Consider the following 223,196-nt stretch of genomic DNA (forward strand, 5'->3'; position numbering starts at 1 on the left):
AATCCAAACCCTAACCCTATCTTTAGCCCCAACCCTAACTGTAGCCCTAGCCCCAACCCTAACCCTAGCAATAACCCTAGCCCTATCACTAGCCCTAACACTAGCCGTAACACTAGCCCCAACCCTAACCCTAGCCCCAACCCTAACCCTAGCCCCAACCCTAACCCTAATGGGAAAATGGAAATAAATAAATTTTTTTATTTTTCCCTAACTAAGGGGGTGATGAAGGGGGGTTTGATTTACTTTTATAGCGGGTTTTTTAGCGGATTTTTATGATTGGCAGCCGTCACACACTGAAAGATGCTTTTCATTGCAAAAAAATATTTTTTGCGTTACCACATTTTGAGAGCTATAATTTTTCCATATTTGAGTCCACAGAGTCATGTGAGATCTTGTTTTTTGCGGGACGAGTTGACGTTTTTATTGGTAACATTTTCGGACATGTGACATTTTTTGATCGCTTTTTATTCCGATTTTTGTGAGGCAGTGATCAAAAACCAGCTATTCATGAATTTCTTTTGGGGGAGGCGTTTATACCGTTCCGCGTTTGGTAAAATTGATAAAGCAGTTTTATTCTTCGGGTCAGTGCGATTACAGCGATATCTCATTTATATCATTTTTTTTATGTTTTGGCGCTTTTATATGATAAAAACTATTTTATAGAAAAAATAATTATTTTGGTATCGCTTTATTCTCAGGACTATAACTTTTTTATTTTTTTGCTGATGATGCTGTATGGCGGCTCGTTTTTTGCGGGACAAGATGACGTTTTCAGCGGTGCCATGGTTATTTATATCCGTCTTTTTGATCGCGTGTTATTCCACTTTTTGTTCGGCGGTATGGTAATAAAGCGTCGTTTTTTGCCTCGTTTTTTTTTTTTTTTTTTCCTCACGGCGTTTACTGAAGGGGTTAACTAGTGGGGTAGTTTTATAGGTTGGGTCGTTATGGACGCGGCGATACTAAATATGTGTACTTTTATTGTTTTTTTTTATTTAGCTAAAGAAATGTATTTGAGAATAATAATTTTTTTTTTTTTTCTTTATTTAGGATTTTTTTTTTTTTTTTACACACGTGGAGAATTTTTTTTTTAACTTTTTTACTTTGTCCCAGGGGGGGACATTACAGATCGTTGATCTGACAGTGTGCACAGCACTCTGTCAGATCTGCGATCTGCTGTGCTGGGCTGCAGGCTTACCAAGCGCTTGCTCTGAGCAGGCACTCGGTAAGCCACCTCCCTCCCTGCAGGACCCGGATGCCGCGGCCATCTTGGATCCGGGACCTGCGGCGAGGAGGGAGGTAGGAGACCCTCGGAGCAACGCGATCACATCGCGTTGCTCCGGGGGTCTCAGGGAAGCCCGCAGGGAGCCCCCTCCCTGCGCGATGCTTCCCTATACAGCCGGCACACCGCGATCATGTTTGATCGTGGTGTGCCGGGGGTTAATGTGCCGGGGGCGGTCCGTGACCGCTCCTGGCACATAGTGCCGGATGTCAGCTGCGATATGCAGCTGACACTCGGCCGCGCTCCCCCCGTGAGCGCGGCCGATCGCGTATGACGTACTATCCCGTCGGTGGTCATACGGGCCCACCCCACCTCGACGGGATAGTACGTCTAATGTCAGAAAGGGGTTAATTAGAATCAGCTGGAAAACTAATTCTCACATGTGTTTAAGATTGATTTCAGTGATCCATTGAGCCCTGAGACACAATACCATCCACGAGTTTATTTGAAAAACAAAAGAATTAAATCTTTATGACACTTAAATCCAATTTGCAGAATAATTTGGAACATGGTGTAATGTGGATTTTAATGTGTGTTTAGGATGACTATCCATTTGTAGAAGCCATCCTGTTTTCATCTTCAACTTTTTTTTACAGATGGTATGTTTACTTCAAGAATTTGTTTAAATTTCATTGAATCCATTTTTCCTTCTTACCTTAAAATGTTCTTGTGCCATTGGCTGCTGCACAATCACAAGGCATGATTGATCCATTCCTATGCTTAACCCCTTCCTGACCTGTGACACAGCGTATGCGTCATGAAAGTCGGTGCCAATCCGACCTGTGACACATATGCTGTGTCACAGAAGGATTGCGTTCCTGCGGGTCGGGTGACCGGGGTTAATGAAAGGTCACCCGACCCGCAGGTGCAGGGGAACCTATACTTCACCCCAGGGGGGATGGCTTTGCCCCCCCGGGGCTACGATCACTGCTGCTGACCTTTTTGTCACCCCCCTCTGATCTGATTGGAGCTAGTGTCCATGTGACGCTAGCCCTCCAATTAGATGTGGAGGGACGGAGAAAAACAATGCCTCGCTCCTCAGCGTCATCCCATCCGTGGAAGCTGAGGAGCGAGGTGCCTGACTGCTCACCTGCCCCCCCAGACATCGCGATCGCTGCCGCCGCTGCACACATCTTCAGTGTCGGCGCCGCCGCTGCCACCGCCTCCCCCACTGCCACTGCCAGCACCGCCGCTGCTGCGGAGGACAGGTACCTCCCCTCTCCTGTCCTCCACTCCCCCCAACCTCCGCTCCCTGCCCCCCTGATCACCCCCTGCTCCGGTGATCGCCCCCCCAGCTGCCGTGCTTCTTCTCTCCTACCGCTCCCTGCTCCTGTCAGCCCCTCCTCCCCTGGTGATCACCCTAGTCAGTGATCACCGCTAATCACCCCCTGCCCCCCCCTGATCACCCCCTGCCCCCCCCATCCACCTGATCACCCCCCTGCCCCCCTTTGTCACCTGCTGCTGCCTGCTCCATTTTCTCCTCTCCTACCCCCCACACCTGTCAGCCCCTCCTCCCCTAGTGATCACCCTCTTCAGTGATCACCCCCTGCCCCCCCGCCCCCCTGATCACCCCCTGTCCCCCTTTATCACCTGCAGCTGCCGCACTAATTTCTCCTCTCCCACCGCCCCCTGCGCCTGTCAGCCCCTCCTCCCCTGGTGATCACCCTCTTCAGTGATCACCCCTAATCACCCCCTGCCCCCCCTGATCACCCCCTGCACTTCTTTATCACCTGCAGCTGTCACGCTAATTTCTCCTCTCCCACCGCCCCCTGCGCCTGTCAGCCCCTCCTCACCTGGTGATCACCCTGTTCAGTGATCACCTCTAATCACCCCCTGCCCCACCTGATCACCCCCCTTTATCGCTGCTGCCAGCTCCATCTGACGCTGCATCTCCTCAGCCCCTTCCTGCCCCCCCCGCGCCTGACAGCCCCCCCGCGCCTGACAGCCCCCCCGCGCCTGACAGCCCCCTCCTGCAGTAGAAAGTTTCACCAAACACTCGCACATACACACACACGCACACTATAATAAAGTTTCGGGTTTTTTTACACACACCACACACACAGTGTCCCGCTCATCCCAGTCATCCCAGTCACAAAGGCTGTACTCAGCTGAGGAGGCACATTCCTTTCTTGCCTCCGAAGCTGATAGTGAGGGAGAGGACCCCACTTTTCTGTATTCCTCCCACCCTTCCTCCTCCAGTGACACGGACTCGCCACCACCAAGAAGTCGCAGGACGAGAAATCGTCCGGAGTCCAGGGGAGGAGAGCCGGAGCCCAGGGGAGAAGACACACAGCCAAGGGTAAGTAACCCCCAACCTAGTGCTAGTCACGCCCAACCTAGCACTAGTGCCCCCACCTGGACCCCCGTCCCTGAAAATTTTGCTCCACGGATTCCTGATTTCATTCCCCAATCAGGAATCCAATTTGAGACTGCCAACCTCAGGGAAATAGACTTTTTCAAAGTCTCTTTCTCGGAGTCAATCGTCAGTCTCATGGTGGAGCAAACAAATTTGTACGCCCTGTAATTTTTTTCCCAAGACCCAGTTTCATCATTTTCTGCTTGGAGTCCCGTTGACTCTGCAGAAATGTTGAAATATTGGGGACTGGTCCTTCACATGGGGATTGTGAAGAAACCAGAAATTCGCCAATACTGGAGTACTGATATTTTATATCAAACTCCAATATATGGCATGGTTATGAATCGCAAACGTTTTGAGGCGATTCATAAATTTCTCCACTTTAGGGACAACACTGACATCCTTCCCCGCGATGACCCGAATTTTGACAGACTGTTCAAAATTCGTCCAGTTATCGAACACTTCAGCAACAAGTTTGCTGAAGTGTACATTCCCCAAAGGGAAATTTGTGTGGATGAATCCCTCATCCACTTCAAAGGGAGGCTTCAGTTCCGTCAGTACCTGCCCAGCAAAAGGGCGAGGTACGGGATAAAGCTCTACAAGATCTGTGAGAGTACCTCAGGGTACACTCTCAGCTTTAGAGTTTATCAAGGAAAGGACAGCAGGATCCAGCCCCCAGAATGTCCACCCGCTCTGGGGGTGAGTGGGAAAATAGTGTGGGATTTGGTCCACCACTGCTTGATAAAGGTTACCATCTGTACGTTGATAACTTTTATACAAGCATCCCACTCCTTCAATCCCTCTCTGCCAGAGCTACCGTCGCTTGCGGTACAGTGCGCAGAAACCAGAGGGGTCTCCCTTTGTCACTAATTGAGCAGGCTCTCCCAAAGGGTGAGAGCCGGGCCCAATGTAGCGGCAACATGCTTGTGGTCAAGTTCAAAGACAAAAGGGACGTCTTTTTCTTGACAACAATCCATGGTCCCGGCACCACGGCCACCACCGTTCGAGGTACCCCAGTACAGGTCCAAAAACCGGACTGTGCCCTGGGGTACAACAAACACATGGGGGGAGTTGATCTTTCTGATCAAGTCCTCCAGCCCTATAGTGCCATGAGGAAGACGAAGGTGTGGTATAAAAAACTGGCTTTACACATCGTACAAATGGCACTGTATAACGCATACGTGCTATCACGATGTGCAGGCCAGACCAACAACACCTTCCTTCAGTTCCAGGAGGCGGTGATAAAGGCCCTGATGTTTGGAGGCGAGGAAGGAGCGGGCCCCAGCACCTCTGGAACTCAAGCTTCCCGTATTGTACCAGGGCAACATTTTCCCAGAGAGGGGATAAGAAAAAGGTGCCGAGTGTGCTATAAAAGGGGGAGAAGAAAAACAACTCGTTTCCAATGTGAAACGTGTCCTGACAAACCTGGACTGTGTTTGAATGAATGCTTCAGAATTCATCACACGTCCATTGACTAAACACATCCTGACATGGACTCACCCACAGCAGGCTGACATACACCACACACACCAACCTAACGTACACTATACCACACCACACACCAACGTGAAGTACACTACGCCACACTAACCAACCTGACACACTACGTCAGGTTGGTGTGTGTGGTGTAGTATACACCACGAACACACCAACCTGACGTACACTATACGACACCAACCTGACGTACACTATACGACACCAACCTGACGTACACTATACGACACCAACCTGACGTACACTATACGACACCAACCTGACGTACACTATACGACACCAACCTGACGTACACTATACGACACCAACCTGACGTACACTATACGACACCAACCTGACGTACACTATACGACACCAACCTGACGTACACTATACGACACCAACCTGACGTACACTATACGACACCAACCTGACGTACACTATACGACACCAACCTGACGTACACTATACGACACCAACCTGACGTACACTATACGACACCAACCTGACGTACACTATACGACACCAACCTGACGTACACTATACGACACCAACCTGACGTACACTATACGACACCAACCTGACGTACACTATACGACACCAACCTGACGTACACTATACGACACCAACCTGACGTACACTATACGACACCAACCTGACGTACACTATACGACACCAACCTGACGTACACTATACGACACCAACCTGACGTACACTATACGACACCAACCTGACGTACACTATACGACACCAACCTGACGTACACTATACGACACCAACCTGACGTACACTATACGACACCAACCTGACGTACACTATACGACACCAACCTGACGTACACTATACGACACCAACCTGACGTACACTATACGACACCAACCTGACGTACACTATACGACACCAACCTGACGTACACTATACGACACCAACCTGACGTACACTATACGACACCAACCTGACGTACACTATACGACACCAACCTGACGTACACTATACGACACCAACCTGACGTACACTATACGACACCAACCTGACGTACACTATACGACACCAACCTGACGTACACTATACGACACCAACCTGACGTACACTATACGACACCAACCTGACGTACACTATACGACACCAACCTGACGTACACTATACGACACCAACCTGACGTACACTATACGACACCAACCTGACGTACACTATACGACACCAACCTGACGTACACTATACGACACCAACCTGACGTACACTATACGACACCAACCTGACGTACACTATACGACACCAACCTGACGTACACTATACGACACCAACCTGACGTACACTATACGACACCAACCTGACGTACACTATACGACACCAACCTGACGTACACTATACGACACCAACCTGACGTACACTATACGACACCAACCTGACGTACACTATACGACACCAACCTGACGTACACTATACGACACCAACCTGACGTACACTATACGACACCAACCTGACGTACACTATACGACACCAACCTGACGTACACTATACGACACCAACCTGACGTACACTATACGACACCAACCTGACGTACACTATACGACACCAACCTGACGTACACTATACGACACCAACCTGACGTACACTATACGACACCAACCTGACGTACACTATACGACACCAACCTGACGTACACTATACGACACCAACCTGACGTACACTATACGACACCAACCTGACGTACACTATACGACACCAACCTGACGTACACTATACGACACCAACCTGACGTACACTATACGACACCAACCTGACGTACACTATACGACACCAACCTGACGTACACTATACGACACCAACCTGACGTACACTATACGACACCAACCTGACGTACACTATACGACACCAACCTGACGTACACTATACCACACCAACCTGACGTACACTATACCACACCAACCTGACGTACACTATACCACACCAACCTGACGTACACTATACCACACCAACCTGACGTACACTATACCACACCAACCTGACGTACACTATACCACACCAACCTGACGTACACTATACCACACCAACCTGACGTACACTATACCACACCAACCTGACGTACACTATACCACACCAACCTGACGTACACTATACCACACCAACCTGACGTACACTATACCACACCAACCTGATGTACACTACACCACACCAACCTGACGTACACTACACCACACAACAACCTGACGTAGCGTGTCAGGTTGGTGTGTGTGGCGTTGTGTACGTCAGGTTGGTGTGTGGGGTGTATACTACACCACACATGACGTACATTACACCACACAACAACCTGACGTACACTACACCACACACACCAGCCTGACATAGCGTGTCAGGTTGGTGTGTGTGGCGTTGTGTACGTCAGGTTGGTGTGTGGGGTGTATACTACACCACACATGACGTACACTACACACAACAACCTGACGTACACTACACCACACACCAGCCTGACGTAGCGTGTCAGGTTGGTGTGTGTGGCGTTGTGTACGTCAGGTTGGTGTGTGGTATAGTGTACGTCAGGTTTGTGTGTAGTGTATACTACACCAAACACACCAACCTGACGTACACTACACCACACACCAGTCTGATGTAGCGTGTCAGGTTGGTGTGTGTGGCGTTGTGTACGTCAGGTTGGTGTGTGGGGTGTATACTACACCACACATGACGTACATTACACCACACAACAATCTGACGTACACTACACCAAACACACCAGCCTGACATAGCGTGTCAGGTTGGTGTGTGTGGCGTTGTGTACGTCAGGTTGGTGTGTGTGTGTGTGTGTGGTGTATACTACACAACACACCATCCTGACGTACACTAAACCACATACCAACCTGACATATACTACATACTTTCAATATGCAACGTGTCCTCTAATGATTGGAGCTAATTTTCCATTCAAAAAGTCAAATGGCGCTGCTTCCCTTCTGAGCCTTGCCGTGCGCCCAAACAGTGGTTTAACCCCACATATGAGGTATCGGTGTACTCAGGAGAAATTGCCCAACAAATTTTAGGATCTATTTTATCCTGTTGCCCTTGTAAAAATTAAAAAAATTGAGGCTAAAATAAAATTTTTGTGGAAAAAAAGTACTTTTTCATAATTACGGATCAATTTGTGAAGCACCGGGGGGTTCAAAGTGCTCACTATGCATCTAGATAAGTTCCTTGGGGGGTCTAGTTTCCAAAATGGGGTCACTTGTGGGGGAGCTCCAATGTTTAGGCCCAGAGGGGCTCTCTAAGCGTGGCATGGTGTCCGCTAACAATTGGAGCTAATTTTTCACTCAAAAAGTCAAATGGCGCTACTTCCCTTTCAAGCCTTGCCGTGCGCCCAAACAGTGGTTCACCCCCATATGTGAGGAGCTCCAATGTTTAGGCCCACAGGGGCTCTCTAAGCGTGGCATGGTGTCAGCTAACAATTGGAGCTAATTTTTCATTCAAAAGTCAAATGGCGCTCCTTCCCTTCTGAGCCTTGCCGTGTGCACAAACAGTGGTTTGTGACCACATATGAGGTATCGGTGTACTCAGGAGAAATTGCCCAACACCTTTTAGGATCCATTTTATCCTGTTGCCCATGTGAAAATGAAAAAATTGAGGCTAAAAGAAATTTTTTGTGAAAAAAAAGTACTTTTTCATTTTTACGGATCAATTTGTGAAGCACCTGGGGGTTCAAAGTGCTCACTATGCATCTAGATAAGTTCCTTGGGGGGTCTAGTTTCCAAAATGGGGTCACTTGTGGGGAAGCTCCAATGTTAGGCACACAGAGACTCTCCAAACGCGACATGGTGTCCGCTAAAGATTGGAGCCAATTTTTCATTCAAAAAGTCTAATTTGCCTACCTAGCAATCCTACGAGCAGCTCATACTGAAATTTTGCATGGTCTTCTGGACGTTATCTTGATCTCCAATGTTCCTGTTAACTGCCATTTCTTAATTTACATTTTGAACTGAGGAAGGGTAACTTGAAAATGCTTTACTATCCTCTTATAACCTTCCCCTGCTTTGTGAAACCACCATTTTCAGAGTGCTAGACAACTGCTTAGAAGAACCCATGGCTGCCCAAGGTTAGTGAAGGTTAGAAGGTTAGTGAAGGCTGGGTTTTTATAAAGCTGGAAAATTTGCATCCCTTGGCCTCTCCTAACGATGATAATGAACAAGCCATAACCCTCACAGGCTAATTAAGGTCTGAAACGTTGCTCAAAGTTATATGAACACACAAATCTCCACAGGTGCCCATACTTTTGCATAGGCTCCTTTTCAATTTTGTAGTAAAATAAAAATGACTATTTAAATATTTTTTTTAGATATTTGTTGTTTTTTTGCCTAAAATACAAAGGAAATGTCTCATCTTAAACTTCGGGAATTTAGAGATAATTTCATCTTCAACTTGCTTAACTGTTAACAGAACAGTAATTTTAACCAGGGGTGCCCAAACTTTTACATGCCACTGTATATGTCCAACTTAAGAATAGGTAATCCGTGTTAAATGGGGTAGTCCACTACTTTTATATTGATGACCTATTATTAGGGTTGGTTATCAATATTAGAGGAGTGCGGCATCCAGCACCTCCACCAATCAGCTGTTCCTAGTGCCAAAGGTGGACGGGTGTTATCAGTTGCAAAGCGGATAAACACATCCCCGTGAACTGTATTGTGGCTGCAGCGCAATACTGCGGATCAACTTCCATTCTTATAAATTTACTAGCTGTACTACCCGGCTTCGCCCGGGTTAATGACTGCTGTTAGCAAAATAGAATGTGTTAACAAAAATTTATTCTGCACACAAAAACCACAAAACAAATAGATAGAAATGTAATTATTAAAAGGCAAAAACTAAGCAAATAGAAGCATTTCACAACATATATTAGCTTTGTTATACTGAGAATGTCTTTGTTGCCTATATTAACCAATCAGAGCTCAGGTTAATTAACTGTAGCAAAATAGAAGCTGAGCTGTGATTGGTTGCTATTGGCAGCCTGATAAATCCCCAGCCAACAGGAAGCCCTCCCCCCTGGCAGTATATATTAGCTCACACATACACATAATAGACAGGTCATGTGACTGACAGCTGCCGTATTTCCTATATGGTACATTTGTTGCTCTTGTAGTTTGCTTATTAATCAGATTTTTATTTTTGAAGGACAATACCAGACTTGTGTGTGTTTTAGGGCGAGTTTTATGTGTCAAGTTGTGTGTGTTGAGTTGCGTGTGGCGACATGCATGTAGCGACTTTTGTGAGATGAGTTTTGTGTGGCGACATGCGTGTAGCAACATTTTGTGTGTTGAGTTGCATGTGACAGGTTAGTGTAGCAAGTTGTGTGCAGCAAGATTTGTGCATGGCGAGTTTTGCGCGTGGCGAGTTTTATGTGTGGTGCATTTTGAGTATGTGCAAGTTTTGTGTGAGGCAACTTTTGCATGTGGTGCAACTTTTGTACATGTGGCAATTTTTCTGTGTGTGCAAGTTTTGCATGAGGTGAGTTTTCCATGAGGTGAGTTTTGCACGTGTGGCGAGTTTTGCGTGAGCCTAGTTTTGCATATGGCGAGTTTTGCATGTAGCGAGTTTTGAGTGGTGACTTTTGTGTTTCGACTTTTATGTGGCGAGGTTGGTGTGTGTGTGTGGTGAAATGTGTGCTGAGGGTGGTATATGTGTTCAAGCACGTGGTAGTGTGTGGCGCATTTTGTGTTTGTGTTCATATCCCCGTGTGTGGTGAGTATCCCATGTCGGGGCCCCACCTTAGCAACTGTACGGTATATACTCTTTGTCGCCATCGCTCTCATTCTTTAAGTCCTCATTGTTCACATCTGGCAGCTGTCAATTTTCCTCCAACACTTTTCCCTTCACTTTTTCCCCATTATGTAGATAGGAGCAAAATTGTTTGGTGAATTGGAACGCGCGGGGTTAAAATTTCACCTCACAACATAGCCTATGATGCTCTCGGGGTCCAGACGTGTGACTGTGCAAAATTTTGTGGCTGTAGCTGCGACGGTACAGATGCCAATCCCGGACATACACACATACATACATACACACATTCAGCTTTATATATTAGATATACCTGTATGTAATCTCCTGTATATAGTATATACCTGTGTGTCATCTCACCTATATATAGTATATATCTGTGTGTCATCTCCTGTATATAGTATATACCTGTATGTCATCTCCTCCTATACATAGCATATACCTGTGTCATCTCCTCCTGTATATACTATATACCTGTAGGTAATCTGCTCCTGTATATAGTATATACCTGTGTGTCATCTCCTCCTGTATATAGTATATACCTGTATGTCATCTCCTCCTGTATGTAGTATGTACCTGTATGTCATCTCCTCCTCTATATAGTATATACCTGTGTGTCATCTCTCCTGTATATAGTATATATCTGTGTGTCATCTCCTCCTGTATATAGTATATACCTGTGTGTCATCTCCCCTGTAAATAGTATATACCTGTGTGTCATCTCCTGTATATAGTATATAGCTGTATGCCATCTCCTCCTGTATTAGCCCTCGTTCACACGTTATTTGGTCAGTATTTTTACCTCAGTATTTGTAAGCTAAAATGGCAGCCTGATAAATCCCCAGCCAACAGTAAGCCCACCCCCTGGCAGTATATATTAGCTCACACATACACATAATAGACTGGTCATGTGACTGACAGCTGCCGGATTCCTATATGGTACATTTGTTGCTCTTGTAGTTTGTCTGCTTATTAATCAGATTTTTATTTTTGAAGGATACCAGACTTGTGTGTGTTTTAGGGCGAGTTTCGTGTGTCAAGTTGTGTGTGTTGAGTTGCGTGTGGCGACATGCATGTAGGGACTTTTGTGAGATGAGTTTTGTGTGGCGACATGCGTGTAGCAACTTTTTGTGTGTCGAGTTGCATGTGACAGGTTAGTGTAGCAAGTTGTGTGCAGCAAGTTTTGCGCATGGCGAGTTTTGCGCGTGGCGAGTTTTATGTGTGGTGCCTTTTGAGTATGTGCAAGTTTTGTGTGAGGCAACTTTTGCATGTGTTGCAACTTTTGTGCATGTGGCAATTTTTCTGCGTGTGGCAATTTTTCTGCGTGTGCAAGTTTTGCGTGTGGCGAGTTTTGCACGTGTGGCGAGTTTTGCATGTGGAGAGTTTTGCGCGTGGCGAGTTTTGAGCGGCGACTTTTGTGTTTCTACTTTTATGTGGCGAGGTTGGTGTATGTGTGGTGAAATGTGCACTGAGGGTGGTATATGTGTTCGAGCACGTGGTAGTGTGTGGCGCATTTTGTGTGTGTGTTCATATCCCCGTGGTGGTGTGATTATCCCATGTTGGGGCCCCACCTTAGCAACTGTACAGTATATACTCTTTGGTGCCATCGCTGTCATTCTTTAAGTCCCCCTTGTTCACATCTGGCAGCTGTTAATTTGCCTCCAACACTTTTCCTTTCATTTTTTCCCCATTATGTAGATAGGGGCAAAATTGTTTGGTGACTTGGAAAGCGCGGGGTTAAAATTTCACCTCACAATATAGCTTTGACGCTCTCAGGGTCCAGACGTGTGACTGTGCAAAATTTTGTGCCTGTAGCTGCGACGCCTCCAACACTTTTCCTTTCACTTTTTCCCCATTATGTAGATAGGGGCAAAATTGTTTGGTGAATTGGAAAGCGCGGGGTTAAAATTTCACCTCACAACATAGCCTATGACGCTCTCGGGGTCCAGACGTGTGACTGTGCAAAATTTTGTGGCTGTAGCTGCTACGGTTCAGATGCCAATCCCGGACATACATACATACATACATACATACACACACACACACATTCAGCTTTATATATTAGACTAGCTGTACTACCCGGCTTCGCCCGGGTTAATGACTGCTGTTAGCAAAATAGAATGTGTTAACAAAAATTTATTCTGCACACAAAAACCACAAAACAAATAGATAGAAATGTAATTATTAAAAGGCAAAAACTAAGCAAATAGAAGCATTTCACAACATATATTAGCTTTGTTATACTGAGAATGTCTTTGTTGCCTATATTAACCAATCAGAGCTCAGGTTAATTAACTGTAGCAAAATAGAAGCTGAGCTGTGATTGGTTGCTATTGGCAGCCTGATAAATCCCCAGCCAACAGGAAGCCCTCCCCCCTGGCAGTATATATTAGCTCACACATACACATAATAGACAGGTCATGTGACTGACAGCTGCCGTATTTCCTATATGGTACATTTGTTGCTCTTGTAGTTTGCTTATTAATCAGATTTTTATTTTTGAAGGACAATACCAGACTTGTGTGTGTTTTAGGGCGAGTTTTATGTGTCAAGTTGTGTGTGTTGAGTTGCGTGTGGCGACATGCATGTAGCGACTTTTGTGAGATGAGTTTTGTGTGGCGACATGCGTGTAGCAACATTTTGTGTGTTGAGTTGCATGTGACAGGTTAGTGTAGCAAGTTGTGTGCAGCAAGATTTGTGCATGGCGAGTTTTGCGCGTGGCGAGTTTTATGTGTGGTGCATTTTGAGTATGTGCAAGTTTTGTGTGAGGCAACTTTTGCATGTGGTGCAACTTTTGTACATGTGGCAATTTTTCTGTGTGTGCAAGTTTTGCATGAGGTGAGTTTTCCATGAGGTGAGTTTTGCACGTGTGGCGAGTTTTGCGTGAGCCTAGTTTTGCATATGGCGAGTTTTGCATGTAGCGAGTTTTGAGTGGTGACTTTTGTGTTTCGACTTTTATGTGGCGAGGTTGGTGTGTGTGTGTGGTGAAATGTGTGCTGAGGGTGGTATATGTGTTCAAGCACGTGGTAGTGTGTGGCGCATTTTGTGTTTGTGTTCATATCCCCGTGTGTGGTGAGTATCCCATGTCGGGGCCCCACCTTAGCAACTGTACGGTATATACTCTTTGTCGCCATCGCTCTCATTCTTTAAGTCCTCATTGTTCACATCTGGCAGCTGTCAATTTTCCTCCAACACTTTTCCCTTCACTTTTTCCCCATTATGTAGATAGGAGCAAAATTGTTTGGTGAATTGGAACGCGCGGGGTTAAAATTTCACCTCACAACATAGCCTATGACGCTCTCGGGGTCCAGACGTGTGACTGTGCAAAATTTTGTGGCTGTAGCTGCGACGGTACAGATGCCAATCCCGGACATACACACATACATACATACATACACACATTCAGCTTTATATATTAGATATACCTGTATGTAATCTCCTGTATATAGTATATACCTGTGTGTCATCTCACCTATATATAGTATATATCTGTGTGTCATCTCCTGTATATAGTATATACCTGTATGTCATCTCCTCCTATACATAGCATATACCTGTGTCATCTCCTCCTGTATATACTATATACCTGTAGGTAATCTGCTCCTGTATATAGTATATACCTGTGTGTCATCTCCTCCTGTATATAGTATATACCTGTATGTCATCTCCTCCTGTATGTAGTATGTACCTGTATGTCATCTCCTCCTCTATATAGTATATACCTGTGTGTCATCTCTCCTGTATATAGTATATATCTGTGTGTCATCTCCTCCTGTATATAGTATATACCTGTGTGTCATCTCCCCTGTAAATAGTATATACCTGTGTGTCATCTCCTGTATATAGTATATAGCTGTATGCCATCTCCTCCTGTATTAGCCCTCGTTCACACGTTATTTGGTCAGTATTTTTACCTCAGTATTTGTAAGCTAAAATGGCAGCCTGATAAATCCCCAGCCAACAGTAAGCCCACCCCCTGGCAGTATATATTAGCTCACACATACACATAATAGACTGGTCATGTGACTGACAGCTGCCGGATTCCTATGTGGTACATTTGTTGCTCTTGTAGTTTGTCTGCTTATTAATCAGATTTTTATTTTTGAAGGATACCAGACTTGTGTGTGTTTTAGGGCGAGTTTCGTGTGTCAAGTTGTGTGTGTTGAGTTGCGTGTGGCGACATGCATGTAGGGACTTTTGTGAGATGAGTTTTGTGTGGCGACATGCGTGTAGCAACTTTTTGTGTGTCGAGTTGCATGTGACAGGTTAGTGTAGCAAGTTGTGTGCAGCAAGTTTTGCGCATGGCGAGTTTTGCGCGTGGCGAGTTTTATGTGTGGTGCCTTTTGAGTATGTGCAAGTTTTGTGTGAGGCAACTTTTGCATGTGTTGCAACTTTTGTGCATGTGGCAATTTTTCTGCGTGTGGCAATTTTTCTGCGTGTGCAAGTTTTGCGTGTGGCGAGTTTTGCACGTGTGGCGAGTTTTGCATGTGGAGAGTTTTGCGCGTGGCGAGTTTTGAGCGGCGACTTTTGTGTTTCTACTTTTATGTGGCGAGGTTGGTGTATGTGTGGTGAAATGTGCACTGAGGGTGGTATATGTGTTCGAGCACGTGGTAGTGTGTGGCGCATTTTGTGTGTGTGTTCATATCCCCGTGGTGGTGTGATTATCCCATGTTGGGGCCCCACCTTAGCAACTGTACAGTATATACTCTTTGGTGCCATCGCTGTCATTCTTTAAGTCCCCCTTGTTCACATCTGGCAGCTGTTAATTTGCCTCCAACACTTTTCCTTTCATTTTTTCCCCATTATGTAGATAGGGGCAAAATTGTTTGGTGAATTGGAAAGCGCGGGGTTAAAATTTCACCTCACAATATAGCTTTGACGCTCTCAGGGTCCAGACGTGTGACTGTGCAAAATTTTGTGCCTGTAGCTGCGACGCCTCCAACACTTTTCCTTTCACTTTTTCCCCATTATGTAGATAGGGGCAAAATTGTTTGGTGAATTGGAAAGCGCGGGGTTAAAATTTCACCTCACAACATAGCCTATGACGCTCTCGGGGTCCAGACGTGTGACTGTGCAAAATTTTGTGGCTGTAGCTGCTACGGTTCAGATGCCAATCCCGGACATACATACATACATACATACATACACACACACACACATTCAGCTTTATATATTAGATATGGGTGGACCTGCAGTACACCACTGTGGCCACTATACAGTTGATGGAGCTGTGCTGTACAGCTCAACTGATCAGGTCCTGCCACAGTCAGCACTGGGAACAGCTGATCGGTGTGGGCGCCCTCACAACGTGATATTAACTACCTATCCAGAGGATAGCTCATCAATATAAAAGTAGTGGACAGCCCCTTTTAATTCTTACCACTTTCTGTTTACTGCTTTTAAAAGCTGTATGCAGTTATTACTTTGAATACAGGGATTTGTATCAGTAAATTAGATGAGTTTGTGCTGTCATGTTAAGTATCTATTGTATATACTTTCACATGTAAATATAAATTTAAGTAGTTTACATATAATTTTGTGATTTTAATACAATTTGTATATTTATTACATTTGGAAAAGCTTTGTGAGGTATGTATATGTACTTTATTACAGCGTAAATTTTATGAAAATGCAAACATGAACAATAAAGTAACTATATACCAGAAGTAAAGTCTTAATTTTGTTCAGACTGTTGATAAATAGGAATAAAGTTCAGTTTGGTTTAAGTGTACAAAATCCATGAGCCCATACACCACTTCGCTCTTAGCTCCTGGATCCTAGTCATCATAACTTCTGACATGTCACTATGTAACAATAAGGTACCCTTGGAAGAAAAAACTATAGATGCCCAATGTTAAATAGAAAAAAAAACAAAAACATTTCTTTACACTATAAAAATTGTTCCAATCTTGTGTACAGGTTGATCTGATATTGCACATGGCCTACAATGCTTGAAAGTGGAAGAAGCTGAACTGCAATGCCAGATGCAGCTCATGGGTAAGAGTGGAGCAATTTCTGGGGGGATAAAAAATTCTCTAATCCTGGGTGTCTTTAACATTTACCACTTCCTCTTTGCCAAGACCACAATGGGCAGGGATTTAAAAGTAACTTTTTTTTTTTTAATGTAACTATTGATCAGTCTCTGCAAAGCTATGGATTTTTGTAATATACTTCATTACTTTATTTTGCCTCTTTCCCTAAATGTATGCTGCATTTTAGTTTTAACTGCCGAGTATGTTCCCACGGTCAGTAAACGCTGCTGGTTGGACGCTGCGTACATCTGCAGCATCCAACCCGCAGCGGCCAGATGATAAGGCATAGTAGATGGGATTTCAAGAAATCCCACATCCACTATGCGTGCGCCAACTCCCACGGCTCACCTGCGGAGACGGACATGCGGCATGTCTTTCCAGACTGCAGCATGTCTATTTATCTTTTGGAGACGTGAGTATTGGACACGGTGATTCCGCACGGTTCAATGATCACATGCGGAATCACCTGCGTTCAAAAGCCAGCAGCGCTTTAGACGCAGCGGACATGTGCTGCGTCCAAAGCGCTGCCGATTGCTGACCATGGGGACATACCCAAATTCAAGCTCCCTCAAAATCTGCTTTGAACTGCTGTTCATCAAGGCTCCATACTATATTTACAATTGGAGTAGGGGACTTTCTGTGTCCTCCTGACTCGGGGAAGCTCTGTAAATAGAGAATGCTTGAATTAGGCAGTTAAAACCACACTATATATTATAAAATATCATAACTTTGCAAATGTTGATCACTAATGAAGTGAATAATTGCTCCTTAAATAAGATACGAGTTATAGTGAATCTTTTCCCGTAATCCCATATATTATCCTGTTCATCATAATGCCCATAGGTTTCACAACATTTCCAACCTGACAGCTTCTCTTTATTAGTCAGATCTTTTAGTCCACTTCCAAGTAGGCTCAATGTAAATTCAATATACTTGATCATTGTAACAAAAAAAAATTAAAAGCTTGAACATTTTGTCCTTTTTACATCAGTTTTCCTCTACGAGTAGTTTTTCATGTTTTGCACACGTGTAGAATATTCAGTATAGATTGTAAATGTAGATGCTTCCAGCCAGTCTTGCTTTTCTAGAGCTTCTTACAGCTGCTACCACAACCTGTTTCTGAAAAGATTAAATGAGTAAATATCCCAGTATATACTGTTCCCATTGAACTTAAGGTACCTTCACACGAAACGACTTTGTAACGATATCGCTAGCGATCCGTGACGTTGCAGCGTCCTGGCTAGCGATATCGTTTAGTTTGACACGCAGCAGCGATCAGGATCCTGCTGTGATGTCGCTGGTCGCTGAATAAAGTTCAGAACTTTATTTGGTCGTCCGATCGCCGTGTATCGTTGTGTTTGACAGCAAAAGCAACGATACCAGTGATGTTTTACACTGGTAACCAGGGTAAATATCGGGTTACTAAGCGCAGGGCCGCGCTTAGTAACCCGATGTTTACCCTGGTTACCAGTGTAAAATGTAAAAAAAACAAACACTACATACTTACATTCGCATCCCCAGCCGTCTGCTTCCCACACTGACTGAGCGCCGCAAAGTGAAAGTGAAAGCACAGCACAGCGGTGACGTCACCGCTGTGCTGTTAGGGCCGGATCTCAGTCAGTGCAGGAAGCGGACGCCGGGGGACGCGAATGTAAGTATGTACTGTTTGGTTTTTTTTACATTTTACGCTGGTAACCAGGGTAAACATCGGGTTACTAAGCGCGGCCCTGCGCTTAGCAACCCGATGTTTACCCTGGTTACCCAGGGACCTCGGCATCGTTGGTCGCTGGAGAGCGGTCTGTGTGACAGCTCTCCAGCGATCAAACAGCGGCGCTGCAGCGATCGGCATCGTTGTCGCTATCGCTGCAGCGTCGTTTCGTGTGAAGGTACCTTTAATTGTAAATCTGTATTCAGTCAGCTCCCTCTTGTTGTGCCTACAGGTCTACTCCCCCTTGCACCAATCTTGTCCACAAATTGTCTGATAAACAATTTTTTTTCTTAATCAGATAAATTATTATTATGGAAAATCAATGATAACAAATGACATCAAGCTGTTATTCACAGATAATCATATATTTTATGAACATAACTCCCCCCCCCCCCCCTTTCCCCTCCCTATCCCCCCCTTCGAGACCCCTTTAATGCTTTCCCAAATTCCCATCCGAAATTCTTTCCCCAATTCAAATACAGTTGTATACTATGAACATCATCTATGACATTATGCATCCTCCCCACAATTCTAATTCCATTCTATCCATGGCTGCCAAATCTTTTGAAATACATCTAGTTTATTTCTCTTAGTATACATACTTTATTCCAATAAAATTATATGGTCCGCCTGCGTAAGAAAGTCTCTTCTAGTCGGAGGCTCCTCCCTGATCCAGAACCGAGCTATCAATTTCCTTGCTATGAATAACAGTCTAGCAATGTCTGATAAACAATTTAGTAGTTCATCTGCATTAAGCTGAATGTTCTTTAAAAGTACAACTTCTCCATCCAGCATCCCCTGCCCTGAGACCTAAGTAACAATTTCCTCTGTACTACCCGAAATAATACAAAAAAATTAGCTGCATGATATTTTTCTTGCATTTGGTGCTTGTTTTCACATATGATTTACAAAGATAAAAAATTGCAATAAAATACTGTAGCTCAGATACATGCACGTACAAGATAGCCATATGGGTTCACCTACTTTGTGCTTTGATTTGATGGTGGTGACTGAACTTCCAAATCTTGCCTTTTCCTAAAATATTGATCTAGATTAGCATACATATTTAAGATCCAGACTTTCTTGCAGGTATTATACTTACTTCAGGAGAAACCAGTACGTACTGTGCCTACAGGGGGAAGAACAGAAAATGGTTAGGAGCAAAATGCCCTTCTGCATTTTATGCCATGAATTGGGTTAATGAGGAATATTCCAAGTACCCTCAGTCATCCTATCGCTTTATTCTCATACCCAGTCATCAGGACATGGAGTAACCCACGACTTGCATCTTCCGGTTAGCACTCCTGTAGAGGTGATATTGCCATTATAGATATAAACTCTACCAGTCTGGGAGCCAATCATTGTTGTGGTAATGTCTCCTGTCCTTAATGGTGAGGTCACGATGATTTCATCTGGAAAGGAAATTACATGGTCAAAATATTTCCATTCATCATTGTTCTATTGGATCTACCAGTAAGTCCTGTATGATCTTTCAAATTCAGTTCAAAGGTACCAAGAAGTAGTATGCAGCAGAGTGCCAACAACAGACATTTCTAAAAAATATAGCACAAAACTTAATAGACTTGCTTAAAAAGTAAGTCTTTTGTGATACGAATGTTGGTTTCCTTAATTCCTGCTCATCATTCACGTGCTTCATCAGATATGGGGGGTAGTAACGTCATTGGCATTGTTCAGTTATGAAGTGGAAGCTACGGGTGGCAAATTGGCTTTATTAAAATCTTGAGGCCCTTATCCATTTTAGAAGTCTGTGGATAAAAAAGGCTCTCACCTGACCAGTGGAACCCAAAGGGGCATCTGCAGAGATAAATCTCTGGGTGAGTTTTGGTGATTAGTATATGAGATGTATTTTACTATGAATATTTAAGAGGTATCCTGAAAGCTGAAATATGACGATACATTTAAGGCCGGGGTGATGTGGCTCAAACAACTAGTCCAAGAGGCAGGTCTCCAGCAGTTTCTGCCCTTCCTATTCCCCATAAATGACTGGTCCCTTAGAAGAAACAGGTCAGCCTTTCTGAGCAAGGCAGGGAGAAGCTGCCAGAGTCCTGCATCTTTGACTAGTGACCCTAGTCTCATTGTCCCTGGCTGCTGAAGTGTTGGGTAAAACATGGCATGACTGCAATATTGGAGCTGGTCTCTAATGCAAGCTGCTTGTGGTCCATGCAGTTTGAGGCAGATGTCTGGTCCCCTTTATTTACTTTTTTTTTTTCTGAGAGTGTAAGTGATATACAGGTGCTTCTAACAAAAATTAACTTTTTGATATTCTAATTATTTCAGTTCTTCAATAGAAAAAGTGAAACTCATATATTATATAGCATCATTACAAACAGAGTGATCTATTCCAATTGTTTATTTCTGTTAACGTTGATGATTATGGCTTACAGCCAATGAAAACACAAGTCATCATTAGAATAACAAAAAACAACTGCAGATGTCCAGAAGGCAGTCATTGACATATTCCACAAGGAGATGGTAAGCCACAAAAGGTCATTGCTAAAGAAGCATATTAATGGAGAGTTGAGTGGAAGGAAAAAGTGTGGTAGAAAGGGGTGCACAAACAACAGGGATAACTGTAGCCTTGAATGGATTAAGTAAAAGCCATAGACAAATTTGGGGGAGATTCACAAGGAGTGGGCTGCTGCTGGAGTCATTGCTTCAAGAGCCACCACACACAGACGTTTCAAGGACATGGGCTACAAGTGTCACATTCCTTGTGTCAAGCCACTCATGGCCAATAGACAATGCTCAGTGGTCCAAGGTGTTGTTTTCAGATGAAAGTAAATTTGCATTTCATTTGGAGATCAAGGTCCCAGAGTCTGGAGGAAGAGTGGAGAGGCCACAATCCAAGCTGCTTGAGGTCTAGTGTGAAGTTCCCACAATCAGTGATGGTTTGGGGAGCCATGTCATCTTCTGGTGTAGGTCCTATGTGTTTTATCAAGACCAAAGTCAGAGCAGCCATCTACCAGGAAATTTTAGAGCACTTCATGCTTCCCTCTGCTGACAAGCTTTTTGCAGATGGAAATTTCATTCTCCAGCAGAACTTGGCACCTGTCCACACTGCCAAAAGTACCAATACCTGGTTTGAAAACAACATCACTGTGCTTGATTGGCCAGTAAACTCGCCTGACCTTAACCCCATAGAGAATCTATAGGGCATTGTCAAGAGAAATATGAGAGACACCAGATCCCACAATACAGGCGAGCTCAAGGCTGCTATCAAAACAACCTGGGCTTCCATAACACCTCTGCAGTGCCACAGGCTGATTGCCTCCATGCCACGCCGCATTGATGCAGTAATTGATGAAAGAGGACCCCCGACCAAGTATTGAGTGTATTAACTAAACATACATTTCAGTAGGCCAACATTTCGGATTTTAAAATCATTTTTCAAGCTGGTGTTATAAAGTATTCTAATTTACTGAGATAATGACTTTTGGGTTTTCATTGGCTGTAAGTCATAATCCTCAACAGTAACAGAAATAAACACTAAGTTGAAATAGATCACTCTGTTTGTAATGACTCTATATAATATGAGTTTCACTTTTTGTATTGAACTGAAATAAATGAACTTTTGATGATATTCTAATTTTGTGAGCAGCACGGGTATTATGTTTTGTTTCTCTAATTGCTGGATTTTCTGCACTATCAACCTGATTCATCAAGATTGGCATTTTGTACTCAAGTTCTGATGAAAACTGGAATAAGATGAGCCAAACTCATTAAAAGACGTGTGCCTTTTAATGAAGTTAATGCAACTTTTAGTTGCATTTTGCCACTGCAAGAAAAATACTTCAGTGAGGGACTGGAGTACATTTGTCATAATTTATGCCACTCATGGTGTAAATTATGATGAATTATTTGTGTGCATTTGACCATGCTGGCTCCCAGCTAAGCTTTGCCCACTTTCCAAAAAGTTGGTGGAGCAGACAAATTATATGATTACTATGCAGGGCCGGAGGAAGGAAGCCAGGTGTGCACCTCACCTGAGAACACTAGTAGTGGAAGTGACTCTCCGACGCATGCGCAATGCGCAGAGCAAAAGTGAAGCCAATGCCCTAAGAAGAGCGGATCAGTGAAGGGGACAGAAGGCAGCAAGAATGCGCAGCACGCGGAATTGCATGTCACAAGCACACAGTGAAGATATGGTAGGAGAAAGGATAATGAAGCGATGAGGCAGCAATATCTTGCGGTGCATCGTTCTCTCCAGAGCCTGGAAAAGGTCAATTATATAAAGTGATAAAAGATGATTTATCCACAAGACATCTGATATGAGACACACAGGGATCACTCTCCTCAGCATTCTACAGCCTGTATGCCCATATTAGTAGTTTAGACAGGTCACATGTAGTGACAGATTCCCTTTAACCCCTTACCGACATCGAGCGCCATAGTACGCCGATGTCAGAATCCCTCCCTTTGATGTGGGCTCCGGCGGTGAGCCCATATCTTTCCGGGGACATGTCAGCTGTTTTGAACAGCTGACATGTGCCCGCAATAGCCGCGGGTGGAATCGCAATCCACCTGCGGCTATTAACCAGTTAAATGCTGTCAAACTCTGACAGCGGCATTAAATCGCGCTTCCGGCTATTGGGCCGGAAATACGCACACCAGTGATCGCGGGTCACCAGTGTGTTGGCATGACAACCTGAGGTCTCCTGGAGACCTCTATGGTTGTCAGTGCCGGCTTGCTGTGAGCGCCACCCAGTGGTTGGAGCTCATAGCAAGCGAGTAATTCTGCTATATAGAGGCGATCTGAACATCGCCTCTATGTAGCAGAGCCGGTCGGGTTGTGGCAGCTTCTAGTCTCCTCTGGAGACTATTGAGGCATGCCAAAAGTAAAAAAAAGTTTTTAAAAACATAAAAAAATTTTTTAACCCCTTTCTGACCTCGGACGGGATAGTACGTCTGAAGTCAGAACCCCCACTTTGATGCAGTGCTCCGGCGGTGAGCCCGCATCAAAGCCGGGACATGTCAGCTGTTTTGAACAGCTGACATGTGCCCGCAATAGCGGTGGGTGAAATCGCGATTCACCCGCCGCTATTAACTAGTTAAATGCCGCAGACAGCGGCATTTAACCGGCGCTTCCGGTAGGGCGGCCGGAAATGAGCGCATCGCTGACCGACCCCCGTCACATGATCGGGGGTCAGCGATGCTTCTGAATAGTAACCATAAAGGTCCTTGAGACCTCTATGGTTACTGATCTCCGGTAGCTGTGAGCGCCACCCTGTGGTCTGCGCTCATAGCACACCTGCATCTCTGCTGCATAGCAGCGATCTGATGATCGCTGCTATGTAGCAGAAGCGATCGCGTTGCGCCAGCTTCTAGCCTCCTATGGAGGCTATAGAAGCATGGCAACAGTAAAAAAAAAATATATAAAAGTTTAAATCACCCGTCTTTTGCCAAACCTACACATATTTGGTATCGCCGCGTTCAGAATCGCCCGATCTATCAATAAAAAAAAAGCATTAACCTGGTCGCTAAACAGCGTAGCGAGAAAAAAATTCAAAACGCCAGAATTACGGTTTTTTTGGTCGCCGCGACATTGCATTAAAATGCAATAACGGGCGATCAAAAGAACGTATCTGCACCGAAATGGTGTCATTAAAAATGCCATCTTGGCATGCAAAAAATAAGCCCTCAACTGACCCCAGGTCATGAAAAATGGAGATGCTACGGGTATCGGAAATTGCGCAATTTTTTTTTTTTTTTTAGCAAAGTTTGGATTTTTTTTTCACCACTTAGATAAAAAAGAACCTAGTCATGTTAGGTGTCTATGAACTTGTAATGACCTGAAGAATCATAATGGCAGGTCAGTTTTAGCATTTAGTGAACCTAGTAAAAAAGACAAAAAACAAGTGTGGGATTGCACTTTTTTTTGCAATTTCATAGCACTTGGAATTTTTTCCCCGTTTTCTGTTACATGACATGGTAAAACCAATGGTATCTTTCAAAAGTACAACTCGTCCCACAAAAAATAACATGGCCATATTGACATAAAAATAAAAAAAGTTATGGCTCTGGGAAGGAGGGGAGCGAAAAACGCAAAACCGAAAAAAGCTCCGGGGTTTAAGCATTATTTTTGCAGCCTTCTAATTAGACATTTGCTAGTTTAGAGCTGATTCCATTAGGAATCTCTTTAAAAAAAAAAAAAAGTGATATGCACTTTTTCTTCCCACCAGGTTTTTTAAAACCTAAAGCAGATAAAAAAATACTCAAAAGACTGAATATATATGAACAATAAAGTGATTTTTCACCATAGAAATAAATGGGAAGAATCTTTCATGTGTTTCTGAACCAATTTTTTTTGGGGGGAGAGGAGGAGTTTGAGGGATCCCCATCCAAAAAAGCTTATCCAGAAATCTCCACGTGTACACATATCATGCTATGCTGATAGAGTTTTTAGGGACTTTCTTTTTTTTAAGCAGATCCATTCAAAAATCCTCAAGGAAAGCTTTAACAAAACAAAAAGTTGGGAAGAGTCTTCTATTTATTTGTATAGGAAATTCAGTTTGCATTTACATGAGGTTTTTTTTAGCATTTTATTTTTCTGAATAGGTTTTGAAAAATGTCTGATGAAGAAAAATAGTGTATGTCACTTCTTTCAAGTGGATCCTCCCGGGAATCCTCTCCAAGCTGGTCACTGACAAAAGACTGCAAAGATAAAAAAACGATTTGGGGGAAAAAAAACTTCCAAAACTCCTAAAAACCACTGCTGGGTAAGGAAACCTCATCCAAAAACAGGGGCCTTTCCTTAAGTGCTTTCTGCTTGAAAAGCTTTTTTTACTGCCTAAAAAAAAATCTGTCTGAACATAACCTTATTGATATATATAAGATGAAGACACATCCAGTCTCACCAAGCCCATCGTCGTCAAGGTCTCTTAAATGTAGGTTGGTTCCAAAACGTGAAAATTCTCTGTCTCCCCTCATTGTGCCGAGGAGAGATGGCTCAGTCTTTCCTTTCAGTTCATACATGATTGCTGTACCTGCATGTGTCAGTTCTCTTCGTACAAATACAACCTTGGACATTGTGCCTGGAATACAAAAAGAATCACAGTGGATGTAAAGTAGACATTATGGCCCCAATGCACCATTGTTTATCTAGTTTTCTGGAGGGATTTGTATTTCTTTAGTAGCTTTAGTATTTGCACTTTATTCTCTATACCATTTGTGCCATTTTAAAAGTTGTCTTTTTCGTTTAAGTTTTTTCTCTAGTCTACAACTTTGCTTATCCAGATCTTTTAGACATTCGTGAAATGAAACTGTTACCAAATGTTGCATTGTTTTGGTGCACCTCAATCCCGTTTCTGCCAGGAGAAAGGTTTGTGGTGGCATTCTCAATTTGGCACATTTGTTAGACAAACATCATCATGCAACATGTTAGAATATTTGTGACTTTTAGTACTAAAACGTCACAGTTCAAAATAAAATAAAGGAGCATTTTGTATTTTACACCACATTCATGAACCTTTTAAAGAATTTGGTGCTTAAAACTTCAGCAAAAGAAAAGTGACTTCAGTAAATTGCAAATAAAGAATAAGGGTTCTATATCATTTGTGTGACGACTTTGTCAAGACAAATAAAAGTACAATTTTTTTCTTGGCCATTATTAATTTTTATGCTGACATAACACCACTCTGTGGATCTAGCTTTCCATGTCACACAGCGGTGGGACTATTGGATGGGAATATTTCATTATGCAGACTGGAGAGGTCCAAAAACTGTACATTTGAGACTCTAGGCAGCAATAAAGGCTCCTCTTATGAATGGTTGAAAACCACTATACCCTCAAGAAATTAATCTAAAATCATATTAGAAAACTTGATGAAAATAAAATATCTGACGGAGTGCCTAACTAAATAATTAGTGCCATCGAAGCACAGTTTTGTACCATTACAGAGGTCTATGGCTTTGGGGGGAAGATGGCGTTTTGAAGAAGTGGCATGATATCGAATAGAGATGCAGGATGGAAAGGTGATGACATGCATTGTCTAGGGCAGTGTTCCCCAACTCCGGTCCTCAAGAGCCACCAACAGGTCATGTTTTCAGGATTTCCTTAGTATTGCAAAGGTGATAATTGCATCACCTGGACAGGCAAGCATTCAATCACATGCGCAATAGTAACGAAATCCAGAAAACATGACTTGGTGGCTCTTGAGGACCGGAGTTGGGGAACACTGGTCTAGGGTGACACCCAGCACCCCAGCAGCCAGATGTGCTTAGTTGCAGAACAGCAAACGGCATAGCTCTATCAACTGTATAGTGACCACAGTGAGGAACTGCAGTGTCGTTATGTCAAAAGCAAAAGGAAAGTCAAAGATACTAAAGGATTTTTACAGGATGAAAAGGGTGAAGTGGTCAAAAATGAAGTTGAGAAGGCCAAACTTTTAAATTCCTATTTTGCATCTGTGTTCTCTAAGAAAACAAATGTAACATCAACTCATCTTCACAGTGACATCGAAGGAATAAAAGCATCCACTATATCCATAAACAGAGAGATAGTGAGGGACCACTTGGCTAATTTAAATGAATTTAAATCTGGTCCAGATGAATTACGTCCTAGGGTACTGAAATAATTGGCAGAGGAAATTGCAGAACCACTAGCCAGAATGAATTTTTGAAAAATCCTGGAAAACAGAAGTCCCAGAAGATTCGAGAAAGGCAAATGTTGTCCCTTTCACAAAATGTCGGCAGAGCCCTCGCAGCATTGGAGACACCTGCAGCAGCATCAGAAACCCCTGCAGCACCGCCAGGCACCCCCGCATTGCCGAACACCCGCATCAGCACATTGGAACACCACCTCATCCCAGCCTGCGGCCTGCAGCATCACCCCACTCCTGTCTCCTCCAGCAGCGACCCTGGGACCCCGCTTCACCGCAGCCACCACCCTGTTGTGTATTTGCTTTTTGCTCCCTCTAGTGGTTACTAGTTTTTTGACTCTGGTTTTTCTGTCATTCCTTTTATCCGCACCTGGGTCGTTAGTTAGGGGTGTTGCTATATAAGCTCCCTGGACCTTCAGTTCAATGCCTGGCAACGTAGTTATCAGAGCTAGTCTGCTGTGCTCTTGTCTACTGATCCTGGTTCCAGTTATATCAGCTAAGTCTGCCTTTTGCTTTTTGCTATTTGTTTTGGTTTTGTATTTTTGTCCAGCTTGTTCCAAATCTATTTCCTGACCTTTGCTGTAAGCTCTAGGGGGCTGGTGTTCTCCCCCCGGACCGTTAGACGGTTCGGGGGTTCTTGAATTTCCAGTGTGGATTTTGATAGGGTTTTTGTTGACCATATAAGTTACCTTTCTTTATTCTGCTATCAGTAAGCGGGCCTCTCTGTGCTAAACCTGGTTCATTTCTGTGTTTGTCATTTCCTCTTACCTCACCGTCATTATTTGTGGGGGGCTTCTATCCAGCTTTGGGGTCCCCTTCTCTGGAGGCAAGAAAGGTCTTTGTTTTCCTCTACTAGGGGTAGCTAGATTCTCCGGCTGGCGCGTGTCATCTAGAATCAACGTAGGAATGATCCCCGGCTACTTCTAGTGTTGGCGTTAGGAGTAGATATATGGTCAACCCAGTTACCACTGCCCTATGAGCTGGATTTTTGTATTCTGCAGACTTCCACGTTCCTCTGAGACCCTCGCCATTGGGGTTATAACAGTTTGCCAGGCCAGTATTAAATGTTTAATGCATTGCAGAAGAGGGATTATAAGAAAGAAGATTCTGAGTTTTTTTTTTCTCCTTCCCCTTTACCTCAGAGTGGCTATGCTTGCTGCAGACATGAATGTCCAGACCTTGATTACAAGTGTGGACCAGCTGGCTACTCGTGTGCAGGGCATACAAGACTATGTTATCAGAAATCCTAGGTCAGAACCTAAAATACCGATTCCTGAACTGTTTTCCGGAGACAGGTTTAAGTTTAGGAATTTCGTTAATAATTGTAAATTGTTTTTGTCCCTGAGACCCTGTTCATCAGGAGATTCTGCTCAGCAAGTAAAAATTGTTATTTCGTTCTTACGGGGCGACCCTCAGGATTGGGCTTTTTCGCTGGCGCCAGGAGATCCGGCATTGGCTGATCTTGATGCGTTTTTTCTGGCGCTCGGTTTACTTTATGAGGAACCCAATCTTGAGATTCAGGCAGAAAAGGCCTTGCTGTCTATGTCTCAGGGGCAGGACGAGGCTGAAGTGTATTGCCAAAAATTTCGGAAATGGTCCGTGCTGACACATTGGAACGAGTGTGCACTGGCCGCTAATTTTAGAAATGGCCTTTCTGAAGCCATTAAGAATGTTATGGTGGGTTTTCCCATTCCCACAGGTCTGAATGATACTATGGCACTGGCTATTCAAATTGACCGGCGGTTGCGGGAGCGCAAAACCGCAAATTCCCTCATGGTGTTGTCTGAACAGACACCCAATTCGGTGCAATGTGATAGAAAAACCGCAAATTCCCTCATGGTGTTGTCTGAACAGACACCTGATTTAATGCAATGTGATAGAATCCTGACTAGAAATGAACGGAAAATTCATAGACGCCGGAATGGCTTGTGCTACTACTGTGGTGATTCTACACATGTTATCTCAGCATGCTCTAAACGTATAGCTAAGGTTGTTAGTCCTGTCACCGTTGGTAATTTGCAACCTAAATTTATTCTGTCTGTAACTTTGATTTGCTCACTGTCATCTTATCCTGTCATGGCGTTTGTAGATTCAGGTGCTGCCCTGAGTCTCATGGATCTCTCATTTGCTAAGCGCTGTGGATTTACTCTTGAACCATTAGAAAATCCTATTCCTCTTAGGGGTATTGATGCTACACCATTGGCAGCAAATAAACCGCAGTATTGGACTCAGGTTACCATGTGCATGACTCCTGAACACCGCGAGGTGATACGTTTCCTGGTTTTACATAAAATGCATGATTTGGTCGTTTTAGGGCTGCCATGGTTACAGACCCATAATCCAGTCCTGGACTGGAAGGCTATGTCAGTCTCAAGTTGGGGCTGTCGTGGTATTCATGAGGATTCCCTGCCTGTGTCTATTGCTTCTTCTACGCCTTCGGAAGTTCCGGAGTATTTGTCTGATTATCAGGATGTCTTCAGTGAGTCTGAGTCCAGTGCACTGCCTCCTCATAGGGACTGTGACTGTGCTATAGATTTGATCCCAGGCAGTAAATTTCCTAAGGGAAGACTGTTTAATCTGTCGGTACCTGAACATACCGCTATGCGTTCATATATCAAGGAGTCTCTGGAAAAAGGACATATTCGTCCGTCTTCTTCCCCTCTTGGTGCGGGATTCTTTTTTGTGGCAAAAAAGGACGGATCTTTGAGACCTTGTATTGATTATCGGCTTTTAAATAAGATCACTGTCAAATTTCAGTATCCTTTACCGCTGTTGTCTGACTTGTTTGCCCGGATTAAGGGTGCCAAGTGGTTCACCAAGATAGACCTTCGTGGTGCGTACAACCTTGTGCGCATTAAGCAAGGTGATGAATGGAAAACCGCATTCAATACGCCCGAAGGTCATTTTGAGTACTTGGTGATGCCTTTTGGGCTCTCCAATGCGCCTTCAGTTTTTCAGTCCTTTATGCATGACATTTTCCGGAAGTATCTGGATAAATTTTTGATTGTTTATCTGGATGATATTTTGGTTTTTTCTGATAATTGGGATTCGCATGTGGAGCAGGTCAGGTTGGTCTTTAAAATTTTGCGTGAAAATTCTTTGTTTGTCAAGGGCTCAAAGTGTCTCTTTGGTGTACAGAAGGTTCCCTTTTTGGGGTTCATTTTTTCCCCTTCTGCTGTGGAGATGGACCCAGTCAAGGTCCGAGCTATTCTTGATTGGACTCAGCCCTCGTCAGTTAAGAGTCTTCAGAAGTTCTTGGGCTTCGCTAACTTCTACCGTCGTTTTATCGCTAATTTTTCTAGCATTGTGAAACCTTTGACGGATATGACCAAGAAGGGCTCCGATGTAGCTAACTGGGCTCCTGCTGCCGTGGAGGCTTTCCAGGAGTTGAAACGCCGGTTTACTTCGGCGCCTGTTTTGTGCCAGCCTGACGTCTCACTTCCCTTTCAGGTTGAGGTGGATGCTTCGGAGATTGGGGCAGGGGCCGTTTTGTCGCAGAGAGGCCCTGGTTGCTCTGTTATGAAACCTTGTGCCTTTTTCTCTAGGAAGTTTTCGCCTGCCGAGCGAAATTATGATGTGGGCAATCGGGAGTTGTTGGCCATGAAATGGGCATTTGAGGAGTGGCGTCATTGGCTCGAGGGTGCTAAGCATCGTGTGGTGGTCTTGACTGATCACAAAAATCTGATGTATCTCGAGTCTGCTAAACGCCTTAATCCGAGACAGGCCCGCTGGTCATTGTTTTTCTCCCGCTTTGATTTTGTTGTCTCGTATTTACCAGGTTCAAAGAATGTGAAGGCCGATGCTCTTTCTAGGAGCTTTGTGCCTGATGCTCCTGGAGTCGCTGATCCTGTTGGTATTCTTAAAGATGGAGTTATCTTGTCAGCTATTTCTCCGGATCTGCGACGTGTGTTGCAGAGATTTCAGGCTGATAGGCCTGAGTCTTGTCCACCTGACAGACTGTTTGTCCCGGATAAGTGGACCAGCAGAGTCATTTCCGAGGTTCATTCCTCGGTGTTGGCAGGTCACCCGGGAATTTTTGGCACCAGAGATCTGGTGGCCAGGTCCTTTTGGTGGCCTTCCTTGTCAAGGGATGTGCGGTCATTTGTGCAGTCCTGTGGGACTTGTGCTCGAGCTAAGCCTTGCTGTTCTCGTGCCAGCGGTTTGCTCTTGCCCTTGCCTGTCCCGAAGAGACCTTGGACACATATCTCCATGGATTTCATTTCTGATCTTCCGCTATCTCAGGGCATGTCCGTTATCTGGGTGATATGTGATCGCTTCTCCAAGATGGTCCATTTGGTTCCTTTGCCTAAGCTGCCTTCCTCTTCCGATCTGGTTCCTGTGTTTTTCCAGAACGTGGTTCGTTTGCACGGCATCCCTGAGAATATTGTGTCAGACAGAGGATCCCAGTTCGTTTCCAGGTTCTGGCGATCCTTTTGTAGTAGGATGGGCATTGATTTGTCGTTTTCGTCTGCTTTCCATCCTCAGACTAATGGACAGACGGAGCGAACCAATCAGACTTTGGAGGCTTATTTGAGGTGTTTTGTCTCTGCTGATCAGGACGATTGGGTGACATTCTTGCCGTTGGCTGAGTTTGCCCTTAATAATCGGGCTAGTTCCGCCACCTTGGTTTCGCCTTTTTTCTGCAACTCTGGTTTCCATCCTCGCTTTTCTTCGGGTCATGTGGAGCCTTCTGACTGTCCTGGGGTGGATTCTGTGGTGGATAGGTTGCAGCAGATCTGGAATCATGTGGTGGACAACTTGAAGTTGTCACAGGAGAAGGCTCAGCGCTTTGCCAACCGCCGCCGCGGTGTGGGTCCCCGACTACGCGTTGGGGATTTGGTGTGGCTTTCTTCCCGCTTTGTTCCTATGAAGGTCTCCTCTCCCAAATTTAAACCTCGTTTTATTGGGCCTTACAAGATGTTGGAAATCCTTAATCCTGTATCTTTTCGTCTGGATCTTCCTGTGTCGTTTGCTATTCACAATGTATTTCATAGGTCCTTGTTGCGGCGGTACATTGTGCCTGTAGTTCCTTCTGCTGAGCCTCCTGCTCCGGTGTTGGTTGAGGGCGAGTTGGAGTACGTGGTGGAGAAGATCTTGGATTCTCGCCTCTCCAGGCGGAGGCTTCAGTACCTGGTCAAGTGGAAGGGCTATGGTCAGGAGGATAATTCCTGGGTGGTCGCCTCTGATGTTCATGCGGCCGATTTAGTTCGTGCCTTTCATGCCGCTCATCCTGATCGCCCTGGTGGTCGTGGTGAGGGTTCGGTGACCCCTCACTAAGGGGGGGGTACTGTTGTGTATTTGCTTTTTGCTCCCTCTAGTGGTTACTAGTTTTTTGACTCTGGTTTTTCTGTCATTCCTTTTATCCGCACCTGGGTCGTTAGTTAGGGGTGTTGCTATATAAGCTCCCTGGACCTTCAGTTCAATGCCTGGCAACGTAGTTATCAGAGCTAGTCTGCTGTGCTCTTGTCTACTGATCCTGGTTCCAGTTATATCAGCTAAGTCTGCCTTTTGCTTTTTGCTATTTGTTTTGGTTTTGTATTTTTGTCCAGCTTGTTCCAAATCTATTTCCTGACCTTTGCTGTAAGCTCTAGGGGGCTGGTGTTCTCCCCCCGGACCGTTAGACGGTTCGGGGGTTCTTGAATTTCCAGTGTGGATTTTGATAGGGTTTTTGTTGACCATATAAGTTACCTTTCTTTATTCTGCTATCAGTAAGCGGGCCTCTCTGTGCTAAACCTGGTTCATTTCTGTGTTTGTCATTTCCTCTTACCTCACCGTCATTATTTGTGGGGGGCTTCTATCCAGCTTTGGGGTCCCCTTCTCTGGAGGCAAGAAAGGTCTTTGTTTTCCTCTACTAGGGGTAGCTAGATTCTCCGGCTGGCGCGTGTCATCTAGAATCAACGTAGGAATGATCCCCGGCTACTTCTAGTGTTGGCGTTAGGAGTAGATATATGGTCAACCCAGTTACCACTGCCCTATGAGCTGGATTTTTGTATTCTGCAGACTTCCACGTTCCTCTGAGACCCTCGCCATTGGGGTCATAACACCACCCCCATTAAGCAATAAGACGCATGGATTATAAGCACCACCATTTTATTTTAAAAAATTCTCAAAATTTGGGGTGCGTCTTATAATCCAAAAAATACAGTAATCAAAAAGTTAATTTATTTCAGTTCTTCAATAATACAAAAAGTGAAACTCATACATTATATAGTCAGCACAAACAGAGAGATCTATTTCAAGTGTTTATTTCTGTTTATGTTGATGATTATGGCTTACAGCCAATTAAAACCCAAAAGTCATTGTCTCAGTAAATTGGAATATTTTATAACACCAGCTTGAAAAATGATTTTAAAATCCGAAATGTTGGCCTACTGAAATGTATGTTTAGTAAATGCACCCAATACTTGGTCGGGGCTCATTTTCCATCAATTACTTCATCAATGCGGCATGACATGGAGGCGATCAGCCTGTGGCGCTGCTGATGTGGAAGCCCAATGCTTGATAGCAGCCTTGAGCTCGTCTGCATTGTTGGGTCTGGTGTCTCTCATCTTCCTCGAGACAATACTCCATAGATTCTCTATGGAGTTAAGGTCAGACGAGTTTGCTGGACAATCAAGCACAGTGATACTGTTGTTTTTAAACCAGGTATTGGTACTTTTGGAAATGTGGGCAGGTGCCAAGTTCTGCTGAAGAATTACATTTCAATCTCCAAAAAGCTTGTCGGCAGAGGGAAACATGAAGTGCTCTAAAATTTCCTGGTAGACGGCTGACTTTCGTCTTGATAAAACACAGTGGACCTACACCAGAAGATGACATGTCTCCCGAAACCATCACTGATTCACACTAGACCTCAAGCAGCTTGGATTGTGTGCCTCTCCACTCTTCCTCCAGACTCTAGGACCTTGATTTCCAAATTAAATGCAAAATTTACTTGCATCTGAAAACAACACCAAAGATCACTAAGCATCAACAGTCCAGTTCTTTTTCTCCTTGGCCCAAATAAGACACTTCTGATATATATTGGTCGTGGGTGGCTTGATACAAGGAATGCGACATTTGTAGCCCATGTCCTGGATATGTCTGTGTGTGTGGTGGCTCTTGAAGCAATGACTCCAGCAGCAGTCCACTCCTTGTGAATCTCCCTGTCAGGACTCTGAACTTTTTTATTACCTTTTGTGCATTACTGCCCTTTTCCAAGATGGCGTCTTTGGTCTCATGTGCACTATGTCTTCCTGCTATAAAACTCCACCCCAGCTTTCAGTCTGTGCTAGAGTATTCTGCCTTGCATCCAGCTCCTGACCTCTGGTTACTCCCTGGCTATATACCTACCTGCTCCTGTGAACCTGTGTGGTTATCCTGCTACTCTGCTCTGAGTTCCTGCTGCATACACCAGTTTCCAGTAATTCTCCTTCATCTGCTGCTCGTGTTTACTTCCATCTGCATTTGCTGGACATGTAAGCTGTTGCTGCTCTGCAAAAACCTGAGACTTACCCAGGCCTCCCTGGTTGTACTAAGATATTATTTGAACTGCCTTATAAGCATAGCTATCTGTGTTTGGACTAAAACAAGGACTTATTCGGTCAAGTATCCTCAAGAATAATTGTGCTTCATAGACTTTCCATGTGATTGCATTTTCCTCTGAAGTTTCCTATAGACTGTTAAGCTGCGTTTAATATTTACACCAAGTGTTGTGGACTTGAGTTTCTCTCTGCACCTTTTTGAACCACCGTGTGATAATATAGACTTTACTATTTATAAAACTGTGTCCTGTAGTTGTCTTGTTCCATGCAAAGAGTCTCCTGAGTTATCCCCTATAATTATTACACTCCCCAATACTTTTGAATGGCCTTTTCTTAACAATCCTTTCAAGGCTGTGGTTATCCCGGTTGATTGTGTAACTTTTTCTACCACACTTTTTCCACTTCTTCCACTCAACTTTCCAATAATATGCTTGGATACAGCACTCTGTGAACAGCCAGCTTCTTTAGCAATGCCCTTTTGTGGCTTACCCTCCTTGTGGAGTGTGTCAATGACTGCCTTCTGGACATCTGTCAAGTCAGCAGTCTTCCCCATGATTGTGGAGCCTACTGAATCAGACTACAGGACCTTTTTAAATGCATAAGAAGCCTTTGCAGGTGTTTTTTTTGTTAATTATTCTAATTTACCGAGATAATGACTTTTGGGTTTTCATTGGCTGTAAGCCATAATCGTCAAAATACACAGAAAGAAACATTTGCAATTGATCACTCTGTAATGACTCTATATATTGAGTTTTACTTTTTGTTTTGAAGAACTTAAATAATTTAACTTTTTGATGATAATCTAATTTAGTGAGAAGCACTTGTGTTGTGAACTCTGTTTTCGGGCTCCCTCTTGTGGTCACTGGTGGTATGGTGTGACTTTTGCTTTGGGCTCCCCCTGGTGGCTTTGTTTGTTATCCTGCTGGTCTCTGGCTATCAGCTGGTTCGTTATCCTCCGGGAGGTTCCTATATAGCTCTGTTTTACTTCCACTTGTTGCCGGCTGTCGATGTAATCAGTGCTACTCAGATTCCTTCTGACTACCCTGCTCCCAGTCCATCCAGGACAAGTTAAGTTTTGTTTGCTCATTTTTTGATCAGCAGTGTTTATCATGTTTTCTTGTCCAGCTTGCTAAAATGTGACTCCCTCGCTTGCTGGATGCTCTAGTGGACTGAGTTTCTCCCCACACACCATTAGTTGGTGCATGGGTTCTTGAATTCTCAGGATAGATATTTTGTAAGGGTTTTTTATTGATCGCATAGACCCCTGCTCTATTTTCTGCTTTCTAGTACTAGTGGGCCTCTTTTGCTGAATCTGATTTCATCCCTACGTATGTGCCTTCTTCTTAATTCACCGTTAATATTTGTTGGGGGCTTCTATATCTTTGGGGATTATTTCTCTGGAGGCAAGCGAGGTCTTTCTTTCTCTTTAGGGGTAGCTAGTTCCTCAGGCTGGCTCGAGACGTCTAGGAATTTTTTAGGCACGTTCACCGGCTACCTCTAGTTGTTTTGGATAGGTTCAGATTTGCGATCAGTCCAGTTACCATCTCCCTAGAGCTTGTCCTTAGTTTATTCACTTGCTGGTCTATTCGTGATCCTCAACCACTAAGGATCATAACAGTACAGCCGGCCAGTAAAGTGTTAATTGCATGGCAGAAGCAGGAGAAAAGAAGCCTTGAGAATTTTTTTTTTTTTTTTTTTTTGCCGTGTGTCTAGCTGCTGTGGCTAGCTTCTCTCCTCCTCTTAATCTTGGTGTGGCTCTGAGTTCAGCTGCTGACATGGATGTCCAGAGCTTGGCTTCCAGTCTGGATCATCTTGCTGCTAGGGTTCAAAGTATTCAGGATTTTGTTGTTCATAGTCCTATGTCAGAGCCTAGAATACCTATTCCGGAGTTGTTTTCTGGAGATAGATCTAGGTTCCTGAATTTTAGGAACAATTGTAAGTTGTTTCTTTCTTTGAAACCTCGTTCCTCTGGTGATGCCGTTCAGCAAGTTAAGATTATCATTTCCTTTTTGCGTGGTGACCCCCAAGATTGGGCCTTCGCATTGGCGCCAGGGGATCCTGCATTGCTTAGTGTAGATGCGTTTTTTCTAGCCCTTGGATTGCTCTATGAGGAACCTAATCTTGAGAACCAGGCTGAAAAAACGTTATTGGCCCTCTCGCAGGGGCAAGATGAAGCAGAGGTGTACTGCCAGAAATTTCGGAAATGGTCGGTGCTTACTCAGTGGAATGAGTGTGCCCTGGCTGCAAATTTCAGAGAAGGTCTTTCTGAAGCCATTAAGAATGTCATGGTGGGGTTCCCTACGCCTGCAGGTCTGAATGAGTCAATGACTCTGGCCATTCAGATTGATCGGCGTTTGCGGGAGCGCAAACCTGTGCACCATTTGGCGGTGTCTTCTGAACAGACACCTGAATCTATGCAATGTGACAGAATTCTGACCAGAAGTGAACGGCAAAATTATAGACGGCAAAATGGGTTGTGCTTTTACTGTGGTGACTCAGCTCATGTTATCTCAGCATGCTCTAAGTGCAAAAAAAAGGTTGATAAATCTGTCACCATTGGTACTTTACAGCCTAAGTTCATTTTGTCTGTTACCCTGATTTGTTCCCTGTCATCTTACCCAGTTAATGCTTTTGTAGATTCAGGTGCCGCCCTGAGTCTGATGGATTGGTCATTTGCCAGGCGCTGTGGTTTTGATTTGGAGCCTTTAAAATTCCCTATTCCACTAAGGGGAATTGATTCTACACCATTGGCTACGAATAGACCTCAGTACTGGACACAAGTGACCATGTGCATGACTCCTGTTCATCAGGAGGTGATTCGCTTTCTTGTACTGCATAATTTGCATGATGTCGTCGTGTTGGGTCTACCATGGTTGCAGACTCATAATCCAGTCCTGGATTGGAAAGCTATGTCGGTGTCAAGTTGGGGTTGTCAGGGAATTCATGGTGACGCTCCTGTGGTGTCAATTGCTTCGTCCACTCCTTCTGAAGTCCCTACGTTTTTGTCAGACTACCAGGATGTATTTGAGGAGCCCAAACTCAATTCTCTACCTCCTCATAGGGACTGTGATTGTGCAATAAATTTGATTCCTGGTAGTAAGTTTCCTAAGGGACGACTTTTCAATTTATCTGTGCCGGAGCATGCTGCCATGCGGAGTTATATAAAGGAGTCTTTAGAGAAGGGACATATTCGCCCGTCCTCATCCCCTCTTGGTGCAGGATTCTTTTTTGTGGCTAAAAAGGATGGTTCCCTGAGACCCTGTATTGATTATCGCCTTTTGAATAAAATCACGTTCAAATTTCAGTATCCTTTGCCATTGTTAACTGATTTGTTTGCTCGCATTAGGGGGTCTAGTTGGTTCACCAAGATAGATCTTCGTGGTGCGTATAACCTTGTGCGTATAAAACAGGGTGATGAATGGAAAACTGCATTTAATACGCCTGAAGGCCATTTTGAGTACTTGGTGATGCCTTTTGGACTTTCTAATGCTCCTTCAGTCTTTCAGTCCTTTATGCATGACATCTTCCGTGAATATCTGGATAAGTTTATGATTGTGTATCTGGATGATATTCTGTTTTTTTCGGATGATTGGGAGTCTCATGTTAAGCAGGTCAGGATGGTCTTTCAGGTCCTACGTGACAATGCTTTATTTGTGAAGGGCTCAAAATGTCTTTTTGGAGTCCAGAAGATTTCTTTTTTGGGTTTCATTTTTTCTCCTTCTACTATTGAGATGGACCCAGTCAAGGTTCAGGCTATTCATGACTGGACGCAGCCTACATCTGTTAAGAGTCTTCAGAAGTTCTTGGGTTTTGCTAATTTTTACCGTCGCTTCATAGCTAATTTTTCTGGCGTTGTTAAGCCTTTGACGGATTTGACCAAGAAGGGTTCTGATGTGACTAATTGGTCTTCTGCGGCTGTGGAGGCCTTTCGGGAGCTGAAGCGTCGGTTTTCTTCGGCTCCGGTCTTATGTCAGCCAGATGTCTCACTTCCCTTCCAGGTGGAGGTTGATGCTTCCGAGATTGGAGCGGGGGCTGTTTTGTCGCAGAGAAGCCCCGATGGCTCTGTGATGAAGCCATGTGCTTTCTTTTCAAGAAAGTTTTCGCCTGCCGAGCGGAATTATGATGTCGGTAATCGGGAGCTGTTGGCTATGAAGTGGGCATTTGAGGAGTGGCGACATTGGCTTGAGGGAGCTAAACATCGTGTGGTGGTCTTGACTGACCACAAGAATTTGATTTATCTCGAGTCGGCCAAGCGGCTGAATCCCAGACAGGCTCGTTGGTCGTTGTTTTTCTCTCGTTTTGATTTCATGGTCTCGTACCTGCCGGGTTCAAAGAATGTGAAGGCTGATGCTCTTTCTAGGAGTTTTGTGCCTGACTCTCCTGGAGATTCAGAGCCAGCTGGTATCCTTAGAGAAGGGGTGATTTTGTCTGCCATCTCCCCAGATTTGCGACGTCTGCTGCAAGAGTTTCAGGCGGATAGACCTGACTGCTGTCCACCGGAGAGACCGTTTGTCCCGGATAGATGGACCAACAGAGTCATCTCCGAGGTTCATTCTTCGGTGTTGGCGGGCCATCCTGGAATATTTGGTACCAGAGACTTGGTGGCCAGGTCTTTTTGGTGGCCTTCCTTGTCGCGGGATGTGCGTTCCTTTGTGCAGTCTTGTGGAATTTGTGCTCGGGCGAAGCCTTGCTGTTCTCGTGCCAGTGGTTTGCTGTTACCTTTGCCTGTCCCGAAGAGGCCTTGGATGCACATTTCCATGGATTTTATTTCAGATCTCCCTGTCTCTCAGAGAATGTCTGTCATCTGGGTGGTGTGTGATCGTTTTTCTAAGATGGTCCATTTGGTGCCCTTGCCTAAGTTGCCTTCCTCCTCCGAGTTGGTTCCACTGTTTTTTCAAAATGTGGTTCGTTTGCACGGGATTCCTGAGAACATTGTTTCTGACAGAGGATCCCAGTTTGTGTCTAGATTTTGGCGGACCTTTTGTGCTAAGTTGGGCATTGAATTGTCTTTTTCGTCGGCCTTCCATCCTCAGACGAATGGCCAAACCGAGCGAACTAATCAGACCTTGGAGACTTATTTAAGATGTTTTGTTTCTGCTGACCAGGACGACTGGGTTACTTTTTTACCGTTGGCCGAGTTTGCCCTTAATAATCGGGCTAGTTCTGCTACTTTGGTTTCTCCTTTTTTTTGTAATTCGGGGTTTCATCCTCGTTTTTCCTCGGGTCAGGTGGAGCCTTCTGACTGTCCTGGAGTGGATGTTGTGGTGGATAGGTTGCATCAGATTTGGAATCATGTGGTGGACAATTTGAAGTTGTCACAAGAGAAGGCTCAGCTCTTTGCCAACCACCGTCACTGTGTGGGTCCCCGACTTCGCGTTGGCGACTTGGTGTGGTTGTCTTCTCGCTTCGTTCCTATGAAGGTCTCCTCTCCTAAGTTCAAGCCTCGGTTTATCGGTCCTTATAAGATTCTGGAAGTCCTTGGCCCTGTGTCATTCCGTCTGGACCTCCCGGCATCATTTGCTATTCATAATGTGTTCCATCGCTTGTTGTTGTGGAGGTATGTGGTACCTGTGGTTCCTCCGGTTGAGCCTCCTGCCCCGGTGCTGGTTGAAGGAGAATTGGAATACGTGGTGGAGAAGATCTTGGATTCTCGTGTTTCTAGACGGAGGCTCCAGTATTTGGTCAAGTGGAAGGGCTATGGTCAGGAGGATAATTCTTGGGTTGTCGCCTCTGATGTTCATGCGGCCGATTTGGTTCGTGCCTTCCATGTGGCTCATCCTGATCGCCCTGGGGGTTTTCATGAGGGTTCGGTGACCCCTCCTTAAGGGGGGGGTACTGTTGTGAACTCTGTTTTTGGGCTCCCTCTTGTGGTCACTGGTGGTATGGTGTGACTTTTGCTTTGGGCTCCCCCTGGTGGCTTTGTTTGTTATCCTGCTGGTCTCTGGCTATCAGCTGGTTCGTTATCCTCTGGGAGGTTCCTATATAGCTCTGTTTTACTTCCACTTGTTGCCGGCTGTCGATGTAATCAGTGCTACTCAGATTCCTTCTGACTACCCTGCTCCCAGTCCATCAGGACAAGCTAAGTTTTGTTTGCTCATTTTTTGATCAGCAGTGTTTATCATGTTTTCTTGTCCAGCTTGCTAAAATGTGACTCCCTCGCTTGCTGGATGCTCTAGTGGACTGAGTTTCTCCCCACACACCATTAGTTGGTGCGTGGGTTCTTGAAATCTCAGGATGGATATTTTGTAAGGGTTTTTTATTGATCGCATAGACCCCTGCTCTATTTTCTGCTTTCTAGTACTAGTGGGCCTCTTTTGCTGAATCTGATTTCATCCCTACGTATGTGCCTTCTTCTTAATTCACCGTTAATATTTGTTGGGGGCTTCTATATCTTTGGGGATTATTTCTCTGGAGGCAAGCGAGGTCTTTCTTTCTCTTTAGGGGTAGCTAGTTCCTCAGGCTGGCTCGAGACGTCTAGGAATTTTTTAGGCACGTTCACCGGCTACCTCTAGTTGTTTTGGATAGGTTCAGATTTGCGATCAGTCCAGTTACCATCTCCCTAGAGCTTGTCCTTAGTTTATTCACTTGCTGGTCTATTCGTGATCCTCAGCCACTAAGAATCATAACACACTTGTATGTAAAATGTCACCAATAAAAGCTTTAGCTCAATTCACAAAAAAGCAAGTTCCCATCATCTGTAAACAGAAATATAGGGTGCATCCACATTATAGGTAGCACAAAGACTCTGGAAAAGTGAAGTGACTCCTTGCCCTCAGAAGAAATTCAGCAAAGTCTGTGCTTCCAAATCCAAATGCCCCCTCCAAGTGTGTCTAAACTACATATAGCGCCCACGTGTTTGGCATTCCTGTAGTGATGAGAGCTCAGGCACATCAGAGGCTCTCCAAACGCAACATGGCGTCTGCTAATTATTCCAACACATTTTACATGCAAAAAGTCAATTGACGCTCCTTCCCTTCCGAGGTCTGCCGTGCACCCAATCAGTAGTTTTACCCCACATATGGCGTATCAGCACGCTCAAGAGAAATTGCACAACACATTTTATGGTCTATTTTCTCCTGTTACCCTTGTGGCAATAAAAAAATGGGTCTAAAGGAACATTTTTGTGAAACAAAGTTACATGTTTATTTTTTCATTCCACATTCCATTAATTCCTGTGAAGCACTTGAAGGGTTAATAATCTTAAATGTGGTTTTGAGCACCTTGAGGGGTGCAGTTTTTAGAATGGTATCACTTTGGGGTATTTTCAGTCATATAGGTACCTGAAAGTCATTTCAAATTGAGGTGGTCCCTAAAAAAATGGTTTTGTAAATTTCATTGCAAAAATTAGAAATTGCTGGTCAACTTTTAATCCTTATAATTTCCTATTTTTTATGTTTTAATAATCGTACTGATGTAAAGTAGACATATGGGAAATGTTATTTATTAACTATTTTGTGTGACATGACTCTGATTTAACCCCTTAATCCCATATGACGTACTATCCCGTCAAGGTGACCTGGGACTTAATTCCCAGTGACGGGATAGTACGTCATATGCGATCGGCCACGCTCACGGGGGGAGCGTGGCCGGGTGTCAGCTGACTATCACAGCTGACATCCGGCACTATGCGCCAGGAGCGGTCACGGACTGCTGTCGGCACATTAACCCCCGGCACACTGTGATCAAACATGATCGCAGTGTTCCTGCGGTACAGGGAAGCCCCCTCCCTGCGTGCTTCCCTGAGACGATCGGTACAAGGCGATGTGCTCACCTTGTACCGAGTTTCTCCTCCCTGCAGGCCCCGGATCCAAAATGGCCGCGTGGCTACTTCCAGGTCCTGCAGGGAGGTGGCTTACCAGCGCCTGCTCTGCTGGTAAGCCAGGAGCAGGGCACGTCAGATCGCTGATCTGACACAGTGCTCTGCAAAACGATCTGTCACTATACAGTGATGTCCCCCCTGGGACAAAGTAAAAAAGTTTTTAAAAAAAATTTTAAATGTGTAAAAAAAAAAAAAAAATCCTAAATAAAGAAAAAAAAATATATATTGTTCCGATAAATACATTTCTTTAAATAAAAAAAACAAAACAATAAAAGTACACATATTTAGTATCGCCGCGTCCGTAATGACCCGACCTATAAAACTGTCCCACTAGTTAACCCCTTCAGTGAACACCGTAAAAAAAATGAGGCAAAAACAACGCTTTATTATCATACCGCTGAACAAAAAGTGGAATAACACGCAATCAAAAAGACGGATATAAATAACCATGGTACCGCTGAAAACGTCATCTTGTCCCGCAAAAAATGAGCCACCATACAGCATCATCAGCAAAAAAATAAATGTTATAGTCCTCAGAATAAAGCGATGCAAAAATAATAATTTTTTCTATAAAATAGTTTTTATCGTATAAAAGCGCCAAAACATAAAAACATTATGTAAATGAGGTATCGCTGTAATCATACTGACCCGAAGAATAAAACTGCTTTACCCATTTTACCAAACGTGGAAAGGTATAAACGCCCCCCCCAAAAAAAAAATTCATGAATAGCTGGTTTTTGGTCATTCTGCCTCACAAAAATCGGAATAAAAAGCGATCAAAAAATGTCACGTGCCCAAAAATGGTACCAATAAAAACGTCAACTCGTCCCCCAAAAAACAAGACCTCACATGACTCTGTGGACCAAAATATGGAAAAATTATAGGTCTCAAAATGTGGTAACGCAAATAAATAATTGTGATGACGCAATAAAAAGCGTCTTTTAATGTGTGACAGCTGTCAATCATAGAAATCCGCTAAAAAACCCGCTATAAAAGTAAATGAAACCCCTCTTCATCACCCCCTTAGTTAGGGAAAAAAAAAAAAAAAAAAAATGTATTTATTTAAATTTTCCCATTAGGACTAGGGTTAGGGCTAGGGTTAGGGTTGGGGTTAAGGGTGGGGTTAGGGGTGGGGCTAGGGTTAGGGTTGGGGCTAGGGTTAGGGCTACAATTAGGGTTAGGGCTACAGTTAAGGCTGGGGCTAAAGTTAGGGCTGGGGCTAAAGTTAGGGTTGGGGCTAAAGTTAAGGTTAGGGCTACAGTTAGGGTTGGGGCTAAAGTTAGGGTTAGGGTTTGGGCTAAAGTTAGGGTTGGGGCTAAAGTTAGGGTTTGGATTACATTTACGGTTGGGATTAGGGTTAGGGGTGTGTCATGGTTAGGGGTGTGGTTAGGGTTAGTGTTGGGATTAGGGTTAGGGGTGTGTTTGGGATAGGGTTTCAGTTAGAATTGGTGGTTTCCACTGTTTAGGCACATCAGGGCTCTCCAAACGCGACATGGCGTCCGATCTCAATTCCAGCCAATTCTGCATTGAAAAAGTAAAACAGTGCTCCTTCCCTTCCGAGCTCTCCCGTGCGCCATAACAGGGGTTTACCCCAACATATGGGGTATCAGCATACTCAGGACAAATTGGACAACAACTATTTGGGTCCAATTTCTCTTGTTACAATTGGGAAAATAAAAATTTGGGGGGCTAAAAAAACATTTTTGTGGGAAAAAAATTTATTTTTATTTTCACCACTCTGCGTTATAAACTGTAGTGAAACAATTGGAGGTTCAAAGTTCTCACAACCCATCTAGATAAGTTCCTTGGGGTGTTTAATTTCCAATATGGGGTCACTTGTGGGGGATTTTTACTCTTTAGGTGCATCAGGGGCTCTGCAAATGCAACGTGACGCCTGCAGACCAATCCATCTAAGTCTGCATTCCAAATGGCGCTCCTTCCCTTCCGAGCTCTGCCATGCGCCCAAACGGTGGTTCCCCCCCACATATGGGGTATCAGCGTACTCAGGACAAATTGGACAAAAACTTGTGCGGTCCAATTTCTCCTGTTACCCTTGGAAAAATACAAAACAGGGGGCTAAAAAATAATTTTTGTGGGAAAAAAATGATTTTTTATTTTCACGGCTCTGCTTTATAAACTGTAGTGAAATACCTGGGCTGTCAAAACACATCTAGATAAGTTCCGTAGGGGGTCTACTTTCCAAAATTGTGTCATTTGTGGGGGGTTTCAATGTTTAGGCACATCAGGGGCTCTCCAAACGTGACATGGTGTCCCATCTCAATTCCAGTCAATATTGCTTTGAAAAGTCAAATGGTGCTCCTTCCCTTCCAAGCTCTGCCATTTGCCCAAACAGTGGTTTACCCCCACATATGGGGTATCGGCGTACTCAGGACAAATGGCACAACAACTTTTGGGGTCCAATTTTGTCTCTTACTCTTGGGAAAATAAAATATTGGGGGCGAAAAGATCATATTTGTGAAAAAATATGATTTTTTATTTTGACGGCTCTGCATTATAAACTTCTGTGAAGCAATTGGTGGGTCAAAGTGCTCACCACACATCTAGAAAAGTTCCTTAGGGGGTCTACTTTCCAAAATGGTGTGACTTGTGGGGGGTTTCAATTATCAGGGGCTCGCCATACGCAACATGGCGTCCCATCTCAATTCCTGTCAATTTTGCATTGAAAAGTCAAATGGCGCTCCTTCCCTTCCGAGCTCTGCCATGCGCCCAAACAGTGGTTTACCCCAACACATGGGGTATTGACGTACTCAGAACAAATGGCACAACAACTTTTGGGGTCCAATTTCTTCTCTTACCCTTGGGAAAATAAAAAATTGGGGGCAAAAAGATCATATTTATGAAAAAAATATGATTTTTTATTTTTACGGCTCTGCATTATAAACTTCTGTGAAGCACTTGGGTTAAAGTGCTCACCACACATCTAGATAAGTTCCTTAGGGGGTCTACTTTCCAAAATGTAAACATAAGGATGAATGACCTCAGGGAGATCAAAACATCCAACACTGCGGAGACACCATCACGTGTTTCTCAACGCAGTGATCCAGAACACTGCCCCCATCCCTAAAGGGAAATATGTAAATGCATGTAGAAAAGCCGCGTAGACACCATCACGTGTTTCTCAATGCAAGCAATGAATAGGCAGGTCTTTCACCGGAAAGGAACAACCATGGGAAGGGCAGCATCCAATAAAGGAAAACCACCTATGCCAAAACATGGTATCCATCCACAGACAGCTGATTCGGGGTATTTGCCCCTCATCAGTGTGGAGTAGGAAACTGGCTATTAGGAGCAGTGCCTAGTGAAAAGGCTATGAACAAAAGGATGAATGACCTCAGGGAGAAATGACCTCGAGGTTCAAAGCTGTCAAAACACATCTAGATAAGTGTTATGACCTCAATGGCAGAGGGTCTCAGGAATAAATACCAAGTCTGCAAACACAAAAAAACAGCTCATAGGGCAGTGGTAACTGGGCTGACCATATATCTAATCCTAGCACCACAAATAGCAGTAGCCGGGGAACGTGCCTACGTTGGTTCTAGACGTCTCGCGCCAGCCGGAGAACTAACTAACCCTAGAAGGGAAAAGAAAGACCTTTCTTGCCTCCAGAGAAAAGACCCCAAAAGTTGGATACAAGCCCCCAACAAATAATAACGGTGAGGTAAGAGGAAAAGACAAACATAAGAATGAGCTAGGTATTTAGCAAAGAGAGGCCCACTAGCTAATAGCAGAATATAGAAAGATGACTTATATGGTCAGCAAAAACCCTATTAAAATATCCACGCTGGATATTCAAGAACCCCCGAACCGACTAACGGCCGGGGGGAGAACACCAGCCCCCTAGAGCTTCCAGCAAGGTCAGAACTCACATTTAGTACAAGCTGGACAAAAATAGAAGCAAAGCAAATAACCCAACAAACAAAGAAGCAAGACTTAGCTTAATTTTGCAAAAACCAGGACCAGCAGACCAGAGCAACAGAAGGATCTGATTACAACGATGCCAGGCACTGGACTAAGGATCCAGGAAGTTTATATAGCGACACCCCTGGACTAACGACCCAGGTGAGTGCCAAACTGAAGAAAGACAATCCCAGAGTCATATCACTAGTGACCACAAGAGGGAGCCAAAAAGTCTAATTCACAACAGTACCCCCCCCTTAAGGAGGGGTCACCGAACCCTCACCAAGACCACCAGGACGATCAGGATGAGCAGCGTGAAAGGCACGAACTAAATCGGCCGCATGCACATCAGAGGCAACCACCCAGGAATTATCCTCCTGACCATAGCCCTTCCACTTGACCAGATACTGAAGCCTCCGCCTGGAGAGACGAGAATCCAAGATCCTCTCCACCACGTACTACAACTCGCCCTCAACCAACACCGGAGCAGGAGGCTCAACAGAAGGAACCACAGGTACAACGTACCGCCGCAACAAAAACCTATGGAACACGTTGTGAATGGCAAACGACACCGGAAGATCCAAGCGAAAGGACACAGGATTAAGGATTTCCAATATCTTGTAAGGACCGATGAAGCGAGGCTTAAATTTAGGAGAGGAGACCTTCATAGGAACAAATCGAGAAGACAGCCATACCAAATCCCCAACACGAAGTCGGGGACCCACACCGCGGCGGCAGTTGGCAAAACGCTGAGCCTTCTCTTGTGACAACTTTAAGTTGTCCACCACATGATTCCAGATCTGCTGCAACCTATCCACCACAGAATCTACCCCAGGACAGTCAGAAGGCTCCACATGTCCCGAGGAAAAACGAGGATGGAAACCAGAGTTGCAGAAAAATGGCGAAAGCAATGTAGCGGAACTAGCCCGATTATTAAGGGCAAACTCAGCCAACGGCAAGAAGGTCACCCAATCATCCTGATCCGCAGAAACGAAACACCTCAAATAAGCCTCCAGAGTCTGATTAGTTCGCTCCGTTTGTCCATTAGTCTGAGGCTGAAAGGCAGACGAAAACGACAACTCAATGCCCATCCTAGCACAAAAGGATCGCCAGAACCTGGAAACAAACTGGGATCCTCTGTCAGACACAATATTCTCAGGAATGCCGTGTAAACGAACCACATTCTGAAAGAACACAGGAACCAGATCGGAAGAGCAAGGCAGCTTAGGCAAAGGCACCAAATGGACCATCTTAGAAAAGCGATCACACACCACCCAGATGACAGACATGCCCTGAGACACCGGGAGATCTGAAATGAAATCCATGGAAATGTGTGTCCAAGGCCTCTTCGGGACAGGCAAGGGCAAGAGCAACCCGCTGGCACGAGAACAGCAAGGCTTAGCTCGAGCACAAGTCCCACAGGACTGCACAAACGACCGCACATCCCGTGACAAGGAAGGCCACCAAAAGGACCTAGCCACCAGATCTCTGGTGCCAAAAATTCCCGGATGCCCTGCCAACACTGAGGAATGAACCTCGGAAATGACTCTGCTGGTCCACTTATCAGGAACAAACAGTCTGTCAGGTGGACAAGAGTCAGGTCTACCAGCCTGAAATCTCTGCAACACACGTCGCAAATCCGGAGAAATGGCTGACAAGATAACTCCCTCTTTAAGAATACCAACCGGTTCTGCGACTCCCGGAGAGTCAGGCACAAAGCTCCTTGAAAGAGCATCAGCCTTCACATTCCTTGAACCTGGTAAATACGAGACCACAAAGTCAAAACGGGAGAAAAACAATGACCAGCGGGCCTGTCTAGGATTCAGGCATTTAGCAGACTCGAGATACATCAAATTTTTGTGATCAGTCAAGACCACCACACGATGCTTAGCACCCTCGAGTCAATGACGCCACTCCTCAAATGCCCACTTCATGGCCAACAACTCCCGATTGCCAACATCATAATTCCCCTCAGCAGGCGAAAACTTCCTCGAGAAAAAGGCACAAGGTCTCATCACAGAGCAACCAGGGCCTCTCTGCGACAAAACGGCCCCTGCCCCAATCTCAGAAGCATCCACTTCAACCTGAAAGGGAAGTGAGACATCAGGCTGGCACAAAACAGGCGCCGAAGTAAACCGGCGCTTCAACTCCTGGAAAGCCTCCACGGCTGCAGGAGCCCAGTTAGCAACATCAGAACCTTTCTTGGTCATATCCGTCAAAGGTTTAACAATGCTAGAAAAATTAGCAATAAAACGACGGTAGAAGTTAGCAAAACCCAAGAACTTCTGAAGACTCTTAACTGACGTGGGTTGAGTCCAATCATGAATAGCTCGGACCTTGACTGGGTCCATCTCCACCGCAGAAGGGGAAAAAATAAACCCCAAAAAGGGAACCTTCTGTACTCCAAAGAGACACTTTGAGCCCTTAACAAATAAAGCATTCTCACGCAAAACCTGAAACACCATCCTGACCTGCTCTACATGCGAGTCCCAGTCATCAGAAAAAAACAGAATATCATCCAGATAAACGATCATAAATTTATCCAGATACTTCCGGAAAATATCATGCATAAAGGACTGAAACACTGAAGGAGCATTAGAGAGCCCAAAAGGCATCACCAAGTACTCAAAATGACCTTCGGGCGTATTAAATGCGGTTTTCCATTCATCTCCTCGCTTAATGCGCACAAGGTTGTACGCACCACGAAGATCTATCTTGGTGAACCACTTGGCACCTTTAATTCGGGCAAACAAGTCTGACAACAGAGGCAAAGGATATTGAAATTTAACAGTGATTTTATTCAAAAGCCGATAGTCAATACAAGGTCTCAAAGATCCGTCCTTCTTGGCCACAAAAAAGAATCCCGCACCAAGAGGGGAAGAGGAAGGACGGATATGCCCCTTCTCCAGAGATTCCTTGATATACGAACGCATTGCGGTATGCTCAGGTACAGACAGATTAAATAGTCTTCCCTTAGGAAATTTGCTACCTGGAATCAAATCTATGGCACAGTCACAGTCCCTATGAGGAGGCAGAGCACTGGACCTGGACTCGCTGAACACATCCTGATAATCAGACAAATACTCAGGAACTTCCGAAGGAGTAGAGGAAGCAATAGACACCGGCGGGGAATCACCATGAATACCCTGACAGCCCCAACTTGACACAGACATTGCCTTCCAATCCAAGACTGGATTATGAGTCTGTAACCATGGCAAACCCAAAATGACCAAATCATGCATTTTATGCAGAACAAGAAAACGAATCACCTCCCGATGTTCAGGAGTCATGCACATGGTTACCTGTGTCCAAAACTGCGGTTTATTTTCCGCCAATGGCGTAGCATCAATACCCCTCAGAGGGATAGGATTAACCAACGGCTCAAGAACAAAACCACAGCGCTTGGCAAATGACAGATCCATAAGACTCAGGGCAGCACCTGAATCCACAAACGCCATAACAGGGTAAGAGGACAATGAGCAAATTAAAGTCACAGACAAAATAAATTTAGGTTGCAAATTACCAATGGCGACAGGACTAACAACCCTTGTTAGGCGTTTAGAGCATGCTGATATAACATGTGTAGAATCTCCACAGTAAAAACACAACCCATTCTGACGTCTATGATTTTTCCGCTCATTTCTGGTCTGAATTCTATCACATTGCATCAAATCAGGTGCTTGTTTAGACAACACTACCAGAGGATTAGCGGTTTTGCGCTCCCGCAAACGCCGGTCAATTTGAATAGCCAGCGCCATGGAATCATTCAGACTTGTAGGAATGGAGAAACTCACCATCACATTCTTAATGGCTTCAGAAAGGCCATTTCTGAAATTTGCGGCCAGAGCACACTCATTCCACTGAGTAAGCACGGACCATTTCTGAAATTTTTGGCAATACACTTCAGCTTCATCCTGGCCCTGAGAAATAGCCAGCAAGGCTTTTTCTGCCTGAACCTCAAGATTGGGTTCCTCGTAAAGCAATCCGAGCGCCAGAAAAAACGCATCAATATTTGCCAATGCCGGATCTCCTGGCGCTAGCGAGAAAGCCCAATCCTGAGGGTCGCCCCGTAAAAAAGAGATAACAATTTTAACTTGCTGAGCTGAGTCTCCAGATGAACGGGGTCTCAGAGATAGAAACAATTTACAATTATCCCTGAAATTCCTAAACTTAAATCGGTCTCCAGAAAACAGTTCAGGAATAGGTATTTTAGGTTCAGACATAGAACTACTGGTAACAAAATCTTGTATGCTTTGCACACGAGCAGCAAGCTGGTCCACACTTGTAATCAAGGTCTGGACATTCATGTCTGCAGCAAGCTCAAGCCACTCAGAGGTAAAGGGGAGGAAGAGAGGAAAAAAAAAAAAAAAAAACCTCAGAATTTCCTTTCTTATTATCCCACTTCTGCAATGCATTAAACATTCAATGTTGGCCTGGCATACTGTTATGACCCCAATGGCAGAGGGTCTCAGGAATAAATACCAAGTCTGCAAACACAAAAAAACAGCTCATAGGGCAGTGGTAACTGGGCTGACCATATATCTAATCCTAGCACCACAAATAGCAGTAGCCGGGGAACGTGCCTACGTTGGTTCTAGACGTCTCGCGCCAGCCGGAGAACTAACTAACCCTAGAAGGGAAAAGAAAGACCTTTCTTGCCTCCAGAGAAAAGACCCCAAAAGTTGGATACAAGCCCCCAACAAATAATAACGGTGAGGTAAGAGGAAAAGACAAACATAAGAATGAGCTAGGTATTTAGCAAAGAGAGGCCCACTAGCTAATAGCAGAATATAGAAAGATGACTTATATGGTCAGCAAAAACCCTATTAAAATATCCACGCTGGATATTCAAGAACCCCCGAACCGACTAACGGCCGGGGGGAGAACACCAGCCCCCTAGAGCTTCCAGCAAGGTCAGAACTCACATTTAGTACAAGCTGGACAAAAATAGAAGCAAAGCAAATAACCCAAAAAACAAAGAAGCAAGACTTAGCTTAATTTTGCAAAAACCAGGACCAGCAGACCAGAGCAACAGAAGGATCTGATTACAACGATGCCAGGCACTGGACTAAGGATCCAGGAAGTTTATATAGCGACACCCCTGGACTAACGACCCAGGTGAGTGCCAAACTGAAGAAAGACAATCCCAGAGTCATATCACTAGTGACCACAAGAGGGAGCCAAAAAGTCTAATTCACAACAGATAAGTTCCTTAGGGGGTCTACTTTCCAAAATGGTGTCACTTGTGGGGGGTTTCAATGTATAAGCACATCAGAAGCTCTCTAAACGCAACATGGCATCCCATCTCAATTCCAGTCAATTGAAAAGTCAAACGGCGCTCCTTCCCTTCCGAGCTCTGCCATGCACCCAAACAGTGGTTTACCCCCACATATGGGGTATAAGCGTACTCAGGACAAATTGTACAACAACTTTTGGGGTCCATTTTCTCCTGTTACCCTTGGTAAAATAAAACAAAATGGAGCTGAATTAAATTTTTTGTGAAAAAAAGTTAAATGTTCATTTTTTTTTAAAACATTCCAAAAATTCCTGTAAAACATCTGAAGGGTTAATAAACTTCTTGAATGTGGTTTTGAGCACCTTGAGGGGTGCAGTTTTTAGAATGGTGTCACACTTGGTTATTTTCTATCATATAGACCCCTCAAAATGACTTCAAATGTGATGTGGTCCCTAAAAAATATTGGTGTTGTAAAAATGAGAAATTGCTGGTCAACTTTTAACCCTTATAACTCCCTAAGAAAAAAAAATTTTGGTTCCAAAATTGTGCTGATGTAAAGTAGACATGTGGGAAATGTTACTTATTAATTATTTTGTGTGACATATCTCTGTGATTTAAGGGCATAAAAATTCAAAGTTGGAAAATTGCAAAATTTTCTAAATTTTCGCCAAATTTCTTTTTTTTTTCGCAAATAAACGCAAGTTATATCGAAGAAATGTTACCACTATCATGAAGTACAATATGTCACGAGAAAACAATGTTAGAATCGCCAAGATCCGTTGAAGCGTTCCAGAGTTATAACCTCATAAAGGGACAGTGGTCAGAATTGTAAAAATTGGCCCGGTCATTAACGTGCAAACCACCCTTGGGGCTTAAGGGGTTAAGGAAGGGCATAAAAATTAAAAGTTTGAAAATTGTTAAATTTTCACCCCATTTCTGATTTTTTTCACAAATAAATGCAAGTCATATCAAAGAAATTTTACCACTATCTTTACAATATGTCACGTAAAACCAGTCTCAGAATCAGTGGGATCTTTTAAAGCGTTCCAGAGTTATGACCTTAGAAAGTGACAGTGGTCAGAATTCAATAAATTGGCCTAGTCGGGAAGGTGAAAATAGGCTTCGGGCTGAAGGAGTTAATCGACCCCGTAGTGCCAATTGATATTGAGCCAAGATTCACGTTTGGTATATACTCACTGATTCTGATGTGTTAACATCTAGTAAGTGTAAACATCTCCCCTTGTTATTTGAAGATTCATGTTTGGTATATACCAACTGTTCTTATGTCTGTTTGTAAGTGTTCAAAGTGATTTCAATCACTTGATGTTTTATATTTTTTCTGTAAAGCTTGAGTGTTTAATTATCTTGCATAGTATTGCCTGTTCTGGTCTCGAGTTATTTGATAAATTGTTTAGCTAGATAAAATGGTCCTTGATCTTAGCAGATTCTTTTCCATATATTTAGCTGTGGTCTAAGGGAGGTCTAGGGGAGGCACACGTGTTGGGTGCACATGTATTAGTGTGCGATATCTTTTGAAGTGCTCAGCAGTTGGACAGGGAAGGTGACAGGTAAGGTATGCCAGACATTCAAACAAATATACTAATTCTTTAACAGTGCATTATTTATTTGACCATATCTCTTTGCTTCATTGTCCTAGCTGCTGTTTTTTCCACAACGCTCTTATGCATGAAGACAAGGAATACGGTAGACCTGTCTTCTCCCGACTCTGCTCAGTGTATGACTAACTCCCCTCTCCCATACTCTGACCACAACCCTTTTTCTTTCTCTGTCAATAATGTTGCGCCACTCAGCATACAGCTGAAAATCCTCCAAAAATTCAAAAATACAGCTGAAAAAGGGCAGCACCGCTTACCTGCCTGGGTCTCTGAACAAATGCACTACAGGATGCAGCCAGCCCATGTAGCAAAGATGTTGCAAAACACAGGTGCAAAATACTAAATAGACAGCCAACCTACCAGTTCATGGAGGGGGTGACTGCTTAGTATAAATTTGCACAATAGAGGCCTGTTTAGGGCGCTGTTCACATGCAGGTAATGCATAGTGTCTGGTTCTCAGCCTATTAGTCATGCCGCTACTATTCGCTTAGGCGGGCTGGCCCGCACTCTCTCAATGCATCCCATGAGAACACCCCTGTATACAAGACCCAAGCGTGAGGACCCTTGATGTAGGGTTGGAAGCTTGCATATCTTGGCCAAAATATGGACCAGTACCTCACATATTTGTATGTATTTTGTGCACTTTATTTTTCAGGATGCAGCCAAGCCCAGCACGTTGTGAACAGCACCCTATACAGGCCTTTATTGTGCAAATGTATACCAAGCAGTCACTAACTCCATGAAATGGTAGGTTGTGAGTGGCTGTCTATTTAGTATTTTGCACCTGGGTTTTGCAACATCTTTGTATATGGGTTGGCTGCATCCTGTAGTGCTTTTGTTCAGAGACCTGGGCAGGTAAGCGGTGCTGCCCTTTTTCAGCTGTATTTTTGAATTTTTGAAGGATTTTTAGTCCTCTTTTGTGGCTTTGCTACTAAGCCCACTCTGCATACCCCCACTTACCAAACATACAGGGATCTACATGCCATCAATACCCAGCACCTTTTGGACAATCTACTGCCATCCTTAGCGCCAATCTCTTCTTTCTCCTGTCCTGACTTCACATTGTCACATTACAGTAAGACATTGCCCTGTATGAAGCAGCTCCCCCTACACACAGAGATACCCAACACAGATGGCAGTGACCCTGGCACATGCTGCTAACACGTATTCTCCACCAGTGCTCTACGTGTGGCAGGATTCAATAGAGAAAACCACTTTCATCAGAAGACTTCTCTGAGCTGTTTTGTACAGGACTCATCACCAACCTAAGCATTTATGATCTGCCACTTCCAAGAAAATATCAACCATATTCGTCAAGACATTTTAGCTCAATTCCCCCAGGGCTTGGATTCCCTTCCCTCCCGCACCTTGAATTCACTTTCCACCTTTGAACCTGTAAAAGAAGAGGAAGTTAACAGGCTCTTTGCTTTTTATCGCACTACAACCTGCATCTGAGGCTCTATTCCTTTACATCTCCTTCAGTCTCTCTTCCAGTTGTCACTACACTACCTATCTAAAATATTTAACCTTTCTTTCATTTGGTATCTTTCCTTCCTCATTTAAACATGCCATCCATAACCCCTCTACTAAAAGAAACATCCTTGGACCTGAGCTGCTCTGCTAACTACAGACCTGTCTCTAATCTCCCCTTCATCTCCGAAATCTTGGAACGCTTGGTCCACTCTCGACTGATCCACTATCTCTCAGATTACTCTATTTTTGACCCTTTATAATCTGGTTTCTGCTGTTTGCACTCTAATGAAACTGCCCTCACTAAAGTCTCTAATCATCTATTAACAACTAAATCTGTTGGCCACTACTCCCTGCTGATTCTCCAGGATTTCTCTACAGCATTTGACACTGTGGACCACCAGCTCATTCTCACTATGTTCCTCTCTATAGGCTTCAAAGAAACTGCAATTTCTTGGTTCTCTTCCTACTGCTCTGACCGCTCCTTTCACTGTTTCATTTGTCAGCTCATCTTCCTCTCTTTTTTCTCTTACTGTAGGGGTTCCTCAAGGTTCAATCCTAGGCCCTCTACTCTATCTACTTTGCCCCTATTGGACAAGCCATCAGCAGATTTGGTTTCCAGTACCATCTATATGCTGATGACACCCAGTTATACACATCTTCTCCTGACTTCACCCTGATCCTAATACAACACACCAGGGATTGCGTGGCTGCTGTCTCTAAGATCATTTCCTCTCTCTAGCTGAAATTAAATCTCTCCGAAATTGAACTTCTCTTGTTTCCCCCTCTACTAACCTACTTATACTTTATATTGCATTTTCCTTGGGTAGTTCAACTATAACTCACAAGCAGCACGTAAAATGTCTTAGGGTCATACTGTATTTGACACAGAACTTTTTTTAAAGAAGAAAATTGGAAGCATGTGACACAAAGAAGCAGGAGGATAAGGAGACAGTCGGCACCCATACCGCTGAAGAACTGTTACCAGGCTCTCATGTAGGACAACTATGAAAATGTACATCAAAAAAGTGCTTTGCCCACAAAGAACACCCCAGTAAAGAAATCAGAAGCCTCTTAAAGGGAGAAAAAGAAGTGCTGTGGTAAAGAAGAAAAGGAGAGTGATGGTCGTGGGGGATTCCCTACTCAGAGGAACAGAAACCGCTCTCTGCCAACTGGACATTACTTCACGAGAAGTGTGCTGTCTTCCAGGTGCCCAAATCAAAGATGTGTCTGATAGGGTATCAGGACTTTTCAGTGCTAAAGATGACTACCCATGCCTATTAATACATGTAGGAACAAATTACACAGCAAGAAAAGAACTGGAAACTATAGGGAGAGACTTTGAAGACCTAGGCCGGAAAGTGAAGGAACTGGGAGTGCAGGTAGTCTTCTCATCCATCCTCCCAATGGATGGACATGGACCAAGGAGATTAAACAGGATTCTAGAAATGAAGAATTGGCTGTATCGATGGTGCTGTGAGCAACGTTTTGGGTTTCTTGACCATGGAGTGAATTACCTGCATGATGGAGAGTTGCATTTTACGAAAACAGTTAAACACATATTTGGTAGACGCCTTGCTACACATCAGGAGAGCTTTAAACTAGAGCATTATGGAATGGGAAATATACAACCAGGAAGAAATTTGCAGCTAATTAATTCTTTTAAGAACCCAGCTAATAGAAGTTGAGAGGAAGAACAAAAAACAACAAACTCTGAATGAAAATAGAGGAGCAAGAGAAACCGACTACAAACTAAAATGTGTCTATACCAATGCACAGAGCATGGGAAACAAACAAGGAGAATTGGAGCTTCTAACACAGGAAAAGAGATATGATGTCATAGACATCACTGAAACTTGGTGGGATGATACACATGCTTGGAAGATAAACCATGAAGGCTACAACTTATTTATTAGAAACAGGATTAACAAGAAGGCAGGAGGTGTTGCATTGTATGTTTGTACATTGTATGTATGTATGTTAGGAAAATGTATATCTCCACAGAGATCCAAGCTTTAGAGACTGGTAGCTCTGTAGAAACTGGGTAAGAATTCAAGGAGACAAGAACAGAAAGGAGGTGTTTACTATAAGCCACCTGGACAGACTGAAGATATGGATGAACTCTTTTTACATTCCCTAGCCACACCCAGGCCTGTTTACTGCCACACCTGTTCTCAATCAAGAAATCATTTAAATAGGACATGCCTGACAAAGTGAAGTAGACCAAAAGAACCTCAAAAGCTAGACAACATACCACGATCCAAATAAATTCTGAAACAAATGAGAAACAAAGTAATTGAGATCTATCCATGTGGGAAAGGTTATAAAACCATTTCTCAAGCTTTGGGACTCCATTGAACCCAAGTGAGGGCCATTATCCACAAATGGCGAAAACATGGAACAGTGGTGAATCTTCTCAGGAGTGGCAGGAGGACCAAAATTACCCCAATAGTTCAGAATTTACTGATCCAAGAGGTCACAAAAGACCCCACAGAAGCATCCAAAGAACTGCAGGCCTCACTTGCCTCAGTTAAGGTCAGTGTTCATGGCTCTACCATAAGAAAGAGACTGAGCAAAAATGGCCTGCATGGCAGAGTTCCAAGATGAAAACCACTGCTGAGCAATAAGAACACAAAGGCTTTTCTCAGTTTTGCCAGAAAACATCTTGATGATCCCCAAGACTTTTGGGAGAATACTCTGTGGACTGACGAGACAAAAGTTGTTGTTTTTTTTAAGGTGTATGTCCCATTACATCTGGTATAGAAGTAACACAGCATTTCAGAAAAGGAACATCATACCAACAGTAAAATATGGTGGTAGTGTGATGGTCTGGAGCTGTTTTGCTGCTTCAGTATCCGGAAGACTTGCTGTGGTAAATGGAACCATGAATTCTGCTGTCTGGCAAAAAATCCTAAAGGAGAATATCCGGCCATTTGTTCGTGACTTCGAGCTCAAGCACACTTGGGTTGTGCAGTAGGACAATTATCCAAAACACACCAGCAAGTCCACCTCCGAATGGCTTAAGAAAAACAAAATTAAGACTTTAGAGTGGCCTAGTCAAAGTCCTGACCTTAATCCTATTGAGATGCAGTAGTATGACCCTAAAAAGGCGGTTTATGCTCAGAAACCCTCCAATGTGGCTGAATTACAACAATTCTGCCAAGATGAGTGGGTCAAAATTCCTCCAGAGCGTTGTAAAAGACTCAGTGCCAGTTATCACAACTGCTTGATTGTAGTAGTTCCTTCTAAGGGTGGCCAAAACAGTTATTAGGTTTAGGGGCCTACTACTTTTTCACACAGGGCTCTGTAAGTTTGGATTTCTTTCCCTTAATAATAAAAACCTTAATTTATAAACTGCATTTTGTGATTACTTGTGTTATCTTTGTGCAATATTTAAATTTGTTTGGTGATCTGAAACATTGAAGTGTGATAAACATGCAAACGAATAGGAAATCAGGAAGGGGCAAACACTTTTTCACGCAACTGTATATCGGTGCCTTACTTCAGAGGCACATGTCATAAATTCTTTCCAAATACCTCTGGCGAATTGTTCAAAACATTGTATACACAGAACCTAATTCTTTTCTCTATCTTTGGTCCCTGGCAGTGTATCACTGTTTATAGAGAGGCAGACATGCTGTTCCTAAGTCAGGCAAAGCTGGAGGACAGACCACACTGCGGAGCTGGTGTGGTAGCCTTATTGGTTTTACCCAAATTTAAAACATTGACCAGTATTCATAAGAGACCTATTAAGGGACATTATGTATTTCCATTTTGTTATCTCTTAATTTGAAAGGGAGAGCTCAATTCATTCACATACTTTGCGTGGGTGCACTTATCATCAGCACATGTTTGATTTCTCCATTCACAGCAATGGTTCCACTTGCAAATGATGTGCCCATCTTACTTTGGTCCTACAAAACGTTAACCATTGAAAATATTTTGTTTTAAACAAGAACATAAATCACAGAAGCATTTTAATTATATCATACACTCTTGATGTATGGTCCATTACTTCTTAGTTTACAGGTCAGTGTCATCTAGCCTGTCCCTACTACGCACCTATCCATTCCCATATTCTCCTAGAAGTTGATTGTTAAACATCTGACTTCATGCACGTGACAGAGTGATTTATTTATTTTTAGGAGAGAATTGTATTTTTACTGTATATGGCTGCATGCATGGCCTCAGCTCAAATGCATTTATGAAGGACCACGGGCCATAAAAAGGGTGGCTTGCACAGAAATATTGACTTTTTTGCCCATTTTCAGGCATCCTCGATGCTTTTCCTGAAAGCCGGCAGTGCTTACCAAGAGGTGACTGGCCACCGCAGTCCAGTGGATTCATTATAACTTACAGCAGGAATTCATGTACAATATAGTGGAAATCTATGGAGGCTCATAACTATTGAAGTTTTTGGTTTTCAATGAATGGGCAGTCCAGGTGTACTGACCATATTAAGAAGGGTGCACCTCTTCAAGGGAATTTGTCTGATTTTGCTACCCTATCTGAGAGCAGCATTTTACCAAAACTACAGCAAGCAGTCCAGTAAGTGACACATGACTGGAATCAGGGTCTCTGTCTTTACATTATGCTGCTCACAGATTTTGGTGGCACATACCTTGCAACATTTTAAACCTATGCTCTGAAATTTACACTGATTTGTGGAATTATAATTGGAAGCAAATGAGATCAATCCATGAACACAAGCTTATAAAATCTCATCTGCGATATCATTAAAATCCATCATTTAATAATCCTTTTAATTCTTATAATCTATGATAAATCATTTTAATCTGTCATTCATAATACTTGATAGCAGAATATTCTATTAAAACCATGATCATGAGAATGACTATATTAAAGGAAATTCATTTTCATTTACAGATGACTAGTTATAATAATACAGAAAGGGCACTTACTTCACTCCCATGCAGAATAAAAGATATGTTTTTACTCAGTGGGTAGAATCCATATGTTTTGCCTAAACTTTGTGGAATGTCACAGTAATGTCTATAAAAAGTAAAATCAGTTTTGTGTTATTGAATGCAAAAACTCCAACATAGAATCAGAAAAAAATCATCCAAGTTTATTGAGTTGATAAAACAATCCTTTATATCATTATATATTATCTTATTTAGTGGTGTACCGATCAGTGCACACATTCATTGGCATTGGTAGCGTCCTATGGGCCCTGATGCAAAATTTGGACTTGGGCCTCCATCAACATATTGGTCAGATGTACAGGCCCTTATAATAATGTCATTCATCTGTTCCCCTATCCTCTAATAATGTCCTCCATCCTGTAGTAATGTCCCCCTTCCGGGACTCTATCCTTCAATAATTGCCCTCTTCCTGGCCCACATCCTGTATTAATGCCCTCCATCCTGTAATAATTTCCCCCCTGTCCAGGCCTCTATCCTGTAATAATGTCCCCCATCCTGGACCCTATCCTTTTAATAATGGCCCCCTTCCTGGCCCCTATCCTGTAATAATTTCCCCCCATTCGGGCCTCTATCCTGTAATAATGTCCCCATCCTCGCCCTTATCCTTTAATTATGGCCCTTTTCCTGGCCCCTATCCTGTAATAATATCCTCCATCCTGTAATAATGTCCCCCATTCTGGCCCCTATTCTTTAATAATGCCCCCTTCCTGGCCCCTATCAGTAATAATGTCCCACATACTGACCTCTACCCTAAAATAATGTCTACCTTCCTGGCCCCTATCCTTTAATAATGTCCTGTATCCTTTAGTAGTTGACCCGTCCTGGCCCCTATTCTTTAATAATGTTTCCCTTCCCCCCCCAGTCCTGGCCCCATTCTGTAATAATATCCCCATCACCTGTAAAAAAATAAAAAAAATTCCACTTACCTGTCCATGCTCCCACAGCGAGTAACATCATTTTCCTGATCCACAGCCTGTGTGGGGGGCTGAGTGGTGCATGACGGTGATGATTGGCACATCGACGTCAGCTGCTGGCCCCTGATTCGCTGGCGGCATGCATAGCTATTCCGGTGTCGGGAGGTGGCGATTCTTTGCGCCACAATACATTTCAGCTGACTGTGCATCCAAGGATGCAGATTCAGCTGAAAACAGCAATGGTGTCAGTGGCTCGATTCCATAGGCCCAGTCACACTCGCACCGCCTGCGATCACGACCGTTACGCCCCTGCACACTATTAGTCCACACATGTTTGCTGGGCAGCTCAGCGCCGGCTAAACAATTTGAACATAATTTATGCCACAGAAGTGACATATCTCACGATAGAAATGTGCTGCCGTCACTGGCACATGATAGCTGATTGATGCGCTAAATCTGTTAAGCAGCCCACACCGCGTACAAGGCGTTCCAGGCTTGGTAAATCGGCCTTTTGTATCTACAAAATAAATAATTTTCTATCTTTTGGGCACACACATAAATACATTAGCATCCAATGAATTAAATACCTCTTGCACGAACTCCAGGTGGGGCTCCCGATCACTAGCACCGTTTTATTCTTGCGTTTATGGCTATGAATAGAATAACCAAACCAGGCATAATCATGTTCTCCAGAAATACTCCAGTCCGCCTCCTCCACATATAGACGGCCTTGGGAAAGACGTAGCAGTCACTACATGCCGTAATGCCGTACAGACATAAGTCCCCAATGTGTCCGGCATGGACGTGACGTCTATCAACCTCTATAACTATCACCTTTCGTGGATCTTCTAGGCCTTGAATAAAATGCAGCCACTAAACCTCTCTGCTTTCCTCCACCAGGTGCGTAAGGTGAACCGACCACCAGGTCAAGTCTCTTGTCTCTGTTCACATCAGCAGACAGTAGTGTCCATCCGAAGTTACAATACGAGAACTGCAATGTGAATACTATATGGTATACTTATGGCAACGAGATGGAACGGTAACTGTACAACTTCATCTGTAAGAACTACTCACTTGGCATTTTATGGTGACATTCGGGTGAGATGAGAAACCGGTTTCCTTTGACCCATAATACACATACACAGAACCCTAGAATCAATAATGTAACAAACAAAAATATCATAAAATATCACCAAAATCAGTGAAGGGTGAAACCATTTAATTAATACATAGTGAATATTGGAGAATTTTAAGACATTGAAACCATCTCTAAAGATCTGGATTGGAAGTATTGATTACTGTTCAAATAGTATGGATTTTAGAAAGGTGTAAAGAAACTTTAAAGGGAATCTGTTACCAGATTTTTGTCACCTAATGTGAGAGCAGCATGATGTAGGGATATAGTGCATGATTCCCAGCAATTTGTCACTTACTGTGCTGCTTAGGCTGTGGTTTTGATAAAATCAGTTTTATCAGCAGGAGGTTATCAGTAGAGGACTAGTAAACGTTCTGCCATGTAGTCCTCTATATTCATGAGATCTGTATAACCTTGCCCCCGCCACTGATTGGCAGCTGTCTGTGTACACTGAGCATGTGCAGAAACAGGCTCTCTGTGTGCACTGTCTATTCACAGTGAGCTGCTTATCACAAGAGGGGGTGTGGTCGGATGAGTGCTAGTGCGCCAGCTAGTCACAGCAATGGTCCTAGTGATCAAACCTTCACTGTAAGTATAAACATCAGCACACAGCTTGATAAGTAACACATCACTGAATTCTGTGTTTTAACACCTACCTTATGATGTCCTCAGATTACATAGCAAAAACCTGTTGACAGATTCCCTTTAAGATTCTGGAATATGTCTTTTACTTGTCTAATTTTGAGTCAAATGAATAACTAGGCCAATTTGATTTTCTATAATACCTACTGATTTCTCATGGGGTTATTGGCTTGATTATATTGGTTTTTGTCTCGCTTTAGCATTGATTATTGGCACAAATGAATATTTTTTTTATTTTGTAACATAAATAGGTGACTTGTCATGTTTCGTATTAATTAGTAGTCTATGGATGCTTTATAGTACATAATTCTCATTTTCTTACTTTGTATGTAAGTTGATTAGACCCAACAGAAGGAGCTCCAACAGCAAGGTCTAGTTGCCCATCCACATTGAAGTCCAACACTGCCACAGAAGAGCCAAATCTGCCACCGGACTGTGGAATAAAAGTAAGTACGTGGCAGTCTATACCAGATGAGTTTCATTTAGGGTCTTTATTTGCTCGACTTACCTTATGGCCGGTGGAAATCTCAGACGGCCTTTCCTTTACCATAGACACAACATTATTCGCAGACAATAAAGCAAATGGTTTTAGAGTTGATTAACCTATGGTTGGTTCTATAATATATCCTTAAGTTCAGCAAGTTTCGTTGATCAGTGCCCAACATACCAGGTTCTGACTGTATGAACCAACCTTGTACCATTTGGCACTATCATACACCTCTCCTATTAAGTTTCACATGGCATCATATTTCGGAGATTTTAGCAATAGAGTATTGCCATAGTTGTCGTCACGTACATCTCCTCACCTTCCTGGCTATTTATTCAATTATTGTACTTCTTATTACCTCAGAACCTCTCAGCAGGACATCCGCATTCTTATCCAAGTCCATGTTATCGGGAGGAAGTCCTGATTCATTACTGTAGACAATATACACACAGCCAACTTGAACATTGCCCAAAGTGCCACAGCCGGGGGCTCCGACTACTAAATCCTCCCAGCCATCATTGTTAAGATCACCCGTGGTGACGGACCTGTGAAAATATTACTTTGTAAGTCTTTTCCATATACGTATTTTTGAATTCAGAGTGAATGTCCAGAAATAAATGAATTATTAGCAGAGAATACACACTATTTGAGAAAAAGTATGAGGACTCCCACCCTAATTATTTGTTTTAGGTGTGTCACATGAGGTCCACATTGCCATTGTATGTGGCCCCCAACATCCCGCTCACAGATCTGCTTGACTGGTAGCTGTGCACATGCGTTTTCTATGTCAGAGATAAGATGATCGTGAGAGCAAGGACAGGTAGGTAGTCCTAGTACACGGTGTGGCAGAATTGGGGATTCCTCACTCAAAAAAAGAATAAAATTAGGTGGCAAGGTGGCCATGTACTTGTTTATGGGAGCAGTAGATCAATCCTTACAATAACGTATACACTTACCATCCAAGCCTGGAGTACGGAGAGTTCACAAAGTAGGTGGTCGATGGTGTATAGACGTGGTTTGAGTATTTGAAAGTAAACAGGTTTTTCATATTTACTGTTTTGGAGGCACTTGCTATCAGCTGCATTGTGCTCTGCAATGGTGACATAATAATATACATTAATGTCCATTATATAGGTTTTTTTTTCTTCCTGTAAGGACACTTTCAGACGAGTGTATTATTATACAGCCATATACGAGGGGTGATCCAAAAGTAATGATAATCAGTACTAAACACAATGAATATAGTAAAAAAAATATATATATTTTTCTACATAGTCTCCTAACAAGTCTATACATTTAGTCCATCTCTTTTCTAAACTTAGAATTCCCTTCGAAAAAAATTCTTGATCTTGACCCTCAAAAAAATCCCCAACAGCGGTTATCACGTCGCTATTGTAGTCACATTTCTTGCCCCGGAGGTGTTCCTTGAGCCGAGGAAAGAGAAAGAAGTCACTGGGGGCTAGATCTGGCGAATAGGGGGGGGGGGGTGTTCCACCAGTTCAAATCCCACTTCTTGAATGGTAGCCATGGCAACTGCAGCTTTGTGAGCCGGCTCGTTATCTTGGTGAAACAGCACTCCAGCCCGCATTTTGCCGGGCTTTTTCTCCTTGATAGCCTCCCGCAATCTTCTTATTTGTTCTGCATAGTAGGAGCCTGTAATAGTGGCTCCCTTCTCCAAATAGTCCACCATAATAATTCCTTCAGCGTCCCAAAAAACGGACGCCATAACCTTCCCTGCTGAGCTTGACACTTTGAATTTCTTCAGGGTCGGTTCGTCGGCTCGATCCCATGTCATCGATTGTTGTTTAGTTTCGGTATCAAAGTGGTGGATCCAGGTCTCGTCCATGGTCTAAAAACGTGACAAAAAATTTTCCTTGTCTGCTTGGAACTTTTCGAGATTTGCTATTGAAATGTCAACTCATTTCTTCTTTTGCTCGTTGGTTAACATTTTTGGCACCCAACGCGCGGAGACCTTTCTCATATGCAATTCTTTGCAAGGATTCTTTAAATACTGCCATATGAGATCCCTGTGACCTCAGCTACATGCCTGATAGTCACTCTTCGATCTGCCAATACAACTTCTTCAACTTTTTTCACGTTTTCTTCATTGAAGGACGTGGATGGGCGTCCTTCACGATGTTCATCTTCCGTCGATGTTCTTCCCAGCCTAAATTCCTTGGCCCAGCGTGCAACTGTGGAATATGGAGAAGAGTCCCCCAATGTTTCCACCAAGTCGCCGTGTATGTCTTTGGTAGTCATTTTTTTCAAGCAGAGGTATTTGATGACAGCTCTGAGCTCGTTTTTTTTCATTTTCATGTTCACTCCTGGGCAGTTCATATTCAAATGAATGTAGCTCCCGGGAATCGTGGTCTATTTAAGTGATTTTTTTTCCCTGGACTAGTGGGTACCTAAGAGAGAAGAAAACATTTTATTGTAATTTCTGTGTGCAATAGAAATAACCGATTATCATTACTTTTGGATCGCCCCTCGTACGAATCTGGAAAATGGGCATATAATGAAGCAAGATGCATTAGTATTCTACGAGCATTCCATCAGAATTTTATCAGTGTTTGTATGCAAATACCGATGCATCCATATTTTTAGCACTCAACACAGACTGTAATAGATGTATTCTACCTGATAAACACATGGAAATATCGTGCACTGCATTTCTAAAGAAACAGACTTAAAAAACAGGTAGCCCTATTAGTTTACATTTTAAAAGAATTTCCATCTGCAAAACACGAATGAATTAATACAAATCTGCTTGCCTAAGAGAGGCCTAACAGTATTTGTTATAATTCTTGGGACAGATTGAGATAAGACGATTTCTATGTTTTAGGACCAGTGAGAAATTGACGTTATCAGAAAGTTTCCAGAAGTATTAACTTTAAGGCTATGTGCACACAGTGCGTTTTTTATGTGTTTTCGCAGCGTTTTTTCCACACAGAAATGGGCCAAAAACTCTATGGAATCCTTATGCAAGCTAATTCAATAACAATCCTGAAGTGTTGTGCACATGATCAGTCATTTTACTTAAGTATTTGCATTGTGTTTTTTTTCTGCAGCATGTCAATTCTTTTTGCTTTTCTCAGCATTTCTGCACCCATTGAATTCAATTCAGTCAGTAAAATCTAGAGCAAAAACTCAGGTATAAAAATGTTTGAAGATTTGCTGAATTTTTCTTTTGCGTTTTACCGGCTTCCTATGGTGTTTCCCACTCTTTCATCTGGTTCTTATTGGCGGTAACGCTACCGCCGGTAAGATCATTAGTCAGAGCTTTGCGGGATAACACTGTCAGATGTCAGCGTGACCCCGCAGCAGTGACTGTCACCCGCGGTAACACTACCGCCGGTATTGTCGGTCAGAGCGCTGCAGGATCATGCTGTCAGAGGTCAGCGTGACCCTGCAGCTGTGACTGCAACCCAGAGGCGTGGGCCGATGAGACTACAGCTCCCATTGGGCTATGTCTGCTGTCACTGATAACAGTGATAGCAAGTGCTGCTGATGGGAGACGTAGTCTCATCTGCCGGCGCCTGTGCTCACAGTTAAAAAAAAAAAAAAAAAGTTAAATTACATACATATTCAAATTAAAAAAAACCAAAACATTATACTCACCTTAACGCCCAATCCCCGATGCCCTTCTCTCCTAGAAATAATGTAAAATAATAAATCAACATATACCCACTTGTCCGCCATAATCCAGGTAATCCTGAGTCTCCCACGTCAATCTCACTTGTAGAACAGTCACATCAGGTGATGTGACTGCTCTACCCGGCTGCCGGCGATACACTGACAGTAGGTATTCGCTCCTGCAGTGTATCACTGAGTTGCCGCGAGAGTTCACTAGAGTTCATCAGCTCCGATGCTCTCACTTACAGCACCACTGCGTGAGAACTTTCCCACGCAGCAGTGGTGCCATAAGGGAGAACACCAGAGCTGATCAGCTGATGAAGTCTGAACTCTCTCACGGCAGCTCAGTGATGTACTGCGGGAGTGATTACCTCCTGTCAGTGTATTGCCGGCTGTCTTTGGGAGCAGTCGCATCACTGATGTGACTGCTCTCAAAGTGATCAGGATTGTCGTGGGACATTATGGATTATCTTCTCGGTGGGCAGGTGAAGTATATTGTGGTTTATTATTTTATTATTGTTGCAGGAGACGTTTGCTTCAGTGGATTAGGCGTTCAGTGAGTATGGTTTAATTAAGATTATTAAAGGAGTCTGTGTCATTATTTCAAATAAAGGACTTTATTCTTGGTGTCTGTTTTTTTTATACAATATCACTATGGAGTTACTAATGGATAGGTGTCTTATAGAAGCTTCTCCATTACTAACCTGTGGGCTTGATGTCACCTGACAATACAAAGGTGACCTCAACCCCACAAATATTACCCCACTTGCCACCGCTTTGGAATATGCGCCTTTTCTGGGGCAGCTGAGAGTTGATTTTTTAGTCTGGGAGGGGCCAATATCCATGGCCCCTTCCTAGGCTATTATCATCAGCCCTTAGCTGTCTGCCTAGTCTTTGCTGGATAGATTTTATAGGGGGATCCTATGTCAATAACTAATCTAAATTAAGACAAATTGAGCTTGCACTCGTAGAGAGAGAGGCACTAAGGATGAAAATAACCTCAGGAGGCAGTTTGGCAGAGTTTTGTTAAGTTACAAACCACTTAATGCCTCATTATTATATTGCAAAATTGTGGATTTTTCTGCATCAGGCAGCGGGATGTGGATATAAAGATACCAGTTGATCTTGTTAACAAATTACACAAACACATTTTGGGTTGTTTAGCTCTGAGATGATTACTTAAACTGGACACAAATGTAACCTCTCAGTGGGAAGAATAAGGTCTGTATCCCTATACAGACCTTATACTTCTCACTGAGATGTTACATTTTAGTCTCTAAATGTAAATGCATATGTTTCTATTCAGTGACCATAAACATATTTTTTTTTAGAAACTTTGTAATTTCATCATGTGACTGCTGGATGTATGGGGGGAGCATGTGCAGCTGAGTCCTAGGACACCCAATGAGCTCCACAATGCAGCCAGGAGGAGGCTGCATTTCCACTGTAACTGGGACTAATATACCAGCCCCAGTTACAGTGGATATCAGGTAAAAAAGGATTTAATGTGCAAATTCCCCCAAAGGTATTTTATGTAGGGGGGCATGATATGTGAAAGTCAAAGCCTAACTAACAGACAGAGCACTCTCCTATAAGTTTGCAACTATACAGTGGGATGTTCAGCTCAGATTATTATCAAAGCTAGCTGGAGTCCTCTAATGGCATATCTAGAAATGAGGTTTCTATAAGTAAATGCCTTATCATAGCAGCGCCATAATTGGAGGTATGATGTAATTAGGTATACTATACTGGGGGATACTTGGTTAGTCTGTACAATGGGAAATAGAGCAAAAATACGTCCATACCTCTGCCCATTCATTTAATTGGTAATAGACTCCAGATTCTGAGAATGTTATATCAGTCCCCACTGACTTCATAGATGATGAATTAAAGTCTCTGTACGATTCATTGTTCTGTAGTCGCATCTGTCTTGGACTATAGAATAGTAATCTCAGTGTTACAACAAGAATAAAAAAATATTGATCAATAGGTGTCAAACTTAGTTTACTGAAACCACCAGGGGCAATTCACAAAGCATTTGGAGTGTATGTTTGGCACAAGCTCCAGCAAATGCTGTATCTCGACACATACACCAAGAATATCCATAAGGCCATACTGGCAAAAAATATCTGAAAAGTTTGTTTTGGCATGTATTGTGAAAATATATCTTTTACTTCGAACATAAATATTTCATGGGGGAAAAAACTGTTCTTTTTATAGGCAACATATGACACTATATATGAGAGAAAAGGAGAACGAATCTTACCAGAAAGAGTCCCTAAACATCAGAAATAGTGAACCAAAATTATACTTTATTTAGATCTGGTGATAACCAATAGGCTAACAAAACAATGTATTAAATATATACAGTACAGACCAAAAGTTTGGACACATCTTCTCATTTAAAGATTTTTCTGTATTTTCATGTCTATGAAAATTGTACATTTACACTGAAGGCATCAAAACTATGAATTAACACATGTGGAATTATATACTTAACAAAAGTGTGAAACAACTGAAATTATGTCTTATATTCTAGGTTCTTCAAAGTAGCCACCTTCGGCTTTGATAACTGCTTTGCACACTCTTGGCATTCTTTTGATGAGCTTCAAGAGGTAGTCACTGGGAATGGTCTTCCAACAATCTTGAAGGAGTTTGCAGAGATGCTTAGCACTTGTTGGCCCTTTTGCCTTCACTCTGCGGTCCAGCTCACCCCAAACCATCTCGATTGGGTTCAGGTCGAGTGACTGTGGAGGCCAGGTCATCTGGCTTAGCACCCTATCACTCTCCTTCTTGGTCAAATAGCCCTTACACAGCCTGGAGGTGTGTTTGGGGTCATTGTCCTGTTGAAAAATAAATGATGGTCCAACTAAACGCAAACCGTATGGAATAGCATGCAGCTGCAAGATGCTGTGGTAGCCATGCTGGTTCAGTATTCCTTCAATTTTGAATAAATCCCTAACAGTGTCACCAGCAAAGCACACCCACACCATCACACCTCCTCCTCCATGCTTCACGGTGGGAACCAGGCATGTAGAGTCCATTCGTTCACCTTTTCTGCATTGCACAAAGACATGGTGGTTGGAACCAAAGATCTCAAATTTGGACTCATCAGACCAAAGCACAGATTTCCACTGGTCTAATGTCCATTCCTTGTGTTCTTTAGCCCAAACAAGTCTCTTCTGCTTGTTGCCTGTCCTTAGCAGTGGTTTCCTAGCAGCTATTTTACCATGAAGGCCTGCTGCACAAAGTCTCCTCTTAAAAGAGATGTGTCTGCTGCTAGAACTCTGTGTGGCATTGACCTGGTCTCTAATCTGAGCTGCTGTTAACCTGCGATTTCAGAGGCTGGTGTCTCGGATAAACTTGTCCTCAGAAGCAGAGGTGACTCTTGGTCTTCCTTTCCTTGGGCCATCCTCATGTGAGCCAGCTTCTTTGTAGCGCTTGATGATTTTTGCCAATGCACTTGGGGACACTTTCAAAGTTTTCCCAATTTTTCAGACTGACTGACCTTCATTTCTTAAAGTAATGATGGCCACTCGTTTTTCTTTACTTAGCTGCTTTTTTCTTGCCATGATACAAATTCTAACAGTCTATTCATTAGGACTATCAGCTGTATATCCACCAGACTTCTGCTCAACACAACTGATGGTCCCAACCCCATTTATAAGGCAAGAAATCCCACTTATTAAACCTGGCAGGGCACACCTGTGAAGTGAAAACCATTCCTGGTGACTACCTCTTGAAGCTCATCAAGAGAATGCCACGAGTGTGCAAAGCAGTCATCAAAGCAAAAGGTGGCTACTTTGAAGAACATAGAATATAAGACATAATTTCAGTTGTTTCACACTTTTTTGTTAAGTATATAATTCCACGTGTTAATTGATAGTTTTGATGCCTTCAGTGTGAATGTACAATTTTCATAGTCATGAAAATACAGAAATGTTGTTAAATGAGAAGGTGTGTCCAAACTTTTGGTCTGTACTGTATATATGAAAACATATAGTAAAAACAAGGGACGCACACCCAGAAAAGTATTGACTAATGTCCAGAGGAAGGGATTTAAGTCAAAATTCAGTATAGAACTAACAGTATGAAGTCCATAAGAATTTGCACATTAAGATAGTATCTTTATTTATATATTGTTCATATGAAATATCAACCAACAGAATAAGTGACAAAACCAATAAGTAAAGTGCTAGTGCAAAAAAATATTCAGTCTGGAAGACCAAGCGAAATTTCACTGAGACCTGCTCGTAGGATTGCTGGAGAGGCAAATCAGAACACCCGCTTGACTGCAAAAGACGTTCAGAAAGATTTAGCAGACTCTGGAGTTGTGGTACTTTGTTCTACTGTTCAGAGACACCTACACAACTATTGCCTTCATAGAAGAGTCATCAGAAGAAAACATCTCCTGCATCCTCATCATAAAATTCAGTGTTAGAAGTATGCAAAACAAACATCTAAACAGGTCTGATGCATTTTAGAAACAAGTCCTGTGGATCGATAAGGTTAAAATAGAACTCTTTGGCCACAATGATCAAAAGGTATGTGTGGGGAAAAAAAAGGCACAGAATTTTAGGAAAAGAACATCTCGCCAACCATTAAGCATGGGGGTGGATCACTCATTCCTTTGGGGTTGCGTTGCAGCCAATGACACTGGGAACATTTCATGGGAAGAGTGAAGAGTAGATTCAATTATATTTCAACAATTTCTTGATGCAAAAATAACACCATATGTAAAAAAAAGCTGAAGTTGAAAAGAGGATGGCTTCTACAAATGGATACCGTATATACTCGAGTATAAGCCGAGATTTTCAGCCCAAATTTTTGGGCTGAAAGTGCCCCTCTCGGCTTATACTCGAGTCATGATCGGTGGCAGGGTCGGCGGGTGAGGGGGAGAGGGCGCTGAGGCATACTCACCTAGTTCCGGCGTTCCTGACGCTCCCCCTGCCCGTCCCACGGTCTCCGGGTGCAGCAGCCTCTTCCCCTGTTCAGCGGTCACGTGGGACCGCTCATTAGAGAAATGAATAGGCTGCTCCACCTCCCATAGGGGCGGAGCCGCATAATTCATTTCTCTAATCAGCGGTGCCGGTGACCGCTGATAGAGGAAGAGGCTGCGGCACCGAAGACCAGCTGTCCGGGGGAAGGAGCTGGACGCCGGGAGCAGGTAAGTATCTCATATTCACCTGTCCTCGTTCCACACGCCGGGCGCTGTCTCCATCTTCCCGGCGTCTCTCTCTCCGCACTGACTGTGCAGGTCAGAGGGCGCGATGACGCATATAGTGTGCGCGCCGCCCTCTGCCTGATCAGTCAGTGCGGAGAGACGCCGGGAAGATGGCGCCGAGGAGCTGCAAGCAAGACAGGTGAGTATGTGTTTTATTATTTTTATTGCAGCAGCAGCACAGCTATGGGGCAATAATGGACGGTGCAGAGCACTATATGGCACAGCTATGGGGCAATAATGGTGCAGAGCACTGTATGGCACAGCTATGGGGCAATAATGGTGCAGAGCACTGTATGGCACAGCTATGGGGCAATAATGGTGCAGAGCACTATATGGCACAGCTATGGGGCAATAATGGACAATGCAGAGCACTATATGGCACAGCTATGGGGCAATAATGGTGCAGAGCACTATATGGCACAGCTATGGGGCAATAATGGTGCAGAGCACTATATGGCACAGCTATGGGGCAATAATGGTGCAGAGCACTATATGGCACAGCTATGGGGCAATAATGGACAATGCAGAGCACTATATGGCACAGCTATGGGGCAATAATGGACAATGCAGAGCACTATATGGCACAGCTATGGGGCAATAATGGTGCAGAGCACTATATGGCACAGCTATGGGGCAATAATGGTGCAGAGCATTATATGGCACAGCTATGGGGCAATAATGGTGCAGAGCACTATATGGCACAGCTATGGGGCAATAATGGACAATGCAGAGCACTATATGGCACAGCTATGGGGCAATAATGGACAATGCAGAGCACTATATGGCACAGCTATGGGGCAATAATGGTGCAGAGCACTATATGGCACAGCTATGGGGCAATAATGGTGCAGAGCACTATATGGCACAGCTATGGGGCAATAATGGTGCAGAGCACTATATGGCACAGCTATGGGGCAATAATGGACAATGCAGAGCACTATATGGCACAGCTATGGGGCAATAATGGTGCAGAGCACTATATGGCACAGCTATGGGGCAATAATGGTGCAGAGCACTATATGGCACAGCTATGGGGCAATAATGGTGCAGAGCACTATATGGCACAGCTATGGGGCAATAATGGACAATGCAGAGCACTATATGGCACAGCTATGGGGCAATAATGGACAATGCAGAGCACTATATGGCACAGCTATGGGGCAATAATGGTGCAGAGCACTATATGGCACAGCTATGGGGCAATAATGGTGCAGAGCATTATATGGCACAGCTATGGGGCAATAATGGTGCAGAGCACTATATGGCACAGCTATGGGGCAATAATGGACAATGCAGAGCACTATATGGCACAGCTATGGGGCAATAATGGACAATGCAGAGCACTATATGGCACAGCTATGGGGCAATAATGGTGCAGAGCACTATATGGCACAGCTATGGGGCAATAATGGTGCAGAGCACTATATGGCACAGCTATGGGGCAATAATGGTGCAGAGCACTATATGGCACAGCTATGGGGCAATAATGGACAATGCAGAGCACTATATGGCACAGCTATGGGGCAATAATGGTGCAGAGCACTATATGGCACAGCTATGGGGCAATAATGGTGCAGAGCACTATATGGCACAGCTATGGGGCAATAATGGTGCAGAGCACTATATGGCACAGCTATGGGGCAATAATGGACAATGCAGAGCACTATATGGCACAGCTATGGGGAAATAATGGTGCAGAGCACTATATGGCACAGCTATGGGGCAATAATGGTGCAGAGCACTATATGGCACAGCTATGGGGCAATAATGGTGCAGAGCACTATATGGCACAGCTATGGGGCAATAATGGACAATGCAGAGCACTATATGGCACAGCTATGGGGCAATAATGGACAATGCAGAGCACTGTATGGCACAGCTATGGGGCAATAATGGTGCAGAGCACTGTATGGCACAGCTATGGGGCAATAATGGACGGTGCAGAGCACTATATGGCACAGCTATGGGGCAATAATGGTGCAGAGCACTGTATGGCACAGCTATGGGGCAATAATGGTGCAGAGCACTATATGGCACAGCTATGGGGCAATAATGAATGGTGCAGAGCACTATATGGCACAGCTATGGGACAATAATGGTGCAGAGCACTATATGGCACAGCTATGGGGCAATTATGAACGGTGCAGAGCACTATATGGCACAGCTATGGGGCCATAATGAACGGTATGGAGCATCTATTTTTATTTTTGAAATTCACCGGTAGCTGCTGCATTTTCCACCCTAGGCTTATACTCGAGTCAATAAGTTTTCCCAGTTTTTTGTGGCAAAATTAGGGGGGTCGGCTTATACTCGGGTCGGCTTATACTCGAGTATATACGGTAATTATCCTAAACACATGTCAAACTGCGCAACAGACTGCCTTAAAAGGCGCAAGCTTAAGGTTTTCCAATGGCCCTCACAGTCCCCTGATCTGAACATAATTGACAATCTGTGACCAGACTGCAAAATAGCACTGCATGCAAGACGACCCAGGAATCTCATAGAACTGGAAGAATTTTCCAAGGAAGAATGGATGAAAATCCCTCAAACAAGAAATGAAAGTCTTGGCTGGCTTCAAAAAGTGTGTACAAGCTTTGATACTGTCAAATGGGGTGCTACTAGGTACTAACCATGCAGGGTACTCAAACTTTTGCATCAGCTCATTTTCCTTTTTGTAATTTTGAAAATGTAAAAGCTGAAAAATTTATTTATTTTTGCCTAAAAGTGTTTACAAGCTGTGATACTTTCAAAAGGGGGTTGCTACAAGGTACTAAAAAAGGAGAATATCCAGCTTCTTAGGTAAAAAAAAATTTTTGTTTATTTCCAAAAATTTTAAAACATAATTGCAACAAATTCATGGTGATCTGAAAGCTACGCGTTTCAAACACAGAGATGTGTTCTTTTTCAAAGCTTTGAAAAAGAACAAGTTTGTGTTTGAAACACATAGCTTTCAGATCACCATAGATTTCTTGAAATTATGTTTTAAAATTTTTGGAAATAAACAACATTTTTTTCACCTGAGAAGCTGGATCTTTTCCCTTTTTTGTTACTTCCACATGAGGCCACACGATCCTGTGGTTCTGTCTGCCATTATCCGTCCAGGTGAGCTAGTTGTCTCTTTTTTTTTTCTATGACTACTAGGTACTAACCATTCCCAAACTTATGCATTAGCCTGTGAGCAGGTAGCAGGATGCAGTAACGGACTAGGAGGCAGAGCAAGAGTTAACAGGTTTCTTAACAGTGGTATACTCCACGATGGAGGTAACAGGTTAAGCAGGGGGTAAGAGGGGGTAAGAGGGTAGATATTAGCAACATATGAGTGCGGGACGAGGTATAAAAATAAGCAACTGTTCATAAAAGGGTTAACTTATCAGTCCGGTGGCCTCATGGCTGCAGAGCCTTGAGTTTCAACGGTGGCGCCTACACATCTGGTGCATGATGACTTCAGTTTCATCCTGTTGTAGCTAGAGGCCCGGTTCCCGTCAATGGCGATGAGTCCTCGTTGTTCCAAACTGGGTCCTGGATCCACGGTTCGTCGTACGGGGTACAGCACAGTCTGTTACACCACCAGAGCGTGGCTCATCTCGGTGGAGGTATGCGGGTGAGCAATGACACAGTTCCGGTTGAGTCACACGGTCTGTCTTAGGCGGCACGCGCACAGTCACCACCAGCCCGAAACATCTGTAACTTGTGGTCACGGGGGACAACGGGCTCCTGGCAGAAGTCTGTCCACAGTCAGTGTCACTGGACACAGGGAATCTATAGCATGGGCCTGCGCTCATAAGATGCTCAAAGGACGGAGCACCAACCTTCCCCTGCTGCGCGCTCTGTCTTCCAGCCAAGTCTGCGCACTCTTTCCCACGAGCAGCGCCTTTTATCATCATCACGCCCCCTGCTGTCAAGTGCAAAGGTCGGTCCGGGTTGGAAAGCTTTTTTTCCTGGCAACAATGGTGACAGACCCGACAGTTTCAGAACCGTAGCAAAAGAGGTGCCCCTGGCCCGGTCTATCTTCTTACAAGCCCATTTTCCTTTTAGTAATTTGAAAAATGTAAATGATGAAAAAATATTTTTTTTCTAAAATACAAAGGAAATGAGTAATCTTTAACTTCAGCTCTTTTTGAGATCATTTCATCTTCAGCTTGCTTAACTGTTCACAATAACAGTCATTTTGACCAGTGGCTATTCTAATTTGACACCATGCACCCTCCATCCTCATGATTTTGTCTCTGGGCGCTTTCCTGCCCTCCAGTACTATTCCTTGTTTACATATTATAGTGTGGCTAATGGTCACGTAGTCGATGAGAGGTATGTGTCGCAGAGATGGCTTGTCTCTGTAATGTAACCCAGAGTATTTTCTCTAGTGCAGTGTTCCCCAAGTCCGGTCCTCAAGAGCAACCAACAGGTCATGTTTTCAGGATTTCCTTAGTATTGCACAGGTGATAATTGCACCACCTGCACAGGCAATAATTCCATCACCTGTGCAATACTAAGGAGATCCTGAAAACATGACCTGCTGGTGGCTCTTGAGGACCGGAGTTGGGGAACACTGCTCTAGTGCGTGAAAGCACTTAGAGGTTAGTTTGTTGCACCTGGGACCGGGTTACGGGTAGCTGTGAAAGATGGGTGGTTCTAGCTACCCACATACCTCACCTCTATATAATGGAGGCTGTTGTTTGGCACAAGGTCTGTATGTTGGGAGAAGGCCTCTTGTGTGTGTTTGGCTACAGACCCCAGTCTGAATACTGGATGCTACCTCAGCCTGTGTGCCCACAGACCTGGTGGAGCAGAGCCCTGTTATGGACATTTGTATTCTGTTTGCCTGATCTAAAGGCTGTTTGTTTTCTGTTTGGCTTCTGGGTTTATGAAGTAATAAACTCACATGAACTTTTCACGGAACAAGACTCCTGTCTTCCTTCTGACGTACACAAGTCAGTACAACCCCTACAATCGGTGTTAGACGTGCGACTTCTGGGTTTATGAAGTACTATCCCACATGAACTTTTAATGGAACAAGCCTCCTGTCTTCCTCCTGATGCACCCAAGTGAGTACAGCCCCTACAATATTGACTTCCTATCAGTCTTCGTTTCTGATATCCTGATCTGTGATTCTGATCTTTTGGTGTCTATTTTATGTGCCATAACCTGTTGGCATGTCTGTCGCAGTAATCAACATCAATGTAAATAAGTCCTAAAGAATCCACATGGGTAAATTACTACACCAGATCTCCAAATGCTGGAGGAACTCTGTTTGTTAATGGAAATCGTAGGATGGGCTTCGGATTTATTAAAAGCATAAAAAATTACAATAAGAAAAAATAATATTAATAATGTCAGCTCTCAGTGACATCGTTGTCTCTACTTTTTTCGAAACAAGTGTTGCCACCAGAACAGCGTGCGAGAAACTGCACAGAATGTATTCATTTTTTCTTTTAAAACATTTTACATTATATAGATGTGTGGATGAATAGACATCAAGTTTCCTACTTACATATTGAATTCTTTCTTCTGTACATTGCACTGTATGAAGATTGGATTCTCAGGCATGTAGCAGCCACTAAATGAAATGTAGAAAACCGGTTGCACGATAATTGTGTATAATTAAAAAGTATTTTAGCCATGAACAATTATCACATTTATGGGATATGTGTTAAATGTTAGGTCAAATAGTGTCCAGTGCTAGGAACAGGGGCATAACTGTAAGAGATACAGGGATTGCAGTCGCTCCTGAGCTCTGGAGTTTAGTAGGACCCAAAGGTCTCTTTGGTCCATGTGAAAAGACCATTTTTTGTGGAACTTCAATTTTGCCAATGACTTGGATTCCCATGATCTCTAAATCCCTCCACAGTGTTACATAAGCAGTAAGGACAAGGTGGCTGAGCATCCTCAATGCTGCTCTATACAATTCATTGGGGTTTAGGAAAACAGCTAAATTACATGGAGCAGAATTGTGGGCAGACCCTACTGATTTATCATTTATCACCCATGTAATGGATAGATGATGAATGTTCATGGCTGAAAAAGCCTTTTATAAGATTTCCTTTCAACCTGAAATTACCAAGAAATCAAGAAATGTATAACATACCTTGTGCCATTATCTAAAAGGAAGCTCATTATTTGAAACATGTTTGTTGACCAAGCAGCCATGTCATCCACACCACCAAGAAAATATTCATGGAATCTCTCCACCAAGAAGGGCAATTTTCTAGCATATGTTGAGTAAAGCTGATGGATGATGAAAACAGTACAAATATGGACCAGCTATTTTTGATTTTTCATATATTTTCATAAATTGTGTTCATTTTTATACCTTGGAAACAGCCATATATTCTCCATAACTAAAAAAAGGAATAATAAAACTATTAAAAATGATCATTACTTTACAAATGTTACTCTGAAACTACAAAATTCTATACTCACAGTTCAAGATAAAGTATATAAGTGCACTCAACGATTATATTCTCTGTTATGACCGTCTTGTTGTAAAGCTCTTGATATATGTGCAAAAGGTCCTTCACTGGTATATACCTAGAGAAGAAGAAAACATAGTAAGGCTACGTTCACATTAGCGTTGTGCGTCGGGCGCTGCAGCGTCGCCGCATGCGTCGTGCGCCCCTATATTTAACATGGGGACGCATGGACATGCGTTGTGTTGCGTTTTGTGACACATGCGTCTTTTTGGGCGCACGCGTCAGGGCGCAGAGGACGCAGCAAGTTGCATTTTTTTTGCGTCCAAAATCATGCAAAAAAAGGACGCATGCGTACAAAACAATGCGTTTTGCATGCGTTGTGCGTTGCATCGCCGATGCGTCGCCGACGCAACACACAACAACGCAAATGTGAATGTAGCCTAAGCCATGTTTGTGTGACTCTCATTGATATACAGTATATTTTTAGGCACATACACACGTTCAGTGTTTGGTCAGTTTTTCACCGCAGTATTTCTAGAGACACGTCACCACATTTTTCACCCATTCCTGGTTTTGGCTTACAAATACTGAGGTAAAATACTGACCAAATACTGAATGTGTGAACGTGGCCTTAGAATGAAAAAAACACTTTTGTCAAGTTTTCCAATACATGAGTATACTTGTGACTGTCCGTAGGTTAGCAATAAATGGAGCTCTAATAAGTAATATGCAATGCAAAATCTTGCATTTACCTGTTCAGACATTTGGGCTGTGACCTAGGTCTTTAGAGGGACATTAACCCCTTAGTGACCTAGCCAATTTCGACCTTAATGACCAAGGCAATTTTTACAATCCTGACCAGTGTCACTTCATGTGGTAATAACTCTGGAATGCTTCAATGGATCCTCTCTGATTCTGAGACTGTTTTTATGATATATTGCATTTTATGATAATGGTAAAATTTCTTCGACATGACTTGCATTTATTTATGAAAAAAATGGAAATTTGGCAAAAATTTGGAAAATTTAGCAATTTTCAAACTTTTAATTTTTGTGCCCTTAATTCAGGGAGTTATGTTAAAAAATACTTCATAAATAATATTTCCCACATGTCTACTTTACATCAGCACACTTTTGGAATCAAATGTTTTTTTTAGGACATTATAAGGGTCAAATGTTGACCAGCAATTTCTCATTTTTCCAACAAAATTTACAAAACAATTTTTTTAGGGACCAAAACACATTTGAAGTGACTCAGGGGTCTATATGACACAAAGTACCCAAAAGTGACCCGTTTCTAAAAATGGCACCTCTCAAGGTGCTCAAAACCACATTCAAGAAGTTTATTAACCCTTCATGTGTTACACAAGAACTGAAGCAATGTGGAAGGAAAAAATAAACATTTAACTTTTTTCACAAAAAATTTACTTTAGACCCAAACTTTTTTATTTTTACAAGGTTAACAAGAGAAAATGGACCATAAAATTTGTTGTGCAATTTCTCCTGAGTATTCCGATACCCCACATGTGGGGGAATACTACTACTTGGGCGCACGGCAAGGCTCAGAAGGGAAGGAGCAACATTTGACTTTTGAACGCAAAATTGGCTGGAATCGATGGCGGCACCATGTCACGTTTAGAGTGCCCCTGATGGGCCTAAACAGTGGAAAACCCCCACAAGTGACCCCACTTTGGAAACCACACTGTTATGAACTGGTGGCCTAGGAGAAGCATGGACGAGCTCTGGAGTAGGTGGCCTATATACTGACCGCAGACCCTGAACTTAACACATCAACTAGAAGTAGCCGTGGGATGTTCCTGTCACTCCCTAGACACCTCGTCACGTCTGGAGGACTAATTACACCTAAAGAAAGAAACAGGAATACTATCTTGCCTCAGAGAAAATTCCCAAAGGAAAGGCAGCCCCCCACAAATATTGACTGTGAGAGGAGAGGGAAATTACAAACGCAGACTGAAAACAGATTTTAGCAAAGGAGGCCATGCTACCTAGAAAGAAAAGACAGGAAAGAGTACTGTGCGGTCAGTATAAAAAATACTACAAAATCCACCACAGAGAATACAAAAATCTCCACACCTAACTAAAGGCATGGAGGGTAACTCTGTGACTCCAGAGCTTCCAACTTGGCTGAGTAGATCTTAACACAGACAAAGCTGGACAAGAAAAAACATAGCAATTCACAGAACTATTAAGTCCACCGCATGTGGACTGCAAAAACAGAGCCAGGACTTATCTTTGATGATTTGGACAATCCAGAAGGAGAAACCAAGTAGAGATGTGGATCCCTAGAAAACAATGGACAACTGGCACTCAATAAAGGAAGGAGCCAGACTAAATAGCCCCGTCCAAAGTGGAAGCAGCTGATGACTGTTGTGAAGGACAAACAGCAGCACTACCACTTATAACCACCGGAGGGAGCCTAAGAGCAGAACCCACAACAGAATTCACAACAGTACCCCCCCTTGAGGAGGGGTCACCGAACCCTCACCAGAGCCCCCAGGCCGATCCGGACGAGCCAAATGGAAGGCACGAACCAAATCGTCAGCATGAACATCGGAGGCAACAACCCAAGAATTATCCTCCTGGCCATAACCCTTCCACTTGACAAGATACTGAAGCCTCCGTCTAGAAAAACGAGAATCCAAGATCTTCTCCACAACATACTCCAACTCCCCATCAATCAACACCGGGGCAGGAGGATCAACAGAGGGAACCACGGGCACCACATATTTCCGCAACAAAGATCTATAAAAAACATTATGGATGGAAAAAGAGGCTAAAAGGGCCAAACGAAAAGACACTGGATTGATAATCTCAGAAATCCTATAAGGACCAATAAACCGAGGCTTGAACTTCGGGGAAGAAACCTTCATAGGAACATGACGAGAAGACAACCAGACCAAATCCCCAACCCGAAGCCGGGAACCCACACACCGACGACGGTTGGCAAAACGCTCAGCCTCCTCCTGAGACAACACCAAATTGTCCACAACATGAGCCCAAATCTGCTGCAACCTGTCAACCACAGAGTCCACCCCAGGACAATCAGAAGACTCAACCTGCCCTGAAGAAAAACGAGGATGAAACCCAGAATTACAAAAGAATGGTGACACCAAGGTAGCAGAACTAGCCCAATTATTAAGGTCAAACTCGGCCAATGGCAAGAAAGCCACCCAATCATCCTGATCGGCAGACACAAAGCATCTCAAATAAGTTTCCAAAGTCTGGTTAGTTCGCTCGGTTTGGCCGTTTGTCTGAGGATGAAATGCGGAAGAAAAAGACAAATCAATGCCCAGCTTAGCACAAAAGGACCGCCAAAACCTAGAAACAAACTGGGAACCTCTATCGGACTCAATATTCTCCGGAATGCCATGCAAACGAACCACATGCTGAAAAAACAACGGAACCAACTCAGAAGAGGAAGGCAACTTAGGCAAATGTACCAAATGAACCATCTTAGGAAACCGGTCACAGACCACCCAGATAACAGACATCCTCTGGGAAACAGGAAGATCCGAAATAAAATCCATAGAAATATGCGTCCAAGGCCTCTCAGGGACCGGCAAAGGCAAAAGCAACCCACTGGCGCGGGAGCAGCAAGGTTTGTCCCGCGCACAAGTCCCACAGGACTGCACAAAAGAACGCACATCCCGTGACAAAGAAGGCCACCAAAAGGACCTACTAACCAAATCTCTGGTACCAAAAATCCAAGGATGGCCAGCCAACACAGAACAGTGAACCTCAGAAATCACTTTACTAGTCCATCTGTCAGGAACAAACAGTTTCCCCGCTGGACAGCGATCAGGTTTATCAGCCTGAAACTCCTGAAGAGCCCGTCGCAAATCAGGGGAGATGGCAGAAAGAATCACCCCCTCCTTAAGAATACCAACCGGCTCAAGAATCCCAGGGGAATCAGGCAAGAAACTCCTAGAGAGGGCATCAGCCTTAACATTCTTAGAACCTGGAAGATACGAGACAACAAAATCAAAACGGGAGAAAAACAGAGACCATCGGGCCTGTCTAGGATTCAGCCGTTTGGCAGACTCGAGGTAAATCAGATTCTTATGATCGGTCAAGACCACAATACGGTGCTTGGCTCCCTCAAGCCAATGTCGCCACTCCTCAAATGCCCACTTCATAGCCAACAACTCACGATTGCCGACATCATAATTGCGTTCCGCAGGCGAAAACTTTCGAGAAAAGAAGGCACACGGTTTCATCAAGGAACCATCAGAATTCCTCTGAGACAAAACGGCCCCTGCCCCACTCTCAGAAGGGTCAACCTCAACCTGAAAAGGAAGAGAAACATCCGGCTGACGCAACACAAGGGCAAAAGTAAATCGGCGCTTAAGCTCCTGAAAGGCAGAAACGGCCTCAGAGGACCAATTAGCTACATCAGCGCCCTTCCTCGTCAAATCGGTCAGGGGTTTAACCACACTGGAGAAGTTGGCAATGAAACGGCGATAAAAATTAGCAAAGCCCAAAAATTTCTGAAGGCTCTTCACGGATGTGGGCTGGATCCAATCATGAATGGCCTGAACCTTAGCCGGATCCATTTCTATAGGTGTGGAGAACTCATTGTTGGCCAGTTGTACTGTTATGAACTGGTGGCCTAGGAGCAGCATGGACGAGCTCTGGAGTAGGCGGCCTCTATACTGACCGCAGACCCTGAACTTAACACATCAACTAGAAGTAGCCGTGGGATGTTCCTGTCACTCCCTAGACACCTCGTCACGACCGGAGGACTAATTACACCTAAAGAATGAAACAGGAATACTATCTTGCCTCAGAGAAAATTCCCAAAGGAAAGGCAGCCCCCCACAAATATTGACTGTGAGAGGAGAGGGAAATTACAAACGCAGACTGAAAACAGATTTTAGCAAAGGAGGCCACGCTACCTAGAAAGAAAAGACAGGAAAGAGTACTGTGCGGTCAGTATAAAAAATACTACAAAATCCACCACAGAGAATACAAAAATCTCCACACCTAACTAAAGGCATGGAGGGTAACTCTGTGACTCCACAGCTTCCAACTTGGCTGAGTAAATCTTAACACAGACAAAGCTGGACAAGAAAAAACATAGCAATTCACAGAACTATTAAGTCCACCGCATGTGGACTGCAAAAACAGAGCCAGGACTTATCTTTGATGATTTGGACAATCCAGAAGTAGAAACCAAGCAGAGATGTGGATCCCTAGAAAACAATGGACAACTGGCACTCAATAAAGGAAGGAGCCAGACTAAATAGCCCCGTCCAAAGTGGAAGCAGCTGATGACTGTTGTGAAGGACAAACAGCAGCACTACCACTTATAACCACCGGAGGGAGCCTAAGAGCAGAACCCACAACAGATTTCACAACACCACACCCTGCAAGGATTTTATCCAGGGGTATAGAGAGCATTTTGAACCCACTGGTACGACACAGAATTTGATAACATTAGGTTGTCATATTGAATATGTTGTCATTGATGTTGAGCACAAGTGTTTGCTACTCCAGTTTGCATCGGGTGCTCGAGCATGCACCGAATATCGAGGGTGCTCGAGTGACATGCTCGAGTCCCTGCCCTGCATGTTTCGGAGCTGATAGACCTTAAAAAAACATGCGGGGATCTGCGATGCTCGGTGCATACCAGAGCACCCGATGAAAACTCAACTAGCGAGCACTTGCGCTCAGCACTAGCCATCAAATTGTCATAATTTTTTTTTTACTTTTGAGAAAAAAAAACAATTCTAACTCTAACCCTAACACAACCCCAATCCTAAGCTTAACACATCCCTAACCCCAACCCTAACTCTAACAAAATCCTAACACAACCCTAAGCCCAACCCCCATTCCTAGCACAACCCTAACCCCAACCCAACCCTAAAGCCAACACCAACCCTAACACAACCCCAACCCTAACACAACTCTAAAAAAAGCAAAATGTTAACATACCTTAAGACATTTTCAAACAAATCAAATTACAAAAGTGGTAAGTTAAGGTTTAAAACAGATATTTATTCAGGACATTGTCACGGGTTTACCACCACAGGGATGAGCCAGAACACCACAGCATCTGATTTCTCCTACTCCTCCACTGGCTATAAGCACTTCACCTTCATATTAAATGGTGTAAATTTCTCTTGGCGGTGCAGGGGTTAATCTGCTCAGTTGATTGCTCCTGGAGCATTTAGGCTCTCAGCTGTTCACTGTTAGCCACTCCCATCTCCCATATAATCTGGGCCATGGCTAGCAAACATTGTCAGAGCTAGTTTATGCTGCATGGTTGGAGGTTGTTTGTGGTTGTTGTTGAAGGCTTTTGGTGGATTTATCTGTGACTGTTACTAGGTTTTGAGTGTGTGATAATTCCCTTTCTTCTCCTACTTTGGTTTAACCCCATCCTCCCCTCCCTGGTGAGTTCCTTTCTTATCTGTGTGTATATATTTGCATGTTTGATATTTTTCGTTACCCTTGTTCGTATTACCTTGCTAGTTGGGTTGGTGCATACTCCCCTCTTCTCTGGGTTGGGGAAGGGTACAGACTGAAAGCGGATTCAGGAGCTAAGGCAAGGTATGTAGCCCTGGCATCTTCACCATCAGAAGTAATCCGGGTAACAGGGTGAGCTAGGACACCCCTAGCGTTAGGGACAGGGAAGAAGCCTCTGGCTCTGGGACACCCGACAATAGAATCGTGACATTTTATGTATCGGAAACCCCTTTAAGGGTTTTATTTATTCCACTGAATAGAAAGGAACTGAAATGGGTGGTCATCTGTTTTAATATATGTGTAGGTAAAGCAGTAACTGAAAAAAACTGAATTAAAATAAAGTGTAAAAAACATGATGTGGAAAGAGTGAGAGCTTTTATCTGAGGCAACATAGTATGTAAATATACATCTAAATTGTGGTACATAAAATAACACAGAAGTGTTATATATGTATATCTGGCAGGCTGATCCCTCCTGTCTGGGTAAAACGGTGGTCAGAGGTATAGAAGATGTTGCTCACCATTTTTTCTCTAAATAATCAAAGTTAACTTCATACTGACTGATCACATCTCCACCTGCGAATTACAAGAAAAAAAATAGAAAAACAAATTGTGATATTGTGAAAATTTGACATTAGATATAGAATTGATGGTTTCACTGTACACATAATCTACACCATATCTTCCCATTATCTTTGAAAAGAATAAGACCTATGCAAAAAATAATAATAAAAAGAGGCATTTTAGGTTGGATTGGGAATATTCCTGTGAAGGGCAAAGCTTAAAGAGTAATCATCGTTTTATATATATATATATATATATATTTTTTTTTTTTTTTTTTTTTCCATAAATAAATAGTACACATGAAAATAAGCAACTTTGTAATATATCTTTATCAGAGACATCTGCTTCCTTCTCCTCCAGAACAAATCCTTTATTCTCAAAATCCTCAATTCACTCCTAATGTCTATCTTCAGTGACTACGGATTTTCCCACTACTGAGATAGGAGATGAATTTACAGAAGAATATCTATGCCTGCCTCTAGATTTTCCCATCTCCTCTGTCTGTAGAATCTTATTAGCACCAACAATCATCTCCTATGACAGCAATAGGATAATACAATAGTAAGGAAAATAGGGGGTTCATTTCTGCGCTGTCACGAATACCTATAGGCAGGGTGGATTTGATTTAAATCTAACTGATTTAAATCACGATTTAAATCACGATTTAAATCACTAGTCAGTAAGGCTTCATTTAAATCAGTGATTTAAATCAAAGTTTCTACCTAAACTAGTTCTTGCTACTTTAACATGCAAGTAGATGAAGATTTTTAGAATCACTTTTTATATTACTTTTTTCTCCCCAGTTTAATGGGTTAATCATTCATATTTGGACACCACTGTTCTGTTGTACTTAGGAAGGAGAAAAATAATCCTGACCTTAATAACAATTTAAATAGATTTATTCAACTGAAACAATAACAACATTACAGCATAAGTTATTTGCTTAAACAAACATCCATGTTTGTTAACTAATTTGGCTGAACAAAATATATATATATTTTAAGAAACTTAGGGTACCGTCACACAGTGAAATTTCCATCGCTGCGACGGCACGATTCGTGACGTCGCAGCGTCGTATGAATATCGCTCCAGCGTCGTAGACTGCGGTCACACTTTGCAATCACGGCGCTGGAGCGATGCCGAAGTCCCCGGGTAACCAGGGTAAACATCGGGTTACTAAGCGCAGGGCCGCGCTTAGTAACCCGATGTTTACCCTGGTTACCAGCGTTAACGTAAAAAAAACAAACAGTACATACTTACATTCCGGTGTCTGTCCCCGGCGTTCTGCTTCTCTCCACTGTGTAAGCGCCATAGCCGGAAAGCAGAGCGGTGACGTCACCGCGTCACCGCTGTGCTCGCTTTCCGGCCGGCAGGCGCTCACACAGTGCAGAGAAGCTGAGACGCCGGAGGACAGACACCGGAATGTAAGTATGTACTGTTTGTTTTTTTTACGTTTACGCTTGTAACCAGGGTAAACATTGGGTTACTAAGCGCGGCCCTGCGCTTAGTTACCCGATGTTTACCCTGGTTACAAGCGAACACATCGCTGGATCGCTGTCACACACAACGATCCAGCGATGTCAGCAGGTGATCAAGCGACGAAATAAAGTTCCAAACGATCTGCTACGACGTACGATTCTCAGCAGGATCCCTGATCGCTGCTGCGTGTCAGACACTGCGATATCGTAACGATATCGCTAGAACGTCACGAATCGTACCGTCGTAGCGATGGAAATTTCACTGTGTGACGGTACCCTTAGACTGTCAGCCCAGCCGACACATGAAAAACTTAAATACTACTGTCCCTGCTGTCCTCTGTAGCTCACTTGTCGTCATCTTCATCATCATCTTCTTCTTTGTTCCTATTCATAATCTGGAAAAGAAAAACAAGCTTTCCTGCTTTATTGGGTCCCAACCGATTTCTCAATTTAGAATGAATGAGTCCAAAGGAAGAGAATATTCTTTCAACGCCTGCAGAAGAAGCTACTGCTGTTAAAAGTGAAATCATTACTTGAACAGTCTCTAAATCCAAGCGCTTAAGTGACTTCCACCAGTTTACTGGTGTGACCTTCCTTAAAATATCTTCAGCAAACATATATTTCTCGAATGGTTCCCCCTTAGCTCTGAAGTTTATTATAGTTGGCATCAGGGCCGGTTTTAGGCAAAGTGGGGCCCTAGGCAAAGTTTAAAATGGGGCCCCAAATGCTAACATATTGCACATCATACAGAAGCATTTCGGTTGTATTTACATGCGCTGATCTCAGGCCGCTAAACGAGTGTGATCGACAATACTGAAGTCGTTGGACGCTTCTTTCAAGGCCTCTTTCCACCGTCTGAGAAAGAATGAAGGGGACAGAACAATCACTAATAGATCACTAACAGATCACCATACAGTATCTACAGTTTACACCGGCGATGTGCTGCTGAGAACAATGATTTTTATTCCGGCATAAACAATCCAATCATCCTATGAATATGCAGCATTTTGCTTGTTTAGTATAATACACCCCATAGTCCTCCATATATTATAATGTGCACCATAGTCCTCCATATTGTAAAATGCACACCCCATAATCCTCCATATAATATAATGTGCCCCATAGTCCTCCATATAGTATAATACACTCCTCATAGTCCTCCATATAGTATTATACACTTCCCATAGTCCTCCATATATTAAAATATACTCCTCAGTCCTCCATATAGCATAATACACTCCTCACAGTGCTCCATATAGTATAATGCACCGCCTTAGTCATCCATGTAGTACAATTCACTTCCCATAGTATAATGCACCCCATAGTTCTTCATATAGTATAATGTATTCCCCATAGTCTTCGATACAGTATAATTCAGCCCACATATAGTATAATGCAGCCACCCCACAGATTATAATGCAGCCACCCCAGAGTATAATGTAACCCCCCCAGAGTATAATGTAACCTCCCCATAGAATATAATGCAGCAACCCCATATAGTATAATGTAGCCCCCTCATAGAGTATGATGCCATCACCCCTCATAGAATATAAATATAATACAGCCTCCCCCATAGAATATAATATACCCCCATAGTATATAGCACAGCCCACATAGTAGTGTATAACACAGCCCACATAGTAGTATATAGCACAGCCACTTAGTATATAGCACAGCCCACACAGTAGTATATAGAACAGCCCACACAGTAGAATAAAGCACTGCCCACACAGTAGTATACAGCACATCCCACAGTAGTATACAGCACTGCCCACAGTAGTATACAGCGCAGCCCACACAGTAGTATACAGCACAACCCACAGTAGTATACAGCACAGCCCACAGTAGTATACAGCACAGCCCACAGTAGTATACAGCACTGCCCACAGTAGTATACAGCACTGCCCACAGTAGTATACAGCACTGCCCACAGTAGTATACAGCACAGCCCACAGTAGTATACAGCACTGCCCACAGTAGTATACAGCACAGCCGACAGTAGTATACAGCACAGTATCCACATCCCCCTTCTCTCCCCGCTTCTCTCCTCCAGAGAATGGCCGCACAGTCTAGTTAAAAAAAAATAAACAAAAAAAACACAAGCTCCTCACCTCTCCCTGAGCCCGCGCTGCTCCCTCCCTGCTCCTGTGTCGGCGGCTGCCACCGCACTGCCTGACACACAGCGAGTGCGCGATGACACCCGCTGTGTCAGAGGCAGAGCGGGGAATGATGGGATGTGACGCTCTCACCTCCATCATTGCTTTGAACTGTACCGGCAGACGCCGGTATAGTTCAATGCGGCGGGGGAGTCGGCGCTTGCGGCAGGCGGGCCCCCCTGCCTCACAGGGGCCTCATAGCGGCTGCGTGACTTGCCGCTAGCTGGGGGCCCCTGGGGGAGCGGGGGCCCCAGGCAGCTGCCTGGTCTGCCTGCCCCTAACGCCGGCCCTGGTTGGCATTAAAGATGGATGATTGCTGGATACCCATGTCATAGCTAACTCCTCTTCCTCAGCACTTAGGTTTTGACCCTGATATTGGATATTGACAATATTTGCCAAAAAATGAGCTGGAGTCAGTGCTTGTCCCATTCGTTTGTTTACGGCTTGTAATTTAATTCTGTCCATGTGTAGTTCTGTTTTTAAGTGTTCACTCAGTTCCTTCCAAATTTCAACAGCATCCGCAATAAAACAGCTATTTTTCTGTATTTTGTTTAAAGCTTGAGAGATGGGTTTCAGGAAGCTCAGCATATGTTCAACATTTCTCTTAAGCCCAATGTTGAGGATTTTGGCCGTGACAGTGCCATCTATTTTATCTCGATTTTCTTCACAAAGTGTCATCAGAATAGGCCAGTTTTTGATATACTGCTCAAAACAGTCCACCACAGAGTTCCATCTAACATGTTGTGGGAGCGTTAGCTTGGTTCCACCCATCCTTTTCAGAGCTGCTGCAGCAAAATGATTATTACGGAAGTATTTAGCAATTTCAACAACATTAGCCTTTATTTCTGGCACACTTAAGTCTTTGGCTAAGAGGTGCAGCAAATGAGCACTGCAACCATATGTTATTAGCAGCTTTGTATTCCCTCCCTGCTCTTCTAAATCTCTTCTCATCTTGGATACGTTTGCAGCATTGTCAGTGACCAAACTGCGTACTAGACATTTGAATTTTTGTTCACATGTCGTTATAGCTTTTACTGCCACTTCTTGTAAGTATTCTGCTGTGTGTGCATTTCCTGACGTATCAGTTGTTTGTGCAAGGAAGACTTTACCTTCTTCTGTTGTTATACAAGCACATACAATAGGATCATTGTGGACATTACTCCACCCATCAATACTTAGGTTAACAATTTTACCCTCCAGAGCTGTTGCACATTGCTCCATTTCTCTGTCATACACTTGATCCAGCAGTTTCCCTGCAACATCAGCTCTGCTGGGTGGACTGTATCCTGGTCTCAGTGACTGAACCATATTAATGAAATGTGGGTTCTCAGTCAGACGGAAAGAAGAGTTTGTTGCATAAATAAACTGGGCAATTTTTTCATCAATCAACTCTTTTTCTAATCTGCTAGTTCTTATCACAAACCTATCTATGGTGGTTCCAGGAGGTAAAGGTTTTTTCTTCCTTTTGGGTGATGGTGATATGTGGCTGTGGGTGTCTGATGATGATGCTGCTGCTAATGAAGCACTATCCTGGATGGATAACTCTGAAACTGTAGAACAGGATGATGGTGATCTTGGAGGTGGATAGTTTCCAGAATCCATGAATTCCCCTAAACAAAAAAAGTCAATGCTGTTATTTTATTGTTTATACAATTTCTGCTTATTGTACACAACACATCACTGCCCCTGCCCCAAAAGGAATATTTGTTTTTCTTCATAACTGTACCAAATGACAGTAACATGCAGTAATAATAAGAAATATAATTTTTCTCACACATGACAGTTCAGTCTTTAGAAATAGGATTCAATAAAAATGTTTACCAACCTGAAGATCCTGCCTGTTCAGCAGTGTTTCTTTGGTCATCTTCATCACCGCACTTCTCATGATGTTGCCTCATTCGCGCCACCAGGCCTTGCATCTCTTTGTTGCATCGTTTGCATTTTGCACGCATGCCTGCCTTACCGATAGGCGAAGGAGCTTCATTAAAATATTCTCAAACTGGGTCTCTTTTACGGCCTGCTGCCATTATAAGGAAAGAATGTAATAAACCTCAGATCGTATCGTACACACAAACAGATCCAGACTTGTCTGTCTGTGGCTATGCTGCAGTATTGTGCTCAAAGTTTCACTTTCATTTTCTTGTCTGCTTGCCCTTCCTCCTCCTCACACTTAGATTCACATTCTTCTTGTGTTGTGCAGATCTATTCCACTCCAAACAATCAGAAACATATTGTCTAACTTCTTGGACTTGGCACTGAAGGGGTTGATTCTGTATTCATAGGTTTGTAGAACAATAGGATTAAGGTCTTTTTCTCAACTCTGTTCATGTTGTAACATTTTTGCCGTGAAGAAGAGGCTGGGACCTCTGCGGAGTCAAATTCAGTTTTGAGAACTGCGTAAGTAAAGCGAGCGTCTGTGATAATATAGGAGAGAAACTGCCCACTAATCCTTCAGAAACCTCTGGAAGAGCATGGCATTGTGAATGTTACACATATACAGCCTTTATTCTACTGAGTTAAACAACTCAGCTTTATCTCATGATGGAAGAACCTTTGGATGGTAAAATATTTTCCTCAAAAAGCAGTTTATTGAAAAAAATCCGATTTAAATAAAAAAAATCCGTTTTAAATCAAAAAAATCCGATTTTTTTGATTTTTTTTTAAAAAACATTGATTTTTATCCACCCTGCCTATAGGTATTCCAAAGAAATCAGGATCCTATATAAAGAAAGTTTATTGTTGACGTGTTTCAAAATATAAGAAACTTCTTCCTCAGGACAAACCACAAGAAAGGAGGAAGTTTGTTATACTTGGTGGCACTTTGTTATACTACGCTTTCAAAATTATCTAAACATTTCTGCTTTTTTTAAAAATTTTGCCAGCACTTTAAATGCCAGGAGATTGGTGTAGGCAAAGGTCTTAAGACCCCTTCCGTTCTACAGGCATGTGAAATGCATGCAAAATATAATAAAATGCAGAAATGTAGTTACTCTTTAAAAAATGTTATGCACTCACATAATGGGATATACTGTAGGACTATAATATTAACTTTATTATTAATCAAAAATGCTAGAATGAAATATTACTGCAAATTAAAGCCAGAAAAAAAAAACTGTTCACACATATAATATATATATATTTAGATATTTTTCTCATTTTCTTTTTTTTCCCCTTCTTTCCAGAGTCATAACTTTTTCATTTTCCCGTCCTCATAGCCATATGATGGGGGGAGGGGTTTGCGAGACAAGTTGTACTTTTAAATGGCACCATTCATTTTATCATCTGGCCATGGGAAAGCAGGAACAAAATCCAAGTATGTTGAAATTGAAAAAAATGCTATTCCACAATGTTTTTTTTGGACATTTTATTTACCATGTTTACTATATGGCAAAAGTGACCTAGCAATATGATTCTGTAGGGCGGTACATAAATGCCAAACATGTATAGTTTTTTTTTCTCTATTTAAGTGGTGCAAATTTTTGGGGAAATTTGCAAAGAAATGTTTTGCTTTTGTTGCCATTTTCCAAGACCTACTGCTTGTGCTATACATAGCAGTGCATTGGCACTGCTACGTTTAGCGAAATCACTGTCTTCTATGAATGCCAGTTAAATGCTGGCTTAAATGGGAGGATCGTAATGATAGGCTTGGGGGTCATCAGCAGACCCCCGGCTGTCATGGCCACCCATTGGCTCCCTACATTTGCATCACGGGCATCCCGATGGCTGCATAGAATGATGCGCCTCCCCACCGAAGTGTGTTAAATGCTGCTGTCAGAGACTGATAGCAACATTTAACAGGTTAACAGCTGAGGTCAGAGCTACGCTCTACCTGTGGCTGTTAGAGGCAGATGATGGCTAAATAAATCAGCCATCATCTGCTGGGAAAGATGCGGGCTCAGCTTTCAAGTCCGCATCAAAGGCAGGGACACGAGATATAAAGTAAATGTACATCATACAGCTCTGGCAAAAATTAAGAGACCACCACATCAAATCCCTGTCATGGGCAGCCCAATCTCCAGACCTGAACCCCATTGAAAACCTCTGGAATGTAATCAAGAGGATGATGGATAGTCACAGGCCATCAAACAAAGAAGAAGTGCTTACTTTTTTGCGCCAGAAGCAGTGTGAAAGACTGGTGGAAAGCATGCCAAGACGCATGAAAGCTGTGATTAAAAATCATGGTTATTCCACAAAATATTGATTTTTGAACTCTTCCTGAGTTAAAACATTAGTATTGTTTCTAAATGATTATGAACTTGTTTTCTTTGCATTAATTGAGGTCTTAATTATTTTTCAGAAAAAAATACAAAATATATTGCTTGGAAATTTGGAGACATGTTGTCAGAAGTTTATAGAATAAAAGAACAATTTACATGTTACTCAAAAATATACCTAAAAAGAGAAAATTCAGACAAACTGAACATTTTGCAGTGGTCTCTTAATTTTTGCCAGCGCTGTATGTTGTGAAGGGGTGAAAAAAAATTCTGCTAATGTATACCTAGTTTAATGGGAAATAAATTACTGGTTTATTAATAGTTAGTATATTGCACCATATATAATACTAAAATACGTATTGGAAGGAACTAATTCTAAGTAATTATATTGTAACTCAGAAGTAAACTTACCAAAATCACCAGCCTGATGTGCTTCAGAGTATGAACCATGAAAATCAATCTGGAGTAAAAAATATATAATAATTAATATGGTATTATAGCAATGAATACATTAGACATGAAGGGAAAATAGAAATAATGTAAAAAAAGTGTTACAACAAGAATATAAATTAAACAAGACATTATCTATATAATCTCATTTACTATCAATGTTTTCATTTTACCTTTTATGAAATTACAATAGTAGAACAGAAGTGAAATTCCGAGTACATATCTGTATACTTACTTCTGCCATAGCACGGAGGAAGCCTTGGTCAATTCCCAAGCTGTGCCAACTTACATCAGCCACCTGATGGGAGGCTATACCAAATATAAAGGCCACCAGTTTCTGAGCTTCCTGTAGCACAGTGAAGAACAAAGATGTAGGATTACCCAACAAGTGGCCTATGGGCACACCACAAGGAACATATGGTGTCATGTCAGACCAAGGAAATCATGATGCTTGAGGAAACTTCAGCAGACATGTAAAGAGCAGTGATAGTGTTGAGCAATACCTCATTCCAGGGTAGTGGATATATTCTCCTTATGTAATTAACACTAGTCTCCAAAAACGGCGTCCAATGAGAGTCTTCTGACACATCATGATATTTCCCTAAAGATACCACAGAGATCATTTAGATTATGAATTTTAACATATGTAATACTACAAAATTCCATCAATCCCTTTGGTGCAGTAATGTTGTTTTGTTTTTATTTTATCTTTGTATATTTATATATTATATAATAGCTCTGGAATTCCTCAAAGTATACCATTGTTTCTGAGAATTTTTATTCGAAACACATTGTACTTTATTGTAGTGGTAAACTAAGATCGATATTTTTTTTGTTTATTTGTGAAAATATTGGAATTTTCGAAGAATTTTTGAAAATTTAGCAATTTTCAAACTTTACATTTTTATATCCTTAAACAAATTAATCATGCTGTACAAAATAATTAATGAATAACTTTTCAGATATGTCTGCTTTACATATGCATAATTTTCAAAAGTCATTTTATTTTGTTAGGATGTTAGAAGGGTTAAAAGTTTAGTAGCAATTTCTCCTGGTTTCCATATGCAATTTGCTTCTTCAGAGAGGAAGAGAACCTAAGAGTTTAAGTCCTCGTACTCTCTGAAGAGGCAATTTTCATATTTAATTTCCCAGAAAAACATTGCACAGTGAATAAGCCTCCTTACTTTGGCAAGCCAGAGCCGATATGTCACTCTCCACAGGGAGAAATATTACCCCTTACACCTCATTGTTTAAAGAAATTTAAAATACCTTTCTCTTTAGGGGCCTATTCAGATTTTTATGGACTTTTTGGCGTCTATATATTGGGAACTCCCCAAAAGTGATACCATTTTAAAACCACACCCATCAAATACTTTAAAACTGCTTTCATTAATTTTTTTTTACCCCTCGGGTGCTACAAAGGAATTAATCTAAATAGCAAATATGTGAAGATTTAAAAAACATTTTTATTAATAATACTTATTAAAAATAAAGATACCTAAACAGACAAAAAGAGGGTGATTTCTTGTACCTATGCTCACACCTTATAACAGATTGGAGCAGTTTGTACCATCATCCACCTACTTCCTACAATAACAAAACGTATGTGAAGCTACTAAGCTCCTATTAAGAACCTCCTTATTAGATTATACGACAAAACCAGAGGTGTGCTAATATTCGTCAACAACCGATTAACCAGAATCAACACATAGATGTATATACAGTACATGCATTAACAGTGGTCCATATATATGTCCATTCCAGGCAAAAAAATCTCATCAACAATGGCCAATAGGCCATCCTATATCTATATAGATCGATATAAACACCCATTGGAATTCATATAAGGGTGTGTTGAGCTTGTTGAACCCGGAGGGGCTTCACAGAACTTTTTAAAATGTGGATGTGAAAACTAAAATTATCTTTTTTCTGCTAAAATGTTGTTTTAGCCCTAAATTTGTAATTTTCACAATGTATGATAAGAGAAAACGCACCCCATAATTTGTTACGCAATTTCTCCCGAATGCGATGATAACCCATATTTGGTAAAAAAATTCTGTTTGGGCAACTGATAGGGCTCGGAAAGAATAGGGCTCTATTTGATTTTTGGAGCGCAAATTTGTCTGAATAGATTGTGAATGTCATATCGCATTTGCAGAGCCCCTGACATACCAAAACATTTAAAAAAAAAACACAAGTGACCCCGTTTTCGAAACTAGACTACTCAAGGAATTAATCTACTAGGCAATGAAATACATATACACTTTAAGAGTATGTGCACCCAAAGGGGGCCCAGGTGAAAACACGCTCAGAAAACACTCAAAAAGAATCAACATATGGATTTCTGTGAAAAAAAAAAAATTCTGTGCATATGATGCTCTTTTGAGCCTTTCTACTTCAGGCTTCCAAAGATGCTAAGCGGTTAAAAGAAGTGACCTTGCCATTCTTCAGGCATTTTCTACTCTACACTTTACAATAAAGATCACTGGGAAGACTAAAAAGACGCCCGGGTGTCTATTTGAGAATATTGCCAGCGTTTCAGATTCAAAAATATCTAATAGTTTCTCAATTGGAAAACCAAGCGGGAGAGTAAACATTTTTTGACTTCTAAACTTCACCCTCATATTATACACCTCTGGGCACATTTCATTTTGTCTATATGTTTGATAGTGCCCTCACTGTATTACCAAGCGTGTAACGACTGTTGTCGCAGAGGACCCGATTGTGACCGGATTCGTGCAAGTGGGGGCCCATGTGGGTGAGTGGTCTGTCGACACCAGCAGAAACTTCAATTAGATGTGCGGCCAGCACCTAAGGGTGGTGTGCACATGACTGGGCCCCACTGTGCCACAAACCAGACTACCCTGGAAGTGGTGTGACTAAGCAACTACCTTGGTGTTCACTGAAGCCTCTGATGGTTAGGTCAGGCTTGTGCGGCAGATAGCTGCCAGGTACCACTCCAGCGGTGTCTGGTTGTGGCAGCTGATCCCACTGAGGGACTGAACACTAATAACAAGTGTAGGTAAGTTCAGACAAGCACAACTGGTACTCTGGCGGGCACGGCTGACACTCTTGGCAGGCAGGCACTCTGGCAGGCAGGCGGGCATGGCTGGCACTCTAGGCAGGCGGGCATGGCTGGCACTTTATGCAGGCAGGCGGGCATGGCTGGCACTCTAGGCAGGCAGACTGACATGGCTGGCACTCTAGGCAGGCAGGCGGGCATGGATGGCACTCTAGGCAGGCAGGCGGGCAAGGAACACATTGAGGAAATTGGTATGGTAACGGGTAGGGCAGGAACACAGGCTTGTACAAGTCAAGAACAGAGAAAAACAGAGGCTAAAAAGCCCCACGAAAAGAGCAGTCCAGAATATATAAAAAAGTATAAATTTTATTGAGAATCACATGGTATAAGGATTACAACAACAACAATGAAAATACACAAGGGTTAAAAAGAAACGCTCTAGGGTCGGCAGAATGCTGCATGGGCCCAATATAATAAGCACATATTTGCTATAGTATCTAAAGTGCAATATCACCCCATATATATTTATATCTTTATCTATATCAGAGAGAGAAAATATATATGTTTGTTGTTTTATTTTTTAATTTTTACGCTTATTTTCTTATTCTTTAGGGTTATGCATTATCTGCTTGGTTTTCTATGTATAATCTTCATCAACTTCGGTTGAACTCTGGCTGCCGTCCGCCACGGAAGTATACTCCATCAAGCATAATATATGGTCTATTTCTCTATGTATTAGTACTTATGTATATACATATTGCTTTGTACTTATTTATTTTGGTTTGTTGTCATCCATCTTGGAAGTAGATTCTACTAAGCAAAATATGTGGTTATTATAGTATTTTTTGCTTAATTGCTTCTATATATGTTAATATTGTATATTTATTTGTATCTGTAAGTATTATATGCAATATATGATGTGGGTCCATTTCTCCTATTTATATTTCTTTATTTAATTTGTTTATGTATGTTGTCTCCCCACTATAATGGATAATGTATATTGCTGTTACCGTTTCTATATTTATATTGTTGGGGTAACCTCGGTGGCGACTGCTGCTCGTGTAGTGCTTTGTTATGCACTTTCATCTTAGGATGATTAGACCAGGCTTCACCTTTTCTCTGTGTGCCGAGATTTCTTCATTACTTTACCCTCTCCGTGGCCAGTATGCATGCGCGCTGCACCTCCGCTTTTCCTGCAGGTTGCCTGTATCTTTATGTGTCCCTGGGCATCGGGTCACGTTGGGTTACGTGCATCCTGATGCCCTGGGTCACATGACGCGGGTGCCGGCCGGCGTCGCGGTTGCTGCGGTGACGCATGTGTCACTTCCGGTTCGCGGTCAGGGTCACTTCCGGTACGCTGTGGGATATAAAAAACCGGCATTTTGACACTCTTACATGCCCCCTGACGAAGGTGCCAACCGAAACGCGCGTTGGGGCGGTCTGGCAGATCCTCTGGGCCACCATTATCACCCTTAATTGCAGGTAATGGGTATTTTCTTTACTGCATATTGTACTGGTTGTTTGCAGCGTGGCTATTGATAAGCTGGTGGTAGGACTATTATGTCCATATTCTATGTACCTCCTTGCTGTCTCTTTTTTTGCTATACATCGCATGCCCGTATGTTTTCTCCTGCTATCCGTAACAAAAAGATATAAATATATATGGGGTGATATTGCACTTTAGATACTATAGCAAATATGTGCTTATTATATTGGGCCCATGCAGCATTCTGCCGACCCTAGAGCGTTTCTTTTTAACCCTTGTGTATTTTCATTGTTGTTGTTGTAATCCTTATACCATGTGATTCTCAATAAAATTTATACTTTTTTATATATTCTGGACTGCTCTTTTCGTGGGGCTTTTTAGCCTCTGTTTTACTATGTCTTAGCGACGATTGTCCATATTTGGTCCATAGATACAATGGTTTATTACTATTCCTATTTTTTCTGATTAGTATTACTATAAGTTTAACCAATGTTTTTCATCAGTTATTGTTATGTTATTGCTGTGTTCTGCACAGGTTGCTCTTTTGAAAAAATGGACTACCGAGCCAAAGAAAAAACATGGCTTGGTCAGATGGATCAGGTGTTTGGAGATGTGGCAGCAGCTACACAACAGCCTAGTGACCGCAAGTGGGATGATTTATGTTTATCCATTCAGAATTTACTCATTAAACTTACCAAGCTATGGTGGAATCGGGCCTTCTTGGAAAGATATATATATCTAACAAACTTATTCCTAGAGGTCTGCGTGTCAAAGTTATACCTGCCTTTCCGGTGGATAATGATGTGTTTGTGGCCAATTGGGAGGAGGCATGCAGCAATTGTTCGGGTGTATTTATGCAACTATTGATGAATCTGAACACCAAATCTATAGGTGAGCTTGATAAATCTATCGATCTTGCTCAGACTGAATTGAAAGCAGGATGCCCAGCTGAAAAAATACAGACCTTTAATCATGATTTGGAGAAACTACTAGACTCAACAGTGAAGAAAATTCACGAGTCTCAGACAACTAAATTCAATAGAGATGTAAGAGACTTCAGAAATAAATCCGTCTATCAATGGCGCAAACAAATTTCTAATCAAACTTATATTTCACGAACTCCCTCATATACTTCTATCTCCTCATTAAGTGACCAGTCGGATGTACCATCAACGGCTATGGTCACGCGTTCTGGTGTATCGAATAAAAAACAGTCTGATTATACTTTCCATCCATATAGACGTCGCGATCCTTCCCCTGTTGAATACAGAAGGAAGGACAATAAGGTAATTAATTTAAGTCATCATATTCTTTCTAACGTTGACCTTACATTATTAAGTAAGGGCCTTTCTTTCTCTCCGGTGATGGGCTTTGACACATTTACAGCAATCAAAGACCTTCATATCTTCGATAGATCATTGCTCTTCAAACGCTATTTTTATGATGACAATTCGCACCAATTATTTCCAACAGCGGAAGAACAGGCTGCGTTGAGAGCCTTGGAGGATCTATCTATTGAGCATAATCTTCCGGAAGGAGGTAAGATACCTCCCTCCATCCGCCCCCATTCAAAAAAAAAAAAAAAAAGTTTCCACCTCTTTCTTCCTGTACTAACATTTATATGTTTGTAAAGCTAGTTACTGTTGTGGATTCTGTTTGTGGGCTCCCTCTGGTGGTTGCTGCTGGTACTGGGTGACTTTGGTGGGTTGCGGCCTTTGGTTTCCACCTGTCCATCAGAGGCTGGGTGTTTCCTATTTTACCTGGCCTTTCTGTCATTCCCTTGCCGGCTATCAATGTATTCAGATGTGCTCTGTTTGGTTCCTGCCTACCTGCTCCCAGATCTTTCAGGATAAGCTAAGTGCTGATTTTCAGTTGTTTGGTTTTTTGTCCAGCTTGCTTATTATGTCTCTATGCTAGCTGGTAGCTCTAGTGGACTGAGGTTTTCCCCATGTGCCATGAGTTGGCACATGGGTTCTTGTAATCTCAGGATGGTATTTTTGATTAGGGTTTTTTGCTGACCGCTCAGTCCCCTTTTGTATCTTTCTGCTTTCTAGTTTACAGCGGGCCTCAATTTGCTAAAGCTATATATATCATCTCTATGTGTGTGCCTTCCTCTCATTTCACCGTCAATACATGTGAGGGGGCAACTATATATTTTGGGGTTCATTCCTCTAGAGGCAAGTGAGGTCTTATTTTCTCTGCAGTACTAGTTAGCTCTTAGGCTGGTGCGTGGTGTCTAGAACCAACGTAGGCACGCTCCCTGGCTATCTCTAGTTGCGTTTGTCAGGCGTTGGGCAGCGGTCAGCCCAGGTTCCATCACCCTAGAGCTCGTCCGTTATTTATTTGCACTTTGTTTGTCCTGTGCTATCCCTAGCCATTGGGGATTCATGACAGTATAGCCGGCCCACAAAGTGTTAATTGTTTGGGCTGAAGCAGGAGAAAAAGAAGTGTTTAAGGGAAATTTTATTTTTATTTTTTTCCCTTCAGAGTTTTGCTGCCTAGCCCTTAATTGCTGTCTAGCTGCTTCTTACCTCCTCTTAACCCTTGAATGGCTCTGATCTTAGCTGTTTAACATGGATGTCCAGAGTTTGGCTTCCAGCCTGAGTAATCTCGCGGCAAAAGTTCAAAACATACAGGATTTTGTTGTTCACACTCCCATGTCTGAACCTAGAATTCCTATTCCAGAATTCTTTTCTGGAGATAGATCTACCTTCCTGAATTTCAGGAACAATTGTAAATTGTTTCTTTCTTTAAAATCTCGCTTCTCTGGAGACCCTGCTCAACAGGTCAAGATTGTAATATCTTTCCTGCGGGGCGACCCTCAGAATTGGGCATTTGCATTGGCACCAGGGGATCCTGCATTGCTCAGTGTGGATGCGTTTTTTCTGGCATTGGGATTGCTCTATGAGGAACCTAACCTGGAGATTCAGGCTGAAAAGGCTTTATTAGCCCTCTCTCAGGGGCATGATGAAGCGGAAATATATTGTCAAAAATTTCGGAAATGGTCGGTGCTTACTCAGTGGAATGAGTGCGCCCTGGCTGCAAACTTCAGAAATGGTCTTTCTGAGGCCATTAAGGATATTATGGTGGGGTTCCCTACGCCTACAGGTCTGAATGAGTCTATGGCTATGGCCATTCAGATTGATCGGCGTTTACGGGAGCGCAAACCCGTGCACCAGTTGGCGGTGTCTTCTGAACAGGCACCTGAGACTATGCAATGTGATAGAATTCAGTCCAGAAGTGAACGGCAAAATTATAGGCGGGAAAATGGATTGTGTTTTTATTGTGGTGATTCAGCTCATGTTATATCAGCATGCTCTAAACGCACAAAAAGGGTTGATAAATCTTTTGCCATTGGTACTCTGCAGCCTAAGTTCATTTTGTCTGTGACTCTGATTTTTTCACTGTCTTCCATTTCCGTCGATGCCTATGTGGATTCGGGCGCTGCCCAGAGTCTTATGGATTGGTCATTTGCTAAACGCTGCGGTTTTAGTCTGGAGCCTCTGGAAGTTCCTATTCCTCTGAAGGGAATTGACTCTACACCATTGGCTATGAATAAACCGCAGTACTGGACACAAGTGACCATGCGCATGACTCCCGTTCATCAGGAGGTGATTCGCTTCCTTGTACTGTATAATTTACATGATGTACTAGTGCTTGGTCTGCCATGGTTACAAACTCATAATCCTGTCCTGGACTGGAAAACAATGTCTGTGTTAAGCTGGGGATGTCAGGGGGTTCATGGTGATGCACCTCCGATTTCAATTGCTTCATCTACTCCTTCTGAGATCCCTGCGTTTTTGTCTGACTATAGGGATGTTTTTGAGGAGCCTAAGCTCAATTCGCTCCCTCCTCATAGAGAGTGTGACTGTGCTATAGAATTGATTCCTGGCAGTAAGTTCCCTAAGGGTCGTTTATTTAATCTGTCACTGCCAGAGCATACTGCTATGCGGAATTATATTAAGGAGTCCTTGGAAAAGGGACATATTCGTCCATCTTCGTCCCCTCTGGGAGCAGGTTTTTTTTTCGTGGCAAAAAAAGATGGTTCCCTGAGGCCTTGTATAGATTATCGCCTTTTGAATAAGATTACAGTCAAATATCAGTATCCATTGCCATTATTAACTGATTTGTTTGCTCGCATTAAGGGGGCTAGGTGGTTCACTAAGATAGATCTTCGCGGTGCGTATAATCTGGTGCGGATAAAACAGGGTGATGAGTGGAAAACCGCATTTAATACGCCTGAGGGCCATTTTGAGTATTTGGTAATGCCTTTTGGACTCTCCAATGCTCCGTCAGTCTTTCAGTCCTTTATGCACAATATTTTCCGTGAATATCTGGATAAGTTTATGATTGTGTATTTGGATGATATTTTGGTGTTTTCTGATGACTGGGAGTCTCATGTTCTACAGGTCAGGAAGGTGTTTCAGGTTCTGCGGGCCAATTCTCTGTTTGTGAAGGGCTCAAAGTGTCTCTTCGGAGTCCAGAAGATTTCTTTTTTGGGGTACATTTTTTCTCCTTCTACTATTGAGATGGATCCCGTCAAGGTTCAGGCTATTTGTGACTGGATACAACCTACATCTGTTAAGAGCCTTCAGAAGTTCTTGGGGTTTGCTAATTTTTATCGTCGGTTCATTGCTAATTTTTCCAGTATTGTTAAACCTTTGACTGATTTGACTAAAAAGGGTGCTGATGTTGCTGATTGGTCTCCTGCGGCTGTGGAGGCCTTTCAGGAACTTAAGCGCCGGTTTTCTTCTGCTCCTGTGTTGTGTCAACCAGATGTTTCACTTCCTTTTCAGGTTGAGGTTGATGCTTCCGAGATTGGAGCGGGGGCGGTTTTGTCGCAGAGAAGTTCTAATGGCTCGGTGATGAAGCCATGTGCATTCTTCTCTAGAAAATTCTCGCCCGCCGAGCGCAATTATGATGTGGGTAATCGGGAGCTTTTGGCCATGAAGTGGGCATTTGAGGAGTGGCGTCATTGGCTTGAGGGTGCTAAACATCGTGTGGTGGTCTTGACTGATCACAAGAATCTCATTTACCTTGAGTCTGCCAGGCGTTTGAATCCTAGACAGGCTCGTTGGTCGTTGTTTTTTTCTCGTTTCAATTTCGTGGTTTCATACCTGCCAGGTTCAAAGAATGTAAAGGCAGATGCTCTTTCCAGGAGTTTTGTGCCTGACTCTCCTGGAGACTCTGGGCCCACTGGTATCCTTAGGGATGGGGTAATATTGTCCGCCGTATCCCCAGACTTGCGACGTGCATTGCAGGAGTTTCAGGTGGATAAACCGGATCGTTGTCCACCAGAAAGACTGTTTGTCCCGGATGATTGGACCAGTAGAGTCATCTCCGAGGTCCATTCTTCTGTGTTGGCTGGTCATCCTGGAATATTTGGTACTAGAGACTTGGTGGCCAGGTCTTTTTGGTGGCCTTCCTTGTCTAGGGATGTGCGTACCTTTGTGCAGTCTTGTGAAGTGTGTGCTCGAGCTAAGCCTTGCTGTTCTCGGGCCAGTGGGTTGTTGTTATCCTTGCCCATCCCGAAGAGGCCTTGGACGCACATTTCCATGGATTTTATTTCTGACCTCCCGGTTTCACAGAAAATGTCCGTTATCTGGGTTGTGTGTGACCGCTTTTCTAAGATGGTTCATTTGGTGTCCTTGCCTAAGTTGCCCTCCTCCTCTGAGTTGGTCCCGTTATTTTTTCAGAACGTGGTTCGTTTGCATGGAATTCCGGAGAATATCGTTTCTGACAGGGGATCCCAGTTTGTGTCTAGATTTTGGCGGACGTTTTGTGCCAAGATGGGCATTGATTTGTCTTTTTCGTCTGCATTCCATCCTCAGACGAATGGCCAGACGGAGCGAACTAATCAGACCTTGGAAACTTATTTGAGGTGTTTTGTTTCTGCTGATCAAGATGACTGGGTTGCTTTTTTGCCACTGGCCGAATTTGCTCTTAATAATCGGGCTAGTTCTGCCACGTTGGTCTCTCCTTTTTTTTGTAATTCGGGGTTTCATCCTCGTTTTTCCTCTGGTCAGGTGGAGTCTTCGGATTGTCCTGGAGTGGACGTGGTGGTGGACAGGCTACATCAGATTTGGAATCAGGTGGTGGACAATTTGAAGTTATCTCAGGAGAAGACTCAGCAGTTTGCTAATCGCCGTCGCCGCGTGGGTCCCCGACTTCTTGTTGGGGATTTGGTGTGGTTGTCTTCTCGTTTTGTCCCTATGAAGGTCTCTTCTCCTAAGTTCAAGCCTCGGTTCATCGGTCCTTATAGGATCTCGGAGATTCTTAACCCTGTATCTTTTCGTTTGGATCTCCCAGCATCGTTTGCTATTCATAATGTGTTCCATCGGTCGTTGTTGCGGAGGTATGAGGTACCCGTTGTTCCTTCGGTTGAGCCTCCTGCTCCGGTGCTGGTGGAGGGAGAATTGGAGTATGTTGTTGAGAAGATCTTGGATTCTCGTGTTTCCAGACGCAAACTCCAGTATTTGGTTAAGTGGAAGGGTTATGGTCAGGAGGATAATTCCTGGGTGGTCGCCTCCGATGTTCATGCGACTGATTTGGTCCGCGCCTTCCATAGAGCTCACCCTGATCGCCCTGGGGGTTCTCGTGAGGGTTCGGTGACCCCTCCTCAAGGGGGGGGTACTGTTGTGGATTCTGTTTGTGGGCTCCCTCTGGTGGTTGCTGCTGGTACTGGGTGACTTTGGTGGGTTGCGGCCTTTGGTTTCCACCTGTCCATCAGATGCTGGGTGTTTCCTATTTTACCTGGCCTTTCTGTCATTCCCTTGCCGGCTATCAATGTATTCAGATGTGCTCTGTTTGGTTCCTGCCTACCTGCTCCCAGATCTTTCAGGATAAGCTAAGTGCTGATTTTCAGTTGTTTGGTTTTTTGTCCAGCTTGCTTATTATGTCTCTATGCTAGCTGGTAGCTCTAGTGGACTGAGGTTCTCCCCATGTGCCATGAGTTGGCACATGGGTTCTTGTAATCTCAGGATGGTATTTTTGATTAGGGTTTTTTGCTGACCGCTCAGTCCCCTTTTGTATCTTTCTGCTTTCTAGTTTACAGCGGGCCTCAATTTGCTAAAGCTATATATATCATCTCTATGTGTGTGCCTTCCTCTCATTTCACCGTCAATACATGTGAGGGGGCAACTATATCTTTTGGGGTTCATTCCTCTAGAGGCAAGTGAGGTCTTATTTTCTCTGCAGTACTAGTTAGCTCTTAGGCTGGTGCGTGGCGTCTAGAACCAACGTAGGCACGCTCCCTGGCTATCTCTAGTTGCGTTTGTCAGGCGTTGGGCAGCGGTCAGCCCAGGTTCCATCACCCTAGAGCTCGTCCGTTATTTATTTGCACTTTGTTTGTCCTGTGCTATCCCTAGCCACTGGGGATTCATGACAGTTACTAAAGATTTTTTGAAAATTCCGCACTATGGGCGCTATGATAATTTAACTAGGGAGGAGCGTAACCGCCTGAATGTCTTACAGAATATGCCTGATGTAGTAATAAAGTCGGCAGATAAAGGGGGAAACATCGTGATTTGGCCAAAGAACATGTACGAGAAAGAGGCATTTCGCCAATTAAATGACAAAATTTGTTATAGGAAATTGACGTACAACCCCTTATCTGCCTTCTGCTCCAAGCTAGAAGTCATTATTAAAAGGGCTTCTACTAGTGAGATTATTACGAAAGATCTAGCATCGGCATTGGCAGTTCACGAACCTACTATTTCAACTCTGTACCTCCTCCCTAAGTTGCATAAAAACATCAATACCCCTCCAGGACGTCCCATCATATCCGGAAGGGGCAACTATCTTAAAAATGTTGGTCGGTGGATAGATTCAGTCCTACAGCCGTTAGTATGCAATTTGCCATCATATCTCAAAGACACTGGTGAGTTCCTTCGGAGAATTGATGGACTGTCCATTGAGCCTGATTCTCAATTTGTAACAATCGATGTTGAATCGTTATATACTAATATCAGGCCCATCGATGGTCTTCGGGCCGTGAGATACTTTTTGGACATGTCTACATTTTCCGAGGGTATGAAGAGTTTCATAGTGGAACTTCTAGAGTTCGCACTGACGCACAATTTTTTTATTTTTAAGGGGTCCTTTTTCCTGCAGCTCCAAGGAACAGCCATGGGAGCGGCCTTTGCGCCTTCCTATGCTAATCTGTTCTTGGGGCTGTGGGAAAGGGACCTCTTCCTGTCAGACCGGCAGACGTCGATGGACCGCGTCCTTCTATGGACGCGGTACATCGACGATATTTTCCTGGTCTGGCAGGGTTCTTCTCACACATTAGATGTCTTTTTGCTTGATCTGAATAGCAATGATCTGAATATTCGACTTACACATACCACCAATTCGGATTCGGTCGAATTTTTGGATGTGACTGTGAAAAGAGGCCCCAACGGAGAAATACATTCAGACGTCTATAGGAAGCCTACCTCCACGAACTTATTGCTGCATGCCTCCTCCTCCCATCCACAGCATATGATTAACTCTGTCCCCATCGGACAATTTTTGCGTCTCCGCCGGATATGTTCGTCCGATGCGGATTTTGAAAAGCAGGCGGGAGATTTGAAAAATCGATTCCTTGAGCGGGGATACAGTCGTCGTACCTTGAAGAGGGCCTACAATAGGTCGAAATACTCTTCCCGTAATGATCTACTTTATAAATATACTAATAACAGCAGACACTCAGATAATCAGAGTAGATTTATTACAAATTTCAACTGTCACTCTGCATCAGTAAGATCGGCCCTTTCTAGATCTTGGCACGTATTACAGGCTGATTCAACATTGGCTAAATTTCTACCTGACAGACCACCAATAACATTCAGGAGATCCAAAAATTTACATGATCTCCTCACTAGGAGTCATTATGAGGATATACCTAGGGTCACATTTTTGAATCGGGGTAATCGTAGGAGTGGATGCGTTCCGTGTGGCCACTGTGTCGCGTGTTGCAATGTTGATAGAAGTGATTCATTTTCAAATTCAAGTGGATCTAAAATTTATAAAATTAAGAAATTTATCACATGCACAACGCGATACGTAATTTATTATGCGGTATGCCCTTTCGGCCTTATATATGTAGGACTAACATCACGCCTACTTAAGGTAAGAATACGTGAACATGTATTGGGCATACAGGCCGCTGCTGGCCACACGGATGCCTCCACTCTTAAAACGATACCCCGACATTTTTGGGAATTCCATCAATGCAATAGTGATCTCTGAGAGTGAGGGGGATTGATTCCCTCGACGTGAATATTAGAGGTGGTAATCTGTCGCAACGCCTAGCACAGTCAGAAGCCAGGTGGATCTGGACATTACAAACAGTCCATCCGCTAGGATTAAATGAAAATCTCCCTTTCTCTTCATTTTTATGATGTATATTCCTTAATATCCGGATATATCTTGCGATCATCTTCGCTGTTGTGGTGAAAATATATATGTTTGTTGTTTTATTTTTTATTTTTTAATTTTTATGCTTATTTTCTTATTCTTTAGGGTTATGCATTATCTGCCTGGTTTTCTATGTATAATCTTCATCAACTTCGGTTGAACTCTGGCTGCCGTCCGCCACGGAAGTATACTCCATCAAGCATAATATATGGTCTATTTCTCTATGTATTAGTACTTATGTATATACATATTGCTTTGTACTTATTTATTTTGGTTTGTTGTCATCCATCATAGAAGTAGATCCTACTAAGCAAAATATGTGGTTATTATAGTATTTTTTGTTTAATTGCTTCTATATATGTTAATATTGTGTATTTATTTGTATCTGTAAGTATTATATGCAATATATGATGTGGGTCCATCATGCAGAATTCTGCATTCAGGACCTGAAAATTACGTCACGGCTTGCTGTGATTGGTCGCGTCGCGGTCACATGGGCGGCACGCAACCAATCACAAGCCGTGACGTAATTTTAAAATGCGCGCGTTTCCTGCCTCCCGTGACGTCACGGCTTGTGATTGGTCGCGTCGCCCATGTGACCGCGACGCGACCAATCACAAGCCGGAACGTAATTTTAAAATCCTGAATGCCTAGAATTAGGCATTCAGGACCTGAAAATTACGTCACGGCTTGCTGTGATTGGTCGCGTCGCGGCCACATGGGCGGCACGCGACCAATCACAAGCCGTGACGTCACGGAAGGAAGTAAACGCGCGCATTTTAAGCAAAGAATGCTGCCGGTTCCCTCTGTGAGGTCCAGGCTGCGTCGGAGAGGTGAGTATAGCAATATTTTTTATTTTAATTCTTTCTTTTACACATTAATGTTGTTTCGATACCGATACCCGATACCACAAAAGTATCGGATCTCGGTATCAGCCGATACCCGATACTTGCGGTATCAGGATGCTCAACACTAATTACTATAAGTTTAACCAATGTTTTTCATCAGTTATTGTTAAGTCAAGAACAGATAGGAACCAGTTCAGACTGGAGGGACAGGAACTGTTAGGAACCAATTCAGACTGGAGGGACAGGCACTGTTACAGGAGACATGAGAACACAGGCAGGAATGAGTAGGATAAGGGAGCAGGTAGGAATCAGTATAGACTGGAGGGACAATGACACACAGGGCGTGGAGTGGGAGCAAAGCCGCAGGATACGGAGAGCAGAGCTGAGCGGAGCAGGACCGCAGGTTGCAGCGAGCAGAGCAGAGCTGCAGGTAGTGGCGTGCAGAGCAGACCTGCAGGTAGCGGCGTGCAGAGTAGACCTGCAGGTAGCAGTGAGCAGACAGAGCCGCAGGTTGCAGCGAGCAGAGCAAAGCCGCAGGTTGTGGCAAGCAGGGCAGAACCGAAGGTTAATGAGCAAAGAGCAGAGCTGCAGGTTGAGGAGCAAAGGGCAGAGCCACAGATTACTGAGCAAAGGACAGAGCCACAGGTTGCAGAGCAGAGGGCAGAGCCGCAGGTTGCGGAGCAAAGGCCAGAGCCGCAGGTTGTGGAGCAAAGAGCAGAAGAAGTGAACACAAATAAACACACAGCGAGATAAGGCAGAACTGAAGGTTAAGGAGCAAAGAGCAGAGCTGCTGGTTGCGGAGCAAAGGGCAGAGCCGCAGGTTGTGGAGAAAAGGGCAGAAGAAGTGAACACAAGTAAACACACAGCGAGATAGGGAAGGCTACAGACAGGGATACAAATGGACACAGGTATAGGACTTAGTTCAGACAGGGTCAGGTACAGGATATGGTACAGGAACAAGGATTCAGACCAGGGTAACGAGAGACACAGGATACAAGTATGGGCCAGGGTACGAAGCCTCCTGGGTGGCAGAAACTAGAGATACAGCAAGACAGGACTTGGCAACTCAGCAGCAAGACACTAACTGAGAAAGTACATTGCTCAGGCATCCCCCTAGGGGTGGAGATGCCTTAAGTACCTGATGTCTCGTGGCAATTGGCTGGGAACACCTTAGGCAGGTTCACATAGTCTGTATAAGAAACAGGAAGTGCCGGGGCCGCCACCCTATGCATACAGCCAGGAAGTATGCAGCAAGCAAGTACATGAGGCCCAGAGCATGGAGCCAGCAGAGGACAGAACACACAGCATGGCCCAGAGTGGTGAGTAAGAGAGAAGATGGGAAGTCATGCAGTGATGACGGCAGGGATATTACAGTACCCCCTTTACGCCCCCTCTTCTTCAAGCCTGATAGGATGATCTACAGAAGAAGTATAGGACCACACACAGTCCATCCCACCATGACATCTTTAGGGTAGAAAGAGGCAGGCGTGACATCAGGAATCTCGGAATGCCAAGTCTCTCTGTGCCCAACGAAATCAGGTCTCACCACTGAGGATAAAATGACCTGGACCTCTTCTTCCAGGTTGATGGAAAGCATGGACTTGGAAACTTACGTTTTGACATCTACATCAACCGACCACCTGGAAACTGAAGACACCCTCACTGGGTCCATCTTCTGCCCGTTTTCCCGAGAAAACTGGACCTCTTCCTCCAAGTTGATGGAAAACTGAGACACAAAAGCTTCAGTTCCAACATCTTCATCCGCCTGCCACAAAGAAACTGAAGGTGTCTTCTCAGGATCCATCTTCAGCCCATTGTCCAAAGGAAAAGATTCAAGAGGCAGTGTAATAATTATAGGGGATAACTCAGGAGACTCTTTGCATGGAACAAGACAACTACAGGACACAGTTTTATAAGTGGTAAAGTCTATATTATCACACGGTGATTCAAACAGGTGCAGAGAGAAACTCAAGTCCACAACACTTGGTGCAAATATTAAATGCAGCTTAGCAGTCTATAGGAAACTTCAGAGGAAAATGCAATCACGTAGAAAGTCTATGAAGCACAATTATTCTTGAGGATACTTGACACGAATAAGTCCTTGCTTAGTCCAAAACACAGATAGATATGCTTATAAGGCAGTTCAAATAATATCTTAGCTCAACCAGGGAGGCCTGGGTAATAGTCTCAGGTTCTTGCAGAGCAGAAACAGCTTACATGTCCAGCAAATGCAGATGGAAGTAAACACGAGCAACAGATGAAGGAGGATTACTGGAACTGGTGTATGCAGCAGGAACTCAGAGCAGAGTAGCAGGATAACCCCACAGGTTCACAGGAGCAGGTATATAGCCAGGGAGTCACCAGAGGTCAGGAGCTGGATGCAAGGCAGAATACTCTAGCACAGACTGAAGGCTGGGGTGGAGTTTTATAGCAGGAAGACACAGTGCACATGAGACCAAAGACGCCATCTTGGAAAAGGGCAGTAATGCACAAAAGGTAATAAAAAAATGTTCAGAGTCCTGACATTACTCCCTCCTTAGAAGCGGCCTCAGGACGATCCTGGATGTGGTTTCTCAGGGAATCTCTGATGAAAACGAGAAATCTTCTGTTGGGCATTGATGTTTTCCACAGGTTCCCAAGAGTCTTCCTCAGGGAGATATCCCTGCCATCTTATCAGATATTAGAGCCGATTCCTGCGAATCCTGGAATCAACAATTTCCTCCACCACAAATTGTTCTTGCCCATCAATCACCACAGGCTGCGGAGGTGGCACAACACGTCCCTGGAAGGTATTAGGAGATACAGGCTTTAGTAAAGATACATGAAAAACTGGGTGTACCTTCATAGTCCTAGGCAGCTTCAGCCGGCAGGCCACAGAGCTCACAATACCGTTGATCTTGAAAGGGCCAATGAATTTCTGTCCAAGTTTTTGTGAAGGAACGTTTAACTTCAGATTCTTAGTTGCCAACCACACGGAATCTCCTACCTTGAACATGGGTGCAGGTTTATGGAATCTATCAGCCGATCTCTTATAACGTTCTTGAGCTGTGGTCAGGGATTCCTTCAGAACCTCCAGATTTTGCCTCATCGCAGTCAGCCTTTCCTCCACTGCCGGAACCGGAGAATTAATTGGAGACCTAGGTAAGATACATGGATGATAACCCAGATTGGCAAAGAAAGGTGTAAATTTAGTGGAGGCGCTCTGAGAATTGTTATATGAAAATTTGGCTAACGGCAGCAACTCCAACCAATCATCCTGGAGATGGCTGACATAGCATCTTAGATATTGTTCCAGCGTCTGGTTGGTACGCTCAGTCTGACCATTTGTCTGGGGATGGTAAGCGGAAAAGAGACAGACATTAATATTGAGTGCAGAGCAAAACCCCTTCCAGAATCTTGAAGTGAACTGCACTCCACGGTCAGAGATGATCTCATCCGGAACCCCATGCAACCGAAAGACATTCTGTATAACCAAGTTCACTGGATCTTTAGCTGAGGGGAGGTCGGTGCACGGAACAAAATGAGCAGCTTTAGTCAGGCGATCAACTACCACCATGATTGTATTCATGCCCCCCGATGAAGGCAGCTCCACAATAAAGTCCATTGATATAGACCCCCAAGGGCGGGACGGAACAGGTAATGGTTGTAGAAGACCCATAGGTGCCACATGAGGAGTCTTGTAATGAGCACATACATCGCAAGAGAGAACATAGTCCTTGGTATCCTTCAGGCAAGTTGGCCACCAGAAGAATCGGCTCAGGAACTCTTGTGTCTTCTGTACCCCCCTGTGACCAGTCAACTTGGAGTCATGTACCAACTTCAGGATTTGCAGACGGACGACCTCAGGGACGTAGATACGTCAATCTCTGAACCACATGCCACCCTTAAAGACAAGATTAATATCCACAGGTGGGTTGGCCAGAAATACATCACCATCATAGGCCTCCCTGCACTCCTTCCACAAGTCCTGATCGTGGATAACTCCGATGAAATTGGCATCAGATAGAATGGTCTTGGACGGGGCTCCAGGTACGGAATCCACAGCATGGATTCGGGATAAAGTATCAGCCTTCCCATTACGAGAACCTGGACGGTACGAGATAACAAAGTTAAATTGATTTAAAAATAAGTTCCAACGAGCCTGACGAGGAGAAAGACATCTAGCGGATCTAAGGAACTCTAAATTGCGATGGTCAGTTAGCACTATGATCTGTTGTGCAGCTCCTTGCAGATGATGCCTCCATTTTTTGAAAGCCGCAATAATAGCCAGCAATTCCTTGTCTCCCACGTCGTAATTCTTCTCTGCTGAGGTTAGTATACGAGAAAAGAAAGCACAAGGATGTAGCAGACCCTTCTCTCCAGTTCTTTGGGAGAGAATAGCCCCCAAAGCAATATCAGAAGCGTCCACTCCCACAATGAAAGAAAGTGTTGGATCTGGGTGTATCAACAGCGGTGCTGATGTGAAACAGATCTTAAGCCGATCAAAAGCTTCTTGAGCCTGTGATGACCACTTAAAGGGCTTTTCCTTCCTTGTCAAGGAAGTAATGGGACGGACAATATCAGAAAAATTTCGAATGAAGCGTCTGTAGAGATTTGCAAAACCAATAAAACGTTGGACCTCCTTAACGTTCTTGGGTACCGGCCAGTCAAGGATAGCCTGAATCTTACCAGATTCCATGTTTAGCCCCTGGGGAGAGATGATATAACCTAAGAACTGTATCTCAGAACGATGGAACTCACATTTCTCTGGCTTAATATACAGATGGTTCTCTTTCAGACTTCTTAAAACAGTTTTGACATGTTCTCCATGTTCCTGTAGAGAGTCAGAAAAAATTAGTATATCGTCCAAATAGATCACTACAAACTGGTCCAACAAATCTCTGAAAATGTCATTGGCAAGGTGTTGAAACGTTGCAGGGGCGTTACAAAGCCCGAAGGGCATCACAAGAGATTCAAAGTGTCCATACCGGCATCTGAATGCTGTCTTCCACTCATCCCCTGGACGAATACGCACCAAATTATAAGCCCCACGAAGATCCAGTTTAGAGAACACCTTAGCATGGCGGACTCTTTCCAGTAATTCGGGAATCAGAGGCAAAGGGTAACGGTTTTGTACGGTTACCTTATTGAGTTCCCGATAGTCAACACAGGGTCTCAGGGTCCCATCCTTCTTCTTTACAAAAAAGATAGGTGCCCCTGCTGGTGAGGAAGATGGACGTATGAATCCTTTAGCCAGATTTTCATCAATATACTCCTTTAAGGCTTGAAGCTCAGGTGCCGCCGAAGGGTATATGTTACCAAAAGGAATAGCTGCCCCAGGAAGCAACTCAATGGGACAGTCATAATGCCTGTGTGGAGGAAGCAGATCTGCATTCTTCTTGTCACAGATGTCAGAGAACTCTTTATATGCTGGAGGTAAAGAAAATACCTGTACATGTGGTTCCGTAGCCGAGGACTCAGGGACAGCTTCTGTTAACGCTGAGTTGCTCCTTGTTGGAAAGATAATCTCCTTGGTCTCCCAGTTGATAATTGGGTTCTGAGAACGCAACCAAGGAATGCCGAAAATCACAGGAAAATGAGGAGAAGAAATTAGCAAGAAAGAAACTTGCTCCTGATGATTAGGCTCCAACACAATTTCAAGGGGTACGGTCCACAGGCCCAGAGATTAAAGGTGACCCATCCACTGTTTCCATGGTAATTGGAGAGGCTCTTTGCTGAATTTCAATACCATGTTCCTTGGCAAATGCGATATCCATGAAATTGCCACCTGCACCAGAGTCAATCATAGCTGCACTGGAAATCCACTGTCCTGAACACAGGATCTTAATAGGGAGAGAACATTGAGAGTTCTTTTCCTTAAGCTCCTTGGGGGGGTGAAGTCATAGAAAGTGAATGGAATACAGCGTTTAAAGGCAGGCTACATTCAGAGATGTCAGATTCATCATTACAGTTGTCATACGCCCCTACTGCTGCTAGCACCTTGTTAGGCCGTCTAGGACACTTAGGACAATTGATCAAGAAGTGGTCAGACTGGCCGCAGTAGAAACATAGACTTTCACGAAGGCGATGCTCCCGGCGCTCATTGATCTCGCGCCTCTGAATGGAATCAATTTGCATGGGCACCTCCTCCACCTCCCGAGATGTTTTACCTGCAGGCTCTTTGGAAGGAAGGGAAAAGTTAGAAATACGGTTATATGCAGCAAACTTCTCCTGCCTACGCTCAGTAAGGCGAATGTCAATGCGCACACAATGCTGTATAAATGTCTCTAGCTCTTATGGTGACTCAGAGCAAGCTAGTTCATCTTTTACAATACTAGACAGACCCCTTTTAAAAATAGGCAATTGTGCATAACTGTCCCAATTGGTATCTACCGCTAATCTCCTGAATTCAGTAGCATACTCAATAACAGAACGTTTTGCCTGGCGTAAAGACAATAAAGCAGATTCAGCGGTTGCACGGCGATTAGGATCATCAAACATTAATGCCATAGCGGCCAAGAAATCATCCAAGTTATTTAACCATGGGTCACGAGACTCAATCATCGGATTCGCCCAGGCGAGCGCTCGTGCGGTCAGCAGCATTATTACACACAATACTTTGGATCTATCATTAGGAAAACGGTCAGCATGCACATCAAAATATAGCATACATTGATTCACAAAGCCACGAAATTTGTCGCGATCACCATTAAATCTGAATGGGGGCAACTTAGGTGGGCTAGCTGGTGGCGGTTGCCCAGAGGGAAAAGTCGCTTGTTCAGCTATTTGTGTGCTTATGTCCTGAAAAGCCCGTCCATACTGGGACTCTATGCCAGCAAGTTTGTTTTCATGGGCTGCCATGCGGGTGCTTAAGTCCTGCAAAGTCTGTCCAAACACTTGCTGATTGTGTTCAAAGCTTCCAAACTTCATTTGCAGACCTTCAACATCTTTCTGCAGTGATCTAATTATGGAAAACACCTGCTCTAGTCTGCTTTCTGCAGTCATTGTTCCAGCAGTCTCCTTTTTTTTTTAGGCTAGAGTATCCTGTAATAATTATAGGGGATAACTCAGGAGACTCTTTGCGTGGAACAAGACAACAGGACACAGTTTTATAAGTGGTAAAGTCTATATTATCACACGGTGATTCAAACAGGTGCAGAGAGAAACTCAAGTTCACAACACTTTTGTAAATATTAAATGCAGCTTAGCAGTCTATAGGAAACTTCAGATGAAAATGCAATCACGCAGAAAGTCTATGAAGCACAATTATTCTTGAGGATACTTGACACGAATAAGTCCTTGCTTAGTCCAAAACACAGATAGATATGCTTATAAGGCAGTTCAAATAATATCTTAGCTCAACCAGGGAGGCCTGTTCTTGCAGAGCAGAAACAGCTTACATGTCCAGCAAATGCAGATGGAAGTAAACACGAGCAGCAGATGAAGGAGGATTACTGGAACTGGTGTATGCAGCAGGAACTCATAGCAGAGTAGCAAGATAACCCCACAGGTTCACAGGAGCAGGTATATAGCCAGGGAGTCACCAGAGGTCAGGAGCTGGATGCAAGGCAGAATACTCTAGCACAGACTGAAGGCTGGGGTGGATTTTTATAGCAGGAAGACACAGTGCACATGAGACCAAAGATGCCATCTTGGAAAAGGGCAGTAATGCACAAAAGGTAATAAAAAATGTTCAGAGTCCTGACAGGCAGGGATGTTTCTGAGAACAGATCATGGGTACTGCCATTAGAGATGTGTGGAGGGAACGCCACTGCTTCCCTTTCTTCAGTGACATCAGCACACCATGACTCAATGACCAGCAGATCAGGTGGAGAAGGTGACGACGCTGTTGACTGACCTCGAAGTATTGGAACTAGACACCTCTCGTGTTTTGGTAGTCCTAAACGCAGCACCACACTGGGTCTCCAGACCGGAATGGCACTAGAGTATGAATGACCAATGGGCAAACCGGACAGCATGTGGAAGACGAACCTGTCTGTGTATAACACTCCGACTTGGAGCTGTAGTTGTCCTTTCAAAACTAGACTGATCATAAGTAGGGCTAGGCCATCTCCAAACAACGCCCCTGCCAGATTCTGGAGCTGAAGAACAGAGCTCACCCACCAACTCCGTATGGCTGGCGGCTTTATTACACCAAAGCCCCTAGAAGGCAATAAAACAGTCATAGATCAAGGTGGAGAGGAGGTACTCTCGCCAAGGGAAGCCTCTCCTACTGGCCCAAGGTTCTGAAGTATTAGCTTCTCAGTGCAGGAACCATCTGGATGTCTTACACAACCGCAGCGACACCGCATCTCCCCCTCATGACTTTACTCAGGCTGCTGCTCTGCCAGCCCACACTCATCAGCCTTCTTGGGATTTGCTCAGGTGGCTGTTTTAACCGACAGGGGAACAGATGGGTTTAGAACCGTAAAGGTGTGACGTGGCAGTTTTTTCACTGGTTTCGCCAGTCTGGACCACCTCTCGGATCTAGAAAGGGAAGACTTTGCAGGACAGGCTGGTTTAGGCTCCAAGAAAGCTGTATGGAAGGACAACAGGAAGGCATCTAGGTCTGTGAGAATAGGATCCCTTGCTTCCCAAAGGGGGTTGATCCACGACAAAGCATCTCCTGCTAGGTGGGACATTAGGAATCCCACTTTGAAGCGATCAGAGGGGAAATAGGAAGCATGCCACCCGATGTATAGCAAGCTCTGCTCCAGGAACCCTAGACACTCTTTAGGATCTCCATAGTACTTAGGCGAACTTCTAGGAGCTTGCTTTTCGTAAGCCAGAAGTTGATTGAAGATTGCACCACAATTCGAGTTGGAGCAGAAGTAGTCGTAACTTCCATAGGAGAATCAAGAAGTATCATTTCTCCTTGCGGAGAGTGACATGATAAGTATGTCGAGGTGACGAGACTTAAAGCCGCAATGCTCCTCTGGGAAACATGCAAATTGTCTCTTCAGGGAGGAAGAGGACTAGAACTCTAGTGCAACCTATTGGAAGTGGCAATCCTAACAGTCAATGTTGACCCTTTAACGAGCCTTGTCACATGACTTAGGATAATAGCCAAACCAGAATCTCAATTTGCAGACACTGTGTTTCGGGATACTGCCCCTCGTCAGTGCAAAGTGGAGATCTGGTTTGACTGATTGAGAGGCGTATGACCGGGATCCAAGAAGTATCGTTTCTCCTTGCAGAGAGCGACATGATAAGCATGTCGAGGTGAGACTTAAAGCCACAATGCTCCTCTGGGAAATATGCAAATTGTCTCTTCAGAGAGGAAGAGAACTAGAACTCTAGTGCCACCTATTGAAAGTACCGTGTTTCCCCGAAAGTAAGACCCTGTCTTACATTAATTTTACCCCAAAAAGTCCCACCCTGTCTTACTTTCGGGGGAGGTCTTACATTAGCTGCAGAAATACGTTACCAACGTGTGGTGTCCTCCCCCAGATCTTGCGTAGTTTTCCGTTGGTGGCGTAGTGGTGTGCGCATGTCCAAGGTCCCAAATCCTCTGCCAGGGGATTGAAAATTGCAGCGATGTCCGTTATTCCTGCGGTGTTCGGTGGGCGCGGCCATCTTGCTTTGGCCGCGCGTGCGCAGAAGCGGCGCTCTGCTGGCCGCGGCTTCAGGAAAATGGCCGCGGGCATCCGCGCGTGCGCAGATGGCTGTCGCGGCGGCCATTTTCCTGAAGCCGCGGCCAGCAGAGCGCCGCTTCTGCGCACGCGCGGCCAAAGCAAGATGGCCGCGCCCACCGAACACCGCAGGAATAACGGACATCGCTGCAATTTTCAATCCCCTGGCAGAGGATTTGGGGGATAGCGGCGGCCCAAAGGTAAGGGCCTTATATTTCACAGCGGCCCCCCAACCCTGCCTTACATTCGGGGGAGGCCTTACATTGAAGGACCCCCCCGTAACCCCCACCCTGTCTTACTTTCGGGGGGGTCCTACTTTCGGGGAAACACGGTAGCTACTTCCAATAGGTGACATGAATTGGTCAATTTATGTGCCAAGTATCTTCATTTTAATCAATTTCCTAGAGGAATAGTAGCAACAAATTTGGCACTCAGAAAGTTTATAGACGTGTGAAACTTTACTGGCAATCCACAATATAACGTTTCTGTCTGTTTAGACCTTCATCAGAACTGATTACTGTGTGGGTGAGACTTGAAATGAATGGAAACTGTGCTATGTCAGAGAATGATCCATGTCGCCGCAGTTCTGATCAAGGTCTAAACAGACCAAAACGTTATATTGTGGGTTGCCAATAAAGATTCACACGTCTATAAACTCTGAGTGCCAAGTTTGTTGCTACTATTGTACTACGGGTTGGAACTCTACTTAGGCACCTGACCAGGAGTGACGCATATTCTTTCTCTACTATTTTTAGTGCAATAGTGCAATTTCATGTTTCGTGTTTGCATGCTATAGCGTTACAGAGTGCAACTTTATTTGTTAGTTATACAGTAGTGTTCAAAATAATAGCAGTCCAATATGACTAACCAGATTAATCACTGTTTTTAGAATAAATTATATTACCACATGTCAAACAATTTACCAGTTAGTGCAGTAGATTCTAAGAAAACTAAAACACTCGGCATTCATGATCTGCATGTTTTTGAGTCTGTATGAGGCTAGGTTCACATTAGCGTTTCTGTGCGCAGCGTATCATCTGCATGCGCAAACGCTTGCCAAAATGCATGCAAGCACATGCTTACGCCTCCGCATAATCTTAAGAATGACACAAAAAAAACGCTGCATGTGCATGTGTTTAAATGTGTTTTCGCATGCATTTGCATTTTATAAGCATGGTGGAGTTGGTGACATTTCCTGGATATGCGCAGTGTAAAGTACGCATTCGTATCGACCACATGTGTACGCATCTCCTTGCGTACCAATGTGTTTCCATAGACAGTAAAGCGTTTTTTTACGCACTCATCCGCATGCAGATGATTGCGCAATATTTGACGCCTCAAAAAATGCAACATGTTGTGTTCGCCGGAAACCGCCGCACACCACGAAACGACGCATGCATACGCATGCGAACGCATGTTACCGCATACACCATGTTAAAGATATGCACGCATGACGCATGCGGATCTATGCGGATCATACACTGCCCACAGAAACGCTAAAGTGAACCCGGCCTTAGAATAATTAATTGAAAGGGGGTCATTCGAGACATTGTTCAGAAGAAAAGCATACTTTGATTAGAAAGTTGATTGAAGAGGGTAAAACGTATAAAGAAGTGCAGACAATGATAGGCTGTTCAGCTAAAATGATGTTCAATGCTTTAAACTGGAAAGTCAAACCAGAGAGATGTGGAAGAAATAGAATAGAAGAAAAGCAAGAATGGCAAAGGCTCAGCCAATGATCAGCTCCAGGATGATCAAAGACAGTCTCAAGTTACCTGTCAGTACTATGACAGTTAGAAGATGTCTGTGTGCAGCTAATCTCTTAGCAAGAAGTCCCCACAAAGTCCCACTGTTAAAAAAAAGATATGTACTAAAGCAGGTAAAATTTGCCAAAGAACACATCAACTGGCCTAAAGAGAAATGGAGAAACATTTTATGGACTGATGAAAATTGTGGACTGATGAAAAAGTTTGTCAGACGACCCCCAAACTCTGCATTCAAGCCACAGTACACTCTGAAGACAGTGAAGCATGGTGGTCCAAGCATCATGATATGGTCATGTTTCTCTTACTATGGTGCCGGACGTATTTATCGCATACTAGGGATCATTGACCAGTTTGCATATATTAAAATACTTGAAGAGGTCATGTTGCCTTACACTGAAGAGGATATACCCTTGAAATGGGGGTTTCAACAAGACAACGACCCTAAACACACCAATAAATGAGCAAAATCTTGTCTCCAGTCCAACAAAATTGAAGTTATGGAGTGGCCAGTCCAATCCCCATACCTTAATCCAATAGAACACTTGTGGGGTGACATTAAAAATGCCTTTTCTGAGGCAAAGACAACAAATGACAAGAAATTGCGGTATGTAGTCCAAGAATCCTGGGCTGGCAGGGTCGGTCTGGCCTGGCGGGGTGCCGGGGACTTTCCCCGTGGGCCCTTGGCTGTGGGAAAGAGAGGAGGAGAAGGAGAAGAAAAAAAAATTCTGCGGTTTTTAGGGGCGCGGACTCTTTAAAAGCACAGGCCGCGTATGTGCAGGGGCGCGCACGCAGTGTTCATTACCTGAACCGCTGCGGCGCACGTCTTGATCAACTGAAGAGTGTGCATTTGTCGTCACCGGCATATGACATTAGTGTCATGCGCCACATGCGACGAACGAACAGATTCACCGCCAGCCTCTGCTATGTCGGCGGCCATGTTAGTATGTGCACGCCGACTTGCAGAGGAGGAGGATGCCGCTGCCAGGAACGCAGGAAGGCAAGAGAGTTTTTTTTCTTCGCTCTTTCTCTCTCGCTCTCCGTGGGGGGCAGGATGGATACACATACGGTGGCCAGGGGCAGGACAAGGGGCCAAGATGGATACACATACGGGGGGGCAGGGGCAGGACAAGGGGCCAAGATGGATACACATACGGGGTCAGAGCCATGGGCAGGACAAGGGGCTAAGATGGATATACATACGGGGGCCAGGGGCTCTTGGAGGCACAGCAGAAACTGGCAGGACAGCTGGACTAAACGTTACCTGTCCGCCCTAGTACCCAGGAGACACAGTGGCACATAGAGCCCGGGTCGTGATAGAGACCCTGTAACAAGGTTCGAGCCACCTGTCATACGGGTTAGTGTCCTAACCTTCATGGAGGACAGAGAGAACTGTGAGGACCTTGCCAGAAGCCATAGGCAGTAAGGGACTACAACACCACCGCGCTAATAGGAAGGCTTTTAACTCCACCTGGTAAAGGGGACTCTGAATTCGCTTCCAAGCTGGCTGGACCCTGCCTGTATCTGTGATCTGGTGCCCTGGACTGTGGCTGCCTGAAGACCCAAGTAAAGCAGGTAAAGAGACAGCGAGACAGCAAACCTGTGTCCTCCGTTCTTTACTGCACCACTCACCATCTTCATCTATACACCGGGAGCCCTGGGGACCTACTTCACCTGTGGGAAGTTATATCATATTAGCTGCCATACCATCACCCCAGAGGACCCCTTTAAGCAGCGTCGGTCCCCACTGAGCGAATACCACAGGTGGCATCACGAACACAAACTTTATTCCAAACCCCTTTAAGGACATTCCCTTTAACATTGGCGCCCAAGGCAACGGACCGGGTCACCGCCACCGTAACACATCCCCTTAAGTACCGAATCCGATACCGAGTGCCCCATGGCCCTTGGTGGGGCAGGAAAGGGGCCGGATGGATACATATGGGGCCAGGATGGAGATATGGGGGGCAGGACAAAGGGCCGGATGGATACATGTGGGGGGCCAGGATGGAGATATGGGGGGCAGGACAAGGGGCCGGATGGATATATGGTTGTGGCAGGACAAGGGACCAGGGTGGATACATGGGGGAGCCAGGATGCATATATATGGGGGCCAAGATTGGTTTATGGGGAGGGGCCAGGATAGATATATATGGGGGAAGCCAGGTTGCATATGTGTGGAGCCAGGATGGATATATGGGGGGGCAGGACAAGAGACCGGAAAGCATATACAGCTCTGGCAAAAATTAAGAGACCACTGCAAAATTTTCAGTTTGTCTGATTTTTCTCTTTATATGTATATTTTTGAGTAAAATGTAAATTGGCTGGAGCATATTATAAAATAAAGGGGGCCGGGCTGGGGCACATTATAAAAGATAGGGGGCCAGGCTGGGCGAGATTATTAAATAAAGGGGGCCAGGATGAGGGACTTGATTACTGTTCGAGGGCCAGAATGAGGAACATGCTATATTAGTTTATGGTGACAAGTGGGGAACATAATTTCTTTAAGGTCCAATTATTACTAGTAGTGTAGAAGTCAGGGAAAAAGTGGGGAAAGTGCTCTGGAAGTGATCAGCTATTGATGACTGTGTTATTTTTTCCAGAGACGAATCCTGGCTGGAAGAAGTGATGGTGGTCTGTGCTGGTTGAAGAAAAGCGAATGAAGGACTTCAACTAGAGACGACACTGGTGAGTCAGTGTATTACATGTACACGCACACTATACACTATATACTTTGTACAGAGCTCCTATGTATAATGTCACTGATGATCACTGTATTACCTGTACACTGACACTATATACAGATCTCCTATGTATAATGTCACTGGTGATCCCTGTATTACCTGTGAACTGACACTATATACAGATTTCCTGTGTATAATGTCACTAATGATCACTGTATTATCTGTACACTGACACTATATACAGATCTACTGTGTATAATGTTACTGGTGATCACTGTATTATCTGTACACTATACAATATATACAAAGCTCCTGTGTATAATGTTACTGGTGATCACTGTATTACCTGTGAACTGACACTATATACAGATTTCCTGTGTATAATGTCACTAATGATCACTGTATTATCTGTACACTGACACTGACACTATATACAGATCTACTGTGTATAATGTTACTGGTGATCACTGTATTATCTGTACACTATACAATATATACAAAGCTCCTGTGTATAATGTTACTGGTGATCACTGTATTACCTGTACACTGACACTATATACAGATCTCCTGTGTATAATGATACCGATGATCACTGTATTACCTGTACACTGACAATATATACAGAGCTCCTGTGTATAATGTCACTGGTGACCACTGTATTACCTGTACACTGACACTGTATACAGGGCTCCTGTGTATAATGTCACCAGTGTTCACTGTATTATCTGTAGTCTGACACTGTATACAGAGCTCCTGTGTATATTGTCACTGATGGTCACTGTATTACCTTACATAGACACTATATACAGAGCTCCTGTGTTGTGAATTCTGCTCTTGGGCTCCCTCCGGTGGTTGTAAGTGGTAGCGCTGCTGTCTCTGAATCATAGCATTTATCAGGTGTTTTCACTTTTTGCAATTTGGACAGGGCTATTTAGTCTTGCTTCACCCTTTAGTCAGTGCCAGTTGTCCATTGTTCCTGGAGGATTCACATCCCTGCCTGGTCTCTTCTGCTTTGCAGTTCTTTTCAACAAAGATAAGTTCTGGCCTTGATTTTGCTGTCCACATGCTGTGGTCTTATTGTTCAGTTATTTTCTATGTTTTGTCTTGTCCAGCTTGGTCTGTATAAGGATTTGTTTAGCCAAGCTGGTATCTCTGGAGATGCAGATATACCCTCCATGTCTTTAGTTAGCTGTGGAGTTTTTGTATTTTCTGTGGTGGATATTTTCTAGTGTTTTAATACTGACCGCATAGTACTCTGTACTGTCCTTTCTATTTAGCTAGAAGTGGCCTCCTTTGCTAAATTCTCATTTCAGTCTGTGTATGTTTTTTCCCTCTCCTCTCACAGTCAATATTTGTGGGGGGCTGCCTGTTCTTTGGGGATTTTCTCTGAGGCAAGATAGTTTTCCCTTTTCTATCTCTAGGGGTAATTAGTCCTCCGGCTGTGTCGAGATGTCTAGGGAGCGCTAGGTACATTCCACAGCTACTTCTAGTTGCGGTGTTAGGTTCAGGGTCTGCGGTCAGTACAGGTTCCACCTTCTCCAGAGTACGTCCCATGCTGCTCTTACGCCACCCGATCATAACAGTACAACTGGCTCACAATGAGTTAACCGCATCTCAGAAGAAAGGAAGGAAAGTGCTGAGCCATTTTTTTTTCTGTAGTCTGTTGTGTTTTTTTTTTCTCTTCCCTCTTTGCCTCTGGGTGGCTCAGGAGTTCGGCGCTGGTATGGATGTTCAGGGATTGGCTTCTCGTGTGGATCAACTTGCTGCTAGAGTACAGGGTATTTCCGATTATATTGTTCAGACTCCAGTTTTAGAGCCTAGAATTCCAACTCCTGATTTGTTTTTTGGGGATAGGTCCAAATTTCTGAGCTTTAAAAATAACTGTAAACTGTTTTTTTCTCTGAAACCCCGTTCCTCTGGTGATCCCAGCCAGCAGGTTAAAATTGTTATATCTCTGCTGCGTGGTGACCCCCAGGATTGGGCATTTGCCCTGGAACCTGGGAATCCGGCGTTGCTTAATGTAGACACCTTTTTTCAGGCGCTTGGGTTATTGTATGACGAACCTAATTCAGTGGATCATGCTGAGAAGACCTTGTTGGCCCTGTCTCAGGGTCAAGAAGCGGCAGAATCATATTGCCAGAAGTTTAGAAAATGGTCTGTACTGACTAAATGGAATGAGGATGCCTTGGTGGCAATCTTCAGAAAGGGTCTTTCTGAATCCGTTAAAGATGTTATGGTGGGGTTCCCCACGCCTGTTGGTCTGAGTGATTCTATGTCTCTGGCCATTCAGATTGATCGGCGCTTGCACGAGCGCAGAGTTGTGCACACTATGGCATTGTCTTCCGAGCGGAGTCCTGAGCCTAGGCAGTGTGATAGGATTGTGTCTAGAGCTGAACGACAAGGATTCAGACGTCAGAATAGGTTGTGTTTTTACTGCGGCGATTCTGCTCATGTTATTTCTGATTGCCCTAAGCGTACCAAGAGAATCGCTGGTTCTGTTACCATCAGTACTGTACAACCTAAATTTCTGTTATCTGTGACCCTGATCTGCTCATTATCGTCATTTTCTGTCATGGCATTTGTGGATTCAGGCGCCGCTCTAAATTTAATGGACTTAGAATTTGCCAGACGTTGTGGTTTCCCCTTGCAGCCTTTGCAGAGTCCTATTCCTTTGAGGGGCATTGATGCTACACTGTTGGCTAAAAATAAACCTCAGTTTTGGACACAGCTGACCATGTGCATGGCGCCAGCCCATCAGGAAGATCGTCGTTTTCTGGTGTTGCATAATTTGCATGATGCTATTGTGCTGGGTTTCCCATGGTTACAGGCGCATAATCCGGTATTAGATTGGAAATCTATGTCTGTGACTAGTTGGGGTTGTCAGGGGGTTCATGGTGACGTTCCTGTGATGTCAATTGCCTCCTCCCCCTCTTCTGAAATTCCTGAGTTTGTCAGATTTCCAGGATGTATTCAATGAGCCCAAGTCCAGTTCCCTTCCACCGCATAGGGACTGTGATTGTGCTATTGACTTCATTCCAGGCTGTAAGTTCCCTAAAGGCCGACTTTTCAACCTGTCTGTGCCAGAACATACCGCCATGCGGAGCTATGTGAAGGAGTCCTTGGAGAAGGGGCATATTCGGCCATCTTCTTCACCATTGGGAGCAGGTTTTTTCTTTGTTGCCAAAAAAGATGGCTCCTTGAGACCCTGTATTGATTATCGCCTCTTGAATAAGATCACGGTCAAATTCCAATACCCTTTGCCTTTGCTTTCTGATCTGTTTGCTAGGATTAATGGGGCTAGTTAGTTTACTAAGATTGACCTTCGAGGGGCATATAATCTGGTTCGTATTAAGCAGGGGGACGAATGGAAAACTGCGTTTAATATGCCCGAAGGCCATTTTGAATACCTTGTGATGCCATTCGGACTCTCTAATGCTCCATCTGTGTTTCAGTCCTTCATGCATGATATATTTCGGAATTATCTTGATAAATTCATGATTGTATATTTGGATGATATTTTGATTTTTTCAGATGATTGGGAGTCTCATGTGAAACAAGTCAGGATGGTATTTCAGATCCTTTGTGATAATGCCTTGTTTGTGAAGGGGTCTAAGTGCCTCTTTGGAGTACAGAAGATTTCTTTTTTGGGCTTCATTTTTTCTCCCTCATCTATAGAAATGGATCCGGTTAAGGTTCAGGCCATTCATGATTGGATCCAGCCCACATCCGTGAAGAGCCTTCAGAAATTTTGGGGCTTTGCTAATTTTTACGCCGTTTCATTGCCAACTTCTCTAGTGTGGTTAAACCTCTGACCGATTTGATGAAGAAGGGCGCTGATGTGACGAATTGGTCCTCTGCGGCTGTTTCTGCCTTTCAGGAGCTTAAACGCCGATTTACTTCTGCCCCTGTGTTGCGTCAGCCGGATGTTTCTCTTCCTTTTCAGGTTGAGGTTGACGCTTCTGAGATTGGGGCAGGGGCCGTTTTGTCTCAGAGGAATTCTGATGGTTCCTTGATGAAACCGTGTGCTTTCTTTTCTCGAAAGTTTCCGCCTGCGGAACGCAATTATGATGTTGGCAATTGTGAGTTGTTGGCTATGAAGTGGGCATTTGAGGAGTGGCGACATTGGCTTGAGGGGGCCAAGCACCGTATTGTGGTCTTGACCGATCATAAGAATCTGATTTATCTCGAGTCTGCCAAACGGCTGAATCCTAGACAGGCCCGATGGTCCCTGTTTTTCTCCCGTTTTGATTTTGTGGTCTCGTATCTTCCGGGTTCTAAGAATGTTAAGGCTGATGCCCTCTCTAGGAGCTTTTTGCCTGATTCTCCTGGGGTCCTTGAGCCGGTCAGTATTCTGAAGGAAGGGGTGATTCTTTCTGCCATCTCCCCTGATTTACGACGGGTTCTTCAGAAATTTCAGGCTGATAAACCTGACCGCTGTCCAGTGGGGAAATTGTTTGTTCCTGACAGATGGACTAGTAAAGTGATTTCGGAGGTTCATTGTTCTGTTGGCCGGTCATCCTGGGATTTTTGGTACCAGAGATTTGGTGGGTAGGTCCTTTTGGTGGCCTTCTTTGTCACGGGATGTGCGTTCTTTTGTGCAGTCCTGTGGGACTTGTGCGCGGGCCAAGCCTTGCTGTTCCCGCGCTAGTGGGTTGCTTTTGCCTTTGCCGGTCCCTGAGAGGCCTTGGACGCATATTTCTATGGATTTTATTTTGGATCTTCCGGTTTCCCAGAGGATGTCAGTTATCTGGGTGGTTTGTGACCGGTTTTCTAAGATGGTTCATTTGGTACCTTTGCCTAAGTTGCCTTCCTCTTCTGATTTGGTTCCGTTGTTTTTTCAGCATGTGGTTCGTTTGCATGGCATTCCGGAGAACATTGTGTCCGATAGAGGTTCCCAGTTTGTTTCTAGGTTTTGGCGGGCCTTTTGTGCTAGGCTGGGCATTGATTTGTCTTTTTCTTCCGCATTTCATCCTCAGACAAATGGCCAAACCAAGCGAACTAATCAGACTTTGGAAACTTATTTGAGATGCTTTGTGTCTGCTGATCAGGATGATTGGGTGGCTTTTTTTGCCATTGGCCGAGTTTGCCCTTAATAATCGGGCTAGTTCTGCTACCTTGGTTTCACCCTTCTTTTTGTAACTCTGGTTTTCATCCTCGTTTTTCTTCAGGGCAGGTTGAGCCTTCTGATTGTCCTGGGGTGTCCTTGGGCTCATGTTGTTGACAATTTGGTGTTGTCTCAGGAAGGGGCTCAGCGTTTTGCTAACCGTCGTCGCTGTGTTGATTCCCGGCTTCGGGTTGGGGATTTGGTCTGGTTGTCTTCTCGTCATGTCCCTATGAAGGTTTCTTCCCCTAAGTTTAAGCCTCGGTTTATTGGCCCTTATAGGATTTCTGAGATTATCAATCCAGTGTCTTTTCGTTTGGCCCTTCCAGCCTCTTTTTCCATCCATAATGTTTTTCATAGATCTTTGTTGCGGAAATATGTGGTGCCCGTTGTTCCCTCTGTTGATCCTCCTGCCCCGGTGTTGATTGATGGGGAGTTGGAGTATGTGGTTGAGAAGATTTTGGATTCTCGTTTTTTGAGGCGGAGGCTTCAGTATCTTGTCAAATGGAAGGGTTATGGCCATGTTAAAGCTGATGATTTGGTTCGTGCCTTTCATTTGGCTCGTCCGGATCGGCCTGGGGGCTCTGGTGAGGGTTCGGTGACCCCTCCTCAAGGGGGGGGTACTGTTGTGAATTCTGCTCTTGGGCTCCCTCCGGTGGTTGTAAGTGGTAGCGCTGCTGTCTCTGAATCACAGCATTTATCAGGTGTTTTCACTTTTTGCAATTTGGACAGGGCTATTTACTCTTGCTTCACCCTTTAGTCAGTGCCAGTTGTCCATTGTTCCTGGGGGATTCACATCCCTGCCTGGTTTCTTCTGCTTTGCAGTTCTTTTCAACAAAGATAAGTTCTGGCCTTGATTTTGCTGTCCACATGCTGTGGTCTTATTGTTCAGTTATTTTCCATGTTTTGTCTTGTCCAGCTTGGTCTGTATAAGGATTTGTTTAGCCAAGCTGGTATCTCTGGAGATGCAGATATACCCTCCATGTCTTTAGTTAGCTGTGGAGTTTTTGTATTTTCTGTGGTGGATATTTTCTAGTGTTTTAATACTGACTGCATAGTACTCTGTACTGTCCTTTCTATTTAGCTAGAAGTGGCCTCCTTTGCTAAATTCTCATTTCAGTCTGTGTATGTTTTTTCCCTCTCCTCTCACAGTCAATATTTGTGGGGGGCTGCCTGTTCTTTGGGGATTTTCTCTGAGGCAAGATAGTTTTCCCTTTTCTATCTCTAGGGGTAATTAGTCCTCCGGCTGTGTCGAGATGTCTAGGGAGCGCTAGGTACATTCCACGGCTACTTCTAGTTGCGGTGTTAGGTTCAGGGTCTGCGGTCAGTACAGGTTCCACCTTCTCCAGAGTACATCCCATGCTGCTCTTAGGCCACCAGATCATAACACTCCTGTATATAATGTCACTGGTGATCACAGTATTACCTGTATACTGACACTATATACAGAGCTCCTGTGTATAATGTCACTGGTGATTAGTGTATTACCTGTACACAGACCCTATATACAGTGCTCCTATGTATAATGTCATTGGTGATCACTGTATTACCTGTACACTGACACTATATACAGAGCTCTTGTGTATAATGTCACCTATGATCACTGTATTACCTGTACACTGACACTATATACAGAGCTCCTGTGTATAATGTCACGGGTGACAACTGTATTACCTGTACACACACTATATACAGAGCTCCTGTGTATAATGTCACTGGTGACCACTGTATTACCTGTACACTGACACTATATACAGAGCTCTTGTGTATAATGTCACCTATGATCACTATTACCTGTACACTGACACAATATACAGAGCTCCTGTGTATATCACTAGTGATCACTGTATTATCAGTACACTGACACTATATACAGAGCTCGTGTGTATAATGTCACTGGTGATCACTATTATCTGTACACTGACACTATATACAGAGCTCCTGTGTATAATGTCACTATTGGTAATAACAGTGTTGTTAGTATCGTGGCTTGTGTTCATGATCAGTACTGTAGCATTCAGTCACTATGTGGTGGTAATTTGTGGTCTGGTCACGGTGTGGCAGTATTTCTCCTTGTATGTGGTATTATTTGGTCCCTATATGCTGGTAATATGTCATATTATTCGGTCACTATGTGGTGGTAATTTGTGGTCTGGTCACGGTGTGACGGTATTTCTCCTTGCATGTGGTATTATTTGGTCCCTATATGCTGTTAATATGTCATATTATTTGGTCAATATGTGGTGGTAATATGTGGTCTGGTTATGGTGTGGCAGTATTTGTCCCTTGTGTATAGTATTATTCAGTCACTATGTGGTCTGGTCATGGTGTGGTGGTATTTCTTCCCTGTATGTTGTAGTATTGGTCTTGGTATAGAGGACTGTGTTGTGCATGGTGGTCATTTGTTCTCTCTGATATTAATTAAGAGAAGGTTCTTTATTTCCATTAGAAATTCGATACTTGATACACAGCGGCAGGGATGCATTTACAGGGGTTTTCTTGTGAAAAAAGTAATCATCTATCCACAGGATAAGTGATAACTAGTGATGAACGAGTATACTCGTTGCTCGGGTTTTCCCGAGCACGCTCAGGTGATCTCCGAGTATTTGTGACTGCTCGGAGATTTAGTTTTCGTTGCCTCAGCTGCATGATTTACAGCTGATAGACAGCTTGAAGACATGTAGGGATTCCCTAGCAACCCCCACATGTACTCAGCCTGGCTAGCAGCCTTAAATCATGCAGCTGCATCAACAAAAACTAAATCTCCGAGCAGTTACAAATACTCTGAGACCACCCGAGCGTGCTCGGGAAAACTCAAGCAACGAGTACACTCGCTCATCACTAGTGATAACGTATTGATTGGTGGGGGTCTGACTACTTAGACCAATTCAGCAAAATATGGAACTTTTTATCCCCATTAGACTGGAGTTGTATGGAGCTGGAGCTCAGATATGACACCTGCCACTCCATTTTAAAATGGGAAAAGTGTCCTATCAACGATAAAACTTCCTCATTCTTCCGATCGGTGCAGTTTCTAATGGTCGAGCTTACGCGATCACCTATCCTGTAGCGCCTATGGATTGGTGATTACTTGTTTTAACCAAAGAACCCCATTAATATAAACTACTGTAATTATACATCCCAGTTATGGGGGCGCACAGTAGATGTGCAGAAGCCCCCTGTGTTTTACAGCCGATGATCCACTATAATGGGGCTAACGACAGACAGATATTTGCATATAGCTGTAGGGTGGGCCCCTAAAGACCATTCCCCTGGTGGGCCCCAGACACCCCGATCCGACCCTGATAACAGGTGCCAGAAGTTGTTTGACTCTATGCAAATATGTGAAGCAGTTATAAAAACAAATGTGGGTATACAACTAAATATTAGGTTAGGCATTCACAGTTATGTTAAATCCACAAAAAAAAATAGTACATATTGTCAGTTTGTAAAGATAAATGCAGACACTGCTATTTTTTAGAACAGCCCAATGTTCATTTTTTATTTTTTGTTATGTAGTTAAAAACTATATACATTTCTCTTCATGTTTTCAATTAGAAAACAGTGTGCAATGTTCCCAATGCATGGAAATAAAAACTAGAACAAATGCACTGCTATTATTTTGAACACTACTGTATATGGAGATGGCTACTCTCAGTTTGCACCTGTTTTCTGTTGGGAAGAGATGGTCAGGTCAGTCTTTGATATTTACAAACACATAATGATAGGGAATTTAGATAGTGAGCCCTAATGGGGACAGGGATGATAATATCTGTAAAGTGCTGTGGAAATTGATGGCCTTATATAAGAGATTAAAATAAATAAAATGAATAATATACCCACCATGCCTGCACAGATCCTGATAAAAGGTGTCAGGATAAACACTTCCAGCCTGGAAAGCATCTGAATGTTTCTGCAAGAGCTGGTACAACATTATATGTAAGAAAATGGAATTCATTCATATTAAAATATCATTTAATAGTGAGGAATCACATGGAGTTTCCTGCTATGTTTTTATATTTATTCATTTTACCCAACAATAGCAGAATATAGTATATTAAACCATGCAAAAATTGTAGTTCAGTGTAGGAGATAAAACATCTTGCATTGTTATCAACAGTCTTTAACATCCATGATACAAGCTGTATATTCCCTGAATCATGTGACATCTCACTTCTCAACCGCAATTAAGGCTACTTTCACACTAGCGTTTTTTTCAATACGTCGCAATGCGTCGTTTTGGCAAAAAAACGCATCCTGCAAAAGTGCTTGCAGGATGCGTTTTTTTCCCATTGACTAACATTAGCGACGCATTTGCGACGCATTGACACACGTCGCAACTGTCGTGAGACGGTTGCGCCGTGTTGTGGCGGTCCGCCGGGAGCAAAAAACGTTACATGTAACGTTTTTTGCTGCCGACGGTCCGCTTTTTCCGACCGCACATGCGCGGCCGGAACTCCGCCCCCACCACCCCGCACTTCCCCGCACCTCACAATGGGGTGGCGGATGCGCTGGAAAAATGCATCCGCTGCCTCCGTTGTACGGCGCAGAGAACGCTAGCGTCGGTAACCTCGGCCCGACGCACTGCGACGGGCCGGGCCCGACGCTAGTGTGAAAGTAGCCTTAGATGGACTACAATTTTTGCTTCAGAGAATTCATGCAAGTATCAAAATGAGATCTCATGCTGCAGAATTAAACATTGTTCATGAAGCCTGAGTAAAAGGGGCTGTGACTACAGACTTATGAATCCCCCCAGCTCATGCACTGTGCACTGCGGGGATTCGCCAGTTTCTGACCCAGGATCGAAGGGTATGTACGAGTTATACATACCCCTGGCCAGAGCCTGTCTAGTGGGCATGGCCTCGCTCCATACACTTGTATTGTATACAACTGTATGAAGCGATGCTGCGCCCAGTGGCTGTATGTATAACGCATACATAACCTCCAGTCCCAGGTCAGAAACTGGCGAATCCCCGCAGCGCACAGTGAGTGCGCTGGGGAAATTGATGTCTGCAGTCACCGTGTGACTGCAGACATCAAATTGGACCTGACAACCCATTTAAGGCTCATTCATCGGTCTGATTTTTCAAAGTACGAGAAAAAGACAGAATATTCTGATCAGATTTTGATCAGAAGTTATTCACAGTTTATTCAGAATTTAATCAGAGTGTTTGATCTAAGTGTTATCAGTTTGTGGAAAAATGTAAAAAAAAAAAAAAAGTTTCTCCACCTTGTCCTTTCAGACAGTTCATGAAAATCGAATGTCATCGATGCCGCTACAGGGCAAGTGGGAAGAGCAGGGCAAAGCGCCAGAATTTGTGCATCAAATAGATGCGCCTTTTCTGGGCGGCTGCGGGCTGCTATTTTTAGGCTGGAGGGGTCAATATCCACGGCACCTTACAAGCCTGAAAATACAAGCACCTGCTTTAGCAAGGCTGGTTGTCAAAAATGGGAGGGACCCCACGCCGTTTTTTAAAATTATTTATTTAAATAATTTAAAAAAACAGCGTGAGGACCCCTCTATACTTGACAACCAGCCTTGCTGAAGCTGACAGCTGAGGGTTGCAGCCCCCAGCTGTCAGTTTTGCCTGGCTGGTTATTAAATATACGGGGGAACCCACGCCATTTTTTTTTAAATTATTTATTTTCAGCACAGGCGCTGGCTGATGAATACTCTCATCAGCCGTTCCTGCTCCCACTTATTAGAGGCAGCAGGCATCGGCTTATGGGAGCAGTAGTCCCATCAGCTGACACCAATGACCGGAGGTAAACTTTATACAGTACCTCTGATCATAACTGCGGGCACACGCTGTCATTTGACAGCATGGGTACTGTGGCTGTCTGACCGGCGGTGATGATTTTACCACCGATCAGAAGCGGTGTTTGTCGCGCTATCATGCACATAACAACGTGGAAAACATTGGATGTTCGGGCCCCCCATTCAAGCGAATGGGGTTCGGGTTCGGGTACTATTCTGACACCCAAACTTTTTGTTACTGTTGTGCCAAACCCGAACATCCAGGTTTCCATCTGTAGTGCTTATATGCCCCTATTTCTGCTAGTGATATATGAGTACACCCTGAGCAATTGTGTCTACTATACTTATGTTTGCCCCTCTAATGTTTATTGTGGGCGAATGTGTAGACCATAATCACAATATCAATTTCTTCCACTTTATTTTCAGTAATATCGTAACTGTACCTCTCGGTAATTTACTTTTCCATATTCTTCATTAAAATACTCCAGACCTCTGTGAGCTGTAACAAAAAAAATATTTTTTCAGGTTCCTTAAACAAACAGTCTCATGGTGCCTACATATATACATTAGCTGAAAGTTGGCCAAAGCTGCAAAGATATGGCAGAGCTTGCTATATTGAAGTCTATGAGAGAGATACATTCAAGGAAGAGCACTGACAGCAACAGCTGTGTGACCATATACCAGTTCATCAAGACAGAATACCAGTACTTTGTACTTATACTTCGCTCATAAATTGGCCAATTCAAGTGTAACCGACAGCCACGATAAGGCGATCCTCTCTGATGAGACATATCCTAATGTGAATGCTCTCCTAGGCTGAAGCCTACATTTATATTGGAAGGTAGGATCTTGCTGTAATTAAAACTGCCAGTGGCTGATGGGTGGAGAGCTCGGTGTGAAAGCCTATGCATTATTTCCTATTTTCTAGAGCAGTAATGCAATTCAAATTTCATATACTGAATATCATGTTTGCATGCTATAGCGCTACAGAGTGCTACTTTATTTGTTAGTTGTAAAAAAAAATTATGGACATGTGAACAGCCCCATAGACTTCTATGGTTATGTGTTCTATCCATGAAAATAACAAATAAGATATATACGTGATTAATGGAAATGCATTTTTCTGCTCCTAGAAGGAAAAAAAAAAAAAGGGAAGGTGCCATTAAAAAAATTTGAAAAACTGAAAAAATGTCAAGTATTAATATTTTAATGTTTTTTTAAATTATTATTTAATATGCTCATACACATAGGAAAATTCACAAACTTTAATGCATCATCCTTTTTTTTTTCTTTAAGTTGTTTGTCAGGTGAAATGATCGCATTACATACACAAATTTCCTATGGCAGTGTAAGCTTCCTTTAGCAGCATTACAGTGCCATAGTAGAGCTGTGTCAGTGATCAGAGTGCAGCAGGGTGATAATTACTCTGCTGTGCTCTGAACACTGCAGTCACATTGGTGATCAGCAGCCTGGAAATGTACTACTAATGCCAGGCTGCTGATCCCTGCCGATGATGCTCACCTCACCCCAGACCTCCTCTGCTCCTGTCACCAGGGCCAGCGTTTGGGGCAGGCAGACCAGGCAGATGCCTGTGGCCCCAACCTACAAAGGGGGCCCCTGCATCTGCAGCCCCTTTATGAAGTGCCCAGAGGGTGTACAGCAGTGAATAATGCTGTGCATTGCTCTGTTGTTCTGGAATGTCTCTCCCAAATCCCCCGTGAGACCCCCTCAGGGCTGTGATTTACTCACTGTGGTCCCGGAGCTCTGTGCTGATTGCTGTAGGATCAGGTTTCACAGTCACATACAGCAGGGATCAGCATAGGCTCTGACCACAGTCACTAAATCACTGCTTTTAATCTGACAGGGCGATCTCCTGTCACTACTCTCTGGATGACACAAGACAGGAATATTGTCTGCTGAATCAAAGTATTTATTATATAGAAATAAATGAATTCCCACGTGAAATAATAAGGGTGAACCATGCACATATATAGTACAGGTGTGCATATGAATCAGCATTTTTGGTGCATTTTTTTTGCAGCCAAAGCCTGCTCTCTTGGCAGTGAAAACACTGCTTTCAAAGCACCCATTTTTTAGGGTACGTGCAGATGATCCGGAAATGGCAGCACTTTGGACACAGCGGACATGTGCTGCAGTCTATTGAACACAGGTGATTCCGCATGTGTCCATTGAACCGTGCGGAATCACCACGTCCAATATATTGGTGAGATTTCTCTTGCGGAGACTCGCGTCTACGCAAGATAAATTGAAATGTGTATTTAAAGACTCGGCACTCAACTTAAATAAACAAGTGGTGGTTTATTGTTGTCCACTGTAGTAGCAAAACGTTTCGGTCTTACTTCAGACCTTCCTCAGTTACTACATAGAAGTTACAAAAAGAAAAAGGTGATAAACGAAATAAAGTATATACAAACACATCAAAAGTCAATTATGGTCAATTTGGATTGAAAGGAAAAAAAAGGATAACAAGCTTGGTACCTGCGCAACCTAAACTCATATAGTAAGCAATAACATGAACAGTGACGGGATACAATACAGACTGAACTGTGTTGATGGTGAGGAATAGGTGGTAATTAAATTATAATAACACATACCAGATAACTGTGCGTCTATTGACTTGGATTAACCAATAGGTTCAGAATGACAGAACTTGATCTGGAGAAATATATGTGAAAAACATTCATATTCCAAAGAGTGGATTCTAAGGGAGTTTTGTGCCTTATATAGAGTGAACATACCAGTCTGTCTATCCGTAAAACTTGCGGAAGATATAGATGTAGAGCCTGCGGAATTATGTGAGAGTTTCAGTGTCCCATTGTCCGTCATATGAGGGTGGTGTCAGAGTGACTAGCAGTCCGTCCAGTAACTAACCTGTGCTTCAGCTGGAGACAGGTGTGGAGTGCCTTAGCGGCGTGTCTGGACGCGGTGTTCCCCACTCGTCCTGACAGGAAGTGTCCGAGTTACGCCAGATAAATTGGCATGCTGCGGTCTGGAGAGACGCGCCGCATGTCCGTCTCTGCGGGTGATCTGCAGGTGTCAGTGCACGCATAGTAAAGATAGAATTTCTTGAAATCCCATCCACTATGCTGTAACATCTGGCCACTGCGGGTTGGATGCTGCACACAGGGCCGCCATCAGGGCATGACAGCCATGACTGGCGTATGGGGCCCGGTGAGCAGAGGGGGCCCGCATCGGGCCCCGTCTAATCTGCTCACCGGGCCCCACCCTGCCGGCACTGCAGCCCCCCCCCCCCCCTGCCGGCGCTGCGGGCCCCCCACCTGCCGGCGCTGCGGGCCCCCCCTGCCGGCGCTGCGGGCCACTATTGACGTGCGGGCCCGTGCCCGCACGTCAATGGTTAACAGCCGCCGCCAGCCAGTCAGAGGCGCAGTCGCACTTCGCCGGCGTCTGACGTCATTGTCAGCCGCCGGCGAGTGCGTCCTTCACCTGCGTGGAGGAAGTGAGGTGGTTCCCCGCCGCAGGAGCATGGCAAGGTAAGAACTCTTTTTTTTTTTTAGAACGGTGATCCCAGGGGGGTGGGGCCCGGGGCAGAACGCTGGACACGCTGGGGCCCGGGGCAGAACGCTGGACACACACGCTGGGGCCCGGGGCAGAACGCTGGACACGCTGGGGCAAAAAGCTGGACACGGGCAATATGCTGGACACAGGGGGCAGAGATGCTGGACACAGGGGGCAGAGATGCTGGACACAGGGGGCAGAGATGCTGGACACAGGGGCAGAGATGCTGGACACAGGGGCAGAGATGCTGGACACGGGGCAGTATGCTGGACAAGGGGGCAGTATGCTGGACACAGGGGGCAGAATGTTGGACAAAGGGGCAGAGATGCTGGACACAGGGGGCAGAGATGCTGGACACAGGGGGCAGAGATGCTGGACACAGGGGGCAGAGATGCTGGACACGGGGCAGAGATGCTGGACACGGGGGCAGAGATGCTGGACACGGGGGCAGAGATGCTGGACACGGGGGCAGAGATGCTGGACACGAGGGCAGAGATGCTGGACACGGGGGCAGAGATGCTGGACACGGGGCAGTATGCTGGACAAGGGGGCAGAGATGCTGGCCACAGGGGGCAGAGATGCTGGACACAGGGGGCAGAGATGCTGGACACAGGGGGCAGAGATGCTGGACACAGGGGGCAGTATGCTGGACAAGGGGGCAGAATGCTGGACACAGGGGGCAGAGATGCTGGACACAGGGGGCAGAGATGCTGGACACAGGGGGCAGAGATGCTGGACACAGGGGGCAGAGATGCTGGACACAGGGGGCAGAGATGCTAGACACAGGGGGCAGAGATGCTGGACACAGGGGGCAGAGATGCTGGACACAGGGGCAGAGATGCTGGACACAGGGGCAGTATGCTGGACAAGGGGGCAGTATGCTGGACAAGGGGGCAGTATGCTGGACACAGGGGGCAGAGATGCTGGACACAGGGGGCAGAGATGCTGGACACGGGGCAGAGATGCTGGACACAGGGGGCAGAGATGCTGGACACAGGGGGCAGTATGCTGGACAAGGGGGCAGAATGCTGGACACTGGGGCAGAATGCTGGGCACGGGGCAGAATGCTGGACACAGGGGGCAGAATGCTGGACACAGGGGGCAGAGATGCTGGACACAGGGGGCAGAGATGCTGGACACAGGGGGCAGAGATGCTGGACACAGGGGGCAGAGATGCTGGACACAGGGGCAGAGATGCTGGACACGGGGCAGTATGCTGGACAAGGGGGCAGTATGCTGGACACAGGGGGCAGAGATGCTGGACACAGGGGGCAGAGATGCTGGACACAGGGGGCAGTATGCTGGACAAGGGGGCAGAATGCTGGACACAGGGGGCAGAATGCTGGACACAGGGGGCAGAATGCTGGACACAGGGGGCAGAGATGCTGGACACAGGGGGCAGAGATGCTGGACACGGGGCAGAGATGCTGGATACAGGGGCAGAGATGCTGGACACGGGGCAGTATGCTTTACAAGGGGGCAGTATGCTGGACACAGGGGGCAGAATGCTGGACACAGGGGCAGAGATGCTGGACACAGGGGCTATGAATGATGCTGGACACAGGGGCTATGAATGATGCTGGACACGGGCTATGAATGATGCTGGACACAGGGGCTATGATGCTGGACACAGGGGCTATGATGCTGGACACGGGCAGAATGGAGATATGGGGTATGATGAAAGACATGGGGGCATGACTGGAGACAGATGGGGAAGGATTGGTGACACAGGAGGCATGATTGGAGACACTGGGGGCAGAATTGGAGACAGATTGTGCAGGATCATGGGGCAGGATGGATACGATGGAGACAGATGGGGCAGGATGGGGAGATCATATGGGGCAGGATGGATACTCATGAGGGCAGGATGGGAGAACATATGGCTGACGCCAGGAATGAGACACACGGGGGCCAGGATGGGGAATATTATTACCATAGGGACTAATTAAGGGATATTATTACTGCAGTGATGTATTTATTTTTTGAGGACACTGTTTTAAATGAGGGGGCGGTCCTGTTACTGTGTAGAGTGACACTATGTTGCCTCTTTTTCTTTATGCGGTGTAATGTAGAAGTTGGGAAAAATTAAGTAATGTGTTCTACAAGCGGAGCTCGAGATAACTGTGTTATTTCCTGCAGAAACGAGTCCTGGCTGGAAGACATGATGGCGGTCTGTGCTGGATGAAAGATGAAGGACTTCACCTAGAGACGTCACTGGTAAGTCAGTGTTACCTATACACTGACACTATACACTGTATACTATATACAGAGGTCCTTTGTATAATTTCACTAGTGATCACTGGATTATCTGTACACAGACACTGCATACTAAGTACAGATCTCCTGTGTATAATGGCACTTATGGTGATAGTGTGGTGCTTTTTTTTTTATTACTGATCAGAATTGTAGTATTCAGTAACTATGTGGTGGTAATATGTGGTCTGGACATGGTGTTGCGGTATTTGTTCCTTGAATGTGATATTATTTGATCACTGTGGTGGTAATATGCAGTTTGGTCATGGTGTAGCGGTATTTGTCCCTTGTATGTGATATTATTCGATCACTGTGGTGGTAATATGTCATCTGGTCATGGTGTAGCGGTATTTGTTCTTTTTATGTGATATTATTGGTCATTTTAAAAATTTAAAAATAAATAAAAATATACCTAAATTGTATTGCATATTTTAACAAATATTTAATAGGTTACAGCAGAGTAGGGCCTCACCAAAAGAGTCTACCGTGTTATGGTGGCGGCTTACAAAATCTTTTTGCCAAAACAAAAGCTGCCGGCTATATGTGTGATCTGGTGATGGGAACTGTTAGGGTATGTGTCCACGTTAAGTAAACGCTGCGTGTTTGACGCTGCGTGGGGCCACAGCGTAAAACACGCAGCGTCCAGATGTTCCAGCATAGTGAAGGGGATTTTATGAAATCCCGTCTCCAGTATGCGTGGTAACACGCACCCGGCGGCCCTGCGACTCCGGACATGCGGCGCTTCTTTTAAGATCGCAGCATGTCCGTGTTCCTTGCGGCAGCTGCGCCGCCGCAAGCTATAACACAGGGCCCTATGTGTGGGGTGCGATGATCCCGGATGTGTGCAATGAACACATCCGGCATCATCGCGACACAGTAGGGGGCGGGGCTTAGCGCTGAGCGGGTTTGCCGCTCCGACGCAACCGCCGGCCATCCTGGAGGTGGATACGTACCCTCAATGTGTGATTGGTGAGAAGTGGAGTTTTTCCAAGAGAGAGCGGTGGGACTGTGGACAGTTTGAGGGGTTGAGCGTGGAGGCGGGGCTGGGGTGGAGCCTGGGCGGAGTCTCAAGGGGGCCCCGAAAATTTTGCCAGTATGGGGCCCCAAAATTTCTAGTGGCAGCCCTGGCTGCACAAGTACACAGCAGCCGACCAGTAGCGTTTACTGATTGTGGGCACATACCCTTAGAGCTTTTGCTGTTTTTGTTTTTTTTACAGTATGCATTTTGTCTACAGTACATGTTTAATAACATTAGTTGTATTAACCAAAAACGCAGCGAAAAACAACGTTGCGACATTTGCAGCATTTTTTAAACTTTTTCATTGCTTTCTACGGGTGAAAAAAATTGCTGAAAGAAGTGATATGCTGCAGATTTAAAAAACGCTGCAGTTGTGAAAATCAGTCAGGAGAAAATAAAAGGGTGTGCAGGAGAGTTCTGAAAATCTCAGTTTTTGCTTGTGCTGTAAAATGCTGTAAACTTCTTATTTCCAGAAGAAAAATCTGCAAAAATTCTGCATGTGATCATGGCCAATGGCTGCTTTTTAGGGTATGTTTCCACGTTCAGGATTGCATCAGGATTTGGTCAGGATTTTACACATCCTGACCAAATCTGCACCTGAGGTCACTGTCAGGTCACCTGCGTTGTCCTTGCGTTGTTTCAGCAATGTAAGGACATGCTGCGTTCTTAAAAGACGCGCCACATGTCCGTTTCCGCGGGTCTGCCGCATGCGTCTTTTAATGCATAGTGGAGACAGGATTTCATGAAATCCCCTCCACTATGCTGTAACATCTGGACGCTGCGTGCTTGACCGTGGAAACATACCCTTAAAGTGCCAGCAAAACATGAAATGTCCAAAATCTCCTGCATGCGCTTGTTTTTTTTCTGACTGAATTTCAGAACTGTAGCGCTTTTTAAATCTGTAGCGTGTCACTTCTTTCAGTGTGTTTTCACCCATAGAAAGCAATGAAAGAATAAAAAAGCTGCAGATATTGCAACAGCATTTTTCACTGCAATTTTTAAGTGGTTTTAGTAAATTAGGCTATGTGCACACCATGCAGATTTCCTGTGGATCCGCAGCGTTTTTTTCCGCGCAGAAACGCTGCAGATCCACAGTACAATGTAAATCAATAGGAAAAAAAAATGCTGTGCTAATGGTGCGGAAAATTCTGCATGGAAAATGCAGCGGATTGAAAGAAGGAGCATGTCACTTCTTTTGTGCCGATCTACTATACTACTATATTACCTGTACTCAGAGAGTTATCACTGTGTTATGTGCAGTGTTAAAAAAAAAAAAATTAAGAGGGGGTTGGGGGGCAACTCTTTGTCTTAGGCCCCCAATCTTTTCTGACCCTAGCAACGCCCCTGCATACAGCTAATAGTGGCAGACCCATTGGCCGATATAAGGCCCCTAAATATGGGGGCCACAGTGTGAGCACTGGCTCCAGGCCCCTCCATCAACTGTATCCGCATCCTGCTCATGTAATGTAGCCTAAATGTTTGTGTGATTTTACAATGTTAGCATTTGGGGCCCCACTTAAACTTTTGTCTGGGGCCCAACTTTGTCTAAAACCGGCCCTGCCTGTCACTTGAGTACTATGAGAGGTGACAGGGGGAAACTGGAGCCCGCAGCATAAACTGCGGGCTACAACAAAATGGCCATGATCTCTTCCCTCAGCTGTGACCTGGACAGCCCAGGAGGGGTGCCCACGTCACAGCTAAGGCAGCCTCAATACAAGCGATGCGGTCGGACTGTGACCACAGTCTATTATGTCCAGGGGCTGCTGTATTTGAGGTATGTAAGTGTCGTGTTCAGACACACCCGCCCAAAAACAAATAGCAACCCCCAGTGACTTAAGAAATATGTATAAATAAACAATTAAAACAGTGAATTCATTTTTGTATTAAAAATAATTGATTATATAATCAATAAATATTAATGCAAAAATAAAAATTGAGGCACCACAATCAATATGGCGTCACTTTCTTTCGCAAAAATAGCTCTGCAATCTTTGGCCCTGATTCCTCATTGCCTTTATGCCTGTGATTTGTCTAGTTTTGTGCATTTTACAGCTCTTTTTGTTTGCATCCAATTCATTATTCTATTTGCGCCTTTTAAAAAAATCTATTTTATGTTTTCTCTTGTTTTTTATTTTGTTTTCCACTTTGTGGGCAGAGTGTAGCAATTCCAGATGTTTTTGAATGATTCTTAAAAAGTTGCAAAATTTGGCGTAACTCAAATTCCAGCCCAACCCTAGTGTATTTTTGAATATTCCAGGATGTTTCAGCATGCCAATTTTAGCACCATCTTGAGAAACGTGTGCCTTTTTGAGTCAAACGTTTGCAAAAACCGTTTAAGGCAGACCAACTGACTATTTTTGACTTTGCAGAAAATTCATGAATTGCGTGCAACATTTTGAAGATTTTGATAGAATTTAAAAATTCCATATAGTTCCTCTCACTACACTATCTAACTGCTTTATTTATTTATTTTACTACATTTTACTACCTCTTTGATGATGCTTCGTTTCAGAATCCCAATGCATGCTGGGATAGTCAAAAAATACATTAAAATGGGGCAGAGGCTGTGGTCACTGCCGCAGCTCATACCCCCTCCCTGAAATGAAGTATGTTTACTGAATATACATCAATTGTCAATACCAACATACGCCTGATTAGAAGTGACCTCACTTTCAAGTGTGGGGACGGTCTCAGTTCATTCACTCTCTCCTTGCACTTTGACAGTGCACTCTCTTGCAGGCTCATCACTTCTGAGTTCGTGAGGGAGCGCATTGTCACTGTACATATTGCGCAGTGACAAGATCCTACTGAGCATTCGTCAGAATTGACAACCATCGTATGCTCAGTAGAGCAGGGAGTTGTCCAGCCACAGAAATGGACATCAGTGATGTAACGTTGTGTCAGGGTCAGGGCCGGCGTTAGGGGCAGGCAGACCAGGCAGCTGCCTGGGGCCCCCGCTCCCCCAGGGGCCCCCAGCTAGCGGCAAGTCACGCAGCCGCTATGAGGCCCCTGTGAGGCAGGGGGGCCCGCCTGCCGCAAGCGCCGACTCCCCCGCCGCATTGAACTATACCGGCGTCTGCCGGTACAGTTCAAAGCAATGATGGAGGTGAGAGCGTCACATCCCATCATTCCCCGCTCTGCCTCTGACACAGCAGGTGGCATCGCGCACTCGCTGTGTGTCAGGCAGTGCGGCGGCAGCCGCCGACACAGGAGCAGGGAGGGAGCAGCGCGGGCTCAGGGAGAGGTGAGGAGCTTGTGTTTTTTTTGTTTATTTTTTTTTAACTAGACTGTGCGGCCATTCTCTGGAGGAGAGAAGCGGGGAGAGAAGGGGGATGTGGATACTGTGCTGTATACTACTGTCGGCTGTGCTGTATACTACTGTGGGCAGTGCTGTATACTACTGTGGGCTGTGCTGTATACTACTGTGGGCAGTGCTGTATACTACTGTGGGCAGTGCTGTATACTACTGTGGGCTGTGCTGTATACTACTGTGGGCTGTGCTGTATACTACTGTGGGCTGTGCTGTATACTACTGTGGGTTGTGCTGTATACTACTGTGTGGGCTGCGCTGTATACTACTGTGGGCAGTGCTGTATACTACTGTGGGATGTGCTGTATACTACTGTGTGGGCAGTGCTTTATTCTACTGTGTGGGCTGTTCTATATACTACTGTGTGGGCTGTGCTATATACTAAGTGGCTGTGCTATATACTACTATGTGGGCTGTGTTATACACTACTATGTGGGCTGTGCTATATACTATGGGGGTATATTATATTCTATGGGGGAGGCTGTATTATATTTATATTCTATGAGGGGTGATGGCATCATACTCTATGAGGGGGCTACATTATACTATATGGGGTTGCTGCATTATATTCTATGGGGAGGTTACATTATACTCTGGGGGGGTTACATTATACTCTGGGGTGGCTGCATTATAATCTGTGGGGTGGCTGCATTATACTATATGTGGGCTGAATTATACTGTATCGAAGACTATGGGGAATACATTATACTATATGAAGAACTATGGGGTGCATTATACTATGGGAAGTGAATTGTACTACATGGATGACTAAGACGGTGCATTATACTATATGGAGCACTGTGAGGAGTGTATTATGCTATATGGAGGACTGAGGAGTATATTTTAATATATGGAGGACTATGGGAAGTGTATAATACTATATGGAGGACTATGAGGAGTGTATTATACTATATGGAGGACTATGGGGCACATTATATTATATGGAGGATTATGGGGTGTGCATTTTACAATATGGAGGACTATGGTGCACATTATAATATATGGAGGACTATGGGGTGTATTATACTAAACAAGCAAAATGCTGCATATTCATAGGATGATTGGATTGTTTATGCCGGAATAAAAATCATTGTTCTCAGCAGCACATCGCCGGTGTAAACTGTAGATATTGTATGGTGATCTGTTAGTGATCTATTAGTGATTGTTCTGTCCCCTTCATTCTTTCTCAGACGGTGGAAAGAGGCCGTGAAAGAAGCGTCCAACGACTTCAGTATTGTCGATCACACTCGTTTAGCGGCCTGAGATCAGCGCATGTAAATACAACCGAAATGCTTCTGTATGATGTGCAATATGTTAGCATTTGGGGCCCCATTTTAAACTTTGCCTAGGGCCCCACTTTGCCTAAAACCGGCCCTGGTCAGGGTGTTGGCAGAGGCTGTGGCAGTGACATCATCAAAGAGGAACTAGGAAAAAAAAGACAACAAAACAGCTAGATAGCGTAGTAAGGGAACGATAGGGAATTTTTAATTAAAATCTTTTTGAAAAGAGATTAGATTATGACATTGAATAGACAGACATTTAGGAATAAAATACATTTTAGTTTTGGACAACCACGTCCAAAGCAGTATATGAGCATCCAGATCTGCTCTTCTATGTAGGGCTACTCACAAAAGTCCCCATCTGCAAACATGCCCTTCATAGCTGTTTGCTAGACCAGGTGCTAGCGCACCAGGCTGGTAGAGAGCCAGCTCCAGGGCAATATTTGGCTCCTGAGCCACAGGTTGGGGAACCCTGCATTACACAGTATAAGGTACAGCTCAACAATGAAAAATAAGATTAATAGAAAAACAACCTCACTTTTATACATTGAAAAATTGAAACTCGTTGGATATAGCTCAATATTCTTTAAAGAATAAGTTGCTTACATCATATTAAAGTAATTCTTAGATATTACACCATAAACCTATACGGAGCCTGACTTACCTATTTCTATATGTGTTGAAATACCACAAGGCTCACTCGTTTGTAAGTAAAGTGAGAGGACGACACATAATGCAGTATAAGATGCCATGCTTCCTGACAGCTCGCGTGGCATCACCATGTGTTAGAACAACCTTTGGAGTTTGCTGTCCTTGGGGACATTGATATTGACACAAATGTTAAACTGTCCATTCAATTTTTCAATAACAAGTTACCTGTATGGCTCGTTTGCCAGAGTTTTTCCGGTGTCTTTCAGAGATAAATTTAGGGAAGATTTCCTGACATGTACAGTACCCTTGATGGATGGAATCCATTGTTGAGTTATACATTGGCATCGGTCACCCATGGGCTTCCATTGTAAAAACAAGCATGCTGTGCGATACACCTCTGGAGACTGCACTATTCTATGCAGCAAAACAAAAGGGAAATGCTAAGATGATAGAGACCACAAGACCACAATTGGGTCGATGCATATACAGTACTTGTGTGCCAGGAACTATTGCATTGCTTACAGCAAATGAACACTACAACCTGCGTGTGACATTACATAGACCGTTAAGTCTACTTTATGTATAGTGCTGTCCCATACAGCCAGTTATTATGGGGCAGTATCGCACGCATTTTAAAGGGAATCTGACAGGTCCACCATGCCCTCCAACCCACTAGCATTTGCTAAATACCCTGCCTAACCAGCCCTTTTATTGTGTTTGACATCTAAACATGCTTAAACTCCTTTACTCAAAGGCCTGTTTTCACCTTCCTAAGGCTACTTTCACACATCAGTCTTTTGCTGTAATGCAAGATCCAGAATGGAAAATGCAGCTACGGGGCATGCTCAGTGTGAAAAAAACGGAATCGGTAGCTGGATTCATCCATTTCGCCTCCATTTCCATTTCGGCGCTGGGCGTTTTTTCGCCGGACACAAAAAACGTTCCTCTGTACGTTTTCTCCGGCCGCCAGAAAACTAATTTTTGACGGGTCCGGCAAAAAACAGATGAAACATTAGGCCATCAGGCACAATTCAGCACTAATACAAGTCTATGAGAAAAAAAAACGGATCCGGCGGAAAAAAAAACGGATCCATTTTTTGAAAAATTTGCCCGACTGTGCCTGACGGCAAAAATCTGATGTGTGAAAGTAGCCTAACCAGCACAATTTTTTCATTTCTGACCAGTGTCACTCCAGGTGTATCCAATGAGGTGGCTGATGCTCTGTCTCATTTTCAGTTCGACAGTTGGTACCCTTGGCAGACGAATCTGCTGTGCAACCTGGTGAAGGTGCAGCGTTTGATGCACGAACTCGGCAACCGTGGCTAAGTGAAATCGTTATCAAACAGTCTGGGTGGAATGGGATAATTTTGGTATGGATACAGATGTGAATTCTTCTGGCAAGAATAGGTTATTCTTAGTATTATCCTTTTTAGAACAAGAATTTATTGCCGGGAGATTGGTGTCAGCAGTGTCGCAGAGATAAGCGGCATTGGCATTTTTGTAACAGTGAAATTTTTCGTAAGTCAGGCGATGAAAGGTTTTCAAAAAGGGTCAGCAAGCCGTGATAGAAGACCCGTTTCCTTTGAAAAGTTGAGTAGGTTGCTAGGTTGTTTGAATTCAGTTTGTTATTGTCGATATGAGGTGTTCTTGTTTTCAGCTGCTTTTGCCTTGGCCTTTTTTGGGGCATTTCGTATCAGTGAGTCGGTTAGTCCTTCACAGTTGGTAGAAGGGGGTTTAAATTTGGGTGACATTCACTTGTTAAATTACAGGGTGGAATGTGTATTGCGATGCTCTAAGACAGGTCAGTATGGTCGAGGTAGGCTGGTGGTGTTATATGCAATTCCATGAGGCCTGCCCTATTTCTGTGGTGAAACATTTTGTGGAGATTTGGGGTGGTGTTTCGGATTCATTTTTAAGGCATGAAGATGGTTCTTCACAGTCAAAGTATTAGTTCATTGCAGTTTCTAGGCAATGTTTGTTGGATTTGAGACCCCAGGAATACGGTTCACATTTGTTGGTGCAGCGATGGGGGCTTCTTGTTGGGGTTTGGGAGAAGAGATTGTTCTGTGTGTTGGGAATCCAGACGGTTTTGTTCTTATGTCCTCCCTCACCTTGTGACTGGATAAGGTTAAGTGGGTCTGGATTCGTTTGTGTTCTGGTCGTAGTAATTAGGGTTGAGCGAAACGGGTCGATCATTTTCAAAAGTCGCCGACTTTTGGCTAAGTCGGCGTCTCATGAAACCCGATCCGACCCCTGTGCTTGTCGGCCATGCGGTACGCGACTTTCGCGCCAAAGTCGCGTTTCAATGACGCGAAAAGCGCCATTTCTCAGCCAATGAAGGTGAACGCAGAGTGTGGGCAGCGTGATGACATAGATCCTGGTCCCCACCATCTTAGAGAAGGGCATTGCAGTGATTGGCTTGCTGTCTGCGGCGTCACAGGGGCTATAAAGGGGCGTTCCCGCCGACCGCCATCTTACTGCTGCTGATCTGAGCTTAGGGACAGGTTGCTGCCGCTTCGTCAGAAGCAGGGAGAGCGTTAGGCAGGGTCCACTAACCACCAAACCGCTTGTGCTGCAGCGATTTCCACTGTCCAACACCACCTTCGGTGTGCAGGGACTGTGGAAGCTATTTTTTTTTTTTTTTCCCCTCAGCGCTGTAGCTCATTGGGCTGCCCTAGAAGGCTCCGTGATAGCTGTATTGCTGTGTGTACGCCACTGTGGAAACCAACTGCTTTTTTCAAAGCACATATCCTCTTGTTCCTTCCTTTCTGCACAGCTATCTTTTTTGTTTGTCCACACTTTTTATTTAATTTGTGCATCAGTCCACTCCTATTGCTGCCTGCCATACCTGGCTTACATTACTGCAGGGAGATAGTAATTGTAGGACAGTTTTTTTTTTTTTTTTTTTGTGGGAGATTAAGATTGGCATTTCTGCTACAGTGCCATCCCTGTGTGTGCCATCTCTCACTGAGTGGGCCATAGAAAGCCTATTTATTTTTTCCGTGATTTGTGTTCTAAATTCTACCTCAACACAAAAACACTACATCAATCAGTGGGAGAAAAATATTGGCCTCAGTCAGGGCTTGTGTGCCACTGCTGTGTGTGCTATCTCTCATTCAGTGGGCTATAGCAAGCCTATTTTTTTTTTTTTTTTTTTTTAATATTATTTGGTTTCTAAAGTCTCCCTGAAAAAAAAAAAAAAAACCTAAAAAAACAGTGGGAGAGTAATATTGCCCTTTCAGCTTGTGTGCCAGTCTTGACTCCTGGGTGTGCCACCTCTCTCCCTCTCATTCAGTGGGCCATAGAAAGCCTATTTATTTATTTTTTTTAAATATTATTGGGTTTCTAAAGTCTCCCTTAAAAAACAAAAAATACATAAAAAAACAGTGGGAGAGTAATATTGCCCTTTCAGCTTGTGTGCCAGGCTTGACTCCTGGGTGTGCCACCTCTCTCCCTCTCATTCAGTGGGCCATAGAAAGCCTATTTATTTATTTTTTTAAATATTATTGGGTTTCTAAAGTCTCCCTTAAAAAAAAAAAAAAACCTAAAAAAACAGTGGGAGAGTAATATTGCCCTTTCAGCTTGTGTGCCAGTCTTGACTCCTGGGTGTGCCACCTCTCTCTCTCATTCAGTGGGCCATAGAAAGGCTATTTTTTTTTTGGTTTTTTTAATATTATTTGGTTTCTAAAGTCTCCCTGAAAAAAAAAAAAAAACATACAAAAAACAGTGGGAGAGTAATATTGCCCTTTCAGCTTGTGTGCCAGTCTTGACTCCTGGGTGTGCCACCTCTCTCCCTTTCATTCAGTGGGCCATAGAAAGCCTATTTATTTTTTTTTTTAAATATTATTGGGTTTCTAAAGTCTCCCTTAAAAAACAAAAAATACATAAAAAAACAGTGGGAGAGTAATATTGCCCTTTCAGCTTGTGTGCCAGTCTTGACTCCTGGGTGTGCCACCTCTCTCTCTCATTCAGTGGGCCATAGAAAGGCTATTTTTTTTTTGTTTTTTTTAATATTATTTGGTTTCTAAAGTCTCCCTGAAAAAAAAAAAAAAAACATACAAAAAACAGTGGGAGAGTAATATTGCCCTTTCAGCTTCTGTGCCAGTCTTGACTCCTGGGTGTGCCACCTCTCTCCCTTTCATTCAGTGGGCCATAGAAAGCCTATTTATTTATTTTTTTAAATATTATTGGGTTTCTAAAGTCTCCCTTAAAAAACAAAAAATACATAAAAAAACAGTGGGAGAGTAATATTGCCCTTTCAGCTTGTGTGCCAGTCTTGACTCCTGGGTGTGCCACCTCTCTCTCTCATTCAGTGGGCCATAGAAAGGCTATTTTTTTTTTGGTTTTTTTAATATTATTTGGTTTCTAAAGTCTCCCTGAAAAAAAAAAAAAAACATACAAAAAACAGTGGGAGAGTAATATTGCCCTTTCAGCTTCTGTGCCAGTCTTGACTCCTGGGTGTGCCACCTCTCTCCCTTTCATTCAGTGGGCCATAGAAAGCCTATTTATTTTTTTTTTTAAATATTATTGGGTTTCTAAAGTCTCCCTTAAAAAACAAAAAATACATAAAAAAACAGTGGGAGAGTAATATTGCCCTTTCAGCTTGTGTGCCAGTCTTGACTCCTGGGTGTGCCACCTCTCTCTCTCATTCAGTGGGCCATAGAAAGGCTATTTTTTTTTTGGTTTTTTTAATATTATTTGGTTTCTAAAGTCTCCCTGAAAAAAAAAAAAAAAACATACAAAAAACAGTGGGAGAGTAATATTGCCCTTTCAGCTTGTGTGCCAGTCTTGACTCCTGGGTGTGCCACCTCTCTCCCTTTCATTCAGTGGGCCATAGAAAGCCTATTTATTTATTTTTTTTAAATATTATTGGGTTTCTAAAGTCTCCCTTAAAAAAACAAAAAATACATAAAAAAACAGTGGGAGAGTAATATTGCCCTTTCAGCTTGTGTGCCAGTCTTGACTCCTGGGTGTGCCACCTCTCTCTCTCATTCAGTGGGCCATAGAAAGGCTATTTTTTTTGTTTTTTTTTAATATTATTTGGTTTCTAAAGTCTCCCTGAAAAAAAAAAAAAAAACATACAAAAAACAGTGGGAGAGTAATATTGCCCTTTCAGCTTGTGTGCCAGTCTTGACTCCTGGGTGTGCCACCTCTCTCCCTTTCATTCAGTGGGCCATAGAAAGCCTATTTATTTTTTTTTTTAAATATTATTGGGTTTCTAAAGTCTCCCTTAAAAAACAAAAAATACATAAAAAAACAGTGGGAGAGTAATATTGCCCTTTCAGCTTGTGTGCCAGTCTTGACTCCTGGGTGTGCCACCTCTCTCTCTCATTCAGTGGGCCATAGAAAGGCTATTTTTTTTTTTGTTTTTTTAATATTATTTGGTTTCTAAAGTCTCCCTGAAAAAAAAAAAAAAAAACATACACAAAACAGTGGGAGAGTAATATTGCCCTTTCAGCTTGTGTGCCAGTCTTGACTCCTGGGTGTGCCACCTCTCTCTCTCATTCAGTGGGCCATAGAAAGGCTATTTTTTTGGGTTTTTTTTTTAATATTATTTGGTTTCTAAAGTCTCCCTGAAAAAAAAAAAAAAAACATACACAAAACAGTGGGAGAGTAATATTGCCCTTTCAGCTTGTGTGCCAGTCTTGACTCCTGGGTGTGCCACCTCTCTCCCTTTCATTCAGTGGGCCATAGAAAGCCTATTTATTTATTTTTTTAAATATTATTGGGTTTCTAAAGTCTCCCATAAAAAACAAAAAATACATAAAAAAACAGTGGGAGAGTAATATTGCCCTTTCAGCTTGTGTGCCAGTCTTGACTCCTGGGTGTGCCACCTCTCTCTCTCATTCAGTGGGCCATAGAAAGGCTATTTTTTTGGGGGTTTTTTTTAATATTATTTGGTTTCTAAAGTCTCCCTGAAAAAAAAAAAAAAACATACAAAAAACAGTGGGAGAGTAATATTGCCCTTTCAGCTTGTGTGCCAGTCTTGACTCCTGGGTGTGCCACCTCTCTCTCATTCAGTGGGCCATAGAAAGCATTTTTTTTTTTTTCCTTGATTTGTGTTCTAAAATCTACCTCAACACAAAAACACTACATCAATCAGTGGGAGAAAAATATTGGCCTCAGTCAGGGCTTGTGTGCCACTGCTGTGTGTGCTATCTCTCATTCAGTGGGCTATAGAAAGTGGGTGTGCCACCTCTCTCTCTCATTCAGTGGGCTATAGAAAGCCTATTTTTTTTTTTTTTTTATATTATTTGGTTTCTAAAGTCTCCCTGAAATAAAAAAAAAACTTAAAAAAACAGTGGGAGAGTAATATTGCCCTTTCAGCTTGTGCGCCAGTCTTGACTCCTGGGTGTGCCACCTCTCTCTCTCTAATTGTGGGCCATAGAAAGCCTTTTTTTTTTTTTTTTTTTAATATTATTTGGTTTCTAAAGTCTCCCTGAGGAAAAAAAAAAAATAAATTAGGTGGGAGATTAATATTGACATTAGTGCTTGAGTGACAGTCCTGCGTGTGTGTCATCTCTGTGATTTTGTGCCACAGAAAACAGAGTGTGTAACATTGTGCCTGATTTTCCTTGTGGTCTCACCAACCTGTTAAGGGATATTGAAATCATACTGAAGTTATAGCTCACCGTGTAAGTTGTTTGACAGCAACAAATAAAGTTACTTTGGTTAAGATTTTAAAACAATGAGGAAGTCTGGTGCAAGAGGTCGTCGTGGGCGTTCATTGTCAGCTGGTAATGATGGTAGTGGTAGTGGAGCATCAGGTGGTCGTGGGGATAAAAATATTCCACCTAAGTCTGGAGCTGTGGAGCCAGTTTCGTCGTCAGGCTACACAAGGCCTCGAACGCTCTCTTTTCTGGGAGTAGGAAAACCGCTTTTAAAGGCGGAGCAGCAACAGCAAGTTTTGGCTTACATTGCAGACTCAGCCTCTAGCTCTTTTGCCTCCTCTTCCGAAACTGGTAAATGTAAAAGCAGCGCGTCGCTTGTGGATGTTCACGGTCAGGGACAAGTCGCTTCCTTGTCCTCCTCAGCAAAAACTACAACAAGAGAGAAGGATGCAGCAGGCGACACAACGGGTCACTCCATGGAGCTCTTTACACATACCGTCCCTGGCTTAGAAAGTGAAACATTTAACAGGCCATGCCCATTACAAGTATATTCTGACATGGAGTGCACTGATGCACAGCCACAGCCAGAGTACTATGCTGCTCCTTTGACTCAGACCACCACATTGCCCTCTCAGGGTACAGATCCACAATCAGACCCTGATGAGACTATGTTGCCCCGCCACGAACGCTATACCACCGACCGACACAGTGACACAGACGAAGTTGCACACGAGCTCGAAGAGGAGGTAATAGATGACCCAGTTATTGACCCCGATTGGCAGCCATTGGGGGAACAGGGTGCAGGCGGCAGTAGTTCAGAAGCGGAGGTGGAGGAGGGGCCGCAGCAGGCATCAACATCGCAACAGGTTCCATCTGCCGGGCCCGTATCTGGCCCAAAACGCGTGTCAAAGCCAAAACCTGTTGGAGCACAGCGTTGCCATCCGGTTAAAGCTCAGTCTGCAATCCCTGAAAAGGGATCCGAGTCTAGGAAGAGTGCAGTCTGGCATTTTTTTAAACAACATCCAACTGATCAGCGCAAAGTCATCTGTCAAAAATGTTCAACTAGCTTAAGCAGAGGTCAGAATCTGAAAAGTCTAAATACTAGTTGCATGCATAGACACTTAACCACCATGCATTTTCAAGCCTGGACTAACTACCAAACGTCCCTCAAGGTTGTAGCACCCTCGGCCAATGAAGCTAGTCAGCAACGCAACATCCCTTCCGTCACTGTAAGGCCACCATTTTCCGCACCACCGGCAGTATCTGTGCAGGTTTCTTTGCCAGCCAAAAGCAGTCAGGGTCAGGGAATCACCAGTTTTGTAGGAGGAAATATTGCATCTAGGGCACCGGCGGAAACAATACCGTTTCCAACCGTCTCTCAGTCTGCCATGTACACCGGCACACGCGAAAGTTCCACGATCTCGAGCTCTCCAGTCCAGCTCACCCTACATGAGACTCTGGTTAGAAAAAGGAAGTACTTATCCTCGCATCCGCGTACACAGGGTTTTAACGCCCACATAGCTAGACTAATCTCGTTAGAGATGATGCCCTACCGGTTAGTTGAAAGCGAAGCTTTCAAAGCCCTGATGGAGTACGCTGAACCACGATACGAGCTACCCAGTCGACACTTTTTTTCCAGAAAAGCCATCCCAGCCCTGCACCAGCATGTTAAACAGCGCATCGTCCATGCACTCAGGCAATCTGTGAGTACAAAGGTGCACCTGACTACAGATGCATGGACCAGTAGGCATGGCCAGGGACGTTATGTGTCCATCACGGCACACTGGGTGAATGTGGTGGATGCAGGGTCCACAGGCGACATCAATTTAGGGACAGTTGTGCCTAGCCCACGGTCTAGGAAACAGTTGGCTGTAGGCGTTCGCACCCCCTCCTCCTCCTCCTCCTCGTCCTCCTGCAGAAGCTACAGCTCTTCCACAGAACGCAGTCTGCCAACCACTCCATCGGCAGATGACACTGTTGCACACCAGTTGTCCCATTATGGGCCAGCTACTGCCAAGCGTCAGCAGGCTGTATTGGCTATGAAGTGCTTGGGCGACAACAGACACACCGCGGAAGTTCTGTCCGAGTTCTTGCAACAAGAAACACAGTCGTGGCTGGGCACAGTAGATCTTGAGGCAGGCAAGGTAGTGAGTGATAACGGAAGGAATTTCATGGCTGCCATCTCCCTTTCCCAACTGAAACACATTCCTTGCCTGGCTCACACCTTAAACCTGGTGGTGCAGTGCTTATTGAAAACTTATCCTGGGTTCTCCGACCTGCTCCTCAAAGTGCGTGCACTTTGCTCACATATCCGACGTTCGCCTGTACACGCCAGCCGTATGCAGACCTATCAGCGGTCTTTGAACCTTCCCCAGCATCGCCTAATCATAGACGTTGCAACAAGGTGGAACTCAATACTGCACATGCTTCAGAGACTGTGCGAACAGAGGCGTGCTGTTATTTATTTGTGGGAGGATACACGGGCAGGCAGTAGGATGGCAGACATGGAGTTGTCAGGTGTGCAGTGGTCTAAGATACAAGACATGTGTCAAGTCCTTCAGTGTTTTGAGGAATGCACACGGCTGGTTAGTGCAGACAACGCCGTAATAAGCATGAGCATCCCCCTAATGCGTCTGCTGATGCAAAGTTTGACGCACATAAAGGAGCAGGCGTCTGCACCAGAGGAAGAGGAAAGCCTTGATGACAGTCAGCCATTGTCTGGTCAGGGCAGTGTACAGGACGAGGTAGCGGGCGAAGAGGAGGTGGAGGACGAGGAGGATGATGGGGATGAGTATATTTTTAATGCCGAACCTTTCCCGGGGGCACAGGAAATTGGTTGCGTGTCACGGCCGGGTTCTGGTTTTTTGAGGGACACAAGTGACGTAGATTTGCCTGCAACTGCCCCTCAACCAATCACAACCGGAGATTTGACAACTGGAACTTTGGCCCACATGGCGGATTATGCCTTACGTATCCTAAAAAGGGACACACGCATTACGAAAATGATGAACGATGACGATTACTGGTTGGCCTGCCTCCTTGATCCACGCTATAAAGGCAAATTGCAAAATATTATGCCACATGAGAACTTGGAACTAATATTAGCAACCAAACAATCAACTCTTGTTGACCGTTTGCTTCAGGCATTCCCAGCACACAGCGCACGTGATCGTTCTCACACGAGCTCCAGGGGGCAGCAGACTAGGAGTGTTAGGGGTGCACACATCAGAAGTGGCGTTGGACAGAGGGGTTTTCTGACCAGGTTGTGGAGTGATTTTGCTATGACCGCAGACAGGACAGGTACTGCTGCATCAATTGAAAGTGACAGGAGACAACATTTGTCCAGTATGGTTACTAACTATTTTTCATCCCTTATCGATGTTCTCCCTCAACCGTCATTCCCATTTGATTACTGGGCCTCCAAATTAGACACCTGGCCAGAATTGGCAGAATATGCATTGCAGGAGCTTGCTTGCCCGGCAGCAAGTGTCCTATCAGAAAGAGTATTCAGTGCTGCAGGTTCAATATTAACCGAAAAAAGGACTCGTCTGGCTACCCAAAATGTTGACGATCTAACATTCATTAAAATGAACCACAACTGGATTTCGAAATCTTTTGCCCCACCTTGCCCGGCCGACACCTAGCTTTCCTATGAAAAGCTCTTGCCTGTGAATTACTTTTCTAATGTCTAATTTGCTGCAGCTGATTGTACAGCATACGACATGTTTACACCTCCCTAAATGGCAAAACTCCACCACACGGGGCCGTGGTATCGCGACTTGGCGCAAGCACCCGTGAGACTGCTGTTTGTCTGAAGAGGTGGGTGTGCTCGCTTTTGGTTGACGGCATTGCTACTGGGTCCCTCATAGTACAATGTAGTGTCTCTGGCGGTGGTGGTGCGCACCCAACGTCAGACACACCGTTGTAACATGAGGGGCCCTGGGGCGGTCCCGCCGGCCTCAAGAGAGTTCCCCCCTACCCCAGCTCAAAATGTGCTCTACCACGTCCAAAATTATGTCGCACAGCTCCACCAATCTTTAGTCTATTCGCTGACATCATTCAATGTCTGGCACTGACAATACAAATTTGTAGACATCTATGATGCAACTTAAAGTAGTCTGTGTCTGTGTCCTATATTGGCACCATTAAATAGTTACTGCCAAATTACTATGTCAGAAACTCAGTAGATGAGCCCACCCCTGTACCTAAGTATGCCACCTTTTTTTTTGTTTTGGTTGTTTTGCGAGACATTAACATCTATTTATATTTTGGGAGTACTGGGACAGACACTCCTTGCACTACTCCTCCACTCACCACCAAGCTGCCTGTGTATCCATGTAACCGCTGTAAAGCTGCCATGAGCCTATTGTTTGTTATTTTAGGCCTTTGATAGCCTGCCTGCGGTCCCTACTTTAAATACTCCTCCACTGACCACCAAGCTGCCTGCCCGTGTATCCATGTAACCGCTGTAAAACTGCCATGAGCCTATTGTTTGTTATTTTAGGCCTTTGATAGCCTGTCTGCGGTCCCTACTTTAAATACTCCTCCACTCACCACCACCAAGCTGCCTGCCCGTGTATCCATGTAACCGCTGTAAAACTGCCATAAGCCTATTGTTTGTTATTTTAGGCCTTTGATAGCCTGTCTGCGGTCCCTACTTTAAATACTCCTCCACTGACCACCAAGCTGCCTGCCCGTGTATCCATGTAACCGCTGTAAAACTGCCATGAGCCTATTGTTTGTTATTTTAGGCCTTTGATAGCCTGTCTGCGGTCCCTACTTTAAATACTCCTCCACTCACCACCACCAAGCTGCCTGCCCGTGTATCCATGTAACCGCTGTAAAACTGCCATGAGCCTATTGTTTGTTATGTTAGGCCTTTGATAGCCTGTCTGCGGTCCCTACTTTAAATACTCCTCCACTCACCACCAAGCTGCCTGCCCGTGTATCCATGTAACCGCTGTAAAACTGCCATAAGCCTATTGTTTGTTATTTTAGGCCTTTGATAGCCTGTCTGCGGTCCCTACTTTAAATACTCCTCCACTGACCAGACCACTGCTGCCCGTGTACCCCTGGAACCAATTATAAAGTGCCTACAGCCAGCCCATTTTCTTATGTTAGGCCTTTGAAGCCTGTCTGCGGTCCCTACTTTAAATACTCCTCCACTGACCACCAAGCTGCCTGCCCGTGTATCCATGTAACCGCTGTAAAACTGCCATGAGCCTATTGTTTGTTATTTTAGGCCTTTGAAGCCTGTCTGCGGTCCCTCCTTCCACTAGTCCTCCACTGACCAGACCACTGCTGCCCGTGTACCCCTGGAACCAATTATAAAGTGCCTACAGCCAGCCCATTTTCTTATGTTAGGCCTTTGAAGCCTGTCTGCGGTCCCTACTTTAAATACTCCTCCACTGACCACCAAGCTGCCTGCCCGTGTATCCATGTAACCGCTGTAAAACTGCCATGAGCCTATTGTTTGTTATTTTAGGCCTTTGATAGCCTGTCTGCGGTCCCTACTTTAAATACTCCTCCACTCACCACCACCAAGCTGCCTGCCCGTGTATCCATGTAACCGCTGTAAAACTGCCATGAGCCTATTGTTTGTTATGTTAGGCCTTTGATAGCCTGTCTGCGGTCCCTACTTTAAATACTCCTCCACTCACCACCAAGCTGCCTGCCCGTGTATCCATGTAACCGCTGTAAAACTGCCATAAGCCTATTGTTTGTTATTTTAGGCCTTTGATAGCCTGTCTGCGGTCCCTACTTTAAATACTCCTCCACTGACCAGACCACTGCTGCCCGTGTACCCCTGGAACCAATTATAAAGTGCCTACAGCCAGCCCATTTTCTTATGTTAGGCCTTTGAAGCCTGTCTGCGGTCCCTACTTTAAATACTCCTCCACTGACCACCAAGCTGCCTGCCCGTGTATCCATGTAACCGCTGTAAAACTGCCATGAGCCTATTGTTTGTTATTTTAGGCCTTTGATAGCCTGTCTGCGGTCCCTACTTTAAATACTCCTCCACTCACCACCACCAAGCTGCCTGCCCGTGTATCCATGTAACCGCTGTAAAACTGCCATAAGCCTATTGTTTGTTATTTTAGGCCTTTGATAGCCTGTCTGCGGTCCCTACTTTAAATACTCCTCCACTGACCACCAAGCTGCCTGCCCGTGTATCCATGTAACCGCTGTAAAACTGCCATGAGCCTATTGTTTGTTATTTTAGGCCTTTGAAGCCTGTCTGCGGTCCCTCCTTCCACTAGTCCTCCACTGACCAGACCACTGCTGCCCGTGTACCCCTGGAACCAATTATAAAGTGCCTACAGCCAGCCCATTTTTTTATGTTAGGCCTTTGAAGCCTGTCTGCGGTCCCTCCTTCCACTAGTCCTCCACTGACCAGACCACTGCTGCCCGTGTACCCCTGGAACCAATTATAAAGTGCCTACAGCCAGCCCATTTTCTTATGTTAGGCCTTTGAAGCCTGTCTGCGGTCCCTACTTTAAATACTCCTCCACTGACCACCAAGCTGCCTGCCCGTGTATCCATGTAACCGCTGTAAAACTGCCATGAGCCTATTGTTTGTTATTTTAGGCCTTTGATAGCCTGTCTGCGGTCCCTACTTTAAATACTCCTCCACTCACCACCACCAAGCTGCCTGCCCGTGTATCCATGTAACCGCTGTAAAACTGCCATGAGCCTATTGTTTGTTATGTTAGGCCTTTGATAGCCTGTCTGCGGTCCCTACTTTAAATACTCCTCCACTCACCACCAAGCTGCCTGCCCGTGTATCCATGTAACCGCTGTAAAACTGCCATAAGCCTATTGTTTGTTATTTTAGGCCTTTGATAGCCTGTCTGTGGTCCCTACTTTAAATACTCCTCCACTGACCAGACCACTGCTGCCCGTGTACCCCTGGAACCAATTATAAAGTGCCTACAGCCAGCCCATTTTCTTATGTTAGGCCTTTGAAGCCTGTCTGCGGTCCCTACTTTAAATACTCCTCCACTGACCACCAAGCTGCCTGCCCGTGTATCCATGTAACCGCTGTAAAACTGCCATGAGCCTATTGTTTGTTATTTTAGGCCTTTGATAGCCTGTCTGCGGTCCCTACTTTAAATACTCCTCCACTCACCACCACCAAGCTGCCTGCCCGTGTATCCATGTAACCGCTGTAAAACTGCCATAAGCCTATTGTTTGTTATTTTAGGCCTTTGATAGCCTGTCTGCGGTCCCTACTTTAAATACTCCTCCACTGACCACCAAGCTGCCTGCCCGTGTATCCATGTAACCGCTGTAAAACTGCCATGAGCCTATTGTTTGTTATTTTAGGCCTTTGAAGCCTGTCTGCGGTCCCTCCTTCCACTAGTCCTCCACTGACCAGACCACTGCTGCCCGTGTACCCCTGGAACCAATTATAAAGTGCCTACAGCCAGCCCATTTTTTTATGTTAGGCCTTTGAAGCCTGTCTGCGGTCCCTCCTTCCACTAGTCCTCCACTGGCCAGACCACTGCTGCCCGTGTACCCCTGGAACCAATTATAAAGTGCCTACAGCCAGCCCATTTTCTTATGTTAGGCCTTTGAAGCCTGTCTGCGGTCCCTACTTTAAATACTCCTCCACTGACCACCAAGCTGCCTGCCCGTGTATCCATGTAACCGCTGTAAAACTGCCATGAGCCTATTGTTTGTTATGTTAGGCCTTTGATAGCCTGTCTGCGGTCCCTACTTTAAATACTCCTCCACTCACCACCAAGCTGCCTGCTCGTCTATCCATGTAACCGCTGTAAAACTGCCATAAGCCTATTGTTTGTTATTTTAGGCCTTTGATAGCCTGTCTGCGGTCCCTACTTTAAATACTCCTCCACTGACCAGACCACTGCTGCCCGTGTACCCCTGGAACCAATTATAAAGTGCCTACAGCCAGCCCATTTTCTTATGTTAGGCCTTTGAAGCCTGTCTGCAGTCCCTAATTCAAATTGTCCTCCACTGTCTAAATCGGAGCTTCCACCTTCTGGCTTTCGGCCTATAGTATCAGAAATTAAACTGCATTTGGCCTTCAACTTTGGTTAGGGCCTACTAACGGCTTCTGCCCCTGCCTGGTGTTGCCCTCAACTAAATAAAGCTGAGCTTCAACCTTCCGGCTCTCATTAAGTGGTTTTAAAAAAAAAAAATGGTGGTTAGGGCCTACTAACGGCTTCTGCCCCTGCCTGGTGTTGCCCTCAACTAAATAAAGCTGAGCTTCAACCTTCTGCTCCAAATTACCATTTTAAAAAATGCAATAGGCTTTTCCGGCCTACTAAAGGTGTCTGTCTGTGTGCCCCTGCCTGGTGTTGCCCTCAACTAAATAAAGCTGAGCTTCAACCTTCTGCTCCAAATTACCATTTTAAAAAATGCAATAGGCTTTTCCGGCCTACTAAAGGTGTCTGTCTGTGTGCCCCTGCCTGGTGTTGCCCTCAACTAAATAAAGCTGAGCTTCAACCTTCTGCTCCAAATTACCATTTTGAAAAATGCAATAGGCTTTTCCGGCCTACTAAAGGTGTCTGTCTGTGTGCCCCTGCCTGGTGTTGCCCTCAACTAAATAAAGCTGAGCTTCAACCTTCTGCTCCAAATTACCATTTTGAAAAATGCAATAGGCTTTTCCGGCCTACTAAAGGTGTCTGTCTGTGTGCCCCTGCCTGGTGTTGTCCTCAACTAAATAAAGCTGAGCTTCAACCTTCCGGCTCTCATTAAGTGGTTTTAAAAAAAAAAATGGTGGTTAGGGCCTACTAACGGCTTCTGCCCCTCCCTGGTGTTGTCCTCAACTAAATAAAGCTGAGCTTCAACCTTCCGGCTCTCATTAAGTGGTTTTAAAAAAAAAAAATGGTGGTTAGGGCCTACTAACGGCTTCTGCCCCTCCCTGGTGTTGCCCTCAACTAAATAAAGCTGAGCTTCAACCTTCTGCTCCAAATTACCATTTTAAAAAATGCAATAGGCTTTTCCGGCCTACTAAAGGTGTCTGTCTGTGTGCCCCTGCCTGGTGTTGCCCTCAACTAAATAAAGCTGAGCTTCAACCTTCTGCTCCAAATTACCATTTTAAAAAATGCAATAGGCTTTTCCGGCCTACTAAAGGTGTCTGTCTGTGTGCCCCTGCCTGGTGTTGCCCTCAACTAAATAAAGCTGAGCTTCAACCTTCTGCTCCAAATTACCATTTTGAAAAATGCAATAGGCTTTTCCGGCCTACTAAAGGTGTCTGTCTGTGTGCCCCTGCCTGGTGTTGTCCTCAACTAAATAAAGCTGAGCTTCAACCTTCCGGCTCTCATTAAGTGGTTTTAAAAAAAAAAATGGTGGTTAGGGCCTACTAACGGCTTCTGCCCCTCCCTGGTGTTGTCCTCAACTAAATAAAGCTGAGCTTCAACCTTCCGGCTCTCATTAAGTGGTTTAAAAAAAAAAAAATGGTGGTTAGGGCCTACTAACGGCTTCTGCCCCTGCCTGGTGTTGCCCTCAACTAAATAAAGCTGAGCTTCAACCTTCTGCTCCAAATTACCATTTTAAAAAATGCAATAGGCTTTTCCGGCCTACTAAAGGTGTCTGTCTGTGTGCCCCTGCCTGGTGTTGCCCTCAACTAAATAAAGCTGAGCTTCAACCTTCTGCTCCAAATTACCATTTTAAAAAATGCAATAGGCTTTTCCGGCCTACTAAAGCTGTCTGTCTGTGTGCCCCTGCCTGGTGTTGTCCTCAACTAAATAAAGCTGAGCTTCAACCTTATGCTCCAAATTACCATTTTAAAAAATGCAATAGGCTTTTCCGGCCTACTAAAGGTGTCTGTCTGTGTGCCCCTGCCTGGTGTTGTCCTCAACTAAATAAAGCTGAGCTTCAACCTTCTGCTCCAAATTACCATTTTAAAAAATGCAATAGGCTTTTCCGGCCTACTAAAGGTGTCTGTCTGTGTGCCCCTGCCTGGTGTTGCCCTCAACTAAATAAAGCTGAGCTTCAACCTTCTGCTCCAAATTACCATTTTGAAAAATGCAATAGGCTTTTCCGGCCTACTAAAGGTGTCTGTCTGTGTGCCCCTGCCTGGTGTTGTCCTCAACTAAATAAAGCTGAGCTTCAACCTTCCGGCTCTCATTAAGTGGTTTTAAAAAAAAAAATGGTGGTTAGGGCCTACTAACGGCTTCTGCCCCTCCCTGGTGTTGTCCTCAACTAAATAAAGCTGAGCTTCAACCTTCCGGCTCTCATTAAGTGGTTTTAAAAAAAAAAAATGGTGGTTAGGGCCTACTAACGGCTTCTGCCCCTCCCTGGTGTTGCCCTCAACTAAATAAAGCTGAGCTTCAACCTTCTGCTCCAAATTACCATTTTAAAAAATGCAATAGGCTTTTCCGGCCTACTAAAGGTGTCTGTCTGTGTGCCCCTGCCTGGTGTTGTCCTCAACTAAATAAAGCTGAGCTTCAACCTTATGCTCCAAATTACCATTTTAAAAAATGCAATAGGCTTTTCCGGCCTACTAAAGGTGTCTGTCTGTGTGCCCCTGCCTGGTGTTGCCCTCAACTAAATAAAGCTGAGCTTCAACCTTCTGCTCCAAATTACCATTTTAAAAAATGCAATAGGCTTTTCCGGCCTACTAAAGGTGTCTGCCCCTCCCTGGTGTTGTCCTCAACTGAACAAAGCTGAGCTTCCACATTCTGGCTTTCGCCCTATACTATCAGATATTAAACTGCATTTGGCCTACTAGTGTGGTTAGGCCCTTGAAACAGTGTCTGCTGCTCTTGGGTTTGCTACTCCACTGAACAAAGCAATGCCGCCTGTTTAGTCCTGTTACCAATTTTGAACTGCATGTAGCCTACTTTATTCTTTGGCCCTATATCTGTTTCCTCCTCATCCTGCCCATTGCCCAGCCACTGCTAAATGAGTCTGCTGGTACATTGACCTAGACCACTACATTCCCCTTGTACTCTACACAGCCAGAATCTGTCCCTGCTGAAAGTAAGGTTCCCCTTCCCGCATGTTATACCACCTTACACAGGGACAAAGAGGAAGGTGCAGATGAAAGTGCAGGTTCCTTCATCAGGTGGGGGGGCATACTCGTTGGCGACGTCACTGGCACAGGGCCCCTCAGAGTACGCAAAAGTGTCGCTGCTGGTGGGAGGCGCCCCCGCCATGCAAACACACCGCCGTACTTTGAGGGGCCCTGTGCCAGTGGCAATGCGAACGAGTGGCCCCCCCCCTGCTTGCTCAGGATCACAGCACTTGCAACTTTTAAATACTTACCTTTCCCTGCAACACCGCCGTGACGTAGTCCGCATTTCCTGGGCCCACGAAAAACTTGAGCCAGCCCTACTCCCCCCACAACTTTCCCCCAATTCCCTATGCCCAACTATTATTATACAGTTAATTAAGATTGGCAAGCTTCAGAAACAAGAATGGATGTTTTTGGCATTAAAATGGGCACTGTAGGTGTTTTCCTGGCCTCCACTCACTGCCGACTATGCTTCCCCATTGACTTGCATTGGGTTTCGTGTTTCGGTCGATCCCCGACTTTTAGCGATAATCGGCCGACTGCACTCGACTCGACTCTGGACAAAATCGGGTTTCCCAAAACCCTACTCGATCTTAAAAAAATGAAAGTCGCTCAACCCTAGTAGTAATATGTGCATTGATTTCTGATTGTTTTTGTTTTTACTGTAGGTACATGTTTAATTTGGATCCTGGATCACTCCTATGGGTTCTGGGGAGCGTTGCGGGCTAATGTTCACCCAGATGGTGGGCAGCTCGGGCAGGCTAGGTCCACAGCTCTGATCAAATGGCTCGGAATTTGTGCTTTGTTAGCCATTAAAAGGTATCAACCACTGAAGATTCTCAATTCTAAATATTTTGCTATAACATGGAGAGAGTTTTGCCCAAAGTGTTGTAATATTGCAGAGTGGATCAACCACTAAATGTGCTGGTGTCACGGGGGTACTGGGTAGACTACAGCTGATTACCCGGGCCCCTGCAATATCCCTCAAACTAGGGAAACCCTGTCTGTCCCTCTCCCAGAGTTTACACTGAAGGTGTGCATGTCTGGGCCGCCAGGCCTGACCCTGAGTCCTGTTTCAGTACTAAGCTGAAACCTCAACCCGCCACCCAGTGATAAGACCTCTCACCAACCCCAACCCCTACAGAAAGCACAGACAGGGAAAACTAAAAAACACACCACGCCGCAGACACACAGGAAAACACTATAATGTGCACAGGGCAAAACAATACAAATATAGGAAGGAGAAATATAACGAAGGATAATACACCATCAGATATGATATTTCCTCTCCTAGACCACCACTCCAGACCGAGATCACCAGGCACAAGACACAAGCTATAATCGGCGACGCCCAAAGCCCAGCAAAACTATTTAAAGGCAATGGGCGTGACTAAGCCTCCAACCCGAGTACCAGCCAGATTAACCCCGGACAATCTGGATCAATCTAGCCGGCGCCACTGAGCATATAGTGGACGAATGAGGAATTACCGCTGTCTGTCGGACGCCCTAGTGTGAACAGCGTCCGACATGACAGTACCCCGCCTTCTACGAGGGACTCCAGGGCCCTCACGACTTATAGGACCCGGCTTGTCCGGATGGCGGCGGTGAAACATACTGACCAGCCGGTCCGCATGTATATCCGAGGCTGGTACCCAAGACCTCTCCTCCGGCCCATAACCACGCCAGTGTACCAGGTACTGTAACGTGCGGCACACCACTCGAGAGTCAACCACCTTGGAGACTTCAAACTCTAAACTGCCATCCACCAAGACTGGAGGAGGCATTGGCGCAGCGTCCACAGAACCCACCACCTTTTTTAATAACGATCTGTGGAACACGTTGTGAATCTTATATACCGTAGGGAGCTCCAATCGGTAGGCAACCGGGTTAATGATGGCGGCGACCCTAAACGGACCAATAAACCTAGGACACAATTTAAGGGATGGTATTTTGAGTCTTATGTTTTTCGTGGACAACCACACCCAGTCACCCACACTCAGGTCCGGACCTGGCACACGTCTACTGTCAGCCACACGTTTGTACCTTGCACCCACGCTCAACAGGCGCTGTTTCATTTTCCTCCAGACGGAAGACAGTTGTGCTCCTAACAGGTCCTCCTCCGGGACGCCGGAAGAGCCCCCCTGACTCAAAGTACAAAATTGAGGATGGTGCCCGTAAACACAAAAGAACGGAGACTCACCAGAAGATTCCTGGCGGTGATTATTTATGGCAAACTCAGCCAAAGGAAAGAACGTCGACCACTCCTCCTGGTTGTCAGAAACAAAACAGCGTAAGTACTGCTCCAAATTTTGGTTCATACGCTCGGTCTGACCATTTGACTGAGGATGAAATGCTGAAGAATGCGACAACTTGATCCCCAGCCGTGAGCAAAATGCTTTCCAAAATTTTGCCACAAATTGAGTACTCCTATCAGACACGATGTCAGACGGGACCCTGTGAAGTCTGACCACCACCTGCACAAATACCTGAGCCAGAGTCTTAGCGTTAGGCAACGAAGGCAAAGATACAAAGTGCGACATTTTTGAGAACCGATCAACAATCACCAAGATGACCGTGTTCCCAGCTGAGGAGGGCAAGTCCGTGATAAAATCCATGGAGATCTCCGTCCATGGCCTACTGGGTACCTCGAGAGGAAGTAGTGTGCCAGCAGGACGGGAGCGGGGCGTCTTAGCCCTAGCGCACGTGGTGCAAGCTGACACATATGAGACCACGTCCTGTCGGATTTTGGGCCACCAAAACCGACGCGACACCAACTCCAAAGTACCCCTAACCCCTGGGTGACCAGCCAGGACAGCATTATGATGCTCTGCCAATATCTTTAGGCGAAGATGGAGCGGTACAAATGATTTGTTAACGGGAAGTTCTGGTGGTACTTCCTCCTGAGCCTTGGCAATCTCAGCCTCAACCTCTGTCGTGAGAGCCGAGACCACTACACCTTTTTGGAGGATGGGGGTACCGGTTCTTCCCGAGGTACTTCCCCCGGAAAACACCTAGACAAAGCATCCGCCTTAGTGTTCTTAGACCCAGGTCGGTAAGTAACAAAAAAGTTGAACCGCGTGAAAAACAATGCCCAGAGAACCTGCCTGGGGGACAAACGTTGGCTGACTCCAAATAAAGCAAATTCTTATGGCCGATTATAATGTCACAGGGGTACTGGGTAGACTACAGCTGATTACCTGGGCCCCTGCAATATCCCTCAAACTAGGGAAACCCTGTCTGTCCCTCTCCCAGAGTTTACACTGAAGGTGTGCATGTCTGGGCCGCCAGGCCTGACCCTGAGTCCTGTTTCAGTACTAAGCTGAAACCTCTACCCGCCACCCAGTGATAAGACCTCTCACCAACCTACAGAAAGCACAGACAGGGAAAACTAAAAAACGCACCACGCTACAGACACACAGGAAAACACTATAATGTGCACAGGGCAAAACAATACAAATATAGGAAGGAGAAATATGACGAAGGATAATACACCACCAGATACGATATTTCCTCTCCTAGACCACCACTCCAGACCGAGATCACCAGGCACAAGACACAAGCTATAACCGGCGACGCCCAAAGCCCAGCAAAACTATTTAAAGGCAATGGGCGTGACTAAGCCTCCAATCTGAGTACCAGCCAGATTAACCCCGGACAATCTGGATCAATCTAGCCGGCGCCACTGAGCATATAGTGGACTAATGAGGAATTACCGCTGTCTGTCGGACGCCCTAGTGTGAACAGCGTCCAACATGACAGTTGGCTTTACACGTGGGAGGAGATGACCTTGGAGTAAGATCGTCTCGGCAGTTAATTACAGACGTTAAATTTGACCTTTTTTTTTTTTACTGTACATTTTTATTGATGAAACATCAGTTATAACAAATATAGAACAGTCACAAACAGTTGAACTTGAGGTACGCAATGTCGGTGGAACGGATCAATAAGACCAGGATCAAAGTGAACAAAATAGTGGCCAGTTTCGTGGCAAGCTTTATTACATGTGGGAATTCCCTAGCAACCAGGCAACCCCCACATGTACTCAGCCTGGCTAGTAGCTGTAAATCATTCAGCTGAGGCAATGAAAACTAAATCTCCCAGCAGTCATAAATACTCGGAGATCACCCGAGCGTGCTCGTGGAAAACCCCAGCAACGAGTACACTCGCTCATCACTAATCTCAATCAAACAGAGATTGACTTATGGTCATTGGGCTTAAGAGACGGTATTGATTAGTTCATTCATGATAAGTCTCTGATAGCATCATAATGAATTGGGGATGGGAAAGGAGATTATCAGGGTCTTATAATGAATTGGAGGGGGAGAGGATGCTACCAGGTACTTAGCAGAATTTGGACCTGGATCCCCACCTGTATATTGGTCAGATGTATGAATTTTATATTCCCCGGACTTGTTAGGTGGGAAATGAACATGAAATACAGTGGGGAAAATAAGTATTTGATACACAGCCGATTTTGCAAGTTTTCCCATCTACAAAGAATGGAGAGGTCTGTCATTTTTATCGTACGTACACTTCAACTGTAAGAGACAGAAACTAAAAAACCCACAGAAAATCACATTGTGGGGCATGTGCATACCTCCCAACCGTCCCGGATCCCGCGGGACTGTCCTGATTTTGACAGTCAGCCCCGGGATCCCGGGAGGGACATTAGTTGTCCCGCACTACGTTCCTAGGGCGGGGACAATGCAGGGGGCGGCACCTGAGTAACTTAGGTTTGTGGCTGTTTTTTTAAATTTTTTATAAAAGCTGGGTCACCTCCCCACCGACCCCGCCCCCTGTGCGGCGCTGCGCTGCCTGCCACGCTGAGGGAGAGAGGCTGAGAGCCAGCAGCGATCAAGATGAGAGGTCAGCGACTCACTACCTCCTGTGTGTGCACGGAGCTCCGGCTTCTCCTGCTCTTATCTGCTATCCCGGCAGAGAAGGAGAGATGGGGGAGGTGCCGGGAGAGTGCAGAGCTGTGAGCAGCCGGAGAAACTGAAGAGCTGCACATGGACATCAGCCGCCCCTGCAACACAGAGGAGATTGTGTGTGTGTGTGATGTGTGTGATGCTGCATGTGTGTGTGTGTGTGATGTGTGTGATGCTGCATGTGTGTGTGTGTGTGTGTGTGTGTGAGATGCTGCATGTGTGTGTGTGTGTGTGTGTGTGTGATGTGTGTGTGTGTGAGATGCTGCATGTGTGTGTGTGTGTGTGTGTGTGAGATGCTGCATGTGTGTGTGTGTGTGTGAGATGCTGCGTGTGTGTGTGTGAGATGCTGCATGTGTGTGTGTGAGATGCTGCATGTGTGTGTGTGAGATGCTGCATGTGTGTGTGTGTGAGATGCTGCATGTGTGTGTGTGTGAGATGCTACATGTGTGTGTGTCTGTGAGATGCTGCATGTGTGTGTCTGATGCTGCATGCGTGTGTGTGCCTGATGCTGCATGCGTGTGTGTGCCTGATGCTGCATGCGTGTGTGTGTCTGATGCTGCATGTGTGTGTGTGTCTGATGCTGCATGTGTGTGTGTCTGATGCTGCATGTGTGTGTGTGTCTGATGCTGCATGTGTGTGTGTGTGTCTGATGCTGCATGTGTGTGTGTGTGTCTGATGCTGCATGTGTGTGTGTGTGTGATGCTGCATGTGTGTGATGCTGCATGTGTGTGTGTGATGCTGCATGTGTGTGTGTGATGCTGCATGTGTGTGTGAGATTCTGCATGTGTGTGTGTCATGTGTGTATGAGGTATCTGGTGTGTATGTGATGGCTGCGTGTGTGTGATGGCTGTGTGTGATGGCTGCGTGTGTGTGTGATGGATGCGTGTGTGTGTGATGGCTGCGTGTGTGTGTGTGATGGCTGCGTGTGTGTGTGTGATGGCTGCGTGTGTGTGTGATGACTGCATGTGTGTGTGTGTGATGGCTGCGTGTGTGTGTGTGATGGCTGTGTGTGTGATGCATTTGTGTCAAAGCTGCATGTGTTTGTGAGCTGCATTTGTGATACTGCGTGTGTGTGTGATACTGCGTGTGTGTGTGATGCTGCGTGTGTGTGTGTGATGCTGCGTGTGTGTGTGTGATGCTGCATATGTGTGTGTGATGGCTGCATGTGTGTGATGGCTGCGTGTGTGTGTGATGGCTGCGTGTGTGTGTGTGATGGCTGCGTGTGTGTGTGTGATGGCTGCGTGTGTGTGTGTGATGGCTGCGTGTGTGTGTGTGATGGCTGCGTGTGTGATGCATTTGTGTCAAAGCTGCATGTGTTTGTGAGCTGCGTTTGTGATACTGCGTGTGTGTGTGATACTGCGTGTGTGTGTGTGATGCTGCATGTGTGTGAGCTGCATGCGTGTGTGAGCTGTGTGTGTGCTGCGTGTGTGTGAGCCGTGTGTGTGAGCTGTGTGCCTGTATGTCATTATACAGTATGGAGAACTGTGGCCATTATACAGTATGCAGCATCATGTGCGGTCATTATACAGTATGCAGCATCATGTGCGGTCATTATACAGTATCCGGCTAATTCTCAAAAAAACGGATCCGGCGAATGTTGCCATGTTGCCGCCAGATCCGTTTTTCCCCCACAGAATTGTATTAGTGCTGGATTGCGCCAGATGACCTTGCGTTTCGTCCAGTTTTCGCCGGATCCGGCAAATCTGCCGTTTCCGGTTTCTGGAAAAAACATCCATAGCAACATTTTTTGTTTCCGGCACTTCCGGCTATTTGCTAGAATGGAAGCCTATGGGAGCCAGAAGGTGCCGGATCCGTAAAATTACGGATTCCGGCGCCGGATTCTGTTTTTTTTAAACTGAGCATGCTCCAAATTTTTTGTTATCCAATTATCTGGATATGCTAGTCGGATCCGTCGCATCAGTTTTTCACAATCTGCGCCGGATCCGTTTTTGCCAACATTCGCCGGATTGTGCCTGATGCAAAAAACCTGATGTGTGAAAGTAGCCTGACCCACACGTGTTATCTTATCTATGAAGTTCAGTGGCGAAATCTTTGGCTCTCTTGACCATTTTAAGGACATTGCAGACGCTCACCACCAGAGGGCGACAAATTCCTTAATCTTCTCTTCAGAAGCAAAAGAGCAGAGAACTGACGTGAGTGACTAGAAAGACCGATGATTGGAAGGGAGTGATCAGAGAAAGGCTATGATTGGATGGACATGACGGGAGGCGGGAGATGATGGGAAGGACGTCATCGTTGGAGAACGCCTATTGGAGGAGAGCGTTGACAGGTGATTGATGATTGGTAGAGCGCGTACCGATGAGGGATGCTGATTGGATAAAGCTATTAACACCCCTTTGTCACGGGTGATGGGTCCTGCTGCTCGGTGCTGCTTGTCCCGGGGTCTATTATCGGCTCTGCTCTTTTCATTGCACCGTCCGACCATCCACCATTGCTTTACGTCCGATATTTGCAGCAGTGACGGTGTTACCTTGTGTGACTGGCGGTGTTCCTGGTGAGCGCCTCCCTGTAGGTTACTGATTCCTGCAGTGTTCCGGGCAGTGACCGCTGTGCACCCGGCAGTGCAGGAGGGTGATGTCCGGCGTCCTCAGGCTCCCATGTAGGATGGCGTCCACCTGTGCCTCAGCGCTGCCCGCCTCTCTGCTGCGCTCGGCTGCCTATGTGGGGGGCTCCTGGCTGCAGTCTTCTGACTCCGCCACCTTCCCGGTGTTGGATCCGGCCACTGGCACAGAACTGGTTCAGGTGGCCGACTGCGGACCCCGAGAATGCCGGGAGGCCGTGAGGGCAGCCGCCCACGCGTTCCGGTCCTGGAAGGAGGTGTCCAGTAAGGTGAGTCCTGCGCGCCCAGGCGGAGGGGCCCAGAGGTCGGTGCGATGAGACGTCTCCCGAGTGGAAGTGATCTGTGACGAGAAATGTCCTTTTTTTGCACCCGTCAAATAATGGTTAATCTCCATGGGCAACCCCCCCCCATCACCAGCTTATGTAGGAGGCACAATCAGCGGGGGCAGGGGTGCCCGGGTCTGAAAGCCGATACTGTAAATGTCGTAACTTCATCAGTCATGCACCCTCCATCCTCCCCCGACCACCACTACCGTCTTTAGGAGCTGGGCGCCCCTCCATCGCCCCTCACCGTGTTTACGAGCTGGGCGCCCCTCACCGTGTTTACGAGCTGGGCGCCCCTCCATCGCCCCTCACCGTGTTTACGAGCTGGGCGCCCCTCCATCGCCCCTCACCGTGTTTACGAGCTGGGCACTCCTGCCCCGGCTGCTTACTTGCCAGGTACATTGAATACATATTGAATATATGACATTGGAGCTGCATTACTGCTGTAGATAATATGTTAAAAAAATGAAGGTGCACAAATTGTCCAATTCATGAGCCCAACCCCAAGTGACGAGAGCTTGATCCTACCTGCCCATATAATTGTAGGCTTTTATCCCAGGAGAGGCATCATGTTAGGTTTAGGGTCCCAACAAAGGAGTATGCCTTGTCGCTGGCTGTTGGGCTCACACGAATTGGCCAATTTGTGCACAAAGTACTTTCATTTTTTAGCCCATTTTCTACAGCAGTAATGTAGCTCCAATTTCATGTAGTCAATGTGTACATATTATAGCGTTTCAGTGCAGCTGTAATTTGTTATAAGTCTTATACCAGCTTCCATCTACAGCTCTTCCCAGTGCTGCTCCGCCATCTTGTGACTGCAACTTCTGACTGACCGGGTATCTGAGGTAACAGTCACAAACTCGCAATGTAAGTCTGAGAACCTCGTTCTGGCCGCCATAGACTTACACATAAGCGTAGGCCGCTGCACAAGGGAGGAGCCCCAGCTTCCAGGCTGATTCCTGCCACTTACACTGTGTCCCGTCCTCCATCAGCAGTGCAGTTGGTTTTGCGATTGTAGTTACGAGCTCGCGAGGTGGGTCTGGAGTGGTGCCGGGAAGAGATGACTGTGGCGAATGGTGAGTATAAGATTTGTGTCAGAGATCTTAGGTTAGTAGCACCACTTCAGCCCTGCAATAAAAAAAACACGCTGGAGTGGCGCTTTCATTATTAATTTATTTTTATTTATTAAAACTATTCACTGGCCATAAGCAGTTTAGGCACAGTTATGGGGAGCCCGTGGGCTCCCTCGTATGCTAATTTGCTCCTGGGCAGGTGGGAAGAGAATATCATTTTTGGGAACACTATGTATGGAGCCGAGGACAACATTATTTTATGGCTGCGATACATACACTCACCGGCCACTTTATTAGGTACACCATGCTAGTAACGGGTTGGACCCCCTTTTGCCTTCAGAACTGCCTCAATTCTTCGTGGCATAGATTCAACAAGGTGCTGGAAGCATTCCTCAGAGATTTTGGTCCATATTGATATGATGGCATCACACAGTTGCCGCAGATTTGTCGGCTGCACATCCCAAAGATGCTCCATACAAGGCAGGATGGATCCATGCTTTCATGTTTACGACAAATTCTGACCCTACCATCCGAATGTCGCAGCAGAAATCGAGACTCATCAGACCAAGCAACGTTTTTCCAATCTTCTACTGTCCAATTTCGATGAGCTTGTACAAATTGTAGCCTCAGTTTCCTGTTCTTAGCTGAAAGGAGTGGTACCCGGTGTGGTCTTCTGCTGCTGTAGCCCATCTGCCTCAAAGTTCGACGCACTGTGCGTTCAGAGATGCTCTTAGGCCTACCTTGGTTGTAACGGGTGGCGATTTGAGTCACTGTTGCCTTTCTATCAGCTCGAACCAGTCTGCCCATTCTCCTCTGGCATCAACAAGGCATTTCCGCCCACAGAACTTCCGCTCACTGGATTTTTTTTCTTTTTCGGACCATTCTCTGTAAACCCTAGAGATGGTTGTGCGTGAAAATCCCAGTAGATCAGCAGTTTCTGAAATACTCAGACCAGCCCTTCTGGCACCAACAACCATGCCACGTTCAAAGGCGCTCAAATCACCTTTCTTCCCCATACTGATGCTCGGTTTGAACTGCAGGAGATTGTCTTGACCATGTCTACATGCCTAAATGCACTGAGTTGCCGCCATGTGATTGGCTGATTAGAAATTAAGTGTTAACAAGAAGTTGGACAGGTGTACCTAATAAAGTGGCCAGTGAGTGTAGATGATGTGTTCGTCATTTGGAGAGGTGACGAGGAAGGCTTTTGCACATTTGTCACAGGCCTGAACGAGAATGATCTTGGCCTACGGTTCACGTTTGAGTCGAACTGTTTGAAAGAGGGAAGGATGGCCAGTTAATTACAAGTACATACAGGACGCCAACAGCGTCTAATTCCCTCCTGAGGTGGGAATCGAACCATCCATTCCCCCTCAGGAGAGGTATCCCCAAGGGCCAATATCTCCGTACTCAGAGGAACTGTTCAGATCCCTTTTACATATAAGAAACAAGCGGATGATCTTCGAACGCATTTTTATTAACGTGGGAATCCCGATAATGTTCTTAAGGAAGCTTACACCTCGGCGCTATTAAGGGATAGGAAAGCTGAAAAACGGGAAGAAGGTAACTTGATTAGATTTATCACAAAATACACCAACGGAGCAAGGGATCTCGGGGAGATTCTGCAGCATCATTGGTCCATCCTCCAGATAGATAACGATCTCAAAAATATTGTTACAACATCACCTCAAATTACTTTTAAGAGAGGACGCCCCATTAAAGACAGGGTGGTCCACAGCCATTTTACCCCCCCCCCCCCCCCCTGCAGTCTTCTAACCCCACCTGGCTAGGTGGTCAAACTAAGGGCTGCTACAGATGTGGAAGCTGTAAATACTGTGGATCTATTAGTCAAGGGAAAGAATTCACAAGCAACGTGACAGGAAAAAACTGTCACACAACAGTTCATTAATTGCAAGACTAAGGGAGTGGTTTATAAGATGACCTGTGTGTCTGTGTATATGTGTATGTATGTATATATATATGTATTTGTGTATGTGTATAGATAGATAGATAGATAGTAATCTCATATACAAGACTAGCCGGGAACTAAGAAGAAGGGTAGGAGAGCATCACAGGGACACCATCAATAAGGGAGACACCCCTGTAGCGAATCATATAGACAGACTACATAACGGTGATCTCAGAGGAGTGAGGTTTATGGGGATTGGTAGGATTGCCCAGCCCCAAAGAGGAGGCGACTGGGACAAGCGAATTTTACAGAGGGGAATGTATGTGGATTTTTTGTTTGCAAACTCACAGCCCAATGGGCCTTAACGAGCAACTTAACTTTTCTTCCTTCTTGTAATCATAGTCACCAAGCAGGGATAGCGGCCGTTGATTGGGGGTGTCGCTGCGCAGGTCCTAGGGTACCAACCTCCACGGTAGGTAGGGTTTTAACAGGGGTTAATAGGCACAGTATGCAGTATCACCCTTTTCTATCCTTCCTTGGTGGCGGTCTGGGAGATGGTCCGTTGTGTCCCATTTGGCCTCTATTGCCAGAGTCCCCTCTCTTATTGTACATTGCCCTCATACCAGTATCCATTTTGTGAACGAAGTATATATAATTCCAAAAAGGTTTGCTGCTTTGAACTATGCGTGAGTACACCAGACTGTAATGGATAACATGTAAAAGGCTGGGATTCCTTGAGGTATAAAAGAAGGATGGATTGTAGAAAATCTGCACATTTAGTCCTCTAATAGGGCAGCATCTATGGTGATAGACTAATGGGTACTCACTTAGATGATTTTGCTATTTTGGGGTGGGTCAGATGGACGGTGCACTCATTTTAGTATCTAATATGCCGGTTTTGATCATGTGATCTTGAAACCAGACATGGCGTTTGCGGGTCAGAGCATCCCGGGGTGCGTACCAGCAACCAGAAATGATGTGAGTGTTTCAACACTCGCCGCTTGCGGCCCAGTAACCGGATGTGATGTGACGTGAGTAAGCACATCACACACCGCGTGTTCTAGGAGCCGGAAGTGACTCATCGGCGTCCGGAAGCACGCGATATGGAGACGCACACGAAGTCTATTTAAGGCAGGTAAAGGAACGATTAGTTTAGCAATGCTCGTACACGCTGCAGAACATATGTCGATACCCCCCCTGATGAATTTAAAGATGAAATGCGTCGGGAGACATAAGTCCTAGAAAGGATCAAAGGACGGGATGATATGATTCACCGCCGAGTATGAGATCCTGAACACTGAGAAGGCACCGCATGTAGACCCAGTCCCATAGATGAGTATACACCTTGGTTTTCAAGAAAATACTCATTTGAGTCACTTACTGAATATATGCCCTTGTGTGTAGCCCCTGGTTGGGAGGCATATATGTATTCTGGTATAATCTTTGGGTAGGATAAAAAGAGATGGAGAACTGCCCGCTCTATGTAATGTTGAGCTTGCTGCTGGATTGTAACATCATGTGCTGTTAAGATAACAGAGGTTATGTCCGCTGGTTATACTTATACCAACTGATAGGACAAGACGCATCTCCGCTGGTTTAACCAGACGGATGGTATTGCGGCTTCTGGTTATATGTGGGTTATTTAGAATGAGGGATTTTGCCATATCAATAGAAAAGGCATTGATAAATATCCCATTGAAGGTATAAGCAGTAGTGGGGGACCAATTCATAACTTTGAGTGGTCTCTAAAAACTGGTCTACCCATTTACCTTCTTCTCTGGGGGTGGCAGTATTGACTACCTCCAGGTTGTGGCATATGTGGTGTTTACAAATACTGTGTTTGTTTTTACTTGCACTTCTTGGTTTAAGCACTCGCACTTTATGCACTTGTTTTCACTTTAGATATTTTAGTATTAGGAATAAAAGATAAGTTTTACTATTAATTCTTTAACCAGCTGCGAAATTTGGAGTATACAGGTTAATTGGAGTATTGTCCTTGCTGATTAACCATAAGCAGTTTAGAAGAACAGATTCCAAGCACAGGGAACTAAAGCTACACCTGCATTACCATAACCTTAGTGTACTCTGTGCACCCATCCATCCACACCTAGTAGGGAAACCTACATGGCCCTGATTCTCCTAATCTAATATTGTACGCGCCCGGACATTATTACTGTTACATTCATCTTCTGCTGCCTCTTCTCATTTCTTTAGGAGCGAAGCAACCTCTTACGGAAGTGGTATGACCTAATGATCCAGAATAAAGATGAGCTTGCTCGAATTATTACAGCAGAAAATGTGAGTATCCGCTCTAATTTCCTGGACGGTGGGGTTCGCATGCTATGACATTTGCACAATTGTTTCTTAGAAGACTAAGGGCAAAATTGATTTTTCCAGTATGATCATGCCTGTCACTTAGTGAGAGTGTGTATATTCTTCCCATTGCGCTGCCTGTTTGTCGGATGTGTCAGTGTATGTGATCTGTGGATCAGGAGGCCTCGCGTTCACTATTGTCCTACTTATGTATGTGTACATGGTGACTTGTACGCAGAGCAGTAAGGGTTACAGTGGTGTCAGCGAGGACAGCCTGCTGCATAAGAGCGGAGGAGAAAAGTGAAGAATAAATAACCTTAATGAGGGTGAAAAGGGAAGCAGAGCACTTTGGAATCAAGCTAGGGGGAGAGGAGCGAAGGTTAGAATTGCACAGCTTATCTGCTATAAAAATAAGCGGGCAATTGAACATAATAAGTTAATGACTGATAACACAGTCATAGATGTAGGCATGATGGAAGTGCAGGTGTGCTGAGGCTCTACACAGAAGTGGGGCCTGTAACACTATAAGGGTATGTGCACACGTCAGGATTTCTTGCAGAAATTTTCCGGACAAAATTCGGACATTTCTGCCAGAAATCCGCATGCGTTTTTTATGTGGATTTTTTGCGTTTTTTTTTTTTTTTCCTGACTCTCCAATTTCATGGGAAATCTGCAAAAATAATGAACATGTTGCTTCTTTTTCTGGAATGCGTTTTTTTTGCGGGGGAAAAAAACCGCAACATTTGCACAAAAAATGCGGAATGCATTCTAAATGATAGGATGCATAATGTATGCGTTTTTTTAGGCGTTATTATAGCGTTTTTATTGGGGAAATCCGCCAAAAAACGCAAAAATTCCTGAAGAAATCCTGACGTGTGCACATACCCTAAGAGCTGGAGCAGCATCAGGCTTGTAAGGACATGCTTCCGCTTCCCGTATTCCATCCTGCTTGTCTGTAACTATAGGTAGATTTGTCCTGACAACAAGTTGCTCTGAAGAGAGACTTAGTGGTCGTGACATTAGAGCAGTTTTTTTCATCCCCAAAATTTACGCTTTAGAAATGAGGTGTATTGAACTTTTGGCAACGGCTACATGGGCATCCGTGTTTTTTCTACCCAGCTATGGACTCCTGACCCACACACAGTGCACAGCTTATTCATCAAGAGGAAAGAGCGGTTGTATTTGTCTCTGCAGCTTGTTGTCCTTGTGCGAGTAAAAGGCAGAAAACTCAGTTTGAATCCGTCACATAACAGATACAAGCGTTCATTTATATTCCAAGCACATTGTTTTTTCTTATTCTGTCAAATGCGATGAAAGATAAAGCCTGAATGTGAACAGAGTATATTAGAAGCAGCCAATACTGAAATAATCACCTTTCATCTGATTTTTTTCATGTTGAGGTGGACACACGATGTAAATGTGGCTGCAGGACGGAATAAAATGTCTGTGGTTTGTTTTTTGTTTTTTTGCCTCTCCGTTGCAGAGATATTAGCAATCAAAGTATTGGCACCTTATGAGTTAACACCCATTCAGACGTGATACAAATTAACTCATAAGGTGCCAATACCTTGATTTCTAATATCACTGCAATGGAGAGATGAAATGTAAAAAAAAAAAAACAAAAAAAAAAAACATTTTTCTCTGTAGCTGCGATTACATCATGTGTCCTGCTCCACATTTGGTAAAAGGTTTTTTTAACGTGGTTTCTGTTGGCATTTTTATACTTTACAGAAGCAGAATGATAGAAATCTCTGGTATGTCCACCTCTTATTCTCATATCATAAGGTGTTCTGATTCCTTCTGACTTTTGTTTATTTTATGTAATAATATTTCCTTTTCTAGGGAAAGCCTACTAAAGAAGCACTTGGAGAAATAGTCTACGCAGCCGGATTCCTTGAGTGGTTCTCAGAAGAGGCACGTCGCATATATGGAGATGTGATTTCTGTGCCCATGAAAGACCGCCGGGCTGTAATCCTCAAACAGCCTGTTGGCGTGGCCTCCATTATAACACCAGTGAGTGGTAATCTGTGTCAGACCATCTAAAATCATCTAATCTGTGTGCATTGAGGGTATGTGCACACGTCCGGATTTCTTGCAGAAATTTCCTGAAGAAAACCGGAAATTTTCTGCAAGAAATCTGCATTTTATTTTTTTTTTGCGTTTTTTTTTCCGTTTTTTTTTTCGCTGTTTTTTTTAGCATTCTGTAAGCGTAATTAGCTTGCAGAATGCTAGTTTTCCAAGCGATCTGTAGCATTGCTTGGAAAACTGACTGACAAGTTGGTCACACTTGTCAAACATACTGTTTGACAAGTGTGACCAACTTTTTACTATAGATGCAGCTTATGCAGCATCTATAGTAAAAGATAGAATGTTTAAAAATAATAAAAAAAAATGGTTATACTCACCTGCAGACAGCTGATCTCCTCAGCGGCGTCTGTTCCTATAGCTGGTGTGTGTGCGCAGGACCTTCCATGACGTCGCGGTCACATGACCGGTCTCGCGACCAATCACAGGACCGCGACGTCATCGCAGGTCCTTCACCGCACACCAGCTATAGGAACCGAAGCGGCAGCATGCACCTGAGAGGCGGGAAGACATCGAAGGTGAGTATATCACTATTTTTTTATTTTTTATTTTTTTTTTGACCAATTATATGGTGCCCAGTCCGTGGAGGAGAGTCTCCTCTCCTCCACCCTGGGTACCAACCGCACATAATCTGCTTACTTCCCGCATGGTGTGCACAGCCCCGTGCGGAAAGTATACAGATCAATGCACTCCTAGGTGTGCGGAATCCCCGCAATTCCGCATTTTTAATGAACATGTTGCTTTTTTTTTCCGCGATGCGATTTTTTTTTCGCTGAAAAAAATCCAACATTTGCACAAGAAATGTGGAATACCCTGTAAATAGGAGGCATATGTTAGCGTTTTTTTCGCGTTTTTATAGCAAAAAAACACGAAAAATACTGAACGTGTGCACATGGCCTGATTCTGTTACATCAGCTCCTTGGATTAAGATTACCCGCCGAGCATCAGATAGTCACCGGACGGTCGGCTTTACTGATGGAGTCTGCTGGATTGCTGGCTTTAGTCTGATGTGTATGGCCACCTTTAGGCCATGTGCACGTGGGGTGGATTTTGGCCAAAAACCCATGTAGATTGTGTTGTGGGTTTGCACCAGTGCGAAGGGTGAATTCTGCAGAAAGGACAAAGTGCGAGAGAAAATGTACCCATGGAATATGTCAGCAATGTGTGATGAGCTGGTACCGTATTCTGCAGATTTCAGAAATGTAAATCTATGTGGAATGTCTGTAGCAAGAATGCTTCCATGTCCGTACGATTACAACAATACTAAACTTATGTAGTATTTTATTTTTATTTAAATTGGAAATTTTGTTTTAAAAATATTTTTGCTTGTGTCAAGACTGGTAATGTTCACTTTAAGAGGTTAATCATCAAAGGGAATGTAAAATAAATTATGGAACAAATGGAATTCCTTGTGGTCACATTCTATCAAGGAGATTGGTGGAAAGAGCCATTAACTTGGCCATAAAAGCCTTTGTGCTTGATCCATCCAGCTGATTCCCTCTTTCTCCTTCCCAGTGGAATTTCCCCAGTGCCATGATCACCAGGAAGGTGGGTGCTGCACTAGCGGCCGGCTGTACCGTGGTGGTGAAGCCAGCAGAAGATACCCCATTGTCTGCCCTGGCACTTGCAGAGGTAACGGTTTCATGGAAAGGTTTGTTATCTGTATTATGTAATAGATCTCCCAGTGCAGTAATGCTGCTGCCCGCCTCTTTGATGTGTTTTGTAGCTCGCTCACCAGGCAGGGATCCCGGCAGGAGTATATAATGTTGTGCCGTGTTCCCGGGAGAAGGCGCCAGCGGTTGGAGAAGTTCTCTGCACAGATCCATCTGTAGCCAAAATTTCTTTTACTGGGTCCACTGCAACAGGAAAGGTAAAGAGTTTCCCTGTGTCTGTCATATAGGCACCTGCCATGATTGTATGATTAGGTCTCGAACATTAGTATATAAATAGGGCAGTGTTTCCACCCAGCAATTAATCTTCGCGCTGTATCTCCTTTTAAAACAATAGGGGGTACTCTGATCAGAGCCGTCCTCTACCCACTCTTACCTTGCACTGAGGGCTTATAAAGTCCAGTTGCTGCCATATATTAATCAGCATATAGCTTCTTAAAGGGGTTGGATCTATCCACAGTTAATTAATGACTGTTTGCCAAGACCTCCATTAGTAACAAGAACGGGGGGGTCCGGTGACCTCTGCTTAAGTGGAATGGTCATGACGCAGGCACATTACCCCTTCAACTATGCTGGCTTTACACGTGTTGTCGGCTGCCATTATACGGCTGCCCATTGACTACATGAACATTAATCTGCAGCCACTTATATCTGTTTACACCGGTCATCTACAATTTTGCGCTTACAGAACAACTGTCAATACGATCTTTCTGTGTGCATAAAGTATCATTTTATTGTTTGCACTTTTGCTGCCAATAATAATTTTTTTTTTTTTTTTTTTTAAAGCCAACTTGAAAATCGCTGCATCCAACGATCAGTTTTGCTGGATCACTCAGTGTTTGTCGGCTTGTTTAGACGGCTCAGTAGTTATAAACGCTTGTTCCCCAATTTCTGGCACATCATTAGGACTCCTTCAGAGAACTGATATGGGACTTCCCTACTTTTATGATCCGTGGGATCTCCGCAGATTAGCTGCAAGCATTTTATACATTTATTTAAATATTATAGCAAGTAAAAATAGCAGCACAGTCCTAATGTTGTGGGTGCAATACTTCCAAGCTGTTTTTTGTACATTTGGAGGCTTCTTGGCTTGTGGAAGCCGCACTCCAATGGAGATCAATAGATTGGAAGCATGCTTGGGAAAGGCTCCAAGTGAGGAGCTGAAACTTGGTGCTAATCTCCATTGGAATGCTGCTTCCAATCTATTTTTTTCATCATATTCACTTCATTATATATCATTTTATATTAAATTTTTTTTTTTTTTTTTTTCTTGTGTGCCAACCGCTTTAACGCAGTGGAGCCCACTAAGGATGATTTAGCATCTGCAGAAAACTTGAAAAGGGAATTTTCTTTCCCCCCTACTAGCCAATTAAAGGGATTGTCTCACAATAATCGCCATTCTTTCTATAACCCATCAATCTTACAGGTCATAAAAAACTTAGGTGCGCCATTTTGAGTAATTGAAGTTGGTGCCTAAAATATCAACTAATACCATAGGGCAAAGATGGAAAGTGACTTACAAAAGCCTGCAAATGGTGAATCTGGGTCGATGTTATATTTTCAGAAACTGCAGCATGTCTGTCTGTCCATCCACTACATATGATATCGCAGTGCAGCTGATTCACTCAAAGGAGTATTCCCATCTCCAAGATACTGTACCAATAGGTGTAATAATAGTATATACCTCCAATTAGAAATGTAGTATAGTTTTTCTGATTCTCTGTCTCTTTCCTCATGTGCAGGCATTGCAGGAACTTTGTTACGACCACTCATATAGTGACAGTTAGCTGGTTGCTAGTGGTCATAACCAGGGATACCTAAGGTGCTGCAATGCCCTGCACATGAGGAAAGAGACATGGCAAATCAGAAAAACTATACTAAATTTCTAGTCAGAGGTATTTGCTAATATTATTATTTTTGTGCCTACTATCTATTGGCATATGATCTTGAAGATGGGAATACCCCTTTAACTGCGGATTAGCTGCAGTCCCATGTACAAGTCCATTAACAGATGTGGCTGTCATTGTTTCTGGAATGAATATCTAATGTGAAGATTTGCCAATGTAGCAGGATAATCATCAGACACCTTTTAAGGCTGATCTCTGTTCTGTAGCTTTAATTTAATAAGATCATTATTGTAAAATGTTTGGTGCAGGTTTTTGTGCATGTGGCAGCGCTGGCTTCATACGTTTTGCATCTGACCTGCTGCACAGAACATAATTTTGCCGATCTCGCTGGGTTATTAGACCCAACATGTCATTTGTTATATGAGACGGCGCGTGTGGTATGCATAAGGTCTCTTTCTTCCTGTTGTGACTGACAGCATTATTCCCATGTGCAGATTCTGCTCCGATATGCGGCTGATTCGGTGAAGAGGGTGTCTATGGAGCTGGGGGGACATGCCCCATTCATCGTTTTTGACAGTGCAGACGTTGACAAAGCTGCTGCGGGAGCTCTTGCTTCTAAATTTCGCAACTCTGGGCAGGTACTAAAGTTATGTAACTGCAGCTGATTGTATGTCTGTATTACAGTGATTAACCCTGTGCAACAAAACGAAGGATTCATTGTTATATCCTTCCAATCTCATCCACAGTTGTGAGCCCCCGGTCCAGGGGCCCAAGGGTCTGTTATAGAAGGCCAGGAATATGTTAGAATCCATCTTCTTTCACCTACATTTCCTGACTCTCCAGAGGTCATCTGCATTGTAGCACATATCAGATTAATTGCCTCATGATTCTGGTCATCCAATGTAGGAAATGGTGAAATAGACGGCTATTATTGGACATGGAGTCTCGGTTGGACTTAAAGTGGTTTTCTGAGTGTGGAATAGTGGGGTCTATCTCTCAGCACTTCACCAATCGGCTGATCAAAGGACTGCGGAGCTTCGGCGAGCGCTGCAGCAGCTATATTCCGAATTGGGTACTTCTATACATCTTGTACTGCAGTTAATGAACTCCTTCCATCAAGGGTTTATCCTCTTACTATATTGCAGTCATCATATTATATAGCTCTGTGGACTTACTATTGCTTATTTTGTCTTTCAGTTATTTTATATTTTTTTTCTCTGCTCTATATAGAATCAGGAAGTCTCCTGTCCCTGCATTTATCATCCCCCTCTTCAGCTCCTATCCCAGCTGCTCCCCTTCCGGCCAGGGACTTATGCAGGGAAAGTTGACCTCCTGTTTCTACATAGGGCTAAGAAGGATTCAGCTAGTCTGTTTTTAATCATCTGATGTCATAGACCTAATGGAAAACAGAAAAATTACCTGTGTAGCAAGAGAAAATGAGCAAATGTAAGTCCACTGTGCTATATAATGTGGTGATTGTAATATATTAAGAGGATAAAATCTTTGATGGGAGAAGTGCTTCTTTTAAGTCCTGTTCAAATGAATGAGACTGAACTGCAATTCCAGTCACAGCCACTGCTGTATGTATGGCACTGTGCCTAGTGAACAGTGAAGAGGCCGACTTTAGTCTGCTGATCAGGGGGATTGCTGGGAGTTGAAAACGCGCACTAATCTAATATTGATGACATATCCTTAAGGCCGGTATCACACTTGCGAGAAACTCGCGCCTCAATACCTGCCACTGCCGCCAGCACTTGAACCGGAGCATTCAGCTACATAGAAATTTATTATTATTATTATTATTTATATAGCACCATTAGTTCCATGGTGCTGTACATGAGAAAGGGGTTACACACAGTTACAGATAGTTTACAGTGACAGACTGGTACAGAGGGGAGAGGACCCTGTCCTTGCGGACTTACATTCTAAATACATGCAGCCACACACTATGTTCCCAAGTGCCAGTGGCAGTGCCCGGCATTGATGCGCGAGTTTCTCGCAAGTGTGATACCGGCCTTAAGGATAGGTCATAAAGTGTGACCTAGGCCTCACATAAGCCATCAAGATTAAAATCCTGGAAAACGTCTTTAAATAAGTATTCTAGCCAAGAATAATGTGTGAATCTAGAAACACTTGGAAGTTATTCATTAGAACAATATTTTAGGAACCCTAACTCAATTGACTTATTTCTTACTTAGTTTACTATTTAAAGTGATAGTATATGTAATATATTGGTTTTGTGCACTTGGCATCATTTAAACATGGGCAAACTCACCAATTTTTCAAGCCGAAGACCCTTCAGGAAACTCTGGTGTTTGTTTGTTTTTGTGGGGAGGTTTTTCTGATTTTTTTTTTTTTTTTTTGTTGCCTCATTTTTACTTTTTTGTTTCACTTTATTGTGAAGAAACTGCTGTTTTTTTTTTTTTTTTTGTGTGGCTATTTTTCAAGCAAAAGCAATGCTGAAAAGCTCCAACAGACATCTGTGTGTACTTTGACATTTCCCATTGATTTGTATTGTAAAATGCAGAACATCTTTGGAGCGGATGATAGAAGAATGGACGTGTCGCTCCTTTTAACTGTTTGGCGTTTTTAGAAACATGAAGCAATTAAAAGACTTTTAGAAGTGTGTACAGCTAGTCGTTTTCACATAGAAATGTGTGGCTTCATTCTTTGAAGCTTTTTCTGTGTGGGTTTTTTTTCTTAGGCTATTTCCAACACCTGATCTGCACGAAAGATGTTGTGGGCACATACACTAACATTAACATTGAAGCTGAAAACCATTTTATTTCAAGCTGCTTTTATCTTTACATTTTTAGTCATCATCATATGTTTGTAGTGTGTTTTTTTTTTTTGTTTGTTTTTTTTAAGCTTTTTATATTTTTCTTAGATTATTTATTAATGTCATTACATTTGGTGCCTTTTTGGACAGTCTCTTTTTCATATACCGTACTCAATGTGTCATATGAGAAGTAATTAGATTGGTAGTTACTGCCGCACTATAACCTGGGGAACAAACCCTAAGCCCCCAATATTAACCTTCGGGATTATCTCATTCACTTCTACATGACACAGGTTCTCCATAGTTTGCACTTTCTCACCTGCTTGTTTTCCACCTATCTCCACCATTCTCTTGCTCTAAAGCCAGAGCTGTCAATCAAAGAAGGAGATTGGGGGTGAGATATACACTTAAATGTTTGGCCACACCAAGTGTACACCGAGCCTCCGTGCTTGGTTTGAGCAGTCATACTGTGCCGACTTCCTTTAAGCCCCAATAACGGTGTTTACGGACTCTGTGTCTTCTATCCAGACTTGTGTATGTACAAACAGATTCCTGGTTCAGAAAGGAATACACGATGCCTTTGTGAAAAAGCTGTCAACACTAATGGGAAAGGAGCTACATATTGGAAATGGATTTGAAGAAGGTGTGACCCAGGGACCCCTCATTAATGAGAGAGCTGTGGCAAAGGTAATGGTCTACCGGGTAATGTCTTGAATTTCTTTGGACACCTGATGTTTGTAGGACTATAGAAGGTGCCCTGACATTCTTTGTCGCCTGACTTTTTCTTATTCTAGGTATATTTAAAATCTAAATGTTAGATCCTAGAAACAAACCCAAATCTACGATTGATGTAACTGTAGGTGGAGCACCATGTACAAGAAGCGGTGTCTCAAGGAGCTCAAATTGTAGCTGGAGGCAAGCGGTCCAGTGTGGGAAAGAACTTCTATGAGCCAACCTTGCTGAGCAGTGTCACCACGCAGATGCTTTGTGCCAGAGAGGAAACATTTGGACCTCTAGCTCCCGTCATCAAGTAAGAAAGCATTTCATTCTTCTGTTTAGATTAGAAGAGACTCTTTGGTGTCCTCAGATTGCAACTTCTAGAATGACAATATCGAGAGATCAAAAAATGTTGATAGCCTCACTTGCCCGTCAGGTTTGCACTGCATTCTGTTAAAGTCACTCGATTACATTCTAGGTATGTTGGTTACAAGTAAATGGGCATCATCTTCTTGTAAGATCTACCGGCGGCCCAGTGCCACCCTTACCTACAGCTGTAACTTTGCTGCCAAATATGATCATTTTAAGAAAAGGAAAAAAAACCACAAACTATAATCCTTTAAAATTGATTATACCCTTTCAGAAAATGTTTGTCCTTCACTGCAGTTTGTTATAAGAAAGAAAAAAAATTCCCATCTCCAAGATCCCATACCAATATGTAGTAGGTGTAGTAATATTAGAAAATGCCTCCAATTAGAAATGTAGTATAGTTCTTCTGATTTGCTCTGTCACGTACACCATGTGCAGTGCATTGCAGTACCTTAGGTATCCATGGCTATGGCCACTAACCACCAACTGTCACTATTCATGATTGTAACCATGGATATCTAGGCTACTGCAATGGCCGGAGCATGGGATAAGCGACATAGTGAATCAGAAGAACTATACTACACTTCTAATTGGAGATATCTTTCTAATATTATTATTATTGCATCTGCTACATCCTGGGACAGGATCTTGGAGATGGGAACACCCCTTTATCTGTATACTGTGGGTTGATGCATTATTTCTTTACATGTTATATTTTGTTCTTTCAGTCACTTGAAGAGTAACCGTTGTTTTAATTTGTATTTCATAAATGAATGGTACACATGAAAATAAGCAACTTTGTTATATATCTTATCAGAGAACTTTTTTTTTTTTTCCGTTCTGGACTGCTTATTAATTCTCAAATCACTGATAACATTGTCTTTAAGCAGAATGCAGATTTTATCAATAGCATCTGTCATCTATTTAGAGGGGAAGCAGGAGGAGGAGCTAGAGGCAGAGCTCCTCCCCCTACATAGAATCTCCTCAGTAGTAGCCACCATCTCCCCTCTCAGTAATGTTACATTTTGTCTTCCCCGAATACAGACTTTACCTGTGATTTGAGAATGAAAGATCATTCCTGTAGAGAAAGGAGCACATTTCTCTGATAAGATATATTACAAGTTGCTTATCTTCATGTATACGATTGACTTATGATATAAATTCCCCTGACTCCGACTCCCTCATACATGGCTCACATTTACGTGATAAATTTATTGTAGTAAAATGGTAATGTCAGGCGCTTCATCACCATTATGAAGCAATAATCATGCGATTTCCTGTTACTCTAGCAGCTCTGAGATGAGTGCAGGGCTGCAGCCATTCCTTCCCAGTGCCTTTTTTTTTTTTTTTCTCTGTTCTGTAATGGAGGAGCTTCACTACTGAGCATGTGCATAAAGTGCAGCACAGATTCATCTCAACTAAAAGCCGAGATCATTAGATCAGGAACACAAAAGACATTTATAGGACATTTCATAACTTTCCCAAATTCTTATGAAAATATTTACAGCACATTCTGCATTAAACTATTGTATCCAATATTATATATTTTAGGAGTCAGTGTTGTTCCATTTTATATAGACTTCACAGTCCTATTGCACACTCTGCAGCTATTCTGCTGTGGATGGCACATGTGTAACTCCCCTAGCCCATGCCATGCCTCTGATCATGTAACTATACTGAAATCGCCTGCAAGTGCAATCTTCACTTAAAGTTGGGTCATTAGTGGGCGGTGATTAAGGTCTGTCATGGCCAGCCCTAATAAGACCTAAAAGCTATGTAATTCCCTGATGGCGGTTCTGTCTTAACCCCTGGAGCTTTTTTTCAGCTTTAGCGTTTTTTTGTCGCTCCCCTCCTTCCCAGAGCCATAACTTTTTTTTTCTTTTTTTTTTTTCTGTCAATATGGCCATGTGAGTGCTTGTTTTTTTTGCGGGACTAGTTGCATGGTAAAACCAATGGTGTCGGTCAAAAATACAATGTACTAGAAAACGGGAAAAAAATTCCAAGGGCAATCCCACACTTGTTTTTTGTTTGGCTTTTTTGCTAGGTTCATTAACCCCTTCCTGACATCCGACGTACTATCCCGTCGAGGTGGGGTGGGCCCGTATGACCGCCGACGGGATAGTACGTCATCATCGATCAGCGGCGCTCACGGGGGGAGCGCGGCCGATCGCGGCCGGGTGTCAGCTGCATATCGCAGCTGACATCCGGCACTATGTGCCAGGAGCGGTCACGGACCGCCCCCGGCACATTAACCCCCGGCACACCGCGATCAAACATGATCGCAGTGTACCGGCGGTATAGGGAAGCATCGCGCAGGGAGGGGGCTCCCTGCGGGCTTCCCTGAGACCCCCGGAGCAACGCGATGTGATCGCGTTGCTCTGAGGGTCTCCTACCTCCCTCCTCGCCGCAGGTCCCGGATCCAAGATGGCCGCGGCATCCGGGTCCTGCAGGGAGGGAGGTGGCTTACCGAGTGTCTGCTCAGAGCAGACACTTGGAAAGCCTGCAGCCCTGCACAGCAGATCGTCGATCTGGCAGAGTGCTGTGCACACTGCCAGATCAATGATCTGTGATGTCCCCCCCTGGGACAAAGTAAAAAAGTAAAAAAAAAATTTTTCCACATGTGTAAAAAAAAAAAAAAAAAAAAATTCCTAAATAAATAATAATAAAAAAAAATATATTATTCCCATAAATACATTTCTTTATCTAAATAAAAAAAACAAAACAATAAAAGTACACATATTTAGTATCGCCGCGTCCGTAACGACCCAACCTATAAAACTGCCCCACTAGTTAACCCCTTCAGTAAACACCGTAAGAAAAAAAAAAAAAAACGAGGCAAAAAACAACGCTTTATTACCATACCGCCGAACAAAAAGTGGAATAACACACGATCAAAAAGACTGATATAAATATCCATGGTACCGCTGAAAACGTCATCTTGTCCCGCAAAAAACAAGCCGCCATACAGCATCATCAGCAAAAAGATAAAAAAGTTATAGTCCTGAGAATAAAGCGATACCAAAATAATTATTTTTTCTATATTTTAGTTTTTATCGTATAAAAGCGCCAAAACATAAAAAAATGATATAAATGAGATATCGCTGTAATCGTACTGACCCGACGAATAAAACTGCTTTATCAATTTTACCAAACGCGGAACGGTATAAACGCCTCTCCCAAAAGAAATTCATGAATAGCAGGTTTTTGGTCATTCTGCCTCACAAAAATCGGAATAAAAAGCGATCAAAAATGGTCACGTGTCCGAAAATGTTACCAATAAAAACGTCAACTCGTCCCGCAAAAAACAAGACCTCACATGACTCTGTGGAGCAAAATGTGGAAAAATTATAGGTCTCAAAATGTGGAGACGCAAAAACTTTTTTGCTATAAAAAGCGTTGCTGGTTTCACACTTGCGTTTTTGTCTGCAGCGTTTTTTGCACAAAAAACGCATGCGTTTTTTCCCTATATTTGACATGAAAAACGCATGCGTTTTTTTTGTACGCGTTTGGTCGCGTTTTCAAACGCATGCGGTTTTTTTCTGCATGCGTTCATTTTCAGAAATACAACCTGCAGTATTTTCTTGCGTTTTTAAGCACATGCGTTTGTTTGCGTTAAAAACGCATGCATTTTTATCGAAAAAAAACAGAAAACACACTGAAAAGCCACCCACCACCATCAAGGTGATAAAGGGATCCAAACCCTAACCCTACCCCTAAACTCATCCCTAACCGTTTAATGAACATTTTCTGACAGTCATAGTGCCACGTATTTCAGTGCCACGTATTTCAGTGCCACGTATTTCAGTGCCACGTATTTCAGTGCCACGTATTTCAGTGCCACGTATTTCAGTGCCACGTATTTCAGTGCCACGTATCACGTATTTCAGTGCCACGTGTTTCAGTGCCACGTATTTCAGTGCCACGTATCACGTATTTCAGTGCCACATATTTTAGTGCCACGTATTTCAGTGCCACGTATTTCAGTGCCACGTATCACGTATTTCAGTGCCACGTATTTCAGTGCCACGTATTTCAGTGCCACGTATTTCAGTGCCACGTATTTCAGTGCCACGTATTTCAGTGACACGTATTTCAGTCACGTTTAGAGTTAGGGTTAGGGGTAGGGTTAGGGTTAGGGTTAGGGCTAGGGTTGGAGGTAAAGTTAGGGTTAGGGTTTGGATTACATTTACGTTTGGATTAGGGTTGGGATTAGAATTATGGGTGTGTCAGGGCTAGGGGTGTGGTTAGGGTTACCGTTGGGATTAGGGTTAGGGGTGTGTTTGGGTTAGGGTTTCAGGTAGAATTGGGGAGTTTCCACTGTCCAGGCACATCAGGGGCTCTCCAAGCGCGACATGGCGTCCAATCTCAATTCCAGCCAATTCTGCGTTGAAAAAGTAAAACAGTGCTCCTTCCCTTCCGAGCTCTCCCGTGCGCCCAAAAAGGGGTTTACCCCAACATATGTGTTATCAGCGTACTCGGGACAAATTGAACAACAACTTCTGGGGTCCAAGTTCTCTTGTTATCCTTAGGAAAATAAAAATTTGGGGGGCTAAAAATCATTTTTGTGGGAAAAAAAAGATGTTTTATTTTCACGGCTCTGCGTTATAAACTGTAGTGAAACACTTGGGGGTTCAAAGTTCTCACAACACATCTAGATAAGTTCCTTGGGAGGTCTAGTTTCCAATATGGGGTCACTTGTGGGGGGATTGTACTGTTTGGGTACATCAGGGGCTCTGCAAATGCAACGTGACGCCTGCAGACCAATCCATTTAAGGCTGCATTCCAAATGGCGCTCCTTCCCTTCCGAGCTCTGTCATGCACCCAAACAGTGGTTCCCCCCCACATATGGGGTATCAGCGTACTCAGGACAAATTGGACAACAACTTTTGGGGTCTAATTTATCCTGTTACCCTTGTAAAAATACAAAACTGGGGGCTAAAAAATCATTTTTGTGAAAAAAAAAAAAAAAATTTATTTTCACGGCTTTGCGCTATAAACTTTAGTGAAACACTTGGGGGTTCAAAGTTCTCAAAACACATCTAGATAAGTTCCTTGGGAGGTCTAGTTTCCAATATGGGGTCACTTGTAGGGGGTTTGTACTGTTTGGGTACATCAGGGGCTCTGCAAATGCAACGTGACGGCTGCTGACCAATCCATTTAAGTCTGCATTCCAAATGGCGCTCCTTCCCTTCCGAGCTCTGTCATGCGCCCAAACAGTGGTTCCCCCCCACATATGGGGTATCAGCGTACTCAGGACAAATTGGAAAACAAATTTTGGGGTCCAATTTATTCTGTTACCCTTGTAAAAATACAAAGCTGGGTGCTAAAAAATCATTTTTGAGAAAAAAAATAAAAATTATTTTCACGGCTCTGCGTTATAATCTGTAGTGAAACACTTGGGGGTTCAAAGCTCTCAAAACACATCTAGATAAGATCCTTAGGGGGTCTACTTTCCAAAATGGTGTCACTTGTAGGGAGTTTCAATGTTTAGGCACATCAGGGGCTCTCCAAACGCAACATGGCGTCCCATCTCAATTCCAGTCAATTTTGCATTGAAAAGTCAAATGGCGCTCCTTCCCTTCCAAGCTCTGCCATGCGCCCAAACAATGGTTTACACCCACATATGGGGTATCAGCGTACTCAGGACAAATTGCACAACATTTTTTGGGGTCCAATTTCTTCTCTTACCCTTGGGAAAATAAAAAATTGGGGGCGAAAAGATAATTTTTGTGAAAAAATATGATTTTTTATTTTTACGGCTCTGCATTATAAACTTCTGTGAAGCACTTGGTGGGTCAAAGTGCTCACCACACATCAAGATAAGTTCCTTAGGGGGTCTACTTTCCAAAATGGTGTCACTTGTAGGGGGTTTCAGTGTTTAGGCACATCAGGGGCTCTCCAAACGCAACATGGCGTCCCATCTCAATTCCAGTCAATTTTGCATTGAAAAGTCAAATGGCGCTCCTTTCCTTCCGAGCTCTGCCATACGCCCAAACAGTGGTCTACCCCCACATATGGGGTATCAGCGTACTCAGGACAAATTGTACAACAACTTTGGGGGTCCATTTTCTCCTGTTACCCTTGGTAAAATAAAACAAATTGGAGCTGAAATAAATTTTGTGTGAAAAAAAGTTAAATGTTCATTTTTATTTAAACATTCCAAAAATTCCTGTGAAACACCTGAAGGGTTAATAAACTTCTTGAATGTGGTTTTGAGCACCTTGAGGGGTGCAGTTTTTAGAATGGTGTCACACTTGAGTATTTTCTATCATATAGACCCCTCAAAATGACTTCAAATGAGATGTGGTCCCTAAAAAAAAATGGTGTTGTAAAAATGAGAAATTGCTGGTCAACTTTTAACCCTTATAACTCCGTCACAAAAAAAAATTTTGGTTCCAAAATTGTACTGATGTAAAGTAGACATGTGGGAAATGTTACTTATTAAGTATTTTGCATGACATATGTCTGTGATTTAAGGGCATAAAAATTCAAAGTTGGAAAATTGCAAAATTTTCAAAATTTTCGCCAAATTTCCATTTTTTTCACAAATAAACGCAAGTTATATCGAATAAATTTTACCACTAACATGAAGTACAATATGTCACGAGAAAACAATGTCAGAATCGCCAAGATCCGTCAAAGCGTTCCAGAGTTATAGCCTCATAAAGGGACAGTGGTCAGAATTGTAAAAATTGGCCCGGTCATTAACGTGCAAACCACCCTTGGGGGTGAAGGGGTTAAATGCTAAAACTGACCTGCCATTATGATTCTCCAGGTCATTGCGAGTTCATAGACACCAAACATGTCTAGGTTGTTTTTTTTTAAAGTGGTAAAAGCAAATTCCAAACTTTGCTAAAAAAAAAAAAAAAAAAAAAAAGGCGCAATTTTCCGAGACCCGTAGCATCTCCATTTTTTGTTATCTCAGGTCAGGTGAAGGCTTATTTTTTGCGTGCCTTGCTGTCGTTTTTAATGATGCCATTTTGGTGCGGATACGTTCTTTTGATCTACCGTTATTGCATTTCAATGCAATGTCGTGGCGACCAAAAAAACGTAATTCTGGCGTCTTGAATTTTTATTCTCGCTATGCCGTTTAGCAATCAGGATAATTTTTTATTTTTTTATTTTTTTTTTTTTTTATTGATCAGGCGATTCTGAACTCGGGGATACCAAACATGTGCAGGTTTGATATTTCCTTTTTTTTTTTTTATTTTGAATGGAGCGAAAGGGGGTGATTTGAACTTTCAAAATTTTTTTTTATTTTTTTAAATGTTTCATATTTTTTAAAACTTTTATTTATTTTTTACTTTTGCCATGCTTCAGTATGCTTACAGCCTGTTTTTCTCCATATGAATCGTGCACAGATTATTTAAGACCAAGACTGTACATGCCAGTCTTAAGGAAGACACCGCTTGAGTAGGTTGTGCATAATCCATTGAGGCACACTTCCCTGAGTTTGATGCATCTTTACAGCTGTCATACCCCTCTGTCAGAAATTTTACTTGGGGCTACTACTCACTTGTGAGCAACTCGGATGAGTCTCGCATGTTTAAAACCCGGCTCTACACCTGGCACTCAGATTGGAGCGTGCGGCCGCATAGGAATACATGCAGCCGCACACTCCGCTCCTCTGTACCAGGTGCAGTACCGGGGTATTGCCGTGCGAGACTCATCAGTCTCGCGCATGTGAGTAGGAGCCCTTAGACAGCAACACTGAAATTTTGGCAAAATTTACATCTCCAAAGTGGTGTAAATTTTGATGAATTAGACTGATGGACTTCCCTGTGCCTCGTCCTGCCCACACGCCACCCATTTTGGCGAAGTTGTCCAGGACTAGCGTAAAAAAATACTAAAGTCTCAACTTCAAACTTTCTGACTTTTGAAGCCATTTTACGCCAGTAAACTGGTGAGAACACAGCATGAATCATGGCCTGTAGCGCCATACATGTGGAAAATATCCTTTAATGAAAATAGCGGATATTATCAATGATAAATATCATTTTATCTTTTTTTTTTTTTTCTTTTTTTTTATCACTAGGTTTGACACGGAAGAGGAAGCGGTTGCGATAGCAAATTCAGCCAATGTAGGCTTAGCAGGTATGGTATTGCTCATAGTTAGAGTATTGATGGATGTAGTTATAGTCTACATCTAAACTGATCAGACTTTCTGTTTTATTTTATATTAAATATACTATAAAAGTTCCGCAGCCATTATAGTGCAGCTTGAGGACCTTTTACGTGGGGGTTTTATACAGTGGAAGGATGTGGTGGATAGAGACACAAAAGGACCCCTGTGCATGAACATTATATGGGCCCTTTGCAAACGACTAGTTCTGCAATGACAGAAACCGTTTGCTGTTTTGGAGGTGTTAGTGGGTCCCCTTTCCTCTTGGCCCCTGTGCGGCTGCACCAATGATATGTCTGCTCCTGGAACTAGGTATATTATACAATGCAGATCTTGACACATAAACTTGTTTGTATGTCTATGCAGGTTACTTCTATTCCCAGGACCCCGCACAAATATGGAGAGTGGCTGAACGTCTAGAAGTTGGTATGGTGGGGGTTAATGAAGGATTGTTGTCATCTGTTGAGTGCCCCTTTGGTGGAGTGAAACAGTCAGGTCTTGGAAGAGAAGGATCCAAATATGGCATTGATGAGTATTTGGAAACTAAATACGTTTGCTTTGGAGGTCTCTAACAAGATATGATGTGACCATTCTAGACAACATACTCAGTGTCATTGTGCCACATGGAAATCTAGTGAATACATCTGACTTATAAACCTGACTGCACATCGGTTCTGTATTAATAGAGATTGATCTTACCTCATATGATCTCTGAGAAGGAGCCAAGCTCGAGTTTCTACAAGAAACACCTCTTTTTCCAGTGCAATATATAGAGTATATTGACTACAATGGTATTTAACCTGATTAATTGAGAAGTTTCATGAGTCTGTAAATTAGAGTTAGATGACTAGAAATTCTGTTGAAAACTCTTAACCCATCTTACCTGGAATACACTGGTATACTGTGAAAACTGCTCATCACTTCAAATTTGATGTTAACGCTAATCACTAGTCAGCATTAAACAATATACTGTTTTGTTTTTCTTTGTGTGCCAAGAAGAAACTTCTCACGAGCAGGAGGCAAGGCAGATATGGTGACATCACATAGAATACATTGAGACTCTGCAGTGTAACATAAGACTTGGAACAGAGCAAATGCAATATTTTGATATTCCACCCTAAGTCTTTGTAAAGTCAGAGGCATCATGAGTACTGTTTAATTGCTTTAGGAGAATCATATTATAGGTGAAGAAGAAATAGAGATGACAAACAGCCCATAAATAGTACATCAACTAACACCGGGCGTTCACAAGACCTATTCAAAAGCATGAATAATATTTTTTTATACTAGAGTATGTTGCATTGTCTAATGGGTAAAACAAATTTGCTGGAGTTCTGCTTTAAGTGATAAAATTGTGTCTGCCTCTAGCCGCCATTAAAGTAAAGCATTAGAATAGTATGTAGTAAATGACCTGGCTCCCCATTAGTCGCATAACAATTACTAAAATATACAGCGAGGTGTATACACAAATCTAGTGCTAAAATTTGAAAGGGAATGTCCGGCCATCCAACACTATTAAAATGCCCTCTTATGATTTAGTGCCTTTTTCTGGCATTATTGTCATGGCTTTGTTACATACACATTATCGTTTTTGTGAAAAATCAGTTTAGATGCTGCCGCTTGCCATAGGCAAATGAACCTAGACTAGTCTCACCAGGTCCTGGGTGATACCCCACCTCCCCCTCTACTGTGGGTGTGATTGACATTCCCTGCATTGTCCACTTCTCTTCTCAATGTCTTTGGTGACTAAGGAAGAGACCTGGAGAGCATCGCAGCATCTGAACTGATCATGCAGAAATTTGGGCATATAACAATAAACACAATTTTTTAATGCCAGAGTAGGGCTTAAAAATATAATGCGTTCAGTTTTTAAAAGAGAACCGGTCAGTTCCACCAATATTATCAAAGTATGTGTGTATTACTACAATCACATCGTGTTAGGACACACTGAATTTGAATAATGACCAAAAAAACTGAAAACAGCCCATTTTTATGGTTTATTAATTTAATTTTATTTTTTTTGGAGGGGGAAACTCGTTTTAAGGCTGTGGCCACTTGACTTTCATTTCTCTATTCAAGAGAATTGGTCCGATTATGCTCCTCAGACACTGATCCGAGGTTAGTCAGAGTGAGATCCAATTTTCTTGGAGGTGGAGATGAAGAAAAAATTTCTCCACACAGTCAGTCTGTGAGAATCGGACCGCACTCGCATGACTTCCAAGCATGGTCCAATTTTTTTTTTTTTTTTCCCTTCTTGGACTCAGACTTCAAAGGGTGAGTGCCATCCGATTTTTAAGAGCCAAATTCCGACCCCTCGCCCTTATTAGACCACTTGTTCTGAGGAAATAGAATAACATGTACAAGTGCTATCTGTCAAAACCACGGCTATCACTCGCCCAATTTATACCGTCATCTGCACAAGCCCTAACATTCATTTTATGAAGTTACTGAATCTTAATAAAGGTTAGCAGTTTCTTACTGTTTTGTATTGGCTTCTTTAACATTTTTTCCTCATTAGCCGTTCCTGTTTTGGCCATTTGCCCCGCAATGGCAGCTGTCAACAACTAACTTCATCATCCAACACGTTTACTATGGAGAGAATTTGGAGTTTTATTTCCAAAATAAAGTTCTAACCTTTATGCACATATTATGAACTTAATAAACACATTGCTGGACCTAAAAGCAACATGTTGGACATATTTTGCATGTAATTTTTTATCAGGCCCTGATTTGGTAAAATAATCTTCCTCCTACTGTTAGATATGTTTGGACTTTGCGGAGTGGCAATAGACGAGCTATACTTCTCTTGCATACTCCTATTTTTTTTTTTTTTTTTGCTTTGTCTCTTTCATAGCATTACACCTTCTTTCTGTTAATGTGAAGAGAAGTCTATTTGCAATATTGAAACAAAACACTGGTAGATTTTTTTTTTTTTATACCAGTGCTCCTGAATGTGTACATTTTGTGTGCCAAATACGTGTTCTTTAAAGAGAATCTGTCACCAGGTTATTCTGCCCTATTTGACATCAGCATATTTGACATCATCTCGATTGTGCAGATCACTGCTGCAGCCAATCACTGAGCTTAGTGACTATGCCGATGTAGATCGCATGAGCCCCTGATCTCAGAGATTAGCTGCCAAAAAGGTGCGGGTTGTCAGTGTGACATCTTCCCCCACCCGCATCCCTCGGGCAGGGGTGAGGAGCCGATGCAGGAGCGGAGGAGAGAGGACTCATACTATCAGTCTTTATTTTGCATTACAGGAAGCATTTGGAGTACAGATTTCCTCTCTTCTAAAAGTGGAAGCCCCCTTTAATTTAATACAAAAAAAGCTATCAAATGCTTGTCTGTTGCCAAAAAAAGGTTTGGATTGTTTTAAAGAAAAGCACATTAAAAAAAATGACGTGACATGATCAACATGGAGATATTAGTGGTGGTCAATAGACCTAAAAAGGACCATGTTTACTCAGAAACAAAAGAAATGATCACCAGGCAGATTTACGTGGCCCTTGCTCGTTATTGGTACTTGTGGCAGCCGCTGGTACAGTCGACATCTGACGGCCAACAAAAGTCAGCCAGGTGCTTGGCAATTGTGGACAGTGAAGCAGGTCACCGTTATGGCTGCCATTGTAAAATGCAAAGCAGGACCTCATTTTCTAATACATTGGAATACTGCTCGGTCCCATTTCTAATAGTATTCTAATCGTTTGACGGTCTCCCCCATACCTACAGTGTGAACAGGTGTGTGTCTATGTAATGCTGTATGTCGTCTGTGCATAAAATCCCCATTTAAGGTCCTCTTTTATATTGATGTGCTAAGAATATAGGCCTATAGAGACTTTTCTTCAGAAATCCTATTTTAGGTAAGGTTCTATACATACAGCTAGACTCTTGGACCATGTAAGTGATGACAGGCTGTGATATGCTGTATTCCCTAGTCACGCAACCATGACCTCCCCACCAGCACCGCCTGTGTATTCAGGCAGATTCACTTAGCACAAACCTGATTGACGTATACAGGTAACTTTTTTTTCTGCATCCTACCTACTATGGCACTTTTCAGCGCTAACTGGAAAAAAAAAATCTAATTATCCCATGTAGATGTGGCTGCATTACCCATTGCCATCAGAAGTATATGTTGCTGTACGCTATACTATACATTACTGTCAATGAGTTTGTATGTTCTCCCCATGTTTGCGTGTGTTTCCTTTACATACTCAGTTTTCCTCCACTTAAAATACCAATGGAGAATTTAGATTTTGAGCCCCAATGGGGACAGTGATGAAACAATACTTGCAACAGAATATGTTGGCGCTATAACAGCAAACATTATAAATGTATAATGATTTATTAATGAATTCTTGAACTCCCCTTTTGTGGTACGGTACTTGTAATGTCTTCCAATGTGATCATGATTAATAAATAGTTTACTAATATCTATGATTTTATTGTATTTATCCATATTGAATGTGCTTTTTGAAGAAATGTGGATTTGTTTGAGTGGTGGCTGTATAAAATGATTACCAAAGATGTCTTCAGAATTCCTATCGTTGCAGCATTAATGTGGATACTGCACCGATGTGTGCGTCCATTTAGAAAGTGAACAAGTGTCCCTCTTCTGACACCGCTAAGAGGGGGTAGAACATTTTCTCCAATTGCATAAACAGGGACACAGCGCTTTTAATTTCATTATCTGAAAATGCATCCGATTTATAATCTACGGCTGCTATGAGTACATTAGAATTGTGCCACTTCCACATATTGTAGGTAACGTAGCGTAAACTGTCCCATGGAGGCTACACCCACTTTATATATCACTTTCTAAAATTGGTAAGCCAAAAGAAATATTGTATTACGAAAATATTGCACATCACCCCTTGGGCCTTTTGCAGTGCAGTTTACATATCTGTTACCAGATCTGACATTAGATTACATATGATTAACCCCTTGATGACCTCAGCTTTTTTCGGTTTTGCATTTTAGTTTTTCACTCCCATTCTTCCCAGAGCCATAACTTTTTTTTATTTTTCCATCAATATGGCCATGTGAGGGCTTATTTTTTGCGGGATGAGTTGTACGTTTGAGAGACACCATTGGTTTTACCATATCTTGTACTAGAAAACAGGATACAAATTCCTAGTGTGGTGAAATTGCAAAAAAAGTGCAACCCACACTTGTTTTTTGATTGGCTTTTTTGCTAGGTTCACTAAATGCTAGAACTGACCTGCCATTTTGATTCTCCAGGTCATTACGAGTTCATAGACATCAAACATGCCTAGGTGCTTTTTTTTTTTTTTTTTTTTCGAAGTGAAAAAAAAATTCCAAACTTTGCTAAAAAAAAACCAAATAAACAAAAAGCGCAATATCCCGTTACCTGTAGAGTCTCCATTTTTTGTGATCTGGGATCGGGTAAAGGCTTATTTTTTGCGTTCCGAGCTGGCGTTTTTAATGATGCCATTTTGGTGCAGATACGTTCTTTTGATCACTCATTATTGCATTTTATTGCAATGTCGCAGTGACCAAAAAAAAGTAATTCTGGCGCTTTTTTATTTTTATTTTTTCTCGCTACTCCATTTAGTGATCAGGTTAATTCTTTTTTTTTTTTTTAATTGATCGGGCGATTCTGAAAGCGGCGATACCAAATGTGTAGGTTTGATTTTTTTTTTTTTTTTATTGTGAGTGGAGCGAAAGTGGAGTGATTTTGGGGGGGGGGGGAATATATATACACATACACATACACATACACTCTTCTGGCATGCTTCAATGGTCTCCATGGGAGACTAGAGGCTGCCACAACCCAATCGGCTCGATTCCACCTGCCGCTATTGCAGGCACATGTCAGCTGTTTTGTACAGCTGACATGTCCCGGCTTTGATGTGGGCTCAGCGCCGAAGCCCACATCGAGGGGGGAAACTCGACATGCGCCGTACTAGTACAGCGCGTGTCGTGAAGGGGTTAAAGGCTATCTGTCAGTAAGGTTGAATGCCATAACTTGTGTACATTTGCATGTAGGTCAGTCAAAGATGAACTTTCTGGTATATTTACATTGTTAATCTGTCTGAATCTTTGATAAATGCACTTTTTTTTTACTGGTATGAAAGTGGTGTTAAGATCATTCTTCCGCCCACTGCACTTAACGAAACAATGCCTCCTCGGGTTAACATTCTTGCCACATCCTTCTTTCTGTTGATTATTATCTGATGTATGAAGGAGGAAGGCACCTCTGTTTAAAAACTTCTTCAAGGCTTTATTTCACATTCAAAATACCATATATACTCGAGTATAAGCCGAGACCCCTAATTTTGCCACAAAAAAAAAATGGGAAAACTTAATAACTTAAGTATAAGCCTAGGTTGGAAATTGCAGCAGCTACCGGTAAATGTCAAAAATAAAAATAGATACCAATAACAGTAAAATTAATAGGTTAAGTGTTTTTGAATATCCATATTGAATCAGGAGCCCTATATAATGCTCCATACAGTTCATGATGGGCCCCATAAGATGCTCCATAGAGATATCTGCCCCATATAATGCTGCACAAATGCTGATTATGGCCCCATAAGATGCTCCATAGACTATTATGCCCCATATGCTCTTGCTGCGATTTAAAAAAAAAAAAAAAAAAAATCACATACTTACCTCTCGTCGCTCAGGCCCCCGGCACTTGCTGTAGTCACCTGTCCCCCTTTCCCCCGCCGGGCGGCGCGCATACCAATCGCGTCATTGAACCCTCTGACCTGAGCGTCACTGCAGAGGACACGGAGACGGAGCTCGGCGGTGGGACAGGTGAATATCCACACTGCCCCCGTCATACTCACCTGCTCCTGGCATAGTCCCTTCACGTCCCTGGTTCTCCGGGCGCTGACAGCTTCTTCCTGTATTGAGCGGTCACATGGTACCGCTCATTACAGTAATGAATATGTGGCTCCACCCCTATGAGAGTGGAGTCCATATTCATTACTGTAATGAGCGGTACCATGTGACTGCTCAATACAGGAAGAAGCGGTATTCTTCCTGTCAATGCCCGGAGAACCAGGGACGTGCAGGGACCGTGCCAGGAGCAGGTGAGAATTATTATTATTACTGAGTACGCCAATACCTTACGTGTAATCAGGAAATATTTTTCAGGCACAGTGCCAAGCTCAAAAGGCAAGGAGCGCCAGATTTAACTTATGGTGTGCAGGTGCCATGACCCACTGGGAGAGCCCATGAGGTGCCAGAACAGCAGAACCCCCCCATAAGTGACCCCATTTTACAAACTACACCTCTCAATGAATTAATTTAGGGGTGCAGTGATCATATTGACACCATGGGTGTGTCACATAATTTTATACCATTGAGCAGTGAAGACAAAATAACTACAATTTTACCACCAAAATTTAGTTTCATCCCCAGATTTTACATTTTCACACAAGAGGTGGGTACAAATTACACCAAAATTTGTCCCACAATTTCTACTGAACGTGGCAATACCCCATATGTGGCTGTACATTACTACTTAGCCATACGGAGAGACTCAGGAGGAATGGAGCGCTATTTGCCTACTCGGGTGCAGATTTTCCTAGAACAATTTACGGACTCCATATGCAGAGCCACAAATTGCTAGAACAGAATTCCCCCCAAGTGACACCATTTGGGAAACTATACCCCTTGGGGAATTTATCTACAAGTGTAGTGACTATTTTGACTCCATGGGTATTTTCCAGAAACAAGCTGAAATGATGAATGTTGCCAAGTGAAAATTGCAAACTGCCGTTGTAGTGACCAGTATGCCTGTGCTTCTGGAGGCATGTACCCGTATTTCGCTTCAGAAATGCCAAACGTGGACTCATTATGTGGTTTAGGTACACTGGAGTTCAGAAAGATGGGGGCATTTGGATTTGGGAGCGAAAAAATTTGCTGAATTTCTTTTGGCGGGTGAGGAGTCGTTTTGCTTTTCCAGGGCCTTTATACTACCAGTAACGTGGAAGCCCCTATTTTACCCTTCGCCATGACAGCACCCACTGGAGAGATAGGGATCCGCCCCAAGGAACAGGAAACCTACAGAGACATAAAAGGGGGCGGTCCCCCTCTCCTCAGTTTAGGTTTCCTGTTCCCAGGGGACAGGATCTCTGAGAAGACTACAGAAGATCATACCTGGGCTAGGAGCATCCGCCTGTGCGGTTTCTGCGGGAACGGCAGGGGATGCAGTCCAGATGCAGCGTCGGGGGAGACTCCGTTAGACGGCTCCCCCCTCGTCTGTCCGGCATGTGGGATGGCTGAGTCCGGGGAGACGCCGCCGATTCCACAGGGCAACGCTGCAGAGGTGCGGCCTTGAAGAGGCTCCAGACGCGGACCAGCAGGTAAAGGGTCCGGGATCTGCGGCACAGCTGCAGCGGCAGCCGGTACACCGCTCCATAGCGCAGGCCAGGATAAGATGGCGGCCGCACATGCGTGGAGCGGTGTAAGAATCCCCAGAATGACCCGGAGGTAGAGGAACACTTCCGGGTCACTCACACAGCGGTGGGGGAAAGCGCGGTTTCGCGCATGCGCAGTACACCGCTGTGGGAAAAAAAAAAAAAAGTTTACTGACCGGATCTTGGCCTATAAAAAGGGGGAAGTTGCAAACGCACAGGCGATGCAACATGTCGTCCCCAGGCAAAACAGTGGACCCAGCAGGTGAGCCAGCCAGCAGAAGGTCCTCAGATGCCAGCCACAGGAGTGAGACCAAGGATTCAAGATCCAGAAAGTCGCAGCCTCCTATTTCGGTACCGTACAGCTTCACTGGGTGAGTGTAATTTCCCCTCTGCCTATAAAGCTGAAACCCTTTTCCACAAATGTCTTCTTCTCCCAGGCCAAAAAGAGACAGAAATCTAAGCACAAACAGTGTGCATTATGTGACGAGCCTCTCCCAGATTCCCACCCCAAAAAACTCTGCAATCAGTGTATGGTGGAAACAATGCAGAGTCCATCTATGTCGGTCACAGATATACGGGCCATAATTAGAGAGGAATTACAGGCCATCTCACAAGCCAGTACCCCCCCTAAAAAATCCGGGAAAGAAAAGGCTATATCCAGCTCTGAGTCCGAGGAGGAAGGCGTTATCCACTCAGACTCCTCGCAGGCATCATCCTCTTCCTCAACTCATTCTGACATTGAGGGTCGAGCTTGTTTTCCCCTCGATGGGGTGGACAACCTAGTAAAATCCATCAGGAATACTATAGGTTGTGAGGATGCAAAAGACGACCAAACTGCACAAGACATCATGTTTGCAGGGTTGGCAGAGAGGAAGAGAAGAGCATTCCCAGTAATTCCTGCGGTTAAGGCACTGATAAAGAGGGAGTGGGAGAAACAGGACCAGAGAGGTTTTCTCCCATCAGCCTCCAAAAGGAAGTACCCCTTTAATGATGAGGAGTTAATTTCATGGACTAAAATCCCTAAGGTGGACGCTGCAGTCGCCTCCACCTCAAAACAGTCAGCTCTACCAGTCGAGGATGCGGGCCTACTTTCTGATCCTCTAGATCTAAAACGATCATGGGAGGCTTCCACGGGCATATTTAAACCATCAATTGCCAGTACATGCACTGCTAGATCCATGCTTGTTTGGATTGATCAGCTGGATCAACAGATCGAACAGGGGGTCTCCAGACAAAAATTGCGGGATGCGATACCACTAATTAGAGGTGCAGCAGCATTCATGGCCGATGCTTCAGCTGACTCTCTTCGCCTTGCAGCAAGATCAGCCGGTCTGATTAATAATGCCAGACGTGCGTTATGGATGAAGAGCTGGAAGGGGGATACGCAGTCAAAGGCTAAGATCTGTGCTATTCCGTGTGAGGGTGAGTTTTTGTTTGGGAAAGCATTAGACGAGATCCTCAAAAAAGCAAAAGAGAGGAAAAAAGCCTTCCCTGACCCCTCAATTCCTTTCTATAGGAAGACCTTTAGGAAGAGGCCGTTCGGGAAAAGAACACAAACTGAAAGATCGTCACGATGGGCCACAAGAGAGGGAAAACAGGGTGGCACTATGTTTAAAGGCCCCCCCTTCCGTAGAGACAATAAATTCTGAAACACCAGACACCCCAGTAGGGGGTAGGTTAAAATTTTTCTTTCCCCAATGGCGAAAAATCACGTCAAGTTCCTGGGTGCTAAATATTATTAAGGAAGGAATGAAAATAGAATTCCTCCAAGTTCCCCATGATTCCTTTATTTTAACAGCCCTTTCCTCACCAGTGCAACAGAAGGCCCTTGAACTGGAAATTAGAAGTCTTATAATTAAAAATGTTTTAGTTAGGGTGCCAAAGGGACAAGAGGGTAAAGGGTTCTACTCTCCGTTATTTTTAATCCCTAAACCCGATGGTTCATTTCGAACAATTATAAATCTTAAAAAACTCAATACGTTTATTAAAAATTATACGTTTAAAATGGAGTCTATTAGATCGGCCATTAAGCTCCTTTTCCCAAATTGTAGAATGGGCGGCATTGATTTAAAAGATGCCTACTACCATCTCCCTATCCATAGTAGGTATCAAAAATACTTAAGAGTGGCAGTAACTCTTGAGGGGGAGATTCATCATTTCCAGTATACAGCCATGCCCTTCGGTCTCTCCACGGCACCCAGGATCTTCACGAAGGTAATGTTAGAAGTAATGGCCTACCTTCGCCAGAGAGACACATTAATCATTCCCTACTTAGATGATTTTTTAGTTGTAGGAAATTCGTCCCTTCAGTGTGCGGAACGATTAGCTGACACTGTCTCGTCCTTAGAAAGCCTGGGCTGGATCGTCAACTATAAAAAATCCAGACTCATCCCACTCTCTCTTCAGACATTTTTGGGGTTTAATCTAGATTCCATAAAGCAAAAATGTCTACTTCCCCAAGAAAAAATATCTCTTATAGAGGGTAAAGTAGTGGCGGCCATTCACAAACCTCAAATGTCCCTGAGAGCAGGAATGTCCTTGCTAGGATCCCTCTCCTCCTGTACTCCAGCCGTTCAGTGGGCACAACTTCATACCCGAACATTACAACATCAGATACTTCGGGAACAGAGAAAATTTCTGGGGCACCTTGAATCGAAAATAACTTTATCCGAGAAAGTCTTATCCTCCTTAGAATGGTGGCTAGATAAAGACAACCTAGCGGGGGGTGTCCCTTGGGTAATATCTCCATCCCACACGATAACTACGGACGCTAGTCCCCACGGGTGGGGCGCACACATGGGAGATAGATTCTGCCAGGGAACCTGGGATAAGAATGAGGATTTATATTCATCAAACCTAAAAGAATTGAATGCGGTAAACTATGCACTGCGTCAATTTCTCCCACAGCTACGAGGAAGCCACGTCAGAATCTGTTCAGACAACACTACGACAGTGGCGTATTTAAACAAACAAGGCGGCACAAGATCAGACGCTCTAATGTCTTCCGCAAACAGTACCTTAATCCTGGCCGAAAAGCATCTGTTGTCCCTCTCGGCAGTCCACATCAAAGGAGAGGACAATCAACAAGCGGACTTTCTAAGTCGACACACTCTTCATCAAGGAGAATGGTGTCTCAATCCTCACATTTTCCACAAGATAACATTGTTATGGGGCAAGCCCCAAATAGACCTGTTCGCTACAAAACAAAACAAACAAGTCCAGAAATTCGCATCTCAGTCCTGTGCAGATCACCCGGACATTCTAGATGCTCTTCAAACACCCTGGCAATTCAAGCTAGCGTACGCTTTCCCTCCGATAATTCTGCTTCCACAAGTAATACGGAAGATCAGGGAAGAGCAGGCCAGGATAATACGGATAGCGCCATTCTGGCCCAAGAGACCATGGTTCTCGTGCCTGCGGTCAATGTCGGTGACGGATCCTTGGGTCCTTCCCTCAATCCCAAACCTTCTCTCTCAGGGACCTTTCTTCCACCCTCAGGTGGATAGCCTCCACCTGACGGCCTGGAATTTGAAAGGCAGATATTAAATTCCAGGGGGTTTTCAAAAGGCCTAATTGATACACTCCTGCTTAGCAGGAAACCATCTACAACAAAAATTTACACCAAAGTATGGAAGAAGTTTCTACAGTTCCATACTAGTTCAAACCCCTCTGAAGTCCCAATAAAATCTATACTAGAATTTCTACAGAAAGGGAAAGAGTTAGGTCTGTCAGTTAACACACTAAAGGTCCAGGTGTCCGCTCTGGGTTCCCTCTATGGCCATAATATTGCTGGTAATAAATGGGTATCCCGCTTCATCACGGCCTGTGAACGAGTTACTCCTGTCCACATACCTAGGGTAGCTCCTTGGGATCTAAATCTAGTCTTAGACTCTCTAACAGAATCTCCGTTTGAGCCTATAGACACCGCATCTTTAAAACACTTGTCGTTAAAAACAGCCTTCTTGGTAGCCTTAACATCGGCTAGAAGAGTCAGCGACATTCAGGCCTTGTCGATAGATCAACCTTACCTTCTCACATTTCATGACAGACTAATTTTAAAACCGGACCCCTTATACCTTCCTAAGGTAGCAGGGAAGTTCCACAGGTCACAAGAGCTACATCTTCCTACTTTCTTTAAAGACCCCTCTACTCCTGAAGAACAAAAATTCCATACTCTAGACGTCAGGAGAGTAGTTTTGCAATATATTGAGAAAACTAGTAGTTGGAGGCAGAGTAGGGCTCTGTTCATATCCTTCCAGGGCAAAAAGAAAGGATATGGAGTCACAAGAGCAACATTATCCAGGTGGATAAGAGACGCTATCCGGTTGGCCTATTCCATGAAAAATGAAGAACCTCCGGAGGGTATCAAAGCACATTCCACCAGAGCCATGGCTTCTTCCTGGGCCGAAAAAGGGAACGTGCCAATCGAGGATATATGTAAGGCTGCAACTTGGTTGGCTCCTTCCACTTTCTATAATCACTACAGGCTTGACCTGTCTTCCGACTCTGACCTACACTTTGGCAGGACTATCCTCAGCACGGTGGTCCCCCCCTAGGTGTTGGTCTCTGGAAATCTCTCCAGTGGGTGCTGTCATGGCGAAGGGTAAATAGCCGGATTACTTACGGTAATGCTCTTTTAATGAGTCCATGACAGCACCCAGTCACATCCCTCCCTAATAAAAGCCAATGTAATTACTTCTATGAAGTTTATATTCTGATAAAACATTGTGATGGTTGACTAACACTGGCGGTCCTCCGGGTACTCTGAAATTAAACTGAGGAGGAGAGGGGGACCGCCCCCTTTTATGTCTCTGTAGGTTTCCTGTTCCTTGGGGCGGATCCCTATCTCTCCAGTGGGTGCTGTCATGGACTCATTAAAAGAGCATTACCGCAAGTAATCCGGCTAATTTCCGTTAACAGATGACGGACCTGAGCCAGGGCTTGCTTTTTTGTTGATTGAAGCTTTTATTGAGAACATTTTACATAACGTTTTGGATCACAGTTATCCGGCGCTCTACGCTGAGCACTTACTTTGGGGTTTCCATCTAAATCTCCGAGTGAGGTGATTCAGATGAAACCCCCGAGAGATTCATTCACTATAATGAGGTAGCAGAGTTACTCCGGCCTCCATCTGGCCTCTGTTCAGCGATGTCCTTAATTTCAGAAGTGCAGAAAACTATGGCACCTCAATGGGGAGGGTGCAGCTGTGCTTGTGGAAAAAATGGTCAGACGGATGGAGGAGCTTTTAAACTAGGATCTGGGAGGAGGGAGGGTAGTTGTGCTAATAAAAGGATAGATAGAGTAGACTGAGAGAGGGAGACAGTAGGAGTAAATGAGGATTTAGCGGGGGCTGGGATATGCAAGGAAAGCAGGGAGCTGAGTAGGAGTAACAAATGTGCTAATAATATTAAACATCTGGCAAATGCAAGAAGTCTAGCAAACAAAATGAATGAACTGGAGACTCTTACGATGGTCACAAAATACGATGTGGTGGGCATTACAGAAACCTGGTTGATGAGAGCCATGACTTGGTAACAAACGTAGAGAGTTACACTACATTTTTAGAAAGAACAGGAAAAAAAAAAGTGGAGGGGTGTGGATCTTCGTAAAATCAACATTAAAACCTGTGCTCAATGAAGACATTGGGGGGATTTACAGCAATGTAGAGTCACTATGGGTAATTGTACATGGGGATGGCAATAATGGAAAGCTGCTAAGTGGAGTTTGCTACAAGCCTAATATAACTGAACAGGTAGAGGATGAAATGCTGCAACAAATTAACAAGGCAGCAAACGGTAATAGGGTTCTTATAATGCAATCTTCTGGGTGTGCTAAAAACTGCAATTTGTTCTCAACAGTTCAGGACAATTACCTCTCTCAGCTGGTAGATGAACCGACCAGGGGAGGTAATCAACTGGATCTGGTTCTGTCAAATAGACCAGATACAATTTCAGATCTACAGGTCTGGGAGCATTTGGGGGGAATCAGTGACCATAACATAAGTTTCAATGTAATTCTCAATCAAACATTCAAAAGGGGAAATGCCAAAACCTGGAACTTTAAGAAAGCTGATTTCAACAAATTAAGGGAAGAGCCTAAAGGCCCCGTCACACATAGCGAGATCGCTGCTGAGTCACAAGTTTTGTGACACAACAGCGACCTCAGTAGCGATCTCGCTATGTGTGACACGTACCAGCGACCCGGCCCCTGCTGCGAGATCGCTGGTCGTGTCGGAATGGCCTGGACCTTTTTTTGGTCGTTGAGGTCCCGCTGACATCGCTGAATCGGTGTGTGTGACACTGATCCAGCGATGTCTTCACTGGTAACCAGGGTAAACATCGGGTTACTAAGCGCAGGGCCGCGCTTAGTAACCCGATGTTTACCCTGGTTACCAGCGTAAATGTAAAAAAAAAAAAACCGTACATACTCACCATCTGATGTCCGTCAGGTCCCTTGCCGTCTGCTTCCCACACTGACTGAGTGCCGCCGTACAGTGAGAGCACAGCACAGCAGTGACGTCACCGCTGTGCTCTGCTCTCACTGTACGGCGGCACTCAGTCAGAGCAGGAAGCAGACGGCAAGGGACCTGACGGACATCAGATGGTGAGTATGTACTGTTTGTTTTTTTTGGTAACCAGGGTAAACATCGGGTTACTAAGCGCGGCCCTGCGCTTAGTAACCCGATGTTTACCCTGGTTACCCAGGTGCTGCAGGGGGACTTCGGCATCGTTGAAGACAGTTTCAACGATGCCGAAGTCGTTCCCCTGATCGTTGGTCGCTGGAGAGAGCTGTCTGTGTGACAGCTCCCCAGCGACCACACAGCGACTTACCAACGATCACGGCCAGGTCGTATCGCTGTTCGTGATCGTTGGTAAATCGCTATGTGTGACGGGGCCTTAATTGTATAGACTGGAGATACCGAACATAAATGGGGCAGTTTTAAAGAAATACTACTAGAATCCTGCAGAAAACTTACACCCTCCGGTAATAAAATGTCAAGTAATAAAAAGAAATCATTATGGATGAACAGGACAGTACAAAGTTTAAAAAGACAAAAACAAAGGGCATTCAAAATCTTGAAAGCCGAGAATACTGAAATAGCATTTCAGCAGTATAAAGATCTAAATAAGAAATGTAAAAAAGAAGTCAAGCTGGCAAAGTTATCTACAGAGAAACAAATTGCCAACGACATTAATATAAATCCCAAAATTTTTTATAAATACCGTGCCTTGCGAAAGTATTTAGCTCCCTGGATGTTTTCAACCTTTTCCCACATATCATGCTTCAAACATAAAGATACCAAATGTAAATTTTTGGTGAAGAATCAACAACAAGTGGAACACAATTCTAAAGTTGAACGAAATTTATTTGTTAATTTAATTTTTTTTGGAAATTCAAAAACTGAAAAGTGGGGCGTGCAATATTATTCGGCCCCTTTACTTTCAGTGCAGCAAACTCAGTCCAGAAGTTCATTGTGGATCTCTGAATGATCCAATGTTGTCCTAAATGCCTAATGATGATAAATATAATCCACCTGTGTGTAATCAAGTCTCTGTATAAATGCACCTGCTCTGTGATAGTCTCAGGGTTCTGTTTGAAGCACAGAGAGCATCATGAAGACCAAGGAAGACAACAGGCAGGTCCGTGATACTGTTGTGGAGAAGTTTATAGCTGGATTTGGATACAAAATGAGTTCCAGAACTTTAACCCCTTACCGACCTCTGTCGTGCTATTAATGCGGAGGTCAGATCCCCTGCTTTGACGTGGGCTCCGGCTCTGAGCGGCGATTCACCCACCGCTATTAACTAGTTAAATGCCGCTCGGCCAGAAATGAGCGCATCGCCGACCCCCGTCACATGATCGGGGGTCAGCAATGTGTAGGCATAGCAACCAGAGGTCTCCTTCAGACCTCTATGGTTGCTGATGCCAGCTTGCTGTGAGCGCCACCCTGTGGTTGGCGCTCATAGCAAGCCTGTAATTCAGCTACATATGAGCGATCTGATGATCGCTGCTATGTAGCAGAGCCGATCAGGCTATGCCTGCTTCTAGCCTCCCATGGCTATTGAAGCATTGCAAAAGTAAAGAAAAAAAAAAAAGTTTAAAAAAATATGAAAAAAAAAAAAAAAGTTTAAATCACCCCCCTTTCACCCCATTCAAAATAAAACAATAAAATAAATCAAACCTACACATATTTGGTATCGCCGCGTTCAGAATAGCCTGTTCTATCAATAAAAAAAAAGGATTAACCTGATCACTAAACGGCGTAGCAAGAAAAAAATTCGAAACACCAGAATTACGTTTTTTTTGTCGCCGCGACATTGCATTAAAATGTAATAACGGGCGATCAAAAGACATATCTGCACCAAAATGGTATCATTAAAAACGCCAGCTTGGCACGCAAAAAATAAGCCCTCACCTCTCCCCAGATCACGAAAAATGGAGACGTTATGGGTATTGGAAAATTGCACAATTTTTTTTTTTTTTTTTTAAAGCAAAGTTTGGATGTTTTTTTTACCACTTAGATAAAACGTAACCTAGACATGTTTGGTGTCTATGAACTCGTAATGACCTGGAGAATCAAAATGGCAGGTCAGTTTTAGCATTTAGTGAACCTAGAAAAAAAGCCAAACAAAAAACAAGTGTGGGATTGCACTTTTTTTTGCAATTTTTTTTCCCGTTTTCTAGTACACGACATGCTAAAACCAATTATGTCGTTGAAAAGTGCAACTTGTCCCGCAAAAAACAAGCCGTTACATGGCCATATTGACGGAAAAATAAAAAAGTTATGGCTCTGGGAAGGAGGGGAGCGAAAAACGAGAACACAAAAACGGAAAAGGGCAAGGTCGTGAAGGGATTACAGAGGTGTATCTAGGGTTTCTGGCACCCGGGGCAAGAATTCAGTTTGGTGCCCCCCCCCAGAACGTATGCGATTTTCACACTTAGGGCTCATTTCCACTGGCGAGAGACAAATCGGTCTGTAATCTGGACCGAAAAAACGGATGTAACGTATGCGATTGTCATGTGAGTGTCATGCGAGTGCAATGCGATTTTTAATCGCATCATCCGTATGACATCCGTACTACTGTCCGATTTGTACGCACCGGTGTCCTTTGAAAAGCCGGCAAATCAGTGCTGTGTACAGTAAAATCACACTGACAGGTTAGAATAGAGTAGATATATACACATAGAATAGGTATATATACATATATATATATATGTCAGTGAGACACCTATATATGTATATTTATATTTAATGCAGCGCAAGATAGCATTAAAGCCGCTAATTCAATTGCCGGCTTTTCGTTTCTCCTTCCCATACCCGACAGGATATGAGACATGGTTTACATACAGTAAACCATCTCATATCCCCCTTTTTTTGCATATTCCATACTACTAATGTTAGTAGTGTGTATGTGCAAAATTTCGGCGCTGTAGCTATTAAATTTAAGGGTTAAATCGCGGAAAAAATCCCTCTCCTGGATATTAATATCTGCCCTCAGTCACTGGCTTTACTACTCTGGCGGAGAAAATTGCGCGGGAGCCCACGCCAATTTTTTCTGCGAATTAACCCTTAAATTTAATAGCTACAGCGCCGAAATTTTGCACATACACACTACTAACATTAGTAGTGTGGAATATGCAAAAAAAGGGGGATATGAGATGGTTTACTGTATGTAATCCATGTCTCATATCATGTTGGGTTTGGGAAGGAGAGAGCAAAAGCCGGCAATTGAATTAGCGGCTTTAATGCTATCTTGCGCTGCATTAAATATAAATATACATATATAGGTGTCTCACTGACATATATATATGTATATATACAAATTCTATGTGTATATATCTACTCTATTCTAACCTGTCAGTGTGATTTTACTGTACACCGCGCTGAATTGCTGGCTTTTCAAAGGACTCCGGTGCGTAAAAATCAGACAGAACTCGCATGGTGCGAGTGCTGTGCAATTTTTTTCTCGCACCCATTGACTTGCATTGGCGAGTCTCGTCCGAGAATCGCAGCAATACGCAGCATGCTGCGATTTTTTTCTCAGTCCGATTTCGGCTGAGAAAAAAATCGCAAATGAAAAGACACCTATTGAATAACATTGGTCCGAGTGCAATCCGATTTTTTATCGGATTGCACTCGTCCGTTTTCCTCGCCAGTGGAAATGAGCCCTTAGTCATGTACCCACGAGCTCCTCTCCCTAATGCTCTCAATGTTCAGTGAAAAATGGAGAGAAACAGAAGAGAAGCTTGTTGTCAGAGGACCACAAGTATGAAAGTCGCATATGAGTGAAGTGTCCATGTGACAACTACGGGAACCTGCAGAGCTGAATCCTGACATTGCAGGCTTCTGAATTCTCACAACTAACGCACTGCACACTTTTAGGATTCTGCCTTGCCGTTGGACAGTCATGTCAGCACAAGTATGTGATTTGTATACTTCTGATCACATTCCGACTAGACATGCCCGGCCTCACTCAGTTCATTTTCATTGAGTGGGGCCACACATGTCTAGTCAGCACATGACCGCATGTATGTAAATCACCAGCACGAGAGAATCCTGACAGCGTGCAGTGCGCACTGTGAGAACTCAGAAGTCTGCAGTCACAAAGAATGACTGCAGACTCATTACAAACCTGGACATCCCCTTTAATGCTCCTAACATAAATAAAAACATGAGAGTTAGTTAGTATCACAAATTACATTTACATCCAGGTACCTTATAGATGATGTTGTCTCTGGAGTCGTTCTCCTTCATTTCTTCATCTTGTCCAGACCCCATGATGAGTTTTCTCATCCACAGCCGTCTCTGCAGACTTCCATCTTCTCCGCTCTTTTGCAGAAAATCTCCACATGATACCCTTAAAGATACAAGTGTCATTAAAATGCTCCTGAATAAAAAATTGCCCCTCACTATATTGTCTGCATAAAATATGACCCCCACACTGTCCATCTTATGGTACATGCTCTTCACACTGACCTCTCCTTTCCATACCGGCCCCCATTTTTACACTGTCCTCTCATACTGGGTCCCCCATATAGGGCCCAGTATTTATACTGTACTCTCTCATCACACTCCCCCTCCTTGGCATACTATCCCCTCCTGGCTGTGCCCTTACACTGTCCCTCCATGCTACGCATGCACACATCCCAACACCCTCACTCCCTGTACGCTGTCCACATACATTTTTCACATCGCTACTCATACTGTGTCTGCATACATTCCCCCATACTGTTTTCTCATACGTGCCCCCCCATCTCCCCCTTTGCTCTTCATTTTGTGTCCTCAGATCTCTCCCCACACATTCAATCCCCCATCTCCACTCCAATTCTCCCCCCCCACAATAAATCCCCCCATCTTTACTCACATTAATTCTCCCCCCCACAATAAATCCCCCATCTCCACTCATATTAAATATCCCCCTTCCAATAATATATCCCACCATCCCCACTCACATTAAATTCCCCCCACCCCCACTCACATTAAATCCCCCCCACAATATATCCCCCCCATTCCCACTCACATTAAATCCCCCCCTGCACCCTCGGTGTCTTCAGCTCCACAGGAGCACTTACCACTGATCTGCATCTCTCCTGCTCTGCCTCTGCTCTGCCGCGCAGGTGAGTGACGTCAGCAGCGTGATCACATGACCTGATCACGCTGCTGGCGTCGCTCTGACCCGGCAGTCAGAGCTTCAATTGTATTCGCATTTCAGATACGAGTACAATTGAACACTGGGAGCCGGCGCGCCGCAGCTTCTCTGTGACGGCTGTCAGCTTGACAGTCGGCACAGAGAACAACCGACTCCCAGTGCGGGGGGTGGCAGAATGCAGCCACCGGGGGAGACACTGTGGACCGCCGCTTTAGGCGTCCTGACTGCGCCCCCCTGCCAGCTGCGCCCGGGGCACATGCCCCGGCTGCCTCCCCCTAGATACGCCACTGAGGTGTTAAACATCCCAAGGAGCACTGTGCAAGCGATCCTATTGAAATGGAAGGAGTATCATACCTCTGCAAATCTACCAAGACCCGGCTGTCCCTCTAAACTTTCATCTCAAACAAGGAGAAGACTGATCAGAGATGCAGCCAAGAGGCCCATGATCACTCTGGATGAACTGCAGAGACCGACAGCTGAGGTGGGACAGTCTGTCCATAGGACAACAATCAGTCGTACACTGCACACATCTGGCCTTTATGGAAGAGTGGCAAGAAGAAAGACATTTCTCAGAGATATTCATAAAATGCCGGATTTCTTAGGAGGAACAGGAAACCTACAGAAAGATAAAAGGGGGCTGTCCGCCTCTCCTCCTCAGTTTTGATTTCAGAGTACCCGGAGGACCGCCAGTGTTAGGCAAAATATCATTATTTAAATTTTAACATTATTTGCTCTATGTTTGGTAATATGAATTTTACTCATTAGTATACACTATATTAACCTAGGGAGGGATGTGAGAGGGTGCTGTCGTGGACTCACTAAAAGAGCATTACCGGTGAGTTATCCGGCTTTTTACCCTTTGCCATGACAGCACCCTACTGGAGATTTTCCAGAGACCATCACCTAGGGAGGGACCACCGTGCTAAGGACAGTCCTGCCAAAGTCTAGGTCAGAAGTTGATGATACAGTGGCATGTAAAAGTTTGGGCCCCCCATGGTCAAAAATACTGTTATTGTGAACAGTTAAGCAAGTTGAAGATGAAATCATCTCCAAAAGGCCTAAAGATAAAGAGGACACATTTCCTTTGTATTTTAGGAAAAAAAAATACCGTATATATTTTCTCATTTTTTACATTTTAAAAATTACCAAAAGGAAATTGGGCTTATGCAAATGTTTGGGCACCCTTGGAGATGTGTATGCTCAGAGATAACTTTGACCAATGTTTCAGATCTCACTTAGCCCGTTAGAGTTATGGCTTGTTCACTATCACCGTTAGGAAAGGCCAGGTAAAACAAATTTCCCAGCTTTATAAAAAACTCAGCCTTCTCTAACCTTGTGCCAAAAAAACCGCAGCCATGGGTTCTTCTGAGCATCTGCCTAGCAGTCTGAAAATGAAAATGGTGGAGGCCAGCAAAGCAGGAGAAGGCTGTAAGCAGATAGGAAAGGGCAACTTGAAAACGCTGTGCTAAGTTCAAAATGTAATTAAGAAATGTCAGTATACAGGAACAGTGGAGGTCAAGATAAGGTCTGGAAGATGAAGCAAAATTTCAGTGAGACCAGCTCGTAGTATTGCTAGGAAGGAAAATCATAACCACTGCTTAACTGCAAGAGACCTTCAGATAGTTTTAGCAGGCTCTGGAGTTCTGGCACATTGTTCTACTGTTCAGAGACACCTGCACAAATACAACTTTCATGAGAGTCATCAGAAGAAAACCTCTCCTGCCTTCTCACAGTAAAATTTAGAGTCAAAAGTATGCAAAAAAGTCTAAACATTCATTGTGGAAACAAGTCCTGTGGACCGATGAAGTTAAAATATAACTCTTTGGCCACAATGATCAAAGGCATGTGTGGAAAAAAAGGACACAGTATTTCAGAAAAAGAACATCTCACCAACCATTAAGCATGGGAGTGGATCAATCATGTTTTGGAGTTGTCTTGAAGCCAATGGGATGGGGAATATTTCACAGGTAGAGGGAAGAATGGATTCAATGAAATTTCAACAAATTCTTGATGCAAATATGTAAAAAAGCTGAATTTGAAAAGAGCATGGCTTCTACAAATGGACAAATGTCTTTTTTCGGCCTTACTAACTATGTTACTATGTTACAAATGGATGATGATCCTAAACACATGTCAAAATCCACAATAGACTACTTCAAAAGGCGCAAGCTGAAGGTTTTACAATGGCCCTCACAGTCCCCTGATTTGAACATCACTGAAAATCTGTGGCTAGACCTCAAAATAGCAGTGCATGCAAGACGACCCAGGAATCACACAGAACTGCAAGAATTTTTCAAGGAAGAATGGAAAAAAATCCCTCAAACAAGAAATGAAAGACCCTCGTATGGTTACAAAGCGTTTGCAAGCTATAATAGTTTTAAAAGGGGGGCTACTAGGTTAGTAGGATGCCTAAACTTTTGCATTAGCCCATTTTCCTTTTTGTAATTTTTAAAATGTAAAGATGAAAAATATATATATATATTTTTTATAAACATACAAAGAAAATGTGTCATCTTAAACTTTAGGCCTTTTAGAGATGATTTAATCTTCAACATGCTTAACTGTTCACAATAACAGTAATTTTGACCAGGGGTGCCCAAACTTTTACATGCCACTGTAGGTCAAGCCTATAGTGGTTATAGAAAGTAGAAGGATCTGACCAAGTTGCCGCCTTACATATAGTTTCAATCGGGACGTCTCCTCTTTCAGCCCAGGAGGATGCCATAGCTCTGGTAGAGTGCGCTGTTATGCCTTCCGGAGGGTTTTCTTTCCTCACGGAATAAGTCAGTCTGATAGACTCCCTGATCTACCGGGATAAGGTGCTTTTTGTAACTCCATGACCTTTCTTGTGACCCTGAAAGGATATGAACAGAGCCCTACACTGTCGTCAGCTTCTGGTCCTTTCAATGTATTTTAAAACTACCCTCCTAACATCTAGAGTGTGATACTTCTGTTCTTCCGGAGTGGAGGGATTACTAAAGAAGGTGGGCAGGAGTATTTCTTGTGATCTATGGAATTTCTTCGCTACCTTGGGAAGGTAGGAGGGGTCTGGTTTAAGAATCAACTTATCCCGAAAGATCAGTAGAAATGGTGGATCTATAGAAAGAGCTTGGATGTCACCGATTCTCCTAGCCGAAGTCAGTGCTACCAAGAGGGCTGTTTTCAGTGATAGGTATTTAATGGGTATTGAGTCTATTGGTTCAAACGGGGAGTCTGTTAAGGCTTGTAAAACTAAATTTAGATCCCAGGGTGGAATTCTAGGTATGTTAACGGGATTTATCCGTTCGCAATCTGTGATAATTCGGGACACCCATCTATTTCCCGCAATGTTATAACCATAGAGGGCCCCTAGTGCTGATACTTGAACTTTTAGCGTATTTACGGATAAACCTAGTTCCCTCCCTTTTTGAAGGAATTCCAAGATAGATTGTATTGGAATTTCTGATGTGTTGGGAGATGTGTGGAATTGTAAGAATTTCTTCCAAATTTTTGTATATATTTTTGTGGTAGAATGTTTTCTACTTTGGAGGAGTGTGTCAATCAATCCCTCAGAGAACCCCCTTAATCTTAGCATTTGCCTTTCAAATTCCAGGCCATCAGTTGGAGATTGTCCACCTGAGGGTGGAAAAACGGTCCCTGGAAGAGAAGGTTGGGTATCGAGGGGAGGACCCAAGGGTCTGAGACCGACATGGCTTGTAGGCATGAGAACCATGGCCTTTTGGGCCAGAATGGAGCTATCAGTATAATTCTCGCTCCATCTTCTCTGATTTTCCGAATGATCTGTGGTAACAATATTATCGGAGGGAAGGCGTATGCTAGACTGAATTGCCAAGGGGCTTGGAGAGCGTCTAGAATGTCCAGGTGATCCGCTAAAGATAGGGAGGCAAATTTATGGACTTAAAATTAAGCCGTGACCGTCACGCAAGGTCCTGCAGAGGCAGAGAACCGAGAGCTGCACAACAGCGCATAGTCGCTACTAGCAGTGAGCGAGCATAGGGCTGTTTGCCGCCGGCCGGGGCACTGCCTGGAGCCCGCTCACGTGAAAGCAAAAGAGGAAAAAAAACTCCACCGAAGCCGCATTTTTCCACATTTGGACTTTTACAAAGACCGACTAAAGGGAACTGTGGACATTATCGACTATACCGCACCAGGTAAAAAATCAATTTATTATCTTGCTCAGAATTTCCTTATGGTAATGTCGTGCTCCACAGTGGAGCTATTTTAAAACACAGCACAAACTTATTTTTTAATAGTTTTTTAAAGTCATATAAAAGGTGCAAATATTTATTGTTTTTTGGAGGTATTTAGTGGTCACAAAACTGGAGAACCCAGCGCGGATTATTTTTATATATATACAAATTTCTGGACTTGCCTGTTTCTTCTTGTGGCGAAGAGATCTATTTGAGGACAACCCCATAGGGATACTATCTGTTGGAAAATATGATGGTTTAGGCACCATTCCCCCTGCCTTAAGGTGTGTCGACTTAAGAAGTCTGCCTGCTGGTTGTTTTCCCCCCTTATGTGAATCGCAGTGAGGGATAATAGATGTTTTTCTGCTAGATCCAAGATTATCCCAGCTGAAGACATCAGAGTCTCTGATCGAGTACCTCCTTGTCTGTTTATATATGCCACTGTGGTGGTGTTGTCGGAAAGGATTCGGACGTCTTTTCCCCGGAGCTGTGGGAGAAAATGATATAAGGCGTATTTTACTGCATTTAATTCTTTAAGATTAGATGAATTGTGGCATTCTTCCGTGTCCCATAACCCTTGGCAAAATTCACTTCCCATATGGGCGCCCCATCCGTGAGGACTAGCATCAGTGGTTATAGTGTGAGATGGTGTTATTACCCATGGAACACCATTCATCAACTGGTTAGAATCTAGCCACCACGTTAAAGAAGTTAAAACTTCCTGGGACAACGTTATTTTTGCATTCAGATGACCAAGTAGTCGTCTTTCCTCTTGGAGGATTTGCAGTTGCAGTGTCCGGGTATGGTATTGTGCCCATTGGACAGCAGGGGTACATGAAATAAGAGATCCCAGTAACGACATAGCTCTCCTTAGGGACATGTATGGGTTATCCATCGCAGCTGTGACTTTATGTCTGATGAGTGATATTTTTACCCGAGGGAGAAGACATTTTTGGGTTATAGAGTCTAGATGGAACCCCAGAAACGCTTGGAGTGACAGTGGAGTAAGTCTGGATTTGTTGATATTGATGATCCAACCCAGATCCTGTAGAGATGAAATTGCATGAGCTAAGCAGTGAGCACATTGAGAAACTGAATTTCCGATGATCAAAAAGTCATCTAAGTAGGGCACAATTAATGTCTCTTTTTGGCAAAGATAGGCCATTACCTCTAGAAATACTTTGGTGAAGATCCTTGGCGCTGTAGAGAGGCCAAAGGGCATGGCTGCGTACTGGAAATGACAAATCTTGCCTTTGATTGTCACCGCTACCCTGAAGAATTTCTGGTATCTGTCATGGATAGGGAGATGGTTTCAAGCATCTTTTAGATCAATGCCCCCCATCATACAGTTTGGAAAAAGTAGCTTTATGGTGGATCTAATAGACTCCATTTTAAACGTATTATTTTTAATAAATGAATTAAGCTTTTTAAGTTTTATGATTGTTCTGAATGAACCATCGGGTTTGGAAATTAAGAATAAGGGCGAATAGAATCCCCTACCTTCCTGTCCTTCAGGAACTTGGACTAAAACCCGTTTTGATAACAGAGTTTGAATTTCAATCTCAAGGGCCTCTTGTTGTATAGGCGAGCTGAGGGATGTTATAATATATGATTCATGGGGAAAATGAGAGAATTGTAATTTTATTCCATCTCTGATTATATTTAAAATCCATGAACTGGTTGTTATTTTTTCCCACTGAGTGGCGAAAAATTTTAGTCTGCCCCCTACTGGAATGGTTACATCATCAGTATTTGCTTTCTTTTGGGGGGCTGGGTCTTCTGAACATGGTACCTCTCTGTTTGCCTTCTTTAGTGGCCCATGTTGCCGACCTGTCCGTATGCCTTCTCTTGCTGAACGGCCTTCTCTTAAAGGCTCTCCTATAAAAGGGAATAGAGGTATCAGGAAAAGCTTTTTTCCTGTCTTTCGCCTTTTTGAGTATTTCATCTAAAGTTTTACCAAAGAGGAACTCACCCTCACATGGGATTGCGCATATTTTAGATTTTGATTGTGCGTCCCCTTTCCAACTTTTCATCCATAATGCCCATCTTGCATTGTTTACAAGACCTGCAGATCTTGCTGCCAGGCGGAGAGAATCTGTGGATGCATCCGCCATAAAGGCTGCTGCGCCTCGCATTAAGGGGATAGCAGCCCGTAATTTTTCCCTTGAGATTTTATTTTCAATTTGTTGGCCTAACTGGTCAATCCAGAGCATTGATCTGGCGGTGCAAGTGCTAGCTATTGCCGGTTTGAATATGCCTGTAGTTGCCTCCCAGGACCTTTTAAGGGACGACTCAGCCTTGCGATCTAGAGGATTAAAGAGCAATCCCGCATCTTCAACAGGTAATGTGGACTGTTTAGAAGTAGAGGCAACGGCTGCGTCAAGTTTAGGGATTTTGGTCCATGTAAGTAGCTCGTCGTCACTAAACGGGTATTTCCGTTTTGACGCAGAGGGTAGAAAGCTTCTCTGATCCTGCTTCTCCCACTCTCTTTTTATTAATGCTTTCACTGCCGGGATGACTGGAAAACATCTCCTTTTTCTCTCCGCTAAACCTGCAAACATTATGTCTTGCGTGGTTTGTGCGCCCTTTGTCTCCTCACACCCCATAGTATCTCTTATTGATTTCACTAGATTGTCCACACTATCTAAAGGTACCTTCACACGAAGCGACGCTGCAGCGATAGCGACAACGATGTCGATCGCTGCAGCGTTGCTGTTTGGTCGCTGGAGAGCTGTCACACAGACCGCTCTCCAGCGATCAACTATGCCGAGGTCCCCTGGTAACCAGGGTAAACATCGGGTAACTAAGCGCAGGGCCGCGCTTAGTAACCCGATGTTTACCCTGGTTACCAGCGTAAAATCTAAAAAAAACAAACAGCACATACTTACATTCACGTCCCCCTGCGTCCACTTCCTGACTGACTGAGCGCCGTACAGTGAGAGCAGAGCGGTGACGTCACCGCTGTGCTGCTTTCACTTTCACTTTGCGGCGCTTAGTCAGAGGAGGAAGCAGACTGCAGGGGACGCAATGTGAGTATGTGCTGTTTGTTTTTTTTACATTTTACGCTAGTAACCAGGGTAAACATCGGGTAACTAAGCGCGGCCCTGCGCTTAGTAACCCGATGTTTACCCTGGTTACCAGTGTAAAATATCGCTGGTATCGTTGCTTTTGCTTTCAAACACAACGATACACAGCGATCGGACGACCAAATAAAGTTCTGGACTTTATTCAGCGACCAGCGACATCACAGCAGGATCCTGATCGCTGCTGCGTGTCAAACGAAACGATATCGCTAGCGAGGACGCTGCAACGTCACGGATTGCTAGCGATATCGTTATAATGTCGTTTCGTGTGAAGGTACCTTTAGGGAAAACATGAACGTCCCTCGATTTCCGATGATGATAGGGAGGCTTCTGAGAGTACAGCTTGGTCATTATCGGAATCTGACGAAGGTGTTGGTATTTTAGATTTACTTTTGTGTGGTTTATCCTGGGACATAGCTTTTAACTCCTCTCTAATAATAGCGCGTAAGTGCCTAATGGACACTGCCGCTCCCTGTGTTGTTTCCGTTATACAGTCATTGCAAAGCTTTGTAGGGTATGAGTCTGGTAGGGGCTGGCTACATAAGGCACATTCCTTATGTTTAGTCTTTTGTCGTTTTTTAATCTGACCAGAATAAGACATAGCGAGAAAAAGAGAGAAAGGAGGGAGACAGCATCAGCTTAATAGGCAGAGTTAAAAACTCACCCAGGGAAGCTATTAGTACCGGATCAGAAGGCCGAGGTCCTGTCCTGGATCCATCGCTTTTACGACCGGTATCTGAGGATCCTCTGCTGGAGCGATCTTTGGCGGGGGGTACTGGATCTCCTGCTGTAGGGTCCATGGCACCTGGGGATGACATCTTGCATCGCCGAATTACTGTGGCTTACTGATTTAAATAGTGCGCCTTTTTTGCCCTTTTTTTTGTGCGGCACTGCCCGCTCTTCCCCCCCGCCGCTGATGTCAGCCTGGACGCCCCGGAAGTTCACCATCTACTTCCGGGGCAATCTGACCTATGGCGGTCGGCACATGCGCGGTCCGGGATTCTGACACCGGACCGCAATGGGAACGCTGCCCTCACTCACCCGACTCCTGTCGGTCAGGGTTTCTCCCGCGCCGCTGCGTGATGCAGATGATGCCGGGCGGCCCTCCCCGGACCTGGCCGTCTGCATGGTTCCCCAGACGAGGAGGGAGCCGTCTAGCGGAACTCCCCCGATGCTGCTTCCAGGCTGCAGCCCCTGCCGTTCCGAGGATACTGCACAGGCGGCTTGCCTAGCCCAGGTATCTTTCCGTGGTTGTGAAGTCCTGTCGTTCCCGCAGGAACGGGAAACATAAACTGAGGAGGAGAGGCGGACCGCCCCCTTTTATCTTTCTGTAGGTTTCCTGTTCCTGTGGGGCGGATCCCTCTCTCCAGTAGGGTGCTGTTGTGGCGAAGGGTAAAAAGAGTTGTTTAAAGTTTGCAGCAAGCCACCTGGGAGACACACCAAACATGTGGAAGAAGGTGCTCTGGTCAGATGAAACCAAAATCTAACTTTTTGGCAACAATGCCAAACGATATGTTTGGCGTAAAGGCAACACAGCTCATCACCCTGAACACACCATCCCCACTGTCAAACATGGTGGTGGCATCATCATGGTTTGGGCCTGCTTTTCAGCAGGGACAGGGAAGATGGTTAAAATGGATGGGAAGATGGATGGAGCCAAATACAGGACCATTCTTGAAGAAAACCTGTTGAAGTCTGCAAAAGACCTGAGACTGGGACGGAGATTTGTCTTCCAACAAGACAATGATCCCAAACATAAAGCAAAACCTACAATGGAATGGTTCACAAATAAACGTATCCAGGTGTTAGAATGTCCAAGTCAAAGTCCAGACCTCAATCCAATCGAGAATCTGTGGAAAGAACTGAAAACTGCTTTTCACAAACGATCTCCATCAAACCTCACTGAGCTCGAGCTGTTTGCCAAGGAAGAATGGGCAAGAATTTCAGTCTCTCGATGTACAAAACTGATAGAGACATACCCCAAGCGACTTGCAGCTGTAATCGCAGCAAAAGGTGGCGCAACCCAAGTATTAAGTTAAAGAGGCAAAATAATATTGCACGTCTCACTTTTCAGTTTTTGAATTTCCAAAAAAATAAAAAAATAAAAAATTAACTTCGTTCAACTTCACAATTGTGTCCCACTTGTTGATTCTTCATCAAAAATTTACATTTGGTATCTTTATGTTTGAAGCATGATATGTGGGAAAAGGTTGAAAAGTTCCAGGGAGCCGAAGACTTTCGCAAGGCACTGTACATCAATGCCAAAAAGAAAAAAATAAATGGTATCAACCCCTTAAAA

At 44.1% G+C, this 223,196-nt stretch overlaps 2 protein-coding genes across 2 annotated transcripts; one reads left to right on the forward strand and one right to left on the reverse strand.

Annotated features, from left to right (window-relative positions):
* Positions 1–17,760: 17,760 nt before the first annotated feature.
* Positions 17,761–145,381, reverse strand: GPLD1 (glycosylphosphatidylinositol specific phospholipase D1). Its single transcript, XM_077269978.1, has 25 exons — positions 145,277–145,381; positions 133,658–133,713; positions 131,300–131,378; positions 94,046–94,143; positions 93,778–93,888; positions 93,504–93,552; positions 85,202–85,256; positions 78,207–78,314; positions 78,097–78,124; positions 77,872–78,011; positions 77,278–77,343; positions 68,371–68,500; positions 63,889–64,022; positions 63,291–63,477; positions 62,768–62,878; positions 61,743–61,817; positions 61,503–61,659; positions 61,256–61,397; positions 59,731–59,821; positions 58,629–58,722; positions 25,487–25,663; positions 19,863–20,023; positions 19,714–19,740; positions 19,596–19,646; positions 17,761–18,022 (listed from the first exon to the last, which is right to left on the reverse strand). Exons 1-25 carry the CDS (start codon positions 145,362–145,364, stop codon positions 17,942–17,944), a joined length of 2,496 nt encoding a protein of 831 aa, XP_077126093.1. The 5' UTR covers positions 145,365–145,381; the 3' UTR covers positions 17,761–17,941.
* Positions 145,382–170,113: 24,732 nt separating this feature from the next.
* On the forward strand, positions 170,114–198,013 carry ALDH5A1 (aldehyde dehydrogenase 5 family member A1). Its single transcript, XM_077269969.1, has 10 exons — positions 170,114–170,639; positions 175,890–175,973; positions 177,831–178,001; positions 179,589–179,705; positions 179,800–179,943; positions 182,085–182,228; positions 184,898–185,056; positions 185,230–185,399; positions 193,491–193,549; positions 193,944–198,013. The coding sequence occupies exons 1-10, from the start codon at positions 170,385–170,387 to the stop codon at positions 194,147–194,149; spliced, it is 1,509 nt and encodes a 502-aa protein (XP_077126084.1). The 5' UTR covers positions 170,114–170,384; the 3' UTR covers positions 194,150–198,013.
* The last annotated feature ends 25,183 nt before the right edge of the window (positions 198,014–223,196 follow it).

Source organism: Ranitomeya variabilis, chromosome 6, assembly GCF_051348905.1.
Source record: "Ranitomeya variabilis isolate aRanVar5 chromosome 6, aRanVar5.hap1, whole genome shotgun sequence".
Classification (NCBI taxonomy): Eukaryota; Metazoa; Chordata; class Amphibia; order Anura; family Dendrobatidae; genus Ranitomeya; species Ranitomeya variabilis.

Bases quoted from the DNA above. Each gene is read 5' to 3' on its own strand.
- GPLD1 (XM_077269978.1), bottom strand. From the start codon at position 145,364: ATGGCATCTTATACTGCATTATGTGTCGTCCTCTCACTTTACTTACAA. The intron at 131,379-133,657 runs GTACAGTTACGA...ATGTTGTACCAG, and splicing joins GAAAAGTAAATTACCGAGAG to CTCTTGCAGAAACATTCAGA. The intron at 18,023-19,595 runs GTAGGTGAACCC...TAATCTTTTCAG, and splicing joins CCATCAAATCAAAGCACAAA to AAACAGGTTGTGGTAGCAGC.
- ALDH5A1 (XM_077269969.1), top strand. From the start codon at position 170,385: ATGTCCGGCGTCCTCAGGCTCCCATGTAGGATGGCGTCCACCTGTGCC. The intron at 170,640-175,889 runs GTGAGTCCTGCG...TCATTTCTTTAG, and splicing joins GGAAGGAGGTGTCCAGTAAG to GAGCGAAGCAACCTCTTACG. The intron at 179,944-182,084 runs GTAAAGAGTTTC...TCCCATGTGCAG, and splicing joins GGTCCACTGCAACAGGAAAG to ATTCTGCTCCGATATGCGGC.